General features: G+C 45.2%; 1 protein-coding gene, 1 long non-coding RNA gene and 1 pseudogene across 2 annotated transcripts; 2 read left to right on the top strand and 1 right to left on the bottom strand.

Moving 5' to 3' along the window:
• Positions 1-81872: 81872 nt before the first annotated feature.
• Positions 81873-221873, bottom strand: LOC142573919 (uncharacterized; annotated as a pseudogene).
• Positions 85008-99898, top strand: LOC142573790 (solute carrier organic anion transporter family member 4A1-like). Its single transcript, XM_075683045.1, has 6 exons — positions 85008-85089; positions 86030-86356; positions 86737-87012; positions 92452-92554; positions 96465-96564; positions 99700-99898. Exons 2-6 carry the CDS (start codon positions 86048-86050, stop codon positions 99896-99898), a joined length of 987 nt encoding a protein of 328 aa, XP_075539160.1. The 5' UTR covers positions 85008-85089; positions 86030-86047.
• On the top strand, positions 100847-103574 carry LOC142573918 (uncharacterized). Its single transcript, XR_012826372.1, has 2 exons — positions 100847-101223; positions 102635-103574. It is a non-coding gene; the product is annotated as an uncharacterized LOC142573918 (long non-coding RNA).
• Positions 221874-288358: the final 66485 nt, after the last annotated feature.

The following is a 288358-nucleotide window of genomic DNA, read 5'->3' as shown; positions in this document are numbered from 1 at the left end:
AATCATCGATTACTATCGGCAGGGAAGCGCCCGGTGCCCACCAGCAAGTCCAGAGGTAACCAAGAAACGTGCGGCAGCCTATCACCTCCTGCAAGCAAGCATGTATCCTAACCCGGTGGCCTTCAGCAGATTCTATCCAGGGCAATACAGTGAACAATGTAAATTATGTATGGGCAGGACGGACCTGCCACATATTCTATGCGCATGCTCGAAGGCCACAATATTCAAAACCGGCTGCAGTGGGAGACTCTGCTGCTCAGCCCAGACCAGCGAGACCAGCTCTGGGCCGTCCAGCTAGCCGAAGCAGCCGCGGAGACCGAGGGGATCTCAGCCGTCTGGTAGGCGGAGGGAGGCTGCGTCTGCCCTTGTGATTGCGGGCATCAATAAAAGGTGGCTCTCTCTCTCTCTTCGGTGCTTTGCGCATTTGATTCTCCAAACAGCCTATAGTACTTCAGAAGAACTTCACTTTGGCCTAGTTGGTATTTACTGCATATCATATTGACCGCAAAAAAGACGGGGACAGAGGCAGAGAACACATAAACAGCACGGGCGGTAACTTTCACAGTTGAAAGTTACCGCCCGTGCTGTTTATGTGTTCTCTCCCTCTGTCCCCGTCTTTTTTGCGGTCAATATGATATGCAGCCTATAGTACCTACGCCAAATACAACAATATATAAAAAATGCACATTTCCCGCGTGCCGGGCCCAAACGCGACAACAGCAGGTCATGTCTTGCTTTCTCGAGAGCGTCGGCAGGCAGCCATGGTTTGAGCGTAGTAGAAGGGTGTCACAGATTAATCATATAACGTCAAGGCATACAATTAGGGGCGTTTTAGACGCATCTCCGAGTTCTGTTTCGTAATTATCATTCATTCGATTTGGCAACACACACTCCACTGCAGGTGACATTCCGATGTCGCCGGCAGTGAGTTTTGATGACCGCGACAAAAATTAGTCATTATTACTCTACTCTTAGAAATGCAGAGTGTACCAGGCCAGTGGCCGTGCACAGCATTAATAAGGGACGGGTATAGTACCGCATAATGAACCCAGTGGCGTTATGAGAGTCGTTTCAACAAGAAGAGCTGCTGGCAAATACACGCAAGTCGAGGATAAGCATCGTAACACAAGAGGCCATGCAACAGTGGCAACACGGTGCTTGGTGTCATAGCAAGTCCCTTTTTTTCAGCATTTTCGCTATTTGCCGATGCTAAGAAGTGGATAGAAGACGCTATAGCTCAAGTCGGCGTTTATGTCTTTCTTGTAAATAATTGGTTTTTATTACCTCTACTTCAAAAATAAATATAAATTAAAACGCTAATTTGAAATATTTAGCGACTACAATAAATCGTCTCTATCGTAATAACAATTTGTTTGCCCATTATTTTCGCGCCATAGTGATAGCATTTTGCTCTCGTCATCTCGCGCTGTGTGCGTTTTTTTTCCAGATGATCAGAAAGAGAGAAGCAAGGAAAGGCAGAGCAGTTAACCAGACGTAAGTCTGCTCTGCTGCCCAGCTAAACAAGTGCTCGATTATCTTACCAGGTTATCTATGACACCGGCCTTCTTCTTGATTCGTGAACGCTTTATCAAAACAGGCCTTTGATTTAGAGCTACGATACAACCGAATCGAGAACGCCATCTCTGCCTGTGAGGTAATGTGCCTTGCAATTGTGTTCAACGCACCGCTAGGTACGCCATCTTGCCAGTCTATTTTTGTGACTATACATTTCTTGGCTGCCGGCCTTGTCACACATTTTCATTAGCCCTACCGGCGCAGGTCTACCATTTCTACAACCTTATGGCACCTCGCCGGACATTTGTTTTAATCAATTTGGTTTGGCCACAAACCGCAAGGGCGAAATGGCGCGAGCAGTATGTCAGACAGAAACGGTGAGCCCACATGCACCAAACACACACAGAAACACAAAAAAAAGGCTGCATTATAAAGGGCCCAAGTGCCGCAAGGAAGACAGCTCAGACCGTGTGAAGGGGCCCTGCTAATTAATGAACGGTCGTAAAACAAAGAGCCTTGCAACGAGAACGAAGAGACATCAAGAAAGAAAAAGAAACCGAAAGAAATGCGGGACAAGGGAAGTCAAATACCGCAGAGTGACCTCACAGGACAGCAAGAACGAAAGACAGCAGTTACAGATGGTTGCAGCGCCATCTCAGCGTCTTTTCCCAGGTCAGTCGTAAGGTTTGGTTAGGCCTCCAATAAGTTGTAGCGCTGCCTATAGCGCAGACATAGCAGCATTTTTGTGTGGCCGATACTGAAGCTCGGGCCTCTCATCGTTTTTGCTCTTCTCTGTACTTGCACGGTCCTCTGTTGGGACTGCGCACGCCAGAACGAACGCCACTGGTGTAGCGAATTTCTGTGCACAACATTCGGTGAGACATATGAAGACTAGGAAAGTTTGCATTCCTATGGCCAATACAATACACCCATCCCTCAGACCTTCGTACGCACTAGTACACTCGCCGAAGCATAACAATGCTCTATTTCAAGTTTCAAGCGTTTAGCTTCTGACGTATGCATTTAAATCTAATAAAAGTGCTGAGGAAAATAAATAGGCTTCTCGCGCAATCTTAGGCTATGCCGCTTGGCACTTCAACGATTGATGTGCTGATGCAGTCGGTTGCAATTTTCGCAAGTGGAGAACCTCTCTTCACTGCGGCTTAAGGCAGCCTACAATGCATATGACAAAAGATATGTGCGACGGAATTCAGAAACGGCGAGTTCTATTGTCTTGTTTAACAAAACGTAACTAAATAAATAATAAATATGGGATTACATTAGCAAAGAAATATGGCACAGTACGTAAATGAATTACAAAGTAGCACTGAGGAGGAGGAGGAGTAGATCTTAATGAACAGAAAGGAGGAGAGGTTGGCCTGGAGAGCGTGTCTCTAGCCTGCTACTCCTCACTGGGGAAAGAGGAAGTGGGAAATACAGGGAAAGGTAGGTGGCGGGTGATTATGTTATGGTACAATGAGATACTATATGAACGTTGTCCTATATGCGGATGCGCACTGTAGACGCAATACACGTAAGAATAATCTTGTCCATACAAAAAGTAATATTGTCCCAAAAAGTTCTTGCGCAAACACATTTCGTACTGACTGCAGGTCTCACAGCTTCTAGAGGCGATCGTCTAGACAAGTCTCACTTAAAAAGTTCGAAAGTGATTTTATGGCACGTTGAGCACAGTGAACACTTCTCCACGCGCCCAAAAGCTTTTCTTCTGAAAAGGGGCGTGAGTCCAAGCTGTGAACTGTAGATTTGAGTGTTCTTCGTTCGGCCGCATATTGAGGGCACACACAAAGTACGTGAGTTATTGTCTCGAGAGTGTGACAGACGCTACATTCAGGGTCCCGTGCTTGTCCAATCTTGTGAAGGTATCGGTGGGTGTATGCCACACCCAGCCGTAATAGATGAATGAGTGTTTCCTGGCTTCTCCGCAACCGAAGTGGAAGCCGGAATTGTAATCCAGCGTCAAGTCTATGAAGGCGCTCTTGTTGATGTTCGGGGTTGTCCCAATGTCGTGCCGTATAAGTTTTAAGGGAAGTATGGAGCTAGGCGTTAATGTCACACCGGGAAAAATGAATTTTTATAATAGTTCCATCAGTGTGCGCCTTTTTTGCTTCCGCGTCAGCCTGTTCGTTTCCAGCTATTCCACAATGGCCGGGAATCCACTGCAGCACGATGGTATGCCCGAAGTGAGACGGCTCAGCAAGTAGAGACATGACGTTACGAACCAGAGGACTATATGCGGTTCTGTCACTCATATAATTGCTGAAGAGTTGCAGTGCTGGTTTTGAGTCACAGAGCACTGTCCCCTTCAGCGAACTGCTTCTCGAACTCCGGTCAACTCTGCTGCTGTAGACGACGTCCTGTGTCCTATCTTGAATCGTTGTGCGATCCCCATTCGTCGCACCGTGTAGGCCACCGCGGAAGAGGTCTGTGTCACAGAACCATCTGTAAAAACATGTTCGTAATATCCATACATGTAAGCAATGTATGATAGCGCGAAATGCAAGCTACACAATACGCTCGACGAAATAGCCGAAGCGCAACGGACCTCTCAACTGGAGCGGCTGTCCATGACCAAAGCCGGGAGGAAGATACTGGACGATCTGGGAATAAGACGCTCGAACGAGGTGGAGATGAAGCTCCCCGTCCCCGAAGAGGTCCGACGCCAGACCAGAATCGACCCCATACCGAGGAACATGAATCCCGAGTTCAACAAGGGAAGAAGAGCGGCGAGGGCCAAGGCTCTCATCGACCAGCATGCCAACGACGAACACGCGCGGTACGTGGACGCGGCCGAATACCAACGGAACGCCTTCGCAGCGGTCGTCATAGAGGCGTCAACCGGCGCCACGAGGACGGCAGCGAGCGTGAGAAGCACCGAAGCGGAGCAAGCGGAGGAGGTAGCCATCGCCCTGGCCATCGCCGACGCAGACTGCCACACGGTGCTGAGTGACTCAAGACAGGCGGTGCGAAACTTCGCCAAAGGGCGAATCTGCAGGGAGGCTGAGCGCGTACTGCGAGCGGTAAAACTAGACGAACGAAAAGTACGACTCAAGTGGTTCCCGGCGCACGCGGGCGACGCGTCGGAACGCAATGAGAACCATAACGAGACGGCACACGCCGCGGCGCAAGCGCTAACCAACCGCGCCCCGGCGACAGACCGTCCGACATGGTTCGGAACCAAGGACCGCATGACGGATTACAATGAAATCACGAAGGCCTACCGCTTGGCTCGCAGGACTCTTCCACCCCCGCACCCGAGACTGAGTCGAGCGGAGGCGGTAGTACTGAGACAGCTCCAGACCGGATCGCTACCGAGCCCGAAACTGTTAAATCGCATGTACCCCGAGACATATCCGACAGATATGTGCAGAGTCTGCCGGAGGGGGACCGCAGACTACACGCACATCTTGTGGGACTGCATTAAATATCCAGAAGACGCTAACTCAAGAGCACTCCCACCGCGGCTCGAGGCAGCCGCGAAGAGCTACGACCGAGACGATCAGCTCTGGGCCGTCCAGCAGGTCCTCGAGGCGCTCGAAAGGCACGGACCCAGCGAGCCGGCAACGGCGAGCGGAGACCCGCGCCGAGTAACGGCACCTTCGAGGATGACGTAGGCCCTCGTCGGGGCGCGCGAGCGCCCAACTGCAGGCATAATTAAAGTTTCTCCAATCCAATCCAATGCGCCCAGCAAGCGGCATCTTCGACTTCTTCGTTATTCCAGGGATTCAGAGTCTCACCGTTGGCTTTGCCATCGTCCAGAGTGGAACTTGGGGTATGTCATACGGTTGTAAGTCCGACGGCAATAAGTCTTGCTGCGACAACACGGCTTCTGAGTAGGCAGACACAGACCGTACGCTTGTGACGTTCGTGAGTGGATGATTCCTGTGTCTGGTCAGTAGCCTTAGATGCACTCGGAATGGCTCATGTTGCAGAAAAACTCGAGCTGGGCACGCACGTGCCTCTGCAATCGTGCCCCAAGAAGACGCACATCGTTCTAGTTCAAGGCAAATTCTCAGTGCGCGAGCCTGAGCACTTTCAAGTGTGCGTACAGCAGTTGTTCAAATTCGAGAAAGTACAGGCGCACTGTAGCGGAAGTAGCCAACAAAAAGTGCCTGGTAGAGCTGCATAAGAGATGACTTGGATGGGCCCCATGATTTTCCAGACATATGTCGAATGATCTGAGTAAAGCTGTCTTGCGTTTTTCTTAATCCAGAGAGGTGCTTCGACCAAGATAAGTCACGGTCGATGATGACTCCGAGAAACTTGTAGTGGGTTACTGAAGGTATAATCTTCCCATCAATAATAACGGGGTAGCAGACCATTGACTTCCGTGTAAATTCCATGGACACACTTTTTTCCGGTGAGAGCTGCAGTCCGCGACTGTTTAGGTATGTCGACGTTATCGACACCGCGCGCTGCAGCTTCGTTTGCACTTGCAAGCGCGTTAAGCTCGTGGTCCATATACAGATGTCGTCTGCGTACACAGAGACCGAGACTGTGCCTGCATGTTCTTTGACCAGTCCAATGTGAACGATATTAAATAAGGTTGGTCTCAATACACCTCCTTGAGGCACTCCACGGTAGACGGGGTGGTTCTTTGTTTCATCGTCTGGAGTTGTCATGAATATCGATCTCTCTCTTGAAGATAGCTGGCTATCCATTGATGCATACGTCCCCTGACGCCAAATTCTTCTAGGGCATTTAAAATTGCATCATGTAGAACGTTGTCAAAAGCACCCTTGATATCTAGAAAGACAGCAGCCGTTAATCGACGGCGACATTTCTGATGTTCAACAAAGTAGCACTGAGAACACGTATACGTATACGAGACAAATTGGGATACAGTGCAAGTAATCATAATATAGAAATAATGTACTGTTAAACTTCGCAAGCAGGGATACCAGAATGCTTGAACTCTAATGCCGAGCTATCCGACATCTACCTCCCGTAAATTCTACCTGCCGCTCCTCATAAATATGCTTAGCAGAAGGTAGGTAAAAGTTATATTGCATAAAGATTCTTATGGGGGGGGGGGGGTGAAGAGGAAGTAATTTGAAAAAAATGGGCAAGTTTAATGGGCGATTATGGTTCACTATATTGCTGATAGAAACCACTGATAAAAATTTACCTAAATAATCGAAGTGAAGCATTTGTAACGCGTGAGACAACGGCTCACTTGGTTGATAAAGTACTATGAAGTATAATTCTAAGCGCGCGTTCTTCAAATCCTCGGACTGGGTCGAGGTAGCTGTGGAATGCGTCGAGACCCAGGCTTCCATACAATACATTTAATTGGTGTGTATGAAAGCAAAGCACAAGATCACGGTCAGAATGACCCAGTGCTTTTTGTACTGTTTAACACCCGGATTCGAGTTACCGCAGAAAGAGTTGATGTGGTAGCTCCTGTGTAAATTTTTGTGTAAAACAATGACAATGTATTCAAATGAGCTTGTGCGTTCGAATACGATATCGTTAATAACAAGTGTGACGTGGTCGCAGCGGAGTCTCTCGCTTCATGAATGAAATGTGTTATATTTAGCTTATTCCTTTAATAGTTATTTTGTTCGCTGTAGACCAGCTATTATGTTTATCATATTCATAATTTGCCATTCGTTTTAATTATAAAAAATCAGCAGTAATAACAATTATGTTTCCGTCAGCGTACATCACAATTTCGGAGCTACTTTACTGCTGCGACAAGTTGTTCAACTATAAAAAGAAAATGACGATGAGCAAAACGAGAACAAGGTAAAAGCGGGAACCAACGTTTTGACAAATGGACTTGTCTTTATTTAACGCTACATATGCCTTTCTAGGCACAGTATATAGAGGGAAAGTTCTTCTAAAGGGGGGAGGGTGTAGTGCGAATGGGCGAGGCAACGGCCGAGGATGTGTTAGCGGCGAGGGGATATAATTGAAAAGAAATGTGTGCTATTCAACTTCGGTAGAGGAATGTGAGGTAGCGCCGTGGTATCAGCCCGCTGTGTGTGTGTGTGCGTGTGTTTTGTTGTTGTTTTTTCTTTGTACGGGGGGGGGGAATTATCGGCTCCACTGGACGTGAGGAAGCTATCGTATTTCTGAAAGAGAGAATAAAAGAAGCGACAGCAAATGTTTCTCATAGAAAAAATAACACTAAAATAGAATAAATATATAAATAAAGCGGAAAAAGAAAGGGAGGACAGAAGAGAAAAAGCAAAACACTAAGCAACCGAATGAAAAATAGCTAAGTGATGTTGCTGATAGCTTTAAATTTAGCATAGCCAATAGATTTGGAAGCTCCCTTTGAAACGTTTATGCCTATTCGTTGCAAGGTCTTGAGCTTATGGATGAGGTATGATTCTCTGTATTTTCTGTCTCGCGCAGAACGGGAATTTGACACTAAGACGTTGAGTTTAAGTTCATGAAAATTATGACCTGTTTGGTTGAAATGGTCGGCGACGGCTTGGGAAGCTCTTTAGCTGTATCAGCGTGATGCGCGTTTAACCCGACGTTCATTGATTGTCCCGTTTCACCGTTATATTGTTTCTCACAAAAGAAGCACTCAAGAGAAAATGAGAGGCTCGAGGATGGACTCTTGCGGTACTCCTGAGGGAGTGCCACAGTTGATTTATTCGCGGAGTTTAACGTCCCAAGGCAGCACTGAGGTTGTGGGAAACACCGCAGTAGATGGGCTCGGGATTATTTTTGTCCACCCAGGGGTTCTTTACCATGCAACTATAGAACTAAGTAGGCGAGTGTTCTTGTATTTTACCTTCATATAAATGCGGCCCTCGCGGACGCCAATCGAACCCGTGACGTCATCTTCAGCAGCATAACGAGATAGCGACTGGACCAACCCGGCGGGTAACAACTTTTCGATCGCCTGCGTAATGAGGTGGCTATGGTTATCGCATCAAAGCCCAGAGGACGCGCTGTGACTGCACTTGGACAGGAACGGCGTAGCAGCTGTTGATGTCGTAGTGTTTTCTACAAACTCATAGATCGCTGTAATAATGGTTTTACTCAAGTGTAGCAAGATGTTCCGACATAGTGGGGCAAAAGGAAACTGAGTAAGGAAGTAGAACATACTATGGGCCGGTTGGAAACTACATGGTATAGTTGGGCTGCTGGTGCCTTCACCGCTCAGCCCTCATTTGCAATGCAAATATTAGGCTATTTTATGCAGCACACCACGCATAAGCTGCGGTGATTCGTGCATCCTCAAGCGGTGTGTGCCGGAGGCAACTACAGTTGCGTAAAGAAACTGCCTGTTGAAAAAAAGCAAAAGAAAGTGCTAACTCATTTAGCACTACACTGAAGAAAGCGTGGAAAGATTGTTAAAACTGAACATAAATACTGGCTCCTACACATGGCTGTCCAAAAATAAATAAAAAATAATAGGAGAGAAGGCAGTACGGCTTGGTGAACAACGAATGCAGAATAAGGAGGGGAAAGCGAGAGAGAGAAACACATTAATGAGCGAAATGAACGGTGTAGCGAAGAAAGGATAAGGTAGCGTCTAAAAGCCATGCAAAAGTGAAAGCAAATGCCGGATACCTTGCATGCCAAACACACCATCGTGTTTCACTTGTCAGCATTTCAATTATGGAAAATGCTATTCTTTCACCACGCATGGGAAAAAGATGAAACGCACTTATTTTGAGTACATTTGCTGTCACAGAGGAAGTCCGACATATAATCGCGCTTCCATATTTTTGTGTTTTTCATTTTTCCTACTATGCACGTCTAATATCTTTTTGGGCATGTAGACAATAAGTTAGGCAAAAAAGAAAGTTCTGTTCGAGGCATAGTCGTTCTCTTGTCTTGGTGGTCATTAGCTGTGTGCGGCAGAACAAATACCCTTAGGATCGTCCAGCTCGATCTTGCTATGGTGACACCACTGGGGACAGCAAGTGTATCGTTTTTCTTGTTTCTGCGGCACAGCCGTGTAGACCCTTTAATTTCTTTACCGTGCGTCTTTTTTATGAACGTGCATTGTCAGTGAGCCGGAAGATTTATTTCCCCACCTCCGGCGAGATTCTATGTTGTAATACATAACTGGAAAACGTGCGCTATCAGCAACAGTGTCATGCCAGCGACCGAACTTTACGGCTAAAAAAAAAATGAGCGAGAGAGTCAGATTCTGACAGAAGGCGGCGAGTAATTCAGTCACAGTTTCACTAAAAAAACAAGAAGAAATTGGACACCTGACTGAATGAAACGGAATCGCAGATGCACCAGTGAAGGAATTCTCAACGAAGTTAATGTTTTTGTAAAGAAGTTCATGATTTAGATTTTCACAACTAAGTATTGCACTGCATTTTTATAGCAGTTAGGAACTTAGGATAAACATAGTGACGCAGTTGAGACTCGATGTCTCTGTCAGTGAAGCGAAGAGTGTCTCGTGGTAAAAATAGTTATTATTTGTTTCTCCCACTCAGAACGGGTAAGGTAAATGTAAATAAAGATATGCATCAAATGATTGGATATCCTGGAGTACGGTATTAGGGAGGTAAGGGTAAGAAGGAGTGTCATTCGACTGAAGCGCTCGCGAGATGAGTGATGGCGTCTCATTGCAACGCTCTTCTATAAGCAGCATGATTACGCGATGGTCGGAAAGGGAGCGACATGTTTTAATAACAGACCCTCATTTTCCCGATACCATCGTGAAGGCGACTGACGAAATGGGTTGCTGCGGGAAAGTTATAATGAAAAAAGCTGGATTTCCCGTAGAAGCTCAACACCCTGGTGCCATGAATGCCTGACATTTTGTACGTAGCTTGCGTTCGCAGCTCATTGGGCGGCTGTACGAGAGCTAAAAGTCCCTTACTTCCTAGCCTTTCAAATGTGAAACGGATCCCTGTTTTAATCTTGTTCCGGAAGTAGTTAAAAGAACTCGGCAGAAAAATGTGAATAGTTCTTTTTTGCCCAGTTATATTATTAGATTCGACAAGTAGTCACAAGGTTACCGGTACCAGAAGCAGCAAATCTGTACAACTATAAGAGTGATTGTATACATACGCAAACTCTGGGGTTCGTGAGCAGCAACTTACTGATAACATTGAAGAGAAAAGTATGCCTCTGTTTGCCTTCTGTGCATTCTTATATTCTTTTTTCAGATCGTGACGGGCTATGTTTCTTGTGTGTTTTTTTTACGTGAACATGGAGCTTCTCCATAGCTCATTCGAATTTATATTTATGTACACTGCCTCATACGTAAAAGTGTGAGGCTCGTACGCACATGCGAACATTTCGCTCACCGATTTTTGTTGTAACTCGGCATTAATACTGCTGTTGTGTGCTATAGACGCAGTTGTACAATAACGTTCTTTTTTGCAGCCCTACTTTAAAAACCATACTTTAACAACCATCTCGTGGACACAGATGCCGTGTTGTACTGCTTCTGAGTAGGTTGCTCTGGTTAGCTTCCGTGATCTTTATTTGCTTTTCTCTCAATCTCTCCGAGTACGCGAAGGTGCGGCACATTTATGCAAGTGGATACTCAGTAAAAAAAGAAAATTTGTTTACTCAGGCACGGTAGCATACTATATATATATATATATATATATATATATATGTTCTCACACGACTAAGATATTGCTTTGTGTGAAGTTTTTGAAATCTCACCGATCTTCCACCTCAGCAATCTAAGATTACGGCGATTTAGTATTATCATATTATGTGTATTCGACATTGAGAAAATAAGGCAATTATGGAGGTATTTTCAGACATCACCGAAGAGATAATTAGCGCAACAAAATTTTACAGCATAAGCTTCTATTGCCCTATTCCAGTAGCCGTTTCGGTTGACATTGTTGTCCGCCGCCGCTACCGGTGTCCATCGAAGCGATCACGAGGCTCCTACCCATTACGGGGGATTAGCCAAAAATAATTGGACTGTCTTGAGGGAGGAAAAGATTGAGGAGATGTATGAAAATGCAGAAACGAAAGAAAAAAAGACTGTATGGAATATCTGATTAAATGAAGCCGGCTATGTGACTTTTTGTCACCACTCCGTATCAAAGGGGATGCCAATAAATGATAATAATCTTCATCATCATTATCACTATCATCATCAATGGCATGTTATCGTGCCACGGGTCAAGGGATGTGGCATGTGTTGTGCCATTGATTGAGGCTTCATCATCATCATCATCATCATCATCATGTGCGCCGCGTAGTCTCGATAACTGCATTTACTCTTCGGTACATTTTTTGGCGCCTCCTTGCAAGGTACGAACCGCTGCTGAAGAAGTGAATCGTACGAACGTCGAACGTCGGGCGCGGCTACAACAAGGCAACGTCGGGCTCAACAGACCTCTGTGCAGAGGGCACCACGAACCGTAGCTCGCCGTCGACGCCGGGTGGACAGTACAGATCAATCTCGTGAAAACGAGGCAAAGAGACTTCACCGCGAACACCCTCTAGTGCGTGCGGCCGAAAGTAAAGCTCCTGTGGAGCCGCTCCTCCAGCTTGCGCTGTGACTGTACTGCGTATGCCGCGCAGGCCAGGCACTTTCTTCTGTACGCACATATATAGATCGAGAAATCAGCTGCTTCGGCAGGTGATATCTGTACTCAATACGATGTTTATTCGAAGGTTGCTGAAAGTAACACACTGTCAGCTCAGAGTTGCCATCGAAGACAGCAAATTATCACCCGTCGAAGGAGTGCTATAGTTGTATCACTGTCCGCATTCGCTTAATTAAACTGAAGCTACGAACGTCCCACTCTTACGTGAAGAAATATATATTGAAGAAATATAAAGAAATGGAAGAGCTTTCTTTGTCTGGGCATTTCTTCCTCATGAAGGGAATCAAATTTTATTTCATTTCATTTCATTTTTATTTCCTTAAAGACCCCCTGCAGGGGGTTTTACATAAGGGGTGGGGTTAACGTGTGAAAGTAAAACTTTTTTTTTCATGATGACCTCGACAGCCGCGTCAATTTTTTCTTGGTTGCGTGTAACCAAGTAATGTGACTGTTTTAAATAAGCACAAATTATCATGCTGAGAAAGGGGGTATTCACGCATGAGAACCCACAAACGGCCCTTAAAAGCAAGGGCCATTTAATCTTTCATCGAGGAACCTCAGAGCCGCGATGACGTGGAGGGAAACTCATTCGTTAGCGTCATTAGGAAAGTCGTGGTGTCTGAACAAAGAAGCAAGATCGTGTATGAAGAAGTAAATAAGGAACGATTTCGAAGAAGCAACTAACCACGACGGGGTGCAGGTAATGAGCAAATGCAGAAGAATGTATTGAGTCCCCTGGTTGCGTTAATTAGGGATTCCGCCGAGTTCTCAGAGACGGCAATGTAAGCGATGAGAAACGATGCTTCACGGGAGAGAAGGATAAACAGAGAGAGAGATATATATAGATAAGGGAAGGAGGCTTCAGCTGAGACGAAAGCGTGACAAGAGCACGTACCACGTCTTGTCTCGCTTTCATAAGACCTCGAACTGCACGCCCGCCGCAGATGCGTTACGCTGCGGCTAACCGTGAGCTGAATTCGAGGCGACCGCTCTGAGACGCACGCTCACGAACGCGTGGATCTTGTAATTTGCTACTCGCTCTGCAACCCGCCGCATCTCCACTAATTGCACCGCCTTGGAGAAATAAGCGACAGGCACGAAGCTTATTTTCCGGCGCAGGGTCTTTTTTTTTTCAGCAGCTTGCATTGCATGTAAAAGAGTTAGGTTGCCTAAGATGGCAGTGCGCTAACGCTTGAAGTGCCATTCAGAGCAAAAAAGTACGCACACAGAAAGATGAAATGAGTACGTCAGTTAGCGAGTTACTGTGTGCGCTGCTAGTAGTTGAGTCAATAAAGAAATATTGTGTCAGGATGACTAAACGATTGAATGGGTCAGTAATCGAGCATTATTATAGACCGGGAAAGCGGCAAGAAAGAGTGGAGAACGCACACAAAATGCAAATATAAAGCATAATGCGGCAACGGACTCGCGTGCACTCGCGCTCGGTTATTTATTTATTTATTTATTTATTTATTTATTTATTTATTTATTTATTTATTTATTTATTTATTTATCATACGATAGATAGATCGTGTTTAACGTCGTCAATGTTACTTATTTTGTTTACAAATACCGCCATCTTTTTTAATCATAGCATGAGCGAGTGCAGAAAATACATCTCACACAAATTAGAAAATGCTATAAAACAGATATCTTTTATACACAGGTTATGTAATCCAAGAAAAGAGGAAACGGAATGCATTCTAGGAGACAACATTAGAACCTTTACCATGAAATTTTTCAAATTGCCTGCTCCACAGTGAGCCACCTGTGAGACGCAATTGAGGAAAGCTCCAGATTGATATAACAGACCTGTACCTCTTTGACACGCGCCTAAAGTTCAGTGCATGAGGGTGTTTTTTTTTTATTCCCCTTGCATTGCGTTATGCTCGTATCGCAAGGCATCTGTCGTAGCCGGGACTAGAGATGGTGACGTTGTACTCGGAAACAAAACGCCTGCCTTAATGCGCCGCATCGGCGATATAGCTCAGATTCCTCGCCATACATGGCTTTCCCGATTGACCGTCGCACAAAAAAAAAAAAAACATATTAATGGCTTTGCAAAAGTGCAGCATCGTTGCATTACGGGGCAGTCAAATTGACCTCTGCAACTTGTCGCCATGACGCCGTGTAGTTGAAAGACGTTTACGGACATTAAATACACGGCCACCGGCGTCCATTAAACTATGCCTTGGAGTAGAAAATGCGGGACAATACAGTGTCGATAACCTCCACGGTCATTGACCAACAGCACGTTTACTGTGTCGAAGGAGGATGGACGCCTTCGAAATAGGATTCTGACGATCATCGCTTCCAAGCGTCAGAATTCTTTAAAACTCTCAACTGCGCAAATCAAAAGATCCTTAGGAATGGTTTCCTTCATAATTTTGTTGCTCGCTTGGAAGAGACTAAAGTAGATACAAAATAAGGGGGCGAACTCTTCTGTCAATTCGAGACTTGGTTATTGCCTTTAATACCGAGCTTTATGCTGGGGGGTCAATATTTTCACTGGCTGCTGCTTTATTCTTTCTGACGGATAAATTTGAAATCGATCTCAGGAACGACGGTGGGGGAGTGGGTAGGGGGAACACCGCTCTACAGATAGAAAAACAGCCGATACTCGCAGCTGCTGTCCATGCTATGCACTTTATCTGAGTGCCTGTAGAGAAAACGTTATGTGATCGATGAAAGTTATCGCATTGGAATGGCAATCGAGCATTTGCTCTTTTCACTGCACGACTCTGAGATGCAGTCAGTATGGCAGTGTCCCGTAAGATGATTTTAATGCTTCAAAATTCAGCCTGGTGAGCAGGCACTGCAAGTTGAAAGCTCATTTCGTTTCGAGTGATTAACGATTGCAAGTCCATATATAACCAAAATTAAGTAACGAAGCGCACGAGCTTCTAATCCCCCCACTTTATCAGCTAGCTGAACCCATCCATTCATCCATCCACTCACCCAACCACCCGTCCGTCCGTCCGTCCGTCCGTCCGTCCGTCCGTCCGTCCGTCCGTCTGTCTGTCTGTCTGTCTGTCTGTCTGTCCGTCCGTCCGTCCGTCCGTCCGTCTGTCTGTCTGTCTGTCTGTCTGTCTGTCTGTCTGTCTGTCTGTCTGTCTGTCTGTCTGTCTGTCTGTCTGTCTGTCTGTCTGTCTGTCTGTCTGTCTGTCCGTCCGTCTGTCTGTCGCATCTCTCTCTCTCTCTCAGGCTCTAAATGAAACAATAAATGCGTTCACCAAAGCTCACTGCAGGCCGGATGAACATATACGCTATCCTCAAATCACTCTCGCCATGCAGAGTAGCATACCAGATATTTGTTGTACAGTTAGGCTCCGCACAATACCACATTTTCTTTTCCTCTCTCGGTGTTCATAGCAGCGGTCAAAGAGGTTGCGTCACCATATACGGTATGAAATATCCGAATACATATTGTAAACCTCAGGTGATTTCCTTTTATGTTCGATTTCCGACGAAGAAAAAGATAGAGAGATGAAAAAGAAAAGAAGAAGTGGTAGGGAGATCAACCACTCGAACGCGACATTCGCTATAGTCAATGACATCTATGGTTAAAAAGAGAAGAGTGAATACAGTGGCTCTTAAAGCCGTGTTATCAAAAATGACGGCCTCACCCTTGCCCAAGAAACTTAGTCATTAAGATTGGGCTTGTGTGGCGATCATCACGGAATGATTATGAATCGCGAAATGACAAGAAATGTGTAGTCCATGGCATGCGCATTGCAGTGTGCTTCTGTTGAACTACTTCAAAGGGTTCTCCGGAAGTTTCGACTTGACGAGATGAATACGCGGGAATGAGCAAACAAATACGATTAGAATCGTTTGCTGTTCATGCGCACTAAGCTGGCCGCGCTACATCAGGGAGTAATCGCGATATGTAACGTTCTGTACTCGCCGTGGTTGCTCAGTGGCTTTGGTATTGGGCTGTTGAGCACGAGGTAGCGGGATTGAATCCCGGCCACGGAGGCCGCATTTCGAAGGGGGCGAAATGCGAAAACACCCGTGTACTTAGATTTAGGTGCACGTTAAAGAACACCAGGTGGTCGAAACTTCCGGATTCCTCCACTACGACGTGCCTCATGATCAGAAAGTGGTTTTGGCCCGTAAAACCCCATAAAAATATGTAACGTAGTGCATTTTTCTCACGTTTCACTTTCTTCACTTCGGGACAATGGAGCGCGATTATGACCCGCAACGCCCTCGTAACCCTATAGAGAAAATTGAGATTGAGAAATCTATAGAAGATAAGGTGACATTTTCTTGCTTGCTAACTCTAGCGACGTTGTGTTTTCACACGTGTTCCCTATAGCAACAGCTGGTAGCCGCAACCAAGTTCAATCAGTGAGCAAAGCGGCACACAAGCGTGTGCGTACACCGAAGAAATAGCAAAGTTAGTATGTCCAGACACCCTCTCCGCCCCACAGCCATTCCGTCCGGTCGTCAGCACACGCCCTTTAATCAACGGGCTGTGAATGGCATGGATGGTCGACTAGCACGAAAGCGCTAATGCGTTGCCTTAACCCGCTGAGCGTTTCATGGCGCAGCTGGCGCTGTCTTTGCCGCTTCGTTTTTATTCTTGCTTCAGCTTTTGTCGCGCGCTGTAGGCGGGCGCGACATCGAATCCTTTATGTATGAATGGCCGCTGGCCACGACAGGGCCGCCTGCACAGCGAGCCCATTTGCCAAGCCGCGCCCAAAGTCGACAGCGCCCCGCCGCAGCAGGAGGGTCACCTTGAACAGGCTCACGCGCAGGGCTGCCTGTCACTGGTGAACCGGAAACGAAAAAAGATCGAATTTAAGTTCTATACACGACGTGGGTGTTTTAAGGACGAACAAGCACATGAAAGTTCGTGTGTGAATTGGATGCACTACGTGTGTCGAACTTCATCGGTTTATGTGTGAAGGAATGAAGTGCGTTTCGTTACGACTTATTGCAAACCCTTCCTCGTGTATTAGGCGACGTTGCAAATCATCGTGCAACACGAAAAAAACCTTATACATATCTTACGAGAATGAATGAAGATTCCCGTTTCTTTTTTTTTTTTTTCCTTCGCCCTATAGTCTACTTTAGGAAGCATTTTCAAGCAGAAACTATTCAAACCGCGAGCGTTGCCGCAATAAGAATGTCCCCTTATTAGGAAAAAGTATTATTTATCACAATATACAACCGACAAAACAAACAAAGGAATAATCTGCTACCAGTGATTGCCGAAATGACGTGGCAGCAGAGGTAACAAGCTTTCTGGGTGGACGGCCATTGCACATTCTTGGCCAAGGCGCCAAGCAGCCATCAACTAATCGTGGGGTCCCATCTCACTGACCTACCGGCTACTAAGTACTACCGATATCCTGTCTATAAAGTGACTTAAAACGATGTAATGCCACAGAAAGCATCAAACTTTTCGTTCCTTAAGCAGAAGATATCAATTGTGGCTTGTTTATATTTGTGAGCATATTGTAGTATTTTCTTTCTTTTCCATTGTTTTTAGGCTGTGCGTAATTGCTTTGCACGAAGCCGCGATACTGCCGGAAGGCACTACTTGTCCTGACAAATGGCATGAAAAGAACCGAACCGGAGGGAACGTATCCATACAAAATACGCGCTTACGTTCTATTAAATCAGTACCTATGTATTATATAAACGGTGATAAAAAAAAAGCTCAGTGTCCTTCCATTTTGTGAAGGATGACCAGCGAAGCTGTGTATGTGGACCCCTTAATGGCGAACTGCCCCTCAGTCGCCGTTCGGACCGGCATCACACTATCTTCGAGATTTGCCCACGTGTGGGTAGTGCTTAGCGCCTGCTTCACCTCCGCCGCGGGTCGGCCCGGGTTTATACTATCTTCGGGATTTTTGTACACGGGAACACGATAGTGGGGAAAGTAGCCCCTAACAGCTTCGATGTAAAAATAAAGAGGAATGCTATTCGCAAACTATGATGAAAATGCAGTCTGTTTAAGAGTTTCTTGTTGCGCTCCTAGACGTTTCAAACTAACATTCACGTTTTTTTTAGTAGCGCAAAAGCCCTCTCCGGCAGTGTACGTCTCTTATGGTGAAAAAAAGGAAATATAAAAAAAACGTGAAAATCATTGGTAAACTCGTTCCCTTCATGTGCGAGCAAAGTTGCTGGCGCACAGTAGACGTTCCAGCAACGACAATTTATCTACTCGTTTTTATTCGACGAGCATATATGGTGTGAATCCGCTTTTGAAAAACATAATCCGATACAACTCACGCTGTTCGCGCGTGTGCTAAACGACGGCGGTCAATTATGCGCCCAGAGGTCGCATCCGGTGCACCGGTTTTCCAAGCTACAACGACCACACTCCCTCGTTGCGTGTTTCTCTTTTTACCGTCTCACCTTTCCAGTCCACGTCCTGCATTGTTTACCTCTTCGCTGCAGCCGAATGCCAACGTGAACTTCGGCAGTCTGTGTTGTTCTGTTTTAATGGCCGACGTCTGCGGTTTCCGCAAGAACGCATTAGCCACCAACGCTTCTGCGCGATCGATTTCGCTCGGCGCGCTCACACCTTTGTGCGCAGCTGCCCCACGAAACATCTCGGCCACAAAGCCAAGCGGAAAGTGGCTCGATGTCTGGAAATTCGACGCTTTAATGGAACTTCCTCTACGACTTAGAATTCGTTCGATAAAAAAAATAATTTTGATGTCGTTGTTGCTGCTCTTGCTTTGACTCGTTTCGTTACGCCCAGCAACCATTCCCTAACATGTTGGTCTACTGGGACTGAACACTTTGGGAAATCTTTCCCTTCGTAGAAGCTATAGCATCGCGAATCCCATGCTCCACGAAAAACATCGTTGATACATGATAATTAGGAAAAACCGCGAACCATTCATGAGCCGATGAGTTCGTTGAAAATTTAAGATAGAATGAAAGAAGCAAGTGAATAATTACCTTTAGGCATTTCGAATGCCGTGCGAGAAGCGATTATGCTGATGAAAGTGACTTATCTACCTCGCTACACTTGGTTTGCAGATTGTAAAGTGCAACAATAACTGCTGCTCTTATTGAACAGCCATCACAGCCCGCCCAGTTATCCTCGTCATTATCTCATGCACGCAGCCCTCTGTCTTTCACTTTCCCTACCTCGTGTTTCGCATTCATGGTGTTTTCAAGAACTCGTGAGCTGTGGGCTGCGACGTGTGCTGGCGCAAAAATGAGGGCTTCCCCGAATCGCGAACTCCAGCGCCCTAGACCGCTATGCCGTTGACTCTATCTGGCGTTCAATGTCATCATCAGAAAAGACAACGGAACTGGTTAAAGTTCGACGTTTATTGTTTTGCATATCAATACGGGCAAAGAGCACAAAATGCCACTAAAGGTGTCTTTTTGAAACAAAAGCACGTCAAATGGCATCACAGCACGAACGTGCCAGCCCTTATACTAGTTATAAAAATAAAGGAAGACATGTACGTATCTGTACACATTACACATATACTCTAGAATCTGTTTTAAATTTACGGGGCAGTCTCTTATAGTTGCATCATGTACTCGAGATTGAAGCAGCGCTGTAGTGCTTTGCAGGCAACAAATGCGCTCCAATGTGCTTGTGTTTATTGTGTATAAATGCCTCATTTCATATGTCATATGATTCATTTCAACCAGTTTGCTAGGCATATGACTGAGCTGACATTTCCAGTATCCACTGCGGAATACTTGCCTTTATACATCACGGCTCTCTACATCATTTATTATCCGCGATACTGAACGAAAAATACACCATTTACACTCCCAGCTGATACCTCTAATGATGCCTGGGGTTTTCATGTGTGGTGGGGTAGTTTTACATATTTTATTCGGATAGCAACTATATGGACACTCTGGGCTCATTGCTGACGTAGGCGTCACCATCGGCGTCGCTGGAAGGCTCCAAAGGTGATAAAATTGTCGCCGCGCATCGTATGCTGTATGTGCGAGTGAAAGCGTGTCAGCGTCAGCCGGCAATCTCTGAACAATATCGAGCACGCAAGGGACGAAGGCGGGGAGGAAGCGTGCCATCTTCCGTCGTGCGAGTCTTCGAGGGAGGGTGGGGTGGGAGGACGCATTCTACTCCGTGCCGCTGTATCTTGAAAGCCATCTGTGCGACGGGGACACGTCCCTCCGCACGCTGTGTTTCCGCAGCTTAGTTCGCGGCGGTGCGAGTTGCAGCACGAAGGATAGATAGATCGTTCGCTGCCGTTGCCCCTCTTCCTCGCTGCAGCCGTTTGATAACGAGTTTTTGTGGTCATTGAGTTAGATGTGTTCATGTTTGCTTGTCTGCGTGTGATATCACGTTTGTTAATTTTGTTGCTATGCCAGTGTTTACAAGTTTGTCCGGCCGATAAAGATACTATCTTGAATTCGTATAACTGTCCACTAATCTGCTATGACAATCGATGCTTCGCCTTTAAGGCGGAACTGCGACATCTTATATTGACATGCCGCGTAATGAAATTCTTTGTACCTAAGACCCCTAGGGTATTTTCCCAACTAGTTCATAGGTTACTGAAGCAATAAATTAAATATGTCTGAAATAAAGGAGGGTGTAGATTTTAATGAAGAGAAAGGAGGAGAGGTCGGCCTGGAGAGTGTGTCTTTAGCCTGCTGGTCCTCACTGGTGAAAGGGGAAGTGGGAAATACAAGGAAAGGTAGGTGGCAGGTGATTATGTTATGGTACCACGAACTACTATATACACGTTGTCCGATACGCGGATGCGGACTGTAGACACAATACACGCAAGAGTAACCTTGTCCACACAAAACGTTATCGCGCAAACACCTTTCGCACTGTGTGCACGTGTGCCAGGTTCTAGAGGGGATGGTCTAAACCAGTCTGACGTAAAAAGCTCAACATTGACTTTATGGCACGTTGGGCATAGTCAACTTTTCTCCACGCGCCTAAAATCTTCTGAAAAGGGGCGGGAGTCCAAGCAGTAAACACTAGACTTAAGTGTTTTTCACTTGGCCGCATATTCAGGGCATACGTAAGGTACGTGAGCTATTGTCTCGGGAGTGTGACAGACGCTACAGTCAGGGTCCCGTACTTGTCCAATCTTGTGAAGGTATCGGTGAGTCTACGCCACACCCAGCCGTAATCGATGAATGAAAGTTTCCTGGCCTCTCCGCAACCCAAGTGGAAGCCAGAATCGTAAACCAGCGTCAAGTCTATGGAGGTGCTCTTGCTGATGTTCCGGATTGTCCCATTGTCGCGCCATAGAGGTTTTGATGAAGTTATGGAACAATGTCATACCGCGAAAAATGACTATGTATAATGTTTCCGTCAGTGTGCGCCTCATTTGCTTCCGCGCCAGCCTGTTCATTTCCAGCTATTCCACAATGGCTAAGAATCCAATGCGCGATGGTATGCTCCATTGAGACGCCTAAGCCAGCAGAGACATGTTATCATAAACCGGAGGTCTAATGCGGTTCTGTGATTCATATAATTGCTGATGAGTTGCAGTCATCACACCATCAGCATTACGAATTATATAAGAGACGCAGACGAGAGCTGTTCACCTCCGAAAAATCAATCAATCAATCAATCAATCAATCAATCAATCTGTCAACCAACCATTCAATCAATCAATTAATCATTCATTTATTTTCAGTTTCCTTGCAAAATAAACTGAAGAGAAACAAGAGAAATGGTGTGTCTGACCTTTACGTGCACATATCGCTAGCACTCGTTGAAGTATAGCATAGTCAGATTCCACCCTTCCCTTTCTCCTTCTGTTTTAATTCCCAAATTCTAGCTTGCAGTTTCAAAACACATACCCGGTTTTCCAGCCGACCTCATCACTTTTCCTTACATTACAATCTCTCTCTTTCTAATACGTATAGTGAAAGCTATAGTATGTACAGTTGGAATAGAGTTAGAGCATCTCTTTTTGCATCCTCACGCTTCGCGCCTAAGTAAAACTTGCATGAAGAAATGTCATTTAAGGTATCATGTCATGCGAGTAGATAAGCACTTTCCTTATATACAGGAACGTGGAACAGCCTTAACATACTTATCTCACTCGGTTTGAAACAACCTGAAAGCCATAGAGCCCAATGTTCTTCTTTTTTTAATGTAATTCAGCCAAGCACTAGAAAAGAAACAGTCTCGCTTGTGGTGCCTGCAAGCTTAAACGTGAGCGGAATTTTTCTTCTACAGACGGAGCTGTGACCGGCGACTACGTAGGGAGGGAGGCTCGCAATTTTCTCGCTAGAAAAGAAAATACGCCGCTAAATGCAAGCATTTGAAAAGCGCTCACGGATACAAGTGCAAGAGTTACGGGCACATGCACTGCGACAATGAAAAGTGGCAGTAAATGGTGATAAGTCGTAGGTAGGGCTGAGGAACATTGAAGCGCCTCCCTACCCCATAACCAAGCAGCTCGAATCAATATCCGGTGGAGCAGACGGTCTAATGCATTGTTTGTAATCGGAGCGGATGAGCTCTGGAATGACGGGGGAAATGGTATATATAGCTCTTTCGGTTTCGTAAAGGCTCAGTGATCTGATGTAGGTTTTGCTTCCACCTACAGCTCTTGCTTGCTTTTGAATTGTTCAGTAGCAAACAATGGCAGAAGTCTTTCGCAGGACCCGAAGCGACAAGTGAAATACTGAGCCGACAGAGCCTGTCTCTTCTTAGAAAAAAACAATTTTTTTTTTTGATGCACGCATGTGCCACTAGTTAGGTTAAGCGATGTGCTCAGCGCTTTTGATTTATGTGACAATATTTGAAATTTTAGCAGCTTTTGTCGCCGTCTTTAGTAGAGAATTGTCAAATGAATGCACACTGGAAGAAGTGAACAAATATGAATTAGGCACACAGTGAGGAGCATTTGCCTTCGGCGCGTTTGAACAGAACAGCCATCTAAAGGTTGCGATGAAACAAGACTGATGCAGCAAATATATAAATATTCAGTGTATGATGCTCACGACTTCAGGAGCTTACAGTTGTGTGCTTTCACCTATTGCACTTCTTTAGTTTCGGCTCTTTAATGTTTGACAGTTCGACTTCAGATACGCTAGGTATCCGCTGCAGGCATGGTTACCACCGTTTCTAAACTTTCACTGAGCTGCAAGTTTCCACTTAGACTGACAGTCAGCTAGGTTTTGTTGTAAAACGAATAGCTTTCTCTGGCTCTTTCGCCCATTTGGTGGTTCATCGGAGATATGTGATGGCAGATGGTCGGTCGCTCGGTCGGTCGCTCACTCGGTCGGTCGCTCGCTTGCTCGCTCGTGCGGTCAGTCGGTACTGTTCGCTTTCGTTGGCAATCTTCTTGGATGGTTTCTGCGCAATTTGTTTAGACATAAAAACTAAATGTGCCGCATGAGACAGGGCAGATTCGGTTATGTTTCAGACACTAAGACGCCAAAGTGATGAGAAAAGAGAAAAGAAATGCCGAACGAGATCTTGAATACAGTAAAAAAAAACAAAAAAAAAACGACATAACCGTTTTCCAACAGCGTCAATATTGCACAGTCAGGAGCAAATAGTCATTTCTTCTTCCTGTAAATTTTGTTGGCCCCGGCATTGAGCACGTGCAAAATGACTGGTTCAATCCACCACGGTAGCTTAGTTGCTATGACATTGCGCTGATTAGTTTGAGGTCACGAGTTCAATCATGACCGCGGCGACCGCTTTTCGATGGCAACGAAATGCAAAGACGCTCGAGTACCAGGTTTAGGTGCGAGGCAAGAAAAACCCTCAGGTGGTCGAAATTAATTCGAAGTCCCCCACTCCGGCATTCCTCATAATTATATAGTGGTTTTGACGCGCAATAATACAGAATTTTTTTATGTGTGTGTATGTCTGTACGCATATATTTTCTCATTCATTTATATAATATCCGTGTCTTCAGTACACAATCAGTTGCAATGGAAACTCTAGTGACAAAAGTTGCTAACATTTCTGCTTTACTGAAACAAACAAATAATATTTAAATGATTGCTTTATTTTCGTTCAGATTTAGCTAAGAGTTAAAGAGTTTTATGCAGTCTGTAATGGTTGCTACACATGCGGTGAGATTATTTCCCTCGATGAATCTGCGAGGTAGGCAAGATATAAAGAGCGAAGTAGTCTCCTGGCATGTGGAACGCCCACTTTATAACTGTGATCTAAGCTGTGTGTCAGGTGCTAAAAGGAGAAGGTTCAGTGCCTCACATAGGTTCAAGTAATAGTATACCTTACAAAGAAGGCTTGAACGAGAAGACTTGGTGCGATGAGCAAAATAGAAAAGGATAAGATGAGACCTCTATAGGGTTGTGCCTGTAGTGCAAACGTAATCAGACAATAGAAAGCTAACAGAATAATTCGGCACTATTTAAAATGCGTGGATTCAGGCGGCTTGACGAGGATGTTAAGGGGCCCTCGATGTCACATGGCGTTAGTGTGGACCCACGAGCAATAAAACAAATAAAATACGCCGACGACATTTGCATATCAGCCTCTGCGGTGACTCGCCCTAAGATACGAGCCATGCTTGAGCGGGCGGCCACCATGAGACGCCGTCTTATCTCCGAGAACAAGGCCTCCGTATATGTACCGAAAAGAGCGCATTGATTGCCTTTACGCGCAAACAAATGTCATTGTATCCCGGTTCAATTTTTGGTCAAGCTGTGTCCTATGGTAAGACGCATCGCTTTCTGGGTGTCATCATTGACTGCAACCTCACGTGGAGCCCTCATTGCGTCTATCTGAAGAAGTTAGTTGCCATTACTCAGGTCTTCAAATTTATCTGCGGGAAAAAATGAGGTACACCAGTTCATTCTATGTTGCAGCTGTAGAGGGTACTGTTTCTCGGACTCCTACGTTACAGTCTACCAGTTTTGTCGAATACATACAAGATGAACATTCGCACTTTGGAGAGCATAGAAGGTCAAGCCCTACGCACATATTTAGGGCTGCCTCGGTGCACCTCAACAGCAGCAACAATTGCCATCGCGGGAGACAATATGATCCAGACACACATAACTGCCGACTCTCTCAGAGCGCACATTCAGCATCTGGCAAGGATCCCCGGCCCTCATTTAGCCTCCCTACCAGCCGAGAGACCTGAATCGACCTTTTCAAGTGTGATTAGCGCTCACCAAGAGTGCAAACCATCATCTTATACACCGGCGGCGAAGCCTTCATCTCCCCTGTGGTGCCTGCGACAGCCTCAAGGGAATGTTGCGATTCCCGGAATTACAAAGAAGGTCAATCATCCGTCGCCGGCTCGGAAGCAACTTACGCTCCTATTACTGCACCAGACATATCATGACGGCATACATATATATACCGAAGGTTCAACTTCGCCTACCAGCTCAACTGCCGCATTCGTCGTTCGATCTAAGCAATTTCCAGTTAAATTCAAGTTGTCACACATGAATACCTCTACGTCGGTAGAACTTGCAGCTTTCCATACCGCTATGACGTACGTCACCGTCACCGTCACTGAAGCTCTTCACGGTACTAAGTCTGCATTATATCACAGAACGTAGAGCAGGGAAGTATCTCACCATGCTCTGTAAGCATGACACTACATAATCTTTCAATGGATTCCTGCTCACTGTGGCATCGTCGGCAACGACTTTGCTGACGGGGCTGCCCGGTCTGCCCACGAAGTCACCCACACGCGTCCAATACCTTTGGCGAGGTCGGACGTCGCCAGGAAACTTCGCCTGCTTGCACACTACAAGTCACAAGATTTCTGGAGTTCAAGTGTCTTCGATAGCTCATTGCATAAGCTGGACACCATGCTACGGCTATCACTGCATCCAGCCTTTCCTGTGGCGAAACGACCTTGCTGTGCCGCTTGTGGCTGGGAGTGGCGTTCACGGACGCTTACTCCTATCTCATGGTAATGGCTGAGAGCCCGGTGTGCGAATCCTGTAGGTGCGACGAAATCATCGGACACCTCTTGTGTACCTGCCCTCGCTACGACGTACAACGCCTCTCTCTGCGGACAACTTTAAACCGACTGGACTCGAGACCGTTCTCCGCGTGAAAGGAACTCGGATCGTGGCCACACCCGTCACGGGCACGAAAAGCGATTCGTGCACTAGTGCGGTACTTGAAGTGCACGGGCTTAAGAGACCGCTTATAGTATCCCTCTGCATCCTCCCACATGCACTCAGTGCTCACTATCTACCTCCTTTCCACTTTCTATTCACCTTTCGCTCACACCTAGTGTAGGGTAGCAAACCGTGTGCTCGTCTTGTTGACCTTCCTGCCTTTCCTATCCTTGCCATCCTATCCTATCCTATCCTCTATTTCTCACTCTTGAGAGAAAGAAAACAAAACAGATGTCATAGCTTCTCTAAATGCCGTGTTGGCGACGTGAGCGCCACGCAACAAGAACAACGTGAATTTCTCGAATAAGCACGCTGCGCAGAAACTGGCACTGCAGCAGGTTTACTCCTTATATAGCCTAAGTATATTCACGTGTATACAGGCAGATCATCCGAAAATCATCGAAAGTAACCAAAAGCCAATCAACAAGAGTGCTATAACCTATGACAGAAGCAACTATATTGTGGTAGCCTTATAGCCTTGATCCGAGCGATCAATGAATGAACCCAAGGGAAATTAACAGCTTGGTGAGCTTTAAGTTTTATAAAACTTTTAAAGATTTCCTGTGGCAGATAGGATAATTCTTATGCTTGATCTGGTTTATTCGAGGAGGCGGGCAATACTAGCATAAGAAATTGAAACACATATTTAATTAATTAAGAAAAAATTACTGATAGCCTTCTGAAGTAATTAAGTTTCGAGGTATTATTTCCCGAAGTGTGCAACGAAATACATGGGTGTTCCAATTGCTTTTGCGCTTGAGAGCATAAAATAGGAATTTGTTAAAAAATAAGTGGAACAACTGTGCAATTCCACAGCAAGCTTTTGATGCAAATCTCCAAACTGGTGTCATCCTGGTAATTCATTCCTAGTGGATACGCCTAGTGCGCTGAGTCCGACTTTTTTACTGTTGCTGTGTCCGCTGTTACCGTCAAAACATCCCCGTCATTGCACATGACCAGATATATATATATATATATATATATATATATATATATATATATATATATATATATATATATATATATATATATATATATATATATATATATCTGTGTGTGATTGCATATGGGTGTCCGGAACGGATCTGTTGCTTATGCAGCAGCAATGGAAGTCTGGCATGGATGTTGTGCACGAGTTTCTGCATGCTCGTGGTACGAATTTGTCGGCAAAAAGTCCGTACATCTGCCATTTACTTGTAGACGAATAAGGAATTCCTTTTCACCTTTTTTAAATCAAAAGACCATTGAGCGAGTGATTCATCACAAATTTCTTGATGTGATCCTTGACACGTCTCTGTACTGGAAAAAGACATTTATACAATGTCGAGGAAGAAAAGTGAATAAGGTCGTTCATGGTCTGCGATGCATGTATGGGCCTCGGTAAAGCGCCGAACAGGATCTTCTGCTTCAGGTGGACACGAGTCTTGTGAGCCAATGTGTGGCCTACGGTTTACCGATTCGCAACAACTTGTCATTTGCTCAAGAAAGACTAATTAGGTTCATTTTAGTTCGCAGCCTTATCGTTTACTTGGGACTGCCAGCTATGGCATCTTGCACCCTTGTAATCGCCCAAGCGCACCAACCTCCAGTAGGTGCGCTTCGAGCAAGGGGAGCATGCAGTCACTTTTCTCGAGTTAACCTGCGAAATTTTTCTACGGGCGCCTTACCTGATTCATTTACAAAACTCTACAGTTACTTCTACCGGTTACTTGGCAGTCTTGCGTTCTCGACTTCAGACCATGATCAATGGAGCGTTGGTTCGCAATGTACAACTTGGCTTTTTTTCTACACTTAAACAAAACGCCGACATTGCCCGACTGGACAAGAAAAATGCTTTGTGTATACTTTTTGCTGAAATGTTGATTCTGTGTCACCTATATAACTATCACAATGAAAGTATATATACTGATAGTTGAACAACTTCGTCAGGATCAATATCTGCAGTTGTAATTTCATCACTTGGATTAGGTAAATGATATCGCCTTTAACACAGGGCATCATGAATGGTAGCAGAGCTCCATGCAATACTACTGGCCACGGAATTCATTCAAGCCCAGGCAAAGCCTGTTTTTCAATGCGCTCGGTGCTTTTGCCCACGTGATCCAAGTGGAATAATGACTTATCAGACCTCCTTTAATATAAATACAGCTGTTTCGTGAGGCGAGCAAACGAAGATGTAGTGGATTCCTGGATATGTAGATATATCAGAAAATACGGAAGCCAACAAAATGGCCAGAGAAGCATATCATTCCGTTCCGGTCGCACTAACTCAATTCACGAGGGCTGATGCTAACATTAGAGCAAAACAGTCATGCAAGTCAATAACACAAGTTTACCGATTTGACGGCAATTCTATCAACAGTCTTCTGTACAGAGAAGACCACCATATGCAGTTTTCGATCCTGATGGTGCTCACCTGGACGTAAACTCTCTCGTTCATTGCGTAAGGTTCTTTTTGCATCGCATACGTCGTTCATATTGACACGTGTACTTATCTTTATCGGGCAACCACGTTTCGCCGTCTAACAAATGTAATCGCACAGCGTGGGACGCGCCTGCATGTATCCGAAGTTTCTGGAAAGTTATCGATGCTTCTATCCGCTGTCTGTTGTCGCCGAACCTTATGTTATCTGATTTCATCACCTGACGCGAATGGTGTAGAACATTGTGGAAGGCACGCGGGTCCGAACGATTAGTCTGGAACATTCCACGACTGCTGCATAAAAGCGGGCGTGCTTGACCCGCTGATCAGACTTTCGACGATCGCCGATCGTGTTCGCCGCTATCGTTGTGTTATAAGTGTAGCCTGTTTTTGCGGGCACATGTTCGCCCAATAAAAGTTAGTTTTAACGCGACAGCGTTAAGGAGCTCGTGTCGCAGAAAAGCCGGTGTCGTCGGTGTCGGCGTCGGCCATGAGCAATAAATCCCAGCAGGCACTTTATGAATAAAAAACAACTTGCAAGATGGGCTGGGTGGGAATCGAACCAGGGTCTCCGGAGTGTGACACGGAGACGTTACCACTAAGCCACGAGTTTTTTTTTTTTCTTTATTGCCGGAAGTTTCACCAAGCTAACAAAAAGGGCATCATTTCTTGAAATAAGGTAAGCGATACATAAATATACACTAACATATGGAGGGCTCGAATGGCCGGTTTCTTTTGTGAGCCTGACAGCCGGCCTGCGCGGCTGCTCTTCCGGGAAGCTATTTCCAAGTTCATTGATGTAATTAAAGAACAAGAATGTCCTCCGGATTGGCTGGCGAGGATTGAGCCCCTCGCCACATTAAAGGAATTTTAAACTTGACATGGCCAGCCACAATGTGACTGACAGCACAATGTGTGTTAAGCCACGAGTTCGATGCTTCAAAGCGGTACAAAAGCGCCTCTAGTGAACGCGGTGTTGCCTTAGAAACGACCTGTTTCTAAGGCTCAGGCGTGCGTCGCTTGCTCAGGCGCTCATTTCGTTGTCGCGCCGAACGCTGCGTTGCTCGACGCTCACCGCGTCCGATGCGGGGCGCGTAGTCGCTGCACCGTAGCCCATTGTCTTACACTCCTTGGCGGGTCGACGGGAACGCTGTCGCGTTCCACTCTTGAAGGCGAAGCTTAAGCGTCCTCCAATTTTTAACGCGATAGCGTTAAGAGGAAGCTTTAGCTCGGGCCCAACTCCGACGCGGCCTATTCAAATACATGTAAAACGCAAAAACGTTTTTATGAGATAACCCCTGGACCGATTTTGATGAAATTTGTTGCATTTGAAAGAGAAAGTTAAATTTTAGTGACTGTTGGAAGCGGAATTTCGATTTAGGACTTAAATTTTCTTAAAACGATTTTCAAATATTTGACCGTTTGAAAAATATAGAAGCACGAAGTTTATAAATCCATAGCTCTGCATCAAGAACTGATATCGCGGTTCTGCAAACGGCATCCATTAGACCATTCAAAGCGGACAAATTCAATATGTCATTTTACATCTTACGTGAATTTGTTATGTTGGTTACAACGGTTTTGCAAAAGTTGTATTTCCCTATGATTAAATTTTTTTATATTCATGTGTAACATATCAATTTTGTCCGCTTTAGATGTGCTATTAGATGCAATTCACAGAATTGTATTATCATCTTTAGTGGTTGAGTTCGAGAGTTGTAAACTTGATAGTATCGTTTTTTGAAAATTTACGATTTTTGCCAATTTTTAATAAAATATTGACGACCTAACTCAAAAATTCGAAACCAACAGTCACTAGATTTCAATTTTGTCTTTTAAATGCAACAAACCTCGTCAAATTTGGTGCAGTGGTTGCCGAGAAAAACGAATTCTCCTTTTACATGTATTTAGATAGGAGCACTCGAGCTAAAGCTTCCTCTTAAGGAGCTCGTGTCGCAGAAAAGCCGGTGTCGTCGGCGTCGGTGTCGGTGTCGGCGTCGGCGTCCGCGGCGTTGGCCATGAGCGATAAATCACGGCAGGCACTTCATAAATAAAAAGCAACTTCCAAGATGGGCTGGGTGGGAATCAAATCAGGGTCTCCGGAGTGTGAGACGGATACGTTACCACTGAGCCACGAGTTCGATGCTTCAAAGCGGTACAAAAGCGCCTCTAGTGAACGCGGTGCTGCCTTAGAAATGAGCTGTTTCTAAGGCTCAGGCGTGCGTCGCTTGCTCAGGCGCACATTTCGTTGTCGCGCCGAACGCTGCGTTGCTCGACGCTCATCGCGTCCTATGCGGGGCGCGTAGTCGCTGCGCCGTAGCCCATTGTCTTACACCCCTTGGCGGGTCGACGGGAACGCTGTCGCGTTCCACTCTTGAAGGCGAAGCTTAAGCGTCCTCCAATTTTTTGTCTTTCACAGTATTACCACTGTGTTCTTCAACGTCCCCACCACGTGACAATAGATTCACTGTTGCGCGTTAGGCCATTCATGGCAGAACGCAGAACACTGTTATTAAGCTTTCCTAAGCTTGAACAACAAAGACGTGCTTTGTGTGTAGCACTGATGACCTTTGATAATAGTCCTGTCATAGAAACGTTGTGTCAACCATTGAATACTGCGTCATTAGAACAAACAGCTCTGAAAGCCTTATTAACCTGTCTTACTCAATATTTCAATGTATTATTGTATTAACATTTTTTATGTCACTGTGCGAATGTCACAGCATTCTGTATGGGCTATAGACTAGTTACTGTGCTGTTTTCTTTTCTATATTGATTGATTTTGTTAAAGCATATCGGCAAAATGTGATTTATTGTCGGACCGCTAGTTTGTTCCTCATACCAACTGATCTTATCATTGTTTACTTATTATAAAATGTATTGTTTGTGGAGAAGTCGAGGATACAACAGTTGCCAAAATTAATAATTTCATCACAAGAAGTCAATCACACTATCTATCTACTGCTTCTGCTGCTGCCAGCGTCTCCATAACGCAGACAGAATTAAAGGCAAGTTGTTTTAGCGACAGAATACCGTCGGATGTGATTTCTACCCTATCTCTTTTCAAGCTCACAGCAAGTTGTGCGCGTCAGATATGTATCCTTGGTCGACAGTCACATCGCTGAGAAAATAAAAAGAAAGAACAGCTGACCGAGACCTCACCGAACCGGCTTTTCGTCGTCACATAGCACCTGAAATATACAGGTTATCTGAGCTCTTTCTTTTTTATCTGCCACCTTCTCTATCGCGCTCACGAAAATAGGAGACGCGAGAAGAACGCCGCGTTGCCAGTCGCTGTCCAAATCACCACAGGCAGGCGCACTGGCCCCCGATTCCCCGTTGTCCTCAACTGTTCTCGCATCGTGAACGCAGCCTCGATAAATCGATGACCGCAAGGAACAGATAGGCTGCAAAAAGAAGCCCTCCGAAACCTGCCAGGTGCGACTGCAGCGTGGCTTCGTCCTCTCGAAAGCGAGCTGCGCTGCTCGTATCGGTTATATACATTCTTTCCAGCTTTACTTCTCGTACGTCGGCCCCCTACGCCCCTCCTCCCCTCTTTGGACACCCACTTCTTTACGTACTTCTCTTCCGTTGCCTAAGTTTTGGCTCGAGTACTACGCCTACGGTATTTCCATCCAGCCGGACCACCCTCTTTGCCTCTACAGAAACATGTAGTTTAACTTGCCGCCCTCCGTAGCACAGTGGTGCATCTGCAGCAAGAACCATCAAATCACGGGGCTATATTCTCACAGCTCACATGAACAATTGGTAGCAGCGATATGATTACGCTACCATCAAGCGGTGGACGGAGGCCAGGACATTGTATTTCAGTGACTGCCCGGGCATTGCAACATTTCTGGCAATGAAATTGCCCACAAAGTTGCCCGTGAGGCGCATTATGTATGTGAAAGCACCTCAGTACCATTGTCGAGAACGGATGCAGCATGGTGCCTGAGCGGTCTTGCCCATATTATTACTGTAACAAAATGGAACACACTGGAGTTCACCAACTGGCGCCAATATGCCATGGACCCGCATATGACATTGCAACTTTTACCTGGTTATAACCGAGCAAGAAACGCTACTGTGATGCTTGCGAGTAGGTGTTTCTTTGACAAACGCCTACTCATTCCTAATTGGAATGACGTGCAGTCCCGATTGCAGCAGATGTGGTGTCGAGGAAACGACCAAACATATCCTGTGCGACTCTCCTACATGGGAAGATGAGAGGAGAGCCATTCGTAGAGCTCTGGAGCACTTAGACGGCTCTCCTTTCACAGAGGAGAAGATCTTGGGCCCGTGGCATCATGTGTCTGCTATGTGCAAGGCTACAAATGCGCTGGTGCGCTTACTGAAAAGCATCTGCCAGTGTGACCACCTGTGTATGATTCAGTGATGTACATCTGTGTGCGCAACGGTGGAGACTGCGGCGTTCTTTCTTCCTTCTCCTCTTTCCATCTCCCTTCCCGCTTCCCCAGTGCAGGGTAGCCTACAGGGCTCAGCCTAGCTTACCTCCCTCATGACTTATCTCTTGTTCTCTCTCTTTCTCTCTTATTTTGCTCTGTGCACAAACAGGGTTCTAAATTCGAGCAAAACGAAAGTAAATCGGGCCTTTTTATTCTTACGCTTCAAGAATTTAAGGTATGTAACAAAAAAGAACATATAAGACAGGAAAGAAAATAAGAAAGAAAATTCTAACGATCGTGTTGACAGAAATGTGCAGTCAGAGGAAGGTTCACCAGCGCAACTTGCGGAAGAGTAGGAAGTGCAAAAGTTTGTTCTTCCAATCATTTTTCTTCCGCTTGACTCACTTAAAGCTCAAGTAAAGTTGATCAAGTAGTTCTGAACTCCTCGGCGTTGCTCACGCATTCAGTCCTGATGTCCCCTCCAGGCTTCGGTAACCATGAGCTCATGGAGCGCACTTCAGACGCAATCAACGTTTTGAACGCCTTCAATAATGTGCGTTCTTGTAAAACTTGGACAACTACAATCCCAATTCCGCCCCACTAACCATTCAATGAAAGCTGTTGCAGCTCCCACAGGAGGTTAGCCAGCGTCTCAATGCATGACTCATGTGTACGGGCAGCTTTCTGAAAGCACTTGAGTGCCATCAAATCTGCTCCAGCTGCACACGAATTTCATTTGGCCATTCATACCGAGACCATTGTACTTTACGGCTCATTAACACGCGTAAAAAGAACTTCAAGAAATTTCGACGCAGGAACTTTTTCCGAATATGCCTGAGCACCAGTGTTAAGCTGGCGCTATCCCAGAACATAAAGTGGAAATGCCCGTGCGAACAGCACAAGACAGACGTGCTTCCACACCTAAGTCAGAAGTGTTTACAAAGCCCCTAGCGATGACTTATTTGACAGCAGCATAGAACTTGGGCTGGTTGGTGTAGCATAGTTCGAATTCTGGAAGACGAGTGCTTAGACGAAATGCCCAGTGAAGAATGACACACACATTTGACAGTTTAACATGCATATGTCGTGTCAAACATGTGTAGCAACATGTGCAAGATATGTACTACATGCATATCTTGTGTGCAGCGCTAAATGTGGTGACTCTGCTAATTAGACATTCTCAGAGATGTAGTCGGTGCTTAATGGCCTGTAGGTCTAAAAACCGTCCACTTCCGAGGTTCAGTGCATATGACGTTGTGTTACTAGCGACCGAGTTGAGACTTTGACTACGGACCGCACTGTTACAATACCCGCGTGCTGAACAAACCTCTGTAGCGGGAGAGTCAGTAAGTTGAATGCATTTGCTATACAGCGCACTATGAAGTCATGTCGTGGTAGGCAATGCGAAATCAGCCAGCCAGCCAGCCATGACTCATAATTAGAGAAGATAGTAGTACCTGTTTTCTCAGCTTGTCTAACACTGCACCGCATTATGGTAGAGTACCGTGAGATACATCGACCAGATGGAAGTGACAGAGAACCTGGGAGAGCCAAGCCAGATTAACGAGCCAACGTCAGGAGCTCAGCTGTCGCACGTTAATGGCACCAACGTCAAAGCCGAAGTTGCGATGACATCGTAGCGACGACAAGCCTAGGCTACGGTTTGTTTATCAGCACCTTGCATGTTTATTTGCGCAGAGCTCTTGCTCTGGGCCATAGCCCCCTTTCTCTAAGAAAGAAGCGTGAATACATCTTAATATTCTTTTCGCTATGTGTTCGCCGAGAAAATTGCAGCGATAAGCAGTCTCTGCAGTATTCAGTTAGATGAATTAATTATATAGCATAGCAAAAGATGTTTTGGCCCAAAACCAACACAGCGTATTAACCAGTACGTGCGATGCGTCTACGGAGAGTTACCGCCTACAAGTTCCAGACAGTAACGGATATAAGGATCGAAACATCAATGATCAATATCTTGACACGGTTTTAATCTCTGTGTTCCTAATAAAAGGAGGGGAATCAAGCACTTACAGGCTTAGATACCACTACACACTATCCTAACTGGGGTACCGCATCTAAAGGTTAACATTGAATATCAATCAGCTGATTGCGTGTTGCGATTTTTCATTCCTGTTCGCCCGTTCATTCATCCAGCCTGCTTGGCAGAAATGACTCATCTAAAGAGAAAATTCCGAAAAAAAAGGCATACTCGGGAGAAGGAAAGCTACATGGATGGGATAGCAGAATAAAGACGCACAAGTGAACAAGCAGTGAATAAGCCCAATGACATCAAGGTAAAATGAAGAGATAAAAAGCAAGTCCCACAAGTTCCAATAAGAATAATTGATCGTGTTCAAGCTATAGCACTTGTCACAGAAAATGATAACAGTACGGGAAATCAAATAACATGGCAAATACGGAAAATCGCACCGCTAACAAGGCACGTATGGAGAGCAAGCGGGAACACCTAATCAGCGTAATGGATCTCTGTAGCATGTTCTCTTGACAGGTACTAGGATACAGAATGGGAGTGGTGCGCTGGCTGTTTTCGATGCCGGTGCGTAGCGAATGAAGAAACGGGCGATTGAGGACATGGCAATGCAACGCAACCACGTTGAAGCAAGCGTCGTTGCGCTCCAGTAGGGGGACATGTTTGGGTTTTTTAAGGTACGATATCTGCCATTGTATCCTATGCTTCCCTGGTAGCGATTTATGTTGCTTTGAAGTTCGTACAGGAAGAAATAAGCACATCGAAGGTCGTCATCCTTACAGACTCCCGCGTTGCCCTTAGTAGGCTGTTGAGTAAGGATGCGAATAACTTAAATTTACGCAATATAATAAAGTCCGCCGACAAAATAACTTCTCGTGGCGTGTCCCTCATCGGACACAGTTTTCTCCACAGGGACACATGCCCATGATGTGGGGCCATCCCAACACTATATCACATCACATGGAAGTGCAGAAATAACTTCTCTTTCCACAAAGAAAAAAAAACCCAGTGCGGAACAGTGGGAGGGCCTGCTAATCAGCGGCGTGCTCACAGTCCAAAAAGGATTGGCGCCGACCACTCAAGACGACGAAGGCTTCAGTAAAACATGAAGACCTCTGTTAGCCGCTGAAAGCTCTAAATAGAGCATTAACGTTTTTCCTTCCTTCCCTCATCGGACAGTGGATACCTTCACACGTGGGTGTGTGATAATATATGGTACGCGGGAGGGGAAGGTATAACCATATGAAGATAGTGCGCAGGGCGGTACCGAAGAGGACAGCGACTTTTTGGAAATACCCGCAAGAGAGCCATCATCATCATCGACACCAATTTGGGAGTGTCGGCCGAGGCGCCTCAAAAAGCGTGGCGCGAGGGAGTGTGACCCGTGGCCCCGTGACGTGAGCAGTGCGCGAGGTTCGGATTCGACGGAAAACACCTTCGTCGATGGGCGTCTGGCCCATAGGAGCTATCGCCACCCGCGCCAATACGCCACAACAGAGTCAACGCTGTCGCCCGCTGAGAGGTTACCTCGGCCCGCTCTTCCGCTGGGCACTGGTCCAGGAGGGCTGGTGGTCCTGAACCGGGGCGATAGAGCGTTCGAGTGAGCGGCCACAGGGCTACCCTGCCAGCTGTGGACGCGATCCGGTGACTGCGGCCGTGGGCTCCCGTGCGCATACCCGGCCGGAGGGAAACCGGGCGCGCGGAGGCTCCCGTCTATCGATGGTTGAGCAGGGCCACCTGAGCCCCGCGAGGCGGTCCGACCCGGCTGTCCTACCCGGCCGACCGACCCGGCCGACCGACCCGGCTGTCCGACCCGGCCGTCTGACCCGGCTGTCCGATCCGGCCGTCCTACACGGCTGTCCGACCCGGCCGTCCTACACGGCTGTCCGACCCGGCCAGCCGACACTGCTGTCCGACCCCGTTGGCAGACATCGGTTCCACGAGGTCTCAGACACGGCGACACACGCTTCTGCCGGAACTGTAGGCCAATCATAATCCACCGATCCATAGATATAGTGCATGTCGTCTATGAGGCATTTTGGGGAACTGTCACGTGTGGGCCGTTATCTGTGTTGTGTGCGTCAATACAAGTCTTATGTGTGTTTGTGCTTCCGCGTGCTGCTTCTCCCTTTTTCTGGAGTGATCCGGCCCAAATAACATCACAGGGTGTTGCTGCAAATGAAAAGGCTGACCATCCCGTTCCGACTTGTGCTCATAACGGGAGTGACTGACTAGAAATTTCTTGTATAATTGACAACGCCCGTGTGTTAATTCACCGATACCTCCAAAAGCAGCACCCAGACCGCCGTGTTGCAAACGGCTCGTTCCCTGCTCATGTTCGTGGCCGTGGCTTGCCTCGTCGTTCTACAGTACTGTCAGTGAAATTAAAAGTTGGTTCTGTGTTAGAGCGCGAACGCTTGTATCGTCGAGTACGTGTGGACAGTCCGTCGTGTACGTCCTGTGGTTCCTGTGAGACACTTAAACTTCTCATATTGGAGTGTCCCGCATTCCTCACACAGCGTGTACTGCTATTTAAGGAATATGGACTGATTGGACTTAGGTGTACGACCCTTGGCGATTGCCTGTTTCCAAGAAGGCAGCACTAGTGCTGCTCAACGCAATCAGACCCATAGAGCCTCGCTAACTTTCATGCAGAGAACTGATTTCGCCTCCAGCATATAGACTTTTTTTCCGTGTTCCTACTTTCTTTTGCCCATGCCTCTGTTATTTGTTTCTTATTTTCTTTCCTATTTCTTAGTTTCTTATCTTCTTGTCCTCTTCTCCTCTTTTCATTCCCTCCTCCCGAAAGAGTAAAATGGCGTTGTGCTCCTCTCGATGGCAGTTGTCAGCTTGTTTCCCCTCTGTTTCCTTTGTGTGCTTGTATGTTTCCATATCTCATAATAATTATTATTATTCTGGATACTTCTTCATTTTTATTATGGGTAATTTCTTGCCTCTCTCACCCAAATACGACGAGCTATTAGAAAAAAAAGGAAGAAAATGGACGCATACCACTAGAACTCAACGGGTTTGTAATATTGATGCGCACAGAAACTGACTACGCGCAAAAAAAGTCCGATGCTTGGCATTCACACTTTGAGTACTCTAACAGCACACAGTCACGCTTCTGCGTGATATGCATTTGAGCGGGCTGTTAGAAATATGAGGAATGTCTTTTGAGGGATTGAACACAAGTAACAGCAGATGTCCAAAGTGCTCACACTTTCGGGAAGGCAAACTAACGTCTCAGAAATGCAATGTTTTTTAATGTAAGAGCATTGCCAATGAAGGTGTAAGACGGTAGCGTACACGGTAGCGTTCGTAAATTAGTAATTCTAAATCTAAATTCACTGAAGTATGGGTAAAGGCATTGCCGATTGCAATTATAGTTACTCACTTTTTGGGAGTTGTAAAGGTTCAGCCTAGAAGGGACAAGTGTTTAAAAGAGCAATATACAATCGTGTTTGTTTCTTTTACTTAGCTTGCTCATCTCTCAGACATCTCTCAATTGTTCTTATTATTGTGGGTTGCGTTGCAGTCTGTGACCTTGGGACCCTCGTCTGTATATTGTCTCTTACCCATTCGTTGTACTTAAAGAATAACAAAGGGAAACATAAACTAAAACTGAGTTGACTAAAACTGAAGGCTGCGTTGTAGACGTTATAACATGACACGTGGCGCCAAACTTATTTATAAAATTTATCCGGTAAATTATGTTTCGACCGGCGCTATCTTAAGCCCGGAGGAGAATAACCAATGCGATCGGACCACAGAGAGAAGCTGCATGGCAAAGAAAGACAGTACCTGCGGAAATGTAGAGCTTTAAGACATCATATTTCTTTTGGATTTGGTAAGCAAGCGCAAGGATTTTCAGCTGTAACAATGCTTCCAAAGAACAAACCGCGGTTGCTTAGTGGTTATGGTGTTGGCCTGCTAATCACGAGGTCGCATTTCGACGAGGCCGAAATGCGAAAACACCCCTTTACTTAGATTTCAGTGCACGTTAAAGAACCCCAGGTGGTCCAAATTTCCGGAGTCCCCCAAAACGGCGTGCCTCATAATCTGATCGTGGTTTTGCCACATAAAGTCACATGATTTATTATATTTTTTACCTCTTCCATTTTTTTTTTTGCCAATATTGCTTGGCTAGTAAGCCCTTAATCTTGAACTAAAAGCTGTCTCTTCACATTCTCTAGGATCAGTGATACCTCAGGTTGAAAAACAAGGAAATATGCGAAGCTAAAGTTTATTTGAAATCTCTTTTTGCAGAGAGACGCGTAAAATTGTGAGGGAATAAAAGAGAGAGTATATTCCGAACAACAGGGGGTGCTCAGTGCCATCCAATTCCTGCCTCGTGAAACGAATAAAGCTCTTTCATGAAACAGCTCTTTTCGAGCCGCCAATCTGACTTCTACGTGAACGCCTCTCCAATATAAGCAAACAGAGCAGACGGCTGTTTACGTTACATTACTTTTACCTACGACCTTAGGCATCACAGGCTTCGGCAAAGCCACTCCATCAGCGAAAATCGAAGTAGGTTCACTTGAACTAAGCCCCAAAAGCTTTGTTCTCTTCAGTGACGTATTTTGTTCATGTTTGCTAATTTCATATTTCCACTCTAAGTTTATTTTTGACGATGCCTTAAAATGTCTGGCAGTACTAGCGATTTCTTAATGTAAATTCAGCGACTGAGCTTGCTTTCGCTATTGCCGAAGAAGCCGCTGTTTGGGAGTATATGTACCCGCCCCTGTGAGTTTAATTACTTGAAGTGCACCCAAATCACCCAGGCAACACATAATGAAGGTCGTAATCACGAACGTTGTATAACAGCTAGAACAGAAGGCAAACCAAGCACCAAGATTTAAACATACGCAAATGTCACGTAGCTGGACAGAAATAAGGTAACCTGTCACAGCGGCTTAGCGGCTATGGTGTTGCGCTGGAAAGCACGAGGTCGCGGGATCGAATCCCGGCCACGGTGGTCGCATATCGATCGGGTTGAAATTCAGAAACGCCTGTGCCCCGTGCAGTGGGGACGCGTTAAAGATTCGCTGGTAGTCAAAATTAATCTGGAGTCCCTTAGTATGGCGCGCCTCATAATAAAGTGGTTTGGCACGTAAAATACCAGAGTTCAATGCAGCAGCAAGGTAATGTTCTGAGCATCGCCAAGCGCTGCTTGGCGATACTCAGATTATTGTTTGCATTCCGCATAATTACATGATTAGTCTTAATTAATACACGCAAGCTTGCCGCGCAACTGGACGCTCGAGGCATTGCGTGTGTTCGCGGGCGTCTCTCATGCTCTGAAAAACACTTATGTAGCACGTATTCCGCAACAGTAAGCTGTATAGGTAGTTTTTCATGTTACTCAACAGTTTTTCTCACTGACACTTTTGATCTAATTATAATATTTAATAATAATAATATTTGGGGTTTTACGTGCCAAAACCACTTTCTGATTATGAGGCACGCCGTAGTGGAGGACTCCGGAAATTTCGACTACCTCAGGTTCTTTAACGTGCACCTAAATCTAAGCACACGGGTGTTTTCGCATTTCGCCCCCATCGAAATGCGGCCGCCGTGGCGGGATTCGATCCCGCGACCTCGTGCTCAGCAGCCCAACACCATAGCCACTGAGCAACCACGACGTGTAATTATAATATTTCTGAAGCTGATTAATTAATGATTACTTATTATGTAATTAGGCGGAATGCGAAAAATAGTCTCAATAACTCCAAGCGACGGCAAACAAGATTACCTTGGTTCTGTCTATTTACGTGTCACCTGCTTGTATTTGCATATTTTTGAATCTTGCTGTATAACAGTTAGGCCATCCTGTATAGCAAGCTTTACTCTAGCAGAGAAAATTTGTAGATTGAGCGAGCTCTTTGTGCTTGGAATCGCACTCTTGATTAAAGCCGGATTCCGGCCAAAACGTCGAAATTGTTCGTTTTTGCTTTAACTCTGGAACACTGCCAGTTTTTCTCCGTTTGGTTGTTTCGGTTCGCGCATTTTTTTCTCTGTAGAGCTTTGTCTAGCTCAGCAAGAGGGCTTTCTGACTGTTATAAAAGGTGCGAATATATTACGTATGGCAAACAATGAGCTATAAGACTACATCGAATATCATGTTTACAGCAAGACCTCTGCTGGTGGTCCTTAGTTGGTAAACAAAGCCCGACACCTGTGTGCTGCCTCAAGGTGACTAGGCGAAAAACCTACAGTAGAAGCGAAGATATTGAGACCATGGTTACCGCTGTCATTCGCGCAGAAACTACTAGGACGCTAACATTTTAGTGCCAGAATTTTTAGTGTACGCGTTTAGAGTTACTTTCATTTTTTAGTGTTTTCTTTCCTCGGAATGGTTGCACTCCAATGTAATGAAAAGGAATTCGTAGCTTTGTAAGCTAGACGAAGAAGCAAGAAAAGATCTCCTAAAGACGAAGAAAGAAGGGGGCGGGGGAGGAAGCGGTCCGCTGTAAATACGCACCGTAACTTGAAGTATAATAATAATAATAATCCATTGGAATTGTAGAGGTCTCATACACAATCTAGGTGACGTCAAAGACATCATCAACAGCTTTTCACCAGTTGCAGTATGTCTCCAGGAAAGAAACCACTGTCTAAAAAATAGTCAAATTCTCAAAGGTTTCACCGTTGTCCGAAGGGACCGCGAATGTTCCAGCCGTTTGTCAGGTGGAGTGGCTATAGTCGTGCAGGGCGGCACTCCTACCCTAAATTTACAATTGAATACATCCTTAGAAGCCGTAGCTGTCACCATTCTATCTTACAAAACCATCACCATTTCCTCACTGTACATTCCACCCCACACCCACTTTACTATTAAACAATTAGAAAATTTAACAGATCAATTACCAGCATAATTTGCTTTAGTATAGGATGTTAATGCTCATTGTACTCTTTGGGGCAGCGTCAAAACCGACCAAAGAGGACAGCTGGTTGAAAATTTTATCTTATCCAATGATATCTGCCTTTTAAATACAGGTGCGCCGACGTACTTTTCACCAACTTCCCGCAGTTTTAGTTGTCTAGATTTAGGTTTCTGCTCAATGATCTTAAATGGGAAGCCCTCGACAGGTCTTATGGCAGTGATCACTTGCCCGCAATCATCAAACTTTTATCATCACCACTAACCTTAGTCAATAGGCCACGTCAGTGGAAATTACAGCTCGCTGACTGGCCGACTTTTATGGAAAACACGAAACTGGAAGCTGTATTTTCACAAGAACTAAGCATTGATGAACTCAACAAAAAAATCACTGAGGTCATAATATCTGCAGCAGAAAAGGCAATACCGCAGTCACCCGGCATTTTGCGCAAAAGGCTAAATCCCTGGTGGAGGAACGAGTGTACCGAAGCCAAAAAGAAACAAAATAAGGCCTGGGAAATCCTGCGGACGTACCCCACTTATAGCAACCTTTTAAATTTCAAACAGGCCAAAGCCAAAGCACGATTTATTCGAAGACAGGCAGAGAAATCGTCATGGCAAAAATACATATCTTTAATTAATAGTACCGTCACGTCAAAACGAATGTGGGACAAGGTGAGGAAATTTAAAGGAGAGTACACATCATACACAATACCACTACTCACACGTCCACGCACACAAACAACACTACAGGACCAGGTCAAATGAATATGCGAAAACTTTTACGAGGTCTCCAGCTCAGCAAACTATCCAATGCTTTCTTAAATTATAAAAAGTCGGCAGAGAAACAGAGACTGCCCAATACTGGGGCTTCAAATTAACCTTATAATAACGTCCTCACAATGCAAGAATTTAGCAGGGTTCTCTCTGCCGGTAAAAAAAACGGCAACAGGTCTTGACCATGTCCACTACCCAATGCTGGCACACCTGTCTCAAGCATGAGTAGAAACACTACTTAAATATTCAGCAAGATCTGGGAATCGGGAGTAATGCCTACAGACTGGAAAAATACAGTAGTAGTGCCTTTTTTGAAATCAGGTAAACCCGCAACGTCCCCAAGAAGCTACAGGCCCATTGCGTTAACAAGCTGTCTAGCCAAATCCTACGAGAGTATCATAAACATAAGGCTCACATTAATACTTGAATCAAGGAATCTAATAGACATGCACCAGTGCGGATACAGAACGGGCTGCTCGACAACTGACCACTTCGTACGAGTAGAACATGAAATACGTAACGCGTTTCTACACAAACAACACTGTCTCGCAGTTTTTTTTTTCGATCTAGAAAAAGTGTATGATACCACGTGGCGGTATGGAATTTTAAGAGATCTGGCTGACTTGGGAGTGCGTGGCAGAATGCTAAACTGTCTATCTGATTTTATGGCAAATAGAACATTTCAGCTGCGTGTCGGCACAATACTTTCACGCACATTTACACAGGAAAATGGCGTTCTACAGGGTTGCATTCTGAGCACGACAGTCTTCATAATCAAAATGAACTCTTTTAATAAGGTCATTCGATCCTCTGGTATGCACTCAATATATGTCGACGATTTGCAAGTGGCTTACCGCGTCTCAAATCTACCCACCTGCGAAAGGCAACTACAAATAACCATAAATAATGTTACACAATGGGCTGACAAAAATTGATTCCGTTTTTCAACAGACAAAACTGTTATAGTTCTCTTCTACCAGAAACGAGGGTTACACTACAATCCAGTTCTCACATTGGATGGTAAAACCTTGCCGGTCAAAGACGATCCCAAATTTTCAGGCGTAACATTTGACACAAAGCTGAACTTCCTGGCCCACATTAACACAACTAAAATTAAAGCAAATAAAGCATTAAAGATCCTCAAGGTGTTATCGCACAAGCACTGGGGATCTGACCGAACTTGTCTGCTACGTATATACCGGTCCCTTGTACGTAGCATCCTCGACTACGGTAGCGTAGTTTATGGTGCAGCTAGGCAGTCATACCTCAAACGACTTGATCAAGTTCATAATCTCGGCCTACGACTGGCGAGCGGTGCCTACAGAACATCGCCTGTCCAAAGTTTATATGTCGACTGCAATGAGCCTTCCTTACAGCAACGCAGAGCACTACTTGCACTTTCCTATATACTACGAATTCGATCATCACCACAACATGTATGCTACAGCGTCGTAACACAGTGCAAACCACGGATACACTACACAAACAAACCGAACATGATTCGGCCACTAATCTTACGACACGAAGAATACTGTCAGACTTATGATGTTCCTCATGAGGCCCTGCAGCTTGCTGAAAGGCCACCAAAATCGCCACCATGGTACACCTTTTCACAGCTATGTGACTGGACACTAACACATCTAAAGAAAAAAGACATTTCACAAGAACACATAATACAAGAGTTCCGAGCTATTCAAGAAAAATATAAAAATTACACAGAATTTTACGCTGACGGCTCCAAAACACAAGAATACGTAGGTGTCGGAATAGCAACCGAAAATTGGCAAAATAGCATTGGGATAAATAATTTTTCTTCAGTGTTTACCGCCGAAGTTTTTGCGATATGGACGGCAGTAAAAAAATTACCAGCGACAAGCAGATGAATGCTATCGTATATACCGATTCATTAAGCGTACTCGGAGCTTCCAAAACATCCAAAACATGTTGGCCTATAATGAATACGGAAGAACTTAACGATTCTGCTGGGTCCCAAACCACGTTGGGATACCTGGGAATGAAGCAGCAGATAGATGCGTATTCATGGCAGCGCGCAAAGGTATAACACAAACAACACTTCCATACAGAGACAGTATCCGAGCGATTCATAAGGCCCTGGCATCAAAGTGGCAACTAGAATGGGACTCTTGCATAAATAACAAGTTACACACAATAAAACCCCTGCTTAGAGAGTGGAAGTCGTGCAGTCACCAGCAACGCTTCTATGAGGTGATCCTATGCAGACTCCGAATAGGGCATACACACCTGACACACAATTTCCTACTTCAAAACGAAAACCCGCCAACTTGCGAGAAGTACCATGCCCCCTTACAGTAATGCACATTATTATGACATGTCCACATATTGAAACACAGAGACGGAAGCTTTCACATAATCTCTATAACTTACACATATCTTTACACCCCGCCTCAATACTCGGAGATGAACTGCTAGTGCCCTACACTTACTTTTTGAGCTTTCTAGAAGAAACCGGTTTTTTATACAAACCTTAAGGTAACGCAGCTTTCGCTGCTTTAACATTTGATTGCTGAATATCTTGTGGCTGGCGCAGCATAGCCTTAGTCGCTTTTGCGCCATTAAACCCGAATTCACTAACTAATAATAATAATTATTATTATTATTATAATAATCGGTTAGAAATAAGCAGGGATCAACTGTCACTTTTGCAGAAGGGTTGAAATCTGGGCCAGTTGGTACGTAATTGAACGAAAAAAACCAGTCAAAAACACAAAGGACAAGAGGAGAGGTTCACACCACAAAGACTGGTCACACCACCACCAGTCGTTGTGGTGGTGCTTCTGCTTTTACTTCTGTTACAAATGTAACAGAGTCGAATACGGAACTTTCTGCTACTCGAATAAGTTGTTTGGAGCTTGCCAGTCGGTAGACGTTTTGGTTGCTGGTTTAATCCCCGGGTCGAGAGAAAACTTTTCAACAATGAAACTTGCTCTATTCATTTATTTATTTCGTGATACTGTCCATCCCATCAAGAATTTCTACCGGAGTGGGCTAGAAGGGTCTGAAGACATTGTGTTACAAGCATTCACACAAGTGTACAAAAACGTACCTAGAAAGTGTTAAGGATAATGGACCTATGTTAACAGCAATGAGTATGACAAGAACATAATGCACAATCAACTTATTTCAATTACATATGACGTTCTGCAAAGAGAAAAAAAGAAAGAAGAAACACGAGCATATGAGATATACAATTTATAACGTCATACAGAATTTCACATCACAGATTTCCAAAAACACCTGGTAATTAAAACAGTGGTAAACACAATAATGATAACATCACTTCCTCGTTACTGACAGTAGTGTTTGGCCAGCAAGTCCAACAAATTTGCCAACAGTGGGCTGTGCGACTACCGTCTTGGCTAAAGCATTCCAGTCGCGAACAGCTCGCGGGAAGAACGAAAAACTAAATGTATTGTTAGTGCAAGAATAATCTTGGAGTGTAAGGTGATCCCTATGACGGATTTCTCTGGATTTGTTATAGGAAATGTAGGTGTTATAATCCACTTGAGGCTTATTATGCAGGATGAGATACAAAAATCTGAGTCGGTACAGCATCGCACGACTGCTTAGGTATGAAGGCCGATCTCGGATAGCATCTGCGTAGGCGGATCGGTGCGCCTATATCTATTACATATATGAAAAATATGAAAAGAAGTGACATATGAAATAATCCGTGCTACGTTTTCGTTATAGCTTCCTGCTACAATTTGGTGGACAACATTGCCTTTCATGACAACTCCCTCCTTGTTGAAGATCGCTGTAGAGCTGATCTTAGGTAGTCCTAAGGAAGAAACAGATATGCGGCTCCAATACTAATTTTGAAACTCTATGAGTCGACGCATTTGTGAACCGGGTACTTATATGCTATAAAATAAAAATCGATGCATAATTTTTATTGCTATCTATTCAGCCTGTAAAGTTATGCTATGTTGATATTTATGTGCCGTAGTGGTCTTAACCTTACTGTGATTCCATGTCTATGTTTATGCACGACACCGTTCACAAGATATGCCGAAATGCGAACAGCTGTTCATGTGAATGCCCACTGTGTTGCGTGACGCGGTGTTGTCACGAGCACGAACGCGACGTTTGTCGAGAGTAGAAAGGTGGGGACTGAGGCTTGCTCGCTTGACACGTTTATTTACTTCTTTGGGCTCCATGATCCGTTGCAATGGACCCTATGGACGAAAGGGCAAACGAATGGGTTGTGGGAATTACAGGTTTTTAAAAGACCGTCATTTAAGTTCCTGATGCGCACATGACGTACGCTGGCAGAAGCACACAGCGAAAGACAGAGACGAGGTTGCTGTTTTCACGTTTTATTCCTGCGTCCGTGAACCAATGGAAGGCAGAGCGCGCGTGCACTTGTTCTCGTGTGAATGTGGTCTTTCTTGCGCACGTGAACGGCCAAGCACGGGCTACGCAATGCGGGGCACGCGCCCACTCAGCTTTTGAGACAGCTGCCTCGGTCCCGAAATTCCTGGAAGGTTATCTTAAAAAAGATCACGCTAAAAAAAAAAAAGAAAGTTGTGCCAAACCTGAACACGCTGTCATTCACAAAATGCATCAACTGCACTTTCAGCCTGTACATCGTGACACGCGTACGTAAAACCTCGTCGCACGACTTTAATCAGCGGGTGGAAAACGCACGCGAATCCAATCTTAACAACGCACACAAAGTGAAAGGCCGCCGGCGGCCATGTTGCAGTAGTCTTCGTATATCGTCGGAGTTTCCTCGCAGGCATCGGACGCAAACGGCGGTGTTGGTGAATTTGGTCAGGAGTTAACGCTATTTTATTGCTTTATTACCTTGGATTTCTAAACAATAAAGAGAAAACATCACCAAGGAACTACTATCAGTTTAAAGCCTTACCCATTGGATTCAAAGGAGCTGGCTGACGGTGGGTTGCAAGGCACAGAAACTTATTTGAACTGCAGCTAAGCGGCTCTTACCCCTTACCCTCCCACCTAAATGCACAATAAATAAGTAAATAAATAAATAAATAAATAAATAAATAGGAAAACTAGACGTCGAAGAATAAAGCAACGAAATAAAGATAATTCATTCTAGGACCACAAGGCGACTCGATACCTTTTCGTCCAAGTCAGAAGGCTATGGTTAGTGCGTCGGAGTGATAAAAGAAATGGCGGGAACGTGAATCTTGCTTCTGCAATCCCCACGCTTTGATTTTGCCAATAGTGCTAGATCTTTTTTCGTCGTCTTCCTTTTGTTTTTCTTTGCAAGTTACTTTTTTTCATAAAGAACGCACGGACATAGATTTATTGTCTGTTCTTCTTTTTTATTATTAGATCTCTCCAAGCCATAGGAGCCTGCAAATATGCACGCTTTTTCTTCGTGCCTCTTGCTATTCCACCCAGACTTAGTTAAACTTGGTCACGATATCTCGACTCTCTTATGACAAATTTGCTGCTTGAAAAGTTATCTGCAGATAACTGCGAGAAGTGTTCTGTTTACGGCACAAAATATGCCTTACAAAATGCATATGCCACAAGCAAGTTCTATACCTGTGCTTTTCCAGGTCGAAATGGGCCAGCGAAAAATAAAAAATAAAAATGATCGCTGATGCTACCCCCCGAACTGCACCTTACAAAAATTCAGGGGAACTGTAATTCAATCGCTTCCTCGGCTCCACGCTGTAACATGGAAAAATGAGCGCACATTTGAGTTATAATGCACGCAATTACTGTCGATGACATAAGTGAGAAAAAGAAAAAGAAAACGGAGAATGCGATTTTTTTTTTCGTCCTTTTCATTGCAATACAATACGCAAAACGTACTGCTTTCGATAACTGGCAACTAATACACGCAAGACCAAAAACAGCTAAGCGTCAGGAGCTCGCCTAACAGCGCTAATGTTCTCACTATAAATAATAATCACGCCTACATTTCTTACGAGACAAGAGAAAATTTGAATATCTATGACTTGTCTACATCCTATTAAGCACTACACCGAAGCTTCCAAGTATAATTAGATGGGCGGGGTTCTTATTGAAAGCCTTTTTTAATGTTCTTGTTTTCGTATAGTACAATATCCGCATAAAAGATGTCGAACTGATGAACACAGACCACTTTTCAGTCAGCACTGTCCTGCTCACTGTGTAGGCGTCCGTTCATCCAAGTACTTTTGTGCTGCTAGCGCATATGCCTGAACAGGCGACCAAACTACGCTTCCGAGATAAACTATTTAGGGTGCGCTTGGTAACAACGGTAGTAACAGACAATGGTACGTAGGAGCCCGGTGGCTCATCCGATTGTGCAGAATACAATTGCGAAGGACACTTAGAAGGAAAAACAAGAAAGAGGACAAATAATGGGGACGAGAACGACAGTGGCGTTGAGGGTGATGAAAATTCCCTGTAATGGGGAACAGGGCAAATACGTGTAACGGAAAGATAAATTGATAATGAAAGAAATAACGAGAGGTGGGAGTAAGGCTACGAACAGCGGACCGTCGCAGTACCCGAAGGAGAGGAGAATCTCGAGGACGACAAAAGGACCGAAACAAGCTCCCGGGACACAATGGAGGCAGTCGTCATTGTCCTCGGTGGCAAACTCCGACGTACACGACGAAAGAGGTACGCTTTGCGGCCAACAACGGCCACAGTGGTGCGGGTCTGAGCGCCATTTATACCATTGTGCGCGCACTGTCGGGATGCAACAATCTCGCCCACGGCGAAGAAAGAACATCACGAGCACTCAAAGGCGAGCTACCGGCGCAGCAACGAAGACGGTGGCTTGGAGAGAAGAGCTCTCTAGCTGGTGTCACTCGTCAACGTCGCGTGCGCTTGAATGGCTCGGCTTGCAAAACAAATAAATTCTGCGCGTGCGCATTTTCAGTTTCTTGTCGTCAGGCTTGTTTCGCTTCTTCTGGCGGGACACGCTTTTTCCCAGCGCTTTGGTAGCTTCAGATTCTGCGAACCGCTCCCTCTCTTTTCTCATTACACTTTTTGTTCCCTCACCTTCTCTTACACTTGCGGGAGGCGGCGCGAAGAGGCACACGCCATAGTCCTTATGTATACAGGCCGTACAGCCATAGTGCCGCGGGATCTCGGGAGCGCCTGATACGGCGGCTGCTCAGGTCGAGCGCGCCGGCGTGCTCTATTTCTCGCACTCTACCCTCGTGGGCCGTGTTCTTCTTCACTGGCTCTGGAGCCGATAGTCGCACCGCTCACATGTTTCGCGCTCCGGTCAGCAGCGCGTTCCTTATTCGTATTTTCCTCATTGGTGAAAATTTTATATGTATATAACATTTTTACGTACGTATATGTCTTGACTCTTTCTCTTACCCGCCTCGGCGGCTGAGTTCAAACGCGGTTCGACTGCTGAGCACGATCGAGGTCGCGGGTTCAATTCTCGGGCACGGAAGCTGCATATATATGGGGTCGAAAGGCAAGAACCTTCGTGTGCTTCGATTTCCGTGCAATTCAAAGAACCCCAGGTGGACAAAATTAGCCCGGAGCTCGACACTATGGCGTCCCCCAGAACTATTGCAATTTATGCAATAATTGCAACAAGGCAGTGCTGAGACTCCACAAATTAAACCCCTTCTTTCTTTCATCTTTATCCTTTCCACTCCTTCTCCCTTCTACTGGCCGCTATTTCAGTGTCAACCCCACGGTTAAGTAGTTGAAATATGATAAGCCGTCCTTTAATCATCATCATCATCATCATCATCATCATCATCATCATCATCATCATCAACCTTTGTGGGCACTGCAGGACAAGGGCCTTCCCAGCAATCTCCAACTAGCCCTCTCTTGCACTTTCATTTCATAGTATGAAAGCTCAAACAAGGAAACAGGCACATAGATAGAGGCAGGACAAGCATTTGTACATTGCTCCGCTGCAGTTGCTATTCAGCAGACGTGTGACGGTGCGTGCGCAATTTATCGTTTCGCGGTCAAAACCGACTGCGTGACACACGCGTGCTTAACAAAGTTGCAGCGTCCTCGCGCTCTCACCCGCAGCTGATCACGTGATCTCCAACACTGGCTGCTCGGGCCACACATGCGCCGTCGATATTGCGACAGCGCGATGATAGTAACTCGCCTCGTGCGTTCTTATAATTGCCACGAAAAATATAAAGGACAGGAACGCTTGTTCGTCCGAGAACTTCTGTCTGTAAAGCGGGCACCTCCACAAGTGCGATACCCATGCGGCAGAGCCTGACGTAAAAATTGCAGTGAAGATAAATGCTGGGCGTTGCAGCCACATCTCCACTTCTCCGGGGAGGCGCGAACTCGAGATTGCCTGGGCTGTATATTGAATTCAATATAGAGTCTGAATGGCTACAACGAAACGCCCTGTTTATGAAGTATTGCGCATGTCCCGGCCGAATTCCTATGGCTCCTGTGTATTGTGAGCGCCTCTACAACAAATATTACTACAACGAATTTGCCGGCACAACGAAAATGCTAGGCGTCCCCGAGGGCTGATCGGTAACTACACCACAGACAGCCGAAAACCGGCCGTGCACAATGGAAGTGCCGCGTGCAGGAGGTTCCAGACACCCAGTAGCGATGGTAGCCGACTCCTCACCTGCCATTACGTTTAACCTACGTGATGATTGTGGGGATTTGGGGAATTCGACACGCCATTGCGAGCGGGCGCATTTCACCTGTTTCGGCAATCCCTACGATTCCCGGCTTCCTCGCGCCATACCAGTTGCCAGCGGTGGCGCTCCACTCGCGATGGTTCGCGGTGAGGGCGGAGCTACGATGTCACGACGCGGCTCCCCGTTGCTAATGGCGTGACTGCAGTGTGTCTCTTTTCTTCTTTGGACTGCGCCTGGTACGTGCACGCTTCCTCTCGTCCGCCGACACCTTTGTAACTAGGATTAAGCTCACACACAATGCCTTTGCCCGTGCGGGCAGCGCGTACCTCGTGCTGATCCTGTCCCGACGCTAAGCCGAAGAACGGGTGCGTAGTGCTCGCGCGAGGTCGTACCGCGCCGAGCCGCACTTATCGGAGGCCCAAGCCGAAGGAGATTGCCCGAGCTCTCGCGAGTTGACCCATTGGTTATCGCGAGAGCAAGTAGCATAGCCGCCGGGAATTTTCTTAGCGGCGTGTCTCACCTTGGAGCCTGTGCTGTCGCAGCGACGTGCTATAGGTGCCCCTGTCTGTATTTTCCGCCCTTGGTGCGCGACCCCTGTGGTTCCCCGCCACCCCGGGACCGGGCGTTCGTGCAGTGTCGGGTGCCGTTGGCTGTAATAAGCGGTTTTCGTCAACTTAGGGCAATACTGTGTTCTTGCGTGCGTGGCTCGGTAGCCCCTTGTGATCTGAGCTCGCGCGCAGCAGCGCTAGAGGCTGACGGCTGACGCGGCCCTATGGCTCGCTAAGTTCGAAACCGCGGTGGTCGGTACTCCTGTGAGACCGGAAGACCCCACACATGATCTACCCGTAACTCACGACTGAGGATACCTTTGAGGCCATCATTCACGGGATGAAAGCCAAGGTCGACGAAGGCAGCAGCGACGAACAGCCTGCAGACTTTTCGAATTTTGCAGAATTTTAAGAGTTGAAGAAGAATTTTGAAGAGGCAAGCAACAGTGGCATTCGAATCTCTGGAGCCGGTCCTTACGTCACTTCCGGATTTCACTGCTGAGCGTGCCGCGAACCTCATTGCTGTAGCAATGGCTGCAGTCGCACATCCCGTCCAAGTTTTCTGAAATAAATCAGCCGCCTAATTCACTAGCTCTTTAATTCATTCTAAATATTTGCTCTTGCCGACCGTGTTTAGCCTACTCAAGAGTGGGCGGTACAGTGCGCAGTCTTTACGACGAAGTTACCTGTATTACGGAGGACATTGGAGATCCCAAGCGCTGCGCTATGAAGGTTTTTGACCTTAGCTTTCTTCTTATTTACGTATCCACTTGTCATGCTTGCTCATGTGATTTCACCAACTCATGATAACCTCCGTCAATTGAAATTATCTGCGATTTGTTTTAGAATTCCGAAGTGCTAAACATTTGTCCCTTGTGATATTGTATATCTTGTCACCTACGCGTGTAGACAATTTTAGGCTTCTGTTATAGCGTTTTTTTTTATTAAGTGCTGAAAAAACATTTACCTTGCGGAGAACTTCTGTAAAGATATTTAAGGAGACGTTCAGCATATGTAGCCTGTTATTAAGCTATACCATGGCAGCATTAGAGCAAACTTAATGAAACATGCATGACATTACGGCTGCCGTAATGAAAATCTTTTTCTTTAACATTTTGTGTTTTGAATGCGTCTCCGCGAACTTCAAAAGCAAGGAAACAAGCCAAACATCGGAATGAAAGTAGCCAATAAATGCATAGCTGCTTCTAAACGACTACCTACGAAATTCAAACGCGGTTTATGAAGAATACGGTGTATTAATAGTGGTTTTCTTTTTAAGGTGAAGAAAACTTTTTTTTTGCAATGGAAATAAACCATCATATGCGTTTTTCTCGCGCCGTAAGGAAGACTTATGAAGTACCTTGTGAGTTATGCACGATATTTTATTACATTAGTGCGAACTAAGTGCTTTGTCCAGAAGAAAACACGACAAAAAATTATTTTAATGGCCAGTTTGTGTCTGGTCTTTGCGACCGTGCTCATGTTTCTTGCGATTCTAAATATCAATACGAGAATACTTATAAAGTTGCCAAATGATACACAAGCAAATAACTAACAAAGTGATAAAATAAAGAAAGGATTTGAGAGAATGGGGCGATTAAAATAATTCCTTTCGCTACTTTTTAAAGTCGGCAAACACGGATATATAGTCACCATATGAAAAAGCACGTGAATCTTCCCATACTACAAGTAGTTCTTTATTTAAAAAAAAGAAAGAAAAGAAAAACAGGAGTTCGTAACGTTCAATATAACAAGGATCTATTTAAACCAGCAGCGGCATATTTTTCGCAGTTTAACATTTCCAATCTTGGCCTGCGTAGTGAACCTGTCTTGCATTTCTGCGTAACGTATGTGTACGTTGCTGCCTCGCAACCATATTGTCCTTGGGTACTTAGGCATCGATATCCACTTTCCACTGGACGTCGTACAGCAGGAGTGAATAGCAGTGGAGGGTTTACTTGTTGGTGGCTGCTGCAAAGCTGGTATTTTAGACTTCCATATACTAATACTAATAACTTCAATCAATATCTGTGGTTAAGGCTCCACAAGGAATAGCAATAGAGACCAGTGCTACTACTGCTACTACTACTACTACTACTACTACTACTACTACTACTACTACTACTAATAATAATAATAATAATAATAATAATAATACCCCTCTACAACTATTGCCGCTACCATAATTAAATAAGATTGACTAACACAATATACTGATTCTTGTCTATTTCGTGGAACAACCACTCCTGAGAGTGGTGCTAAAAAAAAACGCTGCTGCCGCTTATACTGCTACTAGTTCTAGTAGTTGCAGTTCATATTAATATGCACTGAGGGTGAGAAGGAAGCGCAACAGCAACGCAGTGATAGTGACTGTAATGTAGCAGCAGTAGCATTAACACAGTTGAACTTGCAACAGCAGCCTCTGCTCATGTGGCGCGAAATATGGAAATGGGGTCGCAGTCTGCATAATGTAAACAGGTCGAGGCCAAAACTCTTTTCTCGCGGATGGTCCGTAGGCCGTGGAACGACGCGTTAGCGAATGTACGACTAAATGACCGCCACGAAAGAAAGTATAAAAGGACTCGCACGGACGGAGCTCACGTAGTGTGGCGAATAACGGCGCAGAGGAAACCCTCCCTTTTCCATGAGGAATTAGAAGACGCACATTCACATCGCGCCAGCTGCCCGTACGCAACGTTTAGAGCCACAGGGATCTTGAGTTGAAGGAGTGCTGCGATGTTACGCATCTTAACCGAGACCCTTGCGAGATCTAATGACAGGTCGCGCGCGTAAGCGCACATTAGGTATACGTGCGTTGCATGCACACGTTGCATGCATTAAGGCTACCAGCGACGGCAATGTCGGAAACGCAGCTTTCTGAAATACTACGGAGCAAAAAGATCACGAAGAAAGCTGTTTTTAACGTCTTGGACAAGAACAGGTACACTACAGGAGAACTGAGTGTCTTGGCGATTTAGTCTTAAGGAGTAAGCAGGCTACCTACTCGGCAACATTCGCTCAGCAACATATATAAAGCAGGTAAAATTCGTCCGGCGAGGCCAGTAATTGCCCAATTATGATGAGATACAACTGCGTTCGTCCCAGCACCCTTAGATCCGGTCGAGCTTAACTTTATTTGCGGGAATGGAGCCTCAGACTTAAAACGGCACGTAAAAATAACACAGACAGACAGACAGACAGACAGACAGACAGACAGACAGACAGACAGAGACAGATGGATGCCCCACGAGATGTGTTCATCCGGCCGCGCCGCGTCTTTCTGCTCAGCAGCTGCTGAATTCGCGGTATATGCCACGCGCATGCGCAAAGGCCCTAACATGTAACGTATTCTTGTAACGTATCATGTATCAATCAAGAACAAAACTCTCCAATCCCGCCATTAGGCAAATGGTTACGTCAGTTTCAGTTTCATTTTCAGTTTATTATTCTTCCGATACAGTGAATGGTCAAAGCACTTCTTGTTGGGCTAGTTGTAGCTGTTCATTATAAAATATAAAGACGCCAAATAAACGGACACACATTAGAAGAAAACGGACAGGACGCCTTGTCCTATTCTCTTGTGCGTGTCCGTTTATTTGGCGTCCTTACATTTTATAATGAACAGTGAATGGGTCACACATAATATACAGACGAGGGGACGGATAGAATGCATACATCATGAACTATATCCTTTTACGCAAGGATGTTACCTGTGTGCGCCTCGCATCTTCGTCGGTGCAGCATACGAATTGTGAGATGCAGTACACTTAGGGTGGATAAACTTCAAGAGTTCTCCTTCAGCGCTCCCTATGGCTGGCAACCAACTGTAATGTGTTGTCCCACAGTAGAAGCTACTTTTAATACCTGTTTGGCAGCAGGTTTAAATAGTCACGATGCCACTGCGAATTGTTATTTGGCCAGGTTTACTCTGACAAGACCTAAGGTGTCAGTAATGTGGATGTTGTTGCATTTTAAACAACTTTGTGACTACTGTTTTGATCACTTTATTCACATATGATGGCATGAAAAGTGACACATAGCTCAAGGCGCTCGTGCTCGGGATGTTGATGAGTTCAAATGGCACATCCTGACAAGAAATTTCTAAATACCCGCAATCATACTTAGTATACAAGACTTAGGACACCAGTTCCACACCCATGCTACCACATTGAATGAGACTGTAACTGCTGGAACTTGCCGAAATGTTTAGAAGCTAAAAATATAGCACTTGCGGTGCCTTCAGTGTCTCTTTATTCGGATATGCACGTAAAATTTTGGGTAGCCACACATCTCGTGCTATCACTACACGAGTATAAAAATTGCCCCTACCGCCTTCACAGTTGTATGCATAATCTTCATCTAAATAGGTATATGCATTCGGCAGTCTGTGTGCACGTGAGAATTCGTTTATCTGTAGCGTGCGTTCTTTAGCGGCCTAAATAGCAAGCCTATAAATCAGTCGAGCATTTTTCTGAAAGCTTGCCATGCTCAGTGCTCCTTTCTTGTATGTTATCGTCCTAGTGGCATTGTGCCGTCAGCGTGACTCGCATGTTGACATCGTTACTTGCTGGAATACACTTTTTATAAAGACAAAAATTTTCCCTGACCTGCTATTGTATCACGTAAACTATGTGCGCTCAATTTAAAACGAAGCTTCCTCAGCGCACATTCCTAGATTCCCTAGACATTCAGCAAACATCGACAATGTATGTTGCTCGAGAAACATGACAGCTTCCTGACGAATTTTATCCTATTGGCTGTGAAAAATGCTGGACGGGTGACAAACATTAAAACAATCACCGACGCTTACGATGCTCCCTAACTCTAAATTTGAGCGCAGCTTTATAAGTAATTTCATTTTGCGAAATATTGGTTGGTGCGGACAATCTGTCTCATGCGGCAGGTTGCAAACGGAGCGAAGTGTTGCCCGACTGCTTCCCTAATCGGCACATCACGAGAAGCAGCGTGTGGGTGACGCGCGGGCACGATTCACAACCACCACCGCAGACAGACCTCCGCTCATGTAACGCTTCGTTTCCATATATGGTATCGGTGGCGTTCGCAGTATCATACTTCGCTGTGCTCGTTCGCTCGGTTACGGCGAGGACGCGGAAGCCTGACCGCAGGAATGGCCGCCTAAGAGCTGCGCTCCAAAATAGACCGAGACGACAACCAACACTCCAGCCGTCTTGCCTGAGAGCTCCACAAAGAACTTGAAAGGAATTATAGCTGTTGATGCTTGTAAAACTGCCAAAAATATTCAAAACAAGGATTACAGAAATAAAGGAAATTCCCATTTAAATGCTTATTATAATATTTTATTGCCTATTTTCAGTATTATTGTATGAGAACCTGCGTCAGCCGGCCCAAGGTTTGAAAGGTGGCTTCCGTGATTGGCGGTGCAAGAATACTTTTACGTGACTTAATAGAAAAAAAAAAACAAAGGAAACACGTAGCGCTGCAAGGTAACATGCAACGTGCACCCCGAGACTAACACAATACCCATAATAGAAGGTATTTCTGTCTGGGTATACAATCAACGGAGTTGATGTGTCCATCGCTGGACCATTTATGAAAAATTATCTATGTAGTCTGTTTAGTGCTAACGATACATAAAATGTGCACTTCCTTAACGAACGCAAGGAAGAACAGCAGGTTGCCAACCCTAAATTGTTTAAAAGGAACGTAGATATCTTATTTTTTTAAAAAAACCTTTCATCTCTAACTTTTTTAACAAAATTGACATGGTAACCAACGTGCAGAATTTGGAAATTCTTAATACGAAACTAAACTGACATTTATGTTCGCAACGCGCCGCATCCTTGGGAATAGATTTTAATATACTGTCTACTTCGTGTTTCCCAAAAAAATACTGAGCTATACAACTCAGCAAGCAATATTAATTTGTGACAAAAAGCATTGATAACTGGTGACGCAATGACTATAGCATGAGTAATCTATCCGGTAACATGATCTTGGCTTGTAGCGCGAAGTGAACACAGACACAGAAAGGAGCAGACAGGACGAACGCTATAACATGACATGAGCGGTAACATGACAAGATCATGTTACCATGCCAACTCGCCCAATTGGGTATCCTTTTGTAATCTATCCGGTTGCACATTTACAATAGGCTAGAAGAACGGCTTGCGGTATATAAACCACCAAGAGTAAAATCAAGTAGATTAGCAGAAAGCACGCTCGCAATACCGTACAACAAAGTACGCAAGACATTTGCTTAGTGTGTCGGCGAAGTTGACGTTTCAGCCTGCCTCGCACGACAACTCACCAAACACAGTTGCTGTCAGTGACCGCTCGTGGCACATCACGCAAACAAATTACCGTGCGTGTGAGCATCGATAACGAGCCACGAGAGGTGATAGAATTATGGCACCTTGTTGCTTATTCCAAACAATCTGAACAATTCCCACTTCATGAACAGTTTCTCAAGTGTAGCGGTGTAGGTGACGACGTTCGTCTTTCCGAAGAAAAAGTGTGGTTGCGCTTTGTTAACTTTTTCTCTCTTTTCTCTACGGTTGTTCAAAGGTCTAGTTCATTGGCGTTCATTACGTTGACATACTGATAACAAAATTTGCCGTAGTGGCTTTCATCGGACCGATCCCCTCTTCTCATTCTGCTGGTATTGGTGTTAACCTGTCATTTTTGTAGCCTACTTTGATGTTGACATTTGCATATTTTACCCCGTTTTCATTTTTTGCCGCAACGTTGTACCAATGTTTCTTGTTTCTCGTCTTCTCTTTATTCTTTAGGCTACAATGCAGGTTCAGTAAATCTATAACCCCGTTAAACAATAAGCAATATCAGCAGAGCCATGGCCGCCGTGTTTGTAATGCGACCACAATGAGTTCGGTAGGTAGCAAGTGCTAAGTAATAAGAGGGGACTCGTCACCGGTGGCATAGTGGCCTAGGTTGACACCAATCGCTCGGAAGTGAGAGGTTAGGGTATGGACTGAGACCCTTGGTCCATCAATGCCAGTTTTATTTTTATTTTTTAATCGGCTTGCGTGCTTTCACCATGGCGAAGCGATATCACGTGATCTGACTTTCGCCAGAAGAAAGATTGTAGCTTTGGCGTCTCCAGTAGCGGGCCTCGCGCCCAATATTCTTTTGCGACGGAGTATTGTGCAATCGAATTTGCAGGTTTTGGAAATATTAAAAGGGCCACAACCTTGATGTGTTAACGCGGGAGCAACAAAAGGACACGAGTTAAAAGAATGACCGCAGTATACACAGCCTCAGTACGACCAGAACTTTTTGAAGGTATTAAGATGGAGGATTAAGATGGAACCTGGGGGAAATGGCGAGTGGTTGGATATTAAGGGACGATAACCTCAGAAGTTCGGCGTAAGCGTCGTCGTGGTGATATACAGAAGTCAGGCGACCATGTGTGGTGAAGGGGCGGAAAAAATGTTCTGACGATCAGACATTGGAACGTGTCTGTGGCGGTTTAAAGAAAATGAAAAAAAAAATGCAAAAGCAAATGGGAAGGAAACGGAACAATAAGCGGGAGGGTGCATGTGTACATGGGAAATGGGTTTGCATGCTTGATATATGCGTAGAATCATGGAAGAAGATATGAAGTTGAGGAGTAGAGGAGGACATGGAAGGAGATGGAGAAATAGGTGAGCTTAAGAATCCAAGTCAGCTAGTGACATAACTTGTTTTTGTGCCTTTGTTAACGACATGAAAATTTCAGGTTTAGGTTAAACTTCTATCGATTCCAAGTTGTCACGTGCCAAATTGATTCCTGTTGGGTGTAGGCTTTTTAACAGGTGTATGAGGTATGATTCCGCATATTTTTTCTTGCGCGCTGAACGGAAATTTTTTTGCAGCCTTGCTTAATCGAATATATGGCCGTGGTCATTGAAGGGGCTGGCTAGTGCTACAGGTAAATTTACCTGTTTCACTAGCGTAGCGTTTTGTGTATCCGCGCGGTGGCCGTTGAGTCTCGTATGAATTTATTGTATAGTCTCACCTATGTGTTGTTTGCTACTACTAGTATACTCTAGGCAGTAGACTACGTTGTATTGGGGCATTTGCAATCTGGAAAAAGAGTGGGGGTGCAGCTTTGTGCGGACAGCCACAGAGGGCCGTGTACCCCTGTCCTGCCTGTTGCGTCTCCGTGCCTTTGGTGACTGAGTGTCTGAACGGCGGACTTGTAGCCGAGGAGGAGGAAGAGTTTCTTCGACTTTGGACAACACGCTTTGTGATAATTATGAGAAATCATGTGTCATTGCCCATAGTGTAATATAAGTGAGACCTGTGTATCGTATACAATTCTTTGTGTGCGCGACTTCCTTTGTTGACGTTTCTTGAAACTTCTGTTTGTGCCCGTGGAAATGTTCTTTTTCGGTTCTCCTTTAAGCCTTTCCTTCGGTGCAATGTGAACTTTTTGTAATATGTTGATTTCTGTTAGGAGCTTCCAAGAACTCTGTCTCACGTTTCTCGTCACTCACTAGCTGTCCCGCATTGTTGAATTTTTGTATTTTCTTTCCTCTTTTTTTTTAGAACTCTATAACACTTCTCTCTAACCTTCTACTGTACCATGTGTAATGCCTTTTATACTCGTACCTGCATTGTCTGCCTAATAGTTTGCAACTGTGTATTATCTTGTATAATTTGATGTACATACATTCACTATTGTTATTGTTGTGAATATTGTAAATAAGATTGTTCTAAACAGTGAACCTTCCTGACCATACTGAAGTCCGATGACGGACATTGAGGGTACATACTGAGGCTTCTCGCAGCAATGCGGCACTGATCCCCATGATTCTCATCATGAATTCATGTAAAGCGCTACTGTCGACCAAAGGTCACCGATCGTAAACCTGTGTAGCTGTACATGCGCACAACAAGATCACTGAGCGAACACAAGTTCGAGTAAAGCTCGTGTGGTGTACACATAATTTAACAGTCCCTTTTTTGTGATTCTATTCCGCCTAACGTTCGAGGCCATTGTGTATGTTGTTGACCTCTGCGCCATTGTATTTCACCAGTAACGACGTTTTCGCTTCCACGTTCTTAGCGCGGCAGCCAAGTTTGCTCTCCAAGTTAAATCACAACTCGCTCCTATGCCGAGCAGCTCTTTTCTTTGTTCCTCTCTTGCGGTTGAGCATGCGGCGATAGGGCAATCCGCGTCGCGCATAGGATAACTGAATCATCCGCGTGGCAAGAAGGAATAGCAGAAACATGCAGCACCGTGAGCTGTGCGTGTAGCTCCTCGCGCGCTTTGGGGCGTCGCGTGTGTCCCTCTCGGTGCGTTGGTGTGCTCGCGTTGCTTCCTGGAAGAGACTCGGAGCTCCACGAGCAGTCCGATGAGTGGGTCATGAACATCTTATAGCCAGGACGGCTATGCGGTCAAGCTGCAGAAGCGTCGCACAGTGCATTTGCACTAACGAAGTCCAAAAGCTGGCAGGTCCGATCATGCCCGTAGGTGTTCGCAGCCTTCGACCATGATTACGCGAAATTTCGCGACTCAAGTGTGCACGTGCTTTAGGTATGTATGTATGTATGTATGTATGTATGTATGTATGTATGTATGTATGTATGTATGTATGTATGTATGTATGTATGTATGTATGTATGTAAGTATGTATGCATGTATGTATGTATGTATGTATGTATGTATGTATGTATGTATGTATGTATGTATGTATGTATGTTGGTTTGTTTGTTTGTTTGTATGTATGTATGTATGTATGTATGTATGTATGTATGTATGTATGTATGTATGTATGTATGTATGTATGTATGTATGTATGTATGTATGTATGTATCGAAACGCATAATGGAAAAACGTTATTTCTTTTAATTCTTTCTGACCTGACGCGCGCTCTTCAGTTTTCAGGTAAAGGATTTTGAAGAAGGAGAATATATTATCCATAAACGTCTTGTCTTTCATAACGTATATGTATTATTCAAGGTCACCCCCCAAATGAAATTTCAGTCCTGTTTCCGAAATTCAGGCGAAAGCGCTCGACTTTATAAAAGAGGAAGCCTTCAGAATAAACTTAACGAATCTCGTAAAAACGTAACATGATCGTTCGAACTTACGCCGGCACGTGTCAATTTGTCAGATGCAATCATACTAGCCTTTTCCATTATCAGCTGCAAGGCTCTCGACTAAAATCATCAATTTGAAGCTATGTTTTTTAACAAATCCTAAAAGCTTTTAGGGTCGTAAGCAACCTCGATTCTGCCCTCTTGCAGTCTGTCTTCTCTTATAATATGCCGACAAACCGACCCCCTGATTTTAAACGTCATGGAGGAACTCACATCAGGAGATGACAAAAACAAAGGGTGAACAACACGCTGCTTCAAAAGAGAACAAAAGAAGGAAAGAAAGAATGAAACAAGAAAGAATTTAAAGTCTCAACTAAAGGGCAAGTGCCGGTGGCGTCCTTCATGTCACGTTAGAGATAATCATATACAAATATATTGTTACCGGTCCACAGAGCCTCGCTCCAACAACACGACGACGCTATGGCTCATGAATGCAGCGTATACGCGCGCTACATGCGTTGAAAGCATTGATTTCAGATCGTCACCAATGAGTAAACGTGCACCAGGTTTGTCAGTTGCACTGCTGCTCCCAACGCGTTCGGATCGTGTAACAAAATAAATAAAAGCCGCTCACAGCGCAAGCGAATTTGTCGTCACGCGCCGCCTCTTTGTCTCCCTGGCTTTTAGTTTCAGCATAGTATTTGATAACGGCTAATACGCTGGCAGAGGCATGACACTGACGTGTCGACTTAATGCGTGTTTAACGTTACGAGACGGGCTGCAAGCGACTGTGTGAGCGCACCAGAAAGTTATTGGCATACCTTTAAGGGGCTGCTATTTTTGGAGACCCGATCAATGTAGACGTTGATGACATTAAAGGGTCGGCGCAGCCACGGCAGCAAATAGTTGTGTTTCCCCTAAAAGCATAACGATGTTTATGGCAGCGCGATTCTTCTTTTGCATGAAGTCACGATTTCTGTTAGACCTCGCTCGCAGCCTTCTGCAGCATGCGGCCGCTTTCACGCGCGGTGGCTTATTGTGTGGCAGAAACCGGCTTGCCTGAGTGCGCGCACGTTCATTTTCAGCTTGTGCTCGACAGGATTCAAAGGTCTGTTGTTCATGTCACGTAATCTTTGAGGTGAGAAGTAGCTAGAAAGAAGATGTTGCGGTGATGAGACTACGGGCTGTGGTTACTTAGCCGCTGCTTAAATGATATTGCGCGACATAAAAACGACACGGACGTGAAAGAAGACGACACACCACGTCCGTGTGTCGTCCGTGTTCTTTCACGTCCGTGTCGTTTTTATGTCGCGCAATATCATTTAAGCAATGGATTACCAACTTGCCGGAACGCTGCTCTCATTACTTAGCCGCATTGTTCTAGTCAGACAACATAGGTATGTTGCATGAGCCTATAGTACTTGTTTATAATGGTGCAGCGTTTGTATAGTACTCCGTACAGAAGGCAGAAAATCAACCGCTTCGTTGTCCCACCTCACCCTCCGCTTCTACGCAGTCGCAATTCTTTTTCTTCGATCAGACTGCTGTGGAGAGAACGGGTTAGATGGAGACGCTGAATAAAAACAAAAGAAGTATTTAAGAAAACTCAACTGGTTAACCGTCGACAGAGATATTGAAATGGTGTCGTAAGCTTTCGGTGCATCGTGTAAGCGTTTAGCCCGCACAAAATCAAGGTAAAAAAAGTAAATAAACGAGAACGGTTGAAAGGTCACCTTTGCGTGTCTCAGGAACCACGTAAAGGATGGGCAGGGCTTGTCAGGGGCTGAAAGAATGCACAGAAGAGAAAATTAAATTGGAGGGACAAGCAAAGCCTAGCTCCAACGGCTTGATCGGGAAACCGCGCGGCTCGCTGACAGGCTTTCCATGATACCACAGTTCCTCGACGTACGTCGCGTGCGTTGTCACCAGCGCGAAACTCCGAGCATCAATTTTCGTGTCACTTGGACGGGTGAACGAGTGCGTCACGCTAGAATTTTTTTTTCTGCTCCACGGCCGAACCACCTCCTAGTTTTATTTCGTAAAATTGAAACGAGAAACCTGCTCCGTGACTGTCATGTTCCCGTCGCTCCCAATCAGGGATTTGTTAGGGCTTCGCTTCGTCGCGCACCGCAGATTTGTGCTTATCTCTTTCTTTTGTTTTTCGCTCTCTGAAGATGAGAAGTTAAAGCGATACACGAAGGCAACCTTTCGTGTGTTCACTTCCTTAGCTTATAATGGCCGCCGCATAGAACAGATGAACGATAATAACGGTGAACGCTTTCGTTTACAACCACCATATTTCTGCTTGGCTGCCATACACGGTCCACCAGTACGGAAAAAGCGACAATTGACAGCTACATCAAGGTTTAGCTGGCCACCATAGTTCAACGTAGCGCTGTAGGTTGCCGAACGCTTTTCTATAGCAGTAGGCTTTTCTAACAGTACCCGGGGAAAGTACTGCTGCGCGGCAGAAACAGCACCCTGGAAGTTACCAGGGGTTGCGCAACGCTGACGTGATGAGGAGCGCCACCAGCGGCGCTGCAAACCTCGTACCGCGATGGTACACGAGGCTACGAAAGCCCTCGGCTTTTTTCAGAGCTCAAATAGAGGTTCAAGTAGCTTTAGCTAGACGTCTGCCGTCCGTTCCTCCCAGACGTGTAGCTCAGTGGGAACGAGGCTGCACGCGTGAGCCCTTTTATTCTTTTATTTATTTTTGATGCGCAGGTGTTATCAGCGATGGTAGTTTCTTTATTGAAGCCTCATTGCGCAACCTCATTCGCGCATAGCTTGGCCGAAAAGTGGCCTTACCTTTCATACACATGATAGTTTTTTTTAAATACGGCCTTCAGCAAGATCGATCGGTTTCTGACGGCCACCCCTGCTTTGTAAATGGGATGTGCATACATTCTAGCTATCGGCGCACTCGGAAACAACAGCGCCCCGTGTCGCCATTTTGCTACTCCGGCCACCATACATACATACATACATACATACATACATACATACATACATACATACATACATACATACATACATACATACATACATACATACATACATACATACATACATGCATGCATGCATGCATGCATGCATACATACATTCATACATACATACATACATACATACATACATACATACATACATACATACATACATACATACATACATACATACATACATACATACATACATACATACATACACCCGCCGTGGTTGCTCAGTGGCTATGGTGTTGGGCTGCTGAGCACGAGGTCGCGGGATCGAATCCCGGCCACGGCGGCCGCATTTCGATGGGGGCGAAATGCGAAAACACCCGTGTGCTTAGATTTAGGTGCACGTTAAAGAACCCCAGGTGGTCGAAATTTCCGGAGTCCTCCACTGCGGCGTGCCTCATAATCAGAAAGTGGTTTTGGCACGTAAAACCCCAAATATTATTATTATTATACATACATACATACATACATACATACATACATACATACATACATACATACATACATACATACATACATACATACATACGTACGTACGTACGTACGTACCTTCGTACCTATGGCAAGAACTTCCCTGAGATAAAGAACGCAACCTCTGCAGCAGCTTACTCCATGAGCAAATGGACGCTCATGTTTAGCTGAGGCCCAGAGCTTAGCACAAAACACAAAAACAAACTCACCGTACCGAACCACAAACGATGGCTATTCTGAACCTTTGGCGATCACGATCGATAAAGCTGCAGCTTCTGTTCGACTCGATGCCCGTAAGAGACGTAACACGCCTTCGGCCAGGGCAGGCCAGGCTCATCGATTCGGAGAGCAGCTGGCGTTCACGCAGCACGTAGCCACGTGCTTCTGGCGTTTCTGGTAGACCAGCTGGCTTATCCACCCATGATAGCGTACAAAACAAGTAAACGATGGCTGCCTTCTGCACTGCTGCATCCTTGATCACGTCTGCCTCGCCAAGACGTCACGGCCGCGCTGTGCTTGCTGGCTGCCATCCCTCGCTCGCCAGCTTGCTGATACTTCGCCACACTACCTCCGCGCAGTGCAAAAAGAAAGGTGCGAGTTGCGTCTGTCAGCCAGGAAGAAGAATTAGGAAAAGAAGTCGTCTTAAATTAGTCTGCCTCTCTGGCACTCGGAGTGGAGCCAAATGAATGGAAGCTTCACAAACGGATCAGCAGCGCTCAATGGCCGAACAATCCTCCCATCTCAAAAATACGCAGCCTGCTCTGGGCCCACATACACAAAAATCTGTTATGCTAAGACTGTGTGAGAAAACATTCCCGCCAATTTCGGCGCTGGACATATCATTAGCGAAGGCGACCGTACAATGAAAAACAGCCTTTAGGTAAGAAACGCTTTGCAGATTCAGGTCCAGGTTACTTAACGGCTGACACAAGTCCTAGCGTAGGCTGCAGTGCGCGAAAATAGTGAGATGGGGCCAGTCTCGTTGGCTTCCTGGTGTATTCCCGATCAGCTAGATAAATGAATGTGGCAAAAGTGGCCGGAACGTTTCAGCAACGTAGTCACGTGCAACTTCATCACACCGAGAATGCAATGGTTTCGGTGCACATAGCACAAAAAGTTATTGCAGATACCATCCACTGCATAAATAAAGAATGCTGTAACTTGATTATATAACTTTGTCAGCGCAAGCAAAACGGGGCACAGCTCACCGTACACGCAGAAGAGACGGAATGCTCCGCGTGCATGCACTGAGAACACTGTACTGCGCTGAGGGACAGACGTCACGCGAACGAAACACCTCAAGCGGAAACAACAACAAAAAAAAAAACATTCGTGATTTTTATATACGGCTGCGATAGGTTCTTCTTTAGAAGGACCGGTGCTTAGCCTGTCGATGTTTTGTAGTCAAGAGAGAGAGAGAAAAAGGACAGGAAAGGCAGGGAGGTCAACCAGACGAGCAGCCGGTTTGCTACCCTACACTAGGGATGGGGGAAAGGGGAATAGAAGGAGGAATGTAGGGAGAGAGTGAGCACTGAGTGCGTGTGGGAGGATACAAGCACGTCAATACACCACTTATGTACTTTCATCATCATCAGCCTGGTTACGCCCACTGCAGGGCAAAGGCCTCTCCCATACTTCTCCAACAACCCCGGTCATGTACTAATTGTGGCCATGCCATCCCTGCAAACTTCTTAATCTCATCCGCCCCCCTAACTTTCTGCCGCCCCCTGCTACGCTTCCCTTCCCTTGGAATCCAGTCCGTAACCCTTAATGACCATCGGTTATCTTCCCTCCTCATTACATGTCCTGCCCATGCCCATTTCTTTTTCTTGATTTCAACTAAGATGTCATGAACTCGCGTCTGTTCCCTCACCCAATCTGCTCTTTTCTTATCCCTTAACGTTACAACTATCATTCTTCTTTCCATAGCTCGTTGCGTCGTCCTCAATTTAAGTAGAACCCTTTTCGTAAGCCTCCAGGTTTCTGCCCCGTACGTGAGTACTGGTAAGACACAGCTGTTATATACTTTTCTCTTGAGGGATAATGGCAACATGCTGTTCCTGATCTGAGAATGCCTGCCAAACGCACCCCAGCCCATTCTTATTCTTCTGATAATTTCAGTCTCATGATCCGGATCCGCAGTCACTACCTGTCCTAATTAGATGTATTCCCTTACCACTTCCAGTGCCTCATTACGTATCGTAAACTGCTGAGACTGTTAAACATTACTTTAGTTTTCTGCAGATTAATTTTCAGACCCACCCTTCTGCTTTGCCTCTCCAGGTCAGTGAGCATGCATTGCAATTGGTCTCCTGAGTTACTAAGCAAGGCAATATTATCAGCGAGTCGCAAGTTACTAAGGTATTCTCCATTAACTCTTATCCCCAATTCTTCCCAATCCAGGTCTCTGAATACCCCCTGTAAACACGCTGTGAATAGCATTGGAGAGATCGTATCTCCCTGCCTGACGCGTGTCTTTATTGCGATTTTGTTGCTTTCTTTATGGAGGACTACGGTGGCTGTGTAGCCGCTATAGATATCGTTCAGTATTTTTACATACGGCTCGTCTATACCCTGATTCCGCAATGCCTCCATGACTGCTGAGGTTTCGACTGAATCAAACGCTTTCTCGTAATCAATGAACGCTATATATAAGGGTTGGTTATATTCCGCCCATTTCTCTATCACCTGATTGATAGTGTGAATATGTTCTATTGTTGATTAGCCTTTACGGAATCCTGCCTGGTCTTTTGGTTGACGAAAGCCTAAGGTGTTCCTGATTCTATTTGCAATTACCTTAGCAAATATCTTATAGGCAACGTACAGTAAGCTGATCGGTCTATAATTTTTCAAGTCTTTAGCGTCCCCTTTCTTATGGATTAGGATTATGTTAGCGTTTTTCCAAGATTCCGGTACGCTCGAAGTCATGAGGCATTGCGTGTACAGGCTGACCAGTTTCTCTAGAACAATCTGCCCGCCATCCTTCAACAAATCTGCTGTTGCCTGATCCTCCCCAGTTGCCTTCCCCCTTTGCATAGTTCCCAAGGCTTTCTTTACTTCTTCCGGCGTTACTTGTGGGATTTCGAATTCCTCTAGACTATTCTCTCTTCCATTATCGTCGTGGGTGCCACTGGTGCTGTATAAATCTCTACAGAACTCCTCAGCCACTTGAATGATCTCATCCATATTAGTAATGATATTGCCGGCTTTGTCTCTTAACGCATACATCTGCTTCTTGCCTATTCCTAGTTTCTTCTTCACTGCTTTTAGGTTCCTGCGTTACTGAGAGCATGTTCAAGAAGGGCCTTAGAAGACGTGAAACGAGGAAAAGTGGCAGGAGAGGATGGAGTAACAGTCTATTTATTCAAAGACGGAGGAGACATCATGCTTGAAAAGCGTGCGGCCATTTATACGAAATGTCTCAAGGTTTCAAGGGCCCCAGAGAACTGGAAAAAGGCCAACATTATACCAATCTACAGAAAAGGAGATGTTAAAAAATTATAGAGCCATTAGCTTACATTCAGCATTGTATAAAATGTTCGCAAAGATAATTTCAAATAGGATGAGTGCAGCACTTGACTTCAGTCAACCAAGGGAACAGGCTGGCTTCAGGAAGAGATACTGTGCAATGTATCACATCCATGTAATCAGTCAGGTAATTGAGAAATCTGCACAGTACAATCAGCTTCTCTATATGGCTTTCATAGATTATGAAAAGCCATTTGATTCAGCAGAGACACCAGCTGTCATAGAGGGATGACGTCATGAAGGACTACAGGAGGCTTACGTTAATATCTCCGAAAATATCTACAAAGATTCCACAGCTACCTTAATTCTCCAAGAGAAAAGTGGGAAGATATTTATAAAGAAAGCAGTCAGACAAGCAGACACAATCTCTCCAGCGCTATTCACTGCATCCTTGGAAGGTATATTCAAGCTGTTAAATTGGGACGGCTTAGGTGTAGGCTTCAACGGCGAATATCTAAGCAACCTTCGTTTTGTAGATGACATTGTCCTGTTCAGCAACACTGGGGACGAGTTACAGCACATGATCCAGGACCTTAACAGAGAGAGTGTAAGAGTGTGGGTCAAGATCAATATGCATAAAACAAAGATAATGATCAATAGCCTGGCAAGAGAAAAAGAGTTCAGGATCGTCATTCAGCCTCTGGAGTCTGTGAAGGAACACGTTTACCTAGGTCAATTAAACACAGGGAACCCTGATCATGAGAAGCAAATTCGAGAGAAAGAGAGAGAGAGAGAGAGCAACTTTAGTGAAAATGCCTCCAGAGTCGGTTAGGCTCCCTCCACGCAGCGAGGACAAGCTTTTACCGCGACGCGGCCACTACGTCAGTCTCGTGCATTGTGCTCCTCGAGGTCTTGGTTCCTCGCTACTTAGAACAATAAAAATGGGTTTGATCGCATACGGCAGACATTGTCAGCTCGTGACTGGAAGCTTTCCATTATCATTGAAAAGGAAGGTGTGCAATCAATGCATTCTACTGGTGCTGACATATGGGGTAGAGACTTGGAGACTGACAAAGAAGCTTGATAACAAGTTAAGGAGTGTGTTGACGAGGGATTAAGTCTGTGGGTATGCGTCTGTGTTCGTGTGCGTGTGCGTGTGTGCTTTAGTACATAAAACGTAAGCGCTCTTTCGTGGCAATTACATATATCGCTAACAGAAGCAGGGGCATGAAGTGTCGACAGCGCTGGAATGCAGAGAGCATACATGATGTGAGCCAATGGTTCGTTGGAAAATGAAAGCCATAGTTTTATTTTTATGCAGGACAATTTAAAAACAACTGCAGCCTCTATCCTCCTGTCATTGCTGCTTTCGGCTATGTGGCTAGGCGTACAATGGCAGCAAGAAATATTCAACGATAATTTTGCCAATAAAAAATATATGCGAATTAACTTCCCAAGCACTAGGCTTCCGGCACATTTGTAACTGCAATATTGAAGCGGAGGAATAATGAAATCATGTATTCGTGGCAGAAATCCCAAAACTAGAACCTCCTTAATATAGATGCGCCCCCCAAATTAGCTACGAAATACAATGTTGGAAGGTTGTTAATTTCCCCTAGGTGGCTAGCTTATCTTCGCTGCTACGGCAAAGGTTGTCTCTGTGTAATGTGTGTCTAGATGTTATGGCCGGTACAATAACTGAAAGGACACGGCTATTCATTTAAGCTCTTTGCAGCCAGGGCATCTGAATGCAGGAGGCGATGATAAAGCTTTTATTAGGTACGTTGCAGTTTCAAAATTTCATAATTCGCTAAATAATCATATCCATTGCTTTAACGCAGGACGAAGCAGGCACGTATGTACACTCAGGATCCCTGCTGTATTTAGGTTTCTCAAATAATTTATGTGACATCATATGACAAGCAACGTTAAGGAATACATCTTTGAGCTTGAGTTAGCCAAGTACAAACGGCTTCGGTGAAAAGTTTGGTCAGTCAAACAAAATAAAACGTCTATGTTCTTTGCCTTTTCTTTGGCACTTTACCTTTGCTAACATAACCAGTAACTTAAACTTGGTCTTACGAGCACTTATATATAGTATAAGGACATTTATTGTCAGTGCGAGTCCGGTTCAAAATTCACAAAGCATTTATTTCGTAAGAGCTGCTTGCCATTGGGCAGCTGCCTTCGGTAATAGTACACCCAATGTCACGGCCGGCTGTCATTTTCTCTCGCGGAGACATTTAGCGTAACATACGATTCTTTCCTTCCCCTGTTTTCTTTTTGTTAATACGGTCCAGCTGCTGTATTCAGTTTTTTGCTCTTAAGAGCTGCTTGCCTTTGGTCAGTCACCCTTACTAATATTATGTCGAATATTCCGGTTGGCGGACGAAGAAGAACTGGCGCTTGTGCAGAACCCCGTTTTTCCACTGCTCTTATTTTACGAGTACTTTTGCGTGTTCTCGGGAGGCGCCGCTCCCGACACCTTCGGCGATGGAAGCGGAGTCAGCTAGACGTCTGGAGGACACAAACGGCACAGCATCAAGCGCTGCGAAAGAGCGCAATCACCTCATGAGCGACACAGGCAGCGATGACACCCTGCTGTACTACTCTGCTTCAGAAGAAGATCTATCGGATGACGGGGATTACTTGACGGTTGTAAGGAAAAAGAAAGAGGAGAATCGTCACTGCTTCCTCGTCTTCAACACGGACAACGGCGGCGGCAAAGACCAATGACGCTGCTCATAATATCCTCTTCTTGCCCGAGACGCCCACCGACGACCTGAATCGGCTAAACAGGCAAGCAATATCTGTCACACTGGAGGCTCTTGTTCCGAATGAGATTACGGATATGAGAATTAACACCCGTAAGAACATTCTCGCAGTTGATGTCCAGAACAGAGCAGCATTGGGTATCTTGAGTACAGCCAAAATGCTGGGCAAGATAAATGTTCGCACCATAATACCACAGAACAGCGATACTACATCAGGTGTGATTTATGATGTCGATGAGTCAATCAACGACAACGATCTGCTTATTTTGGTCAAAACCGTCAGAGCAGACACAACTATTATTGAAATCCGTCGCCTAGGAGAATCATGTTGTGTGAGGATAACCTTCAAGGGAGGTAGCTTGCCGCCACACGTGAAATTTGGATTCTTTCGTCATCCAGCGCGACCGTTCGTTCCAAAACCTCTTCAGTGCCGTAATTGTTTGAAGATCGGGCATGTCAGCGGCATATGCAAAAATTGGACCATCTGCCCAAAATGCTCTGAGCAGCATAGCACTGATGCTTGCCGTGCGACTGATTTTAAGTGCACCAATTGCTCTGGTCCCCATGAAGCATTGTCGAAAGACTGCCCGAGACACAAGACAGAGTTGAAAGTTCCAAAACAAATGGTGAGAGACAACTCAACTCACAGAGAGGCCGCCGCCAAAGTGTGACGGCGTCGAGCCCGCCGTCACCGCAGATGATCTTTGTCTACTGGAAATACTGATACCGTCGTGATACAGACGCTACTTCTTGCAGCTGGTGCTCCCAAGGCGCTCACCCGCACTAACAACATTGTGTTTGGTGACGCAGTGAACACGTCTACTGCAAACTACTGGCCTGCACTTCCTACATTATGTCCTCCAGCACAACAAAGATCGATGGTGGACTACCGACGCACCAATGACGGCACAGATCACGTGCGAGGTCAAGACGAGCAAGTCATCGCCATAATCAAATCTCTAATGAACGTCAGCCGCGTGTTGATAAATGACATGCAGACGCCATCCGCTCGAGGTGCACTACAAGTGCTGGACAGCCTGTATCCGGTTCTTGCGAGCCTCGAGTAGCAAGCACAATGGCTCTACCACGTCAGCCTTTCCTCGGGCAAGTCAAGGAAGCGTCTGTTATGCAATGGAATGTCCGTGGACTGAAATCCCGTATTGCGGATCTTCGCCATTACGTTTTCACCAATCGATTCCGCATTATTGTCGTCTGTGAACCGAACCTACAGAAACCTGTCCGGATCTAAGGCTATGAACCTTATGTGTCATCGAATTGTAATGACATTAGCAAAGTTATCATATACATACGGTGTGAACTGACTTACGTTGTTCAACCAGTGCGGCCACATGACAGTAATCAATATGTCTGTTTGACCGTGAAAAAATATAAACATACGTTTACTTTAGTGGGCGCTTACCTCTCTCCATCAAGTGGTTTAGATAGACAGAGCCTGAGTGACAGTATAGATGCGACTAATTGTCCATGGATTGTTGTTGGGGACTTCAACACGCATCATTCACTTTGGGGAAGCGACAAGGTAAATTCTAAAGGAAGAAACCGCGTGTCCTTTGCTTGAGACTATGAGCTTTGCTGCTTAAATGATGGCAGTTTCACGTTTCGGCGCGGCCGGACGTACAGTAGTTGTTTAAACTTGGCTTTTGTTTCGCGATGCCTTACTCACTGCGTCCATTGGTCCACAGATATAGACACCCACGGGACCGACCACATTCCTACCTACCTGAAGATAAAAGACCTAACAAAATCCGCTCCATCAAATTTTAAACAAACAATAGATTGGCCTTTGTTTAAATCACTTATGGAAGGCGCATGCCACGAAGGTTTTTCGTCCACACTAGAATTTGATATTGCCAAGGCTATGCAGGATGCTATGCGTTCATTTCGGTCATTGGAGAAATACAAAGATTTTAATGCGGAAATACAGAGCCTCCGTGCTATCCGCCGTAGAGCGTAGCGACGGTACAGACGGACGAAATCGGTCTACGACCTTAGAGAAGCGAGACGCATTTAAAAGAAAATTCAACGTCGCCCAGCTGTACTGCAAAATCACCGCTGGAGATCCTTTTGTGAGTCTCTCGATCCGCGCAAACCTCTGTAGGTTGTCTGGAGAACAATCCGCGGACTTTGAACAGCTCCTCAACAACACTGTCCATTTAAATCTTTAGCCCTCCATCAAGGATACCGAGAAGTTGACGTAGCCGAAGATTACTGTGCAAGGATCACGGATCCGGCGTTCACGTATTCACCTTCAGGACCTATTCCTATTGTCCCCCCTTGCTCCCGAGATGCTCGCATGGACGCGCCTTTCTCCATCGAACAACTGGAGGCAGCACTTGCTGGGTGCCGGCGATCTTCGTCATCAGGCCGCGATGGCAACCCATACTCTGCGCTTGCAAACCTTGGTCAAGAGGCCAGAGATGCACTTCTTGGTCTATACAACGCATCATAGCGTGACGGCCTGGTCCCTACCACGTGGAAATCTAGTCGCCTTGTTGCACTCCTCAAGGCTGGCAAATCTCCATTGGAATTGTCATCTTACCGTCCAATAGCACTGGCCAGCTGTGTCGCCAAGGTAATGGAGAAAATGATTCTTACACGGTTGGAATGGTACTTGCAATTGTATAACCTCTATCCAGAGCTAATGGCGGTTTTTCGACGCGGACGCTCGTCAATAGATAAGGTTATCGACCTTGTAGCGTACGTAGAGTATCAGAAACATCTGAAACGAATCACTGCGGCCTTATTCCTTGATGTTAAAGGTGCGTACGACAATGTAGATCATCATGCAATTCTGGACGCCTTAGAAGCTGTAGGGATTGGTGGACGCACCTTTCGATGGATACGCAACTATTTGAATGGGAGATCTTTCGTTATTTTGACTGAAGACGGACCAACACCATCCAGCTATACCAGTCGTGGTGTACCGCAAGGCGGAGTACTCAGCCCTACCCTTTTCAACCTGGCGCTCGTTGGTCTCGCTGACACGTTACCGCAAACCGTTCAGCTCCGTATATGCAGACAACATTTGCGTATGGGCTTCAGGAGTGACGCCTGCGCAAGTTCGCGCGCGACTTCAGAAAGCTTTAACGGCTGTGTCAACATACCTAAGAAGGCAAGACCAAGAGCTTTCAGCTGAGAAATGTGCACTCGTTGCTTTTACTCGCAAAGCGATGGCCCCGTATGCCTTGCGGATTAATGACCAAACTATACGATATAGACGAACGCACCGATTTCTTGTAATCATCATTGATAGAGACTAGTCTTGGAGCCCTCACGTCTGGTACATGACAAGGAGTTTGGCCGCCATTGTGGACCTTCTTGCGTTCCTCGGTGGGAAGTCTTTGGGCGCAACAGTACCATAAATGTTGCGACTGTTTAAAGCACTGTTTTTGGGCTTACTGCGATACAGCTTACCTGTAATGAGAAACACACGCATTACAAATATCCGCAAACTCCAGAGTGTGCAAGCACAAGCACTCAGAACTTGTCTTGGTCTCCCAAAACTACATCATTGATTGCGACATTGGCCATTGCCAGAGACGCTCCTTTGACAGTCTACATCGATACAGATGTCCTTAGAGCACACATCCGACATCTGACTCGGATTCCTTCCCACCATCTTGCTTGCCAGCCAGCAAAAAGGCCACATTCAACTATTGCTAAAAGTATTGTAAGACATCAGTCCTACTTGCCATCACAATTTGCGCCTGCTACACGATTATCCGACCCATTGTGGTGTCTACACCGGCCGCAAGTGCAGTTGGCAGTTCCAGGCATCAGAAACAAAGCCTTTGCAATCTTTGAAACAAGAAACTATGGAACACATTCACAACGTGCACAGATTCCGCCAAGATGTCTACATTGATGGTTCGGTGAAACTCAACAGCTCTGCTTCTGCAGTCTTCCATCCCCGCAAAATCTGAATAAATCAAATTAAATACTTCATGCGTGGCCACATTGACGACTGCAGAACTCGCGGCACTCCGTGCTGCACTTGATTTCATTAAGCAGGAACCACCGCAACAATGGACTGTCTTTAGTTACTCGAAGGCTGCCCTTCAGGGCATAGATGTTGGGCATAGATGTTGGGCATAGATGTTCAGGGCATAGAGGTTGCACCTCGCTCGAGGTGGGCCCGCCGTCCGGCAGGAACTGCGGACCTACGGTTGTGACCCAGGTTGCGGCAAGTGCCATCCGCGGAAGCACTTGTTCAGGTCGGAGATTCTCACCGCCAGTAACGATGGAGTCGTAGGCGCACTGCTTTCAAGGTACATCCCGGAGCAGGAGGCAGAGGTGGTCAGGGCATAGAAAGCCCAATGCGCCAAGGACCCAATGAACAAGTGGGCTGAGAAATTCAACACATATATCATCACAACCATGAATAGGGACACAACATGATATTTCAATGGCTTCCAGGACATTGTAACATCAGTGGGAACGACCACACCGACGAAGCCGCCCGATCTGTGCATGAAAGTGGTCAATGAGTCTTCATTCCGCTTTCGCAAACAGACGCTGCGGGCGGACTACGATTGATGCCCCGTGATTGTACTTTGCCCCTGTGGGACTCGAACGTTTTCACCATGAATCGTTTGCGTTCGTTGTCTCCAGACATACGGATGCACCCCCCGCCTGGGTTATCGCGACGTGAACAGACCATGCTGTACCGTCTGTGGCTAGGTGTTGCCTTTACGAACTCATATGCTTTCCTTATTGGAATGGCCAACAGCCCCACGTGCGACACATGGAACAGCGAAGAGACGCTCACACACATTATCTGTGTCTGGCCACGATATAGTGCCCGGAGACAAGTGATGTGCAGAGTACTGTATCAGTTGGACAATCGTCCACTATCATAACTGAAAGCTTTAGGTCAATGCTCTGAAAGAACATCCGCGTTGAAGGCCTTACTCGCGTTATTAAGGTTCCTGCGGTCTACGGGGCTTAACGATAGACTAAGAACGCCGTCCACTATACCGCTCTATAGTGTACGCGCTTTGTTAGTGCTCGTCTCGCTTTCTCTCTATTTCCCCCTTCCACTCTCTCTTTTTTTCCCTTAACCCTTCCCCCCGTGCAGGGTAGCCAGCCGGAACTACCTCTGAGTAACCTCCATGCCTTCCTCTGTATTCTCTCTCTCTCTCTCTTGCGGTTGGCTGTGACCTGCTCTTATATATAGTTCTAGCGCAAGAACGCTTTTGACAATGGAAGCCCCCAAGTTCACCCACTGCTCAGACGAAAAATGAAAGAAAGAAAAGTGGTGACTGGCACAAGAGATATCCGATAACTTTTTGCCAGTATACTGTATGAATGTCCTTTCTTTTATTCTATTTCTCACTTATTCTTCACCGTCCATCACGACCGACCCCGGTATTAACGTGGGTGTAGAGACCACTCGCAAGGCGCGTATCATTAAGCAATGGCATTGGAACAAAATCCTTACATGTATACCACGCACTTTCTACAGTCTACAAGTAGGCTGGACCTATAGTACAGCAAAAATTTTTCCACCGTTAAGGGTAGTTATATGCCCCATGGCTAAAACTCTATACCCTTAAGGCTGTAAAATGTTTTATTGTACAAGAGAGGGAGCCCAAATTGCACAACGACAAGAGGCGCCGTCATTGAAAGCTGGGTAACAATTCTGACAATCCCGTGCACACCTGACACGAGGAGAGCTGGGCAGCCATAGCTGTTAAAGTTTATTTGTTGCGATTTTCTTGTCATCCGTCGTAGATAATAATAATACTGTTCTTTCTGACATGTGTACGTATTCAATAATGTATCGTGCCAACGAGATGAGGCAAAAGGAAACAGGCAAAGCATGTTTCCTGGCTAGGTCTACATCCCGGTTCATCATTATTGCTTCCCCCAAAGAGTCGACGATAAGAAACATCTTTATTGGACTCCGTCAACTATTCGATCTTATCCCTTAAATGTGGGGATACTGGCCATAAGAGAAATCAGCATCCTTAAGGGTGCAAGAACATATACCATGCAGTAGTGTCTATTAATTAAGAAAGAGAGTCGCTACGTCACAAAAGAAGGAACAAAACAACCCCGGCACAGTTCTGCTTTTAAACCAGATAGACTTTCATCACCAATAAAAAAAAGAAGACTAGATGGGCGCTACAAATTCATATACGTAACCACAGTCACACCAGTCACAATAACTATCTTTCTTACTTTTCTCACTGGGTCACGAGAAAAAGTGGCGGTCATTTTTTTTTATGTTCGGTTAGCAGTCGCTATTAGATCGTAATTAGGGGCCATGCCGTATGGGCTTTTTATAGATTAGCCCTTTTCCGTCAGCAAACAAACGCGAGCCTTCTGAGCTCTATAGCTAAAGCATTCGCGTGCACATCAGAGCAGTTGGATCGCGAGGCTAGTAAACAAAACATCTCGCGGGGATCGTACGACGAGCATCCCAAAGGAAATAAAGTCATCGGAACAGTCCGTGTAATCTGAAGATAAAAAAAAAAGCGAGAAAAGAAACGTTGAGAAACTTTTACACGTAGTGTTCGATTCTTTCATTAGAGACTAATATGTGCTTCGGTGAGGCACTGCATTCTGAAGAAAATATAAGTCAGTCTTAATTGGTTCAACTCCCCTTTCAATGATCCCATTAGCGCGTCCCTTACTCCAGCACACTCGTGCGTTTCGCGAGAAACTGTTCCACAAGAAGTCAGCCAGCAAGCCGCCGTTATTTCCGTTGCTCTGTGAGGGAATAAACAACTCGTCCAATAAAAGCCCCTGCATATGGGAGCCTCTGCCTTATACCGGAGGAATCAAGCCTGATTCTGTTAGGACAATGACTTTTTTTTTCCTTTTCGCTCTCTTTCGCTCGTGCCTCGTCTTCCGGAAACAGCACAAACAAAATGCGAGTTCCTAACGTCATTATTGCCGTTTACCTGAGCAATGGTGCGTCTCGTGAAGGTTCTTCAACCGTAGAGCCTTTGGATAAAGATACGTACGCAACCGCGAAGGGAGACTGTCACTGATATATAGAAGGGCGGCGGGCTTCCACTCTTTTCATTAGGAAGGGCTGACAGCCCGAAGCGTTGACATACGTTCTACTAGTACGGGAAGGTTGTCCTTGTAGGAAAAAAAAGGATAATATAAAACAAGCGCTCTTCTTCGACAAATAGGTTTGCGTATATGTAGTTCAGTTCTCTCACTGTCGCCATAATGTGGCGTGAAGTAGCGGGAAAGATGGAATTATTCCTTCTGATAAAAGTACGAGCGAATGAGGACAACAGGGAGTGGGCAAAGCAAGTACATTCAAATCAAATATTTCTGTTTTAAGAAAAACACGTGACCTTAAAACGCACTTCAACGCATCTTTAAAGCATTGTCTGTATGAGTGCAACACTTCTCGACTGAAGCTTTAGAACGTACACTTTAAAACCTCATATGCCCTAATTGTCTTCAACGCACATCACCAGTTATGTAACTGGACTTCCGTGTCATGGCGCTTCGCTTTACGCACAGTGTTAACTCTCTTCCTCTTTTCCATTCCCCATTTCCCTTACTCCCAGTGCAGGGTATCAAACCAAACACTCGATTAGTTGATCTCCCTGCCTTTCCTCTCCTTGCATTCTCCCGCTACACCTCTCTCTCTCTCTCTCTCTCTCTCATTTGCCCAAAGTTACAATCCTTACATTTAATGCTACAAAAATTACTTTACGCGACAGCCAATTCCAAATGTTAAGAAACGGTGATAGTTGATAGTTGAGAGTTACGTGTCACTTCTGAACACCTGGCGTGCATCAACATATTTGACACGAGTGTTTGACAATGATAGCTATTGCAGTGTATTTGATGTATTTTGCTGTCTTATGCTGCAGCTATCATCGCTAAAGAAGAAAATTGTTGTCCCCATGAACGACTTCATCTGGTAACTTAAGAAGGGGGGTGTCAGACCTGGGAGAAACCGAGCGCATTTTGTGCACTCATAAGGGTGTTAAAATGGATGGTATGTAACAAGCTGATTCATTTACACGTATGTGATCCCTCTCCTCTCTCTATCAATCACAGCGACGCGCCGATGAGCTCCGGCGCTCGCTGGCGCCCTCTCCCGGGAGGGACCGTCTTCTTCGCGTCACGTTTTGTTGTGATGCTTTACACTGTTAAGCAAATAAGATACGTGAAAACAGTCAACGTGGATAAAGCTTCAATGCGACCAGCATTATGAAGGGACTTCACGAACTTTCCAGCGGTCGTCTGTCAGCCTCTCTGTCTGCCTGTCTGTCACTGGCTCACTGAGTAGTCCTTGGTCTAGTGCCTGGAACATCGCGCTGCTGCAACGAGGGAAACATGTTCGCAACGAGTCGTCGGGCCAACTTGGGTTACGGGCATGTGACACTTCTTACGTACTGCTCATGAGTTAACCCGTTTCACGCCAACCTGTGTTACTGCTAATGGGCCACTATAGTGGCCCATTCGCTGTGCAGGCAGCTGTTCAATGAACCTTGTTCACCCCAACTTGCGTCAATGGGTATGTGAAACTAGGTATGCACCAGACTTCAATGAACATCTCTGATGCCAGTTTGGGTACCCGCTATGGTTATTTCTTGGCTTTGGTGTTGTACTACTAAGCACAAGGACGCGGCATCAAATCCAGGCCACAGCGGGTGTATTTGGATGCGGCGAAATGCAAAAACGCCCGCGTAGTTAGATTTAGATGCACGTTAAAGAACCTCAGCTAGTCAAAACTAATCCGGAGCCCCCGTACCACATGCCTCCTAGTCAGATCGTTGTTTTGCCACGTAAGACTCCACAAATATTAGTTTGGGTCCCTGGGAGTGCCACTCTCAATGGACGTCTTCACCAGAAACTTGAATCATTGAGTATGTGCCACTGTTCACGTGCCGCTCTTCAATGAACCTGTTTGGCTTGCCAACTTTGGTCACTGGGAGAGTGGCACTGCTTATGTGCCGTTCTTCAATGGCAAATATTACTTAAGTTTCTCCAATGGTGACCGGAGTCAAACCCTCCTCATAAATATTCAGACAATCTTATCGGGGAAAAGCTTGAGCAATTCCACTCTGTCAATGTGGATGACCAGCGAAGCTGTCTAGCATACATCTACATGGAAGATAGTCGCGGCGAGATCAGCCACTCCTCGACGTCATTCAGTTTTGGCACACGGTCTCGGATGGGAGGGTGTGCATATCCGTGCGTGGTGGAGAATCGGGGCACTACACCTTTGCGTAGAGAATATTTGCATGTCCTACAAACTGTGAAGGTTGCCGACGTAGCCTTCGCATAGCAACTGCAGAACACAAAGGAAATGCGCTGCTCGGGGTATCTATTGCTTACGGGTGTATGAGTCAGTGCTTGCGGGGGTAAGGGCCATTGATGATGAAAGTTTACGACATGCTGTTCTTCATGTTGCATGCGTGATTAGAAAAAACATAAGCACTGTTCGCTTAACTTTGCTGAGTGCTCGTAGCCTCTGCCTTACCGGGCTATGAGCCATTGCATTTTGCAGTGGGGGGTGTGGCTGCTTACGGGGGATGAGCCATTGATGACGATAGTTTTTTTTTTGGCACACACGAAAAACACGCGGAACCCAAGCCATATACAGCTTCGTCGTAATATTTATTCACAGAGGCGCCATGCGGGATCTTAACTGCGATGGCGATATAGATGGCGCAAAGTCCCCAGAGGGAAGTGCGGGAAAGCATCCCCGCTGCATACACACCTTATACATGGTGCGTTTTGGCAGTTCCACTACGGTGTGTCAATACATTGCTTCAGTGATAATCGCAATAACGTCGGCCTTCATCGTGAGATGAGTTCTGCCAATTTTTTTAAATATAAATTGGGCATCGTAATCAAGTGGTCGTAGCGCAAAGCAGAAATGTTATTCTCACTGTTTATTAGCTTATCAAGTATTAGTGTTCACTTATAAGCTTGATTCGATTTTTTAAATATTTTGTCTCACACTGTACCGCACGATTCTTGTCTTACATGCACCCCCCTGGTGAAGTTTGTCCCATTAGTGGGGTCAACAACTAGTCCACCAAACAAGCAATGGCAACAGGGCGCAGCAGGAATAGCAATTTCCGATCCCCTTCACGCTTTTCGACTTTGATCATTTTCTTTTTCCTTACGGCCTTTCCTTTTGATACCCACCTTGCTCAACTCCGCAAACAGCTGGGCTGTCTTCTTCGTCGTTTTAAATTTAGATTATGCCCTAGGACCCCCTTCCCAAGCCGCAGTAGAGAGAGAGAGAGAGAGAACAACTTTAGTGAAAATGCCTGCAGAGTCGGTTAGGCTCCCTCCACGCAGAGAGGACAAGCTTTCACCGCGACGCGGCCACTACGTCAGTCTCGTGTATTGTGCTCCTCGAGGTCTTGGTTCCTCGCTACTTCTGCGGATCCGAGAGGGCCGCCGCCCCCTTCCTGGGGGTGCTGCCCCCCTTCTCCTCGGTTTCGCGAGGTCGTTACCTCTCTAGAGCTGCCGAGACCTGCTGGACGGCCTTGAGTTGTGCATCTCGGTCATAGCTCCTCGTTGCAGCCTCTAGCTGCGGCGGGATCGTCGTCTTCTCGCTGGCTTCTCCTGGATTTATACTACAGTCCCAAAGTATGTGAGCCGCGGTGGCTCTCTCCTTAGCGCACAGTCTACACACGTCACTCGTGTACACGCTCGGACACACGTGCTTAGCTAGCACCGGGGTGAGCAGGGACCCCGTCTGTAATTGCCTGTAAACACTGCCTCCTTCCGGGTAAGCCCCGGGTGAGGTGGCGGCATAGTCTGTCTGTTAAGTCTGTACCACTTCACTATTTCGTTGAAGGTGGTCATCTTGTCCTTGGCACTGCACCGCGACCAACACTCCGAGTCGGCCGTGCTTGCAGCTGCGCGGTTGGTTAGTCCTCGCGCGGCCGAGTTGGCCGTCTCGTTGTGGTTCACGTTCCCGCGTTCCGACACGTCACTGCCCATGTGGGCCGCAAACCACTTGATCACCACAGTGCTTTTGCGTCCGATGTCTTCGGCCTTGCGCAGTATGCGCGCAGCCTCACTACATACCCTACCCTCAGCGTAGTTCTTCACTGCCGTTCCAGAGTCACACAACAGTGTAGTGCATCCAGGGCCGGAGATGGCCAAGGCGATGGCCACCTCCTCCGCCCGGTGCGCCTCTCGAGTCCGGACGCTCGCCGCGGTCTTCGTTGCACCCGTCGATGCCCCGACAGCCACCACCGCGTATGCGTCGTTGCTCCCTCGATACTCCGCGGCGTCCACGTAGATGGCGCCTTCTTCTCTGGCGTGGAGGTCCACGAGAGCCCTGGCTCTAGCCAACCTCCGCTCCTTGTTGTGCTCGGGGTTCACGTTCCTTGGGATTGGGCAGACCCTGAGCTTTCTGTTGATGCTATCCGGTATAGGTAGGTCTTTCTTCTGCTCGCCTTCCCTCGGCTCGAGGCCAAGGTTCCGCAGTATCTTCATTCCGGTTCTCGTTTCAGAGAGACGCTCGAGTTGCGCCGCTCTCTGTGCTTCGGCTATCTCGTCCAGCGTGTTGTGGACTCCCAGCGCCATGAATTTTTCGGTGCTCGTGCTCCCCAGGAGGCCGAATGCAGCCTTGTACGCCTTGCGTATGGTGGCGTCTATCTTGTTACGTTCGCTCGGCCTCCAGTTGTGGAAGGCGGCCACGTACGTTATGTGGCTAACTGCGAAGCATTGAACGAGCCTAGTCAGGCTCTCCTCCTTCATCCCCGCTCTTCTGTTGGACACCTTGTTGATGAGTCTCATTGCCGCGGCCGCTTTGCCCGCGAGCTTGTTGACCGTTTCACCGTTGACTCGGCTTCGCTGGATGAGCTGCCCGAGCACTCGAATCTTCTCGACCTCCGGTATTACTTGTCCTCCCGCTGTCTTGACCGTGATCTTGGGCCGCTCGTACTTGACTTCCATATTCTTTCTTTTCCTGCCCACTCCTGTCGGTGGAATCACCAGCAGTTCTGACTTGGCCGGAGAGCAAACGAGTCCAGACCCGCCCAGCTGCTCCTCGATGGCGTAGACCGCTTCTTGGAGCGTTGTCTCGATATGCCCGTCGCTTCCTCCCGGTACCCATAGCGTAACGTCGTCGGCGTAGATGGTGTGCCGGACTCCCGCTACTCTTTCTAGCCGGTTGGCCACCCCGATCATCACGAGGTTGAAGAGAAGCGGGGAGATCACCGAGCCCTCCGGAGTTCCGACGCTGCCCAGCTTCTTCTCTTCGAGCTGCAGGTCTCCCACGCAGATTTCGGTGGTCCGTTCCGTCAGGAAGTTTTTGATGTACTGGTACGTCCTTCTGCCCATGTTTAGTCTGGATACTTGGGCCATGATAGCCCAAGTCGCGGGTCCCGATCGAGTGACCAACAGAGCGCTCAAGAACCTCAACGAAGCGGCCATCGAAACGCTCACGAACTTCTGCAACAAGTGCTGGCAAGAAGGAAGGCTACCCAAGCAATGGAAAGCAGCCAAGACGATCCTCATCCCCAAGGCTGTCAAGCCGCCCAACATAGAGAACCTCAGGCCGATCTCGCTCACTTCGCGCGTGGGAAAGTTCCTCGAGCACGTTTTCATGAACAGGTGGCAGCGTCACCTGAAAGAATCGGAGCTTTACCCAAATTCCATCATAGTTTCGGAAGAACCTCGGGACGCAAGACGCCATGATCGTACTGAAGAACGACATCATCGACGATACGACGGGCACCAAGGACAACAGAGCCATACTCGGGCTGGACTTGCGGAGCGCCTTCGATAAAGTGAGGCACTCGGCTATCCTAGCCGCAGTATGCGCTAAACATGTAAGCCTTTGTACTGCATGTATAAAAATCGTATGTGTCTGTGGTTATTTCTCTGCGTCTCCGATACAGCCTCCCCGATTTTTAGACAGCACCATCTTCGGGGAGAAATCTGACCGGACATTGCCAATAATTCTATTCGCATTAAAAGTCGGCAGCAGAAGCAGCCGTGTGAGAACAAATTGAGTTCAACATTATAAGGCTAGTAGCATACCCGGTTTCTTGAAGAATGTTCTAGACCGAGTAACTAAACCAAATGTCTACATCCACACCTACAGGGTGAATTGAGCGAGGAGCGTTAACGCGCAGAGAAGTGAAAAATATGTCGGCAACAGTAAAATTGAAGAAGTTGCCTACACAGAAGTCCAGAATGTGGCAATGCGGTACGTCGCTATGCATTGCTTCACTGTTATAGCATTTACGTCAGCATCAATCCTTAGATGTGTTCTGCCGGAATCTCTTTTTTCTATAATTCAGCATTCCGTGCAAATTTTTCCTTTATTTTTAATTTTTTCTGCACCCTATATCTTTTATTTCTAAGTGGCAATTTCCAAATTTTTTATGCCTTCTCCGTGTACATTTCTCTGAACCGCCAAATTCCTAGCATATATAAACCACTCTGGGTATGCGCCACGAGCACTCTCGAGAGAAAAAAGCAAAATAAGAAAGCAAAGAAAAGAACTGAGGAAGAAGAAACAAGACGATTCCTCGTGCAGCACGTGTCACCTTCAGCGTGGACTCGTACAAGGTCGCATCAGCCGCCATCGTTGTTCTCGGCCGCTTTTTAAGGAATTCTACACTGACGTGAGTGAACCACGCCCTCGATTTTGGCCTTTCTAAGTACCCTAACTGCAATGTGCCGTGGTTTTTTCCTGCGGATACCTAGAAGTGGTAAAAGGAGTAATTTTTTCGAAGCTGTGAAAAGAATCCCAGTGCTGCCATAAATTACGGAGTTTTGGTTCTCGAAACGATACACTGCGTTTTGAAGGACTCCATAGTGGTGGACTACGAATTAACTTTTACCACCTGAGACTCTATAATGGGCACCCAAAGCAGAGTAACTGAGTGTGTTCTTTGTTGTTGCTTTTTCGTTCCAACCTCATCAGAACGCTGATGCTGCGGCCGTGAATCGAGCACGCAACCTCGTGCTCAACAGTGCAACGGCATAGTCGCTGGGTCATAGTGGTAGGCGTGCCCTATACCATTACGACTGACGGGAGAACAAGAAATCAGTCACTTAGTTTTACACTTGGTTTCCACAATAAAGCTCCTAGCCAAGCTTTACTCGAAAATTAATAATTTCACAAGCAAGCGAGTCCACCTAAACCCGAATTTCCGGAGACTTCTTTCATTATGTGAAATTGCGTAATTTACATGAAGTAGTTGGAAAAATAAGCTAGCTCAGTCCGTCGCGTTTCATGTAGGACGAAGTCCATCGACGTAAACAAGAGTCAACTGATAATCAGTGAGGGAGCGCGTGAGTGCTTAACTTGAGCTAGAACAAATAAATTACACACACAATTTCTGCCCAGCAAATCGGCTTGATGATGGCGCCGGCTTTATGTAACCTAAGCTTCGCTTTTGAGGCGGAGGACGGCGTGCGCTCATACTTTGCCTCCGAGATTTACAGCGCGCACACCGCTCAATCTAGCACACTGCTCAATCAAGCACACCACTCAACATAGCTCAGGCATACAAGTTTAGCATGGTGACGTCACGTGCTCGCTTCGACATGCGCCCGCAGGGCTCCTCCCAGACGACCATGTGGTCCGGCGAGAACCAAGGCTCGGACTTTTCAGTCTCCTCCTTCGGCCTATCGGTGCCGCAGCTGGTCAAGGGTTCGCCCCAGCTGATGCCGCGCGATCAGCCCGGCTCCGGCAGCGACCACGACGTGCACTGTGGCCTGCTCGGCTACTACCCGGCCTTCCTGCAGAGCTACCGCACGCCCCGGTGCTACCTCGTTTTCCTCTGCGTGATCGGCATGACGCAGGGCTTCGTCGTCAACGGCCTGGTCTCCGTGGTGACGCCCACCATCGAGAAGCGCTTCCAGCTGCTCGGAATCGAAGCCGGGGCAAGTCTGCGGGCTATAGGTTCCCGATTCTGCGGTAGTCTCGTGTGTCGTACCGCGTGTGATAAATTGATGTGCAAATTGTATATACCTTTGCTAAATGCGTTTTCGTAAGACGTCAAAAAGAATCGATGTGTACAATTTTGTTGTTATGCTATGCGCAAGTCATAGGTAGATAATTGTTATTGGGAGGTCATTATGAGGCATTTGCTCGCACTGCTGTAATTGTATATGTAGGGGCCGAAGATCTGTCAAAAACGCTGTACGTTCCACCTTCGGCTCCCATCCGTCCTAGCATGGAAATAAACACCTGCTCCTCACTCTCTACAAAGCGCTCGAGCTGTGACCGTCTCCTGACAGCCTGGTCTGTCGCAAAACCGCAGATGATCCAGAGCATGTTCAACGTGGCTTCGTGCGTCATGATAACGCCCGTGAGCTACCACGGGGGCATCGGCCACAAGCCGCTCATAATGGGCATCGGCGCGCTGGTCATGTCCGCCGGCTCGATGGTGTTCGCCTCGCCCCACTTCCTGGCGCCGCAGTACATGGCGCTGGACAGCGGCGCCACCGACGTGTGCCCGCAGCGAGGCCCCGGACAGTGCGGCTCCTCGGCGTCGTCCGGTGCCACCAACGCCAACGCCTTCAAGTACTTCTTCATGGTACGCGTGCTTCGTGCGTCGTTCAGCTGCCGGGGAAACACACTGCGAGCCGTTTGCGTTTGGCGATGCATTTATTAATGAGGCCAGAAATGATAACAGGGCCGCCGAGGCATGGCATGTGAAACAAAAATGAATGAATGAATGAATGAATGAATGAATGAATGAATGAATGAATGAATGAATGAATGAATGAATGAATGAATGAATGAATGAATAAATGGGCAAGCCATCAGCAAAGTGACTGGGACACATTTGTACTTCCTACAGATAATTTACGGCAATACGAATAATGAAACAAAGAACAAGTATTTCCACCCAAGGATAACATCTGCTGAAAGTCCAGTAAAAATTTGAGACAATTTATCCGATATAATGCACCTTAGATTAACACGAATATTTCGCACTCTTGAAAAGATGTACTCTGCGTTGAAAGTGTTTCGTGATCATCTTCTTTCATTTAAAATTTATCGTGTACTCCATTAAAAGTTGCGCATATACCTAACGATGCTGGTTTCTTAACCAAATACCTTCTAACAGGCTTGTTCGAACAACGTACTTGTACTTTTATGTCGCAAAAGCTTGGTGCGGGCGCGCCATGGGCAACTTACTTTCATTTAGCAAAGTGGCGTTTGCCTAACTTGTATATTTTACAAACTTGCGATTTCGTGCAGACTGTGACTCGCCCGCTTACGCTCAACATACCTCGAGTTCTCTTTCAGATGCATCCAAAGTGAGTGGAGTCCGTCTGTACTGTTACAAAGAAATGGGTAACCGACGGTGGGACCAAATCTCTTGTCTTTCAGCGCAGCAGCCCAATGCTTTGATCATTGGGCCGCATGCTTCTCTCGTAGCAAACACATTCTTTGAAACAACTGGCCCGTGAGTCACGGGCATTTTCCCGCATTCTTCCCTCGTCACATCTAGCGCTTTGAGGTGCCATGTTTCACTGACACACTTTTTATTGCAATAACAATTATCCACCTTTTCGACTAGAACAACCTGTGCTTCGCCGCAATGCCCTCTGTACAACATGAAAAATTGCAAGATGAACGGATATTGACGGGGAGTCTACATAGCTGGAACAGTCTATTACCATGAGTAACGAAACAAAAAAATACACGCAGTGCAATATAGAACAGCCAACAAGAACCGAGAGTGCAGGAGACATGTACAGCAAGAAAAAGCTGGAGACAAAACAACACAACGCCTGCAGTTCAAAGGATGCTCCACGTCCGACACCATGACAGCTATTGGCGCTCGCTAACCCTCTCAGGGAAGGTTTAGCGTACATACACACGCACATACACATGCCAGACCGTAGCTTGATTTGTCGCCCGCCTCATTCGAAGGTTGTAGGTTCGGCTTCCACCGGCGTCGAGTTTCCTTCCACTTTTATTTCTCTTTTGCGTATGTTTACATTTTAGTGCAAAAGCAGGTAATTTCCTCCATGTGTTCCTTAGCTTCTTTGTCTGTCTGCTTCATATATGCTTGTTACAAGGCCTTGGCAGTAACGAAAATACATGTATTTTTGGTACTATCTTAAGATAATCTTCGATTATACTTTATTTATATCATGATACACCCGGTAATACAGCTGTCACTGAGATAAATGTGTATTGTATGAGATACGAGACACAAGTATGGCAAAATTCACAAAGCGACCCCGAGTCACCAACGGCAGCTATAGTTTATTGTGAAAAACGTTTAGGCCAACTCTTCTTTCTAATTACCAAACATGATTGAAAAGGATGCAATGCCCGGTGACGCTAGTATTATTAATATAGCTTTAATTATTTAATTTTAATTATGGTCATAACGTGAATACTCTTACTGCATAATGGAAGTTAAACTGGCACTCATAGCATTCCATTTTTCTAGAGACTTTATGGCTAAGAGTTTTATATACTACATCTTGCACTGAACAGAAACATTATGCGGATGAAAGCAGATCTCTGAACATTTTGAGTAATCTGAATGCACTTTGCGAGCACTTTATCTATACACAGATAAAAAATGGTCGCCAATCGGCGCTGGGAAAGTGGTTGGACGGCGATGCTTTACACGACAACTAGAACGATTACCCACTTAGGCGTAGGTTGAAATTACTGACGTGGTGACATTCACATGCACTTTACTTAATTATTAGCCCAAGACGTTTCGACGGCCTGCCACTTCGCTTGCGCAGCTGCTTTATGCCCCTACGAAGAGTGGACAAAAAAGAAGAGAAATTCGCCGCACCTCGAATGCACCTTGCTCTTCAGGGGTCCTTATTATAGATGTCCTCGCGACTTGCCACGCGATTGGCCTCTCGAGGCAATTCAAGTGTACTCGCGGGCTTCTTTCACGTTCAAAAAACACTTTTGTGTAGCGCGTATTCAGCAACAGAAAGCTGTATCGGGAGTTCTAACGCGATGGCTTTAAGAGCACCGTGTCGCAGAAAATCCGTCGTCGGCGCCCCGTGTGCAGCGTCGACCATCTCGAAGCGAAAAATAATTCGAAACCACGCACAGCCAACCACGCAGGCCCTCCGTGTAGGGCAATGACGTTACTGAAATAATTGAATTTCTCAAAGTAAAATGCATCGAAAAATCGTAAGGTACGTCTTACACACAACTTACAGACAAGATAGCGTCGTACTATAGTTTGTATATACGAGAAAACATAATTGTGTTATGCGGAAACTCAAGCCAGCGTTTCCACCATTTATAGAGCGGCGCACCCGGTTCCTTGCAACACCATCCAGATGGCGCTCGCCTCCGCGCATCCGCGGCCCACGCAAGAGGCCGCGTTTCTACCAGAAAGCTCGCCCCCTCCCCCACCCCGTTCATGCATAGCGTTCACCGCCAGGGTTTCCGGATAAACATTATGGTTACATAAGATACAGTTGCCGGGAAACGTGAGCAGCAGTCAGGGTTGATATCACGTTGCACTCTTAAAGGCGAAGCTTAATCGTCCTCGATATTCATGTTGCTCTACAATTTTCTCATTGATCCTTTTATTTAATTATAATAGAATTTCAATTATTACTGAAGGCTAATTATGTAATTAGGCGGTATACAAAAAATAATCTGAGTATCTCCAAGCCACTGCCAACAACATTATCTTGGTTCTGCCCAGCTACGTTGCATTTGCGTACTTTTAGGAATTGGTGCATGATAGTTCGGACGCCCTGTATGTGCATAGCAGGCTTTCTTTCCATTGTCCGAACCCGCTATGCTGTTTCTTCATCTGGAATTTTACATTTTACACCATTTCTTGTGCCACTGTCGAGGCGCCCGTTAATGTAGCATATAATGCGTAGTTTCTTGGTACATTAACACATTTTTCCTGCACTGTGAGAAGTTGCGAACGCTTTTCCACAAAATGACCACGTTTCTTTGCCACTTCGCCCACTTTGCATGATTGCGGATCTCGCGCAAAAAAAAAAAAGAAAAAGAAAACACAGTGGCACCATACCCAGTGTGACCCAGGTTGTCTGCCAGCTTGGGGTGCTAGGTATGTACTGACTGCCATCTTGCTGGGCAGGCAACATTGGCCGCTGGGCATGTGCTCGAAAAAGCAACTTGCTTCCGGCTGCTGTCTAGCGTAGTCTACAGACTTGCTCACTGGTTATGTACCACAGGGGTGCGTGCCCGAATAGACAACTTCGGCGCTGGGCACGTGATAGTGGTGTGTGTCCATTTCTGGACAAACCGCCAAAACGGATGTGCCAAAGTGGCAAGGTGTTTACCGACTTATGCATGGGAACGACTATATACAGGTATATTCGCAAGCGCCTATGCTTGCAAAACTGCCCAGAAAGAACAGACCGTGACAGGGTTGCACCGTCGTCGTCCTCATCGTCTCTTCAATCGTGATAGGCAGCTGCTCTTGGTCATCGAAATAAATGTTAAATGTTCCGTAGCAATATATTTGAGTGATAGCGCCCCATCTGCAACGGACACCTCCGCGTCTAGTGTGGCCGCTTCATGGATGTGCAGCGAAGCTTCAGTCTCGGCACTAAGGCTAGTGACGGACTTTCATTTGGGATGCAGTGATCACAAGATATACTTTCTCGTGGTATCATTAGGGAATTGTTGTTGTTGGAAACGAGAATTTCACTTCGTGTGTCTGCTGATGCTCCCACAAGGCTTCGTGATTCATGGATGACATGGGAATGTGCAACACGTAGCACAATAAAGCTATTCATTACTTTGAAAATCGTCTTCGACCTTTGCTGCGACGGTATTTATCCAACGCCCTGCGATGGAGAGTGCGAAAGTGTGTGACATCTAACAAATGTGGGAGATCGCCGAGATTACCCGTACTCGTTTGCAAGCATTGTTTTTAATTCTCTCGAAGAGCTAAGTGCTGCTGATAGACGGCCATGCTATTCCTATATAGAAAATTATCTGCTGTTACATGATCTGCTGTTCCTTCGCCTGACGGGTACAAAGTGAAATTATGATGCGCATTTCGTGAGGATATCATCAGCGGCGTCTGCTGCTCTACCTTGGACTTTACTCGCACCAATTTACGTGCGCTTTGAACATTACCCTGATGATGATGAAGATGATTTCCGCATCCCCTTTAGTATTTAGTTGGTTCGTTCACTTTCTTTATTTAAGTCTTCAAATATCCTTATGCGCTAAATTTTATTTAATACCGTTTATTAAGGACTGGAAAGATTGCTGCATGGCAAGATTTATTGTTTATGAGCATTTTTATGTCCACAGATTGCGTGCAATCTAGTAACAACTTAATACTCAGATTACGCATTGAAGCCGAATGTTCTTGGGAAACTATACAAACGAACACGAATCTATATAAAACACTGACTCGCTTTACGACTGTACTGCAAAGCTGTGCTTTGTGCCGTTAGTAAAGGCGGCATGAAAAAAAAGCTGATTATAGCAAATCTATTTGCGCTTATCTGCTGCACGTCCGGCTGACCCAGTAAGTGTTGTGTAATTACGTATAACACTTCGTTAGAATGCTGAAAAAGCTTTGTACTTGTTAGCACATAAATTGAGAGGAAGAATGTCTTCTAGCTGGAGAAATAGATCGCCAGTAAACACCTGTACATATTGAGCGACATCTGCAGTCATGTTTTAAGGCAGAATAATTACCTCGTGCATCAAAGTATATTAAGGTACATATGACCAGTATAGTATAGGATACAGTTAACCGTCATGTATCTTGCAAGCATATCTCTAATGTTTATCGCCTCAGTATCTTGTATTTGTCATGATACATCTGCACAGCATCTTTACCCAGCCCTGGTTGTTAATAACAAATAAGTGAAGCCACTTGTGTCCCTTGTTTTCTCTCGCTCAGAAGGAAGAGTTGTTTGAAAAACTCCAGTAGCAATGAAACAGATGGGTCGAGAAAAAGTGTTGAGATGACTCGAACGTCAGATGCTCTTGTACAGGTGACATAATGTCCTCCTTTATGACGCAGGTGGGGCATGCGCTGCATGGCGTCGGCTCGTCGCCATTTTTCACCCTAGGCGTGGCTTACCTGGACCAAAACACACCATCGGCCAGCGCATCTTTTTATATGGGTAACTATCTTGACGACAGAGCAACGCAATTTTTTAAAATGCCCACCTGATTCGTTATAATGTGAAATGCCGTAGCACTGTCATAACAGAAGTGTGCGACGCTGTTTCAACGTGGCTAGGGATTCTACACAATGCAGCAGAATGGAGACTGACAGATGAAACACACACAAAAATGCACTGACGCTAATACCTGGGGTTTTTATTTTGAACGGAACAATGACTAGTTCCAACAGCTTGCACGTCAAAATATGAGTTTTCTGTTAGTAAGATTGGTGAGAAGCACGGCACATGAGAAAAAACTGATTTGATTTTACCTAAGAAAAGCACAAGATACGTACTTTCTCTTTATGTCAATCATCGTTCTACATCTTTCTGCGATGTTTGTCGTCACAAGCGATGTTGCTTTTAGGCAACCAAAGAATCAATTTAACAGGAAACTTCAATATTTAGGTCCACATAGCACGAGGCATTTTGTCTGCTTTCTCAATCACTTATAGAAATATGACAATCGCTAAATAATTGTCTATTTTCTTAATCACCTTAGGCAAAATTTTCACATATGACACGTCACTCTGTACAGGCGTGTGAAGCTAATAAATAATGAAGTCAATGAAAGCACAGGCGAAATTATTTGCAAGTGTAGAAATGATAAGATGAAGGGAAATGAAAGGGGACGAAAAGCTCAGTGCCCTTCCACTCTATAGAAGGATGACCAGCGAAGCTGTGTATGTGGGCCCTTTAATGGCGAACTGCACCTCCGCCACAGGTAGGCCACGCATTGACTATTTTCGGGATCGGCCCACGTATCGGGAGGGCTTAACGCCTGCTTCACTTCTGCCGCCGGTCGGCCCGGCATTGCACTATCTGCGGGATCGGCCCACGTATGGGGAGTCTTTTGCTTGCAACGCCAACGACACGAAAATTTCATTGGACGGTAAAAAAAAAAAAAAAATGTTGCCGCCGGTGGGAACCGAACACAACACCTCCATATTGTGCGTACGATGACCTACCACTTGCGTTACACCTACGGCAGTTCGAACGCCCACATTTTGGAGTATTAAAAAGTATATGTACGAGAAATGCCCCACTTATGGCCATGGTGGCGCATATGTAACGTTCATTTCACCGATGGCGTCACGTAGTACGTGAACGTTAGGAGCACGCAGCTGACCAATAAACCCTCGTATACTCTCGCTATGTAAGGAACAAGAAGAAAAGGGTAACTGACGGGCGCCCGATTTTTCTACATATATATATATATATATATATATATATATATATATATATATATATAGATATATAAACCCGGACCATTGCCCTCCAAATATTTTTGTGGCTGAGAAAAATCGGGCGCCCGTCAGTTACCCTTTTCTTCTTGTTCCTTACATAGCGAGAGTATACGAGGGTTTATTGGTCAGCTGCGTGCTCCTAACGTTCACGTCCTGTCCGCTCTTGCATATGTGTTGAGCGTCGTACATAGAAATATAAAGATTACACTGTTTTGCACTGGAGCTGAGGTTTAAGCTCAGCCAAAGAAGATAGACGGGTAGCTTTACTTCGGCAGGCGGGCTTATGACGCAGGGTGTGAGACCGGGCTAGTTGCTATTTCATTGCTGAAATGTCTAACGCAGTAGTAGACACGCGGCACAAAAGGGCGACAAGGACAAGCGCCCTTATGACGCCATTTGCCTATGGTGTCAGCAGTAAATGTGCGTTTAGGATATTGCCTCGTAGGGTCGATCTGCCTAGGTACTTCCGCAAGCAATACCTGACGAAAGCTACTCCTTTATTTCAAACTGCACTTGCGAAGATCAGCGCAATATTTTAACGCGATTGCGTTAAGGGCCCCGTGTCACAAAAGAATTAATGTCGGCGTGGGACGTTGCTTGGCGAAAAATTATTCCGAACCATAACAACGCAGGCCCTCCTCCGCCTGGTGTAGGTGCGTTACTGAACTAATTGAATTCCTCAAAGTAAGATGCGTCAGAAAAATCATAAAGTACAGCCTAAACACAACCTACAGACATGATAGCGTCGGATTGTAACTTCAATATACCAGAAAACATAATTCTGTTACGCGGAAACTCAAACACGAACCCCTTTTACGAGGGGCGCGGTCCCCTCGGTTCCTTGCAACATTATTGCACTCGCATCTGTGCAACCGCAAGAAAGCTTCGGTTACCAGGAAGCGTGACAAGCAGTCAGGGACCTTTGAAATATATCGCGTTCGAGTCTTAAAAGGGAAGCTTAAGCGTCCTCCAAATTGTTCTGTGCTCTGGGGTGCCTCGGTAGCGAAAGATACTATTAGGCAGCAGATATATTCAGTGCCCACGGAACAAAAGTGCGAATGGCATTTGCACACATTCATTAAAAAGGGCTCTCTATGTTAAGTCACATTTTAAGCATATCCTTTGGTATTCTTGCCGCGATGGTTATTATGGGTAATGTTCAATATGCCTAATACGCACAGATTAGCATCGGTATAGGACTACAAATGCCGCTGTAAAATCGCTATTTGCGAGCATTGTCGTCCTCAGGTGCATCAAGTGTCCTTAATGCCTCATAAAAAATCTGCAGATCCCACGCACTGCGGGAATTGATGTTCTCGAGTCTTTGTATGCTGTTTGCTTTGGTTGACGATAATTAGCGGTGATGTTGGCGGCGAATGCGTAATTTCTTCAGCGTTTATTATAATACGAGAGCAGTGAGTTTACGTTAAACGTTTCGGGGCGTGCACCACTGCTGTTTGTCTGCGCAATCCACAGAACACACAGGGAGACGTGTTTGCTTGCCGCATTGTTATGCATCATTGTTCATTTTCTCTGAGAGCGTTGAGCATTAGCATGGCCACACATGGCACAACGCATCGTGGCAGATGTGGTAAACTCTAATTGAATCATGGGTCTGTGCTCAATTCAATTGATTATTGTAGTTGCATGCATGCGTAATATACATTCATTCGCGGCCTGCACCACGTTTCGCTGCGTAGCGAAGACGCACCTGTTGCGCGCGACGCTTCTTTCGGACATGGGTGCCCTCGATGCGCCGCACACGCTTTGGAGCCATTTTGGAGGTGCGCGTTTACGTGCTCCTTCTGCATACGAGGCCAGCATGCCGCTGAGACGTCAGCTACAAGCGCTTACTTCAGGCTATGAACGACTGTAATGTTTACACTGTCCCAGCCCTGCACGCGGCCTCCGTAGCCCAGCACCTACGTGTTTGTCGCATAGCAAAGCAAGCACAGCACATGTTATACGTGCAGTGCTTGCTTGCCCATCGGGATGCGCGGAGGCGAGCGCCATCTCGTGGTGTTGCAAGAAACCCGGCGGCGAGCGCAAGCAGCAGCAGCGCCCGGAACCTCATGAGAAGAGGCTAAGAAAGCTTCACTGTAATACAGGTGTCAATGAAAATTCAACTTAAAGCTTCTGGGCTTCGGGAATCCTTCAGTTCGGGCACGTATTAACGAACCATGCTCAAAATAAACGCTAAGCGACGATGGCGGGAGGTTCGTCCGCACGAACTAGCACTGCACATCGCACGAGGTGCTTGCGACCTTCGTCCCTGGAGACCACCAGGACTATGTGCAATACCTGTCATGTGTTTTCTTTAGAGTGATAAATGCCAGTGCATGAGAAGCCTTGATCTGTAGCGCTTCGTGCTCTGCGAGGAGTGCATAAGTGTTGGCTTATCTCCCTATTAGCTTCTCCATAGGTCTGCGTTGTCATTTAGGCGAATATTAAATTAAGGGTCCTGCAGATATAAGCCCGAGCCTTAGGTCAGTGGTGGTGCCTCCAGCGATTGCGGTGCCAAATTTACTGCCGGTGCGTTTCTGTAAACTCTTGCACGTGCTCACAGGGATGAGAACTATAAGTAATCTGTCGAAGCACCCACCTAACACGTTGTTTTGCAGGTATTTTTTATGCCACATCTGTCCTGGGACCCGCCATGGGCTTCCTGCTTGGCGGGTACTTCCTTTCAATATACACGGACATAACCACCGATCACTCAAAGTAAGTACGTTCGTACTTTCAGGGCTTTATTTTCAGCACTAAGATGGAAAAATATTTGGGGAAAATGTGTGCATATGAGGCCTTTCTGGAAAGTTTTTAACTATGAATTAACGTGCCGTGATATCGCTGCTTTTTGTAAAATCGGTATCTTGTCCAGTCGTGGCTTGCACTGATGGGAATTGCAATGCGTAGGCAAATGTGCTCCGTCTTTACCTTTTAGTGATAGCTCATGTTACCGCGCAAGGTCATTTACGCATTGTCCAGTCCGGCCGACATATCTCTTGTCGCAAGATAGCGAGATCTCATTAGTACTCCGGTGCCACATTTCATATACGGCTTGGCATGCTTTTTAATGCAACTACGTGTCTTGCTCCCATCAGAAAGTATGCGTGGGCACAGGTGGGCGAGCTTTCGTAGCGCAGAAAATACGGTTGGAGCCCGGTGTCTGTGCATGGGAACATAAGGTATCACTAAAAGGTAAAAGCGGAGCACATTTCCCTGCGCTCTTCAATTAGCATCAGTGCAAGCCACGACTACATAACATACTGATTCTTGGAAAAATCTGGCACACCCGGTACGTGAATTGTTAGGGGCTTATCACATTAAAGAACGAGGTTCATAATGTATTAGCCATACTTCAGTTTTACTCTTGCGCGCAAAGAAACAGTTTCTTTGAAAGCCGGCTGTGTTTGGGCTATGGCTTGACTGAAGCTTTTTGATATGTTGTGCATTTTGTTGTCTGTATATATTGAATTGTAGTAGAGAACAGAAAATAGTCGAAAGCTTGCGCCTCCCCTTGTCCCCTTCCGTCCTTTCCTGTTTGCGCTAAACGGCCGTGATTTCTTCTGGTCTACTGAGCAATATTTGCGGAAGGTAGGCAACAGGCGGAGAGTATAGGCTATCTGCGTATGAGGCTATGTGTCACAGTAAACCACAGTAAAATGCATCAGATCTAAGGAGTTTGAATCTACATACACCGAAGCTTCGTGTGAGTGCGCAAAGAGTCGAAACACGAGTGCCCATACACACGCACAAACAGAACCACACACAAATACGCATACAAATTATACCGACCCTTTTGTTAAGCGGGGTTGCTGACTAGTAGCGAATATGACGGAAGCCTTGAACGTATCAAGGTTTTAGAGGCAGCATGCAGATACGTACGTAGCGCAATTTCAATCCATTCTATCCGCGAAGAGCGTTTGATTTCTTGATTACCGTGCAGCCGTAGATGCACGAATGCGAGCTTCCTGGTTCTTTTTATCCTTTCGCCTGTTAGGTCGGCGCCGCAGCTCCCGCGCATGCGCAGAGGCGAGCGCCATCTGTTGGTGCTAAAGGAACCCAACAGCACGCGCGGTGCGCGTGCTCCGCTGTAACTCGTTGGCTTATTCTGCAAGGCAACAATCAGGCCTCAGTTCGCAGGGTCGCGAAACCGAGCGAGGTTCGTTAACTACTACTTCGCTTTTGATTAGTGCGCTGTGTCAAATAATACTGAATCACGTAAGCCGCATGAACGATGGCGTCAATAATGAGGATACGCGAGGTTTTCAGATCCGTGTCACGATCGTGCGCACAAACTTTGAAGGGCACCCCCTGTGACGATAAACAGAAAAGGACATTCACAGCGTATTTTTTTTTCCAACACACTAGCTGAGGAATTTCTTCGGCAATTAACCGATGCGCTCACATCAATAAGGATGGCCCTTAATAAACAGTGACATTATTATTGCTTGTTACAGGGCTTTTAAAGCGTGTCTCGCTGTCAACACATGTTTGGCCTTCCTTGAAGCGATTGCGCGACATTTTTACCTGCTTCATGCCTATGGATAGGGTAACCTTCAAACACTGTTAGTGGCTTCCGAAATGCTCCTGCTTAGCCACCACTAGGCTTCGCTCGGAAATATATGCAGTGACTTTATTCAAGTCGTTTCGTCAGTTCTGGCCACGTACGCGTAGAATCGTACAGATGCCGAAAAACAGTAGTCGACCCAACTGGCCTGGCACAATAGCAGACGCAAGTGTAGGTGATTCCACCTACTCGTTAAACAGACCGTGAACCATTTTTCATCACACAAACTGGAAGATTTGCACACGGTGGTTTTCCCAGAATAAGGAAGATGCAAGACCCTTCCTGAGCTTCCCTATAGCGTTTTTATGTACTTTATTGTAATACCTTTCAGTTTTCCATAGTTTTTGGTCGTAAATATAAGCTTGAACTTCAGCTTGTACATTATTTCACCATGAAATAATGTTCATCTGTGCTGCGGCGACAAGTTAGCTTATTGAGGAGGAGAATATTTGTAGCAAATGCTGGCAATTCAGTCGTTTATTACGCATCAACACAACAAAGTTGTGCAGTTCGTTTTCATGCAATCTTTTACACATTTTCGACATAACCCTTTAGGTCAACAATGCAAGAAAAACGGGAGCGTAAGGCCGGAGCCAAAGTTTCGACAAAGTTGGCGCTGATCTGTTCTGCTGGTCAAGTCAAGTCTCCATCTTTCTCTTGCTTCTTCGTTTTCTTCATATACACCAATTTCGCTTCATTGCTCATCATGAAGTAACCTGCAATAGCGCGTAATCAGTGACGCGCCATCCAAATTTGCAACTCACTGGTGCTGTTGGTAAAAGCCCGTACGCTTCAGTGAGCTGTCCTCTGCGCCTTGCACCAAACTACCGAAGACCGCCCCCCCCCCCCCAATCCCTCCTATCAATTGTACTCTATAATTAATGTTCTTCTAAGTTCGAGACCGGTTGTGGCAATACAGACAGATAGAAAACCTACACAACGTGTCACTATATTGTTCAACAGCTTGTACTCGGGCCTTATCAAGAGCGTTTGACTTTTGTTAGCTTGTCCACCCAGCAAAATGCATTGCGTTCTGGAAAAGGGCAGATGCGTCAAGTTCTTGAAAAGTGTCTGTTTCGACAAAGTCTAGTAGCGTACTGCACGCATCTCAACGGTAACGGACATTTACTGTATGACAGTACATACATTTAGGAGGTAAGCCCTGCAAGGCTCTCCAGCAGTTGTTTGGAACCCTCTCATAGAAACACTTCATATGAACAGCCGAAGAGAGTCAACCGCCGTGCCGGAGTCGGGCTCAAGATGTAATAACCCGTTTTCCTTTTCAGGCTGGGCATGGACTCTTCGAGTAACAACTGGGTGGGCGCTTGGTGGCTTGGCTTCTTCGGCGCCTCCATTGTCGCTTTCTTCACTGCCTTTCCCATCGCCAGCTTTCCAAGGGCGTTGCCGAGTACGCAAAAGCCTATTTTCAAACCAACGCATTATCTGTGGCTGACTGCGCCCCTCAACGCATTCCTCAACGCATGAGTGGACACGCTGAAACGATGACTAGATAGATCTGCGCAAAAATGAGTGAAGCTACCGCTTTGCGTTTTGCTAACGGCTTACTGACTTCTTTGTTGGTCGAGTCACATGGCAGAGTTATTGATTCCACACTCACATGGGGTATCATAAATGACTGCATGCAGTACCTGAATGTTAGTACAGGTATAGTATCGTAGCACTCGCGCACTTGTGTAATTGTACAAATTGAATTAGACTAGTGAAGTGTGGTAAAAGAAAGCTTTGACGCTCTTTATTCATTCGCTGTTCAAGAGCCAGAAGCTAAATAGCATAAACGTTAACGTAAAAAAGAATTCCAATGCAACAAGAAAGTTTTGATAAACACAATAACAATGAACTACTGATATCAATTTGGTGGATTACAAACTTCATGAGCGAGAACGCTTTCATTTGTGGGAAAAGAAATGAATCGTGTCACGTGGTAGTGACGGTGAAGAAAACAGCAATACGGTGGAATACGAAACTAGCTTTTATTGGGCGAACCTATGCCCACAAAAACACGCTACACTTATAGCGCAACGATAGCGGCGTACACGGTCGGCGATCGTCGGAAATCTGATCAGCAGGTCAAGCGCGTCGGCTTTTATAGAGCAGTCGTCGAATGTTCCAGACTAATCGTACGGACCCGCGTGCCTTTCACAAAGTTCTACACCATTCGCGTCAGGTGATGAAATCAGATAACATAAGGTTCGGCGACAACATACAGCGGATAGAAGCATCGATAACTTTCCAGAAAATTCGGATACATGCAGGCGCGTCCCACGCTGTGTGTGTAGCTTTGTAGTTTCACTCTGTGAGAAAAGTGGCGCATAGAGTTAAACAGAGTAGATTATGCTGCCGTGTACAAGTGCGAAAGGCGTATTGCGAACTTCCACACTTAATCGTCGCAGCGGCCATAGAACGGGCGAAAGATCTGTCGAGGCTGCAAAAGGAGAAGCGGATGCAATCCCTGAAGCAAGCGCCGAGCGCAGCCAATGTGCAAGCTGCGCCGGACACCCTGGCTACACCGGGTTCGCAGGCAGCGCCAGATGCCCAGACTACTATGCCGTCCTCACAAGCTCCGTGTGAGGCCCAGGCTACTCCGGGCTCGCAGGCTGTGCCGAGTTCTAAAGGCACGGCGAGCGCACACGAAACACCAAACCCTGTTGCCGCGAGCCCCCCGCACGATACGCAGATTGCGTTGGAGGTGGCTACCGGGAAAGAGCAGAGAAGGAGCTTTGCAAACCACGTCAAGAGGCTCCTGTGCAATTCAACATTCGTCTGTCTCACGCTCGCTGCGTGCGCTGAAAGTGAGTTCTAGAGTGCCAGCAGCCTGGACGCCGGGAATTTTGAACTCGCTATAACGCCCTTGTTAGCGCTATAGCGCAGTGGGGGCGGGGGGGGGGGGGGAATCATTCTGCAATGCGGAGCTGCGTGAAAGAAAGTGTACGTACCATAACGGACAAATGAAAGGTGAACATGATATTTCGAAGTAGCCCGTCATTCACTAGTAATAACTCGAGAACACGATCTGGAACTACCGGTCGCCAAAGATAGAACATGCATTGTCTTTACATTAGGCGTCCCAACTGAAAACAATATGCCATTGCACGAATCGGCGAAAGCGGGAACATAAGAAATCGTTCTAGCTAGCCCTACTTTGCTCGCATTTCAATTGTCCATGATCGTACACGTAAACTACAGCAGTCTTTGTAAGTATCCATTCTTCGCCATTGCTCTTGCGCATACCTGCCCTGTTCTGCGATCTTCTTTGAAGGCATTTGTTATGTCATTAAGATAGTATAACTTGTGCAGTTCCACAATTAACGCCAGCTTTCTGGTTATTTGGATCATTAGGGCAAAATGAAATGTTGAATTAGTTGCGTTTGATGATTGAGAGCACGTAAACATTTCAGTGTTGCAGTGTATTATAGCGATTTATAAGTTTTCATGTGTTTTCTGTGCCAAGTTCTACGCCATTTATGATGGTTCTTGAGCTCTGTGCGATATTGAGTGGTTATCACAGCGAGTATAGGATGGGAGGGATGGGGAATATATATATTCTGTGTATACCACTAGCGAATACATTATTAATCACACGTCCGGCTCTTGCGGTGAGTAATAATTGGCACTGGAAGGAAGGTAGAGAAACATGAAAAACTACACATACAGCTTTCTGTTGCTGAACACGTGTTATATAAGAGTGTTTTTCCGAGCGTGAAATAAGCCCGCGAGTACACGCAAGACTGCCGCGCGACTGGCCATATTGAGGCACTTTGCGTGTATTCGCGGGCTTCTGTCACGCGCGGAAATACTTTTATGTAGCACGCATTGAGCAACAGAAAGTTGTATCGGATGTTTTTTTTTTTCATGTCGCTCTAAAACTTTCTCATTGACGCTTTTCATCTAATTATAATATTTGAGAAGTTGATTAATTAACACTACTTATGTAATTTGGCGGAATGAAATAAAAAACAATTTTTACTGTGTCCAAGCGACGACAAACATTACCTTGATTCTGTCCCGCTATGTGTCATCCGCACATTTTCAAACTCTTGATAAAGTTAGCTGGAACACCCTGTAGAGCTAACATTTTTTCGAGCGTTTCTAATCTAAGACGCGATCATTTTGACGAGTAATTACTCTATTGTAGCTCTTAAATGTGCCATTGGCTAAAATCTTAACCTCTCAGTTTCTCATGAGTTGTTGTCTCAATTGCAGCTATGATCGCGTCAGGACTCACCGGCTTCGCAACGAAGATCTTCATCTCCATGTTTGGCATCTCGTCAAGCCGGGCTTCCAGCGTTCTAGGTGGGCTCAGACTGCACCGCGGAGAAATTTATTTGACTGCGCAAGATAGCCGTTCTTCGAACGTGCAATTACATTTGCATTTACGTTTTTGCATCACGATTGCACTATTTACGAAATGCATTTACCTATGTGGATTTTGCCAGCTGATGCATGGGTACATGCAGGCGATCGATATGCAGCACCACAGCGGCATCGCCAACCTATAGCAACAAGACCACATTTTTGTTCTCCTTGCTTGAGAGTGGCAGTCCCGAATATGTATTCAGTTCGTTAAGTCGCATGATTAGGTCAAGGTAACGACTTTGCGGATCCTCTCCCACTGATTCTTAGCGAGCGTAAGAAGCAGTGTTATTAGATAACGTTCACCGCACTGCTGCGTGACTGGGCGTTGGTGTCAAAACCAGCGTTGCTCTATTGCATCTTGTTAGTCATCATGCTTATCGTTACCAATTTTCTCACATAATAAGGTGACGAACTTTTTTGGCCGTTCTCTATGAACAAAATTTCCTGGCTTTATTTTTTCTTCTTCTGGCACCTATGTTTTCAACCGAAATATAAGGTTTTCTGTTTTCTGAATAATCTTAATCCCACTAAAATCTTTTCTGTGACCACTTTTCTGCTTCTTAGTGAGCTGAAATAAACATTTTGTTATAATTGTGTGCTATCTGTTTTCCGCATCACTGAGAAGCAGTTAAAATTCATTACAACATACAGCGACTGCTATTGTGATGACATGTATCGATTACTACTCAGTTGTCGTGATAACTATTTCGGCTATCACTTTCTTTAGAGGACGTTTGATTGTATTTCTGTGTACTTTTGTCTCAGTACAATAAAATTATTGCTTGCAGTGCCTCGTGATTCTGCGCTGTAGATTACCTTGACGGTGTTGGAACAGATTATCTTGACAGCCTTTGACTCAATCTTCCTGCTTTATTATCTTCTGCACGACAAGCTGCAGTGCCTTTGACTTGATCTCCGCTGCGTATGCGCAATGCAGGCATTGTGTCAGTGCCGAGTGCTTGTGGAGGAACACTGCTGGGAGGCTACGTCATAACGAAGCTGAACGTCAAGTCGTCCACGATCGTGCGCTACTGCGTCGTGCTGTCGTTCGTACCGTGGTTCACGCTATTTGTCTTCACGCATTCCTGCCCCAGCAGTCATAGAGCACTTGTCAACCTCACAACCAATTCCGACGAGTAAGATTCTTGAGTCCTAGCCGGAAGCGATTAAGATCATCCTCTAAGTTAGAATTTCATGACCAATTTTGGCGATTCATGCTTACGGTGCGTCGCTTATTAGGACTCTTTAAAGACGGCAATTCGCTTGAGTGATCTACGTGCATTCGAAAACGCTCCATTCATTCATTCATTCATTCATTCATTCATTCATTCAATCATTCATTTGTTCATTCATTTTTACAAAATGTCTAATGGTTTAGGTATTACTTGAAGTGAGAAACGTGTGCGTGTGAAAGCGTGTTTTGTAGACAAGAACCCGACCCTCTAACCTGAAAACCATACTTTCTGGACTGTAGTCCACGGGAAAGCAGATCGCAGGCTCGTTCGAAATGAAAAAAAAGTGAGGGCTGACTTCGCCTGAAGTACTTTTACAGTCCTGAATTACATAAGGTAATGTAGAGATAAGGTAATGAATTTAATACTGTAGTCCAATAAAGGTCTCACAATGCTTCCCAATATTTTTGCTTACCAACCTTGTATGGATCGTTGTCAATCTAAAGATGAGAACATACCCGGCCGAAGTTCGTCTCAGCGAACTCTAGACAGTATTGAGGACACGAAGAAAAACTTTATCTATTGCAATAATATATGCAGCTAGACAGTAATCCGGGAAACACGTACTAAGTAACAATAACACGTGCTTAAATTATGCACATCAATTAAGAAAGTAATGAATAGTAAAGAGCAATGCACACCTGAATATATATAAGCGCAGATAAACTGGCCAATGCAAGTCAAAAGTAAAAAATATCAGGATGCAAGGCATAAGGGCGTATAAGCACAAAGTTGATATAATCGACGAGTAGCAACGTAATCTTTAAGCTAGCTGCATTCAGCTGTAATGTGTGCGTGTTATTACCATTTACAACCTGCGCATAATGTGAGATCCCTTGAAGGAATTAAAGTAATTGACGGTTTGGCTACTGTGACGTGGCCACACTGTACGCAGCCGGAAGCTCACCTTCCGTGACCTCGGGCACAGCTGCAACGCGTACTGCAACTGCTCGGGCGTCGGTTACGACCCGGTGTGCGGGAGCGACAACTTCACCTACTACTCGCCCTGCATCGCCGGATGCGGCAACGTGAGGAAGTTCAGGAGCACTAAGGTGCGAACCCGAAGTAAAACAACACTGGCGGCCGAGGAGAGGCCTCGTCAAGTGTTGCGAATTCTGTGTGATTCCAAGAAGCAGCGGCCGCAGAAAACACTCTCCCGCGGTAGCTGAAGCAAAGCGACGAAATTTCGTTGGACATTTTCGCAGCAGCGGCTGCGTCTGACCAACACCTCTAGGACAAGGTGTGGCTAATTGTAGTGTGTCAGAAGCGTGTGTGACGCACATGCTGAGGTGAGAACGGCAGCGCACGATCGCTGCTTGTATTGCGGCGGTCGCTGCGTTGGCACACACTCGAATCCGAAACGCGCGGAATAAATGTGTCGCGACATAGGCTTTGGGCACGACGCCGCTCATAGGAGCATTCCGCATCGCAGATTCGTAGCGTGTGAAACCGGCAGAACGCGGATTTATGTCAAATATTGAGCAAATACTATATAGTGTTGCGCAAATAGGAGCGTCGTGTGTACGTCTCTGCATACCAAACCACTAGCTCGTATCGTGCACAAATTTAACAGGTATGTGACACTTTGCAGCGGGTTCTATTCAATGACCACGTATGCGGACGTTAATTGCCCTTCGCGTCAGCGAAACGCTGTGCAGTATGTTACTTCGCGCAAGAATGAGAGTACACTCCCGTAAGTGGTAGATAGAAAACACAGTACCAGACAGTAAGCGAATCGGCATATGACAACATTGCCGACAGAATAGGCATTAGGCTCGGTCACGAGAGGTTTCTCGTTAAATAGGTGCTTGTTAAGGGCAGAAGGAATGAGAACTTGCAAAATTTGAGAGCTGTTATAGAACACTATGCCCAAACCTAGCCTATATCGTGCCTCAACCATGTGTATTGTTGAAACAGGCCAGTTCTACCGCACCTGTCTTGCTCAAGGTGCTCATCAGGGCCCATATTTACACAACGAATCTTACGCTAACACTGTTAGTATAAGAGCACTTGCCATGCAAGTGGCAAACAGCGCAGCAAGGCGAGGACGAGGATAACACGCCAACTAGCCTAACGTCGCTCATTGTAGTAGGTTAGACATCCAACTAACCATTGATGTCGAACACATATTTAGCGCAGTTTGCCGGTAAGTGGCCGATGACGCTCAATAACGAACGAAAAGCTTTGTGAATTCAGCACTGAACTCATGCGCAAAATAAAACAGTGCAGAAAAGAAGCCGGCAGCTACAGCCGTTCCCACGTGGCCCCTCATAAATAATAGCTACTAATCGAGTACGCTAAAGCTGTTTAGCTTCGGTGGTATCAGACATGGTAGCAGCATGACGTAGGCCTCACTGTAACTAAAGCCCCTGCATCCACGCGCCACCGCCGCTTTCTTAAGTAGCGACAACCTTTGTTGTGAGACGCCTTTTCCCCTCAGACCAAATCCGGTTCCGGTATTTCCGGTTCCGGCATTTCCGGTTTAAAAAGTTCCGGTTCCGGCGTTTCCGCTTCCTATAGTTGCGCTGCGGGAATTTCTGCTTTGACTGCTGTTAGACGATGGTGAGACGCCCGCGCGTGCTTAGCAGAGCTGTGGCAGTCACCATAAGAAGAATGCAAAAGGGACAAGCTGTTGTATTCCGCTGAAGTAGTAGTTCGCGGTCGCTGTTGTCCAAATGCACGAAAAACGGCAGTGGTCTCCAAGCGCCCAGGCACTACATTCCACTGTACGTTGTCGCTTGTGCCACAACCCGTCGCAGGTTGACGCGAAGCAGCGAACACGAGCAGATCGCTGGTTACAGTAGGCGGTGGTTCTTGGATGGAATCGCATTCGCAGTTTCAACCGCAGCTCGTGCAGTTAAAGCCTCTCCAGCGGCGCGAAAGTAAACAACGCTAAAAAACAAAGTGTCGCTTCCACTCGGAACAGGAAGCTGCAGCTACGTAAGTTCCGCTTGACGCCGGAAGCTAAGGGGGTGAGTGAGAGAGGGGCGTGGAGGAGGAGGGCAGGTTGGCGGTACTTAACCTGGTCGGCGGAAACGTGTATGGAGGGGCTTTAACTGTAACCACCTTCTACTGCACACTGGAATTTGTGACGATGTTTCCTATAAGCATTGCGGTTGCGTGCAGCTGTACACCCAGTGCACGTGTGTGAACGGTCCGACGCTGCTCATGGCCGCCGATGAAAAGAGAAACGAAACTGGCAGCCACTACATGGCCAGACGTGACCCGTGTGCCACCGACTGCCGCCTCATCTTGGTCTACGCTGCCGCCATATTTATCGCGCTCTTCTTCACGTTCTTGCTCATCGTGCCCGCCCTTACGGCACTGCTACGCTCGCTCGACGAAGACATCAAATCCACCGGCATCGGCGTCAATTACGTCGCCATCAGACTCTTGGGTACGTGGGCACGCTCTGTATGGGGCATTCGTCTGGACCTCACGATGTATTGGGCGCCTAAAGTTTTGGCCGTTGCCTGTGAATACAACGTGGTCATTACCACTAGACTATAAAGGACAAATCTGTCATCGCAAGTTGCAAGATAAACTGATACAATCTCACCGATGCTTGCCTTTCGTGGAAATCGAAGGCAGATATATATATATATATATATATATATATATATATATATTGACGGAGTTTGCGGTGGGCGGTGGTGACGTCATTAAAGCCTGAGAGTGCCTAAGGCAGGTGGTCATAAAGTGGCACCTTGTTACGTGGAGAGCGCTGTTTGCCTGCAAAATTGAGCTACATAAAAGTAAAACGATGCTAGTAGGCAGTTTATACAGGCTGTTTCACTTAACTTGAATCAAGGATTTAAAAAATGGTTAGTCGCAGCTTTATAGAGGCATCGGCATATGGCTTGTCGTCATGTGGCGCTCCTTGGACTAATTTTTTTATATTCCCTTAATTAGTTAATTAGTATGAATTATTCAAAAGCTTGATTATTCACTTTAAGGCCAAGTGCCTTTCGTTGCCTTGTAGAGGGGATACAGAAACGACCGCTTCAATTTTTTTGTGCGAACGCACATTGTGCGTGGCGATATTTCTGGGCGTTTAAACAAAGCCCGCGAAATATCAAATAAAACCGCGTGACTGCGCTCATGCGCCATCGTATTGCAGCGCTCTCAACTTGGTGCGAGAGAACCCTGCCGCGGACCGTGGCGAACTGAGCCGTCGCGGCTCTAGGCATCGTCTTCACAGTGCGTGAGCATCTTTGGCGGTGGCCATAGTGTTTCCAACAATATGTTAGAGCGAACTCTCTAGCGCTGCAGTCATTGACCCAACATGGAAATGATGGTAAGCACATGAACTTTTCTCATCTTCGTGCTTGTGGATTCAGACATGTTTGTGGCTTTATTACGCTTTATAAGGCTGCATTGTCGTAAATTTGAAAGCAATCTATACTGTTCGAAGTGTAGAAGACGCTGCAAACACACAATCGCTACTAATTGCGATGATTGAGCTTGTCGAAGTGGCCAAATAGAAACGCGCCAAGCGTCTCAAAACACTGGCATGCCAGTGATAAATTCATAAGGGCGTTTCACATCGCTTGTCGATGCATGCGTCCGTGAAGTAATGGTTTCAATATCAGGCTTCTGTGCTAGAAGTTCTGTATTCGAATGCTGCCGTCGGACAATTTTAATAATGTTGATTTAGTCATTTAATACTTAGTACGTTGTTGAAAATGACAAGGTTACATGGTCATGAATCCGTTTTAAGCCAGAAGGACGAACTTTAGACAGATCCATGTAGGCTACTACCCATAATTCCCATGCTGGCTCAAACGCTCCCATTGCAGCTCCCGTTGACACTAGCGCCAGAGTTCCCTCTAGTAATTATTGTATGAAACCCTGTGTTGGTAGCACACGTAAAGGAAGCGCCGTCGTGCCTGATAAGCGATAGACTCGACGCACGGTTGAGAGCCCTGCAATACAATAGCGCACGAGCGCAGTCACGTGGCTTTCTTTTATATTGCGCGAGTTTTCTTTAAACGCCCCCCCCCCCCCAAAAAAAAGAAGGAAACAATCGCCACGCAGCATGTACGTTGCCTCAAAAAATTGGAACGGTCGTTTCTGAACCCCTTCTACAACGCAACGAAACGCACTTGGCTCTAAAGTGAATATTTAGAAATTTGCATAATTGATCTTAGTTAACTAACTGATTAAGTGGAATATAAGAAAACTCTAAAGAGCGCCACATGACGGTAACTCGTATGTCGTTGGTTGTGTTGAGGTGCGTTTAACCACTATTTTAAAAATAGTTGGTATAAGTTGAAGTGATGGCTCAATGTGCTGGGATGAAGATGGATTGTACAGAAACACGAACATAGCTCTTGAAAACACACCGCTAAAGCATAGAACATAGGGAGACTACTACAGGCACAGATACACAGACGTGCTACATTATGCACAGATACGAATGCATAACTATTGGCGTTTTGCCTGAGCACGAAGAGTGCTCATGCATATTCCTGTCCTTATGCACGAACTGGAAAGTGACCAAATGTGGGAAGGGAGCTGTGTCATTGGGTTTCTCGGGCGGTTAAGTAAACAGCGAAAAAAAGCTCACCACGGCTGAAGCTGTGTCATGCCATGTCGCAAGATTTATGATGCCTGCAGCTCTTTCGAAAGGGAGGCTTAACAAGTAAAGTAATAAAAATAACAGACACTGAGAGATATTCTTGGGCGCCAGGGAGATGTTTTCGTGAGCCTTTTCACCTTTGGTAGCATATTCACATGATAGCTAACGTTGTACATTGCAATTTCGAAAGCGCTTCGATCTTTTTCGTGCGAATCACTGCTGGCAATATGCGAGGCCTGTGCATATAGTATGCTTGCTTCGAGCGCGTAAGCGACATACTGCGCATCAACGAAAGCAGCCAGGCTTTTTAGATAGAGTAATGACCATGTTTTCAGGCACTAAACTTTTACGCATGAGCAGCTGCATTCACCCACAATTTATCTCTATAGATCCCGAGTCTAATGCGCGCTTCCACCCTCTTCGACAGGCACCATCCCGGGCCCGATATTATTCGGTCACCTGATCGACCGCAGTTGCTTTCTGTGGCAAGGCACCTGTGATGGTGGCTCGGGTGCCTGTGCTGTCTACGAGAACTCGGCCATGGGCATGAACCTGTTCCGCATCATGTTGAGCGTCAAGTCGGCGTCCATAGTGTTCTTCTTCTGCGCCTCACTTAGCATCAAGACGGAGGTACGCTCAATGAATTCTACATCCCCATAGTGCACGCGAAGTACAGGTAAACATTCTATATCATGCCAAGGCCTTCAATACCCAGCATGCGCTGCCCGTTTTTTCAGGATAATATGCATGTTTTATGCATTTTCGAGTTACCTCGAAACTTACACCACGCATCAAACGAAATTGAATTAGCTGAGTCGGCCACACGACTCAGTCGAGGAATGGAGAAAGCATAGTTGCGTAATATGGCCGCCCTCACATTCTTCCTGCCTAGCAGCACGTCATCGTTAGCCAAATGGTTGAATCTTTTAACTCGTACCCTGCCAATCTTCGTCTGTGTTGGTGGCCGCCGCGAGAGGCTTCTTGTGGCGCCGCAACAGGCTACTGTGTTTTGTTTGGTGAACTAGAAGTGACACTTATCACGTCGCTGCGGCCGTGACGGCGCCAGTCTGTAAAAACGTGGCCAAAGTGCATTTCATGTCGTTGCGATTCCTCGAGCGTCTTCCGAGCACCTGATGAATTCGCGATTTCACTTTAAATGTTGATTCAAACCGTGGCGAATCGTTTCAGGCTAATTTGCTGACCGCGCCGGGAGTGACGCCTCTGGCTCAAGGGGCCGAAGATGACGAGTGCTTCAAGAAGCGAGCATCCGGCGGTTCTCTCAACGCGGAAACCGTCGGCAAAGAGGAAGTTAAGGAAGATGCCAGTGACAAGTTGAAAGTGGAGTGCGGCGAATCCAGGGATGAAGTAGCGAGAAACGACATCCCTGTATCCAGGGACTGAAGCATCCGTAAATGAATTTTAAGAAAAGGAAAGCAAGCGCCAATTAAGGAAGCATTAAAGAGGCATGGTGCCTCTCAGTTGGGCAGACATTATACCACAACTCGGTGCACAGGGCTTGTACAGCGATTTTTTTATAGCGAAGCTGTGTACCTCTACCCCCGATTTCTCGGTCGTGTCCGCGTGCAAAAACAACCAATCACAGCGGGAGCCGCCCGCCGCGTGTGCCGCTGGGTTCCTTGCAACATTACCAGATGGCGTTCGCCTCCGCGCATCCGCGGAAGAGAGTGCCATGTACCTCGACGTATACATAAATGAAGGAAAGACTTGCTCAAGCACCCACCAAGAGAATCTCAGAATAAAGGGAAGGGGAATGCTGCAACAATGGTACACAGAACACTTAGGGGCCACAATAAGTAGAGGTGGTGCGTGAAATCTTGAAAGGCGTAATTATGCCAGCGCTAACGTTCGCAAATAGGTTGAAGTTAACTAAAGACCAGTAGGCCGGTTGGCTTTGTGAGGCCATGGTAAAACGACAAATGAGGCAGTGCCGGGTGACATGGGTTGGGCCTCCTTTGCAGTCGGAGAAGCACAGAGGAGAATGTTTTGAAGAAAGACTCAGGAACTTGGATGAAAATAATTGGGCAGCTAAAGTGCACACGTATCTGTACTTGAAAAGCGTGGACACAGAGTCGAGGAAGACGCCCAGAAAGTTGGCAACCAAGTGTACGGTAATCGAAACTGCAAATACACAACGAGGAGTAATCAGAAAGAGTGAGAAACAGACGGTTAATTGGATTTAAAAAATGGAAACAAAAGGGACCATGGAGATTTACAATTATGAGAAGGAAGAACTTGGAAGGGAAAATCTGTACGACAACAGATAAGCCAGTGCCTTGCTATTTGAGGCTCTAGCCGGTTGCTTAAGGACAAAAACATACTGGAGCAAATACTCGGAATTAGATGAGGCATGCGTACGTTGAAGCAAAAATTCGAAGCCTACTCAGCACAACCTAGTGGAATGCGAAGGGATTCACCCAGTGAGAGCCGTAGGTAACTTGCACTTCCCAGAAGGGCTTGGATTTAATGTGGACGAAAGCGTCATCCCGCCATCAGTCGAAACAAGCAAGAGACGTTTGGAGTATTGGCGGAAAAAAAAAAGCAGGGAAGAGATTGATATGACCGGATCTCTTACAGTCATAGCTAGAGGTACAAGGTAGATTTTGATGGAAAAATCATATATTAGGATTTACACAAGAACTCCTCATAAAGAACATTAATTGCATACCTGATTAGATCAAGCAAGCTAGGCGACTATTTTTCACCGCCCCGTTGCTGAGGGGATCCCACTAAATCATCATCATCATTATCATCTCGGCAGCGGCGGCGTAGACCATGCGGGGGCAAAAAAATGGCGTTCAATCCATGCTATGAAGGTGGTTGGGTAGCAAGGCTGCAAACGACAATTAGAACGATTACCTATTGCGACGCAGGTTGAAATTACTCACTTTGTGACATTCACATGTATCTAATCTCATTATTAACCAAAAGCTTTTCGACGGCCTGCGACTGGCCTTGCATCGCTACTTCGCGCAAGTGCAAAGAGTGGACCAGAGAGAAGAGAAATTTGCAGCGCCTCATCTGCACGCTGCTTTTCGGGAGTCCTCCCTACAAGTGGTCTTCCCATAGCACTGTCACAATGCAAATCAGTTACTAGGCGGGTTTTTCTTTTACGTACGAAAGTGTAGTTACGTTAGTCCGTGCTTCGTATGCTACAGTCAAGCTGCCGTCGCCATGGCATCTCGCACAACAGTAATCTTTACTGAGAAACGTATGCGGGGAGCGCTACGTTCTTCGCATTGCATGAAGTCGCCGGAGCGTCTTATCATCAATTATTTGGCTGGGATGTTTCTTTTGAGCTTGTTCTTTATCGGAACGCAAGGTATACTATTCTGTATGTTGTATGCATGATTCCAAAGAATGTATACACTTTTCGCTTTACTTTGCTGAGTGCTTGTAGCCTCTGCCTTACGGGGGTAGGAGCCATTGCATCTGGACGTATGAGCCATAGATGATGATAGTTTTCTGTCGACGTTACGCCACGAAGCAATCCCGAGATTCTAGCTCCCCCCCCCCCCCCCGTAGACAACTTTGCTGTAAGAAAAAAATGTTGTTTCGCCCGAGAAGCCAAGCACCGACTGGGATGGCAAATTAGTAGATAGCTATACGAAGTAAGGACAGTAGATTCATCGACCGTATATACTTGTAAACATTCGTTTACTAACTAAATTAACAATTTTATAATGTGTAAGTGCGACCAAATGAGGACGTAGGAATAAACAGACACACACAAAACACAAACAGCGTTGTCTCTGGGTATCTGTTTCTTTCTACGTCCTTGTTCAGTCATGCTTACACATTCTATTGTCGCGAAGAGAGTGTACCGCGGGCCTCTTTGCTGTCTTTCTGGGAATTTTGGGGGCTCCTTGACGCGGGGGCAAACCTTTGTACACAAATGACCTCGACGGCGCCGCGGACAGTGCTGCCGCACGGTCGCCGCCACCACCGCGCCTGACGTCACACGTGCACATGTCGCGTCGTCTTCCCACACTCGGCTGTCAAAAGCTGATTAGTTATGGTCAGAGTACTTTTGTGTACGGAGTGTTGACGCGACCATTTCTTGACCCCTTGAACTCTGCCGCTTATTGGATGATGTCGGTTTGCCTGATTGGTCGGAGTAACGAAGTAACCCATTGGCGGAGAAGCCTGCGCCTCCCGCCGGTCCGCGGGTCCCTTGGATGCTGGGGAAACTTATTTAGGGATAATTTGGGGTAGTTTTGAGAGTGAGCAAGTAGACAGCAGCAGACGGCGCATCTTCACCAGGGGAGACCAGGCCGGTCAGGCAGGCCGACGACGACGGGTATGACATCGTTCTGTTTGTAGATATTTTTGTACAGTTTAAACTTACGGCAGATGCCAAGTGAATAAACCTAGTTATTCAAATGCTACTCTCGTTGTCGTACCTGCGGATTTGGACTTTCCCCTGCCAGAGCTCATCCCCATTCTTCCTCCGTCTCCCTGGTGAGTTGATGCGTCTGATATCTCACGGCTGCGTCACTTCGCTACACTATCATGGATTCAAACCAAATACCCCAATAACGTGTTTTAAATAAATTAACAAGCACGGTGTCACGCGTGCACAGGTAAACAAGAACACGTTTTGCTTGATGAGCGCGGAAAGTCGCTGACAAAATGATTCGCGCATACGAAGCTACCGGCACTACACGCACTCTGCAAACATCGCAGATCGCTTTGAAGACAAAGCCAGTGCCGGCGCGCACTTTGGCCACATCGCACGTTGCTTTCAAGAGACGGCTGCCTTACGGCCGCGCCGCAAGCAGCAGCCGCCAAAAACGAACGCCTCCCCCCCCCCCCCTCCACGCCATCCCTCACCTCATCCCCGTGCCTCGCACACGACAAGAGATGGTGCGCTTCCGGCCCACCTTCCTCGCTCGCACACGTGAGATTGAGCCGCATTCGCCGGCTCCCCCTCGCACATTTTCACTCTTACATACAGCATACAGCATGCGGCGACGATTTTATCAACCTTGGACTTTATACGGACCCTCAGGGCGACGGCGACGCGAGGCCCGCAATAAAAACGAATAACCAGAAAGCTTGGTTTCGCGGGTAGCGTTCGCCGCAACTGTTTCTCGGTTAAGATGACGGTTGCATAAACTGCAGTAGCCGGGAAGCGGAAACTGTAGCATACGAAGCAGCGAGTGAAGAAACTGCACTTTCATCTAGCAACTGATCTCGTTTGTGTTCCGATAGCACTATGAAAAGGCCACGCATAGTTAGGACTGCAGAAGAGCAGCGTGAACGCGATGAGCGGTGACAGGAAAAGCAACGTCAATATGGGCAACGACGTCGTGCTCAGGCTAGGTAGGACCCAGTTCAAGGCTACGTCACATTGGTCCATCGCATCAATTGATACTGCAGCTTCGCTGCCCAACCACCTTGGAGTCCGCCCCACCCCTTTTTTTTTATTTGTCTCGATCTTCAATGGAAGGGCAAAACACTGGCAGCGTGGGGAAAGGTGTGCGTGATTGCCTGGTGAGGTAGTGCGGCACAGCGGCGTGCGACAGGCAATGACGGAGCGCGAAAAAGGTAAAGAAAAACAAAAATTGGTAGAATATGCGTTTATTATTGTCTCAGATGAAAGAGCATCCGCAATACCTTTATTATCGTTGCACTCATATAAGGGATAGAGCTAGGGGGAAGCGTAAGGGGGGGGGGAAGCGAGAGGGACTAGCGTCTGGATGTATAATCTAAAAGAGGTCGAATCGCCAATTCTAATAAACATGCTCAGACTGTACAAAGTGCGAAGTAGAGGCAGCTACAGCTTTCCCATCTACGGGTATCTAACGCTTGTGAATCTCGCTCTGTTGTTTTCATAATTTTTTTCTGGCGCCTGTGCTGTGCATTTCTTTTTTCGCTTTTAGGTTATTCACTTCTTTTATAGGAGCAATGGGGCGCTGCAGTAAGCTGCAATCTTATACGGGGCTTCGGGAGAAAGCCTCAGCATTCGTGACCACGGAACAATCCACAGCAGCGTTTACTGTGCAGGTGGTTAAACTTCGAAGCCAGGCATTTCACTTTTAGGGGAGGCGGGTGCTCTACTACTATCCCGTATAGTGCACTTGTCTATAAAGCACGGGAATGCCGTTTGTGCAGTCTACTGAAAGTAGCTGGAGCGAGACAACTGCTCTCAAATTAAGCGGCGCCTTTCTACTCCTGCCGACCTCTGTGCAGCGAAGACGGTCGCTGTAATGAGACAGACCGCGCGAGCCAATAAGGCAGGCGTTCTCTTCACATCTTGGTGACTGCTAAGGCTCGCTTGACGCATGCGGCATCGTGCACATGGCTCCGGCCAGAAATTACCGTAATCTTGTTGCACAGGGCTCTAGAGAATGATAACAGTGGTCATGATGATTCTTATAGGTCATTTGTAAAGAAAATGGCGGCACGTAGAGTCAACGGCCAGCACATCCCATAAGTTTCCGTGGTGCCCAAAAGAGAAAATTTCCGCATTTAGTACGAATACTTGAGAAATGAGGGGCCCACCTGAAGCTTCAAGGTAAAAGACAAAATGATCCGAAAGTTTGCAAATATGACATGAAAAAGTGAAGAATGTGACTCCTCAAAAACTGCAATTCCACATTGACATCGGGCGCAGCTGGTCAAAGAAGCGATAATGACGGCAAATTTGCGGACAAGCGTGTGGCTGTGGATGCGGCGAGCGTAGGTTTTCCTTATTACTTTCCGCTTTATATCCGCACACTCTTGTTTCGCTGTCATGTTTGGAAGAATTTGTGTTTTATTTCAATGAAATTTCTAGCCTTTTATTTCCTGCAGAAAGAATCAAGTGGAATCAAATCTGCGGCACGCCCTTACACATTACAAGCAGGGCCACAGCCCCAAAATGTTTTTGTGCTGTCATGCACCACCAACCAAGACAAGCCCCGGCGCCGGAAGTTATTCCGGATATTGTCTAGAATTTCGTTTTCACGCTCGGAAAGACATTCGGCACTGCGGACACGGGCTAGATTTCACGGCAACACCCACGCACCTGGAGTCACATAACGCCAGGAGCCCCATCCGAGCACAAAGTCTTAAAGGGCGTTTTGATGGCGAGCGGGCTCGTCGCGGCATCTCGCGGAGGCCGTGTAATCTACGGAGCACATGGATTTCAATTCCGGAACTCTATGGGTATAAAGTTCTCATAAACTTTTGATGAGAAAGGTGCATAGACATTTCCAGAGTCGTGTTCGACATCTTCAATTACAGAAATTTGTGGGTTTAACGTTCTTATAAAGATTTCACGACAAAGGTTCATTCACTTTTCTAGAGTCGCATATCGGACCATACAACGAGACAAGCCAAATCAACACATTATCAGACAAGTTGACAAAGCACGCAGCGAGGTCCTATGAGACGAAGCGTTGTGGTGGCTCATTTTTGCCGTCGTCATCATCATAATCATCATCATCATCCGCCTGGTTACGCCCACTGCAGGGCAAAGGCCTCTCCCATACTTCTCCAACTACCCCGGTCATGTGCTAGCTAATTGTGGCCATTTCGTCCCTCCAAACTTCTTAATCTCATCCGCCCACCTAACTTTCTGCCGCCCCCTGCTACGCTTCTCTTCCCGTCGAATCCAGTCCGTAACCCTTAATGACCAGCGGTTATCTTCCCTCCTCATTACATGTCCTGCCCATGCCCCATTTCTTTTTCTCGATTTCAACTAAGATGTCATTAACTCGCGTCTGTTGCCTCACCCCAATCTGATCTTTTCTTATCCCTTAACCTTACACCCATCATTTTTCTTTCCATAGCTCGCTGCGTCGTCCTCAATTTAAGTAGAACCTTTTTGGTAAGCCTCCAGGTTTCTGCCCCGTACGTGAGTACTGGTAAGACACAGCTGCTATACACTTTTCTCTTGAGGGATAATGGCAACCTGCTGTTCATGATCTGAGAATGCCTGCCAAACGCACCCCAGCCCATTCTGATTCTTCTGATTATTTCAGTCTCATGATCCGGATCCGTGGTCACTACCTGTCCTAAGTAGATGTATTCGCTTACCACTTCCAGTGCCTATCGTAAACTACTGTTCTCTTCCGAGACTGTTCAGCATTACTTTAGTTTTCTGCAGATTAATTTTTAGACCCACTCTTCTGCTTTGCCTCTCCAGTTCAGTGAGCATGCATTGCAATTGGTCCCCTGATTTGCTAAGCAAGGCAATATCATCGGCGAATCGCAAGTTACTGAGGTATTCTCCATTAACTCTTATTCCCAATGCTTCCCAATCCAGGTCTCTGAATCCCTCCTGTAAACACGCTGTGAATAGCATTGGAGAGATCGTATCTCCTTGCCGGACGCCTTTCTTTATGGGGATTTTGTTGCTTTCTTTATGGAGCACTACGGTGGCTGTGGAGCCGCTATATATATATCTTTCAGTATTTTTACATACGGCTCGTCTACACCCTGACTCCGTAATGCCGCCATGACTACTGAGGTTTGGACGGAATCAAACGCTTTCTCGCAATCAATGAAAGTTATATATAAAGGTTGGTTATATTCCGCACATTTCTCTATCACCTGATTGAGAGGGTGAATATGGTCTATTGCTGAGTAGCCTTTACGGAATCCTGCATAGTCCTTTGGTTGACGGAAGTCTAAGGTGTTCCTGATTCTAACTGAAATTATCTTAGTAAATACTTCTGCCGTCATGTCACAGTAAATAATATCAGTATTCTTTTTCGCCTGTGCCAAAGCATCCATGTCAAGACACTAAAGCCAGCAAAGGTAACTACGTTGCCACGTATTTTTCTTCTTTCACTTCTATTGGCGAGGACACATTGAGCCTCCTCAATATTGTTCTCGCTACCCGCGGGCTGCCTGAGCCAACCAGAGCGCACGCGTTTTTCTCCTGTTGTCCCGACCACTTGGGTGCGCGTTCGTTTTCCTCTGGCCGAGTCGATTTTGGCCTGGCGGAGTTTTGGACGCTTTCTGGCTATCAGAGGAGAAAAAGAAACAATGGTCGCTCGCCGCCATCACTGTGGGGACTCGGCGGATTTCAAAGCGTTCGCTTGAGTGCATGACCTTCACTTTGATGTTGTCGCAAACTTTCCGGAAAGTCTTTTGTCTCGGCAGTAATGGACACCGAGCAGTATGCGTATGGTTCTCCGTGGACAAAGTGTCTCATATTTTCTTTGCTATTCCTTCGGTAGCCACATAAGGTGCCCAAAGTAGGCATTCAGTTGTGGCCAACATGCTTTCCTCTGCATTCTTTCATTTCGGTGCCCCGCCCCACAAAAGAAAGAAAGAACATTGGTGCGGCACAGCAAATTGTCGCATGGTGAAAGTTACAGTTTGTTACTTCTTTTGCGGAAATTAATACGGCACGGGACTCTTCAGTTGCCGGATGCTCTTATTATATTATTGCGATAGCAAATATATCGACACTTCAGGCGCATTCCTGCTGACGCCGCCGCGGTCATGTTTCTTATCAAGTCCAAGGGCAATAACGCGGTCGCCGCATCCCGCATGCGGCGCATGCGGCATGTGCGAGTCAAAGCGCATGGGAAGAGATGGAAGGGGGAGCCGACAAAGGTGGGTTAGTCTCGTGTGCGCAAGGCAGAAGAGCGGGGAGGAAGTGCGCCGCCTTCCATCGCGCGCGTTCCATCCGGCGGAGCGGAGGGAGGGCGGCGGGATTTAGGATTCTGTGATCTCTGAATCTGTAGTTGCGCAGCATGTTTACTTGCCTTGTTTGACGCATTATATACAGTGACTTTTGCTCAGATACGTGGATCTATTGGAGACTTATAGGTATATTCAAATATCTTGTTGCTAGGTTTTGTGCCTACATGCACTGAAGTTTGTTTCCAGCGACACTTTTTTGCCCTTTATCAAGCTGCATATTCGCATTCGTATATTCCGTTGTATCTTTTGTACCTATTTTGAAGAACTGCTGCTTTTATATGTGATCTCTGTTCCGACTATAATTTCGGTGCAATTGCAAAGCACGACCGACGACAGCTGCTCCTGCGCAGTACATTGGAACGAAGAACAGTGTCATTGAGATTTTTCTCCGGCCGTCGCATATGTACACATATGTAAACAAGGTTCTTGAATGATAAAGTTTCATTAAAATATTTGTGCTCAACTTGTTCATTTCATGGTCTTTACGTTTTTCATATCAGCCGCATGCACTGCTTTGCTGGTTTCGAAATGATATCGTTGTAAAGTTGGCGTGATAGTTTATTATTAAACAGACAAGAAAACATGGAAGCATTGATATCAGGTATTTATGGTACAATTTTTGGGACATGATAAATATTGGAATATATTCTTATATAAAAAGTGCATATTTTACTTGTCTTGAAAGTTTGTAGCGTTCAAAAATTCGTTTGCAGCACCTTTGGCAATGGCCGTTCAGATAATATTCGTGTATTTGATCCCTCGGCAAATTCTATAAGGAGGATGCCGAGCTATATATATATATATATATATATGGGTGTGTGTGTGTTCCACGCTCCTCTAAGTTTTCCCATCTCCTCTATACCACGTGACCGGTTTCCCACACTTCATTCACATATACTTTTTTTTTCGCTTTTACACTCCTAATTCTACCACTTTAATACAGACTGGCTGGGATTGCTGTTTCTTGATGACCTAGGAATCTTAACAAAAACTCACTACATAGAAGCAAGGTAATGCCAGTGGTAGAAAGCAAAATAATGTAATGCTGAAACAACAATACTGACATATTAATCTTACTTTAACGCTTGTTCTACAACGGACGTGAGTGCACACGAGAAAAATAAGTTCCACATCAAATTGCCTGGCACAACCAAACTACCAACATACAAAAAAGTGACAAACTGCTTTTATCATTGCGATTTGTGAAGCTGAAAGCAAAACCTTGTTGCGAGCAGTATTCTTCGGATAACAGTGAAGTAGACGTCAGAGTCTGGTAAAAGGCGGCATTTATTTTCAGGTTGAAGTAACTACCATAGCAAAACGTTAAATTTGATTGCGGATATCCAAACTAAAGCAGTGTATCAGGTAATCTATGTCTGGAACCTATTGGGGCTCGATAATACTGTGAACACCGCAACACTACACTAAAGCTTCATGAAAAATAAAACCAGATGCCCCAGTGACTTATTCGAACAAGGTGATTTGATCTGTGTTGCGCAGCTCCTATGGGTGGACGTAAATAAAATCCGAGAACAATTTGCAAATTTAACACTTCTCGGAAACGAATTTGCTAGCGAAACATATATGTTTCGTTAGCAATGGAAGCAACGTAAAAGAAATTTGCGAGACTGTTCGATACGAAAGAGAAAAGAATTCCTGAGACACCTTTAAACTTCTACCTCACGCAGGCACCGCTTAAGCACTATAATTGTTTTTTCTTCGAAAAATTAAAATTTCTGCAATGGAAATGCTCGCAGTGCAGAAGACAGCCGCATGGTCTGTCAGAACACCACAGAATATAATGCGACAACTCGAGACGAAAGATATACGAGAATGAGAGTACATAATCTAATTTACCTCACAAGTAGAAGCTGCAGTGCGTAAATAAAATCATTTATCATCCCATGTATCGTCGTCACAAATTTTCCATTGTGTTGCTTTCGACGTCCCATTTTCTTCTTCTTTTTTTTTTTGCTATTTTTCATTATGTGGACATTAGGTACGCTCCCTACCCAAAATAAATTTTCTTTACTATATTACTTCTAGTCCTAAGATGATTGTTGTAACTGCCATTCTCCTGCTAATTGCTTGGCTAGTTGTTATTTTCCAATTCGTTTCTTCTCGCTCTCAAAGTGTATATGTATTAAGCGCATCTCTTCACACAACTTTTTCTCGACACGTTAAGCGTTATCTTTCAGTTAGCTCTTATTTCATGTATAACTGGTTACTTAGATGTTCTTCACTGCTAGTACCATGTTAATTAACTGTCATGTGAAAACATGCATTTTTGTTCCTAAACTCAGCTTCCTTCTTATATTGCCATCCTTGAGCAATTATCTTATTTCTTGTTCTTTTTTTTCAGTTAACTGTTCTGCCCAGATGTGTACTGATATACATATATACTGTATCGCCCAACTGCCACACCCTCAAATGAGAGTAGCAGTATTGTAAATAAATAAATAAATAAATAAATAAATAAAAGTAAGGGGTTGATTTCAAAGATAGGGCCTTCCTTATTACTCAAAGTACTCTTTTAACTTAAATGACATACTATTGAGGTAACGAACATGATCTAAAATGTTAATTAGGTTGAATGTGATGTTACAAGTGCCCCGATCACAAACGAATAGAGCTACTGAACTTGTCAGTGGGCCAATTTCTTTACAGGTTCGTTAGCATCTTCTCTGCCACTGCTCTTAGTGTGACGGCGAATGAGGTTATCTGCGGGCTAGTCTCATCTGCTTAAATTACAAGCCGCTCTGTGAAGAAAATATTCTGGGACCTTGGTCGAAGTATATACTTTTGCGTGCACAAGGCCACAAATTCTCTATTTGCTGTCCTCCTTGAAGGTAACAGGCCTTCACGGCCACCTGTGACGATGTCAGTAAACGTTCCCCAAGCGGTTATATCTACATTTACTGATTCTTTATATGTCTTCTTGCCTTTCCCCCTTCCCTCAATGCAGGGTATAGGCCACCAAGCGTGACATTAATTAAACTTTTTATTTTTTTCTTCTTCTCAAGCTCGTTTTTTTTTTAATATCTCTATACGTATCCATTAACAAGTTTTCTCTGTGAAAACCGCGACAAGAGATGTCACGTATCTTTTCCACTTCATTAAAGACAATCGCTGACCGTTCGAGCCAGGACACGTTAACGGTGCGTGACTGGTGCGACCGTAAACACAACTCCAACTTCTTGAGGCTAGAGGAAAACCAGACTATCCACTAACTATCGCTCAGCGCTCGCTATCCCGCTGTCGTTCGACGCTAGAGAGCTCTCCACATTGGACAGAACAAAGTTCTTTTCTGCAGCTTTGTTTCTCGTGCGTTTCCTTCGCCTCCAGCTATGTTGGTCAGCGACATTTGGGCAGAGAAGTTTAGTTAGACCAAGATGGGAGGAGGAGTTTGAGACAGCACTCCTGCAGATGACAGTCAAGGTTCAAGAGAGGACCGGTTCAGCTGCAACTCATCCAAGGGATGAGTAATGGCCTTCGACTTTAGAATCCATGGGAAAAGTAAATAAAGTCAGGTAAAAAAATCACAAGGCTCTTCATAGGGCCCTTGTTGAGTGGCTGACAGGCTAATTTATAAGCAGCAGTGTGGTGATGATCGAACTGGTCACAAAGCTCGGTACCGCGAAGGTCGCTGGCGACAGATAGAAACCCAACTCTGAATGTTAAACAAACATGCGAAATTGAAACTCCGGAATAGTGGCGCAGCCAGAAATGTTTTTCGGGTGGGGGGAGGGGGGAGGGGGGGAGCGGAGGTTGCCGCCTTAACTTGACCGGAAACGGGAAAGGGGAGAAATGAGGTCGGAGAGGGCTTGGAAGGCCTGATTCTAACACAGATATCTGGGGGAGGGGGGCGGAGGGGCACGTTAACCACCGCCCGGCTATACCACTGCTCCGGAGAGACAGTAAAAAATGTTCGTAAAGCAATGACGACCGCCTTCTCTTGCTCCACTGACTAACATGAGGATGAATTTCTAGAAAGAAAAACAAACTTGCTATTTGTAACTTAAAGATTGCACACAAGAGGTTTTGAGTTCGAACCAGAGAACGTGCAATACAAGTCAAATTTAGAAACTAGAGGAGCTTAGATGCCGCAATCGTCAGCAATCATTTGAAGGCCAAGGGCACGGTGAAGGAGAATTCTTTTTATTTATATCTTAGACAGCGCGTATAGACTATAATGAAGCACAACAATGCACCCATCCGACCAACGTAGCACATGTTCTATTTGCACACTATGCAAGAGAACGTCAAAAGAAAAAAAAATTTTTCGCCTCTTCTATAGCGGGTTCTTCAAAACTTTTTCTTTCTGAGAACAATTGAAAGTATACCAAAGAGAAAAGAAAGATCGCAGGGCACTCGTTTAAAGTTTCTACTTCATTTTTTTCAAAGGTGGCGAGGCAGAAAGCGGGCCTGAATTCACAAGGCGTTCACCTCTGTAGGAAAACCTGTGGCGTATCAGAGGTGTAGCTTCGAACGCCGGCGTCAATTTGTTACAACACACAACGCGCTCCATTAGCTTTAGTTCGACAGACGCTTTCTCAATGATCGAATGGAGAATCGAGCTATACAAACTGTTACCTTGCAAACGGAACGAAAATCAAGAAATATGTGACGGGCTGGGCGTTACGCCAGAGCGGACAGCAGACGGCGTTTGCTCAAGTCCACTTGGATATGCCGCGCCCACGTGTGACTTTACTTTTAAGTAGTTTGATTTGTAACAAAGGCTTTTTTTTGCGTCTAGTACACTGTCAGCAATACGAAAGAAAAATAAATCCAAGGTAATCGTTCGAATAAACTTAGACGTTAAAATAAAATAATAAATTAAAGCGGATATTGACCTCGGAGTGCTTTTAAAACTGCTTGAGATATTTAAAATTAGAATACTAAGTAAAAAAAAAAGAAAACCTTACTCGAGCTGTTGCAAATTACACAGCTGAATAGCTGCCGCAAGGCCACGTGTGGTTACACTGTCTGCCACCTGGACAACTTGTTGCCCTTGATGTAGCGCGAAAACCACTTTTGAACTTTAAATGACATGTCTTTGTATTCCGGGAGCGCGCTGCTCCTCTGACAACAGCAAATAGAAGTTGATCTTGTGTACTCTCCTTCCCCACATCCCATTTCACAACCATCATTTGTTTTCATAAATGACAAGGCTTTCGCTGTGTTTGCGACGATTGCTTCGTCGCTTACTTGTTATTTTTCAGTCAATGCATAAATTACGAAATGCGCCATGAGAGCCCTTGTTGACGGCCCTCGCTAATGAAAAGGATGCAGTGCACGTCAGTGTCTCCGTGTCTCTTTATCATTAAAAATGCTTTGTTGGTTGCATTGCTTTATTGGTAATTATTAATCGATGTTGCCGATTTGTACCAGCCTAGCTTACTATGTCACCTTCGCTGAAACGACAACTGCAGCAGTGATGATCACCCCCACCACCATTATCATCACCATCGTAGTCGTCGTTGTCGCTCCTTTGCATGTATGCTAGTTCAAGACTGCAGTCACGCATTGGCTGTTTTTCAAAGTAAAGCTGAAATGGTCACTGCGTCTACTTGATTCTCTCGGAGATGTGGTAGTACTGATGACAGGCGAGGAAAACCGAATGTAACAACCTAAAATATGGCGAAAGAAGTTACCTAAACCAAATTTTTGGGCAGTGCTCGGGGAGCCCTTATTTTGAGTTGCGAAAGAGTGCCACAATGGGCTACTAGTTATTGTGTCTTGTGGGGGAAACAACACGAGACACGTGGACAGGCACACATATCATGAGCGCCGACTATCAAGCAGTGGTCGTTTATTCGACGAACCGAAATATCTACAACAAAAAAGGCGGGAAACGAGGAAGGCCCAGTGTGGGCCACAAAAAAAACTAAGGTTGGGACTGTATCGGGTGCTAAATGAGGCAAGAGCTATACTGCCGGCCGGCTACTAACACAAACTTTATCGCGCGGGCAAAGTAAAGACACTTGTAAAAAAGCAAAAAGCGAAAATTCAAGCACAACAAAACAAAAAAAGGGTATGGATAACAGGCAACGCACATAAATCACAAAGAAACCAAGAAGATAACAGAAAGAAAAGAAAGCTGACAATGGTTAGAAAGATTGTGTGTGGCAATGTGCGTAAAAACGTAAAGAGTAGAAAAGAAAAGACTGCTTTTGTCCAAGCGCCTCTGGCACGGTGTAATAGCTAAGATATTCTAAGAACCCTCTAATGGGGGGGGGGGGTTATGCGATTTCTTTTATGGTTAGTTTACTAGACTATGAGCTGACACAACTATTGCCTTTTAACAGTATTAACAAGAAGTCCACGTTGAAGTTCCCTTTTTTTTTAATCGCGAACAATATTGCCAGGTTGGAACAGGCGTGTAAACGAAAAAAAGGCCAAGCACTGCTAAGTGTGAAAGCCACACCAGAGAGTTTGTAAAGGGTTCTGTAGGAGTGGACTTAAATGTGCCCTTGTCTTTTGGGTGCTACTACGTGGTACAGGCCTTAGTTGCTTTTGTGACGTCGAGTATCTCCTAGCCTTTCGGCTTTTTCTTTTGCATATTTTTGTTCGTCGATATGAGTACTAGTTGACAGTCAGTGTTCGTGTTGAGTGTGTCTCAGTTCTCTTTTTCGGGTGCTATATTATATTTCGAAAACTTGCAAGGAATGCTTCTTTAAGGCCTGCTATACTGAAATTTAAGTATACAACCAAGTTGTAATCAGTAATGCAGAAAAATCCAACTAAGAAAAACATCATAGTCGTAGGTTTTTTGATCAGCCTGCACATCGTAAGCATTTTTTTTTTTGCCTACACAACTGGTCAATGCGCGGGCGTCGAATCTTGTTATGCTCCGCCGCGTTTACGAACTTCGTAAAAAAAATTGGCGCCGATATTTTCTTAGGACGATGGATAATTACACACGCTTCCTAACAGGGCATGTCCTTTTTTTTTAGATCATCGTCGCTATCATCATATTGATAATTACTGCAAGCTGCTGAAATCTTCCCCTGTGAACCTCGCACCTAATCTTCCCTTTCTAGTGGCTTAAGTAGAAGGCATCGAGTTCATAGCATTTTGGACTCGGTTATTTGTGTTGGCTCATTCCTAGTCGCTCCATGAGTCACCTGCAGCTGCGTAGACGAATATGTGTCCCTCAATAGGGCCACTGCAAAGAAACCTTGCTCTCTTGCGTGGTGCATAGGCCGCCATCCAAAAGCACAGTTGATGAATACCGTTCGCGCATACTGAGTGAAAGCTCGCGTTCACAACGAAGTTGGTTGCTTTCTTTTCTTTCTTTTCTACTGCTAACACATCAGTGCACTAGCGCGCAGCGGTGGAAGAAGCTGAAGTGAGGTTGGTTGTTTATCTAGGAAGGACTTGATCCTCGGGCGTCTAGTGTAATTCAATAAGTGTATAGTACTTTCTTACTTTTCTGCGTTGTTGGCGCCGCCAGCGTGCCATCAGTGTAAGCGTCAGTGCAGTCGTCGTCGTTGTTATTTTCGCCGTGTTTCTGTCAACGTCAATAACGTCATAACGCCTGCATCGTCATCTGACTTATTATCACTGTTTAAGGTGGCATTCAAGGCTGGCTTTCTATCTAACTTTTTTTATTATGGTCACAACCAATAACTATTCATCTGCTTCATCAACAGTTACATCCGGAGTGTCACAAGGCTCCATCTTGGGGCCTCTACTCTTCTTGATTTATATTAATGATCTCCCTAATTGTGTAACGTCATCATCAATTAATCGGTTCGCAGACGATTGCGTAATATACAGAAAGGTCACTAACCTTTATGATACAGATAAACTGCAAGGAGATCTTCACAATGTATCACTCTGGTCTAAGAAGTCGCTAATGAAACTGAACGCTAGCAAGTGTTAATCTATGCGCATATTAATTACGGCCAGCGATAGGAATCAATGCCGATATGTACTGAATGACACTCCATTAGCGTCCGTTGACGCTCACTAATATCTTGGCCTTCACATAACTAAGGATCTCTCATGGAATAAGCATACTAATTATGTTACTGCTACGGCTAATCACATGTTACGATATCTCCATCGTAACTTTTCTACCGTTCCTCCTTCGGTAAAATTGACACTCTACAAAACCTTACTTCCCTCAAAACTAGAATACGCATCTGCCATTTGGGATAACAATCAAGCATCACTAACCGTAAACCTTGAAGCAATTCAAAATCGAGCAGCTTGCTTTATTTTATCTAACTATTCCCGCCATTCCAGTGTTGCATGTATGAAATAAACCCTGAATCAGCCAGTTCTTTCATTACGCCGCAAATGTGCTCGTCTTTGCCTATTTCACAAGGTTTATCACTCTAACCACGTGCTCAAGAATCAACTCTTCACCCCACCTTCCTACGTTTCATCCTGTTCTGGCCACAAATATAATGTTGCCGTCCCATCCTACCGAACGAACAAGTATGATTCTTTTTTACCCCGCACAAGTGTCGACTGGAACCATCTTCCTGTTTCCATCATACAGATCATAGCTATATATTCATTCAAAGCAGCAGTCTACCACGCTATCGCTTAACGTTGTCTGCATACCATTGTCTGCATATTACATTGCTTTGTTATGTACCACTCCTTTCTGTAGTGCCTTAGGGCTCAAAAGTATGTATAATAAATAAATATATTTTTTTTAAATCTTCGAGTGATATCAGTTAGGACTTATACAAATTCTATGGCCTTTGGTCAATCATGCCCCATGATTTTCCTTTGGCTGCGTACTTCTGTTCGTTATTTTTTTTTACCTCTTTATGTCAATGCAAACACCTTACCTGAAGTAACCAGCCCTTCAATATACTGAAGTCGTCAGCTACCATCAATTTCTTTCTTGCTCCCTAATGCAATTAATACGTCTTGGCTCGTTGTTCTCCAAAAGCATTTATTTTGACATAATGATCCGCCCAACATGGCTTTTGTCATCAGGGTTGACGAGGCAGAAGGGATTGCGATGGAGTTAGGCCCTGAAGCTAGTCTCCTCAAGCTTGTTATTATCATATTTTGGCTCTGTCTTTGGCATGGTTGAAAAGCTGTGCTTCTTTGTAAAGTCAGTATCCCTTCAGAGCCCTTCTTTCGGTCTTGCCTTTCCAACTGCTGATTCGTCTTATCCAAACCGGGAAATCTGTCTGGGCTCGAAGTTACTTTCCTTGAGAAAGCGCCTCGAGACGAAAAGCACAGTGATTCAAACCTAGCTGAGTCTTCGTACAAATAATAAAGAAAACTTTACACAGCTCTGGCAGCCCTGAAACCTGCCAATGGAATCCTGACACAAAAAAGAAAGGACTTAAATACAAAACCAGGGCGACAGGGCGTGTTAAAACGGCAAGAGTGACTCAAAAAGTAGCTCTCTTTGATCGTATAGTTAGTTTCCTTGCTTTACTTTTTGTTTCTTTCGCGCTGGAAGAAAGGCTTTGCGTTTACAACAGGGAGCTTCCCAAGACGCTGTCTCTGTAACTTCTTAGCATCAATGCGCAGTATTTTTCTGTGGAGTTTAGAACGACAGCATTGGAAGTGAAGTGAAATGAAGAGTGTCATGTCTCCAAAGGATAATGGTGAGACCTACGGTTTTAGTGCTATAGGATGTTTCTGGGCTAGGGTATCGCCAGGGAGACATCCTAACCTAAAGCATGCAAGTTTAGTACGCACAGGAGTCAGTGTGTGTTCTTGAAATACTGAACAGAGATGTGGCAAGCATAGAATCGCACTGAATCCCACCCACTCTTTCCCCATGTCATGGCCACTATACCGGAGCGGGCGAGCGCCACTTTAAGCAGCCAGCCAGAACGCCAAGTTCTCATCAACTGTCCAATTTTCTATATTTTTACGTTCACAGTTACATAGTAATATTGCAGAGGTAACTAAAAGAAAGCCAATATGCGCCTTTAGGTGATGTGGCAGCTGGTGTATTATTTCCGCTCACATGGTGAAAACAAACCCTTTACAAGTAATCCCGGACCGAGCCACTCTGCCGATGCTACAGCAAAAAAGAGCACTGCGTCTGCAGAATACCTTGCGTGGCCTCTTGAGCACTCGTTCAAGTAGATGATACCTCGCTCTGCTTATATATCCATTGCCAGCGCCAAGGTGACAAAAATTTAAGTAAGCCAGTAGCAGTAATCAAACGGAACAATATGAAAATTAGGAAGAAAACGCCATGTCACTCCACTCTACACCATCGGATAACAGTAATTTTACAGATAAATGCTCGAGCAATCTGCATTCTCGAAAGCAGATTACTCGCGCGCATCAGCGAATTTTTATTCTTATGTCGATACGGCACAATGCAGTTCATGAGTTCCTGCGCAAAATTTTCAGCCATCTGCCCGCGTTGCATTAAGTCGGAAGTGCAACTTCTTTTCTTCCCCTATTAACTGCCATCTCGTTAAAGGCAATAGTCATAATAAGCATTGAGGTAAATAAAGATTACGAGGTATGGAAGCCTAATTTCGCTTTCCTGCAAGCTTCCAATATGATCAAGCTTTTCGAAACAACATGCGTCAAAGAGGCTGTGATATGCTAGCAACGCCATTAACCTCCTCTTTTTTTTTTGAGTGTGTGTGTGGCTTGCGCGGAGCTGTAAATGCTAATGGCGCCGCACTACGATCCAAGAACGGGCGCGCCAAACAATCACTTACTTATTCGCCGAAGCAACAAGCGTCGCAATAGCATTGTAAAGCCAGATGACTAAGAACACTTTCTGAAACAGTGTGAATGATGGCGCATCTTCCTTTTACTTCCATAAAAGCATGCCATAGTTGCGGAGTGCCGTCACACACGTTGGATAGACAGCACTGAGTGTAGTTTGATACTGTGGGAATCGACACCGTGGATAGAAGCAAAGACTGTTGTTATTTTATTTCACATAGTCGCGTCGTCTTGATTTCACATCTTCCAGTAGCAGTTATCGAACCTCAGTGCAAGTAGTAAAACAGGATATAACTGAAGGGTAAAGTTAATAAAGAAATATTGTGATCCGTATAAAAACACAGTCGGATGCCTCGTTAAATCAAGTTTGGGAAGAGTGTCATGATTTTGCAGTGGCACCAGCAGACACTAAGTAATTAAATCAGCGGTAGCACTCTGACATACAGCTTATTGGTTGGAATGTTGAGTGGTAGTTTAGTTAACACTGTTGCGCAGAGCGACGAAAGGACAGGACTTAAGCGAGAAAACAAAACACGACAGCTGAGCGCAAACTATCAACCGGTTTATTTTTCAGCATACTAAGCGTACATATAGCCTACACGCATGCGCAGGGGGGCTCTTACCGGTTTACCTACGCCCTCTGTTGTGAGTTATTATGCTAATCTCTTTATTACTGAGTGAAATAGCGCGCTGACACATGAGCCCTGTGGGTCCATCCTGATGTCGTATGCGACCACGACTTCTCTTTTCCTTTGGTTCCTACTTTTCAGCAGAATCACCATTTTGTGGAAGATAACCTTGCACTTGCATGAAGCGCAACGAGCGAATAGGTGCCCTTGTGCTTGTATCAGAATGCAGTTGTAACGATGTTCGCGCAGTCTGTCATTTACGCACCTGGGAGTGGTCCACCAGATACCTTTGCCATGTGGGGTTAATTATGTGGGCCAAACTGGCAGGTAAACCTTTACTTTTAGATAGATATGGCCTGAACAGGGTCTGCGTGCGTGACGTGACACGATTAGATGGTCGCAGACACAGAGGAAGGCGAATGCAATCGAAACAAGATAGGAACCCCTCGCTTTTGCTTGCTTACGCTTTGCACTTGTTTCTCCCATTTTCCGTTTGTCGTTCCCGGTCCTTTCTCGCATGAATGAAGTTGTCGAAAGTGGCTGTTGCAAGTGTTAACCAAAAAAAAAAATCAATTTCCCCGTAATTTTCCTAGTTATTACCTCAAGCTTACAAAATTTCGTTACGTAATGTGCAAAATGCATGACGTGCAAAACACGCGCACAAATAATTGGACAGCCAGAACTTATAATGCAATTTAGGATGGTAGTACCGCCCCAAAAGTAGCAGTCTTAAGTATTACTCCACTAGTCATGCGCAGCTACAGCGCGTAAGAGGGGTTAACAACGCTGGCGCGAAGATATGATGACAGAAGCGGCGATGCCTCCTGCTCGACATACATCTTTGGTCTCTGTAGGCACCTACACATGGAAAAGGAGTGGGAAGTTTTCATGCAACTTAAGCGAAACAGGCACATATAATTTCATCAATAGAGTTTTAGAGGCATTACGTAATCAACGAGTATAGGTCGCTTACGTAAATATCTTGTAAAATATTTACTGAGATTCGACAGCTACCCTAATTCTACAGAAGTAGGAAGATACCTATAAAGAAAAAGGTCAGACAGGAAGAGACAATCTCTTTAATGCTATTCACTGCGTTCTTGGAAGAAGTATTCAAGGTATTAAACTTGGAAGGCTTAGGAGTAAAGATCGACTGCGAATATCTCAGCAGCCTTCCGTTTCCCGATGACATTGTTCTGTTCAGGAACACTGGAGACGAGTTACAACAAATTATTGAGGACCTTAAGAGATAGAGTGTAAGAGTGAGGTTGAAGATTAATATGCAGAAAGATAATCATGAATAGCCGGGCAAAGGAAGAAGAGTTCAGGATCGCCAATCAACCTCTAGAGTCTGAAAGAGTACGTTTACCTAGGTCAATTAATCACAGGGAACACTGATCATGAGAAGGAAATTCATAGAAGAATAAAAATAGGTTGGATCGCATACGGCAGACATTCTCAGCGCCTGACTGGAAGCTCACCATTAACATTGAAAAGAAAGGTATACAATAAGACATTTTGCTGGTGCGGTTATATGGGGTAGAGACTTGGAGACTGACAAAGAAGCTTGGGAACAAGTTAAGGACCGCGCCAAGAGCGATGGAACGAAGAATTCTAGGCATAACGATAAAAGACAGAAAGAGAGCGGTTTGGATCAGGGAGCGAACGGGAATAGCCGATATTGTAATTCACAATAAGAGAAACAAAATGGAGTTTGGCAGGTCATGTAATGCGCAGGTTAGATAACCGGTGCACTATTAGGTTACAGAAAGTGTGCCAACAGAAGGGAAGCGCAGTCTAGGTGCGGCTACGCAATTGGGAAATTCGCGGGCACTAGTTAGAATTAGTTGGCGCAGGACAGGGGTAATTGGAGATCGCAGGCAGAGGCCTTCGTCCTGTAGCGGACATAAAATATGATGATGATGATGATGATGATGATGATGATGATGATGATGATGATGATGATGGTGTGTATGTGTGTGTGTATAACATGCAGCTTTCACGCAACCTCGTAGTAACGAAAAGGCGGTATTGAGGAAACGTTGTAATAGATGCGAAAATAAGCTGAGGCTGTCATGTTTATTGTCTACAGGATTGGGGAACTGACTGAAAATTGTGACGTACCTGCTCGGCGACACTGTTTCACTCCCCCTAGTGTCAGAAGTGCGGGCATAACCTAGAAACGGGTGCGATTGCATGTTCTCCAAAGAAGGAATCAGGGGGATCATCGTTACAAAGCTTAAAAACAAAAAGGGCTCACAGAGAGATTGAAGTGATCATTTGGGTCTTCAAGAGAAAGCATTAACATGTAACTATCGTCTTCACAAGGGAACCTGTCTTCGCCAGGGTTACATGCTGCTTTCACTGGCAGAGTTCTTATAGGAAGCTCGTCGCCCCACCCCCTTTAAAGTGAGGCACCTAAACGGATTTGAAAGAGTAAGGTGTAGGTTAAGAAAGTAGACGCGTTTAAAGGAGAGATTAGTTGTTGTTGTGAAAAAGTTCCTCTGTTGAACATTTACAGTCAAAATACTCTCAACTTATGAGGCTGGTGCTTTCTGCGAGCTAAGGAGAAGGAGGTAAAAAAAAGGGAGAATGCAGAAAAAATGTTACCCATGCTGCCTGCTTGGCAAAGACGTTATAGTGGTATGCTTCCGAACAGCAATGGATAAAGCATACTTTATTTTGTTCCTGAACTGCTCATGTATTTTCTCGGTCCAACCTTGCAGTTTTTCGTCCATTCGCGACTAATGAGTTCCAGAGTTGGCTTTTCGGCTACAAAGCCTGTTCGTCGCAGAAGAAAATTTCCATAGTTCTCCTCCAGCCATCACCCAACCCACCATTTTGTGAAGAATTCTAGACTTTTTGAAAACATAGACCAACGATTTGGGCGTCTACAGCTTGATATTGGAACATTGAAGCTCAAGGAACTGGTCGGCGATCGGCTCTGCGACAGCCACAAGAGTCACGCGGCCCCCATTTAGCTGCCTCCAGGACGTTCGTTAATAAAACGGAGGCAGCCTCACCCTTCCCCTTTCCATCGCAGCACTCTCAGCGCATACTAAGTGGACTAAAAGTGGTTTCATTCATTCATTCATTCATTCATTCATTCATTCATTCATTCATTCATTCATTCATTCATTCATTCATTCATTCAAGCCCATGAGTTTATGGCGCCGATACTGAGAACACTATCATTATCCGAATTTGAATTAAAGACTTACGTAAGCGTTTCGATATTTGCTCTCCTCCATGTTGTTGCACCGCTGAGTACTGATTCTCGACAAGACAAGTTCCTTGAGGTAAAACTCGTGGAGGGTTTACAATGAAATGGTCCAGTCACCCTCAGGCAGGCCTGGTGGCCGCAGATGCTTTAGTTTGCCCTCCGCCAAGCTTGACGCCGTTTCGAGCATGCTGCCACTCGCAGAAAAGTCGCGCAACAGCTCGAACATATGCCGCGGTTGTTCGTAGGGCAACTACCTCTTCTATTTGTGGGTGCCCCCCATAATCGAATAGCATTCAACGACGAGGTCTTCTTGCGTCAAATAGCTTTGCATAAGCTGTTTTTGTTCGTTAACTAACTCCCCGGTACGGGTAAGCAGCACTATATTTAGCGATAAGGATGTGCGTTAGCGTTATAACGCTACTTCATACAAACTAGGCGACACTGCTCAACTGCCTACACCGCACCGCATTATGCAGTGCAACGCTGAAGAAGGTGAAAGGTCAGCAGACAGCCCCAGCACTTCAATACTGCACTTCTATTTCCTTGATGAAACCGACATTGCTGGAAGGAGTAACATAGAGGTTAAACGGCACCCATTTCGGGAATCCTCAAACTTTTATCTAGGCGAAATCGTACCTAACCGCGAAGTCATGTTCGGTCCCGGCAGTGCAAAGCTCACCATGCCGGCTAACCATCTAGGCTTTATATTCCGTCATATTTCTTTTTGTCGCCAATAAGCGCGCATTGTGGTTTAAGGTCGTTTACAATAAAACTAGTCCATTACAGCCTTTGTTTTCATACTGCGAAGAATAGTGATTGTTCAACGGCAAACAAGCGGCAGTGCCTTTATCGATTTTGACTCCCTGTCCGGCATTTCAGATCCTGAAGAGAGTTAATCAGAAATTCAAATTTAAAGACAAGACCACAGTATACGGATGTCCAAAAAGTTTGTCAGGACAAAAGGAAGTATTGATTCGCAGCCGCCGCGCTGAGCTTATCGCACTGCTAGGTGATCAGCTTCTGACGCACTGAAATTGCGCCGCTAGGGGAATTAAACTGTTCGCCTTCCTTCTTTTTCTCCACCTGGTGGTGCTATGTGACTGGCGTGCCTGCCTGCATGTTTTGACAACCAATGCTTTTCCGAAGGTCGACGGATATGTTCGCCCATGCAAAAAAAAAAGTTCTGTAATCTCCTCGCGCCATCTTTTCATAATGCGCCGACGCTTCTACATAGAAATCAAGGAGCTCAACGGCTGTAGTCAGCAACGAGAGAGAAAAAGAGGAGGAGCAATATAGACCACATGGTGTTTGAAAATATCGACGCAAGCAACATAACTTAACCTTCCAGGCATGTAGCATGGGTTCTTTTAATAATGCGATTACAAGGCTTCGAAATTAGCAGTAAAAACGAACGTATGGGGTAAAATGTTTACCCTTAATTTTCTATTCTAAAAACATATTAAGAATGATAACAAGCCTATCTTCTTGCCATCGAATAAGTTTTTACCTCCCGTTCGGGTTTTAACTTCCACATATCAGCAGCCTTTGGGAAAATATAAGATAGATCATATGACAGAAGTACCATAATGAAGACGAATGAACGCTGACTTCCTATCTAGTATTTGGTGATCGCACACTTTAGTGTCTATACTTGCGCATACCAGAGCAACGATGAGAAGCAGCTTCAGTGGTGACAATGTAGAGCCTGGCACTATGGGATAAGTCAGAGTGAGGATAGTTCGAGCAAAGCGAACATCGACCACAATCGACCCGTTGACGCCAGATGACACCAAGACGACTCAAGTAGCGAATTCCGAGCAGCCGTCATCATTCAGAGTGTTTGCCAGGGGTTCTCTATATTTCTCTTTTCTTTGAGGATCTCTCGACTGCAGTCGCTTGTATGGTCCATGTGAGTTCGACCCAAGAAAGTCGATCTCCGACCTTTTCCTCCTCTTCTGAGTGCAAGTGATGTTCACAGCCGACGACGAAGCTCCACGACGATGGGATTCTGGGAAAATTTTTGACTTCAGGTTATACGAGAGAACGCTTTCAACAGAATTAACTACCTCTGCGGGAAATTACAAGAGCTTCATAGTCAGTTGATAAACTAAGGATTTATGCGTTGGCTAGTTTGTGATGAGGCACAACAGCTGTTCGTGAGGGCTGTTTATCACGCGTCACATGTGCCTGAATACAGGATGGCGTCTGAGACTGTACAGAGGCGCTGTGTTTTCATGTTTTCTCATATCATATGGCTTGTTACTTCCACTTACGTAAAAGACCACGTTAACAAATTTGGTTACTTCCTTTCCCGCTCGGAGAAGAGGAAATCCATTAATCTGTATCCGGTGACCCAGCTAACGTTAGCCAAGCTGTTCAACGAAAAATAAACATTAAAACGAACACTATGCAAGACACGATTTTAAGAGCTGCGATGTTCGGTCGTTAGCCCTCTGACAACCGAACACAGTAGGCCTTAAAACTCTATCTTGAAGCGTATTTTCATAATTTGCCTTTTTTCGTTGAACAACTTAGCTAACGTTAGCCGGTACACACGGTAGATGTTAAATCCTGTAGACACCGTCAGACTACATTTTCACGGTTAGTTTTCTCAATCAACTATCGTACACCGTATCTAGTATGTATGTATGTATGTATGTATGTATGTATGTATGTATGTATGTATGTATGTATGTATGTATGTATGTATGTATGTATGTATGTATGTATGTATGTATGTATGTATGTATGTATGTATGTATGTATGTATGTATGTATGTATGTATGCGTGCATGTGTACGTGAGTTTGAGCTTCTCCTGCTGCTTGAAGGGTACTGTAATAAAATGTAAGCCGAAGAAACACTTATACAATACGTTTAATTGGTTTACCTCCCAATTGTCGTTAGTTCTCAAGGTATGAGTCAATGCATCTTTTCCTTGCTGACAGGTATATGAGCTATTGATTAAGGGGATATGAGCCATTCAATGCCTTACGTGACGGATAAGTACCTCGTTGGGTCGGCATAGAAATGCTTAGGCATTTAAGAGAAAACTGCCATATACACAAGTAGCTTCTTACACTGGATAGGTCGCTCAGCACTACATTGTTGCCATGTAGGCGCAGCCACTTGGGGCACAGCATAGAACATGCCCTTACAATATACGCTTTGTAGATAGCGCACTACGCCCAGTTCTCTGATATTGTTAGACGCTTACCGGCGCTAAAATGTTTGTCATTGCTTCCTTTTTGTGTAATGCGTATCATTTATCACTCGTTCTTAGGCAATAAATTGTTGCGGAAAGCTTGGCTATCTAGGTCGCCAACAATCTCCATTTCACGAAGAGATCGATAAACACACTGTCCAACAAAAGGACTCGTCCTTTTACAGAGCTTTCTGTGTGTTTCGTCCTTCGAATTACATTCACCGGCCCGACACGCAGCATCACAGATTGTCGCTTCTGCCCCCTTCTCTTCTGTCTCGGCGCATTCTCACAAAGGCGTCGTCTGTAATGATTCGTAATAGACGCGATGACGGCAACTGTAATGTCATATATGTCCTGTTGTCGTTCGCTGAGCATGCCAGAAGTTAAGTCCGGAACGGAAGAGTGAATAGCTGCCAATATCAGGTTTCTTTAGTCACGTGATGATTTCTGTTGTCGAGGATCTATACCGTATTGGGCGTTGTCCACGAAACGGCTCCTTTGTTCCATTGTGCGCACAATATCGAACGAGATCACTCGAAGTCGCCGACTATGCCTGACTCGGCGGCACGGAGGAGCATGAATGCTCTCTATTTGTTCCTTACCGCCACCTCTGCGTGCTTTGTGGCTTGAAATGGTGAGAGAGGTGCCTTTTTGGCAACAAATAGTCCTAGCTTTATTTTTTAATCTCTTTATTTACTCAGACCTTGGAAGCTGGAAGCAGACACAGGCACTAGCAGTGGCTGTGAATAATAGCTTCCCGCGCTGTAACCTCTGCCGCATGACTAAATAAACGTCGAAGCTAGCTCCTTTGCGGTTCATTTCCGATTGCCTCGTGCAGACATCGCTTATGCACAATTTACATGTCAGCCTTCCTAACTCACTTTGGTAAATACTTTACTTTTTCTTTGTTGTTTCTTCGTAAAATCAAAACCCTATTTTGATTTTAAACATATAATGTTATTAAAGAAAGTACGGAAATATTCATTAAACTGCTGCCGAGAAGCCAAAGGAAAGCTAAAGTAACAATATGAAGCATATAGATTACAACTATGCAAGTTCGCATAAAAAAAGAGAGCACAATACATGCAGGGTGCGCCAATATGTTAGAGGGAACAGCTAACTACTATATATAAGCCACTGTTGTCACATAACTGTCACCTCTGACTTCGCACGCCATGTATAGCTCTCCTGCCCGGGAATTAGTCCGTTGGTACTTTCTTGGTTTTGGTGCAAAAGAAACGAGTGACCACTTTGTACGCAACTGCGGGCCCATTTTCACACACAAAAAAAAATCTTTTCATTATGTAACTGTTCTGAAGAGCAGATTAGGCGAAGTATGATTTCGGACTTTCTATTAACAAAGGAGGCGGGCCAATGACAAACAGCATTTAAGGAAGAAAAAGCATTGGCTGTGGTTGTTCGCTTGCATATCGGTTCATAAAGAAGCTACGTACTCTGTTCGTATTAGAAAAACGTGCCCTTCTGAGAGCAGTTTTCTTTCTCGCGTAATTTTTATTCGGTGAAATACTTATTTGCCACAAATGGGGTGCACACAGAAATGAAGACACATTGACACACTGACATGCCGCCCTTGTAGTTGTTAATGTGCCTTCGATTTTGTGTGTCAAATATGTCTTGAAACCCTCCTGAATTTATGTGAAATGTGGAAGTTGTCGTTGATGACATCACGCCCAGAGCGATATGCCTTTCTTTAGTTTATTCTTTTACAGCGAAGCGGTTAAGGGCTACTTTCCACACTATCGCGTCTGCGTGCAGAAGAAAAGCGCCCGAAGATAGTACAATACCGGGCCGACGCGCGGCGAAAGTGAAGCAGGCGTTAACCACTCGCCATACGTGAGCCGATCCTAAAGATAGGGATATGCCCGCCCGACCAGCGGCGGAGGTGAAGCAGGTGTTAAGTACTCCTCGTACGTGGGCCGATCTGAAAGATAATGCAATACCGGACCGACTCACGGCGGAGGTGAAGCAGGCGTTAAGCAGCCCCCTTCGTGGGCAGATACCAAAGATAGTGTAAGGCCGGGCCGACCCGCAGCGGAGGTGCAGTTTGCTATTAAGGCCTCACACACGCAACTTCGCCGGTCATCCATCATAGCTTGAAATTTAGCATAGCGAATAGATTCGAAAATATAGGCAACAACACTTAGTTTGGTTACTTGGTGTTTTTCCCATTTTTTTTCTTTGCTTTTTTTCTTTTATTTATATATTTATTCCATCTCAGTAATCTTTTTTTGCACGAGCACCGTTTTCTGCCACTACTTGTATTCTCTCTTTCAGCCTCAATGGCCGTGCGCTGTGCAAACGGCCATTGATCGACATGCCGGTTGACACATGGTCGTGTCAACGGCTTTGTGCACAGCACTCCTTTATTCTCAATTGTACACCTTCACCTCTAACACACCTTCGGTCGTTGCCGCACCTACCCGCCTTACCCCCTCTCCCCATTAGAAGAACCGCACCTATATATGCTGTGCCGAAGAAAGTATAAGTCTCCTTGAAAAAGACAAGTCCACTTGTCGAAACGTTGGAAATATTTGGGTCTATCATGACGGCCCATTCACCAGGCATTTCCCATGTCCTATCACAAAAATAAAGCAATAATAATTTTAATAACTTCAGCTCCTGCGGCAATTTTCAAAGCAAAATATTTTGACCATTTTGGTCTACTATGTTTATTAGTGTTCGACTCGATGGCAGCCACAGTAGACAGCAGACCAGCACATCGGACTTTTCAAATGCTGGCTCTATGTTCGGGGACTGGACAAAATAATAAACGCGCTCTACGGAAAGTTGGAAATAACTGCACGTAACTTGCAGCTTTTGTTTTTGGCAAGAGGGGACACTGATACTCCGGCCAGAATAGCCACTGCTGACTTCGAGGAGACCACGAAACTTGGTGAATTAGCCAAAGTAAAGCAATAGCTTAACTGCGGACTGCAGTATCAGATACTACTTCTTCTGAGCTTGTTTAGGTACAGGAAAAAGTATGGTAACCACGGGCTGCAATAGGACTAAGTTATCGTGCCAACGTCGAATATGCTCCGGCTACCATTTAGCAGATGCTGCGGACACCAGATACAAACGAAGGTCGTATCAACTAAGCACCTAAATATTGAATTTCTCTTCGTTTTTGTATGTTTAGTAACGTTTTCGCTTTATTTCCTCTTTCAGTCCAATCATCTGGAGTCGTATGCCAATTGTTCGATTTGGCTAACTTATTAAGCCCGTCCATGAAAAATAAACTATACAAAAACATTTTGACATTTCTCGATGATGCCGGCTTCCTACTTTGCTCTTAGCTTTGTAAAACACACAGAGAGAAAAAGATCGATAACTAAGCGAAACATTAAATCACCAACGCCAGTGGCCACCGGAAACCTACAGCGGCACGTAAGGCACTTGTGAAAAAGTGGTAAGAACCATTTCACTAGCGAAGGCAACCTGACCAATGACTGACACTTCTCCCGAACTAAAGCTTTGCGATTGCTGCTCTAGCTTGCGTGCTTCCTTAAAAGACCACTCCTCATCTCCGAGATAAAATCTTGACTGAGCTATATTTCTAAGCGATTTAATGAATTTCAAGTACCGTCAATAAGTGCAATGCACTGCTCTGCTTTCACGCCTTCGGTCTAGGGGTGAAACAACGCGAAGTCCTTGACGACCTGGAGTTCACTCTCATGACGACTTAATTCAAACTATGACAACTGAAACAACTAAATGACGGGTAGAAGCTTGAAAAAAAGCGCTGACTCTGTTGCTTTTATTTCATACTGTCTATGCAGTGCCAAACTCTGAGAGTCAATTTTAGAACACTCAGTTACGCGACTTTCAGGGTGGTGGCTTAGAACACTTGGTGGCTCACTACCTCGGTATCCCTGCTACAAGTCGCTTTGTCACTCACAGTGCGCTTTAGACGCTCTGATTCTAAAGAAATTTGGGGATTCAACGAGTACCGCAATTAGGGAGTCGCAGCACACCTGGCACCTGTCCCCCCATCCTAGCCCTCTTTCCCTAAAAAACTCCTGTGTCAGTAGGGGGCTTGCCCAACGTTCCTCCTCCCTCGTCACCTTTCCCGGTCACGGTCAAGTGCGTTCCACCCCGTCCCGCCCTCACTCCATAAAGACCATTTCTGGTTACGCCACTGAACTCAACATACGTCTGTTCTATACCGCCATCGAAAACGCCACCCGTCCGCATCGTGGACGGCAGCCAGTGATGGCCACAGCTGTTTCCCCGTGACACAGGGATGAATCGCGTTTCTTCTGAGGAGAGTCGAAATCCCGGCGCTCATTGGTTGGTCAAGTTGGGCCAGTGCAGCATTAATTCGACCGAGCAAGCGCCGGGATTAATAAGGGACAGTGACATCTTTGTGTCAGGGCGACCGGCTGCCGGTTGAGAGTCAGCGATGGATACTGAGCGCGCTGCGAGAGGCAGTGAAGCAGGTTCATTGCTACGGGCAGACGGACCAATACGGGCTTACCTGCACTTTTCTACGGCTCTAAATTAGACGTGACGGGCGCGCGTCTTGTTTTATTATGCATTGCATGATAGACTGTGAGGACGCCTAGGTACAAGGTTTAACAAGCGGTTCCTGTCATGTCTTATGTAAAGGCTTCCTACTTCTGCGCACCTGCACTGATAAGAGCAATAAGGATCGCTAAAAATGGCGATGTACATAGAATATATTGCCATCAATTCCCGTATACGGCTCCAATTTAGAACCCATAGACTATTTAGGCTCACCTAGGTGCTTCCCAATGACTCGACAGTCTCATTCCTTTTTTCCCTTTACACTTTTTCATGATCTGAAAAGCAGCGGAGCCGTGCTTAGCGTATCTATAATTATTGGGGGTTCCTACTGCAAGATGTACTCTATACATGCCCAGGTGGTTGTAATGTTCCAACGCAGACACAGAAGCATATATATATATATATATATAGACATTAATCAACGTGCTTCTGTGTCTGCGCAGTAGGAACCCCCAATAATTATAAGTACGCTAATCCTATATATCCTATACGGTAATTCGAGATATATATATATATATAAATATATATATATATATATATATATATATATATATATATATATATATATATATATATATATATATATATATATATATATATATATATCGAATTACCGTATTTATAATTATTGGGGTTCCTACTGCAAGCTGTACTCCATACATGCCGAGGTAATTGTAAAGTTCCAACGCAGACACTGAAGCACGTTGATTAATGTCTATATATATATATATATATATATATATATATATATATATATATGTGTGTGTGTGTGTGTGTGTGTAAGACAGAGAGATAGAGAGGTTATCGTTTTTGCTGCAAAGCACGGAAGAACAATGAATTCAATGTTCGGACGACTAAGTTTGTCTGCGCCCGTAACCTCCTGCTGGCGTCCCATATATCTAACAATACATTTCATTGCAAGGATTGTTTCCGATTTTCTTGAGTGACGGCGCGGTGCCCAATCTACGACATAAGGGCAGAGCGGGAAGGACAAGTATCCGCAAGAAATATGTATGAGCGTCGACGAGAAGTTCATTGTGTGCAATGTGTACTAAGTGTATCAAAACAGGTGCGCTTCGCAGCTATCGCTTGTCTGTAGTATTCTGGCAAGGATGCTCGCAGACACTAACCTAGGTGACCAATCTGGCGTAGTTAATTCCAATCTTATATATATATATATATATATATATATATATATATATATATATATATATATATATATATATATATCGCATTCTTTTGTTGCTGAAACATCCGCAAAATTGACTTTCGCGTTTCCATTCTTTCGTGTTATTCCACGTTTTCCATTTCCAGATCTCCCATTGGTCCATCCTATTTTATCTGAAACCTCTGGTCCGCGTGCGCCATTTTCTGATCCTTAAGCTAAAGCACATCCAGTACTCTCACAAAGGTTGCATATATTGAGAGGTAGCCCCGCAACAAAAAGAACGTTCTCCACCACTTCTGTGCTTCATGCTTTCTAGAAAGCCTAGAAGTTTGGTTAAACCTTCCCTCTGAATGCCTTTTCAAGGGTCTTCCGGGGTCGTATTTCTGACTTACCTCCCTCCGAAACAAGGTTCTGGCTATAAGACACTGAGACACAGTTTAGTAACAGTTTGAAAAACGAAGAACGTGCAACAGAAGTCCTGAATCCGCTATTTCACCCCAGCCCGCCATGGACACGCTTTTGATTAGTTCATCCGATATTTTCTCTCTTCCTGAGAAGGAAGCCGTCATGCAATCGTCAAAGAGAACGCCAATTCTTAAAAAAGCGGCACGCAAGTGCGTTATGTAGGTCCCACGATGCGCGAGAGTCCAAGCGTGCGAGTATCTCATCGTTGTTCATCCTTTTACAGCGTGGTACAAGAAAGCACAGACCCGATGGAGATGAACAGGCCTCAAGCTTCGGCAGAGATTCCGTGTCTTACTTCTTTAAACTTTGCCACGTCAATAAATCGATGGCCGCGAGCTATTGCGCCAGTGGATGGGTCTCTAGGAAACCGATCAGATATAAAAAAACTTGCGTGGGTTTCCAGAACTCATGTTGTATATGTTGATAATTTATCGTATTCCGTTGTTCTGGCCACTCTATTTGCAAAAGAAGTGCATTTCGCAATCTCCCTTTTGATATAAATTCTACCTATTCTGTGATATTGTATCTTTGCTTTCAAATGCGGTAAACTAAAGCCAGTCTTCCTTTCTTTTCTCGCTCGTTTGATTGCTTCTTGTAAAATGCCTGTTCCTTTTTTTACTGTGCATTCGCGTGCAAGACCGAGGATGAATATAAAAATCCACTGATAGGCTTTCTCCCATCAACTGGACGCCGGGAATAGACGGACTCTCGCAATACAGAGCACGAGACGCTCACTGGGCGTTGAAAAAAATTGTTCTGTGCTGCAGGTAATAGCTTCCGCAAGACATACTTTGTAAATAGTTTGTTGCGGCATAAAAGCACACGCTCACGTGGAAAACCACGCGTAGATAATGCAATCGTCGAATAAAATATTACTTACCGATAATTGAATAAAGGCGCAATCGACAAAACTCTACTTTCACTGCTTGCAAGGCGAAAGCAAAATGAGATCACATGGAGTCACAGAGCCAACAATACGTAATGCTCTTCACGTTGTTTCCATGTGGGCCGAAGATAATTTGTAATGTTCTGCGTGAGGTTTAACATCCGAGAACTCAAAGCCAGAATTCCAACCCAATATGAAATGCTTTCACCAAAAGAAATTCTTTGTCTGCGGTTCAAAGTAGTTAATATAACTGCTTCTTTCTCCTACACTTAAGTGTGCTCGACAGACACTTTGAAGGAACATATAAACAAGAAGTATGTTCTTGAAAAGTATCCACAGAAAATAAAGAAATAGGTCTCAGGCGAAAAGCGTTTTACATGCTTCTATACTAACCCCCGTATTGACTCAAGTGCGTTTGAAAGCAACCTCCTCGCCTGTTATTAGCTGAAGTGCCTACAACCATCAGCCTGAGGGGCCAAGTTGGAATGGTTCATTTCTGTGCCTTTCCGCAGGCTGGAATGCCTGCGAACTAGATTATCAGAATAAAGTGTAGGCAGGAGCAAGAAATACGTTCCAAAGAGCCAGCCATTGATGTCGCAAAAGTTGGTTAAAGTTGGTTGCAGGAAGAGTAACAGAATAATTTACAAATGACCACAAAAATACAAGCAGTAGAGCGTCAGTAGCAATACCTGAGCATCTACAAATAAAGCGAACTATCAGCTGCAACTTAACTTTATGCCAAGGTTTCTGTTCTTTTTTTTTCTCCAGTATCTTTTCATCATTTGTTCCCTGCCTTCCTAGCAACGTTCAGCGTATCCATAAAATGACCACAAACAAAAATGTGGTTAGCGCGCCGTAAGCAAACTGACCCAGTCGTAAATTAGCGTCCAAATTACAGGTGCTGCCATTTTTATTAGTGTTATTTTGCTTCAATTCAAAAATCCTGTAAAAGTTGCTACATGCTTTTGTTAGTAATATAGCGAGAAATATTTCAAGAGAAATAACCTTCATGAGGAACTCAAGCGGGAATCGAGATAGCAACGTCGCAAGTGCGAAATAGATGTAGGTCTATGTAAGACAATTTTTTTTTCATTTGAGTATAATGCGCAATGTAAGAGAGAATAATTACAAATCGAGGGTCAAACTTACGAAGCTCGCAAACGGTGCTTGTGAATGCCGGAGCACCTTCGGTAATTTCACGTTGACTGTTACTGTTAGCTGTGGCTCCGGAATAATTTCGACCCCCTGAGGCTTGATCAACTTTCACATAAATCTGCAAGTAGACAAATTTTTTTTTGCATCCAGCCCCATCCCAACGCGGCCGGTGCTGCCAGTATTCGAACCCGCAACCTCGCGCTCAGCAACGCAACACCATAGCCATGGAGCCACCACAGCAGCTAGAAGTCGTTAGCCAGCCTATAGTTGCTACAGAGTGATTACGCCTGAAGACAGACCGAGAAGTTTCATTTTACCTTCTTTGAAACTGGAGGAAAGAATAACCACCTTCAAACAGCAAGGCAGGACGCCCCGTTTTGTGATTAATCTTACTACGCTGCCATTTGGTTTTCCCTCTTTCCCTGGCATACATCTGTCGAGGGGGTCCCGTTTTTTGGTAACAAACTGTGCAGGAGTAGTCGGCGAGATACTCAGACACAAAGGCACAGAGGAAGATACTAAATTCCTATGGCGAAAAGTAGACGGTCGCTCAAGTGATGATTGCTGATTGAAAGGAACGTACGCGATGAGGCTGGGCATGTGAAGACAATGCAAGTCATAATGAGTGTTATTGGAGGCCCAGCGAACCAGCGTAGTCGCCACTGCGCATGTGGTACCGCTCGTGCGCACAGGCGTCTACGTTTGTCCGCTGGGCCCACTGGCCCGCTGTCTTTTTTTTTGTAGCTGCTATATAGCGCTTGTCTCAAAACTTGAACCTTTCATTAAGGAAGAAGAAACGTACGTGCATCCACTTTCTTCAACCTCTAAAAGTTGCTGAGAAAAAGAAGGTACAATAGCACGTGTTCGCAGCTTTGTCAGTGGTCAGTCTATATGTTTCGAAACTACAAAAAAAAATTAGGAAGTGTCCAAAACATTTATACGATTGTATTGGTATTTTATTTTTCAGTAGTAAACAAGACCATAGCGTAACAGGTTTCATCGCATCGAGTATCAAACAACGTAAGCATGCTTCATTTTGTAGGACCCTACGTTCTATTATCTCTCCAAATAGACATGAAAAGGTGAAGAGAAAATTGCTACTGTACTTATTTTTATTCTTCAACTTGCAAGCACATTTAAGCGCACCTTCTAAAGACAGATGAAAGCCTAGTAGAGCCGAAGCCTTTACAAGACAGAGCAGATCACTCAAAGCACGAAAATTGAGGTACATATGATCAACAAAATTGAGACGAGGAACGCTGTATGGGCGCCATCTAGTATTTAAGTAACCCGTGTGACAAGAACACTTTTCTTCTCCATAAAAGTCAATGGCCACTGAAGTTCTGAGTGCCGTCTAATCATTACGTCCCCCCTGAGAACAAGGAAGTAAGGTTTGGGAATCGTAAATGCGTTTGATCCAAATAAGCTCGTAAACTGTAAAAATTTTAGAAAGTTCTCTTGTTTCGCGTCAGCGGCATCACTATCCATTTCCTGTTCTAGGGCACGCCTGTCATTAAAGCTCTCTTTTTGTTGAAATACATCATTTTCTGAAAGCGCTTCTGCTCTGTGAAAGGTGACGGCGACAAGCAGTTATAATTTCTTCCTTCTTGACACCTTTGTCGAACATGTCATCTGGAGGCACGTCTTTACTTCTGCTTACCAGTGGAAGCAACAAAAGATTTTAGCCAAAATTACCAAGAATGGCGCCAGAACGGGTGTTTTTCAGATCGTCGATGGAAGGGTACTGGTGATTCGCAACGTCGACACAGCGAAAACAAAGTAAAATGGCACTGGAATGAGGAAGTGAAGTGAACATAGTACTTTATTATTGCAGACTCAAAGCCAGCTTGAGGACAAGTGTCAGGAAATACTTCTTTCATTCGTGCCTCCTTTTTCGTGGCCAGCAAAGCCTAATAAGGACTAATAGTGTTATGCATGCATAAGTCGCAAAACGTCTGCTTTGAGAGTCCGATTGTTGAGATGTTTTATACTTGAGCTATCACTTCATCTGTACACCTTGTTCCGTATGATGCTAGCTAGCGGAGCAGCTCCTACTAATCAAAGCACGTGAACTTCAGCAACTCTGTGATTCCGCAACATCATTCAAGCCGCCAATTCTATTCCCCTTATATCTCATCGAGTTCAGATAAAATGCCGGCCAATAACCAACATGACTGAATGACTGAGCACCGACCAACTTTAAACAATTTCAGTGAACGAAAACATCGTCATGAAGACGCATGTTGCCTCAAAGAAAGGCGGGGTTAGCTTAAAGAAGAACTAACAATCACCGCTATCTATGCGGTTTTGAAAGCGGAGTACTTGAGGCACAAAAAGGGCTGCAGCAGCGAGCAGAAAAGTGTATGACCCTGAAATTTTAGAAGCAAAACATCTAAACAACGAGGATTTGCATATGCTGTCTATTTCGTAGGGAATTCGCAGTAAACTAATACAAAAGCGCCAGGTTAACGCTGAATGTTACAACGGATTTAGTTGCGCTAACGGTTTCGACTGGAAGTTAGTTGATTAAGCATGCAGCTATGAAGACATTCCGTATTTAAGAAAATACCCCTTCTAGAATTGTACATTACGTAAGAATGAAGTCGAGGATCCAAGAGGCTCAAACGAGATGAGTTAGAGGAAAGGAATGAAAAAAGTATGCTAGGAGTTAGGAAAATGTATTTTGGTTGTAACCGAACAATGCTCAAAATACTATTACAAAATAAACATTTCCTTTAAATCTTTCTGTACGACTCACCTTCTGCTAGCCATGACATGAGCTCTCGTAGAAGTCATTGGGAAAGTATAGCTATGAAAAAGTTGAGCACGAAAAGACAAAGAACAAGACAGAGAATGCCAGGAGTGAGCTCGGAGAAACATTTACGCTGGAAACGAGCAGCGGGGGTAACGTGCACCTACTTGCCAGCCAGAGGTCCGTCGTGATCTGAGCTCACATCGATAAAAGCCAATCAGTGCTCGGCTCTCTCCCACATATAAGCCAAAAAGACCCATCTCGTGGTAGTCAAAGCACAAGCAACCAAACCGTGCCCGAGTTATAAAGGCTTATTGTTGGTTTCTTTCGCTAGTTTCTTCGGTTACTTACCGATCAGTAGGAATCTGCTGCTTCCGAGAAGCGGCGCCCTTTTTGTGTCCGTACACGAGGAAGGGTAGTCCGCGTGAGACGTCTTTGAGTTCCGGCGGGAGATTGTTTCCGGAATTCCTTCCGGAGAACGGAAGTCTGAAAACATTACGCCGGGAACTCGGGGGTTACTTGCCCCATAGCTGCCAGTAGTAGATTAGAATGCCGCTGAAGTTGTGACAGACAGAAAACAATATTATAAACTACGTATAGGCAATGCGTAAATCTAGGTATCTAGGACAATTACTCACAAGTTACTCTGATCATGAGAACAAAATCTCGAAAAGAATAAAAAATGAATTGACATTATACGTACGCAAATCTTACATTTCGTGAAAATAACGGCCACGTTACTAGTTACGCGCAGGCAAAATTCATTTTTTGGGGAGGAGGAGAGTGTGTGTGGTAATTATGGCCTGTGCAATAAATTACATATTGAAGCACTGTAGAGCGCATATGACTGAGCTATTATTAATGGTGCAAGCTTTAAGAAGCAGCCCTTGCATCATTACAGAAGCCACCACGATCCAAATCAGCAAAGATCGGCTTACCATGATATGGTAAATCTTTGTGCGAAGTTCGATCAAAACAGCTTTTATAAACCATTCTTTAAGCAACTGTTTCAAAGTGTCACACTCTTGTTGTCAGCTACGTTTCCCAATGTCCCAACATAGCTCTGCTTTACAAAAAAGCTTACACTTAATAGAAATGGGGGAGGTGGGAGGGAGTGGATGCTAAGTGTTATGTGTCGCATAATTTTAATGTTGCTTGCTTAATTAGTAGCATAATAAACAGTTACTGAAGCATCGTTTTCCTTTCTTCCTTTTTTTTCCATTTCTATGTGGTATACGAGGCTGATCCAGTGTCCTCAGTGAACTAAACGATATACGCTTTTTTATGTATAGTGACAGAAAGTGCCATGTAATACGTGATGTGTAGGCAAAGTTCAAAGTGCATATTTCATGCGGCATGCATTACCAAATCATGACCTACCCCCTTATATCGTTATAGATAAAACGAAAAGCATACATGGATAGCATTCAACCGATTCTAACATATGGGGCTGAAACTTGGAGGTTAACAAAGAAACTTCAGGTGAATTTAAGGACTACGCAACAAACGATGGATCTAAAAATGTACGTTAGGCGTAACGTTAAGAGACAAGGAAAAGAGCAGTGCGGATTAGAGAGCATACGGGCGTAGCCGATATTGGCACGTGCACTGATTTGCCCTTTTCTCAGGGACTGCTTTTCACCCCCTAACAAGTTAAAGTTAACAATCATCGCGAGACGAGTCTGCAAGATTTGGAACTTATTTGAATGTTATCATTGATTCTATCTGCTGTGTATGTTCTCGGCGAACCTTGTATGATAAGATTGTATGCGCGACGCGAATTGTGTAGTAATTTCTGGAAGACATGCGGGCACCAGTGATGACACTGGAACCTTCGATGACCCATCTATAAAAGCCGACGCGCTTGACCTGTTGATCAGATTTTCGACGATCGCTGGCTGTGTCTGCCACTGTCGTTATGCTTTGAATGTAACATGCTTTACGGGCACAAATTGCCCAATACTAACCTAGTTTCGTCATTCACCGTTTTGTTACGGTGTTATTGACCATCCCTACAACGGGATAACATTCTAGTTGACATTAGGAGAAAAAATATGGAGCTGGGCTGGCCATGAAGTGTGTACGGTGGTCAATTAACGATGCATTAACGGTGGTCGATCAGAGTTACAGAATCGGTGCCAAGGGAAGAGCAGTCGAGGACGACAAAAAATTAGTGCGATGAAAGTAGAAAATTTTCAGGCACAACTTGAAATCATCTAGCACAAGACAGAGATCATTGGAAATTGCTGGGAGAGGCCTTTATTCTGCAGTGGTCCCAAATATAGGCTGATAAAGATGATGAAAGGGAACGGATAAACATGATACTCAAGAAGCTTTGGCAGCTTGCTTTCAGCATTGAGTTCGAAGTAATGTTATCTTAAAATATGCGGTGGTGTTAGCAGAATAAAAAGGCAGGAAGTGGCGCTTTTAACAGTTCATTTGCGAGTTTCTTGTTTATATCGTCGGTAAGCTTCAAGTTTTACTTATGTTATCTTGGGCCGACCATAGAACGCAATATGCCATTCTACACTTCGTGTGAACTCACCGTTGTATATATGTATAACTGTTGCTGCCTCCTCCCTCTCCACAATAAATAAAATAATACAGAAAGGATATCTTTTTCTTAATTATTTCCTTCAGATGGCATTGAGGTATAGCAAGCGATCTGCAGATGTATTACACGCATAAGGACTTCAAGGAGCGAAGTAAAATATTGATTGAGGTTTGTTTTGTATATTAACACACAAAAATTAGGAGCCTGCGATAATTTATTAAGCGATAGCTGTGTTTCGACTGCAAGATAATCGTACTAGGTAAGGCAACATAGTGGCAATGGCCTGAACTCTTGTTATCAATATCCTCGTAAACGTCGCATCTGCGCTTTGGTCACTCGGCTTGTCGGTTCTTGACGCTAATCTTCTGAGAGGCAGCTGATCCTGCTGAATTTTGTCCGCAAGACACAACACTATATGCTCGACTAGAAGACTAAGCAACTCCTTATTTAATCTTCACTGATTACTGTGCACAGACGAATAAAATAGAATAATATATGTCAATTATTGCTCGAGGTACATTTCAGGAAGTGAGTACGGGGAAAGGAAAATTGGATTAGTGTGACTTATTAAGAAAACTTTAATCACATACGAAGATACATAATGAGGTAAGTGTCTCTCTTATGTCAGCCTGCGGCCGCACCAACTCCTCGAAACCCACAAAGCGACATAGTTGCTTTCCGTTTCCTTTCGCGTTGCACTAGTGCGCCCTGCAACTCCATGTTACAGGCGATTACGCCAGTTGGCTGCTTTCGCCTCTGCACGGAGCATTCCCAGGAGTATCTGGTATTCGTGAGTTGGCTTTGCCGCGGAAAGTTTCTTGATGCGGAGAAGCCACCTCTGCAGATGGTGCTCTCAGCAATTTTTTGGTTAGGCCAGGTGGCGTAGCATGCCTGAAAGCCTCGTGTCGGTGACGCACTTCCTTTGCCTAGGCGCAGAATGCACTTGGAAAAGTGCCGCTGCCTACACAAATTAACCCGAGGGAGTAAGTTTTCCGTGCGGGGCCCATGCACGCAGTTAGCGTTGTGGCAGCTGTTAGGCAATCGCTTCAGCACCTGTGTTAAAGGAAGCAGTGGCAAGAGGCGCTGATATAGCTACGGATAAGCGCACACTGCTTCGTTTAACGACCTGCACGGGTGGAACCTTTCGTCCGTGAGAGGCTAAAAGAGAAGAGGCCTCTATCTGGGGGTACGTACATTCCGCTGGTTCTAACGACCTACTATCGTACAAACCACGGGCGCCAACAGGGGTCTTTATTAAATGTTATGAAGGAAAGTGTAAACATAATCACGCGAATAAAGCGCCCATAAGACAAGTGCTGTCCTGTTTTTTTTTTCCTCTATGTGCTTCCTTTGTACTATCTTGAGCATGCTTTTTTTTTTGTGAATCTCGCTTTGTTGGCCCAGTTTTCTAACTTTACCGCATGTTTCTTCCTCCTCTTCCCCACGATCATTTTCATAGCCATTACTCTCGCTAATAAATTTCTCTGTCTTCTTTACAAACACTCATGTAATGGTATAAATATACAAAATACACACCTGCGTGAGCTTACACGAGAAAGTAATATCCCGAGGGTCTGCCTCCCCCCGACAGCGGTACACACGAGCTTGTTTTACCAGTGCACGCAAGACGCTGGGACATGCGCCGCAGTAAGGAGCTCAAGGAAACACATTGGAGCCGCATGAAAAGAAAGTGCTTTGAGGTGTTTCGTCCGCGCCAGAGACAAGAAGGGGAAAAGCTTTTCTTCCCCCGCAAACTGCCTCATCACTCTTTCTTTATTGTTTCTTTATTTGGCTCGTTCACTGTGGTCATTCTTTTATGTTTTGCGCACCTGAATACAGGGTCCATCGCTCGGTGTGCGCTGCCATTTGGCGCAGCGGAATTTACGTGTACGGCTTTACGGCCAAGTGATGTTTTCAGGAAAAGCAGAGGCGGTGCTACTCCTCCCTATAGCTGATGTTAGGATGGCGCCATTTCTTTAGTGTCCCTCTACGCGTCGCTTGGTCAGCGGCTTGTTGAAAAAGTGTTACTGCAACGAAAAGCAAAAAAAAAAAGTAAGAAGCACAGGGATGCGAGAAGTTAAAAGCATAAGGGTTCTAAGCTTTGGTCATTCTAGCAGAGGCCGTTCAAACTTTGTCATCAAAGCGTAAAAGCTTAATCTTTTCTTTTACTCTTACATTGGAGCATTTTCTTTTCTGAAGGGTGTCGGAGGCTCGTTTTATTTCAGAGCTTCTGTATCATGTGTCTGGTGTACACATCTATAGTGTACGGTGGACAACGTTGATAGTTTAGTTTTATCTATGCTCGGACCTTAACATACTCAACTGAAGTCCTCTAAGCTGTACACGTGACAGGATGCGGGCAGCCGACGTAAGGCACCTTCCAAAAGAGCACTTGATATGTCAGGAGATATGAAATGTTGCATAGCAGCTAATTACAGAGTAAAATACTGAAATTATTGTGTCCGATAGCAGAAATATTATGACACTTCAAGGTATATGCTTGACTTTTGCTGGTCGCTCACCTGATGAATGACTCACTCACACGGCAGGGCCCCAGCGAAGGCCTTATAGCAAAGTATACCCTTCATGAGCAGGAGGTACTGGGTTCGAATTCCGCTACCACTGAAAGGAAGGCTTCCGATGTAGAAGCGGACTAGGAGCGGCCGGATGGGCGGACCGCCCTCTCCTTTCAAATGTCCCTCAAATATATATATATATATATATATATATATATATATATATATGTGTGTGTGTGTGTGTGTGTGTGTGCGTGCGTGTGCGTGTGCGTGTGCGTGTGCGTGTGTGTGTGTGTGTGTGTGTGTGTGTGTGTGTGTGTGTGTGTGTGTGTGTGTGTGTGTGTTTGTGCGTGTGTTATCTTACCCGACCGGCTTCCCATACTTCTCATATATTCTGTTTCCACTTTCAAGGAAGTGCACAAGAAAACAAGAAATCGCTGAACTACGGATCGGATAACTTCTGCGAAAACGTGACTAGGCACTCCCGCAACCTATTCACAACGGCAAAAGAATGAGTAGCCGCGTCTGGCTATGCGTTTGTATGGCATTTCATTGGAAAAGGGCTAGTGAAGCACGCAAACGGTGAAAGTGCAGTTGTTGTTCGAGCGAAGGAAGACCTTGCACGCCTCAGATGATCTTATTTCTCGATGCAATGAAAACAGCCATCGAGGTTGTAATTTGAAAATTTGCTTTCAGTTTCAGATTTTTTTCATGCTGTTCCGGAGTTCAATACCAATTCTAAACAATCACTGTTTCCCTTAAATGATAGCAGTTTACGAAATAAGCTCGATGAAGTGTGGACGCTTCTCTCTGACATAAATCATCCCTTTGACTTGATTTGTTTCACCGTGACATGGCTCTCCTCCAGCGAAGATTACTGATCCTTTGATCGTTATGACTGTGTCTCAGCATCCCTATCTGAAAAACGGGGCCGGCGGCGTGTGTATATATACCAACTCTGACTTTACGTATCGAATAATACCAGAACTTAAGGTAATAAATGACAGTCGTGATGTAAAGCGATGGAGTGCTTAGATATACTATTTTCTGCTGTTCAAAGACCACCTTCAACTTCTTTCAAAGATTTCTTGTCCTTCACAGAATGATTGTTAGAAAAAGCTTCTCAGTTAAATCTTCAAACAGTCATGGTAGGGGATCTCAATATAAATGTAATCTAAGGTAACCCAATGCATAAGATTGCAAATATATTTTAAACACGCTGTAATGCAGTCAGTGTCCAAACAAGAGTGACACAGACTACTCAAGCGACAATTGACCTCTGTATCGCAAATTTTGATTTTGATGATGTAAAAGTGAGTGCTTTAACATCAGACATAAGTGACAATTTCCCAATTTTTGGTTCTCGCGCAAGGGAATCCATCAGCTAGAACAAATAAGAACACATGGAAAGAATTTGCTCTGAACGTAATGTTTAAAGGTTTGCTAATCCTGTGTGAAAATTAAACTGGAGTGTTGTAACGAAAGATACTGACTTCAATAAGTCCTGTATCTTCGTATTTATTTATTTATTTATTTATTTTATTTATTTAGCAAATACTGCCGGCCTGTATTACAAGCCTTAGGCAGGAGTGGGGTACAGAGATAACAGGAACAATCTTCATTTATGTCCCTTTATAACCAGTATTTTCCACTCAAGCCTCGGAAAAGTACGCAGAGAATTGCGGAAACCGTAGATAACTACTTAACTATGAAAAACGATGAAATTTCCCGAACGCTTTTTTTAATTATTCTTAAACACAAAAGACTACAAGTGATCTTCGTAAATAGAGAAAAGACGTGCAATAAACTGAACAACGATATCAAAAGAGCTAAAGCTGAATGCTATATAAATAAGTTTCTTGGTGCCGACGGCAAGTCCAGAGTCTTGTGGGAAACATTCAAGGAAATAGTAAACAAAAACACCAATGACCAGAAAGATTCATTTTTAGAAACCTGATGCCTCTGAGAGGAAGATCTCAAACTTATTCAGCAAACAGTTTCTTACAGTGGGGCTCCTGCTCAGACATCCCGCATCGTAAGCACTGCGACAATTACATCGCTGTAAACTTATTATAAGAAGCCCACAGACATTGACACCAAGGACAACACATGGGAAACAACTTGTACTTTATAATTGAAATAAAGAAATGACAAATTAATGGAAATGAAGGTGCACGAAAAAAACAACTTTCCTCAGCTGGGGAGTGATCCCACTTTATCGCGTTAAGCGTTCGGTGCTCTACCAATTGAGCTACCGCGGCGCCGTTTACCCATCTACTTTCTTGGTATTTATTGCAGTCGCTCAAGATTACAATCGAAGCAATGCCTGTGCACATAATACACTTCACTCGGGCCCCTACCCACCATCCCGCAAGTCTCCCAGTAGAAAGGCTCCACACGAGATTCACTGCAACTGTCTTCGAGCACCGTGGCTCTCTCAGGTCAGGCTACGCACCTGCTGCAAGACTTTCGATTCCTCCATGGTGTGTGAGCCACACTCAACTAAACCTTACAATACCACGACTACTGAAAAAGTCGGACTTGCCGTCGTCAGCACTCAAGCAATTTACTTTACTTGTCTTGTACGAGAAATACAGTGACTGCACACATGTCTATACTGATGGATCAACTGCATCAACCAGTTCCGGTGGCGCTGTAGTTATACCAACAATGGGAATAACCGAGCAGTTCAAGACTTGCCCTTTTGCTACATCTACAGCTTCATGTAACCGCACAAAAACAAAGGACAAAGAAGGAACACACAAGACAGGCGCGGACGTCTTTTGGATGTCTTGTGGATGTCTTGGATGTCCGCGCCTGTCTTGTGTGTTCCTTCTTTGTCCCTTGTTTTTGGGCGGTTACATGATGCATTCTAATAACGACCACCGATTAGCCCGCTTATCCCTGGTAAATATGTTACTTTCTAGTTCATGGGCCCTGTTCTTCCTGCCTTTCTATGTGTGAATTCGAGTGCTACCCTTGTTAGTTTAGCGGCCATCATCGGTTGTCGTGCGCGTGTGTGTGCCTTCACCCTGAACCATCGGCTCGTCCTTCCGGAAATTGTTCTCCTCTTCTACCTGTGCACTCCCTCGAAAATACATTCTACCAGGATGAAGAAGATACTCAGGTCGGAACTATGGAGGCAAGTGCGACATATTCAAGGATGCCTGCGGGTGCTCGCAGCGTCCCAAGTGGAGGGAATCCAGAACATTGAAGCCTTGTACAGAAGGTACTCTCGCGAATGTAACCATTTTACCGACTGCTGTGGTTCCTGTGCCTTCCAGCGCTCCTCGATTGGGCAAAGTTTCGAAAAAAGGTAAATGTGTCTCCAGGAAAGGTTTCATATATTGGACACTGCGATGTGCCAAAAAGTGTTGATTCGGTCTTATCTAAAGGACCTAAGTTCTGTATTCAACCCAAAGAGTCCCCGGTTGAGCTCCTATCTATTGTCAAGAACATTGCAAGACGCGCGCCCGAGGATGAAAAAGGCCTATGCATTTCAGAAGGGGTAAACTCACTAGCAGTGAAGCGGTCCAAGCAGAACCAGCAGCGAGATGTTAAGCGAACTGTCGAGTACCTCTAGCAGATTGATCTGGCTTTAACGATTTCTGATAAATCCGCGCCTGTCTTGTGTGTTCCTTCTTTGTCCCTTGTTTTTGTGCGGTTACATGATGCATTCTAATTACGACCACCAACCAGCCCGCTTATCCCTGTTAAACATCTACAGCTGCAGAGCTCGCGGCTCTCCGCGACGTGCTTCATCTGATAAATGCTGAAAGTGCTAGAAAATGGGCAGTCTTCTGCGATTCAAGGCCGGCCTTGCAATGTGTGCAGTCGTTTCTTCGACATGGAACTCGCGATCAGCTCACGTGCGAAATCGTGGAACTTGTCCATCACTTGAGAGAAAAAGGCCATGATATCTCCTTTCAATGGATACCAGGTCATTGCGGTATCATTGGAAATGATGACGCAGATAAGGCCGCTCTGACGTCAAACGAAGAAGGCCGCTGCGTACCCATTCCTCTCTCAAGGACCAACGCTGCGAGACAACTTCGTATTCTAGCACGCAAGGTCTCTTTAGCAGAGTGTAATACCGCACATACAAGGCGCACAAAACTGCACAGACTAAACTCCTCACTGCAACTCAGAACTCCGGCCAGACTGCACCGAGCGGAAGAGTCTCTTCTGTGTCGGTTGTGGCTGGTAGTTGCCTTCACGAAAGCTTACTCAGCACTAATTGGAATGGCTGATAGTCCTGCATGTGATGGTGTGATGTGAAAGTCCTGCATGTAAATAAGTGCCCTGACATACTGAACTTAATAAATTCTAGAGTCTCTCCAACACAACTCAAGAAGCAAATTAAATCCTTATTTTTATTTGAGCAGGTCGGAGATAATAACCCCTCAGCCAATTCTCGGTATTAGTCTTGCGTATTATGTTGTATTACATTGTGTATTATGTGGATTTATTTCATTATGTGTGTGCGCTGTGCATTAGGTTTTATTTTCATTGATTTTCGTTCCGTAAAAGGAACTGCATATTTCACTCTATTTCACTCTGTTTCCATTAATGTATTGTATCTGTGTCGGCATATGATGTGTAATCATTTCTACATGAGATTTGCTGCTTACGCTGTCAGGGTGGTATAGCCTAGTCAGGCTCCTTCCGGGCCTTTTTCTGTGCCTCCTGAACCACCAATTTGTATGAAATTGTCTCCAATAAACGAAAAAGAAAGAACGAAAGAAAGAAAGAAAGAAAGAAAAAAGAAAGAAAGAAAGAAAGAAAGAAATGCCAACGCATTAGGTGATGTGAAGTTGAGGTGAGGGTGACACGCACACTTCGACAGCCCTAATGAGAGCCCGGCTCATTGTTTGTGGGGTAAGGGAAGTGAGAAGAAAGAGAATAGAGGAATAAGGGAATGGTTAGAGAAGGAAATTGGCGTCCTATAGTGGGACTGGCAGTGGGCGACAGCAGCCCTCTATACTCTGATGAACAATGAAGTAGCCTCCAGGAAATGGAGAACTGCCTTGAAGACATGGCTTTGCCAGCGGGTGTGATAAATCAGGAGCACTGTTCTGTGATTGTTCCCCTAGTGGACATGTCCATTCCGGCTGCTGCTGAAGCACTGATTAGCTGGGCTTGGGCACCAGCGTAAAGGAAACAGGCGACCATAGCCAGCTTCCTTCTGGCTGGTTTTGTTCCAGTCAGTGAGCGGCAGCCGAAACGGACAGTTCACTAGGGGGAGGCTTACAGAATTCCCCTTTGTCCGTGACCATGGAGACCCACCCAGCTAGTGCAAGGTAGCAGCGATTTATGCTTGTTGCGTCGCCTGTTCTGGCCGATGACGCAGGAGGTGCTCCAGCGTTTCACCACCCCCTCAGTCTGTGCAGGAAAAGAAGGTCCTATCCAGTCGGTGCTTGCGGGCGGTGGTCCAGCAACGGCTGACTCTCAACCGTTCCTGAGCCGCCTCCACAAGAGCATCTATAATAAACTCGCTTACGTGCGAGAGCGCGACATCGTGTAGCGAGAGGCCCGTTTGTTTGTTACAGGATGTTTAAAAGATACATTTTCAAGCTATACCTTCGCATTGTCACCTATTGCCCATCTTCAGAACCTCCCGAATAGGCCAGTGTGTTTATTGAAATATGACAGAATATTTGTTTTAGTGTTGCAAATGTAATATTGAGATGTAATAATTTTGCTTTCGCTTCGAAGATGTTTTATTCCGATTGATAATGAGGTTAATGAGAGGAGGCGGCCTGCGAAACACCAGCACAACATGAACAAAACAACAGTCTTGGCACCAACAGCTCGCTATCTGCGCTCGCGCTCCATGCCGATCACAGCGTTTCAGCGGCGTTACAAGTTGTGTTATTCTGGTAAGGTGCTTTGTGAAGCCATGTTGATCGGGGGATGATACAGTGGGCATTTCGTCATGAATGTGCTTTAAGATCAGATTTGCCAATAGTTTATATAACATATGTCTGTAATAGATATGAGCCGGTAATTAGGCACTAATAATCGAGGGAGCTTTTTGTGAACGGGATTAATAAGCGCTTTACGCCACTCGTCTGCAATTGCACCTGTAGCAATTGATAAATTGAAGAAACACCATAGCCTGGTAGAGTCTTTCGGCGCACAGACGCAGAAAAGCATTTGGGATAACGCGCCGTCCCGAGGGCTTTTTTTCTTTATGTTCACATTAGGAAGCAAAAATACTATTCCTTCATGTGTTACTGTTAGACCATCGTCCGTGAATGAGCCTGCGCTCCGAGACATGTAATTATCACGCCTTGTATTGTGAAAGTGAAATTGTGAAAGTAATAATTGAAATACCTTGCAATTTGTCTAAAGTCGGTAGTTGCAACGTCCCCAATTTTCATTCGAAAAACATCCTGCCTAGCTTCCTTCCAAAAACGCCGGAACTTCTGGCGGTCACAGTTAATGAACTAGAAAGATTGTGATCGACGTAAGCACTTCGAGATCCCCTTACGTTTTCTAAGAAATTGACAGCTGAATAAAATTATTGTTGTTCTTCATATGGCTTAAATGTTTATGCCCATCAAGGCTTGTCAGTCTCTGAACAAGCCCCAAATATTTTTGTTTCTTGTTTTTTTTTGTCAAGTACCATCAATTTTGACTAAATGCATTACATGGCATTGCAAAGCTTCAAAGCTACATAATTATTTCCCCTGTGAAGCGAAGTAAGGTACATCATTATTTTGTCATTGCTTGTTTCACGGCGGCTATTTAGGAGGGTTCATCATTCTGCTGCCCTCTGGCGGGCAGGTTGACACACAAAGCTAGTGGAAAAACAAGGAACACACACGCGAAACGCAAACTGTCAACTGGGATTTGTGAAAAAAGAAAGCAGAGTTTATTCCAGTAACTGCTGTCAGTAACTACAAAGAGACACCAACTAAGCCCTTTTCAAGCTATGCTTACTTCCATTAAGGAAGGCCTGGTTTTGAGTAGGAAGTAGTGCTGCAGGCTTTTCCGGCGTAAGGAAACAGCAGACTTGCTTTCGCGATCATGCGTGTCCCGTGCGCTTAAAAGCGCAAGCGTGTTAGCCGAAAAACTTTCCCAGTAACCGAGTCGATCTAATTTGAACATATCTCACAGCGAAGCCGGGAGAACTCTTTACGCGTTTGTTTGCGCTCGCTTGAGACACCGCTCCGCATACAAAGCGCCAAACGCAGTGAGAAGGAAAGGAGGAAGACAGAGGGGGTATTCGAGGCATTCCTAACCATGAAGTTGTTTAACCTGCTAGAGGTTCCAACTCTAGGTGTACGAAATGAACATCGCTTCTCTGCGATGGTGCGCCAGGCGCGCACGCTTTGACGCGCTCGTGCGGTTAAGAACACGACCAACGGAGTGTAACTCAGCTTCTATCCACGAGAGGAATTCTAAACGCGGGAACGCGCACACGAACTCACACACATCCACATTCGCTACAGCAACGCGGGTGCACTGCACTGAAGAGCGGCCGCATGGGAGCTTGCGATCCCTGTGTGCTCAACGACGAAGCGTGCATAATCCCCGCCGCGCTTGAGAGACTGTACGGAATGCAATTCATAGGCGGTGCCCAGACGGACCGGATGGAGGTTTCTCGAAATCAGATTCGCATGGGTTATACGAAACGCCTAACTAACGCGTTAATAGCGATGTTACTGCCACGCCGTATGATGCCAACGAGAGGAGGTGGAATAGTAAGACTTTCAGTAGGAATAGTCCAGAAGTATTTACTTTCGCATGCAAGGTGTAGACTAGGAATGTTAAGTTAGCGGAAAGGGAAAGGTGGTTGGCGAGCTGCGCACATTCGTTTTTTGTCTGACTAAAGACCCGCTGGTGCATGCAACAATGCCCCACTGTAGAATGGGAAGAGGACGGTAGCCCGTCGAAAGTGCCGAGGAGAATATTTTTGGCGGAATATGGCGTTTTAATCTGTGCTCGGTTCTTCAACACAGGACGAGCGGGCAACGATTAACGCTGATTGCGTAACGTGCCTCGACATGTTACCCAAGCATGCGCGCCCGAGTCCCCTAATTTCCCCGCGTTCTCTTTTCCAGTTTCCGCATTCAATTATCTATCTCCTGCGGCCAGAGAGAGAGGGAGAGAGAGAGAGCAAAAAGAAGGGAAGCAGCAATAACATGGGTACAGTGTGCAGAAGCACACGTGCACTCCGAGTGTTAGATGGATGCTAGAATGAACGGCAAAATCATTTAAAAGATATAACGTGTCCTTTGAAACCTTCATTTTTTGTTAATTTCGCGATGAGATGTACATTACTGCCAATTTTCTTCTTAGATTTCGCGACGAAACATCCGCTTCCGTACGTCACCATGACGTAATGGATTCAATGCCATTTCTCGAATTTAGGCCGTCTTGAGCAGACGTCGTCGAAGTCCATGACGTCATGGATAACTGCCGCCGAAACTTCGTCAGCGCCGCCTCGCTCCTTTCGCTTTTGCGTCATTTATGGCTTGTCCAAACCTCCTTTCAACGTAAGAGTAGGGGGCTAACACACATTAACTTGCTTTACCCTTTAGAGTCCCTTCAAAATGAGTCCGGGGCTATATACAGGGTTATTTCTTTAGCTTCACCAAATTTTCAAAAATTCGTTGTGGCAGGTAGCACAATTCTAGCCCTCCATCTGAATTACTCGATGAGGCAGCCGCTACTTCTGCAAGAAATCAAAATGCCTAATTGTATAATTAACATAATTACACTAACTATATTTGTAATCACTTACATGACGGCACACATTTCAATTTACGACTTGTAAATAGCGCTTCCTTAAAGAAGTAAGTGGAAGAACAGAGCATTTTTACCGCAAGGTAGACGGTGCATGTCTAGAAGCCGGTGCCTCCCTCACAATTTGTTTTAAGCTTATACGCCTTGCGTACTCGGCAGCTACAATTCGTAGATTGAAATACGTGCCGTACAGTCATAAAATAAGAAAGTTAATTAGCGTAATTATGTTAATTATCCAATTAGACAGTTTGGTTTCTTGTACAAGTAATGGCTCCCTCATCTATTTAGATCGAGGCTTCGAATTGAGGTATCAGCCACAGGCAATCTTAAAAATTTTGGTGCTGTTAAAAAAACAAAAAGAAACTCAATAGAACACCTTCTACATTACCTTGGTCTGCTCAATGATTCCGCATGCGACTTTCCTGAAAAGCTGCGCTCATTTGGCGAGAGAGCACTGTCACGTTTAGGAGAAGGAATGGGTGACACATACTTATAATAATATTAGAAGAAACTAAACACTCGCCGAAATCCAAAACAAGACAGAAGTTCACAGTAAGATTGATAACAGTAGTCGAACAAGAGATGACGGCTCGAGCACCGCTTCGACAAGAGGACTGGTCTTCGCCAGGACACCTTTAGTCTCACTCTCGATAGTAAAGCATATCTCTTCAATGTCTACATCAAATAATCTCTCTGCGCTCGCTATTTGAACCCGCGGGATTAAAAATGCGTGCTTATAAGTGAAGGTTATTTTCTGTCGTGGTCAACCATGCTTCTTGGGAGAACCATTGGCAGCACCCTCACGTCTCTCACCGTTTCGAGCGCATTTGCTTTCTTTGTCCTAGTCTATCCACCCGTCTATACTGCGCCCCCATCAGGATCGGAGGAGAGCGGGCTATGTCAACGCTAACGAGGAAAGCAGTTGTTGCTCTGACGACGACAGCTTCCTTTCTCAAAGCGTTTGCTAAAGGGACGTCTCTTGTTCGACGAGTGTTGATCAAATACCGACCGGTATTGCTAGCAGCGCGCTCCCTAAATTCACGACTATCACAGCTGTCGTCGTCGGCCCGCAAACATAGACAGCTATAGCGTAATATATCGTTCATGGGTGAAACGCTCCCGAGATGACCCATCACACGATTAATGCGTTACCATTGAATCAACACAGCGACGACACAGCGAAGTTATGTACGAAGCATGTACTGCAGCGGGACTCTTCCTTCTCAGTGATACTCTGTGGCCCAAGTTGGTCTGATGGTTGATTTCGAATCCGGTTATCTCAGGACAGCACCCTGATGCGCTACCCATCCGGCCACTGACTACCCACTTACCCAATTAAGTAGACGGGAAAATGGTTACATAGATACAAACATAGATAGTTACATCGATAGAGGCATATAGTCCCCGGAAATTACGTGAAATACCTTAGGAATGCTAACGCATTAAAAACATTGAGGTTTTGCCCAAAAAAACAGTGGCGACAACATTGACAACAGCATCAACGACGGTGAAATTAACAATAACAAAAGCGTCGATGTCGTCGTCATCATTTATTCCTTATTTTCGTTTATTCATCAATACCCCTTAGCGCCTAAAGGCGTTACATCGGGGGGATAACAACATGGAATAATATACATGTTCGTCCATACAATACATTTTCTTTTCAGTCAGCCTATTCCGCTGTTTAATTGTTCGAACAAAAAATCAGTTGGGATACATGTTCGTCTTGGCAGGATTTCCACAGCAATGACCACGCAATTACTGACGAAGTTGAGAAGAGCAATATGCCAAGTACACAGACGCAACTAAATAAGTCGAAGAACGAGTTCTGATACCTTAAAAGTCTCCATGAAAAATATTAGGCCCCGCCAGACAACAAAAAGCCTCTGAGTAGGCAACGGTAATCCCTTACCTTTGTTGGGCAAGATTATAACATTTATGCAGATGCGAATAACTGTCCATGGTATCATTGTATAGGCAAGCTAAATTGCTCGCGAAAATTGTGTTACCATGGAAACGAGGAACGCATAAACCGGCCCCGTGAGCGCCTCTTGGTTTCTTCTTGTTTCGACAAAAACAAAACACGATACCAGGCAGGTATTATGGGTAAAAGCCGGAATAATGAGCTTTGGAAGTGAGCTGAAAGCTTTAGCGTTTGTGTATTGTTTTATCCTCGTACGAGTTCTCCGACAAAGAACGTTGAGGTCTTTGTTTGCGCCGGCTGAAACGGGAGTGCTGCGTTGGAACTATGTGTGCCGAGGCATTCGGAAGACGGAAGCGAGAGTGCAAATATCCCGTTGGCATTTCTCTTTTTTTTTTCTCCCTCAGTGAACACCGTAATAAACAGTTTCTACGACACGCAGTGCAACACTACAGGTAGAGACTATTAAAGAAAACGAGAAAGCACTTTGTGTGTGAGTTTGACGGATTCCGGTTAGAGACTGTATACCGTCGAATTTCTGGGCGTAGCTGTCTGATTATTAACGAGATAATAGGGTTTCAGCTTAGGCCAGGCCCTCCGCGCTTGCACGTCCCATACGCTGAATTAATGTGAATGTTACCGGCTAGTAACCGTAAAAGCCATCTTAACAACGATGACGTGTGACAATATGGCAGCGCCTATACGATTCAGACCGTCTACTTCAATATAAATTCATGCTTGGTACTGGCTCTCAGTCCAGACAGCAAGAAATAAGTGGTAAAATTCCTCGTCATTTAGTCTCATCTCACGCTGCGGGCACAGCATTAGGCATATTTTGCCGTCATTATTGAGATCAGTTGTTTGTTTTCACGTGGCTAGGGTTACAAAGGTAGTTCCAAGCCGTAAATGTAGTTTCATGTTAACTTAGCATGCAGATGCTGCCAGAACATTAACGCTGTTGATGCGTTGACGATGCGGAACGCTCTAAACGCCTGATTGTTCCCTGCGCCAATAATTTTCTACTCCACTCTAGCGCGCTACGTGATGACCGCTGAAAGGGCATCGGGTGATTCTTCGGAGCACATACCGTGTAGACGGTATTGCTGCCGCTGCTGCACACCTCGTTTTCGGGCTGCCACTGTAGCACTGCCACCTCAATTCCATAGAGATTGTATGGAATGACGTTAAGCGCTTTCTGGCTCTTGCGAATCTGGCTCTTGATAACCGCGTATTCAAAATGCAAGAGCTGAAGGAACATGTTGCAGATCTCATAACATAAGTCCACAGAAGTGGACGAACTATGGAAAATATGTGATTGAGGAAGAAGAGAAGATGAGAGAACTAGACCATATTATTGACGACATTGATGACCACCAACCACCAGTTGTTGTCAAACTAGGAGAGGATACAGCATTGTCTGACGAGGAGGCCAGTATAGAGGATGAAAAGCTCGGGTGTCTGCGACTTCTCTAACATTAAGCACCTCTTCTGTAGCCATGTGTTGTTTGCCAGTCGCGCTATAAACTTTAGATCATGATGCTACTTTGAAAAACATAGTTTGTTTATTCGTTTATTGTTCTTAAACTCAGTGCACACATAGTACAAACATACACCATGGTAGCCAGAAACTGTAATGGGCAAGCGAAAATAGAGCTGTCGGGCTTCAGTATCAAGGGAGTTTCGGCGGCACAATAATGGAGGTGTAGTGATTTTAGTTGGAGCATGTATTGATACGTAGATCCCGACTGCTGTAATATACTTAACCTTAGCCACAATGCGTCTCACTCTGGGAGAAGCTATCAGCGTTATCGTTTTCCTGCATTTTCAGGCGTAGTAAACAAGCCATATCAACTGCGGGGAGCAAGTAGCGACTAGGGATACGAGCAGACGTCAAAGAAACACCGATAAAGCGATGAGCAGACGACGCGGGGCGAAGTAACACACCTTGGGTCCTTTCGCCTTTCCTGTTGGCTAACGAGCACTGCAGCTGCCACAATGCTGCAAGGTACTACGGATATGGAGTATAGGAAGGTTAGCGAGAGAGGGTGTATAATCTTTCTGTGCGAAAGGGTCAAATGGCCCATGGAGCGCAAAAAATTGGAGCACGCTTAAGCTTCGCCTTCAAGAGTGGAACGCGAGAGCGTTCCCGTCGACACGCCAAGGGGTGTAAGACATTGCGCTACGGTGCAGCGATCACTTATGAGCCGCCCTGCATCGGACTTTGCACCCACCAATCACGCGGTGAGCGCAGAGCAACGCAGCGTTCGGCGCGGCAACGAAACGTGCGCCTGAGCAAGCGGAACGAACCAAAGAACTTGTTGTCTCGGAGGGAGAAATTATCTACGCGAGCCAAACGTCGTGATCAGCACGGAAAGCCGGGCCGCGACACGCCATGAAGCCTGACGCGATGATGGGGCTGACGCATTGATGGGATCGTCTACCTCGCTTGGGAGCACCACGCAGGCGCATGATTCCTCGGAAGCAGCTCGGCACACATCGCAGGGGACGCTTTCCCACCTGACGCGCTACGGAGCAGCGATCAGGTCAGAGGCGTCCCGCATCGGACGCTGCCCCTAGGAATCGCGCTGTGAGTGGAAAGAGGAGCCGCCTCGCCTAAACACGAGAGTTCGAGTGACGCACGCTGGAAGTTGGAAGGGGAGAGAGCAAGAAAACTTATTAAACGCAAGAGTAGCGGGGCATCCTCGCACCAGTCCCCGCACGGCCCGAAGGGGAGAAGCGGCGAGTGGCGCGCCACATGTCGGGGCAGCGCCACACATTGCGAGAAGGGGGTCTTCAGTGTTTGCGGTAAGATGGCTCTGCGTGTGCGCAGAGCGGAGAAGAAATGTAGCGGTAACGTACTTCGCTACCCGTGTAACTGCGACTTCTGTAAGCTACATGCTCATAAATACTGATATACACCGCAGTATAACTTTCTACGGCACGTTTCTAAGGCAACACCCCATTCAATAGAGGCGCTTTTGTACCGCTTTGAAGCAGCGAACTCGTGGTAGCGTCTCCGTCTCACACTCCGGAGACCCTGGTTCGATTCCCAACCAGCCCATCTTGCAAGTTGTTTTTTATTCATGAAGTGCATCCCGGGACTTATCGCTCACGGCCGACGCCGACGCCGACGACACCGGCTTTTCTGCGACACGAGCTCCTTAACGCTGTCACGCTAAATACCGCTGTCTGTCGTCTGGAGCTGCGAAATGGCACTTCAATTACCATTGGCTGCGATGCCACGTCCCGAGCGCGCCTCTATGGAGCACAGCAGGCGAAAGGAAACACCTGCTGGGCGCTAACACGCCAGGTGTTGCGTAACACGCCAGGCGCAGCGCAGCAGCATCGCCGCAATACCACGTCATCCTCGCTCTTGCTATTGGAAGCCGGCACGCGATGCATATCCTTCTCTGTCACCGCCACTGGGCTTAGCTGCTGCGTGCCTGCCAGCCTTAGTGGCCCCGGCTACTTCCTCGGTCTCTCGACGCGCAGGACGTCGGCGGCAAGTGGCGTTGGCGCAGCAGGCTGCTGCTGCTTGCTAGTTGGGCAGGACGTACCACTGTCGTACATTACTCGCAGCGCAAAACTCGAAGGACCGCTCAGCGGCACTTTATTGGACATTAATGTTTCGGCATTCACAACTCATAAGAAGTGTTGAGGTGTTTTCGGATATTCTTGAAAAAAAAAAAGCCCTCATCTTGGCTTTTTGATGCTTCATTCAGCCAGGCGTAGTTTTCTGATAAGCTCGTCCATGTGTTTTGTTACTTTGGTGGAGGAGTCCGCCAGTCGATTCTCTGGGGTTGTTGGCTGTTCTTTGAGAAGGGTGATTAGGCTGTTCCTGATGGCTCGGCGGCTCTAGAGGCAGCCCCACAACACGTGAGCATGATCTGGAAGGCCACTACATGCCTGACAGGTTGGTGTACTCGATCTACCTTGTATGTAATCTGTAATGTGCAGTGTTTACAAAGAGCCTGCCTCTGCCCATCTCCATAGGATCACCTCTTGCTTGTAGGGCTCTTTTCTGCAGGTGGTGATTAAACCATCCTGCTCAATGGAAACTCCTCTAGTCTTTTATTCCTATTCATTCGGTCGAGATTTCTTCGTTCTACAGGATCCACTGGCTCCCGCCAGCAGAAAGAAGGGCCTGGAAGACACGTATGGGAGATGGCATCTGTCACCTCATTTCCCCTATTCTCTAGCTGCGTGAAACATATTCGTTGTACCCTGATTTTAATGCGATAGCGTTAAGGGCCCCGCTTCGTAGAAAATTGGGCGTCGGCGTCCCACGTCTCATGTGCAGTGTGTACCGTCTTTTGAGGAAACATAATTCGGAACCACTCATACCCAGCCACGCCGGCCCTCCGTGTAGCGCAGAGACGTTACTGAATTAATTGAATTTCTCAAAGTACAATGCATCAGAAAAATTGGAAAATACGACTTGCACACAACCTATATACAGATGGAATGGCCTCGGATTCTAATTTGAATATATGAGAAAACATAGTTCTGTTACGTGAAAACTCCTTTTCCAGCGTTTCGACCATTCAGAGGGTGGCACGCCCGGTGTCTTGCAACACCTCCAGATGCCGTTCGCCTCCGTAAATCCGTAGCCCAAGAGAGAGGCCGCTTTTCTACCGGAAAGCTCGCCTTCGCGCATAGCGCTCGCCGACAGTGTATCCCGGTAAACATTACGGTTACATAAGCTGCAGTTATCGGGAAGCGTGAGAAGCAGTCAGGAATCCTTGAATACTATAGGCGTTTCACGCTTAAAGGCGAAGCTTAAGCCTCTTCCAAATTTTGTTAGCGTTCAATGATGATAGTTTAATAGTGACACTATTAAAAGCACCCTTATGTCTAACCCTACTATTCCTCCGAGTTGGCTGTGCTTTTCTGAGTATAGTTTTCTGCTATGGCTAGCATGACGTCCTGTGTTAACGAGGGGATGAATATAAGGTGTGTTGTTTCAATACACTGGAGCTCTTAAACATGGAATTTACCAGTCATATTGAAAACGCGCGAAGTTATCTAATACGAGTGTTTTAGCGATCCATCTGTATGGTAATATCGCGACTATGACCGCACGATGAAATTGAATCTGCGACCTCGTATTCAGCAGGAAGACGACACAGGCAATGAACCGTGCAGTGAACGTGTACCAAAAAGAAAGAAAAAAATAAGAATAAGGTATTTTTCGAGTAACTAAATGCGGCCAATGCAATTCGCACACCTCGCACTTGTATGAACAAAGTGTTCAGAACAATTCTACCGAAAAGCTGCACACATATAGTAGGTTCAATAGGACCTAAGAAAATACGAATGGCGCGCGTCTTGTATTTTCGGCTGTAGCCAGTTTTCATACAAGCTTAATTTTTTAATATTTTTTTTTGAGTTCACATCGAACACTAAAACAAAAGAAGTTACTGTAAGTCATGTGCCGCAGAGTCAGCGCTCGAGCTCCAGGAGAAAACGCGTCATTTCCCTCTGGAGCAGCAGCTTTGCTATATTGCACTTCACGCGCCTACTAGCGCCGACCCCGAACTTTTCACTTACATGCTTCGACGAATTTTCTCGCATCCAGCAACTCAGCTCCTTGTCGATCGCGGCAGCACGGTTTCCGCATGCTTGCACTTTTTGTCCTACCGTGTTCGGGCAATTTCTGCTGTGTCGCTGAAATTGCATTGTTTGACCGACTGACTGACTAGTTGAGTCATTATTTGAATATGAATTCTATGTGTTGCTAACAAGTGCAACCTGTTGCCAGTTTCTCCACAATGTTACCCGCATGTTCTGAAAGAATAGAAGGATTTGTGAAGTGAAAGAACTCAGCTACTTTGCTGTTCGAAGCTAAATGTGGGGCAGTGACACTAAATTAGAAAAAATAACAAGAAATGCACATCACGTTACTCACAGCTTCCGTGTAGACAGTAGAAATATTATTCAAGTGTTTGCAAGCGTATAGGTTGTCACCTTAAACAGGACAGGCTGGAGGGAAAGAGAACCATGCAGAGCTTTGCAATGCCACATGAATAACATGGTGCGAAATCTTAGACAAGTACACACGTAAAGATCAAACCATCCGAGTAGCCTACAAAACAGAAAACGACAAAGAATGAGATTGGGAAAATTAATGTGGCAGCTCAACTGTAGATGACGTCGACGCAATTGGAAGCATTCTTGATATATAGAGAAAAGTCGAACTAATAATATGATTGCTTTGTATTGAATGGTCGTGCACATAATATATACTGTAGTATTTATAATTGTAATACGTAAGATAATATTTCTAATAGCAAGATATCAGATTTCAGGCAAACTAAAACCTCGTGGCACATAGCCAGTCGTCCAGCGAGTCGTCCCTGCGGCACATAAATTCAGAATAAACTATCACCGGGATCAGGCTATGAAAATGCCCGATAGACAACACTATCACCAACAATTGGCGCGCCAAAACAGCATGATATCCATCCCACCCACCCACGAAAACATGGTTGCACTCGGAGAGTAATCCTTCCCATTAAATGTATAAAGAAGGCGCTGTATATTCGTAGTTGGACATTATGTCTGTATATCTCTTTGGTATGCTACTAAAGCCTTCAGAACTTTAGCAACGCATTGGCTGTTTGGCTCATCTTTTGAACTAAGCTCCAAGGGTGCGACTAAAGCAAGGACACAAAGAGAAGCAAAGGCCACAGAACGAGCACTCGCTTTGTGATATTTGTTTCAGTGTGTGTCCTTGTTTGCTTCGCGCCGTTGCGGCGTACCTGTTCAGAGCTGTTAGTTGGGCTGGTGCATTACTTCGTGATCGTAGATAAGACAGCGGAGCAAAACACAGGATATACTTTCACTCGAAAGGGCAGGCTCGCCGCTAATTTGGTATTGCTTTACGTGACGTGTAGTGCCAACGGAAGCCGCAAGACGACAAAGGCGTCTTGTCTTTATATTCTCTTAGTAATTTTTTTCCACGCCAAGCTCTACCTTACCGTTCTTCGAGTCAATGTTTATCGCTGCCACTAACCCCAAAAGCAGCGCCGTGACGTTGAAACCATCATTGTTCGATGTAGCAATAATTTTTACTGTCTTGAGCCCCAAAATAGCATTCACCGTGATAAAACGCACAAGGGCATGCTTCAGGAATTATTTCAACCGATCGGCCCTGCTTAACGGACAGCTCGGCACTCGGGTGGGTTTTTCTATGTCACTCCCCTTCGAACGTGACCGCTGTAATTCAGAATGTAGTAGAAACCGTCGCCCCACGCACGGTAAGGGAACAGGGTCATGAGTTATCCACCACTTCGGGTTAAACAAATTTCGCAATAGTCTATCGCATTCGCTGACGCTTATTCGTGTGCGTTATCTACCAAAAATGTGGGCGCCTAGCATGGCAGGGCAACGCAAGGGCATTGCAGGGCAAGCACAGTGGGGGAATATGGCATAGGCTCTAGGAATAGCAGGAGAGAATTATTAGTAGAGTTTGCAGAACAGAATAATATGCGGATAATGAATACCTTCTTCCGCAAGCGGGATAGCCGAAAGTGGATGTGGAGGAGCCCGAGTGGCGAGACTAGAAATGAAATAGCCTTTATACTGTGCGCTACCCCTGGCATCATACAAGCTAGATGTGGACGTGCTCGGCAAGGTGCGCTGCAGTGACCATAGGATGGTAAGAACTCGAATTAGCCTAAGCCTGAGGAGGGAACACAAGAAACTGGTACATAAGAAGCCGACCAATGACTTAGCGGTAAGAGGGAAAATAGAGGAATTCCGGATCAAGCTACAGAACAGGTATTCGGCTTTGACTCAGGAAGAGGACCTTAGTGTTGAAGCAATGAACGACAATCTTATGGCCATCATTAAGGCGTGTGCAATAGAAGCCGGCGGTAACTCCGTTAGACAGGATGCCAGTAAGCTATCGCAGGAGACGAAAGATCTGATCAAGAAACGCCAATGTATGAAAGCATCTAACCCTACAGCCAGAAAAGAACTGGCAGAACTTTCCAAGTAAATCAACATGCGTAAGACAGCTGACATAAGGAAGTATAATATGTATAGAATTGAACATGCTCTCAGGAACGGAGGAAGCCTAAAAACAGGGAAGAAGAAACTAGGAAAAGGCAAGGGTCAGATGTATGCGTTAAGAGACAAAGCTGGCAATATCATTACTAATATGGATGAGATAGTTCAAGTGGCTGAGGAGTAAACGCCGGAAGAAGTAAAGAAACCTTTGGGAGCTATGCAAAGGGGGAAGGCAGCTGGGGAGGATCAGGTAATGTCAGATTTGTTGAAAGATGGTGGGCAGATTGTTCTAGAAAAACTGGCCACCCTGTATACGCAATAGCTCATGGCTCCGAGCATACCGGAATCTTGGAAGAACGCTAACATAATCCAATCCATAAGAAAGGGAACGCCAAAGATTTGAAAAATTATAGACCGATCAGCTTACTGTCCGTTGCCTACAAAGTATTTACTAAGGTAATCACAAATAGAATCCGGAACTCCTTAGACTTCTGTCAACCAAAGGACCGGGCAGGATTTCGTAAAAGCTACTCAACAACTGACTATACTCACACTATCAATCAGGTGATAGAGAAATGTGCGGAATATAACCAACCCTTATATATAGCTTTCATTCATTACGAGAAAGCGTTTGATTCAGTCGAAACCTCAGCAGTCATGGAGGCACTGCGGAATCAGGGTGTACTTGAGCTGTATGTAAAAATACTGAAAGATGTCTATAGCGGCTCCACAGCCACCGTAGTCCTCCATAAACAAAGCAACAAAATCCCAATAAATAAAGGCGTCAGGCAGGGAGATACGATCTCTCCAATGCTATTCACAGCGTGTTTACAGGAGGTATTCAGAGACCTGGATTGGGAAGAATTGAGGATAATAGTTAATGGAGAATACCTTAGTAACTTGCGATTCGCTGACGATATTGCCTTGCTTAGTAACTCAGGGGCCCAATTGCAATGCATGCTCACTGACCTAGAGAAGCAAAGCAGAAGGGTGAGTCTGAAAATTAATCTGCAGAAAACTAAAGTAATGTTTAACACTCTCGGAAGAGAACAGCAGTTTACGATAGGTAGCGAAGCACTGGAAGTGGTAAGGGAATGCATCTACTTAGCACAGGTAGTGACCGCGGATCCGGATCATGAGGCTGAAATGATCAGAAGAATGAGAATGGGCTTGGATGCATTTGGCAGGCATTCTCAGATCACGATCAGCAGATTGCCATTATCCCTCAAGAGAAAAGTGTATAACAGCTGTGTCTTACCAGTACTCACGTACGGGGCAGAAACCTGGAGGCTTGCGAAAAGGGTTCTGCTTAAATTCACGTAGACACAACGAGCTATGGAAAGAAGAATGATGGGTGTAACGTTAAGGGATAAGAAAAGATCACATTGGGTGAGGGAACACACGAGAGTTAATGACATCTTAGAGGAAATCAAGAAAAAGAAATGGGTATGGGCAGGACATGTAATGAGGAGGGAAGATAACTGATGGTCATTAAGGGTTACGGATTTGATTCCCAGGGAAGGGAAGCGTAGCAGGGCGCGGCAGAAAGTTAGGTGGGCGGATGAGATTAAGAAGTTTGCAGGGACAACATGGCCACAATTAAGACATGACTGGGGTAGTTGGAGAAGTATGGGAGAGGCCTTTGCCCTGCAGTGGGCGTAACCAGGCTGGTCATATATATATATATATATATATATATATATATATATATATATATATATATATATATATATATATATATATATATATATATATATATATATATATATATATGTATACATATGTATACAAAAGTCACTTTTGCATAATATGGCACTCCTATGATTCATTGTATGAGTCACATTTATGTCTGTCTTCCACGACAAATTTTGGTTCGCGAAATCAGTTGAAGTTCATACCTCTTTGAATTGCTCCGACGAAACGGCATAACAACACAAGTGCTACAAGAAGCAGCCCGGGCTATTACAGTTCCAAAAAAAAGAAGAGAGATTTGGGCAAACCTTTCAACATAGGTAACTGAAAAGCAATGATCGGGAGGAAGCTTGCTTTTTGTAAAACCTTGGGAATGTGGGGCAGTGCAGCGCATAGGCGCAGGAAGTACACGAAAGAATAGCAGCGACGTCGAAAGTCGAGACCAATACGAGATATACCCTGTGTCGTCGCTCGTGGAGTACGTAAGGATAGCGACTGCGCTTCGGCCGGAGTGCGTCTATTTCTAAATATTACCATTCGGGAGACCATAGGGAATCGAGGGAAAGCATTGAGAAAGCAGCGCGCGACGAGATGAGGAAGTAGGAGAATGTGGTGTTGAGAAGAAGGATCGAAAAGGGACAGCTACCAAAGCGTGAAAGGAATTCCGAAAACATTTTCTAGTGCTTTCTGTCGAGAATAACAATTGCTTTTTTTTTCTTTCACTTCCTACCCGTTTCAGATGTCATGAAGAGAGGATAAAATAAGAGAATGCGAATGTTCAGCTCCGAAACTTCTGCATTTGCCCGATTTCCACGGCCACACTGATAGTTACACAAAATGTATTACTTCTAAATTTTTTAAGAGCTGAAGTTTTTTATTTTCTCAACTTGCTCCAATTTACCAGAAGAGCGCGATGCAATAATAGTGTGAGCCACTAGCTAAATTAGGTGGTTCCAATATATATGCCACGTTCATTGAAGCTACATTGTGCGATTAAATGCGTAATACGAATACCACTCAATACATACACCAGAATTGGTGAATGCACCGTAAGCAGGTGAATAAAATGTCACGGTCGTTGTGCCGAGATAAGAAGTAAATTAGCATTGTTTATGCTAGCTCAACAGTTAACAAAAATTTGATTTTTCGCACAAGCAGTAATTTGAACCCTCGATACTCATCCTTTGTAATACTGTAGTTTTTATGTATGCTTTCATAGCCTTGTGTACGTGATTAGGACGCGTCTGATGTACATGATAAATGCATCTGGTTTCACTAACCAAGCTGTAGTAGGAAGTTATCACTGTCTATGCGTGCATTTATGTCTTCTTGTTGCTTTACCAGCAAGACCGTGGACAGTTAGCGCTAGAAGAGAGTCCATCGCAGCCACTGTACATCTTAATTTCATGTTCTTTTCCAACTTCCATGCACTGCGATGGCTGGGAAATTGGTTTGCTCCTTTCACTGGTTCGCTTAGACACTCGGAGGCAAGGAAATATTAATTCTGAAAGTTTATTTACCAAAACCACGATCGACCATGAGACACGCCTTAGTGAGAGACTCCAGATTTAATTGTGACCTGCTAGGGCTCTCTAACGTGCACATTATTACAAGTGCACGACCTCTTCGGCATTTCACCCCACACTATATGTGGCCGTCACTTTCAGGATCGAATCCGCGACATGTAACTCCGCAGCGCAACGACATAGGCTATTAGAGGAAAGAACATTAAACAAGAAAATATAGTAAAGTTCAAGGGAATCGTCCTAGAGGTCCGCATGTAGTTCCATATTTCTGCATTTCGAAATGGCCATACAGATATAAATAAGGTTATTTATTTGCTTAATTTCCGTCATTATGAACGCGTGACCGCGAAGCGCAGCTCCCTGTTCGACCCGTGTGCAACGTTCAAGGCTATAGCGTTAAGTGAAGATTCGATATAGCACTCGATAAAACTCCTCAATAAAGGCCCACCACGCCTGTGCTGCTGAAGTGATTATATGCGGATCAAAAATTCAAAGAAGCGCAAAGTGGGAAAGCGGGAAGAGTGAAGGCAGCTTCATTTTACACGAAACGTTTTCGTCACACTGCAGGATGGTTGGGCCGCTAGTCGTGCTTTGGCGGTCCCGTGCTTGCAATGGATGTGAACTGAACAAATAATTTCGTGGGAGGTATTTCGACCTACATAGCCATTTATAAATACAAAAAGGCGTAACTATAGCACTGTAAACGAAAATAAACCCACCCGGGAGTTTTTAATAGGTGATGTGCTCTAAAACCTCCCCATCCTCGAATATTTACTCCGATGAGTGGGAGCAATGCGGTGGTATTCTCCTGTTTCACTTCGCTGGCTAGCTACGGGAGGATTAAGGCGACATGACGCGATTTTACTCCCCTTCAAAATCTTTTTCTCGTGTGAAAACTCCCAATTTGGAGTTTTAAAAAACTTACCCCCGCCGAAACAAGTTGGTGACATGGAGCGTCCCACGAGGCTGTGCGCCGCGCCAGCGACCGGCCGCGTTAGGTGGAGTCGGCGGTGCCCATGGCTGACAGCTTGTTTATCTGTGGAGCGGCGTTCCGTGACAGCTTTTCGTAAATTTTCTTTCCCGTATTTCCTTCCAGAAAGTGTTATAGGCGTGCCTGAAGCTCACAATATCTCAGCTTCACGTACGTTAGCAGTGATCACTTTGCTGACAACGATGAATGCAAGAGTAACGTTTTCAAGTACGGAAAAAGGCTTAGGTATATATATCTCGAAAGCTGCTCATTGACTCATAATGTCCACACAGGTTTCTGACTGTGTTTTTGTGCTGCGTGACCGTGGCTTGTGTTCTTCAGTACGTGCAACGCGTCCTTTATGTATATGGGAGTACAGGCTGACAACGTCCAGTGTAATGTTTGAAAAGACCGTGTAGCAATGGCAAGAGCAGCCACTGTTCGAGGAGGAGGAGGAGGAGGAGGAAAAAACTTTATTCTTGTCCTGTACAAGGTGTTGCCACCCGCCTGGCTAGTCCCATGTTGGGACCGGGAGGTCAAGCCTCCTAACCCTATCACGGGCTAGGAGGCTTGACCTCCCGGTCCCGACGACGTCCGTGCTAGTCGCACATGAATGGCATTCTCCAAGTTCGTTGCGGTGCTCTGTTGCCAGTGAGAAAGACCGGAGTGCAAGCAACTGTTTTTATGTATCTTTGTACGAATATACTTGCCCAATAAAGATGGTATAGGACTTAAGTATGCGTACTGTAAATAAAGCTTCTTACTGAGCGATGTCAATCAAATTGTTATCGCGCATTTTGGTTTTAGTCACGTCGTTGCTTCCGATATTGCATTAACATTATGCTCCATTCGAGACACTGATTTAAAAGCATGCCTACTGGCTCCGAGTACGAGGGTTCGCTCGACAAATCATCGAAGTAGGTTCTTTTCACAAAGGAGAGAGATTGCTTGGACGCTGAGCAAGTAGTGCGGTCTAGAAAATGTATGACTACGCACTTTTCGGTGTTACGTCCGCTCACACGTCATGCTGACACGTAATAAATTCTTACTACGCCAGCACTATTTCGCAAAAGGTTAATTTTGCCATGAAGCGCACGCACTTGCATTTTTCTTGCTTGCTGTAACTAACGCACTACTTTTTGGCCCTGAAGGCCGGCAAGCAGTGTGCGAAGTCGCTTCAGCGCTCAAAGGATGGCATGCTAATTTTGAAAAATTAGGCTATGAACTTTTTTTTCTCACTATTCTGAATTAACTGTTTTCTGTTGATCAAGGTCTTCTGTTAATTTCAGTGAGGCAAATCTCGTATGAGCGAGCATGTGAGTCGCAATTCTGAAAACAGCACAGCTGCTCGCTGGGCGGTTTCGAGGTGCAGAATATCGCGGTCATATATACTGGCACCGTTGCTTCTTGTGCGTCGCGTGGACGTTGGATGTCTTTCAAAGTTCTGCATTGGGCGTTTTTCAAATGTTCATGTATGTCATGAGTTATGTGCTTTCATTGACTTGTCTCGTTGAATTTGACGTGGCATTGCGGGTATATTTGAAAACTTGAGCAGTAGCCTCTGCACATAAAAATCTTCATGAAAACTAACGCGACAACTGTTTTTATGCTCCCATTGCACATCGAAAAAACTCCGTCCAGCAAAGTAAAAAATAAAGAAGACAAAGAAATATCTCCCACTGTTCCACGTAAAAATTCCCATCGCACGGAGTAAATATTCTACTCCGATTATACGGAGTATAACAAACTGCCAAACGGGGGTCGCTATAGAGGACAAGCATTATACTCCCACTTGGGAGTCATTTCCGTTTACAGTGTAGATACCTTATGAGAATTCCCGTAATTTCTCCTATATAACCGTAAGCCGTATGGTTCGTAATTAGAATGTTATCTGACATAAATTAGCATATTTATTTAATCGATTACCATGATTTATATTTTTGCAAAAGTTAGCAGTTTGGGCACGGAATTCATTTGCAATGAGGTAATTTCAGTAAATTTTGTTGGTTTTCTCAATGAAAAGTGTTTAAAAAAAGCTATATTAAATGTACCGGAGATGTCGTTGAGCTTCTGCAAAGAACACTGCTAAGTCTGATGCACCAAAGGTACAGACAGCGTGGTGTACAACCTCTACATGTGGTCCTATAGGTTCTGCTTATTGCAGATTCTTGGCTACGCGAAAAAGCCAGCCTGCTGATGGGGTCCATATTGAAGAGAGACGATCCAGCGCAACCATCTACCTCATCCAAACGGGAACTCGCACTAATCGCGTTTCGAATATACGCGTACACTGTTCTTAATGGAGGATTTGCTTTAAAGCGAAGATTTTTTTGCAAACCCCCTCGCGCCTCTCTTGCTCACCGTGGCTGCCACCAGCTCTTGCTGTCTCGCCGAATATAGCTTACACACGACTGCGGGACTGCGGCGCCTTCAAGGAGAGATGGCTCACACTATATCGTCCGCATCAGTGGAAAGTACACGGGGGTAAGAAGGTATGCACGTGTGGAGAGGACGAGGGGACCTTGATGTAGAGAGCCGCGATGAGATGGGAGAGAGGGCGCCGTAGGACGTAGCCTCACGTAGCGCATGCGTTGCGCCACCTGGCAACCGCGTGGATGATCGCATCCGCGCCTCCAAGGGGAGGTCGGGTATCCTAAACAACTTGGCGCAGAAAACCTGCTTGACTTTTTCAGCCCTTATGACAACGATTGCATTCAAAGGTGGACTGTATTGCAGAGTTCCTCGTTCGGGGCATCCTTGCGCCAGGTGAGAAGGTGAGTGTGAGCGCTGCCTCGTATAAGCTTCATCAATAGGACACATTGAATCTGCTGCATATTTTACTTATTCTTTGGCACTATAATGCAAACCGGCTTGGACCAAGAAGCAGACATTATCATGCGTAAAGATACCACTTATTAGATACTAGAGATATTAGAGATTAGATACCACGTAACGCCATTTAACCTTGCAACACGTTGTGTTACGAACGCATATATAAAAAAAACAGTTTTTTTTCCCCATTTGCAACGTCCTAGTTGCTATCATTCGTTAGAGTAATTGCACACAACAGCAGGAACCTAATTTGTTCATCCGGCACAACAGCGGCGCTCACGGCAGTGTAAGTAGGCGTAGATTAATTAGAGTAAAATACGCGCGCCTGTGTGTAAGCAGACGTTTAGGCAAATCACAAACGCGGTGCACATTATTTAGTTTTGTTTGCTCTGTGTTACAGTAGAAAGCGCAATATAGTTGTCGCTAAATTTTATTCCTAAGGGGCTCGAGTAAAAAGAAACATTTTCTTCAAATATACCTGCGCAATAACGCGTCGCGTTCATTACAGCAAAATTGGTGTACACGATCAAATATGTTTAAGAAGGAAAGTTGATAATACAAACTGCCGGTAAGTTTTCTATACGCGGACATAAAGCGCATTTTTTTTTTCTAGTGAGGATGTAAATGCAACTGTTTACTTTGAGTTTTTCTCATAATTTTGCCGATGAGAAAGCAAATACTGTCAAGAATCTAGGTGACACGACTAACTCAACTAGCTATTTTTTAGAAAAATACCAGAATATGAAGCAGAAAGGCACAGTTTGGCTGCGCTGTCAGCTCGAGATACATCGCCAGAACGAACTTGTTCAGCCTGCAATATTGCGATATTCAATAAGCTGCCTTGAAGCAAGCAGACGGCAAGATTTAAATTAATATTACAGACGCAGGTAAAGCTGGGTAGCACGAAAGGGCACTCGCGATAACGCACAGTTCCTGTAAACTCGAATGTTTATACAAGAAGCCCAGAGGCGGAGGGACCGCACAATGAAAACAAAATAAACACTTTAAACTTCTAAGTTATAATTGACATCTATAAAGTGATTTTTTGGAGGAACCGTGCCTGTTCATAAGAGGAAGTGAGAGAATATTTACACGAAATGAAATTGTCCGGAAGGATAGCTTGAGAAGAAGAGATACAAAAGCGCTTTCTGGATGCCATTAGGCTCCGCTACTTCATCCATCAACATCCCTAATTTGCATGAAGTACTTGCGCACTGGCGCGGAAATTTAACGAGAAACCGGGAAACAGCAATAGCGCGAGAAATCTTCAGAGAAGGCGAATTTCCCCCGGCTCGCTCTATGCCTGCTTTACGGAACACCACGTTGCGCGTACATGCGTTTGTGTGGGAAAGCGCGTGTGTGCGGGTGCGCTGGTAGCACACGTGTCAGTGCTTTTGCGCGCGTTCATTGGCAGCACGTGTCTATAAATCAAATTACCAGCCTGGTTTTAAGGCTTCCGAGGCCTTCCTTTTCATTCGTTGCCTTTCCCAAGAAAACTAAGCAACAGGGCAAGAACACACAAAGCTTTCATTCTCTTGGCTAACATTTTAGCTCCAGCTGACAAGGACCGAAAGGAGACGCAGGCACCATGATGCGCCATATTCCGCAATTTATTTCTGGAAAATTTTTTACATTTATAGAACATTCACAGCAGCGACACTCGGAGGCAACACGTCATACTGCTCCCTTGAAAAGGAATGGCCCTGAAACGATATTGACGTTGTTGCACAAGCAAACTGAATCGTTAAGGTAGATCCTTCCGATCACTAAGTGACGCATTTAAGCGCGCCGCGCAGAGCGTATAACATTATAAGTGTTTAAAAATGTGCATCGCTACCAAAAAATTGCAGTGCCCTCGCTCCCCTGCGTTTTCAGCCACTTCCTCGAAATTGACGTAGTTATCCAAACCGACATCCGTTCGGTGAGCTCTCCGATTGGCTACCCTGGTCAAGTCAACGATGAATTTTCCAACGTTGTTTTGAGCAAATATTGTTCGCAAACGTCGGATTGTTGGTCAATTTGTTTGTATAAAAAAATTAACAGAGAGAGAACGCACAGCGACAATTTATCGCTACGATCAGGCACTTCTTCTTCGACTCTTAAAGTTTTTTTTTTTTTTTTTTGGTGACGTACGCGAAATGTCCCGACCAACTAGAGGCTAAGAGCTTCGCTGTAAAATAAAGAAAATCGAAGGAGCCCTGAGTGGACGAAGCAGCTGAGTTCCAAGACGCAACTGTACTGAGCTGTTTAAGTATCATCCAAATATGTTTAAGTATCATCTAAGTATTCTCTTTCTTAAATTACTTAACAAACAGCTTCCTTACGAATTTGTGGACTACAAATTACCCACTAATACCAACCACACTAGGTTTGCGCATAATTACAACTTTTTATTACCTAAATGTAACACAAACTATGGCAAAACGGCATCCTCGTTTTCAGCATTAAAAATATGGAATGACCTACCCATTCACTTAAACTAACGTCATCTTTGAATGTATTCAAACATCAGTTAAGATGCTTTATTTCTTTTTGTAAATAGTTTCATGTCCTATAACATCTTCTCTGTATAATTATGCTTCTTGATATATGTACTTTTTTGTTTGTTTTCTCTTACCAATGTATTGCATTACGTGCATTCATTTCTTTTCCTTGCACTTCTTTATCTTTGCTGCTTTATCCCACGTTTTGTACACATATTTTTTTTTCTTTTTAGAACCGAGGGTCCCGTTGCAGTCATTGACTTTGGGACCCTCGTCTGCGCCAAGAAATACTGCAAGTACTTTATCTCTAAACAACATGCTGGAAAATGTCAGATCCCATTAGTGGAAATCTACGGCTTCATTGGGGCTTTTCACCAGAAATAGGTCAACATTTAAAATTCTGAATTCTTCTTGCGAGTGCAATGAACTTTTGCCATGTATTGTCTTCTGAAATCCTTACTCTCGGATGGCATTCTGGTTCTTGGGCCTTGGCACTAAACATGATTTGCAAGGAACCAGCCTTTGGATTGTCAGTTCACGTACAAGACGACTCAGGTTTGATTTCCTTGCACAGCCTCTTGGCATCTATCCTAGGTCTTTTCAGAAACACATCATGTCCCTGATTAAACACAGAACTAATGATCTTGAGGGCCTTACTCCCAAATTCGTTCTCTTTCAGAATAACAACTCATCCTTCCTTACCTGCGGATATAAAATGTTTTCCGAGTTAGAATACCAACACACCAACATACAGCAGTGCTACAGTTCCTTTCCCTTCCTAAGATCATTTACTATTTGCTGGCCTCGTTCGCTAATATTGTGTTCAACGTTACGAGATGATGGCATCTGGTCGTACGTGAGACGTTTATTGTGAATGCGTGCCCAGACCTCTTTCACCATACATAGCCCGCTCTCCAATACATAAAATACCGAGTGGCACAAAATATGCATAGAAGGTATTTATATGCATACTTGCATGCCAGGTAGTATGCATGTAAGAAGCTGACCTTTAGTTAACAAAAGGATGGAAAGTGGAGCGATTTGGTACGGTAACGTGATCTTGGATTGTAGCCCGAAGTGACACGGACAGAGACTAGAAGCAGACAGGACGAGCGCTCGTCCTGTCTGCTTCTAGTCTCTGTCCGTGTCCCTTCGCGCTACAATCCAAGATAATGTTACTTTAGATAATGTCACTATTGCGTCCCTTAAGAGGCACGGTTATGAATTGTCAAGACACAGGAAGAAGATGGATACTTCCAATGGATCACCATTGGGCGAATTGATGCCACAGCCTGGAACGTCATCGAATCGATGAGGGGAACTGTCTTCATTAGGGCCTTGACAAACAACAATCTCCTTATCGATACGTTGGATCCAACAAGAGGCATGCCTTGTTTAGCACCGTTGATTGCTCTAACTGTACCACACCTAGATTTACGGGACGCAGCTGCCGTGGTGCCACTGTTACGGAAGAAGAGCGCAAAAGCAGTGACTTCCAAGAAGCCATTATTATTATTATTATTATTATTATTATTATTATTATTATTATTATTATTATTATTATTATTATTATTATTATTATTATTATTATTATTATTATTATTATTATTATTGTTGTTGCTGTTGTCGTTTGTTTTGAAAACATATATACATTTAACAGAAAAGGGGAAAAATTAAATTATGGGGTTTTACGTGCCAAAATCAATTTCTGATTATGAGGCACGCCGTAGTGGAGGACTCCGGAAAATTTGACCACCTGGGGTTCTTTAACGTGAACCTAAATGTAAGCACACGAGTGTTTTCGCATTTTGCCCCCACCAGAATGCGGCAGCCGTGGCCAGGATTCGATCCCGCGACCTCGTGCTCAGCAGCTCAACACCATAGCCACTCATCAACCACGGCGGGTAGGAAAGGAAAAGCGAGGAGTAGCCTGGCAACTGCCACCGGAAGGCGTACAACGCCTGCCTACTCTTCGGAAAATGATGATATAGACAAAGAAATGGAAGACAGAAAGAACGGGAGGAAAGAGGAAACAAAGAGCAACTGGACAAATATAAAAGAATAAAGTAGAACACACAGTACAGGGTACACACTGTAAGGCCGGTCACTGAAGGTCACGCTACTACAGAATGTTGAATAGAATAGCGCCCGAGCTACAAACGTTAACCCTTATCCTTATCGAAAATGAAGAAAAGGCACGAAAGAGAAGACAATTATAGCGCAGGTATAGTTCACGAGGGTAAAGATGCTTCGGCTTGTTGGCATGACAAGATTCTTTCCACAGTGCGTAAAAGGGAGTGAACAGGAGGAGGGTGGGGGGGGGGAGACACGGAGTGGACCTCTGCCTGTTCGTCGGATGTTTCCCAAGCTGTGCAGTAGCTCAAGCGGAAGGTTAGCTTTAAATGTTTACCACTGTGCCTTGGTGTCTATGTAGCGAACTTTTCTTTTATTTAGCAGCCTTATACTTCCGTGTTTGGTTATTCATCCCTTATTTGTTTTTTATTTCTATTTTCTTTTTTTACGACGCATTTCAGTGATAGTACGGAAAAGCCGACGTGCTTTTCCTACGGGGCCGGTAGCACGAAAAGCTTACTGCCAAGTAATTTCGCCCCTGCAGCTTCAACAGCGGATGTCCGGAAGTGGAAGAAGTGCTCGGCCTTTCGCCGTTGGTTGGAGGCCAAGCAAGCCCGGCAAACCACCGTCGGCGGCAGCAACACATCGACTGGAAATGGCGGTCACTTGCCAAATTGCTTCGTAATGGTCAGGAGGAGCAATCTAGCAAAACTTTTCAGCATGGCGTGCCCGTAGTGCACTTAGCTCGAGAGAAGCAACGAAGTTAATGGAAGTGCCTTAAGAGCGCGACTGTTGACTGCCTACGAGGCTTCAGCTTCGGGACTGGTATGGGCGGAATGCGTGTTGTGACTATTGAAGCGTAAATTGCTTTCTGGCCATCTTTTACGACCATTTGCTGGAGGGCTACTTTTCCAAACTTTCGCGCTTGTGAAAGCTAGCAGCCCTAGTGTCGGTCATTTGTGCTCTGGCTTTAGCACCTTTACGGTACTGTATATTTAGTTTAACTGCATTTAAAAATAAAACAAAATTAAATTATGGGGTTTTATGCGCTACAACCACCACATCTGATTATGATGTACGCCGTACTGGCAGACTCCGTTTTAATTTTAACCACCTGGGCTCCTTTAACGTGCACTGCGTGCGCACAGTGGAAGGGCGTTTTTGTATTTTGCATCCATCGGAATGCGGCCGCTGGGATTTCCTCCCGTAACTTCGTGCTCACCAGGGCCACGCTCCCAAGGCCGCCAAGCAACCACAACACTACATGTATTAACGCGACAGCGTCAAGGAGCTCGTGTCGTAGAAAAGCCGTTGTCGGCGGCGTTGGCCGTGAGCGAAAAATTCCGGAAGGCAATTCATAAATAAAAACATCTTGCAAGATGGGATGCGTGGGACTCGAACCAGAGTCTCCGGAGTGGGAGACAGAGACGCTACCACTCAGCCATGACGTCGATGTTTCAAGGCGGGACAAAAGCGCCTCTAGTGAATGCGGTGTTGCCTTAGAAACGTGACGTAGAAAGTTATACTGCGGTGTATATCGGTAATTATGAGCATGTAAATTACAGAAGTTGCAGTTGAACGAGTAGCGAAGTACGCTTCCGCTACATTTTTTCTGCGCTTGGCGCACACGCAGAGCCATCTTACAGCAAACACAGAGGGCCCCCTCCTAGCAATGTACGGCGCTGCTCCGACAGGTGGCGCGCCACTCACCCGCTTCTTCCCTTCGTCACGTTTGAGCGCATTGGGGCCGTGCGGGAACCGGTGCGAGGATGCCCCAATACCCTTGCGTTTAATAAGTTTTCTCGCTCTCTCCCCTTCCAACTTCCTGCATGCGTCACTCGAACCCTCGTGTCTAGGCGACGTGGCTCCTCTTTCCTCTCAAAGCGCGATTCTTAGGTGCAGCGTCATATGCGGGACGCCTCTGACGTGCTCGCAGCGTCGTAGCGTGTCTGGTGAAAAAGCGTCCCCTGCGATGTGTGCCGTGCTGCTGGCGAGGAGTCATGCGTCTGCGGGTGCTCTCAAGCGAGATAGAGGACAACCCCATTGAGGCGTCAGCCCCATGATCGCGTCCGCCTTCATGGCGCGTCGCTGCCCGGCTGCCCATGCCGATCCCGACGTTTGGTTCGCGTAGACCGTTTCTTCCTCCGAGACACCTAGTTCTTTGGTTCGTTCCGCTTGCTCAGGCGCACGTTTCGTCTTTGTGTGACTCAAGAGCATGCCGAGAGAATGAGTGGGCGGTGCGAACGGGGTGCGATAACGTTATCGCGTTCCACTCTTGAAGGTGAAGCTTAAGCGTCTTCCAAGTTTTCTTTTGTCTAACTTGCACCAGGATAGCCTAAATAAACACTTGGCGCAACGCAAATACAAAGAAACGCGCGAAACGTGTCGCTTAAAACAAATTGTAACGTTTGTGGGGCTGTTCCGAGCAGGGCGACAAGCACATGAGAAAACAAAAAACAGCAGAGAGCCATCAAATCTATTTTTCTGCACCTCAATATGAAAAACCGCGTATGCCACAGTCATAGGAAGGTATCTTTAGATGTAGGCGCGGCCTCTTTTCACGGGCGATACAAGCACAAAGAAGGCGCACACTCACTACGAGAATGACTTACGTTACCAACTTGTTGAGTACCTCTTTGTTGCCGACTTATCATTTACTGTTTGCCTCTTGTATTGGGTAACGGTAATGGAAAGGCAACACTAGAATGGCGATGGAGGGATCACGATGAAACCACGACGGCCTGATAACTATGGCATGACGAATACGGAATGAACACGACTGCATGATTACGAAGGCATCACGACAGCATGTGAAGTGGGAATGATGGCAAAAGAATGACGAGACAACGGAATAAGGACAATTTGAATGATAGGGATGGAATGATGATGACAGTGTAAGCAACGACGACAGATTGACGACGGAAGAAAAATGACGATGGAAGCACGATGGAAGTGACGAGGACAGAGACACGAGGGCGCAGCCATGATGGTATGGCCACGAGGGTCTGAGGACCAGGACGGAATGAATCGACAGAAAAAAATAAGACTAGAAAATATCGTGTCCACACTCAGTGTCCCTCTAAATCGTTTATCACTCTTCCGTTTAGCACATTTTCCCTTCGCGAACAAGGAAAGGAGCGGTCCAGCATGAGCTGGCGCAGCCTTCAGGAAGCTTCCTTACCCCGTAAAAGAATTTATTCAGCAGATGCACAACTTGCGGGGCGAAGGAACCATGAAGGTACGTTGTTGGTTGTCTGTTTTGATGCGTAATTAGTATACGAACCACAACCGCTGCCGAATCTAGCCGGCACAAATGCTCGAATTAGAGACAGTGCCTGAACGGGCCAAACGATTTTCGCCACCATAGATGCTTTAATTTAGCGCATACTGCAGCACGAGCTCAGCTCAACAAGTCCTTTGTATTTTTATGCTTGCTGAATACCAGACCCCCTTTCTTTCTACTGGTGAATACCTTTTTAAAACATATATATTAAAGGCCATCGATCGGCCGCTATCTCATTACGTGGTTGAGTGGACGCTTGTCTCATCACCGGCCTGCCTGGATAGAGCGCTCATTAATAATTGATGACCTATTCGTCGGCAACGGAGGCCTGTAAAATGTAATTAATGCCTTGCTATGTATGTCATCCTTTGAGGCATACTTTCCACGGCAGCTTTTGCTGCGTAATATGTGAAATGACGACATGGGTTCTCAATCAAATTAAGGTTTAGCGTGCGCCTCTCAAGTATGTTCCACGGACACTGAGGTGAATGAAATACAATGCTAGAGGCAAATTCGTTTGATGCATTTTTATTATTTATGTTTTATACACTCAGTGATGCAGAAATGAAAGTGGTAAAAGGTAGGGAAAAGTAAAAGATATCAAAAACTACCGTGAAAAAAAATAACATTCAGTACCCCTAAATTTTTACAATATTAGCTAATGTCACATATAGCAGCTTGTCATAAACGGATAAGCCTATCTGCGGGACGGTAGTTTTAATCAACTTATGTGCGGAGCAGAAAAGGCTAAAAAACATTTTGTGTGAAGCGACTCGCTTTCAGCTTTATGCCGCTGTGTAATGCCTATATGTGCAATGCGGTGCGCTAATGATTTCATTGTGAAATGCATGGGGATGCAGATAGTGGTTAAGGAAAAGCGTTAGGCGTGCAATATTACTCTTAGGTGAAATGATAAGCGAAGGGAGCGCCAGATTAGTTTTTGTTGATGTATCATTCGCGGTCCTGGTATAATTTGAGAAGACAAGCATACGTTCCGAGAAATTCATCAGCATATCAGGGCCACATTTTTAATAAAGTAGCTTAATTTAGCGTAACCTTGCGAAGAGCGGGAACAGTTTCGTAAGGCTGCGAAAGCCTTCTCACTTAAGAAGCAGAAGAAGAAGAAAGACGGGAGCTCTTACGAAGAAAACTTAATGCAAGACAGCTGGTGCCAGCAGATGTTTGCAAAATGCTCTCGAGAAAAACACGTACTTGAATGAAGCAAAGTAGATCATGAGAGAGTTTCGTAAGTATAGCTTTTCCGGCGATTTCTTTCTTTCTTTTTCTCTTTCTTTCTTTCTTTCTTTCTTTCTTCCTTTCTCTCTTTCTTTCTTTCTTTCTTTCTTTCCTTCTTTCTTTTTCGCAGTAAACTCCACCCACGATAACGTATTGCTACACAAGGTGTGCAAGGTGGTTTCCTTGCAATAAAAAGCAAACAAAAGTGAACGATTGGTAGTTTTTCACCGCACCTTTGTCAACCACATAATTCCCGTTTGCCTATTCTGCTTATGTTCTTCGATGCCTGTAAGCTCTAATATCCAAATCGCGGCTGCTCAGTCAGCTTGACATTTATCTGCTCGGCAACACGAGGTTGCGGTTTCGACACCCGAAGTGGTGGCCACAGTTCAGTGGGGAGAGAAATTGACAAGCGCTTGTGTGCCGTTCTTCTTAGGCACGTTAAAATTCGCAGGTGGTTGAAATTAATCCGCAGCCATTTACTACGGCGTCGTGAACATTCCATCCAATATTTCCTGACGTTCAACTTCAATTGATTTATGCCATCAAAGTTTATATAACCGGGGCTTCGTTTGTACGACGGCTCCGCATGGCATTTCACTGGCACATACATACATACATACATACATACATACATACATACATACATGCATACATACATACATACATACATACATACATACATACATACATACATACATACATACATACATACATACATACATACATACATACATTATGTATACATACATACATATATTAATTAATTTTATGCTAATTTGATTACGGCACATGTGGTATTTTACGAATTGTAGTCGGTGATATCCATTTGGAACGAATTGTGAGCGTGAAACCAGCTTTTAGATATGCGTTCCCAACGCGTGCGACAAAATACTATAGCGTTCCAGTCATTCTTGGGCTGCGATGCATAAACAGAGTTCGTTCTAAAATAATTTTACCCAACCGTACATTGACCACACGTTTTACGTTGCTTATCTCAAAACTGGTGATAGTTTCACAATTAGTTTCTAGTGCACGTGCTTTGAGGACTGATTGTCTTCCATCAGTACATTGCAACATGTACCCTAAATTAGCGAAAATGTTGATATGTGAAAATTTGTTCATTAGTTGGTTTGATTAGTACATTCTGGTTTCTTGCGGAAGTAATATTATTTGTTTTTTCAGTAATCCACGTGAAAAAGCCGATTTTTTATTATATAGCATTTAGCAGATGTCGCCTCTAATTGGCGCCGGACAATCGCCTGTGGCATAAGAAATCGGCTTCTTAATTGCGCCGAATACTAAGAAGCCGATTTCTTATTCCATAGGCAATCGTTTAAAATCCTCAACTACACAACGCACACATGCACCTGTGGTATAGAGAGACAGCGCTGAAGCTTCGCCTGTAAAGCGCCGTAACACATAGGCTGGCAGGCGGAAGAAACATATTTTAGTAGAACATGCTGAGATTGCATCAGTATATTTACCGCTCAGTTTGATTTTCCATTCAGATTGAACGTACAATTATCAAACGTCAATTATTTCAGTAAGCCATTCAAACTGCCGCAGAGCTGCCTGGTCAGCGCTAGTTTCCCATATGAGAGCAGACGGGCGGACGGAGAACATGAATGAATAAAATAATAAATTATGTGCTCAATACAGTGTGTCAACAAATCAGTTATAGTTATTCAATAAAGGTGGTATTTAAAAAGTGTAGGTGGGCTTCTCACTTACAAACCTCGAAAGAAAAAGAAAGGGTGGGAACAATGGATGCACTCTTAGAAAAGGCGTTCACTAGCAGAAGAGTTGACGGGAGGGTCCCAGCTGTTAGCGGGCATATTACTACACGCCACGGTTCTGTTGGCACTTCTTTTACGGCGAGGCTGTTAGCCTCTATGGTCGGTATTTTTCGGTTTGTGCTGATCCAAAAAACGGTACCGCAACCTAGCTGCCGCGGTCACTCAGCCAGACCTCAAACGGCAGCTGGAAAAGGGCTTTGCGTTTGAGTTTCCGCCTAAGATAATTTTGTTTTCTCTTAAATTGAATTGCAATCCGATGCTATCACGTCTGCAGGTTGTGTCTAAGTCTGACTTTACGATGATTTTTTAACGCATATTACTTTGTAAAATTCAATTAGTTCAATAATGCGCTTGCGCTAGGCGTATTGCCTAGAAAAATGAGTATGCATGCTGCACTTAAGCAAACCTTTGTGCGCGCGCAACGAACGTGTGCGCACAATGTATCTGTATTGCGTAGCGCGCAATACCACCGGTATGCTGCTTTTATTTTTGAGTAATTTTTCCCTCATTCGCGCGCTACGCAATACCGCTGTTATGCACGTCTGACGTCAGTTGCGGTGGTGGTGCTTGTGCAACGTCGGTTGCGCTTGTCCCACGTCGGCAACATCTTCACTGCACATCCACTTTGACAGAGCGTAATGGAGGCGGACTTTTTTAACGTCACACACGCCTGATATGCGGAAACAGTGGAGGAGTGTATTACGCTGCAGATCTTGTGCCACGTGGCAGTGCCTGCACCCAGTGTTGCGCCGTTATAATAAACTCTCCTCGTAACATACCGCCGAGACGCTTCGAGCCGAGTGTGCCTCTGCGATATGAGAACCAGAAGAGATTGGGAAGCTCGGGAGCAGCTGCGGCAGAGGCATGTAATCTCATTTAAACGCAGGGAATGTTTGCTTGTCCAATAAAGAAAGAACTCTTAAGATAAAGGGAGCGTTCTTCGGATACGCAGGAGCGGAAATCTACGTGTGTTTCTTGTTTCGTCACTTTAGAAAAGTCCCCAGTAAATTGGGAAACGTTTTGATTGCCCGTGAAAAGAATTCAGCAACTTTCCTATTATTCTTGCTTTCTTATCTGTGCACTATGCGGTAGACTAACAGCAGAAACAAAAAGCAAGTATCCGTATCTCAACGCAGCTTCTCGTTACTCTCGGCGTATCGCAGATTTCTTGCCGAAGATGACAATCGTAGATAGCCACCAGTATTGCATGAAGTTCCTGGACACAATAAAGAAAAGGACACTTCTGAGTTAAATGTTGCCTAAATTTATTTGCCAATAGGATAAGAAAACATGGCTATTGATCGGCTACTTGTTAGACATCCGGAAGTTTTAATGGGAACTAGTAAATTATTTCAAAATTTTATGACGCAGAATCGAACTGTTTGTCTACCATAATCACTACAAACTCTTAAAAGAAAAAGATTATTTCGAGTGACAATTCTACATGATTTGCAATGAATTATCTGTACAGTGCCAATAATGAGCAAAAAGTTAGAATAAGGAATTAGCTCGTATATGAGCTGCAATATTCAGGTTATTGTCACATTCGATGCCCAAAAATGAGCACTCATCTACGGGGAAAATGTAGTGAGCGGTAATGTAAATTGGAGAGTTAACTTGGCGAATTTTGGAATGTGAGCTAAAGGTAATAAATTCTGTGATGCAGGAATTATTTGTGAAATTATTACTCTTACAACAAAGGACACTCTTATTTATATCGCGGTTTAATTTATTAACAAGAGAATCAATAGAGAGTATCAATAGAGAATCAATAAGAGGTCCCATTTCAGTTTCTAACTACGGGGCCTCCTTCTGTATATGCTTATGTAATTATCCCCATCTTTGTCTTGAATAACTTGAAGAGAAGGTCACAGCAGGCAGCATCCCGCAGCCAGTACCCGACACAGCCAGAGGCACGGAAACAGTGGCCCAAGTTGCTCTAAAATCGGCAAGACGGCCACAGGCAGCACCCAAAAAGTGAGAAGAGCCACAGAAAGTATCGTTTTAGTTTGATACAGATCCCACGCACTATGTGAATTGACGTGAACCGCAGAATTTCACAGATGGCTCGCTATCCAGCACCGTCTGGGTTTCTTCAAAAAGTTGCCACACGGACCACCTTTTTTGTATAAACCAAGCAGTTATGTTTGATGCGAACCTGTGCGTGAGGACAGTAGCAAGACGACTATGTCCGACGATAATGCGAGGGTAGCGGCATTAGGACAGCTTCTTTTTGTCCGAGAAGAAACGCTGTAAACTGTTCTATTGCGACCTAGGCCGATCCCGAAGGCCGTGCAGTCTAACACAGCGTCCTAAAGTGTTAGCTGCCGCTGGGCAATAATGGAGGAAACTGACACGAATGGCACTCATGAGAATTGTGAGCCTGTGACCGAACGGAAACTAGCGCGCTCACACGCACTGTAGCTCGTGCTATGTCACCAGACAAACGCGACAGTCATTTCAAAAAGGGAGTTAGCATTGGCACGGTAGGAACATGCATGCGATCGTGGTGTAAATGTTGTTCTCGGCTTCAGAGGTTCGATCTCACCATCGGACACTTGAATTTTTTTTTTTTTTAGAGAAAGAACGAAGCGAGACAGGAATTTGCCTACCTACTTACCTACCGCAAAGTGCCTGGTATATGAACCAGATAATTCTTCAGTCGAAGCAGTGAAAGCAATGACAAGGTTTATCGTCGCGCTGTAAGCACCTCAGCACCAAGGATATGTTGCCCAGAAGGCTGATGTGATGAGCGCGCCAACGGTTTTGCAGGCATCACACTTCGGTGGTGGACGAGATGAGACAGAAGGAAAAACTTCAGGGTTGGACTGATGGATGAAAGAAAGAAATTGGGAGGGAGCATTACGTGACAATCTTGAAGCCTAGCCATAAATAACATAAAGAGGATGTAGGCCTTCGTCCCGTGCTTGCAAGCGGGCAACCTGTAAATTCTGGTTGCGCCGCTTTGGTATTGCATGCTGTGGTAGTTGCATCTCACCTCTTCGAAGGAGCGAAGACCAGTGGATGAAAACTACTAACAAAAACATTGAACAGGTCCAACAACTGTGTGGGAAACTTGAGAATGCGAAGCTTTCAATATATTTGCGTGGAAGCTCCACACCTAGCAGAACGAAACATTTTTTTGCATGCCGCCGACTTAAGCAACAGTATCCGAGAAATTTTGCTAGCATGCCAACTTCAAGTTTAAACTGCAGTCCCATCGACGGGAAGCTATCCACGAAAACAAGCTTGAAATCCTTGCGCCACAGAACGCTGAACTACGTCGCAACTTCGTCGCGTCAACGGTGCACCACGTATCTTTGCACAACCCGGACCAAGCGGAACTCCTAGTCCTAAGCCTAGGACTGAACTTCAAGTTCCGCAACCGACGCAAGGAAGGTCGGCTGCGCCGTGGAGAGCACGGTGGACCCCGTCGAACCTGCCAAGTGAGAACGAGGCGTGTACTCGTGACATAAGCATTCTTCCGAAGCGTCGTTCAGGCTCTTATATTTCGCAAATATCTCCAGCAGAAACGGCCTACATGAATGGTATTCAGGCAACAAAGACGCTCCAGAATAGCGCCAATATAGACGTGCTCCTGGCGGACAAAAAAATGCTACGGCTTTACTTAACACGTTAGACTACAGCAACAAAATGCTGTTCCTACTTGTGAACACGCACACCTATATACTCGCCCTGAATATGACCTGACGTAGAAGTAGCAACTCTAATGCTACTACAAGAAGTTTTACCTTTGTTGCACAAAACGGTAAAGCCTTGTGCTACGCGCTGTTGTGTCATAGCGGATCTGCCCCTTCGTTATAAGGACAGCACAAAAATTCACAAACCTGACGTATCCATGCTCACCATCGTCGGTTACACCCTTTACCCCCTTTACAAGCTTTCAGCGTTGCTGCACGGAGTGCCTGTCTCCCACTGCCGCCCACTCCCTAGGCTTCACCGACAAAGTCCGGAACTGCATACTCGACGAGCACGATAACTTACTATCGTTGGAGGTCCGGACTTCGGACGTCAAACGCTCAGCCAGCAGCATACGTTTGCACCGTCATGCGATAAGAGCCGCATGCCCAAATACCTACACCAGGCATAACGTTCTGTCGCGGGCCAGTCTCGCGGCAGCCGACCTTGTTCATCCATCCCACGCTTGAGAGCAGTACAATAACAGTGCGGAAGCGCCCCGTCACGTGGTAATTTCTTTTAACATTTCGCGGGCTTTTTTTGAAACGTGGAAGAAAGGACCACGCGAGATATCTTGTGTCGGAAACAATCTATTGAGAGGTTTTTGAAGGTGCTCTACAACTTTGCGTATCACACTTGGGATCCGCAGCCAATAGCTAAAAAGCTGATTAATTCAACAAAACTAATCCTTTAGGTAGAGGAAAAATCAAAAATAGCCTGAGTAACTCTAGGCCAGTGCCAATATTATGCCTTCGGTTCAACTCGCGTCCGGAGCGCCTTTCATTTTAAAACTTTGGCTCAAGTTATATGGGACAACCTGTTTAGTTGTTTCATAATGGGGCATTATGCGTGCGATATTCTTAAGCCATGTATCTTTTATTGAATTATGGTATGAAGTGGTAATGCGTATTTTTTTTTGATCACTTTGTCATTTTATCTAGTTAGCGTTGTTTTTTAAACGCAACCTAGTTCTAATACGTCCGGATGCTTTTATAGAGCATACACCTTAATATGTACTTTCTTTTCCTCTACGCAGACTATTGTGCTGTCATGAAGGGTCTTCTGGCACTTTCAAGCTGTTTTCAACAGCTTTTCAAATGAAGGATTCTCATAAAATTGTTCAAAATAAAGTTCTGAATGCGAATTTGAAAAATTCGATGTAGTAATTACGCTCGCCCGACTCACAGCCGGGCGAGCATGAAGTTAGCGCAATGGCGGTTTGATACGGACGCTCGCTTAATGTTCGGCCGACGGTGAGGTACAAGCAGTCACTTCACTCATGGTGGGCGTCAACTAAGGGCTTGGCAATTGCACTCTTCGGCTGCTCAGTTTCACTTTTCTGCGTGAGACTGGCCGTAATTCATTACACTAGAAATATTAACAGCGTCAACTTCTGTCATTTCTTGGAAACGGTTACGAGTTGCATGGATAGCGCACTTCAAGCCTTCCCCTGACTCTAATCGCATGGTCCCTCCGCTTAGAAAATTGACTGATCTAGTCTCTATAATTAATTGTCTACTTACTACATCGAATCTCTTTCACTTGAGTGTCGCTGTGCTAAAGGCAGTCCAGATGAAATCATTTGTTTATCTCAGCTTTCCTAACTCTAATAAATTTTTAAAACATTTGTTTAAAAATCCAGTCTGTGATGCGTACAACAGTACCACAGTTATGTATAAGAGTATACTGCAGCATATACGTGAAACCGCGAACTTTTTATGCCACAATGAGTAGAGGGCACAGTATTCGTGCGCCAAATTTTCTTTTTATCATGCCAATGAAAACCTGTCTTTCTTTCTGTACTCGCGATCTTTTTTCTTCGTTCTGAATGTGTGCTGAATTATCTTCCACGGCCTTTATTGACCGAGCTTACTGCAAAGCATTATTCAGGCCAATGTTGGCCATTATTCAGGCCATTATTCAGGCCAAAAGATGCCTGGAGACTTTCGTCTCCAGGCATCTTTTTATTTTCTGAAATAAAAGTAAATGAAAAATATTTATTTCAGAACGGTGACCTACTATACCTTTGCACAAAGAAGCAATAAAAACAGTTTCAATATAAGACGAAATGTCATCAGATCAGAATATTCATTATGAGACTCTGATGAGGTGCCTGAGAGGCGCACATGCTAAATCACAAAAGCTAGAGGAACGACATGCAGAAAACGAACAGCCGTCTATAAAAAAAGAAACACCGAAGATCAAAGAACACCGTTCATTGCCAAGATGGCAGGGGTTGTTGCATCTCCGCTGAAACGCTGACCTAGAGAAGCAACGCGTAGCATCGTTTTTTTTTTTTTATTCTGCAACTACGTGGAATACGAAACAATGTTTGTCTTTCAGACAATGTTTGAAGAGAACATTGGGCCGCGGGTGCCTGTTCTCTTCTGTCTGTCTTTTCTTTAAATTTTCTTTCTCTTCCTTTGGTCCAATTTCATCTGCGCACAAGAAGGTGACGTAGGATTACACGAAGCGGCAGGAGTGTTGGATGTTTTTCCTGGGGTATTTTTGTTCACTAATTTAATCTGCGAAAACAATGTTGATCTTCTTTCTGCTCCAGCTTTTTACCCACAATTATCTATCCTATCTTTCACCTGTGCTTTTTATTAAGGATAGTAAACATCACATATCCAACGTATGCTTAGGTACTGCTCGCCGCATTATAACGTATTGCGTTCGATCGAGGTGCCTTGAAGGACAGTGCTCAAAAATAGCTTACGTCATCATTTGCGTTGCTTACCTTGTCTATTTCCGCTGTGCCGTCCTACTGGCTGCATAAATTATGTGGGCTGTACGACACCACCACCTAAGAGCCTTGCCTATTTGAACATAAAAAAAATGAGCGAACGATGCTACAATGTCATAGCTTGGTGCATGGTTTTACGTGCGGCCTATACTATATTGCAGAAAAATCAAATCTATATCATGGCAGCTATACTTTAGCCAACTATTTTTCTTACGCACTGTCTCTGTTTCTGTCATTCCATTATTCGTTTTAGCCAGGCAATTTTTATAAGCATTGTCTGCCTCAGAGAGAACAAGTAGCGGCCAACACGTATAATGCCAACGTCTCTATCCTGCACCCCCATTTTATTAAAAAAAGGTATATTGTGTTAGTCCGCGACAGAAAATATACATTGAACTTGCAATAATGTCAATTCAATTCTCCTTGTTATGGAGAGCATTGGAAGGTGGAGGACCCTTCTTGAAAAGACCTGCATTCACTCTTTCCAACTTTGTGACAAGAAATATCCTTTGCGTTCTAGCTTAGTGAAACAATTAGATTCAGCAGCATTGCTGTGAGCGCACAACAATGTTAGTTGTTTCCCAAAAAACGTATATAATGAGTCATGTTTGAGCAGATATATCTTATAGAGCTGATATTGGCCATAATTACACAGCTGTGTAGCGTATTGCGGGCTAGGTCTAATTCCTTCAGTATTTCTCACTATCAACAGTGCCAGTGAGAGTACTTTTGCTGCCCTGCACAAATAAGGTGCCATGGTTTTCAATATTATAGATGTTTAATGTGTTGCGTAATACAAAGATGCTGCCACTCGATTTAGGCCTCCCGTGCGTGGGGGTGGGTGACAAATCTCTCGAGGAAGTCACTCCACAAGCTAAATATGAATGTTTTTTTACGAATTCGCTTTGTTGTACCTCTGCAAATAGGTCTCCTTTACTTTATCCTCTTTTCCTGTCCTTTTACTCCAACCTCTCCATTCCCCTCTCCACTGCTCACCGCTGTTCAACTGCCAGCAGACTGCGCTAGACAGTTACTGCATTCAGTAGCAATTTTTCTTCCTTTCCTTGTTGTTTATCTATTCATTTAAGTAAATAACCAGTTTCCACTACCACTACTATACTAATTAGGTGCTTATACACTTTATAATGCATCATTACTTTGCACAACAATAATCTGGGTCTCTCTTTTTTTTTTTTGAGCTCTGTGCCATCGCGCTATAGTTCAGCTTGGCCACAAAAAGGAGTGCATGGGCAGATTCCATGACACTCGGCAGACTGGTGTATCTCACTGTTGTTTTGTCTTTCTTCCTCAGGGGTGTTCATGCGTGGGTGATCCCGCAGCAGTGCGGCGTTCCGGTCTGTTCGGCTTTTGCGTCAGCCTCCCAGAAAAAAAAAAAAGTTGACGGAGCCTAATAGTCTGAAACAGGCATCTTTGCTGAGGATGAACGCACAGAGGCGTGAAAGGGTTCCTCGAACTTTCCTTTCTTGGTATAGGCGGTGTTCAATACGCTTCTATGTGCGCCACCGGGCCGTCAAACAAAGGAAGCGGTGGCGGGCAGATGACAACGTCGCCGAAAGAAAGCAAAAGCTGTCATGCGTGACTGGCTGCTGTGCGGCTAGTGAGCCGGTCACTTCGATTAAAGTTGCCAGGCCGTGCGAAAGATCCGAGCTGTTCGACGCTGCAGAAAGCAGCGAGGCAGCAGAATGGTAGGAAGTCAAGATAACGTGGTTTTTCGCCAGACCTCCACCTCCCCCACTCGGCCTATATTTTTATTGCTGTTCTTTCTTCTCGTAGTTGACTTTTATTTTGCATCCCAGTAGGGCATTCCACAGGCCATAATAGGAAGTCTTTTTAATTAGATTTTTATGTGCCAGTCCCACGATCTTATTATGAGGCACGCCGTAGTGATGGGCTCCGGAATAATTTGGACCACCTGGAGTTCTTTAACTTCACCTAATCTAAGTACACGAGTCTTTTCGCGTTTCGTTTCCATTGAAATGCGCCCCTGGGATGGTTGAGAATCTAGTACAGTGAGCGCTGCGAATTTTTTTCACGCCAAGCTGCAACGCATAATAAATCTCTTCGCGCTCCAAGGACACCGAATTCGGAGCTTGTGTAATGTGTGTCGCTGTGTCGTCTTTTACTGAAAAGCCATTTTTTTTCTTTAGGTTCGCTTCTATAATAAATTGCTTGCATATTGGTGCAGGTTTCTGATACAAATGTACCGCTTCTTTGCTGACAACGCTTCACGACTTCATGACTGATAGATTGCAATATGGCTTTGATGCAAACGAATGATCAGGGAGAAAAAATTCACTGACGATTACGATGCTCCCTAATGCGAAATTTGAGTGCAGCTGTACGCAGCTGTACAGGTGTTTTCTTTTCCCATCTAAAAGAGATAGAGGGAGAGAGAGAGAGAGAGAGAGAGAGAGAGAGAGAGAGAGAGAGAGAGAGAGAGAGAGAGAAATAGAAGACCGAAAAGGCAGGGAGGTTAACCAGACGCACGTCCGGTTTGCTACCCTGCACTGGGAGAAAGGGGTATGGGGATGAAGAGAGAGAGAGAGTACAGTTTCGCGAACATTTTAAGTTTCGCACCGAGTCTACACACGGTCGCCAAGACCTGTCGTCTTGAGGTACTGCAACAACACTTTCCTGGTTTTCGGCGCCATCGACGCGTATGGCCATGGCCCAAGGATCTTTATTTCCAAAAATTATCTAGAATCCAGCCGCTTCAACGCTGTCCGGAAAGTTTCAAGCTCGACGTCGTACTGGGGACAGAGATATTGGATGTGTGCAATCGTTTCTGTAGTTCCGCAAGAGTCACACAAGGGAATATGCCCGATTCCGATTCCGAACAAGCAGGCCTTTCGTAAAAGCCAGCGCGAGCGCGGCACAGTGCAGTCGCCTCAGAGAGGAAAACTTTTGATGTCATTTGTAGCGTTAGGGATGGATCAAGTTTATGAAGATAACACTTTGGGAGGTTGGCAGAAGACCAGTATTTGTGTGTCATAGCTTTAGAGACGATATGAAGCTTTCTTGCAGCGTCGGTTCTGGATAAGGGGATTGGAACTGGTCGGGCTTCGAGGTGGGCAGACCTGGAGGCTTTGTCGGCGAGGTCATTACCTGCAATGCCGGTATGTCCAAGTAACCACTGGAATATAAGTTCATGCCCTTTAGCGATAGCTTGACGATGATGTTCTCTTATTTCATATGTCAACTGCACATAGGTATATCATTGGACGTACCTAATTGCAGACTCTCATTGGAGCCCTCATTGCACGCACCTGAAGAAAAAGCGGTCGTCGATTTTCCAAGCACTGAGATTCATGTGCGGCAAAACATGGGGCACATCTGTACGCTCCATACTCCAGTTGTACAGAGTTCTATTCCCAGAATACCTACTCTACAGCGTTTCAGTGTTGTCCAGTACGTGCAAGTCAGATGTTGGCTCATTGGAAAGCTTACAGGGCCAAGAATCGCCCACGTGTTTAGGACTTCCTCGCTGCGAATCAACACATAGCTGCAACAATTGTGCTCGCCAAAGGTCATCCCATCCAAGCATACGTTGCTATGGATTGTCTCAGGACGTGTATCCGTCATGTTTTCCGCGTCCCCGATCATTACTTGGCGTTCTTGCCCTCACAGAGACCTCGTGCAACGTTTTCTAAGTTTATCATCACCCATACACATTGTCGTCCATCAGGATACACACTAGCAGCCAGGCCTTCATTCCCATTATGGTGTCTCCAACAGCCTCAGGTGAGCCTAATTATTCTGGGTGTAAAGAAGAAGGCTAATCACCCAAAGTTAGCTTTGAAACAGATGATGCTACCATTAATCAATGAACGAGAAGAAAAGGGGTTAACCGAGGGGCCCGATTTTTATTAGTCATATCATGAGAAGCCAACAAACACTGACACCAAGGACAACATAGGGTAAATTACTTGTGCCTAATAAATGAAATAAAGAAACGATAAATTAATGGAAATTAAAGTGGATGAAGAAACAACTTGCCGCAGGTGGGAACCGAACCCACAACGTTCGCATATCGCGTGTGATGCTCTACCAATTGAGCTACCGCGGCGCTGTTTCCCCATCCACTTTCTTGGTATTTATGTGTCCTAGTAGAACCCCGGGAGTGTTAGCCAGCGCCACCACTCACAGACCTTGGCGGCGGACGTGAAACGTCCTTTTTGCCACAGGCGTCACGAGAACACGATCAATGAGACATACGAGGACCAATGAGACATACAATGAGACATACGAATCAATGAGGCATACGAGGACCGAGTACACATCTATACCGATGGTCTGGTCTCATTTACGAGCTTCTCTTGGTGCCGTTGTCATTCTGGCTACGAAAACTACAATGAAATTCAAGCTGTCACGCATTACAACATCAACGGCGGCAAAGCTGGCAGCCCTGCGTGCTGCCGTCAAATACTTCCTGCAAGAGACACCTCAGAAATGGGTCATTCCATTTTACTCTAAGACAACACTTCAGATTTGCGTGTTAATATTTTGTGTTATGATTATACAGGTACGCAGTTTATGTTAGGAAGAGAACTCGTTGAGTAACATGGTTGGCGCGGCCAATCTGTCTCGTGCGGCACATTGCAAACGGAGCGAAGTGTGGTGCGACTGCGTCACTAATAGGGAGACAGCTAGCGGCAGCGCGTGGTTGGCTCGTGGACGCGATTCACAGCAGCCCCCGCAAACAGACCTCCGCTCATGCAGCGCTTCTTCCATATATGGCATCGGTGGGCGAGCTCACCGCATGCCTTGTCGATGGCGTCATCGGTGAACAGATTACGGCGCGCTATTCTGGCACTATTTCGTCGTGGTCGTCGCCCCAGAACCCGTCTTGTGCGGCGCTACTCTTTTCTTCTCACGCTTTCATAATACCGTGCTCATCCATTTTGCTCCTCACGCTCTCTTCTCTAACGGAGTGTTTCTTCCCACACTGGGCTCCGCGATCGCTCTTTCATCCTTCACCGCACTCGTTCACTCGGTTACGTCGAGGGACGCCGCCGATGCCGAGGGGTGCCGACGCTCAACGCAAGAACGGGTGCCTAAGAGCGGCGCTCTTAAACAGGGAATAAGCTGTCCAGATGGTTATAACGCGCAAAAAGCTGCGTGGGCAACCTATAATCTACATCTGAACAGATAACCGAGCAGCTTCGTGAACGTTGGTATAACGCAAAGACAGAATGCAAGATAACTGCAGCCCATGCACCTTGTCGACATCGTAGCTCAATTGTATTTCTAGAGCATAATATCTTTTGACACACTTGTTCCCCAGTGATATCCCCGTTTTTTGTTTCTTTTCTTTTTTTTCCTGAAAGGTCTACAAAACAGGTTCCCACGATCATGCAGAGTGATGCCAATATAGTGTTTTATTAGTACTCACAAAAAAAAACATCGCTTATGTTACCAATCGTCGTTTAACAGATACTATACATACAACTGCAAATAGTTCCATAGAATATGCATATCTCGTTAGAAAATGCACACGTGGTCTCGCAAAAAGTTATAACCTGTCGCACAAATCTCGTACCTCACTTACCCTGACTTGAGTCGGATGCATGAGCTAGCAGGGGCCCACGTCATTACGCAAGGCCATCGCAGTTTTACAGTACATAATGCATCATGTCCGAAGTGTTCTTTCGATAGTGTCAGGACGCCTTTCACGCGTATTTTCACTACGATCCAAGGTCCATTCAGCCGATTACTTTCTTTTTTTCGAGTAGGACCACAAAGTGTGAGCTTCTATATAGGCGGCTCCATAACTGCACAATGTCCTTGCCTATCCGCGCTCCTGCATATACACATATTCTTTGATTTCTATCTCTTTATATCTCCATTTTAGTAGCATTTTACCCCCATTAGAGTAGAGCAGCAAACTGGTTATCTTTTTTAATGTTCCTAAGATTCCTCTCTCTCGCTCGTAAAGGCGGTCTGAATAGCCTACTTCTTGCTTAAGGACATAATAAAGGTGGCGCAGTAATCAAAGGAGCATAAAAAAATTAAAGTGCGCACTGTCTGTTTTGCCTTGGCACCTAATTAGAAGGATAAAAACTATCTGACTCTAGGAACGGGACTGTCTATCCTTGGTGAAAAGCGACGTCATAGCAGTGACGTCACAGGTCATTGCGACCTAAGTGTTGTTGCTGTGTGGCTGCGACATTTCGCCTCAGCACGACACACTAGTTTGCTGGTTCGCTTCCTGGCCAAAGCCATTTTAACACAGGCAGCAATCAAAAATTCTAGGGAACCTTTACGGGCACGTTAGAGGAACCAACAGTGTCGAAAATAATAGCCAGCCGTCTACTACGGTGTCCATAATAACTGATTGTAGGTTCTCTCAATTTATGAAGGTATAGAAATTTAATAAATTAAAATAAGGTTCGGGACAATTCACTGAAACCGCACTGAAATTTAGCGAGAGAGTGACGACATTTTGCGCTTCTATATAGTGTTTAGGAGTTGTAGACGTTCAGTTATATGATGTGATTAGAGGGAGCGAAAGCAAGCTGGAACAAATTTTTTTGTCGAGCGAAATTCCCCAGTGCTGCTTTGAACAGTCGCGAGAAATCGTTCTTTTTCTTGAAACACAACTCGCGCAAACAGAGACAACGCGCTTTAGCTCGTTGACTCTGAGGAGACAAAGTAAACAATGACCACCTTGCCGACAAAGTGGGGCTCTGGTCCTGTATTCTTTAAAATTAATACCACGCGCTTCCCTGGGTTTCGGGCAGCAAGAGGACAACACGAAAAACACTCGATAACGCCGGTGCGCTAGTTTTGGTTCCTGCCGTTTCGTTATATTTTATTTTCAGTGATTTAGCTCCCACACACAGACTGCTTCAAAAAATTTAATTTTGTGGCCGCGATACCGTGCCTCTGAATTAACAACTAGCTGAAACGCTAGAAATATAGAGAGCTGCTGTCTTTATATAAAGATGGAGATGTTTACCTGGCTGACGGCCAGGCATACATATACCGCATATCTCATTTTTTAAACGAAAAAACGAACTAATCGGGAGCAAGAAGTGCAGACAATGCAAACATCCGGGCAGCGCTAAACCGACCTGGTAGCGCATATGATCTGTAAACACTAAATTAATTAAATTATTTTGTTTTACGTGCCAAAATCACGATGAGGCACGCCGCAGTGCGGGACTCAACAATAATTTCGATCACCTGGGGTTCTTTAACGTGCACCTAAATCTCAGTACACAGGTGTTTCCGCATTTCGCCTCCATCGATATACGGCCGCTGTGGCCGGCATTCCATCACAGAAATATGATCCATAGACGGGCCTTATTGTGGGGAAGTAATATATGATAAGCGCTTTTCATTGAAAGAATTTAGCGCGTAAACCGCCATCATTGGAGGAAAACGTCATCTCCGAGGACCACACATTCAGTGCCCAGATGCTAACTCTTGACTTCCGAGGAAATGTCAAGCAGTTGCAATACACGAGCTCCCAGTACCAGTTCTATAACGTCGCGGCAGGGAACCGTGAGGCTTTCTTCTTGTGCGTAGTATGCGGCGACAGTGACCGACTGTGATTCTATGTCTGTGCTCCTTTCTTTATCTCTACTCTGTTATCACTTTACCTCCCTCTCCCCTCTCTCCCCAGCGTAGGGTAGCAAACCGGCTCTTCCCCTCTGGTTAACCTCCCTGCCTTTCCCTTTCCTTTGTCTGTCTCGCTCTCTTTTATTTTCATGTGTTCAGAGCAATAGCACGTCAATACCACGTAGGACAAAATAACTAGCTTGTTCTTGGGCGACTCGGTGTTCGCGGTCTGCTTTTTCCTTTCAATTTTTTTCTTTTTATGAATTTTTGCGCTACAACAATCAAGTCCTACACATAGTAACAAACACGTGATATTACCATTTCACGCATCTAAAGTCATCAGGAACCAAACGGAATTTCATGAACTTATAGGGTTTCCACTATATATCGCAGGTTATGATCAGACGCGATGCCATAAAATATGGAGCTACATCGTTGTAATCACTCGCTTGTTAAAATGTTTTAAAGACCTGCTATATTGCACATCTCGTCAATGCTGACCCGGAATCAGAGCTTTGAAATTCATCAAGTTTGTTTTGTATTTCTTGTGCAAAAAGCTTTGATGCATTTGCTGTCAGAACTTCCAGCGACCCATTTCAACCTCCTAGCAGACTTATTTCCATGTTCAGTTTGAATATACAGGCTGTAAAAGGATTTCTACAGCCTCTGCTACTTGTGCCCGCAATATTTCACTCGCGATATCTACGGCGGTGCAAACCGTCACTACAGGGCTGGTATCAGTTTTTAGCAGCGCCCGAAGAAACACGCTTTTTTGTCCATTTTTTTACCGGTTTGATTTAACACGTCCCTTTTGCCCATTTATTCTCTTGTGAAGCGAGCGCTGCTCGCTCGATCATGCACGCGGAACCAACTCGGAAATGTCATTTTTGATTCGAGTCTGCTGTAAGCCTCTACGCCCTCGTGCCACGTGCACTCACTCACTATTCCAGTTGTCGAATTAGGTTCTCTTTAGATTTTTGTTTTAATTCACAGCATACTTCTTGCGCGTCGTCACCCAATCATTTTCACTCATTCGGACGACTCCCTGCAATACCCTGGCTGTTACTATTTGCTAGCCTTTTCCAACTTGGAGTATACTCTCCCAGGACTATGCGCAACCGTATTTGTCTGTAGATTTTGCTACATTTTCTTATATACTCGTATTTTCGCATGTCTTTTCATCGCTGCTTTCACTTCGCTATGAATACTAATGGCGACGGCGTCTTTAATGTAAGCGTCCGCGTAACAGGCACGTTCTGGTGGCGTGTTCAAGAACAGTCATCATGCTTCCGCCTTTGCACATTTTACTCATGCAGTTTCTAGATTCGCTTTCATTGTCATTTGTAGATCACTTAATACTGCATATGTAGAAGAATAGCCCTTCACTGGTTCTGAGAGGGCAATTATATGTCTTGGGAACTCCAGGTCGCGTCGTGGGAATGGCAAGTTCGTACTAGCAAACCATGCTTCAAACAATGCTTCAAAAAATGTTGAACATCTTTTTCTGCAATGTCCCGGACTTGTTACAGAGCGCAGTTATTCATTCTAAAGCGCTTCATCGTGGAGACGCCCCACATGCTAACTTGCACTACATGTTAATGCAAAAGCACTTCAGTCTGTTTTCCACCATGAACATAAATAAAATCTAAAATAATGTGAACAGCAGATGCTAAAAAGAAAAAAGGAAGTTCGTAGCTGCAACGTGTTTGCTTGAGTCAACTAATGTGTTTTAGATATCATGTAGCGTTTCTGCGTCCATGTTGTTTCGTTGTTTTGTCGTCATTGCTGTTTACTTTTTTTTCATATTTCAGAAAGGCTGCTGGAAATAGTCTATGCGTGTACGCGAAGGATCTCTCTTAGAACGTGAGTCACGTGCGGGCAGTTCATCTTCACTCTCCGTGGCAAACATAAATTATGGTGCTGAGGTGCCTGTATATGTCTTGACCTTTCCTCTGTTTCTTCCTTTCTCCTTTATATCTTGTATTTCTATGTTTCTCTCCCGTCGTTCCTGAAAAATAAGCAGGTGTTGTGCCCCTTCCGGCGACAGTTCGAGCCTGTACCTTGCTTTTTCTTTCCCGTCGATAAATGAAATTGCTTCGTTTTTGTTCGTTTATTTAACTTACAGAAATATTGCTGTCATTACAGTCATTCATTTCTTTCTATTTGTGGAAAAATGGCTAGAACTCGCGGTGTTTGTATAGTATCATGTTTGTCTGTGTGTGTCACTGCATCTGCGAATATACTGGATGGATACACTTTATTGCTTCTCCAGTCCAGATACATGCGCTTCTCTTAGCGCTCTCTCAAAATTTCCGACAGCGAGAACAACAACGAAATCCGTAGCGTATCTCAAAGGTAAAACTAAGTCTTCTGAAAGTACACAAGGATGCCATTTCTAGGAAACCCTTCAGTCTAACAACTTATTTTCGAAGTGTCAAGAACATGTGTGCTCGGCTTCGACACTGCTTCCTTGCTTGGCGTCTCACTTTCTTGGCACGGCGAAGGCGTCACCAAGTTTTCACTTTATATTTCCAGGATATTCCACTGCCGTCTAAGGTTGGTATAAAACTTCATGCGATAACTGATAGAACAGCGCTATTGCTTCAGATGTACGGGCACTGCGTGCTGAAGCTTCCACAGTATTGATTGTTTTTGGTGAAGTCTGAAAATAGCAACAGTCGGAGTATAATTGATCAGATCAAATTAACTGCGGAGCCATGCGAGAGATTATACCAGGTTTGACATGACACCTGGTGGAGTGTTCGTTCATTTAGTAACTGTTAGTCGAACCACCCAGGCTAGCCTGTCCACGTTTCTCTTATTGAAGCATCTCTCTCTCTCTCTCTCTTTCTTTATCTCTCTCTCTCTCTCTCTCTCTCTAGTAACAGTTGAACAACATGAACGTCGACATCAGAGCCGGCAACCCTAAAACACAGTTTAAAAAAACAGGAGGCTACTCATTTCTTCGTGTGAAACGCATACACAAACACCATATACTGAAAGGTTCTAACTCCACATGAAATAAAGAAATTGGCGATTTCCACACTACATTTGGTCCTACCCGCCCTTCAATGCCTAAAGGAAAGTTATTTCACAACCTGAAAGCAGCAAGAGGCTTGCTACAAGTGTGTGCGAAACAGATTCTGTTGGACGACCAAACTTTGGCAGTGTGTGCGGAGTTCTGACACCTTTTACTCTCACGTCTCGGCTACAGTGAACTCAACGAGGTCAACGTCGAGCAGATGTCGTCCCAAACTGCCAGAGACAAACCTCACGTGCAACACACACATTAATCAGCCAATCAACCGACCGTTAAAAAAACAGACGCACGTAATTTTTAACAACACAAAAAAATAAATAATGCTAACCAGAAGAATCGTCCTATTAAACACTCGCGTTAATTAATAAAACGTCATGTCTGCTCGGCAATATCAATAACATCGGAATTGGGAATTTTATAATAAAGCAACATAGAACAAACTATTTTTTACAAACCCTGAGCTACAACGTAGCTATGCAGTTACATCAGCTTGAGAAATGTACGAGTAATGACGTGGCACTATCATAAAGGCAACTATGGGACATTTTTGAATGCGATAAATTTCACTAGCCTTTTCTGTACTCATAAATTTACTTGAGTTTGTATCTGTTCAAAATGTGCTCTTCGCATGCAGATTGAACTTTTAATGAGTCTAATGTACGTGCCTTTTTATCTTTACTGTTAACCTTTAATTTCTACAATTAGGATACGGTTTGGCACAACAGCAACGAAAGGAACCAACAATACCCCCCCCCCCACAAAAGAAAACACTTAATACCACTCTTCATCGCAAAGCGGATTACGAGTCCGCACTTAACTAGCATTAACTAGTGTATACTTGTATTACTGGCATTATCAAAAACAGTTTTGCCACCAAAACAAATAACATCCCGACTCGTCTATAATACAGGTGCTCAAAAACTTGCCCACACCGAAGCTGTGCCTAAAGCAAAGTAACGGAGTGTATGGTACCGTCTACGCTCCAAAATTCAGATAAAATGGAGAGCTTCAACCTTCATCAATACGATATCTTCGTAATGGTGCATAAAAACGCCACAAGGAAGTCATTGCTCTTGAAACTTGATAAAACATCACGGCTTTCTTTTTTTTTACTTTAGCCTTGGCTGTAAGTGTCGACAAAGAGTGCACAGAATCTATAGCCCAGCAAACACGCACTCAAGCCCTTCAGTACAAGTATTTCACCGATAGCATGCAGATGGCCTACCGTCATGACGAATGGGTCGAGCGACAGTGCTCCGATGTCAGTATACTGATGCTTGGACAGAACTGGTTTACTCATGCAATAGGAATACCTGCTCAGAAAATAAAGTGAAATACTTGTGCTTACCAGCTGTCATTAGGAAACCTGAAAAACTTCACAGAACTGGAATTCCCGGTGTTAAAACAGCACAGAGCGGCGCAACACATGTGCTGCCCCGTTTTAGCCATCTTCATCTAATGCTTGGTTGACCTGGTTCCCTGCGTCTTCCGTTCCTTGCACGCCAGGACGAGCTTCTCTGTCTTATCTTTCCCACATTCACACCTGGGATGACAACGGAAGCAGATGACCAAGCGCGATCCGGCTTTTGATATCGCTGAGCGAGTGGCAAGGGTGAGCGGAGGTAAGCTCGACAGACACACGAAGTCAACCACTTCCGTGCTTCGCCCGATTTAAAATTCACAAAAACCACTTCGAGCGCGCATGTTCCTTGAAAAAGAACTAGCATTCGCCTAGCGGGGGTTGGTTACACTACCAGCGTTATGCTTAAACTTAGTTCTCTAGAAAATCTTTGCGTAGTAAAAGATGGCTGGGGCTTATCTTGCAACTTTTCTTGCTGGAGCTTATCTATCAGTACTCTTGCATAGTTTCGAAGGGCCGTTTTGGAATCGCTGACAATGCAGTGTGATTTGGTAGAGGCGTAGGCCAAAGCGATGGCCACTTCTTTTCCTTCTTCGTGCTGAGTGATGAGTTTTGATGTGGTCACGGTGAGGCGCTACTGCGAGCCCGCGACTACGGTGGCCGCCATGGCGTTCTATTTGAAGTATTCCGCTGTGTCCACGTAGGCTGCGTCTGCGGCTTGATCACAGCGCCTTTGTAGTCGTTTAGCTCTGTCTGCAGGTCGCTCCTGATTCTGTTCATGATGCACATTGCAAGGTACGGGCGGGATAACTGGCTGAGCGCGAATGTTCGGAGGGACGGGTACTTTTGGCCCGAATTTGGTGGTGTAGGTTATGGCTAGGGTGCCTAGAATGTGCCTACCCCTGGTGGAATTGGCGAGTCGTTCGTATTTGCTAATACTCTGAGCTCCAATAAGCTCGTCTATGGTGTTGTGAATGCCGAGGGCGTCCAGTTTCCCGTTACAGGTGGAAATGGGAATATGTAGAGCTTGTTTATAGGCCCTATTGATTATGGAATTGAGTTTCAGCTTGCCAGTTGCACTGATGCTAAGGTACGGGGCGACATAGGTGATCCTGCTAAGGGCGTATGTGTTTACTAGGCGTATCAGGTTTTCTTTCATGCCATGATATAGATTTGTGATGCGTGCATGAGGCGAGTGGTTTGGTGTACACGAGTATCTAAACGCTCGTGCATCTCCGTGTGTCTGCCGTTTTGTTGGAGCATGCGGAGTTGTATCTGGGGAGGGGGGGGGACGAGGGTCTGGACGTCAACCTTCCCAATTAGGCTTTTATAGAAGGAGCTCCGATTTCTGTGCGGAGCACTACAGGCCGCGCGGTTCTACATGTGCAACAACCTCGTTGATAGCTTGCTGCAGTGTGTCTTGGATGTCCCCGTCACGGCCCCCGGTGACCCATAGGGTGATGTCGTCTGCGTAGGGGCTGCGGCGTGACTCCGCTGCCGAACTCAATAATTGGCGACTGCAGCCCTCCTATGCTGATCTCGGCCGTGAAACCTGTAAGAAAATTTTTGACGTAGTTATAGGTTCGGTGTACAACCTGTAGTTGTGCCAGTTGGGTCAGTATGGTCCCATGCGTGACGTTATAGAAGCCTTTGGTTAGGCCTAGCCCCAAGTCGGCACTGGTGTCCAGCCTGGAGCTTTTATCGCCGTCGATAATTTGGTGCTTGAGCTGAATCATGATATCTTGAGCAGAAAGTTTAGCGCGGAAGCCAACCATGGTATTTGAGAAGAGATCGTTGTCATTCATATGTTTGTGTAAGCCTCTGAGGATTGCGTTTTCGAGGACTTTTCCGACACATGAAGCAAGGGAGACAGGACGGAGGTTTTCGAGTGGGAGGCGCTTCCCAGGTTTGGGAATCATAATAATTTTCGCTTCTTTCCATGCTGAGGGGAGGTGCCAGTTTCCCAGTACGCGTTAAAATAAGCCGTGAGGGATAGTATAGAGTCCTCATCTAGGTTGCGAAGCATTTTATTAGTAATGCCCTCAAGTCCCAGGGCCGAGTTAGGGCAGAGTGCGAGGATGGCTTCACGTGCTCCTGCTGCTTGTACGGGCGCGGACAGATGGTCGTCAGCGTTGCCAGTGCATGCTGGAGCGGATGTAGTAGGTTGTGGTCCTACGCAGCGGTTTATCAGCTCTTGAAGAACTTGTGTGTCTATGCCCGGATGGGTATGAATAATCTTTTTCAAGTAGTGCTGTTGTGCTTTCTCGCCGTCGGCCGAATCAGAGAGGCTACGAAGGATATTTCGCGTTTTAGACAGGTTTGGTTGACGCTCCAGGCTGTCGCATGTGCTGTGTCAATTTTGACTAGTAAGTTGTTGTGCACACTCTTCGATGTGAAGGGTGAGCGTGGTAATACGCTTCCTGAGCATTCGGTTGAGCTTGTGTTTGTATCTGCGTTGCAGACAGGCGAGAGCTTCCCAAATATGAGTAACTTGTTATCTGCCTCCTGTAGATTGGCGTCCTGTGGCACCAATGTTGTGGCTTCGCTCGCATCTTGCAGCAAGGATGCGACCCAATCTTCCAAAGGGGGTTGAGTACCGGAGAAAGAGGTGAGGGCTCTGGCCTGTCGGAAAGTGTCCCAATTCGTTATGCGGAGTTGACGGCCCTTGGGCTTTCGCGGGCACGCTCGAACTGTTGTTTGGATTAAATAGTGGTCACTGCCCAAGTTGTCGTGTGGGTTGATCCAGTCTGCCTGTGGAATTTGTTTTGCGAATGTTAGGTGTTGAGCTAGAGTCGCGACCATGTCTTGAAGCGCTTTGTGCGTGTCCTCAATTTTTTCCTATCACGGTAGTTCTCTTGCCGCAAAGGTTTGCTTAATTAATAATAATAATAATGAGGGCCTCACAGTACACATTTCTTTCTGGAGTATACGCTGGAGGTGCGTCTTGCACTTTAACTGCGGTCGTTGTACGGGTGGCGTTTACTTTCTGCTGCATCGGTGTTGAATCTGGTCCGCTCCGGGAGTGGCTGCGTCCCTGTGACTAACTGCGATCTCAGGAGCAGCTACGTCCACGAGACCCACTGCGTCCTCGTGAGTTGCTGCGTTCGGGAAGCTGCGGTTGGGGCGTCGACTTAGCGCTGGCAGAGCTGAGTCTCTGTTTGCAGAAGTTTATGACCCGGTCTCCTGGTCCGCTCTTTGTTGTTCCTGTTGTACGTGTTCTCACCGTCGTTGGATTACGAGGTGTGGTGTCTGGAAGCGGCGGTGGCAGGCCTTATAGCCAGTCGGGTGGTCCTTGCTGCACAAAACGCAAGAAGGGCGACAGGGGTGATCAGCCGGTGGATTAACTGTGTCACAGCTCTTTCATTCTTCGGGGTCGGAGTGCGGCATACATCGGCTCTGTCGCCGATGGTGCCCCAGATATCGCAGACCTCGATGCGCTTCTTATGTATGTGTATTCTGCTCCGCGGTAGTGGACATGATATGGTACTTGCTTTCCGTCGAATACGATGAGCACTGAATTATTATTTCCCACGTGTCGGGCCTGCAGAATTGTAGGGTTCTCCTGGTAAATGAAACTGTTGGTAATGTCTTCTTCCATGTTATATGAAGGGATAATATGTATAACTTATTTGGTTGTGTCCTCCGGCGGTATGGTATGGTATGGTAAAACTTTAATGAAGTACTGCCGATCGTGAGTCTTCACGAAGTGGGCCACTCCCACGTGGGAACCGGAAGGCCGAGCCTCTCGGCCGCATCGTGGGCCTGCTGGACAGCCCAGAGTTGGTAAGCCAGAAGAGGGCTTCGGAGCACCGCCTCCCATCTGGCCGAGCTGTTATCGATGATAGAGCGTGACTGGGCACAACGCCAGAGCATGGGGTCTAACGTGGCTATTTCACCACAATCGTGGCAGGCAGCATTGGTGTAAGTATCCGGATAGATTTAATGTAAGAGCGACGGATTGGTATACGTATTTGTAGTAGATGGAGCGTTAATGCTTGAGCTCTATAGAGCCGCGGATGAGGAACAAAGTAGCCTCTACGGCTGAGATGGTAGTGTTTCGTAATCTCGTTGTAGGTGGAAGGCGTGTCCCTGTTCTCCGGGGAGTCGGCTTCCGATTAGTCGATGGTAGCACGGTGGGCAAGTTCACGCGCAGCCCGTGAGCCCACTCGTTCAGGTTGGGAGGAGCACCCTTTATCTGACCCTGATGTGCGGGAAACCAATAAATGAAGTGGTGCGTGATTGCCTTGCCCCGAAGAAGTCTGAGGGCCTGTTTGGAAACGGTGCCTTTTTCAAATGCTCTTACTGCAGACCTTAAATCACTGTAGATGACATCCCGTGAGCTATCCAGCAGGACTAGTGCAATAGTCATTTGTTCCGCTATTTCGGATTCCCTCGCCCGAACCGAGAGCATTGGCGATTCCTTGCCGACCATCGACAGTGACGATGGTGAACGTCTGACGTCCCTTACAAGAAGCGGCATCTACAAAGCTGACCTGTCGCTGATCACTGTGTATTTGCCAAAGGAGGTTGAACGGCCCTTGCCCTTCTTCTACCGCGATTATGATCCGGGTGCATGTTCCAGGGCATGGACGCGACCGTAATGTTGTCACGAATCGACGCAGGAACGTTAAAGAACTCCTCCGCTAGTCTATCGGGGCGAGTTCCTGCAAGATGGATCTCCCAGCCTTCGTTCTAGTTAGGCGAGTTAGCTGTGCGTGCTCCTGGGCCTCTGATATCCCTTGCAGAGTATTATGAATGCCAAGCTGCATTAAGCGCTCTGTACAAGTGCATACGGATAACCCGAGAACCCGCTTAGTAATCTTCCTAAGCTGTGCATTCAATTTATCCCGCTCTACCCGTTTGCATCGATGCATGGCTGCCATGTATGTAAAGTGGCATAGAACGCAGGCATGCATTAGTCGAATGAGGTTATCCTCCTTGAGTCCATGATGGCGATTTTATACTCTCCAAACTAGACGAACAGCACTTTCAGTTTTAGCAATTAGCTTGCCTATAGTCTTGCCATTTGTACTCCCTGACTCTACGATCATGCCCAAGACCTTGATTGAATCGACTCTGGGCATGCGGCAACCATTTCTTCTATATAGGTTAATGTATCTGTCTTCTAACGATGTCCACCCCTTCGGCCTTGGAGCGCGTTTCTTGGGACTCTATGCAGTAAGAGTTCCGACTTCAAGGGGGAGCATCTGAGACCGGTGTGTTCGAGATAGGTTTTGATTGTGTCTATGGCCTCCTGTAAGGCTCCCTCAACCTTACTGTCATTGCCTCCTGTGCACCATACAGTTATATCGTCAGCATGCATAGTGTGTTTGATGCCTTCAATCTCGAGAAGCTTTCTGCTAAGGTCGTCCATGGCTATGTTGAATAAACAGAGGGAAATGACTGACCCCTGTGGAGTGCCCCTCTCACCAAGTTCCAGCAGTTGTGATTCGAGATCGGCCACCCGGAGGGTAGCCTTCCTATCCGAGAAGAACGATCTAACGTAGTTGTAAAATCTCTCACCCAGACTGATCCGAGATATCGAAGCTAGCATATGCAAAGGTAGAAATTTGTCGAAGGCCTTATCAAGATCAAGTCCCAAAACGGCCCGAGTGTCGCTAGAGTCGCTGTCTATGATTTAATGGTTAATCAATTTCATGGTAACATGTGTGGATAGGCCTGCTCTGAATCCTATCATACTATGGGGGTAAATGTCGTTATTCGCCAGGAACCGGGAGAGTCGATTCAGAACCGCGTGCTCCGCTACCTTACCCACATAGGATGTAAGCGAGATGGGCCTCAAGTTGTCAACGCTAGGTGTTTTGCCAGGTTTGGGGATGAGTACTCCGGTGGTGTGGCGTATGCTGTGGCAGCGTAGCAGACTGTCCGATGTGGAGACTGTGGATGCGGCAGTATTTTTCGTCGTTAGACATGACTGGCGTGATAACTACAATGACGTTATTATACGTGCATGAGCTGTATATGATGTCCTCTGCTTTTTTGATTGTAATGCACGAGATCTGTAGTATTTAGTTGCATATCTGAGCGTCTCCTAGTTTGGACACGTTGAAACCGCCTCTTGGGCGAATGACGATCTTGATACCGTTCTTTGGAAGTCGTGGTTTCCGTGGGGCGCGTGTGCGGTGTAGGTCGGACTGCCGGGTACTGTCGGTGCATGCGCTTGCTTTTGCATGGAGGGACTCAAGTACGAGTAGAGATGATGCCTGCGTGGAGTGTTGTTGCTTGTGGCGGTGGCTGAAAAGCCGCCCTGCTTCAGGGGTAAGTTCTTTAGGGTTCCGTGCCTTCAACCTATACTACCTCCATAATGAGGGGAGGGGCTGCACTCGCAAGGGGTTACGCGCCTTTGGGCGAAGTCCTCGGGAGCCTGGTTGACGATAGCGACGCCGCACGCCATCGTAGAAGCGTCACACTTGTTTCTCGGCCAGAGGGAGGAGCTGAAGATTTCGTTAGGATTAGCAATCTTATGGTCGTAGAAATGGTTGTCCTGGATTGTTGGCGTCGGGATTGCTCTTGACCGGTAGCCGATCACTTCTGGAAAATGGTTCTGACGTTTGTTTGGGTCCAGTGGTGGTTGTTCGCCCAAAGAGTTTGAAATGTTGTTGTTGTTGTTCTTGTTGCCCCAAAACAGGGCTCGTACACGAAGCCCATACGAGGCGCATGGACTCCGTCAGCGTCGTCGTCTTCGAAGTGCATTGAAGTGTAAGGAAAGTCATACGAAAGTTACAAAAACACGTCCTCGGACTCATTTCAATGTTTGGCCCGCAACTAAGTCAAAGTACAAGAGTGTCTTTGATTTATACCCCCATCGGAATGTGTGAATGATAGTCGGGAATCAGACCTGTGACTTAGCACTCTGCATTAGAACTGTATAACTACTGAGCTTTCGCGGTGGTTCGAAACAATTCATAGGTATATTTTCCGTTGATGCTTTGGTGGAAAAGTGGTGCTCTTTAGTTATCTGTGTCGAGCTACTATGCGGGACGCGACTATTGGTAGACCCGCACGCACTTCCCAATCTCTTCGTCCGAGAGCAGATTACCACGCGCGGTAACTATCGCAACTAACATGATTGGACAGAGCTGCCTCGTACTGACCTATGGGACGGTTGAAGGGCTTCTTTTTAAAGCGTTAGTATCGCTACGGTGCTTCACGCGATTTCCGGGGGCTATCTATCTATCTATCTATCTATCTATCTATCTATCTATCTATCTATCTATCTATCTATCTATCTATCTATCTATCTATCTATCTATCTATCTATCTATCTTGGTCACTGCGTAATCATTGGTTGACTGGTTAGGGCATCGGGCTTCAAAACGAAACATCGGATCAACTTGGGTCACTGTGTACGTGCCATTGTGTACATAGGTGCCGCTCTTTAACGAACCTCTTTCACACCGTCATGGGTCACTGTAGATGTCAGTCTGGGTAAGTACTGCAGTTCAATGAAACACTTTGGCGCCGACGTCGAGCACTTGGTATGTGCTGGACTTCAATGAAGCTCTTTGATGCCTACTTGGGTCACTGGGCCAGTAGGCGTGTGCCGCTCTTCATTGACGAACAAGATGCATTAAGTTTATCCGATGGTGAGCAGAATCAAACCCACCTCACAAGGGTTCCTTAAGGTGAAGCAGCCCGATGCATTAGCAGGCCGCACCACAAGTGCAGTGAGCATTTGCAGCTTTCACTGAACACCTTTCACGTCGACGCTTTGGCAAGCTGTGCCATGAATGCACTGGGTATGTGCCGCTCTTAAATGAACCTCACGCGAACTTCGGTCACCGAGTATGTGCCACTGAGTGTTCGGCCAAGCGAAGGAACTAGTCTCAGCGTTCGTAGGCACCGGCGCGCTCCGCTTTTTGTTTCAGAGGCCTCGCGCGGATTTCTGGGTACTGTCACTAGATGGCGCAGCGTGTCCAGAAATTAGCGCGAGAGAGGCACCCTGTTGCCGCTTGGTGCGTTCATCAGCGTTCGTACTGACCGTCACGCCATGCGTTTTGGAGGCCACGCGCAGGCTTCGCGGCGTAGGCGCTAGATAGCGCCTAGTGTTCTCAGGGAAGCGCGAAAGAGTAATCCCGCTGCAGTACACGCCTCATACGTAACTAGTTTACACGGTCGCAATACGTGTGTCGTTACACTGATTCAATGCTAAACGCATTACTGTCGACAGTCATCGTGAGATAAGTGGCGCCGCCTTCTTTTTTTTTTTTGTACACGTATTCACTTGCCCTACCTGAAAATTACCGTGGCTACCTCCTGTTGGCTCGAACACGCGCATTATTCGCTTCGGGCACGTCTCGTGACTACAGAAAAATACTCCTTCTTTTACTACTTTTTCATTGGAAGAGTGATAGACCGCATTATTCATTCCAGTGTTGCCATATTGATCTCGCAGAGCGCTTTCGCATTTATTATGGGTTTCTTTTCTTCTTGCGCGCTCGACCTTGTCGTGCATTTTCCCAGCTCTTGGTCGATGTACTGCGCGGAACATCGACGCTGGTCACCTCGCGCCCAAGGTCAACGCAGTCGTTGCCACTGCGCACTCCACTGTAGCGAAAGAGTAGGGAAGAGGGAGAGGTTGTTTGCTATACGCACGAAGCAAATTACAAAAGAGCAGCGTGACCGTGACGAGCTCCGCTTCTCCGACGCGGGGGCGACCGCTTCGGCAGCTGCCGGGGACCTGACTTCTTTTTTGTGCGTTGCATGGCGTGTATGATAAAGTGGGCCGTCCACCAGTCACCGTATAAAAGGGCCACGTAGCAACGTATTGCGAAATCTTCCAGGATGTGCTCTGGTCCGGATCGATGGCTGCAGTCAGATTATGCGCACCTGACATGTACAGCCTGGCGGCGAAAGGAGGCGACGCACCCGAAGGTTTCAAGGTCATGTGTCCTCGATTCTTTAGAAGCCATTTTGAGATTTCATGTTCACAGGAGAGGCGCACTGCAACCTGGACCTGATGAGCTTCAAGACGCTGTTCTCGAATTGGTTGACCAAAGATTTCAAAGAACGGTTGCCAATAAGAGATCGCTGATATTGACAGAAGGAAAGAAGACACGTGACATTCCATTTTTTTATTAAATGTATTTAAGGAGAGGTTGGTGCCTTTGTGTGACGCCGGCTACTCCCCTTCTCTTACGTGATCGTTATCGTCGGAATGTTGTCAACAATCATCAAACTGGACAATTAAACACATGAACGAGCGTTCACGTACTAAATCTCAGTTGTCTGGAATGCAGTGTTGGTGTCTGCGTAATGTTGCAACGTAATGTACTGTTGGGGCTGGTGTCACGTTGGTGCCTTTCTTACAATGGGCATTCAGTCATCCGAAACAAACCCTATTATGTAGACTAGCAGTGTGTCATGTATCTTCTTCACTTCCGTACATGTCAGTGGCTATTGCTGGAAACCTTTTCTTGCAAGCTGCATCCAACGAGCTAAGGCAAACGATATTTTCAAGCATTTCAATATGGCGTAACAAAAATCCCCTAATATATGTAAAGTAATTTTGCTTGCCAAGATGAAATTACCAAAAACTAAAGGCGTGAAAGCCCCCTTTGATTACTAAAGGCGCTATAATTGCGGCAAGTTATGTTTTTTTTCCTGACTACACGAAAGGGCTGCACACGCTGTGGACAACTGCGATGATGTTCACCCAAAAACCAACGATTCTCCTTCCACAGATAACGCGCTTCTTATTTTAGCTCGCACCCTCATAATTTTTCCCTTACGAAGCACCACACTGGCGTACAGTGTGATTCACTTGCAGCATAGTGGGAGTATCTTGCAGCCGTAAAAATCGGTGCTCACCAGTGGCTGTTTCGGTTTTATTCTGCAGTGCGCTGCATGGCTTCGTATAGTGCAAAACCCTTTCGTGGTTCCTTCACTGCGTGCAATGTTTACCCGACTGGACAGCAATGGGGCCACAGAACTGAAGGCATCGGGACCCAGGGCTTGAACGTAACTTTCTTTTGCAGCTGCTTTATTCCAGCTGCGCTTATTGAGAGTGACTGAACTGGGCGACGGTCTGGAAATGTCCCGAGCGCAATGCGTGGGCCCGATGTCACGTTGAATGGATTTGCATCTGCTTACGCTACCTCTTACAGCAACAGCGTACGCAACAGTTATATTCTTTCCATAAGAGAAATATTCTCTGCTAAATGATATTTATTAGTGTGAAAACACACAGCCTGCTGCCCGCTTCTCTCTCGCGACACTGTTTCTAGTCTTTCCAACCTGTACCATTTAAACACGTCAGCGAATGAATGTATACGCGTAGGCGTAGATTTATGCTTTACTATACTTTGCGCCAATTTATTACGATCATACACGGTTCTCCCGGCTAAACTGCTGGGTTGTCTGTGGGCGGGAACATTCTTATAAATTATTAACATGTAATGCGTACTTTCTTTCCAGCGCCGTCCGGTGCAAACGCCGAGTGGCCGTCGCGAAGGGTAATGCTGAAAAAATAACTTGAAATTTCATATTTAGAAAATAATTAATGGTGTCGTGTGTGTCTCGGAAGCGCACAAGCCCCCACGGAGGAGACGGTTTAGTGCGGAGTTGTTCTGTACGTACAAATAGCGCCATTTGTTCCTTGAATGAGATAAACTGCTCGTAACCTAATCGTGGCCTGCGTGAGAAAGTGCTTAACCACTGCCCGTAGCAAAATTTTTGGCAGATATAGCACATGTCCCCATCACATATCGAGGTCGTAATTTGCAAACATGAACATCATCCCTTCCCAAGCACCGCGCTGGAAGACGTTTAATCGAACCTTCTGATTTGTAAAAAGTTGAAAGAGTCATTACAGGTAAGGAAGTTTTAGACTAATTGTTGTTAACGAAGTTAAAGTCAATTAGTGTGATATGCCAGGACGTGGTTGTTTTCTCATACAAAATGAGCAAAATAGGAAGACATTAAAGCACAGAAGTTACTGTCTGCGCAAAAACGCACAGCCTACCAAATGACGAGTACAAGTTCCAATGGGCACAAGAGGCCATAATAAATGAAATATTTTTTTTGAATGAAGAACAACAATATTAGTAATAACAGAAAGAAATCAGCAACGGTGACGATTGATTTGTAACGGGGTCGTTAAGACTGTAAAGTGAAATCCATTTACATTTTATGCAATAGATTCAATTCGGTTTCTCCTCCTTAGACATCTTACCATAACGTCTGTCTCATAGAGTTTAAATTCTAATGTTCTAGAAATAATGACCCTTAGAGCCTTGAACACTGCCTGTATTTTATTTAATTGGTTTAAGGAATTGTGTGCCAAATTATGCTCGTCAAATTAAAACCGCTCCATTTGATGAGAAATATTGATAAGGTAACACCTCGCATCGCAGAAAATGCCTTCGTTACACTTGAAACCTAACATATACTGCATATATACTTATAGACGCAAGGAGAGTTTCAACGGTAGTGAACGTGCTAATAGGTGAATGAATAAGTTTTGCGAAAGGTAGTTTCTATGTGTGTGTGTGTGTGATAACTTTATTTGGAATCCGGCGATTGGGAGGCCCGGGCCTGGGGCCGCCTAGATGGCCACTGGGAGCTGCTGCTCCCGTGCGGCTTCCTTGGCTCGCTGGATGGCCCAAAGTTGGTCTTGGAGTTCTGAGCTGAGCAGCACGGCCGACCACCGCGCCCGTAGATTTTCTGGGGAGACTGCCATTTTATTTTGGTATATTTCACATCCCCACAACATGTGTTGAAGGGTGGCTCTAACAGACTTGCATAGCTTGCACATATCGCTCTCGTATATATCGGGGTAGAAAGTTTTTAGTTGCACGGGACTCGTATAAGTTTCTGTTTGTAGTCACCTCCAAGTAACGGACTCAGCTCTGTTCAGTTTAGTGTGAGGCGGTGGTAATACCCGCCTCCGATTTTGATAGAATTTGGTAATATCACTAATTCTTGTTAATACATCTTTTTCTCTCCAGATTTCCTCCTCCGCGTTCTCCTGACCGATGGAAGTCACTCTTTGCTCAGCTCGGCGAGTAAGACCTCGAGCTTCGCGGTGTGCTACCTCGTTGAGGTTGACTGCGGGAATGTCTGGAGTCGTATGCGCTGGGAACCAGATCAATTGCCTGCCGTTCTTCTCTGCATTGGAGAACTTTGCTTCATTGACTCTGATGATGTGCCATGCCTCAGGAGAGATCCTACCCTTTGCATAATTTCTAATGGCCGCTTGAGAATCGCTAATGATGTACTGAGCATTCGTGGAGACCAATGCTAGTGCAATGGCTACCTCCTCTGCGGTCTCGGAATGTTTGGTATTAACTGATACGCTTGTAAGGGGTTTTTGGGTGTGATCTACGATTACTGCTACATAGCTATTTCTGTCTAGGTATTCAGCCGCGTCTACGAAGGTTGCTCTGTCGTCTGACCCAAAGCTTCGGATAATTTTCTCTGCTCTACTCTTGCGTCTGCCGTCATTGTAACCTGGATGCATGTTCTTGGGTATATTTGGTACTAGGAGTTTGTCACGAATTTCTCTCGTTATCGTGCTCTTTTCCCCGTATAGATTGTGATAATTCATTCCTAGTTTGCTTAGTATATGCCGTCCCGTTTTGGTTTTGGTTAGTCGCTCTGCTTGAGATGTTTGTTGTGCTTCTATGAGTTCGTCCAGTGTGTTGTGGAGTCCTAACTTTAGCAAGAGATTCGTGCTCGTACTGATGGGAACCCCTAGCGCTAGTTTGTATGCCTTTTTTATCATGTTGTTAATTTTACGCTTTTCAGCTGCAAACCAATTGTGGAAGGCTGCTATGTATGTGATCTGACTGATTACGAATGATTGTATCAGCCGTATGATACTTTCTTCCTTCATACCTTGGTGCTTGTTAGTAATTCGTTTGATTAATCTCATGGTGTTTGCTACCTTTGTGTCTAACTTCTTTACGGTTTCCGTATTTGTGCCTTTGTTCTCGATTATCAGACCCAGCACTTTGAGCTGGTTGACTATTGGGATATTCCGCCCGTTCTTGGTGTGTAGCTTGATTTCCTCATGAGCCTTGTTTCTGTCGTATCCTTTGGGAGGCCTGCCTCTAAGTGTGGGGCGGTACAATAGAAGTTCAGATTTCTCTGCAGAGCATGTGAGGCCTGTTCCTATGAGGTGTTCCTCTACTGTGTTAATTGCTGTCTGGAGTCGTTGTTCTATTGATCCGTCGCTGCCATCACAGGTCCAGATAGTAATATCGTCCGCGTAGATTGTGTGATTCAGGGACTCTATGTGATTTAATTTTTCGGGGAGTCCCATCAAGACGAGATTAAACAGCATCGGCGAGATGACAGCGCCTTGCGGCGTGCCGGCCCCTCCTATGTCGATCTCGGGCGACTTGAGCCCTAAGACGGAGATGACTGCTTTCCTATCTGATAGGAAGCTCTTGATGTAGTTATACGTCCGTTGCCCTAGTCCTATTCGTTCGATGTTTTCCAATATGGTTGCGTGGTTGGCATTATCGAAAGCTTTTTTAAGATCAAGGCCCAAGATGGCCCTTGTCGAGCGCGTGTTATAATCGATTATCTGATGCTTAAGTTGGAGCATCGCATCTTGTGTCGAAAGATTTTTGCGAAATCCTATCATTGTATCTGGGTATATGGTATTATCCTCTAAGAAGTTGTCTACTCTGTTTAAAATTACATGTTCCATTAATTTTCCGACGCAGGATGTTAGGGAGATTGGTCTGAGGTTGTCTATCTCAAGCTTCTTACCAGGTTTTGGAATAAGCGTTATCGTCGCTTTCTTCCATTGAGCTGGCACTTCTCCTTTTACCCAACACTCGTTTATGTATTCTGTTAGTTTGGCTATCGATTCATCATCCATCCAGGTTCCTGAGAGTTTTGTTGGTTATACCGTCCGGGCCTGGGGCGGATTTGGTGTTTAACTTTTGTAGGGCCGCGCGGATTTCTGCCTCCGTGAGTTCCTCGTCTAATTTTGCGTTTGTATTCCCGTTGTAGCTAGGATAGATGCAAGGGGGTGCCTGTGTTAAGTATTTCTGCTGTAATTCATTGAGAAATTCCTCTTCTGTGCCCTCATATGCGTGTATTAACTTATTAATGGCTTGCATGTGATTTTTCTTGTTATTGTCCCGTGTTTTGATTTTCTCGCACACACCCCAATTATGGGAGGTCTTGAGTTAAATGGGTGCTAAGTGAGTGCAAGAAAGCGTGCGAAACGGAAAAAGAAACACCCTTGAAAGACCATTATGAGTGTAAAAATGTTTTGTGTGTAGCCTTTGGCAGTGCGTGCGAAGACCTGTATGCAAACCTAGTAAATAATAACGAAAAATGGAATTCAGTTCAATTGAAACGTTTTCCGCCACATTCAGGGCGTATACATGTAACGGGGAAGATATTCTGCACCAGAGGCGGAATGCACCCGTTTGGCGGCTATTCATTACTCCAACCGATCTCCGAATTTATGATTTATTTTGTATTTCCAGGCAAGCAACAATGTTTTTCCTCCCCCGAAGCAGGCCACGTGTTTCTAAAACGCTTTTTTCAACTTTGTTATACACGCATTGTATTTTAGAACGATGTGTCGGCACTCGCTGTCACAGGAGTGAATAGCAAGATGTATGCGCAGAGCTTCCTTGACATTTAAATGGCTTACGGCTGGGGTGGCGACATGCAAAAGAGAATGACATTTCTTTTCGTCACGACGACTGCTATACGCGTGTCGTAATGGGGGACAAAGTGCGCCACAGTGTCAAAACCTCTGGCAGAGACGGAAGCACCGACATTATGCCACGCATCAGATCATTCCGTCGCCAAAACGAAATAAAAGGAAAAAAAATGCTCGAGTTTATAACGCGATAACAGATCTTGTAGTCGCGATGCAATAAGACCAAGGCTTACAGAAACTCTCATCCCATGACAGCGAGGAATTGTCGACGACGAAAAACAGCGAGTGCTTGTCGCAACGGCAAAACTTTCTGTCTCCGATAAATAAAAAAGAAACAATCTGAAGAAAAATAAAAATGTCTCACTATGAACTATTCGAACAAATTTAGCTGTTAGTGCATGTGGAAACGAGTTTTTTTTCTTTACGTGTTACATTTTTGGGATGCTAGAACTTCCAGCTAAACAGCTGGACTAGCTTAACTATCGACCAATTTTTTTAACAAGTAACATTTGTAAATTAGTCGAACATATTATACACCCCCAGGTCATTAACTACCTTGAAGAACATAACTTGATATTTTAGCAACAGCACGGTTTTCGCAGAGGCTATCATGTGACACTCAGCTCGCTGGCTTTATTCACGACATACATTCATCAACAGACACCGTAATTCAAATAGATGCCGTATTCCTGGATTTTTCAAAAGCATTCGACCATGTCCCTCATCGTCGACTTTTTCACAAGCTTACACAGATGAACATCGACTCTACTATTGTCACATGGATAAAAGACTTTCTTTCTAACAGGATGCAATTTATATCGTTTAACAATCACAACTCATCTCTAGTCCCCGTAACATCTGGTGTACCACAGGGAAGTGTGCTTGGGCCCCTACTTTTTGTAATTTATATTAATGACCTAAAAGACAGAATCAAATCCAATGTCAGACTGTTTGTTCATTACTGCGCCATATATCGTAATATTCACTCTAACTGTGGTCATGACATTCTTCAATCTGATCTAAACACAATAAACGTATGTTGTTCAATCTGTCTAATGCCTCTAAATATTGCTAAAACTAAATTCATGCCTTTTACTAGTCAGGCACCCCGAACTTTCACATCTTAAATCTTAAACGACAGCCTTGTTGAACAAGTTCCCAGCTACAATTATCTCGGCGTACACCTAACCGCTAACTCGACGTGGAATAATCACATGAACCATATCCCCAGATCTGAAAATCGTTCGCTTGGTTTCCTTAAACATAACCTGAAACCTGCTCCCGTACACTTTCGCAAATTGGCATACACACTACGAATATGCCCTAATATAGAGTACGCATCAGCCATATGGGATCCCCATCAGACATACCTAATAACTGACTTAGAAGCCCTGCAGAACCATGCTGTATGCTTCATTCTTTCAGATTATTCACGAGAAACCGGTGTAGCAGCATTAAAGAATCGCGCCGAGCTTGAAGCCTTGTCCCTTCGTCGCAATACCCGCCGTGGTTGCTCAGTGGCTATGGTGTTCGGCTGCTGAGCACGAGTTCGCGGGATCGAATCCCGGCCACGGCGGCCGCATTTCGATGGGGGACTCCGGAAATTTCGACCACCTGGGGTTCTTTAACGTGCACCTAAATCTAAGTACACGGGTGTTTTCGCATTTCGATGGGGGCGAAATGCGAAAACACCCGTGTACTTAGATTTAGGTGCACGTTAAAGAACCCCAGGTGGTCGAAATTTCCGGAGTCCCCCACTACGGCGTGCCTCATAATCAGAAAGTGGTTTTGGCACGTAAAGCCCCATAATTTTTTTTTCGTCGTAACATATCTGGGCTAACACTATTCCATAAACGTTACTATCACGTATCTCTTCATAACGAGTTCATGTGTGAATCCTCAGCCATTTTTCCGCGTCGGTATCATTCTTGCAAAGTCAAATGCATCATGTGTCGTTCCCTCGCATTTGGTCAGTCATTTATACTTCGCACCGCGATAGAGCGGAATAATCTGCTATCGCACATTGTCCCAGAAACAAATGCCTCGAAATTTACAGACGCTCTACGCAATACCATGCATACCTAATATATAACGCTTCACTCTCTGATTTGTAAACTGATATTTTTTTCATGTGCCGATAACCAAAGTCTCCGTGACGTTGTGATAGGTTGTGCAAATAACTTAAATTTGCTGCACTAATAACTGTTTTTATTATTATTTTTTATTTTCTTCTGCGTTTATACGTTGATGCACTGTAATTATTTTAGCCCACTTTTGTTTTTGTATTGTATTTACATTTACGCAATATTATTCACCTCACCGATGTAACCTTTACCCTATGTAACAGCCGCCCTAGAGGGCCTTTAGAGTTATTGTGAAATAAAATAAATAAATTTATTGTAGCGAAAGAGAAATTTTTGAACAAAAAGGACTTTCTCTTCTTCGGTGAGCTTGGTCGTAAAAAGTTCATGCCAAATATGATGACGAAACGCATATGAAAGTAAAATGCCGAATAATATACCAGGAACCACTTTTCAGATTTTGTCTCGTATTACACATACAAGCGAAATAAAACCTTTTCCATTTGAAACTAATTTCTTACTTTATGTTACCAAACAAAAGTCTGCGTGTTTTCTTTTTATGGGACTAGAATGAACTTATTTTTATTCGTTCCCCCGAGGGACCTTTGTACTTATATTCGGCTTCGTAGTATGTGCAAGACTTCGAAAAAAATGCAGCAAAACACCTCCAGAATGAAATTCTCAACAAAACGTTGACCCATACAACAAAAAATTTCTTATGTCTCGGTGAAACTTAAATTTGTTAGTCTTAACTGTGTGTGAACGTCTATTGAGAACGCTTCTACAGCGAAGGTTGCTACAACGAACTTTCCTGTAGAGCGAAGTAGTCCCGGCATTTCCGCCGCGTCATTTCTTGTTATACGACGGTCACACGTAGCAGGCCGCTGCCACTGCCCTACGCAGTCACAAATGAGCTGGTGTGCGCATGGAGAGCACCGATCGACGCCCCTGGAAATATTGCGATGGAGAGCCCATCTCCACACTACCGAAAGCCTAACGAGTGAAGACGTTGATGAGCGCCACTAGCGTAGCATGCCAGAACGGAAAGGAAACATATGCATAGCGATATTTCGACTCCCTTTGGGATGCATTCTAAGTATATGGTGCAAAAGCAACCATAGAAACTAACGATGGCGCACCATAGCAACGTGGAGTCTGCAGGTTTTATCATTTGAATTTCGAAGGAATGAACCACACTTTAGGCATATCCCATTATATTTGCTGGATCCTACATTAAACCTTCGAGTTTCGTCGAGTCTTCCAAGAAGAGACGCGGCAATCTTGTGTGCGCTATGGTTTATTATTTCTTTTTATCTCTCTCTCTCTCTCTCTCTCTCTCTCTCTCTCTCTCTCTCTCTCTCTCTCTCTCTCTCTCTCTCTCTCTATGCCATATTTCCAACCCCTGTTCCGCTAACCCAGTACATGGTCGTCAACCCGAAACACGCATCCAGTTAACCTCAAGGCCTTTTGTTGCTTTCTATCGCTCTCTCTTGAGAACAAGGTGCATGCACCAGCTAATTCCCTTGTCTTTCCCTGTATTTCACTGTATTCCTCTCCTTATTGACAACAAGGTAAGGAACTGCGGCATTCGATTATCTGCAGCTACATTGTGTCACCAAGGGTCATGCCGTAAACCTCGATTCCATAAGGTCTTATGCAGTTGTTTATTCCGTCGGACGAAGCATGCAGAAGAAAATTAGCGGCTTCATTTATTGAGTGTCATTTTTATCACGGTATATAGCGGATTCGCTTAACTGAAAACGCCTTTCCAGTTCTATTGTGAGCGGTCAGTTGCAGAATATTACAGCAAAGTGACCGGTATAACGAAGAATTTCGGGGTCCCGAAAGCTTCGTTTAGTGGTAGGTGTTTTATTGTGTATAAAACAACTCTATAATGAAAAACCGACATCAAGTATCGTGGGGGCACTTAGCTGCATGGGTCGCACACTGCTCATGTCACCTAACCATACTGTGCAACCGACACGACAGTGCTGAAGCTGCCATAGCGCTTTGATGACTCAAGATCTTACTAATGACTCACCGAAACACCGGAAACGAAACGCTTAGCGTTTAAAATAATAAGGCAATTTACCGCACTAGCAAATGACCACTTTTCCATTTCATTTCATGTATGTTTTTTTATTATATGGTATTCAGGAGATGATGTCGCCTTGAATTGGCGCCGGCTACTCCTCTTCACATACGGATTTAAAGAAAGAATAATGAAATAATGAAATAATGAATTCATAACACAAATTCCACTCACATAAGTACACTAATGCCACACTATAACTGAAAAACAACTTCAAATCATAAAAATACAAAGCCCAGTCACACACGCACACTAAAGTAAACACAAAGTCCGGTCACATAACTAGACTAAGATCAGGGCACATAAGAAAGAGGGGATTAGAATCATATGAAGGTACCTAAAACCAGACATTAAATCGGCCAAAGTCGGGTAAAAAACCATAGAATACGCTTATCACATTGAAACGCTCTACTCAATATTTATGAGAATATTGCTCGCTTCTAGAAATCTTTGAAGGGCCAGTAACGCTCGTCTTTGCAATTAGTATGTTGGTCAAGGACCTAATTCCGACACCAGCATACGGTACTCCAAGAGAGCGGATTAAATGCAGATGAAACCCGACGTTGCTAGCGCCCGCCTCCCAAAACATGTACCCTTTTACCCACACTGCAGCTCAGTATTTACCGTAGCGAAAGAAAGTCTTCTATAGAGGTCATAAATTCTACCATAACGACTTGACACTAAAATAAAACAAACCAGAGGTTAAACGCGCAAGTGATTAGAAGTACGAAAAGCACAGTAAATATAAAAACAACACTTTAAAGAGTTTTAGACCACTCATACATATTTTTTTACAAAATAAAAGATATGTCAATAATCACGGTCCTTGTTTAACAAATTGTATCAGTTGTTGTTTGGTTGCTGTTCTTTTATAAGCACAATTCTTAAGGTTGACTTAGAACCATAATTTGCATTAGGACTCCTCATTAATTTGTGGATAAAAGCTAGCTTAAAGGACGTGTGTTTCTTAAGTGCTTTAAACTTCTAAAAAGCTCTCAAAACGCGTGACGATTTGAATTAGTGATGAATATTTGATATAAATTTAAATATAATAAAAAACGTTTTGACGTAGGCGAACAACAAAATTTATAGATAATAAATTGTTAATTAAGGTGGAGTCCACCCTTAGAAACTTACCGTATCACTGCATGGTTCTTTTCATGTGTTAGCTGCAAAAAACAATTTGTCAAAACCGGTCGCAGTAGATCAACGTCGTCCTCTGTAGTCTCCGGACTACCTCAAGGTACTCTCCGACGTCCTTTCCTTTTCCTATTTTTTATTAATGATTTTCGTAAATCATTCTCCATTGCGATAAGATTTCTCACCGATGACTGTGTTTTATACAAGAAATTTCAAAGCAGAAATGACCAAATTATCCACAACTCGAAATCTCAGAAAAAGGTTAAGTGGTCCGACGAATGCCAAATGTCGTTAAACACCCGAAAAGCTTACTGTTTACGATCATAACCTGAAAGAAAAATATCCTACGCTTGGACTATCATATATAAGGGTAAGTAACCAGCTCACAAACGTCTAAAAACATAAATACTTATTGGCAAAGTTTACCATCAATTTGCGTTCGAAAGCCCAGATACATCACATGCGCTCCAAGTCCCTAAAAGCATTGTGGTCCTTAAGACGATACCATCGCGGTTCAAATTTACAAATCAACTGTCTCCCTCAAAATATATTAGTGAGGTTTATCGTTAAGTACGCAAAAATCGTATAGAATCCGTATGCTTCGGGATCACCACCAACTCGTCCAAGTTTCTCCCCTAGTAGAATCCAAATGCTGTTACCAGTTATAAATTATAAAGAGTACAGCGCCTCGTTGCCAGTTTTGTACTAAATAACTATTGCACCGTTTATTCCCCGACAGAATTATGAAAACGTAGCAATCTTTCAACTCTGCAACAGAGACACCACCATGAAAAGGTGAAATTTTTTTATCAAATCATTCATAAGCACATTAACGTAAGCGGTGATGATTACTTCGAAATTCGCATCAACTCGCCTGTCCGTGTCTTTTATTCTATTGTCAGTGTCTTACTTTTTGCGCCTAAAACCATTTCTAAAAGATCATATATTCCATACATAGGGAATGGTATATGCATATGCCACTACCTGGTGTGTACAATGACTGTTTTCAATTTAGTTTTTCCCTCGTTCGATTGCAGAATGGAACAGACTGCTTTGCTTCCGTTGTACATGTCACGACACTGGGTACTTTTTGTGATAGTCATAGTGGCGTTGCGTTTAATGAATATATGGCAGAATATTTTGTCTTAATTCTATGTGTGAAAAATGACCAGCTGTTTAGCGGTGTTCGGAAAGCTGTGTGCATTAATATCTCCTTTTACCTGCAAATGGCACAAATGGTTGATAATCTATGTATCTATGTCTCTATCTAGGACAAAAGGTCTATTTGTACAATTTATGAACATTTTCTTTTTTTCTTTTACTATCGCCTTGTGCAACAGCCTAAGTACTGAGGTTGATAGTAATGTATAATTAATTAATTAAAGAAATAATTATTGATTATTAATCAATGACCAACAATAAGGACAGCAGTGTACTTTTACAATGAAGCAGTTATACTTTATAGAGAAATTGATTTATAGGAGCCATCATTACGATTGACTTCAATGGCTGGCGAACAAAATCTTCACCTAAATTGTCGTATGAAGCCCTTTCGTGGTAGGACAGGTAACAAAAGTACCTATTCATTGAACGCGTATTCAGGATCACCAAAGTTGGGCACTGGTTCACCGTAAATTTTATCCAACATTGCATGCTTATCGTGATATTACCTCTGAACGAAGTGAAAGGCAAGCTTCCCGTAATTGGCACTTAATCAGAACGCAGTATTCCACTATAGAAACGAGTACGCTGAGCACGCTAGATATACTATAGCCGCGCTACGTCGATAACCAAGTCTTGCGCATACCTACTTCGCCCCCAAAGTGCGGCGACGGTGTAACGCAACGATTATTTTTGCTCTGTTCGACTCATCACTTATCATCCACCGCTCACAACGGGCAGATCGTTCTGATAACTCAGGCGGATCGACGTTTGGACTATACTTACAAAGCGCGAGAAAAGCAGTCTTGAGAAATCAGAATATTCCCGTCCCGTTTATTAGCCCCTTGCTATAGTCCATAAGATTAGGTCCTACTTTTATACTTATGTTTTCCACTATATTTTTGAACGCTTGGCCTAACGAGGCGCGTCTAGTTATTGAGAAAGACATTATCGCCAAGTGCTGTTGAAAGCTTAAGTCATAAAGAAAAGCTCAAGAAACTGGTCGAGAAGCAGCGACTCCACGTGGAACGGGAACGTAGCTGACTGAATACTAAAAGATTCTCAGCGGCTTGGACAACAGCCGGTGCGATCCAGTTAAGTACCCACCCTTGCGGTTTCGCAATATCCCTGCGGCTCGCTCGCTACATTTCTGGGCTCCCGTCTGAGCAAGCAGGCTCAGACATTAGGGAAAGGCTCGCCAACTATGCAACTCCTGACTTCTCAGTGCTAGCCAGTTTAATAATTTCGCAGTGGAGAAAGACGGCGCTCTCGCGAGGTGAGGAAAACGGCGAGAGGGAGGGAGGAAGGCCGAAATTGAAAATTCTTGCGGCACGAAATAAGCGCAGGGTTTCTGGTTAGAAAGTGCGTCGTTTAATATAATATCTCGGTTAGACCAAGGAGAAATCTGTTTCGCCATGTGGTTGCGGCAGAGTTAAACGTCAGGCACAAAATTGTTATCGCCGGAACTGCGACGCATGGTGTCTGTTATGCCACTTAAGCGTATAGCGATATTTTAAACGTGAGGCTTAGCAGAACCAATTTCAGACGTTCGATGGAATGCAGATGGAGCGGAGGTTATTAAAGGAGTAACTTCTACGCAACGCTCTGCCGCCATGTGCACATTACATCGTCTTCAAGCACGTGCTCAATGAAGGCGAATCAAGCACGTGCTGCAGGCAGTCGACACAAAACATAAGAAAACGAGGTAAATGAAATGGGCTGCGCGGCATTATAACCATGTGCTAATGAATAAAATAAGAATTACTAATATTTCAAAAATTTTATTATAGCCATTTTTTTGTCATGAAACCTTGCTAGCGTCCCCCTAGATGTTTTCTGCAGTAATAAGCATACACTTCAACGCCAGGCTTTTCAAGCCCCTTTCCGGCTCACGCCACATATTGTGACCACGAAACCTGTGACTATATATATATATATATATATATATATATTGGTCAGACTGGCGTATCCAACATTGACCGAGCACGAGAAGATGAACTATAGGTCTGGAACCATGCCACGGTCGCATTCACCGGCACGCTGCAGAGCTTATACGCGTGAGCGACTGCTTCGTAATATTAGGAATCCGGGTGACATGCTCCCATGAGAGTTGCTGGAAGTATATCATATACGAAACAGTGCGTATGGTTCACGTTAGTGAGCTGTCAGCAACTTTGTGGAGTGTTTAATACCGTGTTTGTGAATACATTACCTCAACGTACTTGACAAAAGAAATGTGACACTGCATTCATCCTTATGAGTTTTTCCTATCTGTTCCGGTTATGCTGTTCTTGCGCATAAATTTCTTGCAATCGTGAAAGATAATTAGTTGCGCGTTCTATGTTTTCCTTCTCTGTTTTTTTCTGTGCTGTTGTCTCGTTGGCACGACACAAATAGTAAACTAGGTCATCATCATCATCATCAGCAGCAGCAGCAGCAGCAGCAGCAGCCTAGTTACGCCCACTGCAGGGCAAAGGCCTCTCCCATACTTCTCCAACTACCGCCAGGTACTAGGTACTAGGTACTACTAGGTACTACTTGCCTAACATTTTTTACTAACCCGTGTTAATCATGACTTGTACAGTGTCTCAGTAACGTTGCTGTGGCATCCAACTGGGTCAGCAAACGCCTCTTGCGAACATCAGAAGGCGGAATCAAATAGGTATACTAACTGACTGTCTGCGATATTTGCTCTTAAATTCCTTGTAGGGGCCGCAATGTACCCACTTAGCAAATGTGTAGAGAGATGATCGTACTACATAACTCCGTTTCTGCCAGCTTGGACTTTGCAAAGGTATTAGTTAGGCAAGCGAACCAATAATAAGGTGGTTCCGAAAAATACGCCATTATATTCATATTTGAAACAACCTGTCACTTACGTAGTGACGTAGAGACGTTAATTAAACGAGAAGGAAGCCCTTAAAAGGAAAGAATAAGCTCCTCACCTCCCACGACATATCCGAACACTACAAGAAACACAGAAAAATACGCCAATAACCCTACAAAAGGCTAGGTAGATCACACGAAATAGACTAGAGACGTCTACAAAAGGGAACCTTTCAAAACACAGTGCACTTCAACCGCACCTACCTCGGTCAATTCCTCAACACTCGCTGTAGTCTATGTAAACACGAATACACAGACATAGTACATATCCTCTGGAAATGCACGTGCACTACAAGGCTTTGTGATCATAAGAACCCGGACCTCCTTGAGGAGCGCTGGCGTGACGCTCTGGCTAGCTCAGAATTCCACGACCAAGTTTGGGCCAACCAGCGGGCCAGGGAAACGGTGGAAAGGCTAAGCCTCACCGCGAGCACCCAGGTATAGCCTAGGCCAGGCCGCCAATCTGCAGGTTCTCAATAAAGTTTTGTCCAGTCCAGTCTGATCCGGGGAGCCTTCCTTCTGAGATACCCTGCGAGGTTTATATGAAGCTTTTGAATGTCATTTTGGTTGTATAGCTTGTAAGGATGGCAACTACACTTGTTATTTCAGCAAATACTTTCACCCTATCAAGTGTCGTAAGCGCCAAAAAATATTGAAAATGCCACATGACAGTCGCTTTGTTTAATATTGAAAGAAAAAATCTAACAGAGTTCTTTTATAAGGTTCCAAGGAAACAAAAGAGAAAAATGAAAACGTACCGATGGGCGTTTACTTCAACAGGTTTTGGAAACTTCTTTTAAGCAAAACGCTTTTCTTTTTTAGTTTACTGATTCAGAAGTTCATTCACATTTCTTGAACCCACCTTTCAAAGCGTGTGAACAGCACTCAGAACATTTCAATCTGTCATGCTTTCAAGAAACGAGCATTTTCGCCTTTACCACTCTTTACGCTGCATCGCCAATGGTGCATTATCATCAATTGACGTCATAATGTTTTCAAGACAGCCGCTTAACTCATAAAATTATTCTTTTTATTATTCCGCGTGTGTGTGAATTCGCTTGCAGGTATTCGGTGCTTTTTCTCCCCTATTAGAAATTTTGGTAACTGAAAATGTTATACTTGCTATTTATTCCAAATGAAATGACAAGTGCAAATATATTTCCACATTCATATTACCAAACGGCTCCTTCAATTCCGTTTCCTTTGATGTCTCCATGACAAGCGATTTTTAATTTCGCATCACTGATTGCATCCGGAACCGCCTGGCAATATGACTTGGAACAGATGTTCTTGCTGCAAAGCTTCCACGTCTGCTCGTACTTCCGATAAGAAAATGTCAAAGGCGCCGTATATTCGCCACACGCGCAGACACCGACATAAATGAGGCGACGCTGCGGGTCCTTAAGTTTAAGGGAACTTCAGTGTTTGTCTCAAGCTTTGTTTGCAATTTCGCGTCCGTTTAGATGCTGAGAGTTTTCGTGCGCTCAATTTTTAAACTCTGTGTGACTGTAGTACCAAGTTCCAGCCATGGGAAAAACACGTACAAAGGATCGTATTTTGAGCACTGACATTCCACTTCATTGACGAATTCAGTACTATTGTCGTTTTCGGTCAATCAGACAAAGCGTAGCCATGCTGTCAGCCAAACAAAGATGGCAACATGCCAAATTCAACAATATTTTAGTGGCAATAGTGTTATGTCAAGGTTTGTGATGGGTAGTGCTTTGCATCTATGTATATAAAGTGGCGCATTTATGCTCTGTAGTGTAGACACACCGTATAATTATGTAGATGAGTTCTGCAGCAGTTGAAAGGCGGTCGCACAATTCGCGACCGCCTTTGTGATTTTTCTGGTTTCCACATTTTTTTTCTTCTTCTTATTTCTCCTTTTAATCCCTTTCCCCAGCACAGGGTAGCCAGCCGGTACTTACACTGGCTAACCTCCCTGTCTTTCCCCCCCTTTGTGTCCTCCTCCTCCTCCTCCTCTGCAGCAGTTAAGAATGGCTACAACGTGCGTGTGTAATTCAGTTAGCGGCATCAACAGACTTCAGGTGAACTCTCCTTTATTGCGTTGTTATCTGAGGCACTTTATACGAATTGACAAAAATTGAAAAGAAAAAGAAACTAGATATAAAGATTGAAGCTTCCAACGCAGCAACACTGCAATAAAATATGGCGTCACAATTATGTGAACTACCGTATAGTCTTGTGTAAGGGCCGCATCCAACGTCACCAGTAACGTTGGGCCGCACCCATGAAAGGGCTGCACCGCCAACTTGGTAGGCCAAAATTTGGGGAATAAATTACAACAGACAAGCAATCGCGTTCGGTGATCCTATGCCGCATGCTCGAATTGGCGAATTTTCGCGGGCTGCGTGATTCCGCGTGCAGCTACTAGTTCGCGAGAGGAGCGCGTTGACCTTTGATGCAGTGCTACATCCGTGGTATGCACAAGTCGCCGGTTGCGCCGGCACCATTTTGAACTAAAGGTTCGCTTCCGTATTAGGGCCGCCCCTCGTCAAAATTGTGAAGAGTGCGACCTTTAGCCCGTGTCACACGGGCAGTCACGAACTCCTGTAGGATAAGGGAGACTATAGGATAGGAGACTGAATAGAGATTGAAAAGTCTGGGGACTTTACCAGTGGCACAGAATAAATGGAGTTGGGAATGCGTGCTGACTTGAGTTGAATGATGTAATAAATCCTCTTCGATAGCAGGCCATCAATCAACTAATAATGCTGCTGAATTTACATTACTTTCATGAACGGTATGCCTTTCAGCACGTGGCCAGCTATGCGAGGCGATTTGCATCATGTTTTGGCTGTCAAAGCCTCGAATCAGTAACCTAACGAGCGCCAAGGGGATTTTGTGCTCTCAAAAAGAAGGATCTCATGCTGATATAGTTAAGCCAAACACTGTACGCTCATCAGCTCCTCGTAAAAGCTCCGGTGCGAACTAAACCAAGGATGCGCAACGTACTTATTTTTGTCTTTATTGCAGCGTTTCGGTAGTCTAAGCTTAATGGTGTGCCTTTAACACGTCGCGAAAAGTTGGGCGCTAGATAATAGGTAATTTGACCCAACAACTGCGCTTGACTAGCGGCTCTTGTGTTTAGGCAAAAGAAACGCACATGTAGTTCGTTAACGAGACGAAGTCTCGCGCTACGTTATCGCACCTTGCATGGGGCAGGCACAGTGGTAAAGCTAGCAATAGCTCCTTCAGTCGATGCGTGCATAACGTTGCAGACCAAGATATGATGCGTCTGGATAAGCAGTGATTAATAAACATTTAAATCGTGTAACACATAACGGGAAACAGTTGTGACTGCACGTGTGATGCAAGGCTGAATAAAATGAGGAAAGTGTTTTGAGTAAAACGAGTTGAAAGATAGCGATCTGGGTGTTTTTCGCAATTCATTGGTGTAGGTTCAGTTCTTTCATTGTTTCTCCGAGTATTTTGCATCATGCATACTTTCAAGGGGGCAAGCTAGGTGCATTCTAAGTAGTTGAGACATGAACATTTTACGCAATGATATGTGGCGTTTCTGTTCATATTCTGCCAGCAGGAAAAAAGTCAAAGAATAATTGAAAAATTATAATTGGTTCTGCAGGCGTACGCTCTTCATTCTTCCGAAGACAAAATAAATATGGTTAAACCTAATTTTCAATGTACAGCATTAATTCGCGCCTCAAAATTATAGTTGGCAATAGTGGAGAGTAAGGTCACCTGCAGAAGTAGTTCTGTTGCACACTCCTAGCTGTTCATGCAGCAAAAGAAACTTTTATGAGCCCTACTTTATTTGAACTACCGATGAGCGCAGAGTTGGATTTAAAAGGAATTTCGGTAGTATATAAGCGCCGAAAAGAAAAAAAAATGTATTCTGTTGTCTCGACATTCACTATATAGAGCGACTTATATTATATCTGTAGTTAGGATTAGAGAGTGAGAGAGAAACAAGAAAGAGGAAACGCAGGGAGATTAACCAGATGGGTAATGATTAGGTTTACATTAGGATTAGGCCTGAAAATAATTACATTCACGGTTAATCTATACCTTGTGTAATGAACAAACTCTAATACGTATTAATTTTACACATTATAATTCCCGGAAATCTGAAAATTAAAAGGAAATCTAATCAAGAACCTTACAGCGTTGCACCTTCGAACTAAAAAAAAAAGGTACTCTAATGTTCTGAACTGCACCAAGTGAGATCCGATCTTTGTGTAATAGCTGTGTAATTAATGTTACTGTATTTCTTTAATTCTAAGCTCCTATATAATGACTGTCCGGTTAAGAGTCGAGCAGAACATTTCTCCCTGGTATACGTGGTACGCTAACTGCACTACTAGTTTGCTACGGTATTTGTTTGAGATAAGGTACTGTACTGTACTGTAATCTACTGTACTGTACTGTACTGTACTGTACTGTACTGTACTGTACTGTTGCAGGTACTGTACTCCCAAGGTACTGTACTCCCAGACTTAATGTTTCCATACAGTGATTCATATACACGCAGGTTAAATACCCATGTCTTCATAACCGAAGAGCGCCTGGCTTGTATATACTATCGTTATTTTCACGAATGACGCATAACCTGAATCGGACATAGGTAGCCAGATTCAAGTACGTTACACAGCTATCATTTATGAAGATGCGTCTGCAATACCATAACAAACGATATGAAATTATTCCCAAAGCCTGCCAAGTCTCTAAGCATGCACTGCGGCCTAAAAGCTTTCTTTATTTTTTATTATTTTTAGAGCGCAGCTCTTAGGCGCCCCTTCCTTCGGCGGGCGTTGGCGGCGGTGTTGTCGGCGGCGTAACCGAGCGAACGAGCACAGCGAAAGATGAACCGCGGAGATGGATATGAAAGGACGCGCGCCGCGAACGGCGGAGACCTCTAAGAGCGGCCCCTTCAATGACGTGCGTGCGGGAAACTGGCATGAACGAAGAAAAAAACATAGAAGGGAGCGTTACGTCACGCAGCCAGATTTGGCAAGCAAACGCTCGGTGAAGCCACAGTGGTGGCCCAACACGTGACCACTTGCGTCGAGATCGCGGAGCAAGAATCTACATTTGCAGAGACGTTTGGTTCCCACTAGCTATGCCAGTAGTTTTTATTCGCTGCGCTCTTGCTCAGCTGCCCTGCCCTGGCTCTGCCTGCAGAGCGGAAACACTAAAACCAACCGCGTCATTTGACATGCGATCACGTGATGAGCCGCCACTGGCTCACCAGGTTTTCTTCAATCTCGTTGCGGTATGCTCCTTCCTCTTTTCTTTTTCTTCCTCCGTGGAAAATGATGTCATACGAATCCGCCCAAACGCTCGAAGCCTACTCGTAACTGTTCTCAGCCGGACCGCTCGTTTCGTACTATCGTCTGCTCGCGTCAGCTCTCGCTCACGCTTGTTTGGTTTGCTTGGTTTAGTGTCGTTCGCGCTTGTTTCGATTGTCATGGTTTGCGATTGTTTTCTAATCTGATTGTATGCGCGAGGCGAATTGTGTAGTACTTTCTGGAAGCCACGCGGCACCAGCGGTTACACGGCTGCCTTCGGCGAGTCATGTATAAAAGCCGACGCGCTTGACCCGCAGATTAGATTTTCAATGATGGCCGACTCTGCTACATGTCTCTCTCAAATTGTTTGCCTCGATATATCACGTAATGAAAACACGTAAAGAGCTGCGCTCAAATTTCGCATTAGGGATTGTCGCAGTTGTCGGTGGAACTTTTTAGAACCACAGCTGAAGTTCCCGATCGTTTACATTTAAAGATCCTATTCTTTGCACGGTGTTATAATTAAATTGCCTATGGCATTTTTTGTTTTGTTTTTTCGTTGCTGCTTGTTACTCCGCGGCCCACTTACGAAGTAAAACAGAAAAAAGAATGCGGTTTGTATATCGACACGATGGATTATAAAGTTCGCACATAATATGTAAACAAAAGGCGCACATTCGAAAACTACTTCCGCGTCAGGTTTTACTGTTCAAACGCTGACATTTCTATATGCCTCAATTACACGGGAATACTCTTTTGCAGCTCGTCCATTTTACGAGTGCAGGGTATGTTCAGCCGACACTGAAATTGCCGTTATGTAGACATATAGTAAGATGTGACACTCGAAATATCCTTCGTTATTTTATTCTCTCTAATACATCAATGTGCATTGAACAAATATGCCAATAAAGAAGAAGTTGCGCAACTCTGTTTTCGTTACCCTTTGTTCTTTTTTTTTTGTGCTCATGTGATAAGCAACAATAAATAATTTTGAAAACTTGAAAACTTAAATTATGAAGTTTTAGGTGCCAAAGCCACGATCTGATTACGAGGCACGCCGTAGTGGGGGACGCCAGAATAATTCTGGTCACCTCAGGTCCTTTAACGTGCATCTAAATCTAAGTTCACGGGCGTTTTCGCATTTCGCCCCCACTGAAATGTAGCCGCCGTGGCCGGGATTCGATCCCGCAATCTCATGCTGCCCAACGCCATAGACACCAAGGAAGTACGGCGGGTATTGAAAGCTTGTTTCTGTGTTCATGGCCCACATAAATGTACAGATATTGACTGTTATAGAACACGCTGTGACTCGATGTTGGCATGTCAACGAAGCTCACTCCAGCTGTCTATGCAAAGTGCATAACTCTGTTCCTGCACAACTTTTTTCCTTGTGCCTTTCTTATTCCTTCATTATTTTTTTATTACATTGCTTAGTAGCTGCACTTTAAAAGAGCGATGAATCGGGCTAGTTGGTGCGAAACGCTCCTCTGTGTCACTCCTTGTCCTCTTAACCAGTGTTCATTTTGTCCCTGTTAGTGTCTCCCAGTACATAGCGCAAGGAAGACGATAGCTGGAGTTTCTTTTTGATCACTGGATAGCCACATATATACTTCGGCTGCCTATTTTACCGATATCTGATTATTTTATAAACAGCAAATTTAATTCGCTGGATGAGTAAGTACTACGAGACGGTCTTGTCTCGACATTATCGTTAGTAAGATCTTCATGAAGGCCAGTTGGTTCATATTAAGAGCTGAGGTTGAATAGCGCGAATAAAACAAGGACACGAAGAAACAAATACCACAGACAAGGGGTGTTGGCAGTGCTCGTCTTTCACCTTCGATGCGTAAACGCAAGCGGAGGTTCCAGCTGGAAGAATTATTAGAGCTTACTTGAATCATACGCGAAGCGGGTTGTTCGGGCATGGCTATTTCTTTTTTTATTTCCTTCTTTTTCTTGCTTGCGTGTGATATCAAGCAAGCTGTTCTGTATGTCTTTTTTAAGTTCTTTGCTGCAGCGACATCTGGCGCGCCATCTGAGTTTGTCCCCAAAAGTGCGATAGCACGTCGTTGCTCGAAGCGCGCATTCAGTTTGCGTTCAGCTTCGCTTAACGCGATTGGCCTAGGCCGTGCCGACGGGCGCCGCTGCCCATGGTCGCACGGCCTAGTCCAGTCGCGTGAAGTGAAACTGAACGCAACTCGCGTTTCGAACAAAAATCTAAGGTCGCACCCTAGATATTCGGAACCTACTATCTTTCCTGGGCCCGGAGTAATTCCGGGAATGTTGGTAACCTGAATTTAGAAGTGCGCTGCGGCGACTGCCGTCTTTATGTAAGCGAGATCTTGGTGCTACGCAATAGGTGAACTGATTTCTTGGTTCTGTGCATAGCGCAAAAACATTCGCCAGTAATAATAAATGCGTAGACTACAGTTGCTGCATGACATCAATAATTACATGAACGATGGCTCCCACTGTTTTGTACGGTAAAATGGGATGTGCTTCGCTCAATGGACCGAATGCAAGAAAAACAAATGTTAGTCGTTTTTTATCCTGGTCATGTCTTCCTTCGAGAATATATATATATATGTGTGTGTGTTTGTGTGTGTGTGTGTGTGTGTTACGAAAGTCTGCCATAGGGAATAGTGATTTATATCTGCTATTGCAAGCTTCAAGACCTTTGTAATGTGTGAATATGAGGATTGCTTTATCGTATATTTTGTCGTGCACCTAACCAATCATAGCCACACCTGGCGGAGTAGCGCTGACTGGCTTGCTCAAGGAAATGAGATAATTCCCGTCGTAAAGCTGGAGAAGTTCATTATTCCTGTCAAAGTGAACGCGCAGCGTCACCGAGTGAGAAACGAGAAGAACGAAAACAGAAATAAAGGCAAGTTAACCAGAGGAGAGAACCTTGTTTGCTACCCTACATTAAAAGTGGCTAAAGGGTAAGTAGAAAAGTCAGAAGAAAATAGAGAGAGTGACAGAGCACATAAACATGGGCCCTTCACCCAGACACGAACATAACGAGGGAGCAATGGGAGGCACTGCTGTCCAGCTCGGCCCTCGACGACCAGCTCAAGCTGATTAAGAGAGCTGAGAAGATGGCAAGAGCCAGCGGTGCCCTGGACTAAGGGCCCCGACCATTAGCGGTTTTTCTGAATATTCTTTTAATAAAGTTTATCTATCTATCTATCTATTCTCCATCTCCACGCACGACCACAGCACAGGATTGCGTGCAAGCACAACGAGCACAGATTAAGGGTTCAAGACGTTCATGCAGGTTTTTAGTTCTTTGTCAGCACTATAGCTGTATGTCCTCGTTGTAAACTTGTGTCCCTCTCAGGGCCGAAACACTGTATAGGGATTTCCAGCACCTTTAGCGCCAACGAGCCGCAAAGAGAGTTGTTGAAACACCTTATATTTAATGTCTTGTTAAACAGGCAGGAAACTAGAACGATGTGTAGAACACGCATAGCCGTATATCAGGAATACAATATAAGTGCTTTTATAGCAAACTTATGGCCGATATTTAACAGAATTTGAGAACGCATGAGTCTGCTTGGAAACACGGCATATTTGTGCGTATGCACGAAGATGTAGACACCTACATACTGATGTGCAACCACACCAGCAACGAGCACAGAAACAGGTACGGATAATGTTTAAAAATGCACTCTATAGAAATGTTGTATGCTGCGACGCACGACATATTGCGTGCGATATACAACTATCATATATATCATATCATGCCTCTACGCCAGCTGCGATACTTAAAATATGTCACTCAGGCGTGAGAATAATGTGTAATTTGGTCAAAGCTGCATGTTCAGCTATAAAGGAGAAGAAAGGGGGTTATATAAGAAAGTGGCTATAGGCTCACAGCCAGCTCAACCTCTTAAACACCGCTTCCTTCGCGCTAAGATGGATTGAGCACCACAAAGGACTTCTTGAACTAAGTCATCAGTATAATTATCGTCCTTTACCAAGCGCGGTGCTCCAAATGAAACTCCAGGCGTTACTTGGAAGCCTGAACGAAAGCAGTGTCGGTGTAGGTAGCCCCACAAAGGCAGCTTGCACACAAGTTGACGGAGATGTTAAGAAACGCGCTCATAGATCGCAAAGGCCTACGTCAGCGATCACCATAAAGTGTTCTTGTGCTTACCCACACGGTGCGTAGCTGATAGTGTGACTGCAAATAAGAATGCGATACAAGCATCGTCGTCTTGATCTCAACGTCAGTGATATCTGGAACGGCACAGAGGTACTTGCTCGTACATAGACGTAAACCCTAGACGCAGAAAACACCACTAAGGCAGCAGTAGAAGCCGATGTAGCTCATAGAAAATAAACCAGCGTGATTCCACCAAGTTCAAATGAATGTCGCCCTATAGCAACCAACATTGTGGTACCAACTTATATGTTCTATGCAGCCATGTGCAAGCGACCCAATGAGCCCGTATTCTCGCCGCATATAAAGGATGCCTGAACCCACCAACAATATAATTTGTTAGGTAAAAGACGTTTGTAGAAACCACGTAGAACTTCTGATATTGGTTAAGCTCGTGGTCCATATGCACATGTCATGTGCGTACACAGAGACCGAAACTGTGTCTGCGAGTTGCGAGAACAAACGAACCTACACAGTACGGTGTCAATAACGTTGACATAGATAAATAGTCGGGGATCACAGATCTCACGGACATGGAGTGGAACCATGACATTTACATGGAGGTCAATGGGCTACCATCGCGTTATTATTAATGGGAAGATTATACCTTGGATAACCAACTACAACTTTCTCGGTGTCACCAACTTATCTTGGTGAAAGCACATGTTTGCGTTGAGAAAAAAGCTAGACAGTTTTACCCAAGTTCTTGAAGGGGGCTAGTTGGTGGACGTTCATGATTATATTGACACGTGTACTTGCTTGTCTTTATCGGGCGACACGTGTCACCGTCTAACAAATGTTATCGCACCGCGCAGGACGCGCCTGCATGTATGGGAAGTTTGTGGAATGTTATCGATGCTTCCATCCGCTGTCTGTGACCGAACCTTGTGTAATCTGATCGAATGTGTGCGCGATGACATATGTGCGCGGCGAATAATGTAGAACTTTGTGGAAGGCACGCGGGTCCCATCGGTTACTCTGGAACATTCGATGACTGTTCTATAATATCTTACGTGCTTGACCCGCTGACCAGATTTTTACGATCGCCGACTGTGTTCGCCGTTGTCGCCGTTCTTTAAGTGTAGCCTGCTTTTGTGGGCACAGGTTCGCCCAATAGAAGTTAGTTTCGCCATTCACAGTTCTATTGCTGTGTCCTCAACCGTCACATCTGGTGGAGGTGCTTTGCGTTCATATACCGGACGCCCCCACAAAGCCGTGACCCAAGCCCGAACGCGGAAGACAACGCCAATGTCGCCAAGAACCAGCGAGGTAGACGCAGGCTGCAAGGACTCTCCCCGGAGCACGGACTTTTCACTGAGATGATCAGGAAGATCGTCGCCCAGTCAACCCCAGTGGCAGCCCCAGCTTCCCCCATCGTGCTGCAGCAGCCCAAGGAGCCTCCGACGTTCCGCGGTTCAACATTCGAGAACCCGGAAACCTGGCTTGAGACGTACGAGAAGGTGGCTGCATTTAACAGCTGGAACAGTGACGACAAACTTCGACATGTCTTTTTCTCATTGGAAGACGCCGAGAACCGAGAAGCTGCCTTAACGACGTGGGACCTGTTCCGAAGCGGATTCCTGCAGGCATTCACAAGCGTCGTACGCCGAGAACGAGCCCAAGCACTACTAGAAACCCGAGCGCCGCTGGCTAATGAGACCACCGTGATTTTTACAGAAGAAATGAGCCGCCTATTCCGCCATGCCGACCCGGAAATGTGCGAGAAGTAAGTCCGCCTACTGATGCGTGGTGTAAAGGAGGAACTTTTCGCCGGAATGGTACGGAGCCCACCGAAGACCGTCGACGAGTTTCTTCGCGAGGCCACCAGCATCGAGAAGACATTGGAAATACGGAATAGGCAATTCAACCGCCGCACGAACTCGATAAACTATGCCGGAGTTCAGCCACTTGCCACCGACGAACTGCGCGAGACTATCCGAGCGGTCGTGCGGGAGGATCGCTACAGAAGTTGTTTTCATCACAGCCTCAAGTGGCTTCAATTGCCAACGCCGTCCGTGAGGAGCTCCAACAACTCGGAGTAGCCCCTGAATGCCGCAGCCTCAGCCGCAAGCAATGACATACGCCGCTGTAGCCCGCCGTCACGCTCCCCCTCCACGCCCAGGGCAGGGTCCAGTGACGACACAGTTCCGTGTCGCACAAATACACGTGCCAGCTTCTCACAGCACCTAGTAACATGGTTGCAAACTGCAAACAATGAAAATGCTCTCCGCTACTAGAAAGCACCACAGTCATTGGCACATCTAAAACAAAAACGGAGCGAGAAATATGGGAGGCACCTGCGATAGCTAAAGAAAAAGAGATGTTCGTGAGCACTCCGTCCATCGCGCTTATTGAAGCTGAGGTCGAGTTTGCCAGGGCGAACGGGTGCCAGTGAACGATGTATGCATGTCCCAAAGTATGATCACATGTCGTCACCTTGTCATATCTTTTTATATCCCCCCCAGCGCCATATCTCCTTGTATATAAGCGCGTTCTTTAGCAGTATTAAACAGTTGGTAGATTGCGTTACGTACGTCCACGTCCTGTCATTCACTTAAAATCGTCAGTGTAACACCAAGCGCAATATAATCATGAACCATAATATCACACTTGAACTTTCCCTGTGAGACTGGCTTAGACGGTCGTCTCTAGAACCTGTGAGACGTGAACACAGTGCGACATGTGCTTATGCGATAACATTTTGTGTGAACGATTGTTCCCATGTGCACTGTGTCTAAAGCGCGCATCCGCGTATTGGACAACATATAAATAGTAGTTCATTGTACCATACCACAATCATCTACCACCTACCTTTCTCTGTATCTCCCACTTCCCGTTAACCAAGTGAGGAGTAGCAGGCTAAAGACATGCTCTCCAGGCCGACGTATCCTCCTTTCTCTTCATTAAATTCTACTCTTCCTCCTTCTTCTGGTGTTGGTCTTTTAACTCTTCTGTGTGCATACGTGCAATAAAACATGTTTTGTACTGTTAGACCATAAGAACGCTTTCAGAGTTACGTGAAGTACCTTCAGAACTGCTATCTTTCTCGTTCCGCTTGTGTGGAAAGCAAGACGCGTTCTTTCGAAAGCAAGCTAGAAAAAGCGAGGCAAGCGAGAATACCAATCTCCTTTAGGCGTAACGTAACATAGGATGGGCGATTGAACCTACCGCGAAAGAGAGACTGCATTTGGCACTGTATAACGTTTGATCGGACAGGCAATTTTCTACGACGAGGACATGGACAATGCACTTCAGAAGCACAGGCTGGCGCGGTCAGCGGCCGACACAAGCTTAATAACGCTGCTTCCTAACGCTCGACAGAGAATTGCACGGCAGAGTGTTTCCATTATTGTCTGCTTTCTATTCTTGTGAATTCGTGTCTTCGCCAGATGGGGAAGTCGAGGAGCATCTCACCGAAGAAAAAGTAACGATGTCGATCTAAGTGGTCTTTGAAAACGGGAGATAACACATGGGGTCAGGACATTGCAACATAAGCTGTCCATAGCAGATTCCTCGCGTTCGCTGAGCTGGAAACACCGGTGTTCCAGACTTTCGCCCTCTCAGAAGCGTTGAAATGGCTCTGAATGGGTAGACCCTGAGAAAGCATTGTTTTTGTCTTGCCTCTTTATTTATGTTCATTGAAGCGTGTCGTAAGGCGGTCCACACGTCTTTTATATAGGCTCCTTTCAGCGGTGGTTGCCCCTATGCGAGCTGGCTTTCATGTTACTTCCCCTCTGGTGACGCAATATGATCCCGGTGCTTGAGATTGACGAAACCTCGCTGAAACGGGCAGTGTTTGTCGATCGTTGACGCGCCGTAGTACAAGAGCGTGCGCTACTCCACCGTGACAATAACGTCGCCAGTGATTGCGTTCTACCAACTTGCTAACGGAAAAGGCAAGTATCGTGCACTGTCCCCTACCATACCGTCAAGATAACGCCGGGCAGGAGCTCAGTTTAATCTCACCTAAAGCCTTGGAGTCCGTATACGCGACGTCACGCTATTCGTACGATGCCTCTCACCATGCATTCATTGAATCTGTAAAGGCTCAGCCAACAGGCCTTTCGTCGCGACTGCGATCTTCCTCGTCTTAAGCTATCTAGAAAAGCGCACCAAAGCAGCTCAAGTCGTCGTTGATTGTTTTGAGCATTTATGTATGTACTTGTGCACTAATAAATGCGTAAGTGCTCAGCCACATCAGCCAGGGCGTTCCGCAACAGCTGCAACATCCATCGAGCATGGATTGTGTCATTAGGATTGAGCTTATCCGTGTACTTCATATGCACCCCCACACAGGTCACTACCTAGAGAGCAGGAGCGATTCCTCCGAGCTCTACAGGTTAATACATTCCCCCACCCAACCAGAAATCACTTCATAGCCCCTACACAATTCTCTCCGCAATGCCGCTTCTGCGCAGAGCCCGGGTCCCTCGGGCCCATAGTAGGGGGTTGCAGAGCGGCGCCATTAAATCCTCCGAACCCTTACCCCATTAACGAGCATTGGGAGAGAGCCTTGGCCAGCTCCGACCTCGAGGATCAGCAACGGCTGATTGCGAGGGCCCAGGACGCGGCCCGAGCTCAAGGCATTCTGGAATGAGGACGCCTCTCCAAAGCTGCATTCACCCAATAAAAATGCTTATTCTTTCTCTCTCTCTACAGGCGCGCTTCGCACAAAGGCACATTGTCTCGGCCGCGTCAGCAACTTGGCATGTCGGATACTATTTTCCACTTCGCTATTCGTGCGCAGCCGTACGCTGATCGGCTTAACCTGCACGAAAAGGACTTTGATGACGAGCTGTTGTTTTTGCTTGGGAACTGTGTATCAGAAGCGACTGACATAATTGGGCCCATTCCTGCTGCTTGGGCCCATTCCTGCTGCTTGGACGAGGGTAGTTAGACACAGAGTAAGCTGTCTCCCGCAGCGTATATAAACGCAGGTATAGATCACCGAGGAAGAGAAGAATGAAGTGAGGGTTGCCAGCTCTCCTTCACTCGCCGTAAGCAGGTTCTTGCTTGTTTCTGACGAAAAGTGAGGGGGGGGGCGCAACACGTCAACGCTGCGCATAGTCAGTATCAGCAATTATTATTATTATTATTATTATTATTATTATTTGTTTTGAACACATATACACATTTAACAGGGAAGGGAAAGCGAGGAGCAGGCTGGCAACTGCCACCGGAAGGGTCACAACGCCTGCCTACTTCTGAAGGGAGGGGACAGCAACCCAGAAATGGAAGATAGCAAGGAGGGGAGGATTTACAGTGAAGTGTTAAAGAATGCAATCCCCTAGTGTTGCAGTCATGGACTTTGATGCAGGTGAACTAACCGTGTTGTTTCCTACAACGAACTGTAGACCTAACTAGCGTAAAAGTCACAATGACCTTTTTTTTAACGCGATAGCGTTAAGGAGCTCGTGTCGCAGAAAAGCCGGTGTCGTCGGCGTCGGTGTCGGCGTCGGTGTCGGCGTCCGCGGCGTTGGCCGTGAGCGATAAATCACGGCAGGCACTTCATAAATAAAAAGCAACTTCCAAGATGGGCTGGGTGGGAATCGAACCAGGGTCTCCGGAGTGTGAGACGGAGACGTTACCACTGAGCCACGAGTTCGATGCTTCAAAGTGGTACAAAAGCGCCTCTAGTGAACGCGGTGTTGCCTTAGAAACAAGCTGTTTCTAAGGCTCAGGCGTGCGTCGCTTGCTCAGGCGCACATTTCGTTGTCGCGCCGAACGCTGCGTTGCTCGACGCTCACCGCGTCCGATGCGCGGCGCGTAGTCGCTGCGCCGTAGCCCATTGTCTTACACCCCTTGGCGGTTCGACGGGAACGCTGTCGCGTTCCACTCTTGAAGGCGAAGCTTAAGCGTCCTCCAATTTTTTTCTTTTTGATGCAGCACAGTTCGAAGCTTTCGTAAATAAGCAGAAATCATATAGGGGTACTTCTGATTTCATTTTCTTTTTGTAATTGCGAAGCGAGAAGTGGTTGTTTGTCTCAGGAACAATACTTATCAGAGTCATTAAATGAATGAATGCGAAAAACAATGGTCCAAGAGATTGACGTGTGTCAAGCATTCAGCGCTGGCCAACAAGGGTGCAAACTTCGACCTACAAATATGCAGCAGACAGCTTCTGAGTGGACTAAACTTCACGAATTGCAGCTGGTAGCTTCCAGCGACTTTCATGGAAGCGCTTTCATGTGCGTTCATCGATTTACTGACGTCATATCTGCGCACTCTCGATAAAGCGAAAACCGCCCCAAGCATTTCGAGAAATTCTTTAGCTCCGCAGAGTTTCTGCTCCTCCTGTTTTGTTTCGTTTCTTGTTTTATATTGTTTTATGTGTTAAAGGGAAGCTGAAGATTCTGTCCAATTCAATAAGACGCTCATATACGGATGCGGGAACCTTATAAACCATGTAGGTAAAATTTGGGGGTTTTACTTCAATTAGGAGCGACGTAATCGTCGGTTAAAATTGCGCTGTAGCTTCACCCCCCGTCGAATGCCGCGCGCTGCTGCTGACGCTGACGATGCGAGCGGAGACCGGAAACCGCGGTGTTGTGACGTCAACTCTAGTGTTTTGTTCCTTCGCAGCCTGCGCGACCGTGCCTGACCGTGCTTGTTTCTGCGTGCGTGCCATCGTAATCTGCTTCGATCGACCCTGCATTCCTTTGTTGGTGCGTCTGCGTGTACGTAGAGTGGTAGTCAACGTGCGTTTGCATGTGCTGGAAAGCCGGCGCACGCCTGGACGCTACGCTCCCCCCTTCTCTCGCGCACAGCGAGAAACCGACCGTCTCACGTAGCCGACGGAATTCGCCGCCTTTACGACTTCGGTTACGAGTAGTGTGCGGATGGCGCACAGATGAAGGTCACTACACGTACTGCATGAACCGGGAAGCTTTTCAAGCGTTTAAACCGTCTTTGTAGATTGCCGACAGCTTTGGACAGCGCACAAATTCCGAAGATCGCATCCCCGCTTACGTTCCACGAGGGGGCATGCAGGGACACAACACTACAGTTGTTTGACCGGAAACGAGCTCACTAGATCGGCGAAAGATCGGCGAGATCACTAGATCGCTTTGCAAAAAACATACTCACCAAAGAGCATTTCCAACACGAGGAGATCCCAAGACTTCGCTTTCGTTCGCGTCGAAAGCACTGCTCGCAACAGCATCGTTTGCTTCTTCGAGAGGCAGGCTCTTCGCAATCGGCTCGTACATGTAGGGAGTAACGCCGAACTCCTCAGAAAAACGCAGTCTCTCTAAATTTTCCATTACCTCTTAATTTTTTCATTACAGCACCAAACTACCTGGCACCGCGCTTCATGTGTAGCGGCAGTGGTCGGTCACTAGAGTTGACGTCACAAGGCGCCCGACCAATCACAGGCGGAAACGAGATGCGCGAGCTGGGCGTGTCCGCTGCTGCACTTTTCGTCGAAATAAAATATGTTTGCGCTTTCTTTCGCTGAATTTCGATACGATATTCGAATTCGGAGGGTTGAAAACCATTATGTACACATGCTCACTCATTTTTTCTGGAAAACCTTTCAGCTTCCCTTTAAGACTACGTGGCACGAACTGTAAGAACAACGTCCGGCACACGTTGTACCTGTTACCACGTTCGCGGATACCTACTTGGATGGGACCTGCGTGGCGCTTTACTACTTTGTTTATTTTTGCTTTCTTTTCTTTTTCTTTGTGCAATGTTGCTGAGAACGAAGCCGCGGGTTTGATCCCCGACCATGGCGGCCCAACTTCCAACGGAGGCGTAAACAAGCTATCGCTTACCTCGCGGGATCTGTGTGCGTACTAAGAAAAACAAATGGAGGGAGAAAGAGAGAAACAGAAGAGAGGACTAGTAGGGAAGTTAACCAGACGCACATCCTGTTTGTTAAGCGGCACTGGGGGAAGGGGATATAGGCATGAAAAGTGTGTGTGTGCGTGTGTGTGTGTGTGTGTGTGTGTGTGCGTGTGTGCGTGTGTGCGTGTGTGCGTGTGCGTGTGTGCGTGTGCGTGTGCGTGTGTGCGTGTGTGCGCGCGTGTGTGTGTGTGTGTGTGTGTGTGTGTGTGTGTGTGTGTGTGTGTGTGTGTGTGTGTGTGTGTGTGTGTGTGTGTGTGTGTGTGTGTGTGTGTGTGTGTGTGTGTGTGTGTGTGTGTGTGTGATAGCACAGTTACGCCCAAATTTGAAGATGTGCAGCGAATCTCTAAACAATCGCCAAGACCTGTCGACTTGAGCTCTCGTGGCTTTGTGTGCCAACGACGCGCACAGCCATGGTCCAAGGATCTTAATTTCCGAAAACAGTTTAGACTTAAGCCAGTTGGTTCCTGTCCGGAAAGGTTCACACTGGGCGTCGTAGCGAGAACAGAGGAACAAAATGTGTTCAATTGTTTATGCTGTTCCAGAAGAGTCGCACTTGCGCGTAAAATAACATGAAGTGGTAAAAAATAATTGTTAGCCTCCAGTCCCTCGTACTTCATAGCCAGTATTAGGGAAGTTCGAGGCGGTAAGCAACAAAATTGAGTGCTTTGCAAACGTTCTACGAACAAAATAAATAAAGAACTCTTTTGTATAGCAAACAACTACTAAGTCATGCTACTGTGTTTCTTGTGCTATTAAAAAAGAACCAGGCATTAAATGATCAACTTAATCTAACATCATAGATGACATTTCTTATATTCAAGCTACATTCACCGGTATGCTCAGTAGGCTGTGCGAAAAGCGGTAGCTGAATGAATCTGAATTCTAGAAATGCAGAAGGCGGCAGTACTTCTACGAATTTGCATACCAGCTTTGCGTGACGTCATAAAGTGCAGCAACGCCTATACAACGTCTATGTTTGTTGCTAAGCAAGCATTATGGAGGGAGACATCAAGCTAGCAGTGTTTAATATATCACCAAGCAAAGGAAGGCACTCGCTCAGGGTATTACTTCTTTTCCAGGAAGGTTTACTTCACCCTGTGCTCGAGGAAAGGGATAAAGGGACACAAAACTACGCCGGAACTTAGCACCACTTGCTCTCCAAGTGTCACACTTCGATTATGACGATTTTGACGGCTCGTCAGCTGCCCGCGCGTGCATCATGGACGACTCTGCACACCCATGGTTATCGAAGGTTATCTCTAACAAATTTGTTGTTTTTGCACACCCTGATGCGGTCGCGCATGCCCATGCAACGTACGTCAAGTTTTTGTTATATACATGAAAAGTGGGTAAAGCCCGGCTATAATGCTTAAAAAAATGCGTGACCGATGGTGATATCTCCCCGCTGCCTTAAAGCACCGTTGCCCAATGCTTGGACCATTAGGCCACGATCCCACGCATGCTTCTTTCGAGCCAAAGCCACTCTTCGAAACGTCTGGTACGTGCTCCACGTGCCAGTTTCTCACATGCATTGTCCCCTCGTGACAGCTAGCTTTTTCAGATGCTGTGTTAGATTGGGCAGACTACGGAATAGGGCCACATTTTTTGCCAGACACACATCTACAAAGTTGGTGAAGTTGGTGGGCCTTACGGACGCGCTCGCGTGAAGGCACATACCGACCTATAGATAGCAGCAGAGATCCGTCGACTGAAGACGTTACAACAATGCTCTCTTTGGTTTCGGCGCCAGCAACGGACACGACAATGTGTCACCTTTCCTTAAGTCAGGGCCGAAAACTGTGATGCGCCTGTTTGCCCTCCCCGCGTCTCCTCTTTTGTTCTTCCCATCTGCTGGCTAATGTTGTTCAAAACCAAATTAAATTTAAAAAAAAACTATATCATATGACAAAAATCTACAAAGAATTGAGTAAGTGTTGGCGCACCTTACAAAAACTTGGCATGTTGAGGAACATATGTGAAAAGCAGTACCCAACTAATTAAGTTGGCGGCCTTTTTAGAGAACAAGACAGTGGTATCATGATTTTGCATATCTCAAAAGCGAAAAGGCGACAGAACGTTGCTATGGTATCTGTGGTCGACCCGGCTGAGTTACCGTCTGGGAGGCAATAATGAACATTCGAGTTCGTCGGCGTCTGCAGTGTGCCTGAATCCTGGCTCGTAATAGCCGCCTCGTTTGACCTTAACTCGGAGGCGAGCAGCTGTCGCCCAACCTCGCTGTTACTGCTGTCTGTGATTAATCTCACAATTTGCTCGCGAAATGCTGATTGCGTGCTCATCCTATGTGACTCTCAGATGCGTGGGCCGCGTTGGGAAAAAAAATCTCACGGGGCAATGGCTGCGCCGGCAGCTGGCTTCCGTCCACTTATTGGGAACGCGACGTCTACTGTGGCGACGTAACGAGCGCCCTGCTTTGATTGCCCCAGAGCTTCGTGTAATTAGAACGCGGTGGTCTGGCGGGACAGGAGCAGCGATATTTTGTGATTGTGATAGCCAGAAATCACGAAAGCCTGCACTAAGCGGATGGCGTCCCTTTCCTTCATGCCACGGTGCTTATTTCTGATACGATGTATCATCCGGAGGATTTGCTCGGTGGATCTTGTAAGGTTCTTCATAGTGGTGGTGTTGTGTCGCCCCTGCGGGATATACAACCCTAGGATCTTGATCTCCGTGGGTTTCCTTACTGAGTAGGTTGTCTATATACACCATGATGTTCTGCGCCAGGGGTGTCCTCGCATTCTTCAGGATGAGCAACTCGGATTTATCGGATAATGTACGGGATGGCATTCCTTAACCTCTCCAAGTCCGAAATTGAAAAGTTGAAGACACTGATCCGGAAGGCCTACAAGACGGCACTGGGGCTATCAAACTCCACGCCAACGGCAAAACTCATGGCTCTAGGAGCACATAATACCCTCAAAGAGATGTGGGAAGCACAATGCCTCTCAAAACTCAATAGGCTCGCACTCAGAAAATCAGGTAGAGATCTGCTCGAAAAGATCCATATTAATTTGCCCTATACGATAGACCAAAGGGAAGAGGTACCACGTGATGTGAGGAGACGCATCGACGTGTACCCCATACCGCGGAACATGCATCCCGCATATAACATTGAAAGGAGAAAAGCAAGAGGGGAAGCCCTGCAGAAGAAATGGGACGAGCAACCTAACACCCTCTATGTGGACGCCGCAGTGCCACAGAATGGAGTGATGACTACTGTGGTCTCAACGCCTTCAGGATCGATGGTGAATAGCGCCTCGATGGAAACATCCAACCCCACTCACGCAGAGGAAGCAGCTATTGCATTTGCTATAGCATCTAACCCCAACTCCGATGTGCTCACTGACTCCCAGAACGCCTGTCGCAATTTCATTAATGGATTAATTCACAGGTCAGGGTTGTCATTGCTGACTAAGCATCCACCCAGCCAAGCCTCAGTCATCTGGTTTCCCGGTCACCTGCAACTACCAGGAGGAAACGAAGCCGCTCACAGGCATGACGGAGCTCTTCTATACCGGGCGTCTCCCCCTGATGACCGTGAAGGGTGCTGCGACCTAACTGCTTTAGCAGTGTATGCTGACAATCTCGCACCATACAGAACAGCGAGGAAGGAGTACCCAACACCACATAAATCCCTCAATAAGTTAGAAGAGAACACTCTTAGGAGACTACAAAATAATACATACCCAACGCCAGCTAAGTTACACCAGTGGTACCCTACACTATACTCTCCGCAATGTCCACACTGTGGAGAGGTAGCTAACCTCTACCACATGGTGTGGGCTTGCCAATTTAATCCCATAGTTGACCCCATTCCAAATCCCTCAGCAGAGCAGTGGGAGGCTATTCTGCTCAGCGATGATCCTGACCGTCAGCACTGGCTGGTGGGGAGGGCCAGCGCAGCAGCAATAACCAGTGGACTACCGGACTAGGCGGCCCACCCACGAGTTCTACGAATATCCTGCAACTAAAGATGTTTTCAATCAATGTGATAGCCAGGCGGCTCTTTCATTTACAAGCCGCTCCGTTTCCGGCGTGAAGAGAACGCAGTACGTGAAACAAGCAGCAGTTTTGTCAACACGATTGACATGTCGGCGTCTTGATCATTGTACACAGTCGCGAGCTAAAGTTTGAAGATCCTCAGCATCAGCAAAAAAGGGAATCCTTCCGATAGGGCTTCGCAAGGTGGAATACCTTCAATGCCGATCGAAAACGCGCAGGCAAGCTGTACCTAATGACGTAAGCCGGCATTCAAAGGCTGCGAAGAAAAAAAGTCACTTTATTATTTTTATTTTCTGCCGCCTTTGGTCTTCAATCTTTTGCTCGCGAGTGTAGTACATAGTGAAACCACCGCTAGAAACAATGAAGTTGAGGATGAAGCAATGTTTGCGAGAGTTCGTTTCCGAGGTTTTTCTGTTTATCGGAGCTGGTTTCACAAATGTTGTTCAGTTGGTTCCTTGCCGGAATAAAACCGACTGACCGTCACTGCTGAGTTTTGTCCTGTCATGCGAGGTAGCTATGGGACAAACATGTCATGTAAATTCCATCCATTCCGAGAAAACCGAAGCCTCAACCTATACGGTCTATCGACAACTGTTCCTGAAGCAAAAGACTCCAATAAGGAAAAAATACCTCGAAATGCTCGGCGTGATGCCGTGTCGGGGCTCGTACCGGGGTTGAGGTCTCTACGGAAGATCCTTACAAGTCGCTGCTGCTCTATCGTTCTCTATTTTTTCTTGTTGCATGATACTCTCTTAACTACATACTCTATGGTGAAGGCACAGAGTAGTCTGTATACAGTTTTGACAAATACTTTTATCTATTGCTTGTCAATCGATGCGGTAGCAAGATGCCGATGAAAAATAAACCTTTGCAAAATCTCTGTGTTTGCTCTGTTGCGGTGTAATATATCATGCATGTTTCATTCTATCCCGCTTGTTCGCTTTAGCTGAGTGGGTTTTCTTTTGAAATTCTTTTGCTGTCGCGCGAGAACTGGCTCTAGATATTGCTACGGAACAGTATTTGCGATGACGAAGAGGCTAGCAGTGTGAAGACGACGACGACAATGATTAGAAGCTAGCGCGGGCTGTTGCCTCTTGGCCAAGTGCGGCGTATTTCCGTGCATATATACTTCTATATCGCTTTTCATCTGCGTCTCCCTACGTAACATATCTGGTGGAGGTTGACGTTCCCTGTACCTTGTCACGGAGCTTCGCAGTGGACGGTACGTCGAGCCTTCCATCATGGCTCCCGCCGACGACAACTCGACTCCGCCGGCTCCGACACCTGCGGCCACTTCGACGACCTACATCGCTCTCCCCGCTCCCCGTGATCCTGGCGTATTCTCGGGGAAAGTTGGGGAAGACGTCGAGGACTGGATCAGCCTGTACGAACACGTCAGCCACAATAACCGGTGGGAACCTACTATCATGCTCGCCAACGTAGTCTTTTACCTCGGTGGCTCACCTCGAGTTTGGTTTCGGACGCACGAAGATGAGCTCACCAGTTGGGATTCGCTTAAGCAAAAGCTCCGAGACTTGTTCGGCAACCCCTACGGTCACCAACTTGCCGCGCAGAAAGCGCTTTCCGGCCGTGCGCAGACGTTAGAAGCTAGCGGGGACTGTTGCCTCTTGGCCAAGTGCGGCGTATTTCTGTGCAAAAATACTTGTATATACCTTTTCGTCTGCGTCTTCCTACGTAACATTATATTGCATGGTTCTTGGAGAGCGTCGTTCACTCCAGAAAGAAAACGCCCGTAGTATTTGCTTGCAATTGCTATAACAGATCGTTGCAACACGTTATAGAATTAACTTCGAAGTCTCGAGCGCATCTTGAGGATTCTATGACGCATGTACAACCACGTCGACCGGCCGTGGTACAACAGTGCCCGAACTCAAGCACCCGCATAGCATTTGACCGCCACCGAACGTGCTTGCTGCTCAGTCCACAAATACATGCAAAAAAATGTTCGAAATTTATTCTTGCTCGCCTGATTTAGTAACGGTTTGCGCGGTATCGCATCCATGTGACAGCCTTGTGGCGTCATCTAGCATGCACTCGACAAACGACGGATATTGCTCCATATACTTCGGCGAACAATTTTGCGACTTTTCGCGGCTTTCTTTGAGCAAATTCCTTTATGATTATTATTTATGTTTAATCTAGTTCGACTATAGCATACAAGAGCCCTTAGAAATTAACAGGGACCAGTGCAAACCACAACCTACTGTAACTCCAGACCTGCGCAGATAACAGACTTTTATGGGAGCCGCGTGCGCCCATTCTCGTTCAGCCGCTGGCCGTTTGAGTCGGTTTTATGGCCTGTTCGTTGAGTAAGAGGCGATTGGAAGATTGGGGGAAGAAAAGAAGGCAAACAGACAACGAAGGCGTACAAAAACAAAGTTCACAACAGGGGTTCAGAAAGTTGGGTGATGGGAATTCTTCGTACTTTTTTTTCTTTTCTTTCATTCTTTCTTTAACATAGGTAGGACATTAGAGAATATAATGACAAGAGCTAGGTGGCGCAACTCACTGCCGCCCCGTCCCAAAGGGAATGCTCATAGCATCCACCTATCCCGCCATACGTCTGCTACTCTACGGTTGACTGGGGCGACTTTGTAATTAGAACGGCGGATGTTGTGTTGTAACAGACTTCTTGCACAGTTGATAGTTTTTGCGACCACAGTGACAGTGATATTACAAGGCTTTGATCAGTCACTTAGCTCCAGAAGTTGACCGTTCTAACCTGAAAAAATGTCGGTGCGTGTAGTTCGCTGCTCTTTAAAATAGTGTTAAACAGCCGCTCCTATTGTCGTTTTTATGTAGTAACAAACCGCACAGCTCTTGCGTATTAAGTCACATTGTTCATAGACTTCGTAAAGTTCCCAACAGCTTCATTGTTCCAGTTTAGTAACTGGAAATCACCCTAACGTCCGAGGACAGAACGATTATCGCTCATTTTAGCTCCTAAAAGTTGCCCGGGAGGCGTCGTGAGTTCAAAAAAGAGAACTACCCATACATCTTCGCTGCGTACGGATCTCTCGCACCACCGTTATGCTGCCGCTGTAGCACGTAGAAAAGCTGGCTGTGCAGTTTGAAAAGAGTTCCGTAACACAAGGCCAGCAGTGCAGCACGTTTCAAGGCTCTGCAGGATCCCTTTTGCAAGCTTTCAACTCACCTAAACACCAAACAATATTTAAAGAAGAGTACGCTCACGTTTCCTTGAAAAAGACTCGATCAATTTCTTGCACACATCGGGCGCAGGAATAACTTCTGAAAACATATATCAGATCCTCTGCCTTTCATTACGGCACACAGCAGTAAATCATAATGTCATCTTTTACATTACGCTATCTGCAATCAACTCAAGAAGGCTGGTTTATCCTACGAATCCTTCTTAAAGAATTGCTGTCTCTTCTGGAGGCTAGGAAAGGGAAAGTTATGCCGCTTAGCATTGCAGCTGCCACCTGTGCTCGGTGATTACCTTGCTTGTCCCGCTCCTCCTCTAATTTCACTATTCAAACGCGAAATATTAGCAAAATTTATTTTCTTCTTATACTTGTTAAGATATTCAATCACCACCACTACAAGCGCTTTGTGTCTGCAGAAATGGCAGCACGAGCGTTGAAACAGATCGTGGAAGCAGACGACCTGCGAACACGTTATAACTAGCGCCATTCGGTCAGTACGTTCTGGCCCTATAGCAGCAAAACAGTCGAACTAGACCAGGCGTGCTGGGGAAGGGACATCTGTGCACGTCTGAAGAACAGTTGGTCGTGGTGCAAACCCTAAGTATAACTTGCTATCACAGGTTAAACGCGAGCAGAAGACACTTCTCGTAGTCATATATGACAGGCTAAAAACTTCAACCAAGATGCGTCCCGAAAAATCTGATTGCCAGAGTTTACACCTCAAAGTAACAAGGAGGCCTCACGAACTACAGAAGACACTAAGTATAACTTGGTATAGCAAGTAAAGGTTACCAGGCCTGCGAGATTGCGTTGGTTGGAAGAGTCAGCCCCACGCCTTCCCTAATTGGGGGCATATTTAAGCCCTTAGATATATATTTCATCAGCTTCCTTTACGGATGCTTTGCATTCGCTGTCGGTATGTCATTATTCCATTAACGACCGAATTCAGTTCCAACAGCAACTGAATTTCGTTTCTTAAACTGGGGTACAGATTGTAAGAATATTCAGGTAAACGTAGCGACAAAATAAAAGACACAGACATATGAAAGTTTTCTCTTGGCAGAACAAGCAAATGAAAATAAGACATATACGTCCCCGAGTTTCTTCTTCGCCTTCTTCATGACTTTCAATGACGAACAGTCGGTCGGTTATGAGATGCAAGTGGAGTGGGAGATAAGATGCGAAAGGAACGAACTGCGAAAGCTACCTTGTGCATAAGCGTGTCTTCCACCTTTACTATATATAAGAACTTTTCTCCTAAATAACCTCGACTTCTCTTTTCTTTTTTGAGAACGGCTTCATCGTGTTGACTCAGTGCTTCGCAGAAGTGAACTTGCTAATGAATGCGCGCGCATGAAATCGATAGCTGCCTTTTCTGTTCGCCATCACTTCATTGGAATTTGTCGCTTCTCGAAATATTGAAACTTGTCGTTCGCTTTTTGCACTTACTGTCCCAAGTTAGCGCCTGCGTATTGCAAAACATAGCTAGGCACCATAAGCAAGAAAAAAGAAATCGGGGCAGATGTCCTTGTTCTTTATTTGTCGGCATATTTTGTTGCGCCTTTGAATAATAATAATAATAATAATATTTGGGGTTTTACGTGCCAAAACCACTTTCTGATTATGAGGCACGCCGTAGTGGAGGACTCCGGAAATTTTGACCACCTGGGGTTCTTTAACGTGCACCTAAATCTAAGCACACGGGTGTTTTCGCATTTCGCCCCCATCGAAATGCGGCCGCCGTGGCCGGGATTCGATCCCGCGACCTCGTGCTCAGCAGCCGAACACCATAGCCACTGAGCAACCACGGCGGGTGCGCCTTTGAAGGTGCCAATCAAATTGAACAAATATTTGTCCACAATTAGCTCTTCTGAAAGATTCAGAGCATGGTAAGAAACACCAGAATAAACGTTTAAATTTATTTATTCCTACGTAATTTATTTAGGGCCGGCGTGCAGGGGCTGCCACGCTCCCCACCGAAATGCTTTTAGTGTTTTTTTTTTCTTTTTTTTTTCAATTTCACTTACGGGATAATCTTGTTCGCTACTAAAATACCGCTGCAAAATATGCTCATGTAAAAACTTAACATAAACGCTCTTGCATGAGCCCAGCAAGTTTCTGACTCATCGGTCATGATTACTTTAATAAAATATGGTTCTTAGTTTCTAAATGCATTAGCGTTTGACGTCTAAGAAACGTAACGTTGTTTATCGTGCTAATTCGATGCTGGTAGCATAGCCCATATTTGTAGTTAACTTGAATATCTCTTGTATACATAGCGCACGATGTTTTGCCTCACGTTACGCCATTTCAATTTGTAACTGCGGGGTGCTATAGTGCGGCTTTAAATTAATCTATATGCTTACCGATGGTTGAACAGCAACAGAAGCTGGAATGTTCGCTGGACTAGCAGTTTTTCTTCCTCGCTCCTCTTTCTGTCGCAATAAATCAATATATTCTGAATAGGGTCGACTACTATACTGAAAACTTCCACATGCATTTGGGTTCTTTGGGAGGATGACTTGTTTATTACAGTAGCGCCGAAAGAGCAAAACGCCCCGCAACTTCTTTATCCCACTTAACCAACTGTTCAAGTGCTCAAGGGAGGTCACTTACACGCCCTGCTAGGGTGACGTCATCATGCTGCTGGTGATGATGCCGATGACGCATTTTATGCCACAAAAATTACCTGCATAACGCATGTACACTAAATCACTATTTCTTTTCTTCAAATGCGAAGCTTTTTACCCGAGAAATCCGCTAGGTTTTTCTATATAGCTACGTTGTACTGACGGGTGACTGACAAGTTTTCTGCTTAATTCTTAACATAAAGTCGTTGACGTGTATAAGGCAGTGTAAAGTACTGAGAACCGACGTTAATTTAGTAACAGATAAGACACCAATAGGAAAAAAATAACAGAAAAGACACCAATAGGGAAAAAGAAAGTTTAAAATTTCGAACACTAATGGAATACACTTATGTTCTGATTGAAAGCATTGGATTCCAGAATGTGAAATCACATTCTTTTGTTCTAACCAAGCATACACCGTTCTTTCCTTCGCCCAATCACATTCAAGGAACCTATGCAGTTTGAAAGCAGGCACTTTCAAGTACGCGTTGTAAACAAACTTCGATGTTTATTTGCGACAGCACGCTGAGAAACTTTACTCTTTATCTGAGCTTCCAAAAGTTTTCGAAGCACCGTGATTATCCGTCGTAATACACAGGGTGTTTTCTTTAGCAGCACCAAATTTAACAACAAAAAATGCATGGTGGCGGTTAGCACAATTTTAACCCTTGGTCTAAATTTCTCCATGAGGCGGCCATTACTTCTAAGAGAAATTATAGTGTATCGTTGAATAATTACCATAATTACGCTAATGAACTTCTTAGTTAACTTATGGCACATATTTCCACGCATGAATTGTAGGCGGTGAGTTCGCAAGGCATATTCATTTCGAACGAATTCTCAGGACTCCACCAGTCTCAACATATTAATATTGAACCCAGTTCCAATTACTTTGGCTTGCATGCGTGGTGCAATGCTGAACCAGATATGAATAAGGCGGACATGTTAAAGAATAACATTTTTCCTACAATCGCATGTGTAGACAACGGTCAGTTTGGCCGATATGACACCTGCCACAATTCCCCAGTGTTCTGCATACAACGCCACGTTTTCGCGTTCTAAATTTCTTGACGCGTTTTATCTGGCATCTCCTTCCTGAATGACTTGACAGATCCCTTGTAGCCAGCCCAGTTTTCCATTTTAGTAAGCGTTTTCTTTAAAAAAAAGGCAAGTTAAACGACAGCGCATTTTTACCTCAAGTTTGACGGCCGCATATCTCGAAACCAATTCCATCCCCAGGATTCGTTCTGAGTCAATGTGCCTTGAAAACTCACGCGCTACACTTCGTAGACCCAAATAAGTATGCGTCTGAAGCCAATGATTTAAAAAGCTAATTAGCGTAGTTATATTACCAATAAAGCATTTTGATTTCTCGTATAAGTATTCGCCGCCTCATCAGACAGGACATTTTTTTTTTCATTTGCCGCAGCTAAAGAAACAACCTAAATTCAAGTTAATATTACACTTGAGCGTTTACGTATGCTCTCTTGGCACACTTCACATCGTTATTATAAGGTAAACTTATTCTATTAAACTGAACTCCTGCTATAGGTCGTTGATAGCGCTGAAGCATGTTTAAGTAATCAAGTCAATTAGCCAGTCAGAAAAAATAAATAAATAAATAAATAAATTTTCTAATCGGTGTTCTGGTTGAGGAGGCAGTGAGACAGAAATGAAATATTGGTAAAAGCAGCGGAAGGATTCTATACATAACTTTACAGTACCCAGAGGAGTCAGGATACCTCAATTAGAAACAGTAATGAACATGATACAGAAACTCCTCCTATAACTAGTGACGAGGTCAGAAGGGCCCTGCAAGACACGACACAAGGAAGGGCGGCAGGAGAAGACGGAATAACAGTCGATTTAATCAAAGATGGAGGGGACAAATGCTTGGAAAGCTGACGGCTCTTTATACAAAGTGTCCATCGACTGCAAGGGTCCCAGAAGACTGGAAGAATGCAAACATTATACTGATCCACAAAAAGGGAGATGTTACAGAATTGAAAAATTATAGACCCATTACCTTACTCCCAGTAATATATAAAATATTTACCAAAATAATCTCCGATAGGATGAGGACAACACTGGACTTTAGCCAACCAACGGAACAGGCTGGCTTTAGGAAGGAATACTCTACACTGGATCACATCCATGTCATCTATCAGGTAATCGAGAAATCCGCAGAATATAATAAGCCTCTCTATATGGCTTTCATAGATTACGAAAAGGCATTTGATTTAGTAGAGATGTCAACAATCACAGCGGCATTACGTAACGAAGGAGTACAGAACGCTTACGTAAATACCTTGGAAAATATCTACAGAGTTTCTACAGCTACCTCAATTCTACACAGCAACAGCAGGAAGATACCTATAAAGAAATGGGTCAGACAGGGAGAGACAATCTCTCCAATGCTATTCACTGCGTGCTTGGAAGAAGTATTCAAGCTATTAAACGGGGAAGGCTTAGGAGTAAAGATCGACGGCGAATATCTCAGCAACCTTCGGTTTGCCGATGACATTGTTCTATTCAGCAACAATGCAGACGAGTTACACCTAATGACTGAAGACCTTAACAGAGAGAGTGTAAGAGTGGAATTGAATAATAATATGCACAAGACAAAGACACGATAAATAGCTGGGCAAAGGAAGAAGAGTTCCGCATCGCCAGTCGGCCGCTACAGTCTGTGAAGGAATACGTTTAGCTAGGTCAATTAATCACAGGGAACCCTGACTATGAGAAGAAAATTTGCAGAAGAATACAAATGGGTTGGATCGTATACGGCAGACATCGTGAGCTCCTGACTGGAAGCTTACCGTTATCATTCAAAAGGAAGGTATACAATCAGTGCATTTTACTGGTGCTGACATATGGGGCAGAGACTTGGAGACTGACAAAGAAGCTTGAGAACAAGTTAAGGACCGCGAAAAGAGCGATGGAACGAAGATTTCTAGGCATAACGTTAAGAGACAAAGAGAGCGGTTTGGGATCAGAGAGCAAACGGGTACAGACGATATTCTAATTGACGTCAAGAGAAAAAAAAATGGAGCTGCGCAGGTCATGTAATACGCAGGTTAGATAACCGTTGGACCATTAGGGTTACAGAATGGGTACCAAGAGAAGGGAAACGCAATCGAGGACGACAGAAGACTAGGTGGAGTGATGAAATTAGGAAATTCGCAGGCGCTAGTTAGAGTCGGTTGGCGCAGGACAGGGGTAATTGGAGATCGCAGGGAGAAGCCTTCGTCCTGCAGTGGACTTAAAACGGGCTGATGATGATGATAATCATCATCATCATGATCATGAAAATATTCGTGCTCATACGCTATCGGATTATTCTGTGGCCATGCTGTTGAAGCGCATTGTCGTATCCGATTTGTGGCTAATAAGGTGATATCTTTATTTATCCGAAAGCATTGTTCTGGATTCGAGTTCCACCTGAGAAGGCAACGGAAGAAACTGGTACATAAGAAGCCGATCAATGAGTTAGCGGTAAGAGGGAAAATAGAGCAATTCCAGATCAAGCTACAGAACAGGTATTCGGCTTTAACTCAGGAACAGGACCTTAGTGTTGAAGCAATGAATGACAATCTTGTGGGCATCATTAAGGAGTGTGCAATGGAAGTCGGTGGTAACTCCGTTAGGCAGGATACCAGTAAACTATCGCAGAAGACGAAAGATCTGATCAAGAAACGCCAATGTATGAAAGCCTCTAACCCTACACCTAGAATAGAACTGGCAGAACTTTCGAAGTTAATCAACAAGCGTAAGACAGCAGACATAAGGAAGTATAATATGGATAGAATTGAACATGCTCTCAGGAACGGAGGAAGCCTAAAAACAGTGAAGAAGAAACTGGGAATTGGCAAGAATCAGATGTATGCGCTAAGAGACAAAACGGGCAATATCACTACTAATATGGATGAGATAGTTCAAGTGGCTCAGGAGTTCTATAGACATTTATACAGTACCAGTGGCACCCACGACGATAATGGAAGAGAAAATAGTCTAGAGGAACTCGAAATCCCACAGGTAACGCCGGAAGTAGTAAAGAAAGCCTTGGGAGATATGCAAAGGGGAAAGGCAGCTGGGGAGGGTCAGGTAACAGCAGATTTGTTGAAGGATGGTGGGCAGATTGTTCTAGAGAAACTGGCCACCCTGTATACGCAATGCCTCATGACGTCGAGCGTACCGGAATCTTGGAAAAACGCTAACATAATCCTAATCCATAAGAAAGGGGATGCCAAAGACTTGAAAAATTATAGACCGATCAGCTTACTTTCCGTTGCCTACAAACTATTTACTAAGGTAATCGCAAATAGAATCAGGAACACCTTAGACTTCTGCCAAGCAAAGGACCAGGCAGGATTCCGTAAAGGCTACTCAACAATAGATCATATTCACACTATCAATCAGGTGATAGAGAAATGTGCGGAATATAACCAACCCTTATATATAGCTTTCATTGATTACGAGAAAGCATTTGATTCTGTCGAAACCTCAGCAGTCATGGAGCCATTACGGAATCAGGGTGTAGACGAGCCGTATGTAAAAATACTGAAATATATCTATAGCGGCTCCACAGCCACCATAGTCCTCCATAAAGAAAGCAACAAAATCATGATAAAGAAAGTCGTCAGGCAGGGAGATACGATCTCTCCAATGCTATTCACAGCATGTTTACAGGAGGTATTCAGAGACCTGGATTGGGAAGAAATGGGGATAAAAGTTAATGGAGAATACCTTAGTAACTTGCGATTCGCTGATGATATTGCCTTACTTAATAACTCAGCGTACCAACTGCAATGCATGCTCACTGACCTGGAGAGGCAAAGCAGAAGAGTGGGTCTAAAAATTAATCTGCAGAAAACTAAAGTAATGTTTAACAGTCTCGGAAGAGAACAGCAATTTACAATAGGCAGCGAGGCACTGGAAGTCGTAAGGGAATACATCTACTTAGGGCAGGTAGTGACTGCGGATCCGGATCATGAGACGGAAATAATCAGAAGAATAAGAATGGGCTGGGCTGCGTTTGGCAGGCATTCTCAGATCATGAACAGCAAGTTGCCATTATCCCTCAAGAGAAAAGTGTATAATAGCTGTGTCGTACCAGTACTCACCTACGGGGCAGAAACATGGAGGCGTACGAAAAGGGTTCTGCTCAAATTGAGGATGACGCAACGAGCTATGGAAAGAAGAATGATAGGTGTAACGTTAAGGGATAAGAAAAGAGCAGATTGGGGGAGGGAACAAACGCGAATTAATGACATCTTAGTTGAAATCAAGAAAAAGAAATGGGCATAGGCAGGACATGTAATGAGGAGGGAAGATAACCGATGGTCATTAAGGGTTACGGACTGGATTCCAAGGGAAGGGAAGCGTAGCAGGGGGCGGCAGAAAGTTAGGTGGGCGGATGAGATTAAGAAGTTTGCACGGACGGCATGGCCACAATTAGTACATGACCGGGGCTGTTGGAGAAATATGGGAGAGGCCTTTGCCCTGCAGTGGGCGTAACCAGGCTGATGATGATGATGATGATGATGATGATGATTGTTCTGGATCGCTCCTAATTACAATTTTCATTTTCATTAAGCCGCTTCTGCGGTAGTGTGACCATCAAGTGCACTCGCCCAGCTACACTGAATAATTCATGACACAATAATTGTACAGAAGCTTACTTATATGACATGCGATTAAACTCTTTTGCTACTGATCGGCACCTGTAGAAAAAAAAGCCAGAAGTCTGCGCGGCACACGCAGCACAGTCTCAGCATTAGCTGGAGGAGCGTCTCCATAGGAGGCCGTCGTAAACTGATTGAACACCGTAACTGCAAGTCGTAAGTGTATTGAAAATCGTAGCTTTGTTTGCGTTTATTTATTGGAACATAGTAAGGTGTGTGTGTGTGTGTGTGTGTGTGTGTATGTGTGTGTGTGTGTGTGTGTGTGTGTGTGTGTGTGTGTGTGTGTGTGTGTGTGTGTGTGTGTGTGTGTGTGTGTGTGTGTGTGTGTGAGAGAGAGAGAGAGAGATCAGAAAAGTAGGTCGAGAGGGACATGCAGCGAGGCAACAAGGGTATTTTGATATTTGTAAATAGAACGTCCAAACAAGAACTGTTGCGCGAAGAGCCGCACTGCGTATTTGACACAAATTCCATGCCGAGGTCTTCTGGCACACAGTGTACGAACAAGGCGGTGTGGGTATGCTTTGGGTTTAGGTTAAAATCACCCGTAAAAATAAGCGGCACATCGTGTTTAGGAACGAAGGTATGCGCTAAGATGTCTGCAGTCTTCCCATGCTGAGCATCTGGCGACACATACACTGGTGCAACCCCAATATCCTCGGAGTTACGCACTGCGCACGCGGCGGCAGAGTCTGGTGCTCCTACGAGTTTGAATGGTACACACCGATTTCCTCGTTGGTATATTGCCACATCCGAGGCCCGGTGCGCAGATCTATTTGCTGACACGATACACCTTTAGCTAGTGATGTCATGTGGGCGACCCCAGGTCTCAGAGAAACAGAGTAGGGACACTCGCAGTAACCTGTAGTCGGGCAGGGCGTCTTGCTTGTGTGCATCCAAAGAACGTACTTTGAGAGAGCAGATAGCAAATTGGTGGGGATGATCGAGCAATGCAAGGCAACGTTGCATAATTGTGTCAAGGCGATGTTTTTTGAGCATATGCAATTCGTACCGCAGTGCTGGAGCTGGGTTTCCAGCGGCGTGGTAAAACGTGAAGCCGTCTTCAGCGTTCTTGAGGTAAAAGCCATCAAGTGAAGTGCCTCGACTTGGTGCCCCGTACACAAATTTGCGGGGGTCACGTTTGCATATTCGTAGACAATGCCAGTACATGTGCAACCCTAAGACTTATGAATCGTTATTGTACTAGCCTGCACAAGGGGAAACTGTGTGCGGCGACATGTGATGTCAACGTTACACGGTAGAAAGTTGTGGTCACCGTGCGTTGCTAAATTGGTTGACACAAATGGCGAACCGCGCTCCCGAGTACACTGTGCAACGGTGCCGCCTTCAGCCATGCCAGCCTTTCAGTGGCACCACAGTCGAACCTGAGCCAGAGTGTTTTTACGAGCCCCGGCTCCTTTACCTCAGCGTGGGTGAGGTTCCCAATCGTACCATTGACGAACCCGTCCATTACGTCTATGTTGATGGTTATCATATACGGCAAATCGCCCGGGTTTCATATTCTACTGCACGCACACGAGGGCCTTCGTGGCGAAGTTCACCGGCCGCATTTTCGACTGTGCGCATCTATGGTTGCTCGCGTAGAAGTTGTCGTGCCTAAGTTTTGGTAGCACGCACTTGATGGCGTCAGTGGCGAACCTGTCTGGGCGCATTTTCGGCAGTACGCACTACAGGGTCTTCGCGCCAAAGTCTTTTTGCATCGTCTTGTCAAGAAAAAGCTGTCCGCCCAGCGTCGAAGGTGACCTGCGGCTTGTGCTGCTCTCTGCAAACTGAGGGTAGAGGGCATCACCGCGACGTGCCTTTCTCACCCGCGCAGGGCTTAGCTGCTGCGCGCGCCTGCCGGCCTTGGTGGCCGCTGCTGCTTTCTCGGTCTCTCGTCGCGCAGGGCGTCGGTGGCATGCGGCGCTGGCACAGCAGGCTGCTGCTGCTTGCTGGCTCGGGCTGCACGTACAGCTATGGAGTCTGAAGCATCTACATCGTCGGTGGCTGCAACCTCGGCAGTAGTAAAAGCTGGCCGTCCACACCAGTGCACCGCAGACGAACTAAGGGAGCAGAAGAACGCAGCACAACGAGCGAAGAGGCAGAGGCATGTCGCGGCGAGGCCCTCACATTCTCAATCAACACCCAGCGCGCTAATACCGCAGCATGCGCTCCGTTTCGTTCGCTCTGCTCCATCGCAGATTTTATGTGCGGGTCATGTTCATTATCAGGCGCTGCGTTCAGCCACAGGAGAACGAGTGCGTGAGCATTTGGACTGTGTGGGAATTCTATGGACTTAAAGTACTCGGCACATATAGTACGGCGCGAACTTAAAAACTGTAAAAAGAACATTGCCCGCACCAAGTTATTCGAAAAACTCGATAACATATCCCGCAGCAAATCTCGAAAACATTACTTGGAGCGAGAAACTCGAAGGACCGCTCACAGGTTTACAAGTGTACATTAATGCTTGCGCATTTACAAGTCATAAAATGCTGAAGTGTGCTCGCATTTTTTTTTTCGTACAAGGTGCACAGCTTTCTTCAAAGCGCCTGCTGCAACAACGAAAAGCGTGACGAGCAGAGGGCCCAATGAGCCGGAGTGAGTGCCAAAACGTCGTGATGTCCGGCTCCCACGGGAGCATCTTCTATTTTATGACGTCACGACATATGCACCCGCTGAGATACGCAACCGAAGAAGGTTCACGGAATATCGTACATTGTGACTTACTTGGGGCAACCTGACTATCGCAAGCTGATGAGGATATATATAGGGGCTCGTTGATACGGCATATCTCGCAAGCATGTTTTCTAGAATCTTCAAATACAGAAAGTTCACATTGGAAGAAAAGAATTATTGCATAGAAAATGACATGTCGGTACCCTTTATTCCCGTCTGTATGGGTTTAATAAATACAAATAAAAATAGTAGCTGAATCATCCTTCCTTCCATTCCCTCTTTCTTTCCTTCTTTCTTTCCTTTTTATCCTCTGTTATTATTACTCTATGTCCTTGTCAGTTCACTTGAAAGGTGGCGCTCTGCGCAAGTATAACCCTGTGCCAGTATACTACCAGAAATCCTTTTCTCTAATTCTTATCACTTTTAATCGTCCATCTCTCCGAATGGCTGATAACAGCGAAAGGTAAGGGGGAGGGCTTGATGCGACCAGTGCCGGAAAGTGGAATGAAGAAAATGTTTCAAAGTGGTTACAATACAGGCCTTCTAGTTCACCAGTTGTTAATAAACCGGGAACCATTTACTCAGGAAGCGCTAAAAACGCAAGGGTGATTTGTGAAAACAGACCCACGCCACTTATTATATGAAAAATGAGTGGACACGACACTTCACAAATTAAAGCTGTCTGCATCCAGTTGCATGTATACAGCCGCGTCGAATTAGGGGATGCGCAGTTTGCAGTTTGGTGTGTTTTTGTGAAGAAAAGGGGAAACTTTAGAACGAAAAGGAGTCACGAGGAAATACAAATTTAACAACATAAAACCTTCTAGGTAAAGAGCGTCTAACTTGAGACTGCGCAGACGAAGTAAGTGCACCGATGTCTTTTTGAGCGCTGAGGTCACCGGTACTGGAAGGCAAACATTGAGGGCATATTCAACGTTGTGGCATCATCGACTATCCATACTGAAAATTTCCTGTGGAAACCATTGATAAGGATCGTGAAATAAAGATATAGCTACTGAAAAATCCACTCAGATATCGTCGAGTACTTGCTTAAGAACGCAAGTTTCTCTTCCCCTAGGTATCAGCAGGAGTAAGTGTTCCCTTAGGCAGAATCTTGTGTGAGCGACCTAAAGGACAAAACAAGGACAAGCGCTTGACGCATCCGGAAATAGCGCGGCATGATAAGCACTGAAGCACGCGCTGACGCAGAATAAACTGCTGGCGCGTCAGATATCCGGCAAACGCGCCTCTCGGCCTCATGTGACCAGGAGCCAAACCCACAACCTGCGCATTACATGCGTCTTTCACTATACCCATGGTGCTATGGGTGCGGCTGTTCCCACGACGAGTATTTGTATTTGTGTTCCCACGAGTATTTGTATTTCGGTTGTCATTCTCACAGTTGCTGATTCGTGGCACAAACTGCAATGGAAGGCGAGATTCAAAAGCGTAATTCATAATTCATGCGGAATGAATAGATGTTATATTTTGGCAAAACCTGATACTAATGCCGCATGCGGAAGTCCTTTGGCCAATATACTTGAAATATGACACACACACACACACACACTCACACACACACACACACACAAAGTGCAAAGTCTATGCAAAAGGTTACCTGTGTCTAAGTGTATAGCACTTTGCACTATCTATCTATCTATCTATCTATCTATCTATCTATCTATCTATCTATCTATCTATCTATCTATCTATCTATCTATCTATCTATCTATCCATCTATCTATCTATCTATCTATCTATCTATCTATCTATCTATCTATCTATGTATGTATCTATCTATCTATCTATCTATCTATCTATCTATCTATCTATCTATCTATCTATCTATCTATCTATCTGTCTGTCTGTCTGTCTGTCTGTCTGTCTGTATCTATCTATCTATCTATCTATCTATCTATATATATATATATATATATATATATATATATATATATATATATATATATATATATATATATCTTGGGAATTAAAACTGTGCAATGCAAGACGCCAAATTAATTTCATCCACTTAGAATTACACAACTCGCTAGTCAAGCTATGGCGCAAATATGCCGACATTTTTTTTTTCTTTAGATGCACGAAATTGTCACTGCAGTAGCCAGGCGCATACCACAAGACAAAAGAAAAAATAAGCTCCTCAAATGAAAGAAGAAATAAAGGAAACTCCTCTGCTGCTGAACATCTGGTAAGGCCTTTGTTGAACTTTTCATAAAGCGGCGCTGTCCTCAAAATTAAAATTATCGGCTTTTTCGATGTTCCGATTTAATATCTGTCAACTCTCAAAGTTCGCTCGAGCTCTTTTCGACTCATTCGTTGTATGGAGTTTTTCTTAATTCTAGTTCAGTATTTTTATTGTTTATTTTTTTAGAGCAATTTTATTTCAACTAACTCGAAGGGAAGGGCGAAGTTATACCGTGAGTGCAATGTAACGCACCGCTGTGCCAATTTTCTCATTCTGCTCGCTTACGAGGGCGCCGCAGTAAAATTAGCGCATTTGACAGATGAAGCAATATCGGCGCTCAAAACTGCTTTGAACTATATTCGGAATTCCTATTTCCAATAGAGCTCCTTGGCAAATTTTATGCCGAGCCTGGGATATTACGAGTATGCGAAACCCCACTGACAAGCAAGTAAACTAAAAACCAATTTTCTTCGGTGCTTGCGAATGGTCACCTTTTTGCTATGTGTCGGCATTTATTGTGACAATAATCTTGTGTAGTCAGCTGATGCAGCAGTATTGACCACGGTATGACGTAATTGGCGCCATAACGACAAGTTTCCCGCAAGTTGAAGGACGCTGTATCACTATGCTTTCGTCGTGCTTCTCTAAATCGCACGCCATTTTCGAGCATGACAAGCCTTTGCTGTTGGTTGAATTGAGACCTCTATAGAAACTTAAAGGCTATAGCCTTTAAGAATTGGAATTTACTCACTGAGGTTGTGGGCATCTTCTTTTAATCGATTAATGTCGGCGCGGGCAGCCATTGCAGCGAGAAGCGACGTGGTTAATTATGTAAATATAACTTTAATCACACAATCTTCTAATCACATATTCTGTATCTACCATTGTATGTGTCAGAGAGACAACCGGGGGCCATCTCGATGGGGCGTACGGACGGCCAGCCGTTTTCCCTCGTACTCAAGATACTTGGTTCGTCGGGCAAAGAAGGTCATGAGTTTCCAGAGACCAAGCTGAGTGTTCGCCTTTATATAATGAGCGCTTCTACTACATTTTCATTTTCTGTTTTACTGCGAAAACACCCGTGTGCTTAGATTTAGGTGCGCGTTAAAGAACCCCAGGGGGTCGAAATTTTCGAAGTCCTCCACTACGGCGTGCCTCATAATCAGAAAGGGGTTTTGGCGCGTAAAACCCCATAATTTAATTTTACTCTTTCAAAGGTTGCTTAAAGGTGCTTAAGTAGCGGCGCACGAGCGCGCATTTATTTTATATTCTGCGTATTTCACTAGCTTTTGTTTTTTCTTGGAAAAACCGAGGAGGCAAGGCTGAGCACGAAACGAATGCTTGATTCGGATTGTATTTGAGGTGACTTACAACTTTATAATTGATACGTTTGTGATTCCAACAATAATTAATTAATACTCCGTGATGAAAAAAACACTGGCTGTACACTGGCTGTCGGTACGATTTATTTAGCGCTCTTGTTTTTTTTTCTTTAGATCTTGGTCCAAGTTAACAGAGACACCCGGTATAGCTGCTCGTTAAGGATGCCCCCGCGAACTTAATTACTCCAGGAACTGCGCAAAGAGCGTAAATCATCGTAGACGTAGTTTTTGGAAGTTAAGCCGAATTGCTTGACGTTTAAAGTACACAGGATGGTTACGAGCGTGTGACACAAATGTTTCCAATGTTCAGACATTATATGTGGCGTGGCTAGGCGTTTTCGCGCTGCTGGTCTCGAGCTCACCGAATCACTAGTGTCTCGGAAGGTACCGTTTCTTTATGACATTTTAGTGCAAATTAGGTCTCTTTAGCGTTTTCGTTTAAGCTACTACGCTTCTCCGCTATGCTTGAGCACTCTCCGGCTTTCTAAGCACACACTGGCGCCGCAGAAGACGCTATGGCGACGACGGCATGACATGACCACAGTCAGAGGACGATATCGGAATTATGAAGATAGTATAATGACGACAGCGTCATTATACTATCTCGTCGTCACCCATTTCTACTCGTCGTCTATACTCTCTCACCCATACCGTCTATACTATCGTCACCCATACTATCTCGTCGTCGCCATGGGCTCGTCGTCACCCATTTCTTCAGAGGCCACTACGGTGGCCTCTGAAGAAATGGGTGACGACGAGCCCATGGCGACGATGGCTTTGTGATGTCTGTATGACAGCGGCTGTATGAGAACAATAGGACGGGGATGGTGTGACGACGAGGGCCTGACCGCGACGGCCTGACGACTATGATGTGACGAAAATCGGATGACGAAGCTAGAATGTCGACGAGTGAACGACCACGACAGCATCACGATGACGTTGAAGAGGGAACGACGTTGATCCAAAGAGGAATGCAGTATTACGACTACGGCATAGCGACAATGGAATGACGACTAGTGTATGATGTTTTACGGCCTTCGAGATTGGAACAACACTCTGGCGTTGTCGCGTAATAATATCGAAGGCTATGCTTGTGTCGCATTTCGATGCAGCTGCTCATCCTTACACAAGCGATTGCTCGACGTTTGCTGTGCGTTTAAGTTATAGTTCGCATCTTGGTTCGCATCAGCGTTTCCGTTTGGTTTCTACGCGCACCTTGCTTTAAGCAAGTTCACTTCTCCGTGCACCAGGGTACCGAAGAACACGTCGCAATGCGCTAATCATATTGCTCGTCGACTAAGAACGCCAAGAGGAAACCACTCGTGACGGCGATGACGTCGCTCGTTTCTTTCAATTATCCCTGGCGCCGCGTGCGATTAGCGAAGATGCGACGCAAATTCCACAGCTACGTCAAAAGATGGTTCACGCACAAGCGTGCGCTGTGCCATAAACGCGCTTCTTTCTTCACACATTATTCTCTCCACGCTTTCCTGCACGTTTTTTCACAGTTTCATATTTGCTGACCTGTCCTGTATACTTCTTATCGTGCATCCAGGCGATAAATATCGCGCGCTCAAGTGTCCACTCGATTGTCGGGCTCGTTTTTCGCTCCTCTCAACCCATTCATTACAGCGGTTAATTTTATTGTTACTTTTTTCACGAGCGCCTTCTACAGGCTCCGCTAAATACTGATGAGCAGAATCGCCCCCGGACGTAAGGTTAATTTTCCTCGACATCACCCAGCGCATCCTGTCACGTTTACTTCCTAAGTGCGTTGTTTTCTTTTTCGCATTAGCTTGTATTTCCCTCGCATGTCACCGCTACAAGACTTTGCGAACGACGCTCAACAATGAGCTCCTTTGCTGAGAGGTAAACAGCTGTCAAGATCTTACGTTCCTAATTTTCTTGCGCATTTTTAGCCCTCTGCATTTTTGTTGGCTATACTTGCAGTTATTTGATTTCATAAAAGACACTTTGTCACCTCGACTCCTAAGGGGGAAGCTGTTATTGGAGCGTGATGAGTAAATATTATTTAAGTCTGGAATAAAGAAGATGTTTTTTCTCGTGGATAACGTTAAAACTGTCTAGTAGAAGCCTTCGAGCTTTCTTTCTTTCTTTCTCTTTTATTTGCGACAATTTCTTACGAATTGGCTCAGGAGGCGCAGCAAAATGCCCGGAAAGAGCCTGACTAGGCTATGCCATACTGGCAGCGTAGGCATCAAATGTTATTTACAGCTGATTACATATCAGATGCCGACAGGGATACAATACCTCCATGCAAACACAGTGAAATGCAGCGAAATATGCAGTTCTTTTTACGGAAGGAAAATTGCTGAAAATCAGACCTAATACACAATGCATACACATAATAAAATAAATACGCTCTAATACACAAGACTAATACCCAGAATTGTCTCAGGGGTTAAAATCTGACATCTGCTCAAATAGAAATTGGGCTTTAACTTGCTTCTTGAATTGTGTTGGAGAGACTCTAGAATTTATCAAGTTTAATATGTCTGAGTACTTATTGAGGAGTTCTGGTATTTGTGACGATAGCGTATGTAAACCATAATTTGCGCGTGATGTCGCCTTCACCATTAAGCACTGCCGTAGTTCATATGGGGGCTGCTTAACTTGATAGGTTTCCTGCAGATTCGTTCTCTTTGCTCGGTATTGGCATAGGGCTTCCAGAGATAGTTTTCGTTTCAACAATTGTTTTACCTGAAGTATGCCATATCTGGCAAAGTACAATGCAGTGCTTTCAGTGTAGAGCACGTTTCCAATTTCTGGTATAGCTCGCATTTGCAATGATAAAGGATAAGGTTTGTCTCGGTTGTTGTTGATCGTACCAGGGAGCCGAACATCAGACGTGGGTACACAAATGCATAGTGTATTTTGCGTTTTGATTGAGACGGGAGGGAATATCTTAGTTTATTCAACATGCCAATGGCTCTAGATACGTCGGTTCTCAACGCGCCCATATGAGGAGACCATGATAAATTTTATTGGAACACGACACCTCAAAATCGGATCGTAGATGTGTGTTGGATAGGTACTTCTTGAAATCCCAAAGGTAAGGCTGGTACATTTGTCGGTCATTTTGACCTAAACAGCAAATACTTAGTTTTTCTGTATTTAGTTGCATTTTATTTCATAATAACCGCGTATTTAGACTTTTAAACCGTTTATTTGCTTCTGAGCGTAATTTATGTATCTTGATTCCCGAGAAAAATACATTTGTATCATCTGCTTAAAGCACTATATGTTTTTATCACCACCACCACCACCACCATCATCATCATCATCATCATCATTATCGTCATCAACATCTTTTATGTTTATGTCCTGGTCCGGGTTCGAGTCCCGGACCAGGACGAATTTTTCTTCAACTATGAGGCTTTTCTTTCGAGGAACCCGTATGGGTTTCCTTTGTAGCAATTGCTACGAACGGGTGGATGTCTGATTTTGCGTTTATTCATTACTTCTCTCCACCTTGCGGGTTTCCGCAGAACTACTACGTCAAACTCCTGCCTTTGCTTCGTGTTGTCGACAAATTCGACTTCGCCCTGCCATCTGCTAGCCGCCTGGTTAACTCAGATGGTAGAGCGGCTGCCCCGGAAAGGCGGTGGTCCCGGGTTCGAGTTCCAGACCAGGACGAATTTTTCTTCAACTATGAGGCTTTTCTTTGGAGGAACCCGTATGGGTTTCCTTTGTAGCAATTGCTACGAACGGGTGGATGTCTGATTTTGCCTTTATTCATCTTTTATGTTCATTGCAGGACGAAGGCCTTTCCCTGCGATCTCCAAGTTGCCATGTCTTGTGCCAACCGATTCCAACAAGCGCCCGCCAATTACCTAATTCCATCGCCCCACCTAGTCTTCTGCCGTACTCGACTGCGTTTCCCTTCTCTTGGTATCCATTATATCACCCTAATGGTCCAACGGTTGTCTAACCTGTGCATTACGTGACCTGCCCAGCTCCATTTCTTTCTCTTAATGTCAATTAGAATATCGGCTATACCCGTTTGCTCTCTGATCCAAACCGCTCTCTTCCATTTTGTGGATTAGTATAATGTTTGCATTCTTCTAGTTTTCTGTGACCCTTGCAGTCGATAGACACTTCGTATAGAGAGCTGCCAGTTTTCCAAACGCTATGTCTCCTCCACATTTGATTAAATCTACTGTTATTCCATCTTCTCCTGCCGATTTTCCCAGTTTCATGCCTTGCAAGGCCCTTCTGACCTCATTGCTACTTATAGGAGGAATCTCTGTAACCTGTTCTACTGCTTCGAATGGAGGTATCGTGGCTCCTCTGGGTACTGTACAGGTCAGTATAGAATTCTTCCGCTGCTTTTACTATACCTTCGGGATTGCGAATGATATTACCCTGCTTATCTTTCAGTGCATAAATCTTTCTCTGTGCTATACCAAGTTTTCTTCTCACTAATTTCAGCATGCGTCCATTTTTTACGGCTTCTTCAGTCTTTCTCACGTTATAGTTCCGAATATCACTTATTTTTGCCTTGTTGATCAGTTTTGACAGTTCCACGTATTCTATCTTTTCTATCTTATCTATTGAGTTGGGCACTTTCATTCTTTTTCGTTTCTTTATTAGTTTCCTTTGTTACTTGGGAGAGCTTGACTACTGGTTGCTTTGGTGCCTTGCCTCCGGCTTCAGTTGCTGCCTCTGAAATCAGTCTAGTTACGGTTTCATCCATTACCTCTATGTCATCTTCATCTCTCTGTTCGAAGGCTGCATATTTGTTTGCAAGTACCAGCCTGAATTTGTCTGCTTTTACCCTTACTGCCTCTATGTTGGCCTGTTTCTTCTTGACCAATTTTACTTTTCCTCTCTTCAAATTGAGATGAATCCTAGCCCTTCCTAATCTATGATCACTGCACTTTACCCTACTTCTACATCCTGCACTATGCTGGGATCGGCAGAAAGTATGAAATCAACGGCCTTTAATATTTATAATATCAGTTATGTAAAGATAGTACAGGTCTGAGAATACATGCCCGCGGTACTCCAAATTTTATATTTTCTATATATGATTCATTTGACTTATTACTGTGAACTGTGACCTGGAAGTTAAATAGCTTTGTATTAGCTGAAAAGATATACTTCGAATACCGGAAAGGGTACATTACGTAAGAGGAGTTCATGTTGCACGCGCTCAAACGCATTTCTAAAGTCTAAAAAGATACATAGCGGGAACAGCTTATTTTCTATGTTTTCTAGAATTTCTTCTTTATTTCAAAGAATGGCGGTTTCTACCGATTTATTTTTACAAAAGCCGTAATGATCCTTCGTGATGATATTTGTCGATAATACTACCGTATCTTTGAGTACGCCACAAAAAAGCAACCGTAATTCGGACCAGCGTAGACTAGAGTAGAAAAACATGGTATGGAGAACGACGGTTGCAGATTAACTTCCCTCGATTATTGTAATATTGCCTTCTACTAACATCACGTGTACTACGTGACCCAAGCTGTGTAAAAGACGTTCTACATACACGAATTTTTCGGAATCGGAATTTTTCGCCTAGCTTCTTTGCCTCAGAAGTTCGTTAATTATTCTTGACTAATTATGCAATTAAGCAGAATACAAAAGATAGTGTGACTTACTCCATACAATAGTCAGCAACATGCTTTTTGTTGCGTCACCTTAGAATGCATCGGCATATCTTAAAGCTAGCTTTAAACTGGTTTAAACTAACTTTAAAGTTAGCTGGGACACCCTGAACATCAGCAATGCACTATCAGGCAACATCAGACAAATACCACAAAAATTCAGCCGTTCTGCAACCCTAGCAAGAAATGCACAGTACCTGCTATGGTATTTTATATTATTTTACTCTAATAATTGCACGTTACAAAGTACACTTTCTTAAAATGATGCCAAAGAATCCGTACATGGATGGAGGATTTCTGGAGTCTCTATAAAGCTACTTATTATTTGCACGTAGCACTGCCATAAACTAAAGCACAAGAAAATACTGTTCAAAAGAAAAAATATACTCTAATATACTGTGTTTAGAAAATGTTTATTTCAACGAAAGACAATACGAACATTTTGAGTCACAGTGACGGCACAATTCCACCAGGACAATCACGTATACAAAGTATTGAGCATTGCATACGATGCACGCTTGCAAAGAAATGTCCAAGTAGCATATAAATCCCATACACGCACAGAAATGCACAGTTACACATAAACTAACTGTCACAATATATAAAAGGATGTTGAATATATACAGTGTACACCGTGGTTATGCGCAATTATGATGCGTCAGAGGCACTTCAGACTTATTTAATGATGCTATAAGATGGACGTATAAGAAAAAAAATCCCATACATACGAGAACACGCACAGCAATCACGTACCTACAGCGCATGCGCAGTGGCAGGGCATCAAACTCACGACCTCATCACAGCTCGTCAGACCTCGCCGCACTCGGAAACAACGCACCACACGCACTACGTCATTGTGGATGTCCAAGGCACGAAGACCAAAGCATGAGCCTTGTCAAATTTCTCAAAAGGAAACATGCTTCCAATGAAGGGCATAGAAGCGCAGTTCTTTCGTTCAGTCACCTCACTCAAGCCCATCTCCGTACTGCGTTATAGACGTGAGCGAACATCGTCTGCGTGATAAGTAAACAAATAAATAAGCAAAGTCACATAAACGAGGCTGCGAATCGGCTTCCTGACGTCGAAGCGCGATGTCTCCGCCTTAAAAAAATGATCGATCAGCAGCTACAGAAATAACAGCCGCTGCCGACATGTGAGTGATGATGGAGGCTGTAGGAATTCGCGATTTCGGCCTCCCCCTCCCCTTCTTCTTCCTTTCTAAGCGTGTCCTTTTTGGTTCCATGGGAAGGTTTACGGCCGAAGATGACTTTCCATCGAGCGTCGTTACGACTTCTAGGAATTCAGCTGGTTGCCACTGAATTGGCTCTATAATCTTCTTAACGATCGCTAGTGACTCGTTTCGTTTTGTGGAGCTTTCTGTTTCTGTTTATTGCACAAATATTCGATAACAATCATCTTGCTGGGCGTTACTGAAGAAAACAAGTTATACACATAAATATAATATGCAGCGCCAGTTTCGCGTCAATTCTTCCTATTTGAAAGGCTAACAACACTTGCACAGCAAATGTGACATGCAGTTGGTTCATTAAGAAATTACGGGTACTTTGGTTCTTATTATTTTTGCTATGGTCATATTGAAATGGAAAAACCAAAAGTCGGCCATTGGTGAAGTCATGCTCATTTCGCAGAGATCGTAAGGCTAGCACCTGTTTGTCGGCGCAATCTATTAACGAGGAGTTGTCAAAAGAACCAAACTGTCCTAATGTTCATTTCATGTCTGTTTTCCTGCTTGTATATTTTCTGAGGTAGGTGAGGGGGAGCATAGAGTTACCTTAAATAGCTTTACTAAACATCCGCGCGCCTTACAACCGAAGGTCTACGGTGCGCAAACTGAAACTCGAACCTCCAAATGACGAGTAGGCGAATTCTTATCCGTCGAACACTCCGGCCAAGTTAGTGCAACACAGTCGGATGGCACCTTCTTAAGTTACTGCATCTGTCGTAAAAAGTTCCACCGTCCCAATTAGAAGACAATTTTATTGCCGTCTTCCTGCCCGTACCCACTATGTTTTCCCATCTTGAATCTAGGTCTAGTTTATCCTTCCCGTTTATTTCTCACAATTTACGCATTTTCCGCGTTTTCCAGATTTCTCGGTTGTACTGCTTTTCTTATATGCAAAGGAGAGGTTCCACCTTACAGCTACTGTCTTCCAACCTGGTTCTCGAAAAGGTCTCGACCCTATACGAAACACCGCTGCATTTTTTCGTTACCCTTTCCCTCACCCCCTTTTTTAATTATTTCTGTGTGTGTGTGTGTGTGTGTGTGTGTGCGTGCGTGCGTGTGTGTGTGTGTGTGTGTGTGTGTGTGTGTGTGTGTGTGTGTGTGTGTGTGTGTGTGTGTGTGTGTGTGTGTGTGTGTGTGTGTGTGCGCGTGTGCTCGTGTGCGCGTGTGCGTGTGTGCGTGTGTGTGTGTGTGTGCGTGTGCGTGTGTGCGTGTGTGTGTGTGTGTGTGTGTGTGTGTGTGTGTGTGTGTGTGTGTGTGTGTGTGTGTGTGTGTGTGTGTGTGTTTGCGTGCGTGCGTGCGTGCGTTATACACTGCCATTATACACTGTCACTTTAATCTGTACGCTTGCCTTCATGCTACGTTTTGGACCCCCTAGATAGCGCCACAATTCGGTTGTCATATTATCCGACTCACAAGTGGCTTGTCGCCTGTTTCTTAATGGAACGACGCCCCAATCAATAATCAAAATTTTATGTAATCAATAATCAAAATTTTAAGTAATCAATTAGAATAGCACCGCACTATCATATGGTGTTCGGTACACGAGGGACTTACTGGAAACGCGTAGGCAGAACATATTGCTCGAGGATTAAGCGTCCGAGCAACGGCATGGTCCAGCAACGACCTTCCACCGAAATCTCGTGACATCCTCTTGCAGCAAAGACAGGAGCGAAGACGATTTGGACATCCTCATTCGAATTTCAAAAGCCAACAGGAGAGGGGCTGGCGTCGCATTCAGAAGAATACATGCCCCAGCCTGTGTGTGAGGGAAAGGGTAAATAGAAAGAGGAAAAGGGGAGCAGAGTCTGTCTTCTCTTCCAACAAGACGTTGTCACACCCTCAACCTACAGCCTTTCTTTGCGCGCACTAACATGTTCAAACACAGTTATTTCCCGATAGTTGTCGACTGCTGAAACGAGTTACCCGGTTCTGTTCGTGAATTGACACTGTCTGATTTTGTAGAAGCACTAGTGTGTTAAGATTGATGTCCCTTTTTTTTATCTGTTATGTTCAGCTGCCTTTTTTTTGCTTCTTGCGTTTGCTGTACTCCCGTCCTGCAATAGGACAACAGTATTTGAAAATAAATAAAATAAATAAAAAGATACATGGAGCGCGGCCACATTTTTCGCTGACGCAAGAAGCTATTCGCGATCTAGGACAGTTCTTGAAGTGCGCCGGCCTAATTGACGATCGTTTATATAGATCTCCAGCGCCTCCTTCTGCGCACCCTCCCGCTTGCGTGAAGTGCTCATTCGTTCCTTTTTATTGAAAGAGTTCGCAAGAATATCGCGATGAAATGTCCATATAGCGCTCAGTATTTGTCATTGCTATATTCAGCAGCTTCTTTTGTCATGCGGCTTGGCCCCGAGTTTCTCGCGTACTGTCGTATGTTCTACATTTCAAGCAGCACGAATAATTTTAAGTTAACAGGCCGCAGTGTCAAATATACAGTGGAATATTGAGATCAGGCAGCACGGGAGCTTAAGTATCGGGCAAAACGAGTTTGTTGCAGAGAATAAAGTGGAACTCAAATAATTATAGTGCCCGGTGATCAAGACAAGCCTATAATAGGGACACATGTGGCTGTGTCTTTATGCTTTGTTTTGATCCCTGAGGTGTCGTCAACCACAGATGATACCGCAGAATCAAAACATACGACTTGAGATCTCAAAGAGAGGGAACATGCTGTTGTGTTCCGTTGAAACTCTCGAGTGCCGGTAAAAGGGCGCCCATAAAAAATTACGTTTGCAACCTAGATCCTACCACTTCACATATAATTTCAAACCGGTCTTGGTAGATGGTTTGATCCAATCACCGTATTTTTACAAATAGAGTATCCCCAACGTTTAGGAATGGTGCGGTGAGTTCCAGTTCCTCTTCTGAAATGCACGTAAAGACTGAAAGCAAAATAAAATACGGCTTGTGTGCCAGTCTAGTGAGAACATTATCGTTAGTAAGCTGCTCAAGTATCAGCGTCATTTTCGTGAACGGGCGTCGCTTGCGCGAGAACACGACGAGCAGTCGCGTTCTGCGGATTAAGTAATCGTGCATTTTGGGGCAGCGTCGGGTCATTTTATGCTTTCCTTGAGTCTAATGGATGCATAGGTGCCAGCCGTGTTGCGTTAAGCTCCATTAACTGTTGCCTTTCCTTGATCATTAACGACACCACCGCCCGAGAATGGAAGCGCCATTATTTTTCCTATAGCTCTGGCAAAAGGCAGACGGCGTAGTTGCTGTCAGAGAAATAACGGGTTGCGTGCTCGTCTGCGGAGGACGGTGGTTATTAGTAGTCAATCACATTGAGTCATCTCGTAAACCCTTCTTTCTTAAGGATATAAAGGTTCTCTCTTCTAGTTTTTTTTCCCCTTTTCTCTTTTGAAGCAGTGCGGGAAATCATGAACTCGCAACGCCAGTGGTGGTAATGCGCGGTTTTTGAGTTATAACGGTAGATGGTGCTGGCCATGACGTGGGTGGAGTATAGACCTCAAACCTACTGGTATTCGGAGAATTTGGTAAGATCTACGGTGATTGCGCACAGCGGGAACTTCTGCGAAACTTAGTTGCGTCCTTCCACTTGTTTTGTTGGCTCACCAGTTCGTAAAATGGTAACCAATATTACACGTCACGATTGTCGGTGCCGCTAAAGATAGCAGGATCACACTGATGCTACAAACCAGAAACTATGACCGCTGAGATCATTCGTGTATTTCGCTGAGTGGATTCGTCAGGCGGGGTAACAGCAGTGGGCAGCGTCTCGCATCGGAGTTTCGTGAATACGGGTCCGTGAAGGTGTAGTTCCGGGATTTTGATCGGAAAAGATAGTACCATCACCATGAGGGCCAGAGCAGCGAAATATCACTCCTGCATCACCTTCCTACCCCTCCCTCCTCACGTCCCATCAGGACACGGCCTCTCGCCATTTCCTTTCGGCAAAGGAAAAATTGTCGATAGCGGAAATCTCTGCTAAAAATAAATTTAATACGTTTCCAAAGAACCTCAGGACATCTCACTGCCTCTGAAACCTTTCAGATAGGGGCTCAACATTTTTTACAGAAAGATCACAATGTTCTTTTCACAAAACGTCTCTGTGTCTCGAGTTGCCCTAGGTTCAATCCCCGGGCTAGGAAGAATTTTTCGTTCAACTACAAAGCTTTCTTGCTCAAAAATTGGCATGGGTTTCCTTTGTTGCTTCGTACAACAGTAGGGGATGACAGTTTTTCCTTTCCTGAAAGTCCTTACACCTTGCGGGCTTCCGCAGAATTGGTTTGCAGCGTTCAAGATAATAGCTCTGAAATGAGCAAGATCAGGGTTGCCAGTGATGGTGGCTTTGAGGCGAGTCCATTGAGATAATTTCTTCGCTTTATAAGGACAAGTTGCCGTAAAACTTGGTGTATCAGCATGACGTCTGGACTAATTCCAAATAAAGTCATTTTGTTATAGCACAAGCTGAACGACACGCACAACAGAAAGGCACAATTGACACACACAACACTAACTTTCAACAATAGATTTATTTCCAGTTCTCGTCGCTACACCGAGTGTCCCAGTAACCTTAAACCAAGATTTCAAAAAAAAAAACAGAGCTCTAGATAAATTGTACCGAGTGCATAGTAGCGGCATTCGTGTGTAGATAAAGTATTCTTTTTTCATCACGAAGTATTAACTGCTTTTAATCAGCGAACTTTTTAATTATTGCTTGAATCGCAAACATATCGACTACAAAGTTGTAGGGCACCTCAAATAACCTTCGAATCAAGCATCTGTGTTTTGCTGAGCTTTGCCTCGTTGGTTTTTCCAAGATAAAAGCAAGAGCGCCTGAAACAACCAAAATAACAAACAGATACGCACTCGCGCGCTGCTACTCAAGCGCCCACAAGCGATCAGCCACGGATACGCAGCCTTAATAGTGGCCGCAGCTCGATATAGGGCTTCACGCTATGTGATGGTCACGGCATCTTAACAACACTCCAGTGACACAGTGATAAGCGTAGCGGAGCCGTAAAGGGGGCGTTGTTTCGAATCCGGGAAACCATGACGGCGCACTTGGTACTGTTTCTTGCGCACTTGTTGTGTCGATAGGCGAGCCCGGAACGTATGTTCCTTTTGTTCCCTTTAGCAATACAAACAAACCTTGCGCAAGCTATGTCCATCTAATGTGGTCTTGCAGATCTGTACGGCCAGCATATACTGTTTTTGATTACGTCAATCATCGTCATTCATCAAACATGTCAATTACAAACTTGTAGGGCACCTTAAATAACCTCGGAATGAAGCATTTATTTGTGCTGAAGTGGGCTTGGTTGGTTTTTCCAAGAAAAACAAAAAGCCCGCGAAATACGCGTAATATGAAATAGATGCGCGCTAACGCGCCACTACTCAAGCCCCTCCAAGCAACCTTCAAAAGATATACGGCTGCCTTCGTTGATCGCTGTATGGTACAAAGCTTCTTCATGTAGGATGGCTCGAGAGGTATCGCTACGTAACTAGCGTGGTGCGATAAGCGTGAGCATCTGCGGATGCAAGAATGTTGTGCTGAATCATGAGGCACTCGGAATAGCTTTAATCTTCGTGTATCATGAAACAAAGCTAGAAAAGGAATTCAACCAGCGTTAATTTTAAAGAAAAGTCCACAAAAGAGTGCGAAAGAAGAAAAATAGGCAGCTCTCGAGAGAGCAGAAAAGAGCTACTCAGGAGTTTATTTAAAAAAAGAAAAACTAAAAACACGTAAGGCGTCTCAGCCACCCACGAAGAAACTTCCAAAGGTGCAACTGGTTTAGCCATTAATCTTTCTTAACTCTTGAACTCGGGAAAAGGGGCAGAAAAAAGCAGTTTTTTACCTGTTATTTTGTTTGTCGCAAGCTTTTTTTTATTATTTAAGGATATGGTGGGACATCATGAAGGTGCGTTAAACAGGCACGTTTTACAACAGTTTTGAGCGGGTATTTTCCATTGCCATTTACAGCACGGGCTAAAAAAGGTCATCATCTGAAGCAATACGGTACTTGTTTCCTTCTAACAGTTGTGCTGTTGCAGTTTTCACCAACAACGTTGGAATCTCGTGGCAGACTATGCTTATTTTTGCCTTTAGGGCGTCCAGTGTGGTAGTTTCGCTGCTATACACGCGAAGTTTTCCAAAGCCCCGCAAGAAGATGTCTAGCGGTGTCATGTCCGGCGACCTTGCAGGAAGGGTACAGGTCCGTGCTGGCCAATCCACTGTCCAGGAAAAAGCTTGTTGAGCCACGCTCGAGACTGACAGGAGCACCATCGCAGTAGCACCATCATGTTGAAACCATATGTTCCAAAGGTGCACAAGTGGAACGTTGCAGCAGACGTCGTTCACGGGGCCCTCAGGGATGTCATTGACTTAGCGCTGCGTCGTTAGTGTGCTGTCAAAAAAGACAGGTCCGTTGATGTTGTCATCAAAAATACCGCAACACAGATTAAACGGCCACTGGTATTGGTGTCTTGTTTGTGCCAGTCAGTGGGGACTCCTATAACTCCAGAAATGCGTTGTGAAGATTAACTTGTTCATTTCTGGCGAAATTAGCGTCATCTGTGGCCACCACCGGCCACCACCGGAGTTATGCAAGGAAGTATACTATTATAAGCCTACTTCTCTTCAGTGCAGCAACAGCAGTTTTACCAGCAGTACTTCCAGCAGACATAACATATCGATCTCTTATGCCAAATCAGCGGTTTTGCCTTTCACTAGAAAAAGAGTTAGAAATTTTGGTCTTTCAACAGACAGCCATGGGATCGAGTTGGTTCGGAAACATAGTTTTCGCTGCTTGATTTTAGACCACCAGCTTCGATGAACTCATCATTTGACCTCCTTGGAGGACCAAATTCGCTGCGTGATAAATGTTTTCCGCAGAGTCGCAGGGATGGAGTGGGGTTACACAACTGCATCCCTGCTTCACATCCACTCAGCACTTGTCCGTGAGAGATTGCAAACTCCGTCCCTGTATTGCACAAGCTATCTGTGACGTCCCTCCACCGGCTACAGCTGTTGCAGGCTCAGAGTTCATGAGTGTGCCTAGGTATCCCGCAAGAAAAATCCAATCACCTCACTATTCCAGAAGCGCGGGAACGACATTTCACCGTATGTCGCAGCTTGGAAACATGCGAACATCTCTTCATAATTTCTGCCCAGCATTCTGCGCACCCACTTCTCTCTCTGATAGAGAACCGCCCGGGTGCACGCCATGTTTCAGGAAATAAAATCACGACTTCCACAATCAGTTTTCTGGCACTCAGACTTCTGCTGCCCACCATGACCTATGCGGGCGCCGAAAATATAAACATCAATCGAAGGGCTTAAAAAAATCTATGGGCACCTTGCTGAGCTAAACTGCGATAGGCGAAAGCCTATCTATGACTGCCTCTGTTGCTGTTGTCTGAACTGTTCTGCGAACGGACGCCACCGTGGCCGCGAGCATGGGATGCAATCACAGCCATATGGCTGCAAGGTTTGTCGCCGATGTGCGCGCACCCCCGCGCGCATGTTCGCGCTCTCCCTCGCGCCCACTCGCAAAGCGCTACTGACATGGCGCCTCCTCTCCTTGCTCCCCTCGCCGGTGATCACCGCTTTCCTGCTTCCACCACGGACTGCGCCAGGACACTCATGAGTCACTAAAGGCTTACGCCTTAAAATAAAAGCGACGTTTCCACATTAGCAGCGAAACAATTAGGGTTATATCAGCTATTTGGCAAGTACCAGGAATATATTCACGCCTTCACGGACGGTTCTGTATTCAAAGTGTGACTGCAGCTTATGTTATACCGTCCTTACAGGCAGAGTATGCTTGTCGACTAGGACGCACGTCGTCACCAACAATAGCGTAATTAGTGGCAATTCTCCAAGCCATTAATTTTATCAAAACACATGAAACACCAATAAAGGGGGCATTTTGCACGGACTCCTTATCGGCTTTAGCAAGTCTTCAAAATATTGATGACAGCCCACCATACGCACAAATAACATATGCAATACTGAACAGTTTAACTCAGGCTAATGAAAGGAAACATGAAGTGATATTACAGTGGGTCCCGGGCCATGCTGGTATAGCAGGCAATGAACTAGCGGACTCATTGGCAAAATCATCCCATAAATATGCAGAAATTGAACTCAACCCTTTATCACCAATGCACACGAAATGCATATTGAGAGTACTAAAGAGTGAATTGTGTATATCAACCTGGTTTAATAAAAATACAAATGAATCAATTCTTTACGAAGTGGACCCTCTTCTCAAATATCAGCTGGATGAAGAACTTTCGAAAAGCACCGACACACTATTTAATCGACTGCGCCTTGGCATAGCATACACCAAACTTTTCCTATACCGCATGAAATGGGCTTCGTCCCCGGCTTGCTCCTGCGGCCACGACGATGGCGATGTTCACCGTCTGCTCCTCGAATGCCTCATAAGCGCGGTACAAAAACGGCAGCTTGGAAAACAGCTAAACTCCATTGATCCTTACCTGCCTTTCTCCGTCGCCAAATTTCTGGGCCCATAGCCATCGAAAATAGCACAGCGAAAAGAATTTAACGCACTTGAACATTCTTACGAAGAGACAGGTATCCTTAACAAGTACTAGATATCATACTGAATAGCCGTACGATGCTACTATAACTTCCTTCTATTATTTGCAATTATTAGCGCTGGTATATTACGTATTTTACTTGTTTATTGTATTCGGTGCGTGTATTACTTTAACTCTGTGTAATTCTTCATCTGTTTATATGCTCATCGCAGTCCGCATCCCTGCCGCTTGTGTGTGTTTGTGACATTGTTTATAAACTCATTGTGGTGCGACTTGCACTTCACTTTTATATTGATGTGTTTATGGGTAAATAAACGTGTGGTTCCTTAGCGGCTACGGTGTTGGGCTGCTAAGCACAAGGTCGCGGGATCGAATCCCGGTTACGGCGACCGCATTTCGATGGGGGCGAAATGCGAAAACCCCCGTGTAATTAGATTTAGGTGCACGTTAGAGAACCCCAGATTGTCCAAATTTCCGGAGTTCCCCACTGAGGCGTGCCTCGTAATCAGATCGTGGTTTTCGCTCGTAAGACCCCATAATTTAATTTAATCTAATACAATAGGCTTTAGACTACAGCTCGGCTATTTAGTTCAACAAAATTGTTCTTGATGAACTGAATGAACATGGCGCACATAAGCCTAGGTAGAAATTATAGATGGACACTCTGAACACATTCACGGCATCGGCGCCGTAGTCATTCTGACCCAACTGTCTCAGGCATAAAGGGCTAAAAACGCGTCTCAGGCGTGGAGGGCTAAAAGATCTCCATCAATACTTATTTTTGGGCGAGTTCGTTCATATTGAAACATACGGGTAACACCGCAAACAGACCACTACAAGAAGGAAGACACGTACACACAAGCGCTGCAGTAGAAGGGCAATGGTGTAAAGAGGAAGGTGAAACACAGATAGAAGGGTCCACTGTATAAGAAAGGAACTACATCAATACAGCGCTTGTGCGTATGTGTCTCCCTCCTTGTGGTCGTCTGTTTGCGCGCTTACCCATATGTTTAAAGGTCTCCAGAGACATGACAGACATGCAATGCGTTTGCCTGAAAAAAAAAACGACGAAGCCAAATGGACGGGCCTGCACGCTTCGCTGGCACTGCAGCGGCGCCAGGGCACCGTTTTGCAGGAAGGAGCGTTGTGGACACAAACACTAGCGTCGCCGCTATGCAGACGGGGCTAAGGCCCCTAGATAAGAAGCTAAGGACCGGAAGCTAAGGTGCGGTATAGACCTTAACCAGGTCTATACCGCACCATGAGGCATACAGCAGTCAGACTGTAAATGACCGTACGCGTCACGCTAAGCGCTGACGGTTTTCATTCTGTCTCGTACCGTACAGCATTGAGATGCGACGCCGGTGGTTGCGTGCTTCATCACGCGGTCGTTGTGAGACGCCCGGTATCTGCCAGGCCTCTGTTTCCATAACGCACATCCCAAGTGTTTTGTCGCGCCAGCATGGCGCCCCCGGGTATTCTTAAAACACCCTCTCAAAAGCTTCAGCGCAACGCAGATCCTTGCTATTACTTTCAAAGCTTTGCCCTTCCGGAGAAACTGCCCGAAGTTCTTGTTTTTTTTCACTCTGCCGGCAAAGTTAGTTTTCTTGTTCTACATTTCAATGAAAGTATCTAAACTCTTTGCCTGAAGTTTCATATATGTCAGTCACCGAAGTTAACAATTACGCGCCTTAACAATTACGTGCCTTTTGCGTACCAGCTCTCTTGTAACTCCTAGAGCAGTAAAAATAAAAATCTCATTTTCGGAAAGTTTCGGCTCCTTTTGTAAC

Source organism: Dermacentor variabilis, chromosome 3, assembly GCF_050947875.1.
Source record: "Dermacentor variabilis isolate Ectoservices chromosome 3, ASM5094787v1, whole genome shotgun sequence".
Taxonomy (NCBI): domain Eukaryota; kingdom Metazoa; phylum Arthropoda; class Arachnida; order Ixodida; family Ixodidae; genus Dermacentor; species Dermacentor variabilis.
Note: the sequence above shows the minus strand (reverse complement) of the source record. Positions and strands in the feature narration are given on the sequence as shown.

Coding starts and splice junctions, on each gene's coding strand:
- LOC142573790 (XM_075683045.1), top strand. CDS start 86,048: ATGTGGTCCGGCGAGAACCAAGGCTCGGACTTTTCAGTCTCCTCCTTC. Junction 86,357..86,736: donor TGCTCGGAATCGAAGCCGGG/GCAAGTCTGCGG, acceptor GCAAAACCGCAG/ATGATCCAGAGCATGTTCAA. Junction 92,555..96,464: donor CAGCGCATCTTTTTATATGG/GTAACTATCTTG, acceptor GTTGTTTTGCAG/GTATTTTTTATGCCACATCT.